Source organism: Accipiter gentilis, chromosome 6 (assembly GCF_929443795.1).
Source record: "Accipiter gentilis chromosome 6, bAccGen1.1, whole genome shotgun sequence".
NCBI classification, from domain to species: Eukaryota; Metazoa; Chordata; class Aves; order Accipitriformes; family Accipitridae; genus Astur; species Astur gentilis.
The window spans coordinates 27,491,053-27,779,410 of NC_064885.1; the positions used below are offsets into that span (position 1 = coordinate 27,491,053).

The 288,358-nt window shown below is 37.6% G+C and overlaps 2 protein-coding genes across 3 annotated transcripts; one reads left to right on the plus strand and one right to left on the minus strand.

Moving 5' to 3' along the window:
• Nucleotides 1-497: 497 nt before the first annotated feature.
• Nucleotides 498-218,654, minus strand: SLC9A9 (solute carrier family 9 member A9). Its single transcript, XM_049802899.1, has 16 exons — nt 218,325-218,654; nt 208,781-208,983; nt 204,604-204,681; nt 203,927-204,003; nt 166,728-166,843; nt 158,021-158,126; nt 130,827-130,965; nt 129,869-129,974; nt 119,307-119,395; nt 99,926-100,039; nt 97,975-98,086; nt 92,363-92,516; nt 63,775-63,823; nt 58,067-58,146; nt 4,719-4,824; nt 498-4,193 (listed from the first exon to the last, which is right to left on the minus strand). Exons 1-16 carry the CDS (start codon nt 218,497-218,499, stop codon nt 3,963-3,965), a joined length of 1,935 nt encoding a protein of 644 aa, XP_049658856.1. The 5' UTR covers nt 218,500-218,654; the 3' UTR covers nt 498-3,962.
• A 33,661-nt stretch (nt 218,655-252,315) lies between these two features.
• Nucleotides 252,316-274,581, plus strand: DIPK2A (divergent protein kinase domain 2A). 2 transcript variants are annotated; one of them, XM_049802901.1, is made up of 3 exons: nt 252,316-253,103; nt 268,499-268,802; nt 271,432-274,581. In XM_049802901.1, the coding sequence occupies exons 1-3, from the start codon at nt 252,450-252,452 to the stop codon at nt 271,761-271,763; spliced, it is 1,290 nt and encodes a 429-aa protein (XP_049658858.1). In that variant the 5' UTR covers nt 252,316-252,449; the 3' UTR covers nt 271,764-274,581. The 2 variants fall into 2 exon arrangements, with proteins under 2 accessions (XP_049658858.1, XP_049658860.1); XM_049802903.1 differs by lacking the exon at nt 252,316-253,103 and adding an exon at nt 259,972-260,868.
• Nucleotides 274,582-288,358: the final 13,777 nt, after the last annotated feature.

The following is a 288,358-nucleotide window of genomic DNA, read 5'->3' on the forward strand; positions in this document are numbered from 1 at the left end:
AGCTAAAGGAAGGAGGGGATTTCATGATCTGAAAAATTGACTGGTATTGGGACCAAGGCTGTGGGTTAAACTAACATTTGCTTAGGAAATTTAGATCAACTGGAGAATTTTCAAGTTCTGAAAGACTGTTTATAGAATAAAAATGTCGACAAGGCTTTTACAGTTCATTGAGTAGAACTCATGTCTGTTGGGATTATATTGCCAGAGATGTGCATGTGTGTGTTAAGTTATTTAAAATGCTCAGAACTGGTTTGCTTTAAAATGTTGAAAAGGGCTATTTTCTGTTTTGCTAGAAGGAAGTAAGGGAAAACAACTTTGTTCCTAGAAGTAGTTTGCAATCGCTAAAGTGGCTATGCAGGATATTTTCTTTGTTCTCTGAAGTGCATAATTGAGAATTCTTTGTCTACAGATATTAATCTCTGTGAAAACAAAGAATTTTGAAGGCACATGTGTAATGCTCATGTGCATCTGAAATACTTATGTATATTGCTGCATTTATGTTGTACTCAAATGTACACAGCAAGTGGGATGTTACAGGCTCAGCATTACTTGATGGCTGATAGCAAAATACAGACCAGCTTTCAAAAGGAAATAAAGACGTATTGTACAGACTGTCCTCAGCCCAGCAAGGCACATGAATTGCTAGGTGGAAAGGGTGTGAACTGCTCTTGTGACTTCAATGCAGTTAGTTTAGCGGCTTAAGTTATGTGTGGAGTTAATCAGTTTGCTGAAGATAGCCCTAATGTGGTTACTATGGAAAAGTTTGAGCTTTTAACATGGCAACATAAATGTTTGCTTCCAATGCCCCCGGCTTTCAGTGAGGTTACTAAATGTTGCACTTCTCTGTGAAAGTTATCATAGTGACCTGATATTTTTAGTACAGTGTCTTTTTGGACTGGCTCTGTTGTATAGCCAGGATTCATTCTGCTGCTTCCAACCTTCGCCAAACACTCTGCAGTTCAGTATGAAGTTTCAGTTATTACTTCTGAAACCTGAAAGGTTTAGCAATATTGCAGATTTCCATCTTTCCTAATATTTTGGCCTTCATACTGACTATGCAGTCACTACTTTTTGACAATGTATTTTACATTTCATTTTCCAAGCAGTGTTTTATTAATTAACTCAGATGGGAAGAATAGCTTCACATTTATCATGAGTGACTTGCATGTTCAGTCAAACACTGTGATATTGAGTAGTTTAAATCTCCAGTGCATGAATTGTAAATTAACATTTAAGGCCTCTCTTAACATCCATTACTCTGTTCAAACAGTCGTGAAGAATTACTAGTTGCTGGTAATTTCTCCTTGAATACAAATATATCATCTGTTCTAATGTTGTTTTAACTCTCTTTTGATGACACACAGATCAAGAATATCTTAAAATTAGGAAATGGCAAGGCCGAATAGTGTAATGGATAATTGAGACTTTTATTGCTGTTTAGTAGAAATTTCAGGTTTGCTTGCAGCTCAAATTACTAATTTTCCTAAAAGCCAATGATCCTTTGGTTACTGAGCATGGTCCCAGAGGATAAATACCCATCCTTCTGGGACCACTGATTCAGCCTCTTCATAGTCTTAGCATAAAAATCTGACCTGTGAAGATGTGAAGTATGCACTCCTCTGTTGCAAGAGATGACTTTCTTTACTGAGTACAGTAGTCCTTTAAGGCATCCAGGCAGAACTGTGGAGAGCATTCACTACAGACTTTTTTTTGATAAACAGAGAATTTCAGACCCCAGAGCTTTCCATTTATCACATTGCACAAATGTGAGAAATTTGGACATAGGCACAATAAATAAATCAGTAAAAACCCCATAGAGTATGCTGGAGGATGCATTTCAGAGTAGAATCTAAGAGTAGAACTGTTGAAGAGCTTGTCATTTCCAGTTCATGTAGCAGTTGTGAAAAACAGCTTTGCATCTTCATAATACTTTAGTGATTCATTGATTTCCCCCTCCCCCCCATAATCTAAGGACTGGGATCTGTGCTTCCCAAGTTGCTTAGGAAGCCTGGTGACATGCACTCAATACTTTTGAAGACTGAAATTGGAAACTCTGGCTACTGAAATCAGGATTATTAGCACTCATCCATGATAATACCTTCTCACTGTTTTGCAACATATTCACCTCACTGCGGTGTGTCTCTACCTGCTTATCCTGCCTCCTGTTATCTTTGCTGTCTTCTGCTGCATGCTGTAGGGTGCACAGTACTAGGCCATAAAACCTTACCTCCTCATCCATTCTCCATCCCTTCTTGCAACCTGCTGCACATCTTTTCCCACCTCATGCAGCTAAACGAGGCAAATTTGTTTTAAACCACATGGGGATTAAGATCCTTTGCAGTATCTTGATTAGTGTTTAGTGGAAAATAAAATGCCAGTTTAAGCTTCTGATCTTTCACAACAGCATATAGAACTCCAGTGTTCAAATTTATGCTTAAAACAGCTGTTCTGGAGTCACATTTAACCAGAAATTAATTAGCCTGGAAAAGAATGACTGAAACTTAAATATAATCAAGTTTGTATTTCAGCTTCCATCTCTGGTGAAATCAAGACCTATTCAGCTTTATGATAGTTCATGGAGATGGCTTGATTTTTATTCTTGCAGATTACAAATCTCTTGCATTCTTGTTGTCTTTGTATATTAAGAATGACCTTATTTAAAAACTTCTTATGGTTCAACTTTCTTAGTAGGAACATTATTGTGCACAGTTGAAACTTCTGTGGTGAGAAAAGGCATGTGCTCTAACAACAAAAGCCTGGCTTTATCCCTGTATTTGCACTGCTTAGCTGATATGTGCAAAAGCTGCTCTGTGCTAATGCTTGATAATAGTATATGGCAGCTATCTGTATGTAGGTTGACCAGTTGTTTATCCAGTTACTGCGTTTATGCAGATGCAATTAATGCTTTCATACCTAAACTCTCCTCTTGTTTTTTTTATATCTAACCACCACTGTCCTAATCACTAGTGTGATATTGAGTGCCCAGCATAACTCGAGAGACGTAGAAATTTATCCTTGGAGTAGCTAGTCTTAAGTTATAGCTCTTTTGCAGAAATAGTTGATTAGAAACAACTCATTTCCCTTGAACCATAAAAAAAAAGAAAGTTGACTACCTAAATCAAAGCATACATTTAGAATGATCTTGCAAAACGAAACTTTTCCCAGCATGTAAGCTTTGTGTGCTGTGAAGCTGTAATAATGAATGTCTTCTGGAATAACTGCTGTTTAAATAGTGGTTGTACCCATTCAGTGCAGCAGTAAAAGGGGGGCTGTTGCTGATTTCATAGACTTCAATGTCTCCTACTATCAATGTTCTGTTCGGCAACCTGGTGCAACCCTGTATGGACTAGGCTATAAGGTACATTTAGAAAGCAAATAGTGGGCTGTTTGCCAGGGAAAGCCTATACTGTGAGCATGAAGGAGCTTGATCTATCAAGACTGACAGGCTGCAATGCATGTTTTAAGTATTTTTACATCACGTACTTATTGGACAAAGAATCTTCTGCTGCTTCTTTATAAATATAATAGCTACTGGCGTAGTAGCTATCTGTGGATCTGTTCAGAACCAGCTGTATAATAAGTGCTGTCATTATGTGAGCATGAATATGTTAGGAAGCTATTTCTCTATTCCAGCTGACTAAAGACTATAAGCAACATTGAAAGGCCTGTGTCCATGTGAGGGACACCGTCTGGTCAAATGCTGAGGGAACACATGACTAATGGATTTACAGTGGGCTGGCAGTGCCCTACATTTTTTTCTTAGTAAAAACTGCTGCAGTCAGAAAACCTGTGTATTGCTGTAGGTATATGGATGGTGGTAAACATTTTCCTGGGGGGAAGCAGGCATTTAGTTGGTAAAACCTAAGTTTTCTTTGATTTTTGTGCTTAGTACATTTTCTAGCCTCTTGTTCATATAATGGTATCTTATTTCTTTGTTTTAGTCTTATTTCTTGTAATTAACATTACACTGTTTGTGCCAATGAATTCATCTGTGGTTGATCTGCAGTGTGTTCAAGCTGGAGTTTGTATCCTCCTAATCCTAGGTCTCCTTCATGAATATCTTCCTTGCCTGTAGCCTGGGTGGAGCCTCTTCTGTCCTGCGCTGGCACTGGTATGTGAGCAGATGATTCATAGTTTTCAGTCAATTCATCATTATCTATGATATAATCTGTGTCATCATCCTTCGGTTGATCCTGTATTCAAACAAAAAAAAAGATCAGTGGAAGGGGGACTTTTGAGGAGGATTTTTGTTAAAGCTCAAGTGAACAAGTCTGATGCAATTCCACTCATTTTATTTCATTATTTGCTCATTTTTTTAGGTGTTAATTTACCATCTTGATGTTGATTAAAGCAAATAGTTGCTTACCATGTTCTGCTCTTGAGCAGTGTTGGGAAACATAACCTACCCTTCAGATCTTTAAGATAATTTCAGTGCTTTAAATATCACTGATGGGTAGCCAATACTTTCAGTGTCTGGCTGAATTATTTAGAACATGAGTCATATTTGAAGCTCACAGTATTAGTGGACATTCTTGAAAATGTAGGGAAATGTAGCACTGTAGCTTCTGAGACCTCTTCTCCGCAACCCTGAAGAAACTGTATAATTCTTAGCCTTAAAAGTAATAAGCTTTGGAAAAGGGCCTTTATCAAAGTGTTTCATTGAGTATAGGAGGTCTTCGATTACACCTTAAATACAATTAACTGAGCTAGGTACTTACGCCATATGCACTGGGGCTGGTCAGAAGCTTGGCAACAGGATTACACCATGCAGGTAATGTTGTTGTGAGAGGTGGACCAGTGTGGGTTAAGATGGGTTTTAGGTATCTGTGAAGTTTGTTAAAGAATATTTCCCCTACAGGTATTGATACTAAGATGCTTCTCTATTACACAAAGAAATTTCATTTTAAAGCACGAGGGAATCGTCTAACTGAATGGAAACATAGAAAATACCATCTCTTTACTCACCCATTACTGCATACATTCATCTGTCATCAGTCTTGTCTAGTATTTTTCAGTAACAACAAAAAACCCCAAGCCCTGCCCCCCCAACCCCCAAAACAAAACCCAAAACACTTGATGCTCAAAATCTGTCTTTTGAAGGGTGCCAGAAAGTGTGAAGGGATTGTCTTGTGGGATTCATAAATGCAGTAGGAGTTGGAAGAGAGGAACTGTGTACTAGATTATCCTGTTTACTATTGTCACACTTACAGCAGACAGATGACCTCTTATACAATTTCAACAGGAAACAATTTAAGATGCAACTGTATCAGCTACTTTATGTAAGAACAGAAAATGTTCTTAAATACATGTACTCAGCCTTTTGTAAAATCAGTGCATTTCTTCAATAGGCAAAGTATATTTCATAAAATATTAAGTTTCTTTGCTGGGAGTGTACATAAGTTGTTCCCTGTAACACTTTATTTTCAGCATTCAATGCATTTGTTTTACACTTCATACATCAATGTTCCTTTGTATAAAATTATGTAAATCAGTTAGGAACAGGCTTTATGTTATTGTCTCACACCTGTCCTTCCAAACTCTTCATCCAAAAGTGCTTTATTGAGATGAAAGAAAAACATGCTTATCTCGAGCAATCATTATCATCCTCATATATGTCAATAACAGCTCTCCCATGAGTCCCTCAAGTTGACTTATCTTTGCTACTTTTACTCGCAAAGTAATTTTCACTGTTCTTTGGGAAGCAGGTCTGTCAGCTATTTTTGCTGCTAAGGAAAATTCACTTTATTGATTGTCATCCCACTTTCTCACCCCTGCTCCTTTTTCTTGCTTGTTCTCTCTCCCTCACTCTCTCTCTCTGCCTCCTTAAAGAAGAAAGGAACAAATGTAAAACTGAGTAGTGATTCAAGCTCTACAGCAATATTGTAGAAATACTGAGCAAGTAACTGTGTCTTAAATGTAACCACTCCAGTGCCTCCTTTTCTTTCATTATTGATTGTTTAGGGTATTGCTGCTTTATACACAAAGTACAAATTCTGTATCCTGAAGAAACTGTTATGTAAAACACCCTTATGACCTCGGTTACAGATTGAAAGGCTAAAAAACTTGCTCTGCTGTTCTCTATACTACAGCCATGGAAGTTGTTCTATAACATCTGCATTTCTTGTGTATTTGCATTTTTAAAAAAATAAATTGCATTTGTCCAGAAGCTTGTGTGATTCCTTCATCCAAGGTCATATAATGAGTTAGTGTGAAAAATTGAGTCTACTTCAAAAAAGATTGTAAGATTTTAATGTAAATTCTTATCAGAACCATGATCAAGGTGGGAATCTTGTCAGATCAAATTGTGCAGGGAAGGTGTAGATCCTCTTCCTCCTGTAAGAGTAAAATCAAACCAAACAATCCTTTTCTGATCCACTCCCAACCTTATCTGGAACCTCTGAAGTGCCAAGCAGTTAAGAGCTATTATTTAAAAGGCAATGTAGGAAAGCCATCGATTAGAGTTGTTTTTCAGCACTTCAGGAAAAACCTAATTAGAAGGCCAAAAATGGAAGTAGGAGCACAATTCTAGTTTTTAATCTTTGGAAATGTTGGCTTTGTTAGTACAAACAACTTGAATTATTTCAACGGAGTTGTCAGACCTAGCATGAAAAATACAGGCTTGTAATGGAAGTCACTTTTGATTATACTGAGTTCTGTCTGCTCTCTTCTTTTATTCTCTTCCAGAATAAGTAACCGAAGCTGAATATTACTCTACATTTCCTCCTTAATCTGATGATGTCTGAGCTAGGCCTTAATTCTAAGCAGCCTCATAACTTTATAATGAGCTTTTATATCTCTCAGTAAAACCTTGAGTCCTGTTTTCCTCCGATGTTTGCATGAAGCCCAGCACCACATCAGACAGGAATAGAGGGTGCATGCTGAAACAGGCTATCTACTTGGTTGCCACAGCAGTCTTCAGTCTTTTGAGCCACCACAGCTTTTAGCATAAACTTTTGTGTCTGGTGTGTTTAACTGGTTGCTATGTGTGTATGCTGATGTTTTGAAGTTGAGTAGTGACTTTGTTTGGGGCTGCAACAGGTTCTCTAACTCCCCTTCCTTTTGCATTTGTTCCAATACATTCATTGCATATTGTCCATGCTTCTGCTTTAAACTGCATCTCAAGAGGCTTTAAAGTGAAGACAACTTTCTTGTGCTTGTTGTGATGCTTCTGAATCTGTAATAAATTATTTATCTCTTCGTTCCTTATTTAACTAGTTATTATTCAGCCCACTAAAGGAACTTAAATTGCACTGGCCTATTTTTCATTGTTTTAATGACCTATGCCATAAATGTTTCCTCTTTATTGTTGACAGAATTGCTTTATAGTATTACAGACATAATCACATCATTCACTGTAGCATGAAAGAGGAATTCTAATCCATGTGCAGTGCTGGCATTTCAAAAGTATATCAGACATGGGCCTATAGCATTTTAGGGCTGGAAAGAAGTCTTATCACACTCCAGATGCATTTCCCAGCATCTCCAGGGAGAAATAATTTAAATAGTGTAATAGAAAAAGGTAGATTTTCCACTAAGGCTGCTTTAAAAATTGGAAGAAACTAAGTGTAAACCTCTTAGCGTAACTCAGAAATTACTGCCGAACAAATTCATGCCTGTCTAATTCAGGGATAGGGAAAAGCATGAAAACATTATATGCATCAATCCACTTCTAGATTTGCACTTCAACCCTGCACAGACAGAACAGCCCACCTGCATGTCTCAAATTCTACACCGTACAATACACTGTGTTAAAAAACATTATTAATATGGTCAAGGTGATAATTTCTAAGTTGGGAAACTGAATTCAGCATACCTGTATATGCACATGTGTGGAATTTTAATCCATATACAGTGCTGGCACATTAGCATGCCTTACTTTCATAACCAAATACCAATTTTTCTATTGATTCCCTGTATCTTCAGGTTTCGACTCTCAGTTTACATGCCCAGAAATGTTTAGCCTGGGTTCCCTCATTGCTATTTGAACATCTCTTTGCCCAGGCAGTTCCAGTCTTCCCTTGCCACTAGCCAGGCACAGTTCCTCTCCCTGTCCCACTGACACCAGACTCAACATCTAAATCTGTTTACCCCTTCCTGATTTAGCTTCTGTCTCTGCAGAGTTTGACTCATACGATGTCCTTTTCTGTACTGCCCAGCAACAAGCAAAGAAGTCAATGCCACTGCAGACAAGACAGTCAGCAAATGTCTGAACAATGTAGCCTGAAGTTGAACCACAGGCAGGTTGTTGGGACTGATGAGGCTGAGCAATTCAAATAGGGCCTACAGCGAGGGTACAGCATGCTCAATAGCAACAGGACCTTCAGAATTTAGCTTCTGAAATTGAAGAGTGGGTGTTTTTGTTTTTTTAAAAGTCTATGAATAGCCAATTTTTCAAAGTTTCACAATGTGATCTAGTTTAGACTGGAATTTCAAAGAAATGGCAAAAGGCATCTCCAGGGTGGAATATGAAGTCTTTGCTTTAAGTACAGTGCATTTAACAATAATCTCATGAGGATTTATCAGGAACAAAACCATGGAATTGCATGATTTCTGTGTTTGTTGGTGGTTTTTTTCCCCCAAAACACTATGCCTGAAACAAACATCTATTATGGAAAACTTCTTCCTATATAGTTACTGCTTCACAAACATACAGGTAACTTAAACCAGACTTTTCAAGTGAGAAGTCTCAGGTAATCTTGATGAAACACTACTGCCACTAGCCATGTTGCAGAACATTCAGGATTTCCATTATGCAGAAAGTTCTGAGATGGCAAAATAGTTTTTTGTGGTATATCAGGATGAAAAATCAGAATATCAAAATTTCTGTTCTTTCAGCAAATAAGCATCACATGAGCACACTTTGTTAAATTGACATGTTCTGATGAAATTTTGAGAATGTTGGTAAAAAAGCCTATCTTTTTGATAAAATGGCATTAGCATGTTCACATAAGAAAAAAATATTCTGGTAGAAATATTGTGGCTCTTTTGACTCAGGCTTAAAGGAGGCTCACTTTGCTTTTGTTGGAGGAACAAAGTCCTAGTCTGTGGCTCTACTAAAAAGCATAGTAGTAAGAGAAATAACTTGTAGTTTCAGGGGGCAGGTGCAGAATGAGGTATGACAAAAACAAACCACAAACAAACCACAAAAACAAAAAACCCAGAAATAGCCCCGCCCCCCCAAGCAGAAGATGGGGCCACAGAAGTACATATGGCAGCTCTGCTTCAGCTCTGTAAAGCCCTGCATTTGGCTTAGAAGGTGTTTTGCGTTTTGCCTCGTTGTATAACAGGGGCTCTGTAACTCTCCCCAAAGGCAAATATGCTCACACTATAATTACTATTAAAAAGCCCCAAAGCACAGGGATTATGGTGATGCTAGTCAAAATTACATAAAGTGATTTTTCTAGAGGCTGTATTCCTATATCAAACTGTGCTATAAATACACATTTGTTAGAAGTATGTTATTTAATATTCTATTGCTAGGTGCTGTATTTCTGCTGTAAGCATAAATTGATAGAGACAAATGTCACCACTCCCAGAATGCATCCTTTGTGCAAGGTTTTTAAATTTCTTGAGGCTTGTAGCCTTTTATTTTAAAGTGTTCCTTTTGTGAATATTTTTATATAACTCTGAGTTGTAAATTAGTGATGTCACAAGTTTAATATTACTCTTTGTTCTATTTATGAAGAAACATACATAAGAAAGGTATATAAAAAAAGATGTCCCTTCTGTTTGTTCAATCTATTTTCTGTAGTAAGGACAAATGATGTTTTGTTCCTTGGCAGAGTTTTGTGGTGTGGGGTTTTTTTTTTCAGAGAATGATTTTGATATTAGCTATGTGATAGCCTAAAGAGCAAACATTTCCATTTCAGTAGTGTTTGAGTGGGAGCAGGCAAACCATGAAACTTTGATTATCTGGCTAAGTTCTGCACGTGGCTAATTTCTGCTAACAGCTGACTGAGATTATTTGGTTACTTTATACAACAGCTTGTGTGCATGACTGAGCTGGTGAGGCACAGAGATATCTCCAGCTCTTAAGTACATGCACAGCAGATTAAAATCACCTAAAGGAGAGATTTTTTTTTGGGGGGGGGGGTGGTGGGGGGTGGTCTCCTCCCAACTCCTGCAAGAGAGCATGATGTTTTCTCATGTCCTGCAGAGTTTTCTTCACTGGATGAGGAGTTATCAGTGTAGACTGGCTGAAAAGTGCAGGGCATGATTACATTCTAACTGTTAGAATAACAGGTATCTTTTTGAAAAGACCATGAGATCTACAGTGACGTAACATGTAAAGATAACCAAATCTGCCCTGTGGAGAAAGTTGAGAAGGAATCACTAAATCTAGTACAAATGATATTTTAACTAAGAGCTGTTACTAGTGAATTCTGCTCTAGTTCTTTGTAACTCTTTCTTCTTTTTATAGGTGGTTTAAAAAAAAAAAATAATCCCACTACTATTATAACAACTGAGGATAAATGGAATTATACTGTAGTCCTGCAAAGTCAAATAATCAGGTCTGTATTTTATCTTAAGAGTCAGTTTTTCTGTCTTCACCTTCTCATGTCTGAGAACAGGGAAGGTGGATGAAAATCAGTGGTAGTAAAAACTAGTTCAGTGCATCCTTACAAGAAAGTCTGTCTGTCAGATTCTAGAGCTAGATGTAGTGTCAGACCCAAAGAATTAACTGGCTTTTATGCAGAAATGTGTGTGTGTGTAAAAAACAAACAAACAAAATGCCCAAACACAACACCCCCCCAGTTGCTGCTTTCAACTCTGAAACTGGAAGCATTGCAGAGATGTGGGCAAAAAGGAGGGAGTTAATAGAATTGATCTGAGTCAGGTCTTTTTATACAGAAGTAGCTGCAGACTGAGAAGTGGCTTGTTCTGTAAGCAGAAATGGGTAAAATGGGATATTTGCAGACCATGGGCTTCTAGTTGTGAGCTCACTGAAGCAGAGAGGAGAATTGAGACACCTTAGTCAAGTTATTTGAAGTCTATTATATCCCAAATATAACATCTCCATGCAAAGAAAAAATCTGAGATGTAAATGGAGGCTTGCTTATGTAATTGATAAGTGGGTAATGCAGGTACTCTTGAAAAGAGGATAGGGCATGCAAAAGGATAGAAGAATACTCATATAAGATTCAAAAGGAATATATGAACAGGCACTAATGTCAGACAAATTAACATTAGAAGGAGCTTTGGAACATGCAGACCACGTGAGGCAGCTGAAGAGAAGAAACAACCTCCCTGACATAAGTTGTATAATAACAAGAAAATGATTCTCATGTAACAAACCCCCCCCCAACCAACCAAAATACAACCAACTAAAAAAAATATGCACCAACAGTCACATAGGAGTCAGCTACACACACAAGGAAGAGATAAGACTGTGTTGCACTAGTGACATCAGTGTTGATGATATGCATGTGACTTCAGAAAAATGTGTGTGATTCAGTTGATGTCATTGGTAGGATTTATCTTCCCTATCTTCAGACACCTTATAGTAGGTTATCTGAAAGAAATCTAATCTACTCGTTGTTCTTTTTCATCAATGAAGAGGAATGGCCAAATCCCAAGGCAGTTAGTCTTATTCTGCAGTGCTGGAGTTAATTGGAATGAATTGAAACTAGAATGACTTACTTTCCTTTTTATTAACTATAAAAGAGTCTGAACATCTAGATTAGACTTAGGTGGCAAATAATTAAGTATCTGAAGTTTGGTGAAACAAGCTTCACTTCAGGACATAAAGTAGAACCCCTGAGGCAAAATATAAGAAACCAAACACAGTATTCTCTATACCAAGGAAACTAGGAGTGTATGAAAGGCATCTGTTTTCACAATTAGGAAATACTATAACAAATGTGTTTAGAACAAAAAAAAAAGATAAAAATAATATAAATTCCTGTGTAATAAATGTGGCATCAAAGCCAGCAGCAGAATCAAAACCTAAATAATTCAGCTTGTGAAAACCTGAATGACTGTGGAATTCAGAAAAAGAAATTTCATCTCAGAGAAAACTTGAAGATTTCGTGGTGCATTTGAAGGCACAGAAAATTTCTCAGGACATTGCAAAACTGGTCTATAGGTCTACATGTGGCATGGCAATAGGGTTTCTTTTCCTGCAGAAAGTGAACTTCTGCATGTGGTACATCGTCAGCATGATTACAAAACTGGAGATACCATTGGCATGAGTAAGCTAAATTATTGCATTTAGAAAGGATGAATGCTGGTGTGACCTGGCTGTGCATAGATACTTAAGGCCTTAAAAAGACACCGATGCCAGCTGCCTCAGACAAGATCACTTTCAAGCTCTTCACATGAAGCACATTCGTTGTATAAAATACTTCAGCCCTGGTACTGGTAAAGGGAACAAATGCAGAAGAGCAAGCAAGTTAGCAGGGATTTCTGCACTCTGTCTGGAAGAGTGTTTCATGAGAATGTCTTTGGCATCACCATCTTCCTGAGAGGTATTCCAGAAAACAGATGTGTGAAGAATAAGGACTGGTAGTGGTTATGTGCCTTGCTAATGACAATCTAATACCAGTAGCACTACAAATCTAATAATTTGCAAGATGCAGGGAGAGTAAACCTTAAAGATTAAATGCAGTGAAGTACAAGTACAAATTGGTTTTGATCAAATGAATTACTTCAATCACATCATAGAATAAAAGAGAAAAGGTCTGATCCAAATAAAGTGAAAGCTAGAAAGCTTTTAAAAACCTCTCATCAATAAATTATATCAGGTACAATGAACTTGTACCCACTAAGGTACCAAGAATAGCAATGGTTGTAGTGTCTCTACCCTGGGAGAGGAGAACTTGGGGACCAGAAGGGTGGTGGAAGGAGTAGGCAGCAAGAGAGTAATGTGAACAAGACTTTCTAAACAAGGGCATCATTCTGCTCAAACTAAAATAGTACAGTGAAAGAAAGCAATAAAATGTCTGCTTACAGAACTTTGTAAGCAACAACTGGAATAATATTCTTGCTATGGCCCTCTCGTGACATGGAGTGAGAGCTAAAGTCTGTGCACCAAAATAGGAAAATAATTATTTGGGATTTTTTTTCAGGAAGTCAGATATTTTATCATTATATAGCTATAGCTGCACAATAACAGTTAAAATAGTTCACAGATCTATGGAGGCTGTTTTTGACAAATCTCCAGCTTCTGCATTGCCAAGATTCAGAGGATGCTATCACAGTTACAAAGGTACAACTTGAAAGGGAAATATGATCCCCTATGAGAAAATCCTGTAAAGAACTACTTATGCATTTTATTGAAGGATAAGCTATGAATGTGGAGGAACGCTTGGAGGAACAATGTCCTATATTCTGATGCATGCTTGTGTTTGTAAAGATGCTAACAAAAGCAGAGAAATAAAAGTGATAATTCATTGTATCTCTTAGAAAACCTAGGATGATCTGTATAAAAATAACAGAAACTCTCTTCTTCTATCAGAAGGCTATGGAATAAAAAGTAAATTAGGAGATGGGTGTCATGCCAGAAGGAAGAGAAAAGAAGCTTCAAGGAAAACTAAAATTCTGAAAAAGTTTTTTGAGGATTGGTGGTGCAGTAGTGAAGATAGACCAGAGAGCTATTCTCTTGGCCCAGCATGAGTGTACAAACAGAACTGTGATCAGGTATGTGTGTATTCTTATAGAACATAAAAGCAGCACATCAAGGTGACCTGTGCTGGGTGAAGCCCATGACAAAGCGGACAGTAACAGGAGAACATACAATGTATTCGTGAAAATATTATTGCCTATTTGTACAGTTGTGAGAAACCATACTCATTCCAGATGTGAAAGTAGATTCAAAACCTGTGTGACAAGATCAGGACATGGTTTAGCACTTTTGTGGAAGAGTATTGTACTTGGTCATGTGTTGTACTGCTGGCCAGTTAAGTGATGGGTAAGAGGGCACTGGGAGTGACTTAAAAAAAAAAGGCAGTTTTTTAATATCCCTATGCTGACCTGAGCTGATGAGAGCAGGATAGCCTTTGTAAAGCCTTGTTAATAGAAAGCTTGTTTAGTTTAATATATCCTCTGAGAATCTCTACTCCTGTGAGCAGATTGGTCCAAAGATTGTCTTCAGATTCTCTAGCTGCCTATTCCAATGTGTAACCCATATTATATGCACAATTAGCTAGCTGGATGAAGCTGGAAGTCTCTAATAGGTTTGTGAAGAAAGCACATTAAGAAGTGGAGGGCTCAGTGTTGAGGAAGGGAAGACTTATTGCACAGGAATAGGTTCTGCTGTAATCCAAAAAAAGCAGCCTTCTGGCAAGCCAGGTCTTTGCTTTTGTAAAGATATTTTAAAACAGAAAGACCACTTAGAAAACGCTTCTGATATAATGTTTCCCAAGAGGTATGCAAATTTCAGCGCAAAGAACAATTGAGGGTAAGAAATTATGGCAGATATCCTAGCAAAAAAAGAAATTACTGAACAAGGATAATAGCAGCTTTTATACTCCTTGGAGTGAAAGAATTGTGAGGTATTTATCCTAGTATTATGTTTTAGGATTCTGAATAGGTAAAATAGGATATTTTGTTTAGTAACAGTGGCAGATTAAAATAACAGTTCATAAGATATGTATTAAGAGATCAAACTGCATTTGATCAGCAGAGAAGCTTATCAAATATAAAAGAGATACAGGAAAAAAAATAGCACTGTATTTCCAGTTGGGATAGTTCATCTATCCCAACCTCAGCAAGTTTGCAGACGATACCAAGCTGGGAGGCAGGGTTGATCTGCTTGAGGGTGGGAAGGCTCTACAGAGATCTGAACAGGCTGGATCGATGGGCCAAGGCCAACTGTATGAGGTTCAACAAGGCCAAGTGCCGTGTCCTGCACTGGGGTCACAGCAACCCCATGCAGCACTACAGGCTTGGGGCTGGAAAACTGCCCAGCAGAAAAAGACCTGGGGGTGCTGGTTGACAGCCGGCTGAATATGAGCCAGCAGTGTGCCCAGGTGGCCAAGAAGGCCAATGTCATCCTGGCCTGTATCAGAAATAGTGTGGCCAGCAGCAGCAGGGAGGTGATTGTTCTCCTGTACCTGGCACTGGTGAGGCCGCACCTCGAGTACTGCGTTCAGTTTTGGGCCCCCCACTACAGGAAAGACATGGAGGTGCTGGAGCGTGTCCAGAGAAGGGCAACCAAGTTGGTGAGGGGCCTGGAGCACAAGTCTTATGAGGAGCGGCTGAGGGAGCTGGGGCTGTTTAGTCTGGAGAAGAGGAGGCTGAGGGGAGACCTTATCGCTCTCTACAACTACCTGAAGGGGGTTGTAGTGAGGTGGGTGCTGGTCTCTTCTGTCAGGTGGCTGGAGATAGGACAAGAGGGCATGGCCTCAAGTTGTGGCAGGGGAGGTTTAGGTTAGATATTAAGAAAAATTTCTTTGCTGAAAGGGTTGTCAGGCATTGGAACAGGCTGCCCAGGGAAGTGGTGGTGTCACCATCCCTGGAGGCATTAAAAAAGCGCTTAGACAAAGCACTTCAGGACATGGTTTAGTGGGTAAGGTTGATGGTTGGACTCGATGATCTTGAAGGTCTTTTCCAACCTAAATGATTCTATGAATCTATTCTATGATCTCACTGCTTCTATCACCATATATATCTGGAGTGGGATAACCAAACTCTTAATATCTGTCTTTGCACAAAAGGTTTTCCTGCAAGTCAGTGAATGATAGAAAAAAGTATGTTGAGTGAGGACAGCGTGCTGTGATGGAGAGAGTTTGAGACACATGGGGCGGGGTGGGGAGGTGGTGAGGTGGGAACAAGACAGACTTTTGCAAGTGTGACAGGTGACTTCTATGGTTTTGGTAGAAATACAGTTGGGCAAAGGTGGAAAAATAAGATTATTTTTGCTAAAGTGAAGATTTGAAGGGGATATAATTTTGCAAAGCTGTATTGGAATTCCAGATGAGAAGCTGCAATGAGAAATGGTAAGCCTTTCTTCTGTTTTACTACATTTTAAAAGGCAAGTGGGAACTTAATAAATTAGGCAAATGGAAAGATGTGTAATTTTACAGTAGGTATTCAAGGCACAGCAATCATTGCCTGAAGAAATTCTGGAGCCTGTGATAGAGGGAAGTGTAATCTGATTCTGTAAAACAATTACAGTTGTGCAAGCAAAGGCAACAGGGGGTGCCAGACCTTAGGCCTCTAGGAAAGGTAAGGGAATTCCCCCACTCTTTTCTGTACAACCCCCAAGGTGTACATGGAGGGTTTTGTTTTTTCCATCTGCTGCTGGAACATCAGCATGATGGTAAATAATGGATCTGCCACAGTACAAGGAAATCTGTGCCCTTTTAATGTGGTCATTGCTGTGTTTGGCTAAAGTATAAAATGCTTTTGTAATTCTTTTTAATGTATTATTTTGATGTTATTTAGCTGTTGCAGGTATTCGTCAGGCATCAGTTTCAGAGAGGTTAAGCCAGTCTCTTAAAGCTTGTCTACCTCATGTCTGGCAGTTCATTATGTTTCTAGTGAAAGATTCTGGAAACAGATTATGAAAAAATTTTTGTTTTAATTTGGTATCATTCCCTTCTGTTTACTGGCGTAATACACTGCGCACATGTACCAATGGTGGCACTGACCCAAATACAGGCGATAATAGAGGTGGGGAGAAGTACAGTGCAGCATGAATGAGCATGAGGTTTTCTCATTCTCAGTGTTTCATTACAGATGGAGAGGTCAGCTATTGGGGTTTCAGCCATGAGTTGCTCATAATACAAAAACTAGCTATACTGTGCATGACCAAGTGTAGCTGTTCTGTGACTGTGATTTGGTTAAGAAACACATTCATTGAGATCACTGCTTTTCTCTTTTTCCCCCATCTCTGACAACTCCTGCATTCAACTCTGAATCCAGATGTGATTTCAGAACTGCCACTCAGATTTCACTCTAATGCCTCATTTCCAAATACCTTCACATTTTAATTGATTTATACCTAGATTTGTATTCAAAAGCCTAACTCTATGCAAGCTTATGCTCATTTAATTTCCTTTTTTTTTCACTGCTATTTTTTTCCCTGCATAAAACTGATGTAGTCACTTTTTTGTAGTAGTGGTATGGCCTGTTCTGATTCAGTGAGCGTTAAAATTATTGCTTGGCTGTTGATGACAGTTTGGTTGGATGACAGCATTTGGATAACTGAGCCCATTGATCTGTTTTACTCCCGTGAGAGCATAAGAGGGAATTCAGTCACTTTGGAAGGCACTTGACTCCTCCAAGTTCTTCCAAAATTTTGTTGCATGTAGAGGGGACCTGTTTTCACCAGTGCAGTTAACTCCCCCCAGCATGTTTACCTAGCTCTGCAGTCTGCTGTGGCAAGGAGGCAAAGCATGGTCCTTCAGCTTTCTGGATTTGTTAGCAGCCTTGCTTGCTTTTGTTTCCAGGAATGCCTATGACTAAGACCTGGCAGATACAAAATGACTTCTAAGCCCGAGAGAGGAGCATGCATAGCCTGGCCCTATAAATAACCGATCTTCTGCAATGGCATGGCTAGAGCTAATTCAGTAACAACCAGAGCACTCTAGTGTAGAGGACAGAAGATCAAGCAAAGAACTGAAATCTTGTCTGGGCATGTGTGTTTCTCAAAGTGTGAAAAAGCTTTGAGCAGCAGTAGGTATGACATGCCTCCTGCTTTCCATATTGAGCTAAGGCAATGGACCAGACTCACTGTGTGTGAACTGCAAGAGTCCTGTAAGGTGTTTCGTATTCAGATTTTCACTTCCATATAGGTTAGTTTGATTTGCCCTTCTAACTGAGGTGGTGTCAGTTACGTGTGGTCTGAGGGCTGAATTGTTCATGTTGAACTACAGTAAGCTCTTGTCTAGAGCTTCACCATTAAGAATCCCAAGACAAGGCATTCCTTGCCATGTCAGCCAGTGACTGAGGTCATGTAGTCCTCCAAGCTCCTGTCAGAGGCATGCAATACTGCCGCAGGCACCTGAATCAGCAAGGCTTTCCAGTATGCTGGTACGGACCACTACTTCTAGATTTCTGTCTTGTTGATTAATAATACAAATTGAAGGTCACCTAATATTTATTACGAGGATGATAACCTCTAATAGTTTTTTGAATCAAAATCCATGATGGTACCTTAAACACCCCAAAATCCAAACTCACCAAAACACCCCCCCTGCTACCTCAGCTAGACCCAAAACACTCCCCCCAAAACTGTAGAAAGTGTGGAAATGTAAAACATACTGCTAAACTCACTGGGTTTCTTAGCAGTAGCAGTCATATTTTTGAGTACTTAATGAATTTTATGTAATACTGCAGTATAGAAATGGCTGTCATCAAGGTACTCTCTTAGAAGATACAGAGCTTGCAGTGCTGTACCAGGAAATGAGCTGCCTGAAAAGTTGAAGTCAAATTCTTCTAGAAAAAAAATGAAAAAGAAATAGGGAAGAGAAAAGGGTCAAATGTTTTGGTTTTGCCAAAATTGGAAATTGTAACTATCTTGCACTAGACGTTAAAATAACTTCTTGAAAATTTAACTGAACTAGACTACATTTATTTTCACCCCGTTTACTGTGGAATCTGGGGACTAAGTATCAAATGGGCTTAATATTGCAAATTGTCAAAAATTATAAAAAAAAGACCAGACCAGTGTTAGTGAATCATAATTAGTTTAAAATCACATAATATAAATTTTAAAAAGAAACTTGTTTTCTGGTGTTTGGTACTAGAAATCTTCTCCAAACTGTAATATAGCTCTTGGAGGTAGCCCATTTTAGGCTGTATTTGGAACTTTTTTCCTGTGGCTTTCAAGGAAGAGAACTAACACAGTGACAATAACATCTCTTTGACATATATATAAGGCTGTTGAGAATGTTTTTATGGCAAATAGATCTTGTCAGATAAATCTAATTTTATCCTTGGATGAAATTACAAGTTTTATAAAAATGACCTGCACTTAATATGCTTTGTCAAGGCATTTGCAATGGCATTATGATAAAAAATTATCTTGCTACAGTATCAATAAGATATACATTAAATTGATTAAGAATTGGCTGGTTGATAGACCTGAAATAGTAATTGCCAGTGGAGACCTGCCATGAATTGGTGAATGTTTCAATGCAGGTTTTAGAGCGGTCAATAAAAAAATCTGATATTCAGTAATTTCACCGCTATGAAGTCGCTGATGATATAATATGTGGATGGTGCAGACTAAATCATGATAAGGACAAAACAGTCATGTAGACATACCTTGACTGTCTGCTAAGCTCGTATTGCTCAAATATATTTCCTCTAATTGCATTCCTGAAAACAAACAAGCAAGGAGGGCCAAACTTCCCTGCAGTGGTTGTGAGTTGTAATGCCAAGACTTTTCATGAGCTCTGAGGAAAGCGATGCATGCAAACAGTGAGTAGAGAATAAAACTAGTGTGTCAATGCTTCTGTATTACATACTAGTGAGACCACTGCTGGAATACCATGCCTAATGTGGTGGTCCATGTTTTAATGTGGTTTTCAAAAAGTTGGGAAGGATGTAAGAAAGAAAGAGCACCCTCAGTCTTCCCTCAAAATACTAAAAATAAAGGAAAAGGTAAAAAAATGCCTTAACCCTCTAACTACCTTTTCATGAAAAAATACATAATACTGGAATGTTTCTTTTTAAAAAATAAATTAATGCAGGAAATAAGCTAAATCTGTGATAAAAGACACAAAACAGATGTTTTAACAGTGACTAATTAGTGAAAAATATTCTTAAGAGAAGTAATGAACTCTCCATTGATGATATTTTCTGGTCTGAAATGGATACCTTCCTGACACCTGGTATCCTTTAGCTTGCACAAGTTTCTGAAATCAATACAGGATGAAATTTAAGAGTCTAATGTCCAGGAATTCAGACCTGATAATGTAAAAGGTCCTGTGCAGCCAAAAATTTAAGCTTTATGAATTCAGTTAGTTAACAACTTAGAAGCACTTTGACACTAGGGAAGTCATAGAAGTGCTCACTCAATTTAATTCCCTCTGGAAGGAGAATTGGCTTAGTAATTGAAAAATATTTAATCTTTAAATTGTGGGGGTGGGAGGGGTTGTATTTTCTTATAACCTGGGACAACTAGGCACATGTCTGTATGACTACACTTGTTAAATGCTATCTTTCTAGTTACTTAGCTCTGCTTCATTTAGCTTGCTAACATTCTATGGAAGCACATCATCTAAGCTCCTCTTTGTTCTCTACCAGTGGAATAAATATTTCATTATCTTTGTGTGTGAACCTGTAGCTCTTGAATGAGTTTTACAATACTGTATTGCCTTTGTACTCAATTATAATCACTAGCTTCAAGTTTGTCAACAACAGACTGCAGAGGTCACAACTCATTTAGCATCTTGAGAAAATTGCTGTGTGCAAGGTATTTAGATTTAAAGTAATTTTGATTTTTTTTTTTTAAACTCTTGTCCCCAACATACTTGAATACAATTGCAGTAATGGACTGTTCTCTCCTATTCTGGAAAAACATCTCCAAATCACATCAAAGATCTCATGGAAACTGACACCGGTTCAAAGATTTGTCTACCTCTGCAGAACTGTTGTTAGTATGCTGTGGCAAGGCATTTAATAGTGCATAGGGACATAGGGAAAGCGCTATCCCAGCCAGGATATGATTAGTGATGGACAGCTTTCACAGGGTCAAATGTTTATTTTGCTGCAGGTGTCACACACAATAGGTGTCCCAGGCAATAGATACCTTCAGTACTGTCACAGAAGCAGACTTAAAGCTGTGTTAACTAGACTCAATCTTCATGAACATCATGATGACATATGTCTGTGACTGGTGAAGAGCAGTAAAATTACCAGGTTATGGCAGTATCTACAATACCGGTTTTGTGTGTGGTCCTATATCACCCTGGGTAGCTGGGACCGTCCTCTCTCCAAGCTGTGTCCATCTTCAACCCTGTGCTACCCTGTTCCCATCCTAGTGTTTTGCGCAGCCTCTGCTTCTCCTGGAGAAGGGCTGGTTTTCCCTCCTTTTTTCCTGGCCAGTGGTGCTATTTCCTCTGCTCTCCAAGGAGCCGGAACAAACCTGTGTCTGTGGGATCAGCGAGGCATCTCTGGCCCTAGGAAAACAGCAGCAAAGGAGGAAGCTGTGCTGCGGCAGGGTGTTCCCAGTGCCCATGCCCATTTCTCTCCGAGGGACAGATCTTCTGGGGAGCCAGTGAGATGCAAGAGAGAGATACTAGGTATGGTCTCCAGAAACCTGATTAGCTCCTTATTCAGAAGGCTTAATAATGTGGCAGTAGCTGGTAGCTAGTGTGTGATGATTTGTGGGTATCAGCATTGTGAATGACTTGAATGAGGTTGCCTCTCCTTAGTTTCACTTCAGCAGCCCAAAGGAACACCCTGAGGGGGCAACTTCCTTTCATCCATTTGGATCACTGGTATTGCCATAATTTAGATAAGAGATTATGATACCTTTACTGAAAAAATATTTTTTGCCTTTCTAGCTAATAATTTTCTTCCATAGCACCATTGGAGCAGCTTCCTCTGCTATTTTTGGCATACACACCTCTAACCTAAAGACAAGAGCTCTCTGTGTCTGCCCCTTCCTGAATTATGATTTTCTATATCTGAGTGTGATGGTGGGTGTTATTCTGGATTTTCTGTCACAGTAGTTTTTGACTATTGCACATCCAGCAAAGCTGTTTTTGATCAGAGGGAGGAACTCAAACTACAATTTCTGTGAGATGCTATATTAACATTTGTAATAGAAATATCTTTGATTTCTCAGATGAAAATGTTTCTGGGTTGATGGCTGACACTTCAATGAGAAGTCAGAATTTTCCAAGGGCACTTTCATTCAGTTGAAAGCTGCTTTCTTCTGTGGAAAACAGTTTTGAGGGAAAATATTTGAACAGCACAGTTAAGGCCCAACTATATATACAAATACAGCTTTGTCTGACCTGGGATAGTTGTTAAGGACAGAGGATTACAATTATTTTGGGTTGAGTATGGCTATGTAAGTCTGACCTCAGTACTAAGCAAAGTCTTTGAACACCTTTTGAAGGAAAAGAGTAATCCAAGGACATGAAGGTACATGGAAAATTGGATAAAATGCAATGTGTTTTAACAAAAGCTGATTGTGTCAGACTAGACCAGTATTTATCTTTGATAAGATAACTGATTTGCTAGACAAGGTTGAAGTAACAGATCAAATATATAGGTAGGTTTAAGTAAAGCATATTAGGTACACTGCCTCATGGGAAAATATTATTCAAGAGAGAGACAAAAAGGAATAGTATGCATTAGAAGATAAGAAATTAATTTCCTGTTTAGCCAGCTTGGGTCATCTTACAAAAGGGCATTTAAGAATGGACAGAGGCTATATGGGGTGTGCCTCAGGCCCTAGTCTTGGGAACAGTCCTGTTACATGAAAGTGAGGTTGATGCATGAAGTAGTGTTCTTAAGCAGATTTCATAAAAAGGTGCAAAACAAAACCAGGATATCACCAATACTGAGGAGGATTAGATTACTTGAGCAAAGAGATAGTCCTGAGGACAGCAATAATAGAAAGGGAAAAAAATTAATAGTATGAAATATAGTCAAGCACCTAGTGACTAATAAAATAAGAACACACTGCAAAACACTCATTTAATATATTTTCCTCCTTAGCTGGCAAGTCCTTATTTTTATATAAGCAATAACATTACCTTATATGGCAAGGAGAGCTGCTTAGAAGTTGCAGTGCAAAAGCAGCATGGCTTTGAGTGTCAGTAAACAGATGCAGTTTTCTCAAGAATTGCTTAGATAAATTACTTAGGCACAAGGAGATTTGTCATACCTCAAGAACAGCTTTTCAGGATGTGTCTTGTAATTTATAGATTTGGTTACGTGAAGACACCACTTGAATAACATGGACTTAGGTTTGTTTGCAACCCTGTGGATGTGTGTGCAAATATATTCACAAATTCTCTTCTTTTCAGAGGGAATCATCAAGCATTAGAGTGGAGAAATGGAATTAATTTGATCCATCAGGCTTGTGACACATTTTTAAAAGCAAAAGCATGAAAAAAAAGGTGTCAGTTTGTTTAAAAGCATTTGATAATGTTTTCCTATGTTTCAAGTTTGGTTCTTGCTTAAATGTTTGGCTTTAATCTTATTTTATTATGACAAATTTGTCAAGTGTTTAATTACTAGCTGTTGTTTGCATACTTTTCACTAGAAACTATACTCATAAGGTATAGTCATACTTTACACTTCTGTCAGGCACCATATTTCAGTACTTCACAAATATTACCTGAACTTTACAAAAAATATATCTTCTTCTGAGTTCAGGAGATGGAAATCCTAGCTCAGCCAATGATTTGCCTTGTAAATGCATTTTTCAGTTTATCATTCTGTAAAACAGGATTACTAATGTGATATTTGACCTACTTGACAAGTGTGTTGTAATCTGCTCTGTTTCTGAGCATTTATTGCAGCGCTCTCTGGTTCTGATTTAAAGTATCTTTATAATATCTTCAAAAAGTTACCATTTGAAAAGCAGAGGCTTTTGTTATCTGTAGTTCAAATTCTAGATAAGTAGACAGTTCTTACTAAGTACTGTGGCCTGTAATGTTAACTATTTCTAAGTCACACTGTGACTGTCCAAAAAATGAGATTTTTTTTTTTAAGGGGCTATGTTTTAAAATCTTGGTGTTAGTTATTTTTGAGACTGAAAGAGATTTGAAACAGGAAGAAATGAAGATCAAAAGGAATTTAACATATGGTGACTTTTTATAAAAACAAAAGGTTCTCTAGCATTGGAGTGACTTAGTTCCCATTTGAATGCCAAGTTTTTAATATCATCATCAGTTATGCTGATGCATCAGTTATGCATCAGATTTACAAAGCAGACAGGTAAAATAATGCAGGTAGTGCAACATTTTGGCAGTCTTAATCTGAGACAGCATTTGAAAGGAAAATGTGTTTAGATGGCAGAGTCATTTGCAGGCTATGATTTATGTCTTTATCTTTGGTAATGCCATCAAGCTAAATAAACTTGATTTACTCTTACTCATCTCATTTTACTCAACTCTTTAAATTCGCTTTACTCATCTGACTTTTGCCATCATGGGCCTCAAAGAGCTTAATCCTAAACCAATGTATTGAGAAGACAGTAAGAGGTGCTTTCTATTAAAACCTCTAAAAAATGTTACTGGCACAAGTGTTATCTGATTAGATCCTTTTCATGAGGTCACCTCTGACAGCAAATTAAGCTGTGTGTCATAAGATTACATTGTCACTTAAAAAAGAAAATCCCCCTTCCTTTTGAACTGTGTGGTCTTGTGTATTTGTGTGATGGTATAAAAGAAATGGAACAATACTAGATGTTTGAAATTAGCAGTAGTAGATGGGTACCTAAAGGGAAAGGATGGGAAAGGAATCATACTGCAATTTCAACTCCAGTTTGTCACAGTTACTTCAGTTTCCTTATTGTAAGAGTTCATCCATTGTGGTCATTGAGCCTGCTTTTTCTTAAATAAGTGATACTTGGATACCTACACTATTATTTTAATGTTTCATCCAGTGTTGGCAGCAGGTTGTGTGTACACACTGAGGAATGATTTTGATACATAATCTGTTTTAGAATTAGGAAAAAATTAATCTGAGCCTTCAGCTAGAGATCTTTAGCTTTGATTCTTTGGCCTGTTTGCAACTGTCCGTATTGTATTTTGTTTCCTAGCATTGTGTTCGTGTGCTTATGCAGTGGACAAAAAGAAGCATCTTTCATGTGCCTTACAGCAATAAAAATAAGAGCAGTCAGCCAGATGTCCAACATATAACATTGCATTAAGGATACTTTAGAAGTTAACCTTCTAAACTGTTTTGCTCTTTTCTGTAAGAATGGATCTACAGTATGTGGAGTTTATAGGCTTCCACATTTTTTTATGGATCATGGAAAAGATTCATTAATCTTAGTTAATGTGGGTTTATGTATGTACCACCAAGGTTTTATGCAGCAATTTTCTTCCAATGTCTGAACCTTCCTAATCAATACTCTTTGGAGGATTGTTTTCAAGACACTTTTTTGGACCCACTAGAAATTCCATGAGACTTCTCAACTTTTAATTTGCTTGTGTCCTAAGGAACAAAGTCCTGAGTTACTGTAAAATACTTGATTTGATTCGTCATCCTCTTTACTCACTGACTCATGAATTAATTCATGCACGTTTGTTTAGGTTAATGGTATTATTGCAGATGTGTAGACACAAATCATTACATGCAGCATATGAATCTGTCATCTAAACGTATTTTCCTTTCAAATGCTGTCTCAAGACTGCCAAGGTGCTATACTGCCTGCCTTATTTTACCTCTATCTACTTTGCAAATAGTTTTATGGGATGCCTAGACAAAGATTTACCAGTTATGTGTTATATTTTTTTTTTCATGTTGCAAATGATTTCTCTTTGCCTACCAGGACAAAAATGAAAAAGGGGAAATTAATCATTGATTAGCAATTGTAAATGACAAATTCTAGAAAAGTGTGTTTAAAAAGAACTTAAAATGAAAGGGCTGACCCTTAAAATTCAAACTTCCTCCAGCCAAGTTACTGGCTAGTGATGCTGTCTAGCAGGAGGAGAAATTGACTTCCTAAAAATCTGTAGACTATGGTCAATAATTGTAAGTTGGTGTTTTCACTGTTTTTGCTAGTAAGGTAATGAAACCAGTACTGCAATAATACTAGAAACTATGGAAATAAACTGTTGTGTTAAACTGTTGGAGGCAGTTATTGGAGTAATATGACCCTGTGCTAATACTGAGACATGATGATATTTTGGTGTCCTGTGGTAAACAGTTTGGTGACCTCCCATGATTTCCAAGATGACAGGTCTGCCACATTAAAAAGAAAACTCAATCTGACTTTTACATGTTTCACAAGGCAGTGAAGTGTGTTGGAAATTATATGACACGAGAAACTAAAAGGTCTATGTTCTTCCAGTCTTCTACTGACTTTTTTCTGATATTTGACATGCCACTTAAGTTTACCTATCTTGCTTTTTTTTTGTCTCTGATATTAGTGGTGAAGAGTCATCTCATCAAGCACTTTGAAATCTATGAGTGAAAAATTTGTCACGTGATTCATAGGTATCCTTTTTCAAAGGTACTTGTGGAGGAGTTCATGGGCTGAACTGGGGCAGGGGGAATTGAGCCACTCTTGCTGCCAAACATACTTGTTCCAAGTCGGAGCTGAACATAGGGTGGTGGTGTACTGTAACAAAGCATGGCTGTCCTTCATCGTGCTTGTGAATATTAGTTATGATTAAAATAATAAGTTGCACACTTTCTGTGTAATTCCCTCCCTGATTTTTTTTATAGCTAGGTATTTCTCTGAGTATCAGGCTGATTGTCACTTACAGTAAAGCACTCTGACAATGCGAGAAAGGTGCCTGAGAAGTGCATGTTTCTACTCCTGTCACTCTGGAACACTGATGTATTCTCCTGTGAACCTTGTCAGGTGAGCAAACTGAAAGGAGCCTGTGACATATGAAGTGGAAGGAATTTAAGACACAGAAAGGTTTAATAGCAGAGCACTCTCTTGACCTCACAATTTTGACAAAGAAACTCTTACAACATTATCTTATCTTGAGAGGCAAGCAGAAGGCTTTTTTTCTAAAAGAAAAGATGACAGCAGATTATCTTTTTATGGCTGCAGTAACATTGTCTGAATGGGTGAATCAGGCTCCTGTGTTTGTTTAAGGATGAGACAGAACTCTGAACAGACCTAGCATTGTTCTGAGATGCTGTGTGTCAGGTAGTTTTATTTGCGTGCATCTCAGTTCCATCACTGAGGAAACTGAGAAAACTCATTCAGTCTTTAGCCATAATCTGCTGAGCTACATCAAGTTCTGTCCCTAGCACCAACAATGTGCAGAAAATATCCTTCAGTTTCCTTGAGGAATTGAGACTGGGAGGTGCCAACTTCCAGGTAGTGTTTGTGGCTCTGCTTATATGAAGTCATTCTGTTTTACTCTATATTGCACGGTCTTTACCTGCAGTGTTTGAATTTCAGTTAAGGTCTAGCAGTAGGTCCCTGTGGGTGTGTATGTGGGATAGCACTTATGGGATGGCCTAACAAAGGGTGGAAAATTCAAATACACAATACCAGTACTAAGATTATTTTGATTTTTCTTACTGGCTGTGTAGTGCTACCTGAAAGCACTCCACTCAGACTAGACAGTGTGTTGTAATCTAAATAGTATGTGTTATAAAACACTTCATAATCAAATGAAATATTATTTCAAGGAAATTAATATCTACACAATGGTAAAAAATGAGCTCTGTAGTACTTGTAACAAGTGCTGGTTAAGTTTTACTTCATGGTACTCCTGTGACAATAGGTAAGTAGCTAAATAATTTGAACTCACATAGACATTTCCATTTTGATAATTTCTTTCAATAACCAACAGATGATTGTTTTGGGAAAGATGTGTGATTCACTTTCCTCTCTCCTCCATTTCTGGACCTGCCCTGATGATCTTTGTGTCTCAGATGCCAAGATAAACTTTTATACATACGCATTTGGGCTTATACCATAAAAATTAATGGGAGTGTGGAGGGATTTGGAGGCAGTAAAGAGGGATGAAGAATAGTGTAATTGGATGAATTTTGCATTTGGGTGTCTGTCAGGTAAGCTAGATGGAGAGGTTGGGGGAGGAGGCTCAGAATCAGGAGGTAAGTGAAGTCCTGCAATGGGAAGGTGGATGGAAAAAGGACTAACATGTGCACTGGTCACTGAAACATGAACAAGAGAGGTTTGAGGGGAAAAAAATGGGCTTTGTGGAAAAACATTAATTTGTATCATAATGAATGCTGCATACACAAACGGCTGAATGACAATAGTAGAGAGATTTTCTAACTTTTGAAGCTGTAACACTGCAGCTTAAAAAGAAGAGCAAAGTGTTTTGGTGTGCTGCTGTTAGTAAGAGTGAGATCCTGTTACAGGGTTGCTGACTCATCCACTAGATTTCAGACTTGGTGACAATTAGTCATGCTAAATCCCAGGGGTGTTAGTGTACATAGTCTGTCCTCCCTTTTTTTCCCAGTTCCTTTTGGACTCTTTCTTTTCTGTTTCCCCAGATTTTCTGATTGACATAATTTTCATGGATTTGTCACACCCCATCATTCATCTCTCACTTGGTGTTAAGAGTTGTTGTTCTCCTTCTGTTTGTCAGCATCCTAGCTCATATTATCTACCTATTAAATTTTCCAGAAAGCATGTTCTTTGTTGTGTTGCCCTTCATGCTTCCATTCAGTGTTCTTAGAAAAATACTTAACACAAGCTTTAAGTAGTTTAACTTAAAACTCTGCTGCTGTTATGTCACAGACGCCTGTCTCTACCACACTCTCTACAAAATCAAACAAATCCTACCCCTAAATGCCCAAGTAAGATGCAATGATTGTTAATTATCAATGTTTGAATACTCCAATTTATTCTGCTGTCGTATACTGTCTGATAATTTCCTTCTTTATCTTTCTCTATCTGTATTTCTGTATGGCATTACATCTTGCAGATTGTTGTCCTGTGGGTGTGGGGGAGCTTTCTGTTTGGTTTCTGTGCAGTGTGGATCACAGTGGAGCCTCCAGTTTGTTGCTGAAGGTTCTGAGAACAAATAGTATAGAAAAATAGTAGAGAAATAACAATAAAAACGTGAACATATGATTTTGCATTTATATTGTGCAGGAGTTTTCTATCACAATGTTTATGCATACACTCTCCTTCACACCCCACCCCCAAATTTTAGGTATAAAATAAGATTTAAAACTAAAATTATGCCCATTCGTATGGTTTTACATTCCTCAGTTAATCAAAATTAAAACTAGAAAAAGTAAAAAAAAAGCAAACCCTAAGAAATAATAAAGAAACAATATGTTTTTATTGCTCTTCATTTTGTCTTTCAGCTTGCTCTTATTCAGTACCCTTTTACCCAATGTAGGAGTGATTTCTTCAAAATAAGTTTCCCTTTGGCTTTTGGGCATTATGTTGGGCATAATGATTTTTCTTTCTACTACTGAATATTATCAGATACTGAAACTGGCTACAATGAATTATAGAATGTTTCTGTCAATCACAGCTGCTTATCTGAGTTTTACTGGGGCTGAAATTGAAAATTCCTTAATAGCCTGATGTTGGAGCTTGGGTATTTTCTCACAAGGGCCAAATTGTGTTCCCTTCCTCCTTACCCCTCTGCATGCATCACATCCATGACCAGCTGCAGCAGTTATCTCATGTAAAGTGTTGGGGTGAATCTCTACACATTTTACCTTGTGAAATGTGGGGGATGCAATGGTAGGAAGGAGGCGTTAGCTGAGGTTGGGAACTAGCTGAGTTCATCAGCTATTCTTAAGCACTGCAGCAACACTGTTGATGCAGTAGCTGCTGAAAAGTGAAGCTATTGCTGCCCTACAATTCATGAAGGAAGAAATTCATGAAGGAAGATTTTGACTCAATGCACGTAGACTCCTAGGTGTTGCAGGATACTGCTTGCTTCCCCTCTACCTGCCCAACTCCCAGGAGATATTAGAATAACATAATGTTCAGATATCTGTCCCCAAACTACCAACTGCTATTAATAATTAATAATTTTGTTAGTGAAGGTTGTGTTTACAAGGGCACTATAACTTTAAATCATGAGCAAAATTTAATGAAAACCCTACTGGGAAAGAACAAAAGAAAGCATAAAGGTTTTATAAAGCAATGGTAAGAAATTAATTTGTAGAAAAGAAACTGAAAAAAAAAATGCAGTTGTGAAGTATGGAGAAAGAACCCAACACACTAAACTCACCATTTTCCTTGTCTATGTGATAGAGCCATCTAAAGGCAGTATTAATTTTCTATTTAATCTCTGTGTGTTTGTGCATAATATTAAGTCTAATTTCTGTCCAACTAAAGTATTGAACTCTGCTTCTTCAGAGAACTCATAAAACAAAGATAAAACATCATTTTTGCAAGTTGTTTCATGCCCTTTCTGTTGTATGTTTAAGTAGGTTGTGTCATATACTTTGTGAAAAATTTGGTTCAAATTGATGAAACATAGTGTAAGCTAAAGTAGTCATATGACTTCTAGTTCAGCACAGTCTTGGTGTTTAGGAACTCTCAGGGAGTTTGCAAAAAGGCAGGATTGCAAAAAATGTAACTGGGGGAAATATACTGCCTTGGACAGGTTTTCAGACTCCCTTCCCTGCTTGCATTTCTGAGTAAATGAAACATTTTGGGAAAATAAGTAAGCAAAGAACCTCTATGTGTTAATGAAAAGTGTGGTAACACATTAGCACAGCTGAGCACAGTACTTTCTCATGAGACTGTAGGCTGGTGCTGGACACCCCTTAGAGGTGCCTAGCAAATAAAAGGTCTTGGCAACTATCTGTCATGGTCCAAAGACATAAGATAGTTATTGATAAACACCTGTCTAACAGTCTCTGCAAAAGGAGAATACCTTAGTGTTACAGGCAGAGTTCACTCTATTCTATTCTTTGGGGCACTGGTATTTATGTTTTTTTTTAAATAATTTTTTTTAAAAAGGAGTAAACCCCTTATTTGCAACCAACATGACAAAATGTCACCTAGTCTCAGAAGCCTTTAAAAACATTCTCAATCTGGGTAATTAAACTTCATTTATATGATTAAAGGATTAATGAAGTAGCTTTGCTTACAGGCATGGAAAGATTGCAAAAATATTACTGAAAACACAGGAGTATTCTTGGTTTTTGATTCTAAGGACTTAATATAACTATTCATATAAAACTCTTTGCCAAACAGGTGTAAGAAGTTGTCCAGTTTTTCAGAAAAACTTTGGAAGTCCTGTTCACATTGGTGTTTTTGATGAAGGCATAGTGTGCTGATGGGTATTTGAATACACAGAATCCTCATCAGGCTATTCACGTGTGCATGCGGATGAATCTCTTCACACCAGGAGTCAGTGCAAAACAGATGTTACCTTTGAAAAACTGATTTGTTTGTAAAGCTTATTTATTCTGTTCATGTTATTAAGTTTTGGCATTTCTCCAAAGAACTACTAGAATACTCAGACTTTTTGCCATGTTTTGCTACTTAATTTATTAGCTCAGGTTATGTTTATATTCAGAGCTGTACTACTGAAACTTAAATTAGGTAATTCAATCATAAATTAGGTATGTTGAGTATCTAGTGCACTAAAGGTGTCCACTCAAGGTTTTGTACCACTTTAAGTCAGTTTTAAAATATCACCATTGAGCCAGCATGACTTTGAATAAAGATTGGATGTTAAGTTCTCCAGCCTGCTTAATTGGGTAATGCTGAGAAGAGGGGAAGAGAGATTTTTCTTAAGTAACACTAGCAGACCAGCAATCACATTAAACAGTCAGCTGAAAAATAGTTAGCAGGCTTATGCAACACAGTCCTCCAAAGATGGATTGCTTCCCTTTTTCTTATATCCTGTCTAGCCTGTGTGTTTGGGCAGGAATTTCTGTTCTGAACCAGGAATACTCTGTGCCACTGCCTGGGCTGGAAATATCTCTTTTGAGAACAGAAGTAACAACTCATTTTTGTAATCAGCTGTAAACCAAGTGTGGTGGTAGTTACATAATAATTTAAAAAACAATGTTAGTGAAGATTTACATGTAGTTAAGATACAATTTTGCTTAGTAGGTCAAGGGGTTCAGTTCCATAGCCCTTGCTGATTATTTATTTTCTCACCACCCCCCCTGACTACTACTCATTTGTGTAGGTGCCACGTAGCATGCGCAGGACTTGCAGAACTGCATCTGCTGAGGTGCTTATCAAAACTGTTTTTGAAACTGATTCTTTGGGGTACTTGGGTGTTGTAACACTCAGCTCTGTGCCACCTAACTCCAGGATCCCAAAGTGCCTGCTGGAATCATGAGCTTTGGACTCTATAATAGTAATAAGACTTGGGCATTGAAAGACTTTGGAGTGCAGATGAGCAAGAAGCTACTGAAGTTGCAGAGGAATGAGATGCTGAGGGAGGGTGGGAAGCACAAGTACCTCTCCCTGTTCAGCTCTGTGCTCTGGCAGGCACTCCCATCAGTGGATCTCTGTCTCTTCTTGGGATCTCGAACAGCCTCTGTGAAAATAATGCCTTCTCCCCATAACTCCGGACACTTAATGGCCTGGGGGCTGGAGCACATTCAAAAGACTTGGTTCAGACTTTGCCTGATCCAGAGCTGCATGTTGAAATGCAGCCAGGACTACGTGGCATTCTGTGGTGGGTCTCTCAGTGTGTCTCATCTATTAATATTCATCTATTTGGACATGGCCTTGAGCCTCAGTTTTCCTCAAATAAGGCACAGATGGGGTTTAGAGTCCATCCTTCTCTCTGCCTCATGGAATATTTAATTACTTAGGCAAGGTAAAGTAATTACTTAGGCAAGGTAAAGTAGCTGTAATGGGAGAAACTGAGAGATCTGCACTTGAAGGGATTTCCAGAATGTTTTAAACACTGAGATTCAGTCTCTGATGCAAACATAGGGCTTTTTTTGTACCTTACATTACCTCACTTTGAGCCAGTGAGTTCTGCTGGGATGGGGAAAAGCTGTACTCAAATGGTCTTGTCATCTTCTGAGCATGCCTAAAGAATAGGAGCAGACATAGGCAGGGGATGCCAGTTTTGTGAGTCATGCTCTAGGATGACAGCAGCAGTTAGGTTGGTTGCGTTGCCCACTGGTGGAAATGCAGACACCTGGGGCAGAAATTTAGCCACCACAAAATGTAGGTGCTTCTGTGGATTGTTCACAGATGAAGAGTATCATGTCTACCATTTAGGTTGATAAGCATCAGCATGTGTAAGAGCTTGGAAGCTTCGAACTTGTTTTGGATACTTTTTGGTGAATTACAGGACTCTCTGGTATGCTGCTTCTCATGCCCTTCTACCTTTAGTCAAGTATACTGAAAGTATGTCCTTTAATTCAAAGTTTTTGTTTGTTTGGGTTTATCCTATATATTACGCTATAGCTATATGAAACAAGATTAGAGCCTAAATATACCAGGAGCCTAACATGTATTGTATTTTACCTCAGCACTGCAACCATTTGAGAAAATTATTTACACGGGGAAACACAATAACAGAAGTAATTCATATGAGACACCTATTTAAATCAAGTCAGCATATAGTAAAAAGCAACAAGTAATCGATATCCTTGGGTGACAGACTAAAGAGGAAATAGAAAAGTGAGATATATTCTACTAAATTTAAAAATTATTGTTAGAATTAGAATGTCTGTTTAGGACATCTGCCTGTGAAGTGGAAGAATAATTTATGGAATTTCATTTATACCAGTTAGCCAAGAATAGTATTTATCATGAAAAATGCCAGCTATTCTTTAACTTTGGGTTGGTCCTATCTGCTTCCAAATGCAGCACAGTCCAGTGCTGAGAGATGCACTGCTTTCTGCAGGCTTAGATCCTTATCCAGAAGATTATTGTCTAGTCACACTAAGGATTTCCTGTACTGAGAAAGCCAAGTGTGTGAGGGATAGTACTTTTTAACAAAGTGGGCCCTTTTCCAAGTTTATAACTGCTTTTATTTTAGTATCCAGATAGATACATCCATGGTGTGTTTGAGGCTGGCCACTAAAAAAAAGAGGCTGATGGACTCAGTAAGAAAGGTGTTCTTAGCAAACACATACAGAAAAGAAACATAGCTAAATGAGTATTTTGGAAAAAAAATTAGCCTAACAACTAGGTTTTGCCCACATTAGGCAGTTCTGCTGTAGGACTATTTTTGTATAGTTTTAATGTCACTTTAAAACATCAGGCAAAATAATCATGCCTTACTTGGTATCGCATTAAAGAGGTGGTATAGTGCTCTGCCTATTAATCAAAAAAATCAGATGTACCTGTCCTCTCAAAATGTTCTTTCTCTATAAGTCATCTTGGACCATTCCTTCACCAACTAAATGTTATCTGCCTCCTCTGGTTGGGATCCTCCTCCCCAGTAGCTAGAGCTATGGAAGGACAATAACCTTAATAGTGGATTAAGCCACTGAGAAAAGCAGTAAAGGAGACAGCTGGTGGCATGGGAGACTTTCAGTGGGAACACACAGACAAGTGGGGAGGGCTATACAACCAGCTAATTTTCTTCCCTGGTGTCTCTGTTAGATTTAGGTTCACCTAATATTCTTAATTTTATTGCTGATTTGAGGTAAGGAAATTTGTGTATTGCCAGGTCACCATTTTAGTTAGTCACAGATAAGACAAACGTCCTGTAATCGCAAGTGAACCTCCTCTCCACTCGTCTTTTGCCTTTTTATAGCTTCTGTTCCAGGTATTTCTCTCTTCCCCCATGAATCGCTTACTAATATGAAGGTAATAACTCCACCCCCCTTTAGAACTACATTCAAAATCCCTGCATTTAATATACTACATTGTAACTCAGCATCAGTAACAGCTGTCTTACTGTTTTTTCACTTTTCTTTGCATCTAAACCTGTAAATACTTCAAAAATACCCATCATGTTTTGACCTTTGTGATTTACTAAGCTTGAAATTTGATTTTTGGCATTTTTGCTCTATGCTTTTCTATGTCGGCTGAACATTATGATTGCAACAGGTTTGTGGATTTCATAGCAAATTTCTTGTATAGTACTGAATACAAGTTATTGTGGATTAGTTATAATTTACTCTAGCTTTTTGAAAAGCAAGAACTAACGGCACTGCTTGATATCTGCCAAAAGAACAGCAGGAAATGTTCAAGTTTCCACTCTATAAACATAGTCTTTAGTTGTGACCTGAAACATGTTTACTAATTTACTGCTCTGCTGAAAGCATGCTCTCCATTGAGAAAAAATTCCTTATTGTTGTTAGACAGTTACGACAGTATGAGTAAAGCATGAAGATCTATTTTAGTTTTCATTCTAGCTTGCATTTATTATTAGACATTAGATTTAATATTAGGGACTGAATAGTTTGTGCATTAGCCTAGTATGAAATTTTTATCTAGTGTTATGCATTTATCATGTATCGATGGTTCTATGAGGAACATTTAAATACTTCTACTTAGTAGAGAGATTAGTACAGTAGTTTATCTCCAACTTGATAAGGAAATTGAGTTTTTAAAATGGAAAATGATTGCTTGATACTTCATGTGGAATGATACTATTTATCCATCCTCTGTTCTGAAGCTCATGAGATGCACGTCTTTCACACCTATCAAAGTAACAGAAGCTCATTCCTCTGTATATGGCAGATGCTACTGTAGCTACAGACATGTCATCATGGTATGGTGTAAGGACACAGTGTCCTTAAACTTTAAAGAAAAAAGTTTGTCTCCAAAGAAGTCTTAATCTGGTTGGTAAATGTTACTAGATCAACATTGCTGATGGTATTTTGTTTTAGATTGGCAGACACTATTATCTGAAATATGACAAATAAAAGAGGAGGTGAAGAAGACATCATTCTGAGATTCTCATTGTGATCTTTGATGAAATTCAGAGCCACGCCAGAAACTTCAAGATAAGAGAACTAAATCTAGCCTACGATAAAGATACCCAAAGCTCACACATCATGGATATAATGCGCTACTGGTAAACATAGAATTGTTTGAGGCAAGATTCAAAGATAGCAAAATAGAGAAAATTTCATAAAATGCAGATTAAAAGGAGCAAAATATAGGGCTGTTCCACACTTCAGAATTTCTTTTAAGGCTAGGGATGCCAGTTAAGAACCAGGTCTTGGATCTATTCAGTTAATCTATGAAGCCTCTATGTGGCAGCTTGATATGTACATAAATCAGATTCTCAGAGCAGCATTACATAGTTAATATTTTTAGTCATTTGAACAATGCAGGAAGGTGTATTTTAGTCCCATTTTTACCACCTGTAACTGGTGGTATAAAAATATAACTGTTTTCCTCAAATTAGGTTACTGCAAACGTATATTATATCACCTGATAAGAGCTGAAGTGAAAGAAATGCATGGCACCTCTCAAGTAACCATATGTGCTCATCTGGGTTTTCCAGTAATGGCCAAGGTTGGCACTCCAGCTGCAGAACCAGTGAATCATTCCTCTCAAAACATATACATCAGGTTTTTTCCCTTACAGGGAAAGAAAGGTGAGAAGAAAAACATAATAATAATCCATGGAAGAGAAAGAAGTCTAACATGAACTTTCAAACAGAAAATCAAATGGTTATGTCAATTTTAGGGAATCTATATATTTTTAGTTGCTGCAAGGTGTTTCTTTGCATAATATTAAAATGTATTCTTTATTGGTGGTGGTTAGCAAAATAAAAATATAGATCTTTTCATATTGGCAGGTGTGTGCCTTTTGGAAGGGACAGATGTTATTACATCTCTTCCCAGTCGGAAGTCCTCTGAAACCATCAGGCTTCCACATATAAGTAGGTCAAGGAAGACTTCTTCCAAAATTTCTACTTTTTAGCTGCAAATAAGAAACTATTCATCATTTTCATGTCCAAAAGGCCATATTAAACCTGACCTCAAGCTTATGTACAGTTTTGCTTGACCTTTATTTAGAATCCTTTCTGCTAGAGAATTGCCTTTTGTTGTCACTTAAAATATATTTCACTGTCGACGTTAGTCAGTAGTCAGTATTGGAAGAGAAGAGCTTTCAGTCCAGTATAGAGGTACAGTGGAATCCTGACTTCACCGATGTCAGTGGAAATGTTTCCACCTATTCTGATGGCACTAAGACTTTCTTCCACCTACCTTATTATATCAATTGCTTTCATTAATTCCCCCCCCCCCCTTTTTTCTTTGGATTACAAAAAAAGCATTTTTTTGGCAGAGCAGCATATGTGTTTGTATATTTAGAAGCATTCAGTTCTGCCTTTATGCAATGACAGTTACATTTGTGTAACCGTGGTATTTTCATGTTTTCATCACTCTCATCTTTATGAAAGAAACGGGTTTTTTTGCTTCTCTTCAGTTGTATAACATCTGCACAAAAGCAGAATTCTCAAACATGCTTCTTGTTCTTTCTTTTAAATATCAACCTACTTTTTTGTAGCACGAACAGTGACCCTGCCTGCAGACAGCATGCTGATAGTGTAAGAAATGCTCACTAGCCAGATTTGTGGCTTGCTTCTCATGACAGCAAATATGATAAGTTTTGATAAGAGCTGGAACAATAGCAAAACAGGGATCTATCAAGTTACTGTTTTCTTTCTTTCTACCATTTTTAAACATTCTAGTTTTTTTCTCTTCAGACTGTCTACCATAACACAAGCATTTTTCCCATTTCTTGGCAAGTACTGTTATATCCACAACTTGTAAAAAAGAAAAAATCCTCAAAAAGTGTGAATCATAAGTGTCAATCATCTTTGATTGCAAGTTACAGGTGCAGTTTATTGTTACTGCATCTGTAGAAATGTCAACAATTGGTACCTTAACTACTGTATATTGTAGTTCATTCAGCTGCAAAAAGGGAACAGTAATATTTGGTCATAGGTGATTTTGAAAGAATAAATATTTTAAGATGCTTTGAGACCTGTGCTGACAGACTCCACTGATACATGCATTATATACCTTTGGTTTGAAAATTGGGCACCAAAAATGCCCAAATCTGCATGTATTAAAATGGATGGAAAAGCTCTCCTTGACTTCAGTGGTGCTGATCATGGCCCATGCAAATTCTGTGAAGTCACACAGTGAAACTGTTGTAAACTTGGGAATAAAAGCCTAAGATCCTCTAACTTACAAACTTCTGTCATATGCTTAAATAGGTGGTAGAGCAGGGGCTTCCTTAAGATTCTTCTTAAAATGTCAGGGGATTTCTAATTTCATATTTTGCATATTTTGTGACATTTACCTCCTAAAATTAGAGCCATTTGTAAGAAAAAAAAATCATAAAATTTGTGCAATATCCTTGTTTTTTATCTCCAAGCAATAATAACAAAATAAAGACATAGAAGCATGAAAGCAAACTTGCATACTGTTTTGACATGTGCATCTCATGGAAGGATTACTAATTGATGAAAATGCCAATCATTACAGGAAGTGATTCGTTCTCAGGAGTGGATGATATCTACTGATGCCACATGGCATAGAATCAATGGTGTGGGAACCAGTCATGACCAACATTTAAAGTATTTTGGAGAGATTTCAGTCTTCAAAATAGGTCTCCCACAGAATGAATTGCACTTTTAGCCTGTTGTAAGCACAGAAGAGGAAAAGTTGCTTTTAGGGGAACACTGGAGTAAAGAAAAATAAGAAATTGCTGGAGGGAAAAAGTTTTTTAAAAAACGTATTCATATTTTAAATCTTGGTCAAAAGGAAAAACAGTGCCTCTGACCCACTCCACCCTCATGTAGTGGTGCTGGAGAGTGAGCAGTGACAGTTATCATGGGAGTGATCTGGTCTGAGCACTCTAAGTGCTCAGTTGTTTCCTGACAGCTAGAGTAGGTGGGTTTTACTAAAGCCTTGCACTGGGGAGTAGGGTGGTGCTGCCTCTGGGGGCACATAGCCACAGGGGACAGCTGCTGGGGTTTCACTAGCTGCATGTGCTGTGCAGAGAAGGTAAAAAAGGGAATGTGTGAGCCTCTGTTCTGCCCTTTTCTTCCTAGATACTTGCCTGAATGTTTGTCTGTGCCCTCAGCAGTGAAAGACCTTACTATGTATCTATGTAGTCTTTTGCCCGTTCTTGCCTCCCGAGACTGGAGACATACCTCAATATTTGAGAAGTTGTCAGCAGTGTGAGGCAGGACATTGTTTTGTTTATGAAATGCCAGAGTTCATTCTTCTGATTTGTCACTTATCCTCTAGATTCAATGATACACTTAGTACTGCTGTCAGAGGTGCAACTGCAGCTTCTGCAGGCTTCTGCTAGCTGTTTTGTTAGCTGACTTGGGCTCTGGTGGCAATGCAACAGCAGGAGCAGCATGGCTTAGCATGGGCCAATTGTTAGGGAATTTCAGGACAGGCGTTGCACTGCTAGAAGCAAACAGGCAAGAGTTGTCGTAGTCATTAGATTTAGTAAGATACAGAACATGCTGTCATCTTTTGGGAATAAAGAGCAAGTTAAGTTCCATTAATAGGGTGTTATCAAATGCTTATGAACAACAGAAAATAGGCTTCTATTCACACAAGGTTATCAGTCTGCCTTCTCCAGTGACTGTTAGTCACAGCCTGTTGGTATTATAGCTTACACTTTCCTAAGCAGTGGCTGTGCAGTGGTATATCTAAGTGAGGAATGAGAAACCTCAAGAGACTTGCACTTGAATGTGAAGAGCAATATCTTTTAAAAGTCTCTAAACAAAACACAATCTATTAAATGTATTGCAGCAATGAAGTGCTGATTTGCAAATGGAGGATAAGTTAGTGCTTTTGTCAGAAGAAAAAAAAAAAAGGCAAAGATTTCAGCTACTTCGGGAGTTTCATAGATTACCAAGAGGCAATTTTGTTAATGGAGCAGTGGGCTGTACTTTTCCTTTTCTTGCTGTATCAAAACAAGCATTGCAGGGAAAGGCATTTTATTCTCTGCTATAGAGATTTCTCCAGGTACTGGAGAAAATACCACAGCAGGCTTTTCTGAATCACAAGTTTGCTGGCTTGCAATTTTCAGGCTCAAGGTGGAGAGCTACATTTAAATATGTGATTCTGTATTTCTTCCCTTATAGATCAGTTCAAAACACAGCAATTGGTCCTTGTTGGGAAGAACAGGGATAATTACAGTGGTGGTAGACTCTGTGTGTAATTATGGAAATAGCCTTACCACAGTAAATGGAGAGGTTTTAAATATCTCAGTTTAAAGTTTTATTATATTGTATATGGCTTAACTAATATTTATGGAAAGGGTTGTGCTTGGTTTTTGCATATATCTAATTCATGTCATTTAGCACACAATCAAAGTAGTTTAAAAATACAGCTTGTACTATGTATGTACACATGATAAAAACTGCATATAGCTCTTTAAACATACCTCATGACTGGTTTTAAGTCTTTCGAAAATGCCATGCTAATGCTTTGACTGAGAAAATGGATGATTCCAAAATGAATCTATGGAAATAATACCCATTGATTCATGCAGACCTTTAACTTAAAGATTGGAGGTCATCAGAATACTGTTTCTTCTGTGTAGGTGGTGTTATTAAATAATGGTTGACATGCAACAATTTAGATCAATCAAAAAAATCCTGTAGTATGACCAAAAGGAAAGGATCTTGCAGATTTTTTTTTTAAACTAGATTACTAAGGAAGCCTGACTTACAATGTTTATCAAAGTTTCAACTCTAGGTTTTATTAGACTCCCTTCAGACTCTTCAGAGAAAAATTATTGCCCATAGACAATAGTTGAAAGAGTCTTAAGGAGGCTGAAAACATCAGGTATGGTATCAAGTAGTTGTGTTGCAATCTCAGTCAGTTTTAGCAGCAATTTATTAAGTAACCTATGGTCAGATATTCTAGGCCCCAAAGGATTCTGAAAAGATGCTGCGTTTTACAAGTATGCTCCTAGAGGATTAGTATTTATTGGAAGCCTACTACAACTACAGAATATTAGACAAGTCCTTATAGATGGTAGAATGGCAGCTCAAAACCATCTACTTACAACAAAGCTCATGGGGTTGTTTTTATTGTCTACAGATATAGGGGGATCCAAAAGGCCCAGTACTTTGTGCCTTGTTGATTTTTCTGATCTTTGGTGTGTGCTATGATTTTTTTTTTCTTTTCTTGTCTCTTCCCAGTAAAGCCTCATTTCAATTTCCAAATTCCTTTATAGCTACCATGATTGACCAGAGTTTCATCATATGGAGAGCATGTAATCTCCCTTTGTAGATTTACTACAGTTTCCCCTTTTTCTGTCATGTATACCACAGATACATCTTGCCAAATAGTAAGATATATTCTGATTTTCCATTTACTATACTTTGTTTGATACCACCAATAAAAGTTATCTCAATGTCATCAACATTCTGTAAGACTGAGGGTGTGCACATCCTCACTAAAATGCGCACAAAGAAACCTAGATCTTATGAGATAGCAAAACAAATCATTAAGTTTTCATCTGATCTTTTGCTGCTATTTTTTTCTGCATTTAGATAAACAGGTCATCTGTCCCAAATGCAATAGCATATTACAGCAGAATGCCTTACCAGTAACCATAGCCTTTGTTTTGAAAAAAACAGAACCCTAAACACACAACCTGCACCCCCAACCAAACTCCAAAACAAAACTCACGCAACACCTAAAAATAAGATTTAGAAAAAAAAAAAAATCAAAAAGTAATGAGCAGAATTAATAGTTCTAACATGAAGACATCAGGGTCTATTGGAAATTTCAACTTGATTTGAGCTACAGATTTAAGGGTCTTTCAGAATCAGGTGAAGATGAAAGAAAAACATAGGTAGGGAAACTGTAAAATCATGACTGGATACTGACATAAGTGGAGCAAGAACTGGAGAACTGAAGTGGTGCAGTGCTTCACTCGGGATGAAAGAGCTTGAAAGGAAAACCTAAATACTAACTCCTTAAGAAGTACTAACTCAAAACTCCTGTGCAGAGCAACACTGAAGAATTTCAATGAAACTGTAATGCTGGTAGTAACATATGGTGATTAGAGTTGAAGATTTATTAGATCACCAGGGAAGAAAGTAGATACATTTTCAAGCAAATGTCTTGGAAAGAATTTGGCCATCCAGTGAAAAGGTTAGTGCTGTGATGAATGCAGAAATATCACTAACCAGTCTCTTAGAACTGAAGGACATTTTGAACATGTTAAGGTGTGGGTATTTTGGCTACATACTGAAACTCATTAGATGATTAATCTTAAATCAGTGTGAGGAAATAAGCATGCTGAAGAAATGTTAAATATATTCATTAGCAGGGGAGGAAACCAGTCCCCTCAGCACCTGAGAGAACTGGAGGAAGAGGTTAACTTTAAATCTGTAAATGCCAGCATAGGAAGGATAAAAAAGTGAAATGATGGTTAATGATTTTTCAAAGCTTGATCGATCATTCATGACTTTTATGCAGATCTGCAAATCGTGATTAGCTGTTTATTTCCAACTGACCAATGTCCTCTTCTTTTGGAAATTGCAATAGGAAGGCTCGAGAATAAACTTTCTGCTGAAAAGTGGCTGTTCTCATTTCACACAATTAATGTATCACTTTGTGTTGTTGCATTGGTGGTCTTGGCTTGTAAACTGCAGGTTAAGTTTGAAGCCATAAGTGTCCTCAGCTTCCCAATTGCTGTAGATTAGCATGGTCTGGCATTTCAGAAAGAGAGAGTTTAAAATGCCATCATATCTGTAAATAGAGCGAATATAAATAAACAAATACCGCTTTAAATGTAGGCTGCTTCCCCCCCAGTATATCAGTAATAATTTGCCTTAGATGTTGTTGTGATATATTACTTAATAATGTAGGAATCTTAAGGGAATACTGAGGCTGAATGAAGTTTTTACTTGTATTCTCATTGACTACATATGTTTTACATGTAGACTGATGAAATGTCGCTCTCCTTAATATCTGCCTGATCCCCTTGTATTGCTTGTTCTCTATTCTGCTTGTCCCTACAACTTATAAATAGCATATGCTTGTGAGACCATTTTACATCATGTAGCTCTCTACTTGGGTTACAGATCTTGAAGATGGTCCTTCTGCTGTGAAAAGACACATGTGAAGGTTGTGCCCCTACTCTGCGTAACTCTGTAGGGAAGGATGGTAGTGTACGCTGGGTATCCTGATGCTTTCAGGTTCCTCGTGTTAAGCCTGGGTTTACTCTGGCTTTTGCAGCAGACAGTTGAAAAGCATCTCAGCCTTCAGTAGGAATGGACTGCAAATGCCATTCTTAGTCATTTCAGTGCCAGAAGAGCTCATTTAAGCTTAGTTTCTATGATTTCTATTGTGTTCTGGGGCAAAAGAGATCAGGAGCAGTTTTTTTCAGCACCTGCATGTAAAGGAGGAGCAAGATCTTGCATACCAGACCGCTCAGGTGTCTACCCTTTTCACTTGTCAGCACGCAGGGTACCTGTAACCTTGGTTGTTACTCCCAGTTAGTGATAGTTATTGATAAACACTGAAATGTATGCTGGACCAAGCACCCTTCAAGACTAGCTATACTTGCATGGTACTACCATTACATCAGTCTTCACAACCCAGTGAAACAACAGGAAGGAGTCATCAAGGAAAATTCTGCCCTCAGTTACAGCCATGCTAATGCAGAATAACTAACTTCATCTGTGCTGGATTTAGCACTTGGAGCAAGAGTTAAGTTATGTCAGGAGTCATATCAATTCCATTCATTCCAAGGGGCTTATTTTGGATTCACTTTTTCATTGGGTTGTTGCTTTATTGACACAAATACAAGGTGGCAGTGAATGTGTGTGCTATTTTTGCATGTAATTCATCTATATACTTTTCCTGTATGCCATTTTCACAACAATTTGTGTACCTGTAGTTTTAGAATAAAAAAAATAAAATAGCATAATCACAGAACAAACAAGTCACCTCTATGCTCAGATAACACAACTTTTACAAATGTAATTAATGCACAGTCTAGCTGAAGTTCTGTACAGGATCATTATATGCCCCGACCTTCTAAGCTCTCTCTTATTTACTGTGAAATTTGTTGCTAGAAGCTTTTTCTTTCCTCTTTTGCTTCCATTTCCTTCAAATGTGTGCATTCTAGCAGCAGTCATCAAAACTGCAGGTATTAAGACATAGGGTACAGAAATATAAGAATCCGATAATCTCCTGACTGTGTATGATAGATCGTAGCTCTTTAGAACTAATCTTGAGCATTGTTTGATAGTTCAGTCTTGCACAGAGTAGCTCTAAAAAATATTCATAGCTGAGGAGCTTACACCCACCTCTGTAAGCAACTAGAATCCAAATTAATGATGAGAATTGTTCATACATCACAAGGAAAAAAAGAAGGCAAGAGAAGTCATTTCTCTCCTGAAGCAGCCTGTCTCCTTGACTCTTGTCAGAAGAAGGAACGCATACCTTAGGAAATCAGTCTTCTCTTGTTAATTCCAGCTGAAATGTCTCAAAAAGGTTTCTTGCAAGTGTTTTGACAGAAAGTACAGAGAAGGATAAGAGGCCTATTCCTCTGGTATTTCAGCTGGAACTAACATAGGAAGGCTTTTAAAAAGGAATATAGTGAGGGGGCTCCGCAGCCAAAATGGGAGCTTATGTGTTAAAATTCAAGTTAAAATGAAACTTCTACTTCTGAAAAACTTCTGAAGAATTAAAAGCAAAACAAAATAAAAAGCAGGAACAATTTGCTGAAAAATAGAAGCCTCTTAACAGATCAAAAATATTTAACAAATAGAAATAAGGACTTAGACCTCTTCTCCAGTGTCCAAAAGAAAAAAAAAAGTTCACAAAGGCTAGTACTGACAGCATATGATATCGTAAGAGGGAGTCAGGAAGGGCCCCATGCACATCAAATGCAAAGCAAATAAGCATTTTAATTCAATCTGTCAAAATTAATTAGAAACAAGATTAAAAAAACTGCTCACAATCAGATGAAGCATTAGCTTGTTAACGTTAATTCCTGTTCTGTTATTGTTTGTGATAAACTGAGTCATAGCTATTTGCTTTGCAGCTGATGAACTGCTCTACAGAATCTGAGTTTTCTTTTTATTTACCTCTGGAAGTTTGAGTAGAAAATATCTATCTGTAGTGACAAGCTCCATAGTGCATCTCCCCAGCTATGGAGAAGGAGGTTTTGGGGGCAAGGTCTTCCTGAGGCTTCTGCTGTAGGAACTCCCCTCCCCACCCTAGGGAACTGCATACTTTTCAGGGAAGAGTTATGGGAGCAGGTTCCACATGTACCTTATGAGGAGCTCCTGAGAAAGCATTTGTGATGCATTTGGTCTGAGCTTCCAACACGATCTGATCCATGGCTATTTGCCGCAGTTTCCTAGCTGTATTTCATAGCATACCTACTTGGTCTTTTCCTGTCATGGGTACTCAGGAGGTAGAAGCTCCGGCTTAGCACTGCTCTCGGGCGCAGTGTAGCTTTCAGATTGCAATTACCTTGCACATGGAGGCAAAGCAAGCATACGTCTGCTTTTTAGAATAGGTAACAGATTATTACTGTACGAAGGGTGAATACGTAGATAGAGGAAGACTGAGAAACCAGTCCAAGATATAATGCTCATTTTTTGCAGTTGTACCCATAATGTAAGCATCCATGTATTTATGCTTAAAAAACCCCAGGATCTAGCTCTTCTATGTGCAAAAGTAAAAACACCACCATAAATATATGGCTGTCTTGTTGAAGCTGTAGTAGCAGAGCCTAAAGCAGAAACATATAGAGAAGTAGATGTATTTATTACTATATAAAACGCTAAAATAAAAATGTATTTTTTAGGTATCCTTTATGTTCTTGGAAATATTGGTGATGATGATGCATAGTCCAATAAAATGAGCAGAGCTGGTATTTTATACTGTTAAGAATAAACCACAAGTCACCTGCATTATTAGCCACAAATCTCCTTAGGTTCCTAAACATATCCCTGTGCATGCTAAGAAGCAACCTGGGCTAGCAAGAGAGGCACTGAAGAGGCAGACATCTTAGTATCACTGTAATTTAGAGAGGGTTGTGGATATATTTAATTTCTGCCTTATTTCCTAGAGTGACATGATAAGTTAGGTGTCCTTGTACCATCCCTAACTCATTGAGACAGCAGTGAACTCAACCAAAAAATCTCATCTGCCAGGTGAGTTACTGGCCATTTTTTACATAATAGCCTAGGTGTTAAAGCACTGATCTGGGAAGTGAAAGATCAGGATTTTTGGTTCCTCTTAGCCCAAGAGGGTTTGAATCAGCTGTTTCTATTTCTTAAAAGGATATCCTAGCAGGCAATGTACAGACTAGCCTCTGTTGAGGCCATGCTTTCTCTATTGAATCCTGCTGCTGAGGCCGCACCATTGCGTGAGAATGAAAGTGGGGGAAATGACAGTTGAAAAATATTATTATATTCAACATGGATTACATATGTATGTATACATATTTTTTCATATTATTTTTATTTTTTCCTTGTTTTTAAGATTTAAGGTATTACTGAATTGAGTATCACAGATAATTAAGCATAAAAACTGTATCATTATATTGCTGCTTTAAATCTGTGTAGCAACCTGTGGAACAATCAGATCCAAAGTTGCTTTATCTGTGTTTTTGTGGACCAAACAAATAGCACTTTTCTGCATAGCATAAAGTGTAAGTCTCTAGTTCAGCTAGAAGGACCAAGCCCTAAAGACCCAATGCATCTTTATTCACTCTGGTTCCTAGTGATACTGGCCATGATACAAAGTATCAATAGCAGTTTAGCTATGTCTTAGCAGACCACATATGTATTTTTTACATCTGTGTTTTAATTAAATGTGAATGAACCTGATATGCAGTCATTTGTGCAGCAAGTGTAATCATATTTTATGCATTCAAAACTTTAGGATGCCTGGAGTACATGAAAAGCACTTTATGGGTACTTGCATTATTGCATATTTCATTATAATGTAATTCTATATTAGATATTCTATTTATGCAGAATCCAAAAATAGTTTGTGCTGTGTAGCAATGCAAATTTCAGTGAATAATCCACAAAGAATTTCAAAGCCTTAACCATTTGTGACATGCAGTATTCTGTATCTTTAATGAGGACTCAACTTTTGAATAAATCATACTGGGCTTTTTATGAGTAAAAACCATTTCTGTGCCTCCCCATTAAAGAAGGGTCTATCACTACTTAATCACACTGAAAATATTAGGGCTTATTTTTACTGTTCAAAATTCCTCAAACTGGTTTTAGATGTTAACCGTTAAAGTGTAAACCAGATTTCTGTACTCTAAGGCTGTGCTACCCCTTCCCACCTGATCACTGGAGAATGAGAAAGCATAAGCAGTTTCATGACCAAGGCTATGCAGGATAGTGCAATAGCTGAGGAAAAATCTACTTTCCCTCTGCTTTCTTCTGAAGGAATCTAACTTAAATCAGTGTAGAATGGAGGGAATTTCTTTCCCACTAGTTCGGGGAAACGGTGGACGTGAATAGGGATGCTTTGTTTTCCCTAGTGTAACTGACACTCTTAAGATACTGAAGCCAAAGACACGTCTAATGAAGGGCTTGAAGGTTGTATGCATTGACAGCTTCTCTTGTACTGGTGTAAACTTAAGACTAATGGACTATGCTTAGGTTAATGATTTTACACTGGTGTAACAATTGCAGTTCAAGTCATCTCTGAGTTTAGACCACAGGTCCTTAGTGGTGTACCAAACACAAAATGAAACAAGAAAGGAACCTCTTCTTGAACTATTTAAAGCTGGGGCTTTCAATTCTTTAGAATAGGTAGTACAGAGCAGGAGTTTGGCTAATAAGAGTATAATAAATAACAATTTACTGTTTAAAATTTCAAGATTATAGTCAATGTCAGGGAGTTATTTTAAGAAATCCCATATTTCAAAAAGTATTGAGAAATGCTTCATTTTTTAAACTGTTTTCTCCTACTTTTGCAGCCAAAACAAAATATTTAAAGTACCATAATGTGGTGAAGGATGAGTTCAGAAAATCACCAGGCTGCTTTTAGCAGATTGAATAAAACACCCCCTATAAATTGTTAATGAAGAGACAGCAAAATGCTCACAGTCCATCAGCACTGGCTAAGAACTTCATAGAATTTAGGTGAGATTTTAGCATTCATAGCACAACTATGTTCTCAGTGCATAATTACATGGAAGACCAAAAAAACCCAAAACTCACCCCCCCCCCCCCCCCCCCCCCCCCCGTAAAAATTGTCTGCATAAATGATATCTCCTTTTGCAATAATTTAAAAATAAATCTTTAACAATTAAAACGGTTTTCATCAGGTATAATTGCATGAGTTAAAAAAATTCCCAAAATAATCAGACCAAAGTACTTATTCCATTCCTTCATGTAATTAAGTATGCATTTCCTAACCTTCCATGACAGTATTTCTTGCTTTTTGAAATAGCAACTCTAGGACATCAAACTCACAAAATTTTGGTGGTATTTTCATGATCTTTTAGGTAAACTATATATACTTTGTCAAAGTTGTTATTTTACAATCTATCATCATTCCTTTTCCACTGTGCACCTATATGACCAAGTAAGACCAAGCCACAAAGGAAGCATCTACAAATCTTCTGTGCTGCCACCTATTCCTCTACTGTTCACCTTAAGGAATGGCTCCTTATTCTGAAAGTACAAGTAACAAAGTTCATAAAATAATTGTGCTGTCCTATGCTGTCAGAGACCAAACTCTCTAGGTCATAACATTTTCCCATGCCCCTCTGTCACTAAGAATGGAGACTAACAGGTTTTATGGTAATGATGCTGGTATCAGAATAGTAGAACTGGTGCTGTGATTGGAACTGCAGCTTATTTTCTTTATCTGTACACCAAACTGGACTCTGTTTATGACAACTAGATGCATACTGATAAAGTTCTAAAAACAGTCACCAAAATTTCTTCACCTTCTGGGCTTGTAGGAGAAAATTATCTATGTTTGAATGGTGTTTTTACTATGAGTAACTAAGTAGATCACACTGTGCAGAGAAGGTCAGAAGTTCTGTCAAAGATCCTTCACTGAGAAGCCCACAAACATGTTCAGCTGGAAGGAATGGTGCTAGCCTTACAGAAAAAAACTGCTAGGATGACTTGAACTTACAGAAATCAAGAGGTTCCTGAGTTCTAGGTCTTTATTTATGAAAAATAAAAGGCTACAGCCTTGATTTTTCAGAGGTGCTTTGCTGACTTTTTAGGCATCTAAATTAAGAGACTATGTTCCTATGGCCACTATAATCTGACTTCCATTGTACCTGAATCTTGTAATATAGTGTAAGAGGAAAGGCAGCCTTTGTTTCCCCTGTTCAGTACTTTTGCATTCTCTAACAATAGTTAAACTGACCTCATAAGATGTGATGACCTGCTGCAATACTTCATGCAAACTTGTAGTCAGCCCTGGATCAGTACTTTCATTCTTCTGATTTATCCTCTCCACCTTCCTTTAGCATCCCCTTGAGAAGAAGTGCTGAATTAAGAACTGGTACTAAGATTGGATGATTCACAATATATTTGAATGTGTGATGATGCACATGCTCTAGTGAATCAGGCACCTATTTCAATATCAAAAAATAGAAAATGGCTCTTGAGTTTCTCTGCTGCCAAGAATTGCATTATTTTGAATCACTGATTGCCAGGGAGTTCTTAAAATTAGAGGCAAACAATTTCCCCTCCCCCTCATGTGTTTGCACATTTGCCTCAGCCTTATTGGTGGTTCTGTGTTAGGGTGTGCTAAAGCAGTTTAACTCAACTCAAAACTATCATAGCCAACACAAACTAAGGATACCAACAGTGCTTCTTCCAGAGCAGCCATCTAAAATGGGAAGAATGCCCATCTACAGACTAAGCTTCCAAATAAGACCTGTATTGAGGGCCTCATCCACACTCACTGAAGGCACAGGAACATGTCAGTGACTTTAAGGGTTTTGTATCCAGATATTAGCTTTCTGTATAAGAGTTCAATTCAAGAATACTTTCTAATGGAAAATCATTAATGTGCCCTTTGGCATTCCTGATAATAACCTTAATCACACTGAATTCCTTTAGTCTCACAGCTTTTACAGGAATACCACTGTAATTTAACATTAATAACAGACCCTTACTAGGAAGCATTACCAGTTTCTTGCTTAGGTGATGTTATAATTAGCAGTATCTTGCTGTGACAATTGCTGCTGTAAAAGAAGTGCCATTTTTAGGTGGTATTACATATGCAGCATATGCTGCATGCACGTCCAAGCATTCCGATATGTGCTAAGTGACTGGAAAGGCAACAGTGGAAGATGTACATGCAGAAGAACATTTAAAAACATTTTAGATGTAATGCAAAGTAACTTTTTGCACATACAGGGCTGTAAATGAAATAATAAGAGACTTGAAAGAAGGTTATAAGTTATGCTTGATTAAATCTGTGTTACAGGCTTCTGGTACTCATATCATACTTGAGTCTCCTGGGTGCTGTTAAGTATTGTCAGCCAACAAACTATAATTTCTTGCTTGAGTGGACTAATACAAGAGTAGACTTCTGCTTCTTTGTACATTAAGATTACAGTATGCTGTAACAATAAAATAGGAAGGGGAGAAAAAAATAAAACAAAATAAAAAATTGCCACACAGAATAATGCAGAATTAGATGCTAAGATAGCTTGAGCTGTAATTTGTTGAGATCAATAAACTGAGTCCATTTACTTCACTAGGCTTCAGATCAACTTCAAGTTCTGTGTTTTGATTTGACAGGTACTGTAACAGACAGTTACACAGGTAGAAGTAAGCTGCAGAACTGGAAGGTGTTTCTTTAAATGTAGCAATTTTTCTAGTTGTGTCTTTTGTTCATGCTGGAACATTTGGCTCTTGGTCAACAGCTATTAATATAGCACCTCTGTATGAAATAGGCTTTCAAGAGGAATCCTCTGTACTTAGTTCTGTCTTGGTAGCATACGTGATGAATTTCTCTTGTGCTAAAGTGTAAATCTTGACGTTATCTAGTTTTAACATGCCATAGGTGTATATGGTGGCTTCATACAGCTGAAATCATTAAAAGAAAAAAACAAAAACAGTTCTGTCAGCTGGATTGCCTGACTGAGGGAGTGCTATGTGCTCTTGGTGGTACTTGTAGGATTCCACTGGTCTGCTGAATAGCTTCAGAAATGGCCCTTGGTAAATCTGGGAGGAATGGCATGGATATTTCAGCTCTTGGGTGTATTGCAGAGCTTCCTCAGGTCAGCGGGACTGACCACTCACCCACAGCCAGTGATGAAGGACGTAGTGGTGGTTTGCAGTGAAAGGGACTGCTTTAATGAATGCCAGCCACTAAAATATACTGAAAGAAATTAGTTATACCCAGTCAAAAATTTTCGGATGTGTTATTTTTGTGTCTAAAGTGTAGGCTTGCTGAAATAAAAAAAGTCACTTTCAGCAGCGCTGTAGACAGAAGCTTTACCTGTTTCCTGCCCCTTCACTCTCCTGGCTCTGGCAAACCATGTGGAAGGCACATTAACAGTCTCTGCTGAAAGACCTGCAAAAGCCAGTTTTCTTAGGGCTCCAGAGGCTCCAGTTCCACTTCTTTAATTTTTGTCAACTTTCTGACCTACTTGGTGGGCTGCCAGACTCCTATGCAGTTGATAAGCCTCGGAAATATTTCAGAAATACTATTATAAAAAAAAATAATGTTGAGTTTTAAAATGAGCTTTTGGAGTTTTTTTGTACTGGAAAGATTAAAATGTTATATTTCTTCTATGAACAATTTTATTTTTCAATTTTAGAACTCCTTGTGGGATGAGGATTGTAGTTTCTAGCTATTGCAGATTTTAATACATTTTAATATATTTTTACATGAAAGAAAGTGACATAGCTGCATGAAGACCCACATACTTATATTGGGGCCATTGAGGTCTGTGAAACAGTCTTTATATTCAGTTGTAGTTCTTGTTAACAGAAATTGAGAGAACGCCTTGAACAGCACAAACAAAAGGTATGCTACATAAAATGAGCTAGGATGTTAAATAGAAAAGCTGGTGAGATTCTATGCTGAGTTGTCTAGAATAAGCTGTAGGCCGGGTTCTGCCTTAGATGCCGTGCAAAACTCTTACAAAAATCAATGACCGTTTGGTGCAAAGAACAGAAAATAGAACCTGGCCCAGTATGTCTCTGATGGATGACAACAAGGATTCAATAACAGCTTACAAAACGCTGTGGTTTGTTTGTTGTTTTTGTGTTGTTTTTTTTTTTTTTTTTTTTTGTTTTGTTTTTTGACTTTACTGTGAATCTCTTTTAATATTAAAGCACTTCCCCTTTTCTCAGATTGCAACAATAATGACATGCTCTCCTTCTCTACTTGTCCCATGCTTGCACTGTTTAACCATTATTTTGAACACTGCTTTTTTTTTTTTTTTTAAAAAAAATCCCATAGTTTCCCCCATGTGTCTTTTTATATCTTCCTTTAAAGGCAAAAGCACTGCATACTACTATGAAGACTTTAAAGAAATCAAGAAATTTGATATAATGGCTTTGCTACCACTGAAGTAAAACCTTTGGCAAAAAAAAGTCCTCTTCCAGAATGACTTAGTTTCTGTATTATTTTACATAGCTAGAAGAGATAAAATTAGATTATGAAAAAGAATCCGATTTTCTAGTGTCTTCCTCTGTCAGTTCCTTTCCTTCCTAACTTTTTTTTTCCCCTTTTTTTTTTTTGGTTTTGTTTTAAACATGTAAATAGACCTTTCTGCAATGTACTGAATATTAGCATCTGGATGAAAAATCTAAATAGTAAGGATTTCAGACTTCATCTCTTTTTGATTATATTTTGTGGAACCAAAATTCCTGCATTTCCCTTCTTCCTTCAGGATCATGGTGGGAAATGGTGGGTTCAAAGACTTATAGTTTGCAATAAAAATATCAAGACACTATCATAAATAATCCTTACATATGTCTCTCTGTAAAGGAAGGGTGAAAAGGTTCATATGTGAAATATTGGAAAAGAACTAGAGATTTTTCATTTAACACTTGTATTTAACTTTGTATTCATACTTGTGATTTAAATCATGTTTAGTTATCTTTTCTTGTAAAAACACCCGGACATGAATGAGATTTTAAAAGAATTGACATGAGAGAAACTTTACAAATGAGAATGATTTTACTTGCATATTCAGCGTGGAATTGTTTAAGAATTATTTATACAGGATTCTTTCTGTGAATGGAGGACAAACTGAGGTCACTTATTATTCTGGTTAATCGTTAGCTATGTTTATTTATTAGGTTAATTTGCAGAGTTTCAACACTCTCGCGTCCTTGGAAAGGGTCAGGAAATAGCACCAAATCAGATATACTGATTATCTGTGCTGTAAAAAGAACAATGAGTTTTTCTAGATCGTGTCCTTGAAAATGTGTTGTTGGAATGACTTTTGAATCAAGTTCAGGCAATTGTTGCTAATTATGAAATGCCTTCTGTGGACCCTGTACTGCTCAAATTTGCAGTGTTTGAGAACGTCTTATGATATAGTCAGCTGCTCTTGTGTCTTGTTCGTGTTATGATATCCACTATGATTCATTTACTAAGATTTCTGCTTTCAGTTTTTATTACGATCTGCTTGTAACAGCTGCAAAACTGATTTTTGTGCTCTAAGTTCTGGTCCAAAACTAGGACACTGTGCTATTTTGCTGTTATCACTGAACTGATAAAGAATACCAATCAGAATATTAGTAATTAAGAAAATTTTAATTCTCTAGCAGGTAGAAGAAAACAGTGTGCATGTGCATGCTTACAGCCTCTTGTTTTTTCCTTCCAAAGATGTCTGTGTCTGATACGAGAGTGGCAAGTCATCCCATAAGGAAAAATCAGCTGAAGACCACAAAATGTGCTGAATCTTTCTTTGATCGTCAGTTCATCCTGGAACGTGCTTTTGCTTTTAGTAGCTTTTCTATTTTCTCACAGGCACAGAATAGTACTTATCTTACTTCATAGGCAGCCATTATGTCTGTTTTATCTGTGTACAAAGCACAGGAGAAATAAAACGATAGGTGCCCTGATAAGTTAAGGAGGATAAACTTTTGAAGTCTACAAATAATGCAATTCCTTTTGGCTGATTGATTTCAGGTAAGTGCAAAGGACACAACCTTTTTTTTTTTGAACTGAAAGGAATGCATCTGAATGATGGATAACTGCAGTTCAAGTAGAAACACTTTTATAAGTTGCTTTATGGAGAAGTGGCTCACTCTGTCCAAGACTCCTGCTTCTATTCAGTGTAACTGAATGTTAGTTCATTAGATTGATAAGAAATCTGTAAAGAAGTAAAAAACTCTCCTTCTACAACTCTATTTGTGGCAGTGTGCATGTGAGCTGCTCGAAAAGAAAAGCTCTGTGCAAGTTAGACAGCTACATTGCTATTTGGTACCTTGGAGCAGTATCAAGGATGCAGCAGACCTGTCATTGCAATACTTATAATCCCCATACTAGCCAGCTAACAACAATCATCATATCTCTCTTGCTCCCTCTCACCCTCACGTGTGCCAGAAATAGGCAGCATTGGTGCTCTGGTCATGTTGTTTAGTCTTGGAGGACGACATCATGTGCAATCTTATCCTTACTCCATTGCCGGAAAATTAGACTTGGCTGCAGGTGGGCCCAAGGCCTGTGTCTTGCAATTTAACACTTATTAAGTATTCAAAGAAACTTACCGTGCATTTGAAGTCTTTGTCCCTCTTCCTTCCCTTCTTGCTTTCTTCTATTGTAATATTGCATATGTTTTCCTGTTACACAGTAACTATTTTTTTTCTCAATGCTATTTTCAGTGTGTACCATTAAAGTACATATCCTGCAACATAATGTAGGCTTCTCCTTTTGAAGATGGTGAGTATTTATGGATGGAAACATTTTGGCCCATACATTATGCTCTCTTTTTTTCATCTTTGGTTTCAGTTATTTTTGCACTTTTGTGTTTTAGTGCAGCAATCCTAAATCCTTCCTTCTCCTCTCAGTATATAGTATGAGAAGCCAGGATCACAGTGTAGTCATCTTCCTGACTAATGCTACAGAACAGCCAGTGAGAGCAAAAATGCCCCCGCATGAGGAAGTGAGAATTACGTGTAGAGAGAGAAAGAAGCCTTAGTGGACAAAAAGCCTTGTGTAAGATCATGTTAAACCAGGAATGTGTTAAACAGGTGAAGACTGTTTGCAAGATACTTCTATTCCATTAATTTTACCTTCATTTTTACTGGTAGATTGTAACTTGGAATACAGACCTATGTAGAGGAGGAATTCTAGCTCTAGTCAGGAACACAATGTCTTGGGACTAGGCAGGCAAAATCCAGAGATATTTGCTGGATTAAGCAAGTGAAGCCTTTGGGAACTGAGAAGAGTTAAAAGCAAATTGCTACCAGCTGGGAGCAAAGCTATAATTTTGTTGTGGGATGTGGTGGAAAGGGACAACTTTGCTCGCCATTTGTTTTCGTTTGTGCCCTGCCCTTATATGCACAGGTTCTTGCCCTTGCAGGATGAAATTTCCACCTACTTACTAATTTGTTAGCTAAACTTGGCTACATCTGCCTTGAAAAAACACAAACAACAATATAAAGCCATATATTATTACAATTTTAAAGCCGTGTATATTAGTGCTGGATTATAGATCTTTTTTTTTCCCCTGATAAATTCTTGAAATAACTTTGTTTATTCCCTCACTTTTCCACTAGCCTTAAGTAGGATATTACAGCTTCAAACAGTAATGCATTGTAAACTGTAAAAACAAAGAAATTTAAATAAATTCACTGGAATTTACCCACTGTCAGATACTAAGTATTTTATTTTGCATTTTCTTGTTTAAATTATTGAGATGCAAATCCAAGAGGATACCTCTAAGTACTTGTATGATCTGATCAATAATTTTATTATTCCAATATTAACATTTCTTAGCCTAGAAATTAGAGAATGGTATTTTTTTCTTAGATGTCAAGACCTGATTCAAAGATAATTGCTTAAAGAGAACAACCCTTATTGAATCCATCAAGGTCCTACTGTTTCTTTCAGAATAAAATAAAATTTGATTCTCAAACAAAATTTCTTTTTTTTTTTTTTTGTATAGTTCTACCCTAGCACGGCACGTTACCATTGCCTAAGACCACTAAACTAAGTAGAAATCATTCATAAGGACAGCAAGGAACAGCACAACTTTTTGATTTCCTCAGTGATACTTCCTCAATCTTGCTTCTCCCTTGTGAAATACGTAGGCATAAGAGATGTTATTGCCAGAAGAGCGGGTAGATTTGTGTTAATGCCTAAGAGCAAATGTCAAACTAGAAATGTCAAAGTCTTGTATGCTTTCAAAGTATATAACCAGATAGATTATTATTTTGCTGTATCCTTTCTTTGAAAACTTTATCATAATCCTCTATGCAATCTTGTATTGGGCACAAATACTGTGCTACGTGACAATTTCTTCTAAATTTAGCAGCAAAGCTTTGTAACGTTAGGCAGGGAAAAGCAAAAGAAAGTTTGGGTGGATAATTTCTCTCTCCCTGAAAACAATGTCTTTCAGAAATAGTCATACCAAAGAAATGCTTGGAGCTGCGAGTCACAGCATTAGTGGGTTGAACCATCATTCTGTCCAGGTATAGGGGCATACATTTTCAGGATTACTCAAATGTAGAAGTATTATTTGTAAATAAAAATATATTTTAGGATATAGGGCTATAATATCTGAAAATATGAATTCTAAAGAAAAATCATTACTTGACTGGAAAAGAGATTGACTTGCGAATAAATTTGTTCTTTTTGAGAATATTTTAAAAACTCACTTAAAATGTTTTCTTGAAATGCAAAAGAAATGGAAACCAGACTTTCTAGAATAAAGCATCAGGCACCCATATTCAAGATCTCCACCATACAGATAATGTCTGAGAAGTGGTGCTTCTGGTGCTTTCTACAGTCCTTTCATTTTGCATGTACTGTTGTCTGACTCTTTCATACCAGCTTCTGTCCCTTGTTTTCTAGCTCTACCCTTGTTGTCTCTTTCATGTCTTTTTTTAACTCATGCCTCTATCCTGTTCTTGCCTTCCACATTTTTTCTCATTCTCTCTCTCTTTTTATTTTCTTTTTCTTCAGAGCAAATTCCATCCCCCCCCCCCCCCCATCTGTTCCTTCTGACTTACAGTTTCTAAGATATATCACAAGCCTAGGCTATTCTTTCTGAAAAAGAAGTGGGACTGGATGGTAGTTAAAGCCAGTTATGCTGGTACTTAGCATTAACATTTAAACATTATTTTTCCCCTTCATACAGCATTTACCTACTATTTCTAAGTTTTCTTGAAGAATTATCCTAGGGAAACATTTTGATGTTAAGTGCTTTTTGGCCCTTAAAACTGCTCTGGTAGATGAATTAGGGCAATACATTCATTTTTAACCAAAAAGACATTTTTTCCATCAAAAGTCTCTTTGAAGGATAACTTCACTTGAACTCTCTAAGGAAGCTGTATTCCCAAAGAGTTACATTTTATCAGCTGAAATACTGCATCCTAGTTTGCTGCAGCTGCTATCAGAAAAACATACATGTAGCCTTAATGTTAATCTCTACTTAGCACTGCAGGGTAATGGACCAGTAGATGTGCTATTGAATAATGGAGACTACTGGTACAGCTTTGCCCATTCAGCTCCTGAGCCAGCATGCATGGCAATTAGCAGATGGGCTTCTCTTACATTCATCGTATATCTCTGTTAAAGGCTTAGGGCATGATTGTTATTGTGGGATCTCATTGATAGCTACGCAAAGCCTTTGCAAAGTCAGTTTAAAATGACAATAAGTTAGAACGGTAGCTTTTACCATCTTTGCACAGGCATTAGTGACAGTATGAGTGTTAAAGAGTGTATGTTCTACCTTGGCTTTGGGAAGATGTTCTTTTTGAGAATATTTTAAAAAAATCACTTAAAATATTTTCTTGAAATGCAAAAGACTTGGAAACCAGACTTTCTAGAATAAAGCATCAGACCCTCATATTCAAGATCTCTACTATAGATGCCTCAGTAGGAATGTATACAGAAGCACAAAGGCTCAGGAATCCAGGGAATAGGAAGTACGAGCTCCAGAGAATTCCTGGGAGCTACATTTTCACAATGGGTGCATCTTTCTCTGTTTGTAAAAGGTGTGGGTAAACCAGTGTTGTCTTGTTTTTACTTTCTGTTGCTTAGCTACTGCTTTTGGAATATGTGGGCAGGCAGCAGCCATTGGGCTGCTTCAGTCTTCCAACCTCCAGGTTTCCCAAACACAGATTTTACACCCTGATTAATAATTTGATTAATTTTATCCTGGAATTTAAAAAGGTTAATTTATTTAAACCTATTGTCTCTATACTACTGTAGGGCAGAGCTTCTTAAGTGGTTTTCACTCCCCATAGCCTCAATCGGGAATGTACTACCACTGCATGGCCCAGCTTCTCTAGACTTTCTGTTTCTTTAAACTTACAAAATTTTTTTCTCCTTACTAAAGACAAAAGTGTAGGGTTTTTTAAAATGTTTGGTTTTTAAAAGCATAATCATTTTTGGATTCTTAAATATTTTGAAGGTGCCAGTTCTAATGCAACTATCATCTATAGCTTATAACAGAAAAGGATACTTATGGTCAAAGCCATACCATACTCTGAAGAGCCAGGCACTCTCAGCTTTGGTTGTATTTTTATCCAAGTTAGATGCGCTCTGCAAAATAAACAAATAAAGTGGAAAGCAGTTTTATAACATAAATAAAACATGGAGTTCCAATATTAAAAATACATGTCAAACCAAATTACAATTAACTGTGTGTGGTGTTTTTTTTAACTTAAAAAGCTTCTTTGGCACACAAATGTCATCTCTGTGAATTGGTTCAGGAGCAAATTCGGTCATATAGCACACTTCTCATTGCTATATACTCATAGGAAGAGTGCAGCATTTACTTTTATTAATGATTCCAATTTTACTAAGAAGCTGAGAAGCACTATATTCTGCAATCAATAAAATGATATTTCGATTTAATTGCCATTGTGGCATTACTTCAGTTTACTCCTGCAAGATCAGATGCTATTTGTGTATGTCTAACAAAATTTCATTCCCTAGGGGATCGTGATTTTCTAATAATTATGACACTACTTTCCTTTCTGTGCTTCTTTCCAAGGGGAGAGGAACACAACTTGAGTCAACAAGACTCAGAACGCTGTGTTCCATTCTGCAAGCTAATTCTGGGGCATGCTGCACAGGTAGATAGACAGACTGTCCTTTTACTCAGGGTCATAATTTGGAATAATATGCTAGAAACAGTCATCTGTACAAAGACAGCTAGTCGTATTCTAGGCATCACATCAGTACTAGCCGAAGAATTAGCATCAGGATAGAATTAGGAATGGGATTGCCAGTTCTCTAAGGATATTTCATTATTGTCTTGTGTTTTGCTGCAAGTTAGATTATTTTTTAGTGGGAATATTTTTCTCTATGGAATTTTAAACCAATTTAATAATTTTTATATTTTAATCCAATAATATATTAAGAATGTAATTTCCTATTATACATATACATGAAAATGGGCTGATGATAATAATGTCAATGGTCTCATCCTCAAAACTGCAAGGTCTAGTTCCAAGCCAGCCTGTACATGGGAACTTTTACATTGATTTCACTGAGTTTTGAATAAGGTTATATGGAGACAGAAATCATATTGTAGCTGTTACAATTTTGCTAATGTCAAACGTAGTCACAGTGAATTTACAAATGCACCAAACAGGCCAAATGTTGTTCTTGTAACCTGTTTCCTTGTTACTGACTTGAGTATTTTAGTAACTCCCCCTAGCAACTGGCGAGGCTGGAGGAGGGAAGAAGATGGTGCTAATCCCTAAACAATCAGCAGAGCATTCTTCTAAGCCTTTAATATCTAATAGTGCATTTTGTCAAAATAGATACAGATTGGGAAAAGGGTTGAAACATATAAGCGGGAAGCGTGATGGTAGGTAAAGTCTATGCTAGCTCAGAACAACAATAACACTGAAAGAAAGAGGGTGAAGGACTAAAGTAGACAGGAATAGAGGTGAGAAAGAGGAGGACAGGCATGGAAATAGACATATCATGGAGTGGGCTGCAGCCAGCAGTCAATGAGTGCAATGCAGAGGAAGGCTAGTTAAAAGTCTAGAAAGCTCTGTAAATGGCCTATGTGTCCTTGGTTTGACTACCAGTGTTTCCAGAAGCTGTAGTGTTGTTGGTTAACTCCTCTTTCCAAACTCATTGTATATCTAGCTTCCTCTTGCGGGAACAAGATTCCTCATATGGGAAGATAAATTGTTCCCGTATGAAAGCAGTGGACAAAAAAGCCTACACCAGAGTATAATTCTCCAAGAATTTGCTGGTCCTGACCTGGGCCTGCTTTTATTTCTTGCACTGATGTTTACTGCTGCTTTGCTTTGTCCCTGCTGTGGTGGCCTGCAACTCTGGCTTGTTTGAGCTCTGCGAGTTTGACATGTGTTGCACCTTCTTCCTTTGGTATATATAATCTGTGTTGTGTTAACAGGAATCTGGGTAGTTATCTGTAGTGCAGCTCCTGCATAAACAGTACAGTCAGAGGATGGCAGATGTCAGTGTAAATGCTTTTGGGCTATTGCGCATCCTTGGATCCTATGATCTTAAAAAGTAACTTTTCACTTTCCCTACAGTTCAGAGAGGTAGAAGTAGGGCAGACAGCCCACCACCCCTTCTGGACAACAGTTTTATCTCAGGGAAGTAAGAATGCCAGTGTTTCTCATCTCTTACTTGGGAATTACCCATATGGAGATTATTCTCATTAGTCACTTGCAATAAATTCACTAACCAGCTGGCAGATGAAACTGATGGGGAAAGTATAAATAATTTCCGTATTATACTAATAAAGATAAAGGGATGGTTAAATAAACTATGAACATTAGTTTGACAGAGATTATATTAATAGGTGTTTTGCAGGCTATTTAGTTTTCACTGGAGATCAATACTATCTACAACATTTTTCCAAAATGCTTGTAGAAAATATATTCTTACGCTGTCTCAATAGAGATTAACATGTCTGAGATGTCTGAGATACGTAAACCATCTGAATAAAATATGCTAGTAGATATCTTTGTTTATGGAAAATTAGCTAAAAAGCCCACTGCCATTAAAGCTTTTGTCTTTTTTTAATAGATCAACTTTGTAACTCTTAGTGTTTAAGTATCCTGTATTCTGCTTGCCAGAGTTAGCTTTTGGTGTTTATACTCTGAATATATGTGATATGCAGTAAAATGCTTTTGCTTATTTTTATATGTTATTTTCTATACAATAATATATATTATCTGTAGTATGTATTATGTAATTCAATTCCTTCAGAACTGAGTTATAACAGTTCATCAATAAATAAATGGATATGAATATGAGGCTGTTATTTCTTCTGTTTATGCGTATGTTGTGATAATGATTTAATGATAAATACATTTAAGGCAAGGCAGAACTGACACAAAGAAACTGAAAGATGCTTTTGATTGACGAGGACACAGTATGGTGAAGTCCTGACACTAATTATACATTAAAAGGCTCTACACCTTTGCTGGGGAAGAAGCCCTGGGTTCCAGGTCTTACAACTTGACATGGAATTTGTTGCTAGCTGACAGCCAAAATTACTGGTTGAGGCAGTCCGGAAGACAGCATAATCAGGAGTCCAGAAACAGTGGTGTACATGGAAGTCTTGACTAAATAAATCTAATTCTTTCAGAGAAAAGAAAATTAAATTTGTGGAAGGGAAGAAGGGAGATCGACATGAAGAGGTAGGAAAGGGAAAGGGTTATGCAGCCATATAGCTGCTATTGCCTCTGATAGTGCTCATGAGGTGGCAGGTGTTTAAGGCTTTTTCTGCCTCTAAAAAATCCAGGTCTGTTTACAGATATGGAGTCAGAGGTTCCCACATACAGATACTCTGTGTCCTGGTAGAGTGGTCATAGACGAGATAGATTCAAATCTCTGCAGCAGACCTTCTGGCTTCCCCGTTCTGGCTGAGTACTCTGGCTGAGAAGGGTGGAGCCTAGAGGCTTATTTTCCACTAATTTTGCTGTCATTTAAACATCTTATTCTTGAGATGTTATTCCGTTCTTATTTCTGGTACAATCCCCTTGAAGTTCCAGTTAACAGCACTGAGAGCTTGCATGTGGTTTAAAGTTCATCTGGGTGAGAGCTTTAACTGGCAGCGGGAGATATTGGCACTTGATATGTTATTTGTCCAGGAATATATGCAAGAAAAACAACTGCTTTCACTGTGAAGACACACTAACATAGGAAGAAAATGAGAAGTAGGTAAACTAAGTAAAAACATCATATTAGAAATAAAGGGAAAGAAAAAAGACAACAAAGAGGAATGAGAGAGGGATGAGATGAAAGAGAAAATTAAAAGATATAACCTGAAGTAAATTGAGTAACTGTGATGGGTCCTGAGTTAAAACAAAGACGGCTATAGAGAATGCAGCAAAGGTCTGAATTAGTAAAACATTGAAATGTCAAATACAAAAAAGTCAGACAAATGAAAATAGAATACTATGGGGGAGGATAGAATAATCAGAGCAGCAAAACTATCTTCCAAGATAGCATTCCTTATAGTGGTAAATTTTTACTTGGACATGATAGGGCATGAAAGGTGTTATAGTTATTTACACCTGCTGTGTTGTATTGCTGAGTTTTGTCAACAGAGATAGGTGTTAATTCACAGGGCATAGCTGGGCCATTGGATGTGTTATTGTTATTCATAAACATGATTATTTTCATTTTTAATAAAAGGAGAAAATTAGATGCCTATAGACCTTTGAAGAAATCAGGTTCTCACAAAATGTGCATTCAGTCAATTTTATACTGCATTCAGTGTTCTCTGATCTTTGATAATTAATGAATTCTGCAAAGTAGAAGATTTCTGAAATGATATATCTTTAAAATCCAAAAAAGAACAGATTAAGGTTCTGTGTCCTGGCCTTGGTCAGAATTTGGGCAGAGGCATTGCAGGAATTCTGACCAAGACACTTAGGAGAGTAATATTAGCAATTAGTCCTCTCAGAATAAATCAGTATCTTGGCATGGTGCAATGGAGTGTTATGCTAGACCTTTTAATAGCGACTGAGTTGTAAAATTAAGGATATGGTCAGATATGAATACTATTATTCTTCCTTTTTTCCAAAGAAACATTAGGATACTTAGGCACCTGAATTCAATTCAAATTCAATGAAAGTTGAGACCCTAAATGCCTTCAAACATGTGCAAATGTGTAAATGTTAAGAATACTCAGTGTGTAAGATATCATTTAGGTAGAATTTTGATGTAAATTTAATGTATTTTCAAGTGAATAGAGTATCTTCTTTGTGTCTTGCCCAAACTTATTTTCTACATTTTATATCACTGTTGGGGTATTTCAACTTCAGTTCCAGTTGTGCAGTCTGAAAGACTGCATGGGATGGTATTACCTAGAAACAGGAGCACAGTGTTAGGCACTTTTTTGCTTTGGCAATTTATCAACTTGTAGCATTGCTTCTCCCTAGTTGTACTGAATGCAGTATAAAATTGACTGAATGCACATTTTGTGAGAACCTGATTTCTTCAAAAGTCTATAGGCATCTAATTTTCTCCTTTTATTAAAAATGAAAATAATCATGTTTATGAATAACAATAACACATCCAATGGCCCACGTACTTACCGTGCTGAAACACGTTACATCTGCCTATTGACTCTCTATAGATTTCTACCGTTCCAGGTAATGAGGCATTTGAAACAATACCATACATGTATGACAAAAAAGGGAAGGGTGGCAGATGAACAGCTGCAGCTTGTTAAATAGCCTGCTTTAGTTTAAAGTTTTCAAGTTAATAGTGTACTTAGGTTTCCATGTGAAAAATAAGTGAAAAATATTTTCAGAAACCTGACCTACTAGAAGTGAACACTACATATACCCCCTTTTTATTCCAGGGGATTAAACATTGTTCTGAGATGTCTCATTTCCAAAAATGCAGCGTTTGGAAGGTGATAAATATTTGGATATTTCAAGGCAATACTTCTATTTTGTTTATTAGACCTCTCAAGATATCTTTGCATTTATTGATAATTTACTTCAAAACTCTAACATTTTTAGTTACAAAATTTTCATGAGTGCATGCACATTGAAAAAAAAAAATCTCCTCTCTTTGTACCTTGTACAATAAAGGTACTTTGCAGCTCCTTTTTATTTTCAACCTGCCTGTTTTAAACATTTTCAGCTATAACACTATTTTTGATCTGCCAACAATTGAACAGTTTTTAATTCAGCACGTATGTCTAAAATCCTGACATACCTGGCTTGCAGCTTCTGTTTTCAGATCTTCATCTGGATCTATGCCAACTCTGTGAAAAAAACCCAAAACAAAACCAAAGACATATGGTAATGATCTGATGTATATTAGAGGGCTTTGAGGGTAGAAATGTTTCTTTTGTGCCACTCATTTCCTACTAGGTGAGAAATACAGAGAGGAGCTGACAAAACATTGAGATCATTTTTTTAATCAAGGAAGTTCTTAAGTTTTTAGGAAACTTGAGATTTTTTTTGAATTGCCACTCATAACACCTGAGATTAGATCTTTACCCTGGCTCTGATCCATATCTGGGGAGAGACAATCAAGTCATTAACCTTTGCTATGAAATTCTTAATTACTGGCAGAAGAGAGGTGTTGAGGAGGAACTGGAGTTAGAGAGGTATGTGGAGGATAGGACTGCAGGGCTCTGGCATTTCTTGACTGTGCTGCATTATGGGTAGCTTGTAGCATTTGGAAAGGGCTTTACTTGGCATACAAGGTAGGGGGAAGCAAACGAGGGGAGAGGAAACTGCAGTGGGTGATGTGCAAGATGATGAGGACCTGGGTTGTGTTTTGCTAATATGGACAGGAAAAAAATAAGATTGGCTGTTCAAAGTGGTGTGGTGGAAGAATTGACATTCTGAATAGAGCCGATGCTCAGTTCTGAGAAGAAATGCAGCAGAAATGTTATGAGTTGAATGACAGAGGCTTGTGCTCATGTTGACACCAAGAAAGGAAGGAGAGCAGTGAGGGATGTTGAAAAATGAACCTTCTTATCACCAGAATCTGAAGCCCACAGCTAGGGTGACCAACAGCCTCTGAATGCCTCACAAGCTCCCATATAGCATCAGGTCCACTGAGCTAATACAGAATTTATTGATGCAAAGAAAATGTACTCTTTCACTAGATATTCATTTAAGGCTACTTTGCTGTTTTTCTGACAGTCTTCCTTCTTGAGTATATTTTTGCTTTTGGTAATAACACATCAGAATAGTTTTAAAAATAATATTTAGTCCTTAATAATAATTAAGCATTCTTTCCTGTAAGTATTATGCATATACTTTTATTCAGTCAGAGACAATGACAGGAACTATATGCAGAGTAGATGTTTTTTATATGTAAATACTGAATGGAAGAGAAAAAAAGATATTTTTTTTTATCATAGCTCTTGAGCTTCAACAAATATAAGTCCTTCAGGCATAAATATTTGTATCTTTTTATTAAAAATAACAATCCTGGTGCTGACTTGACAAGGAGACAGAATGAATAGCTGTTTCTTTTTCTTTTCTTTTTTTCTCTGTTGTTCTTTACATTGCTAGAAAAAGATTCTGATGGTACTAACCTGTTCATTACTTTGGAGTAAAGAAAGTTAGGTATTTTCCATTTCATGAAAATGGAAACATTTACATGGGAAAAGAAAAAGAAACATTCCACAGACGTTTAACCATCTTTCTGACGTTGGATTTGTTATTGTCATATACAGAACTGTTGTGTCTAGGGCCTTATCTGTGCTCAGCATTGTAAAACTACACAGTGTGAGACACCCCTGCAGAGTATACAGGATGCGAAGGCTGAAACAATGGCACAAATGCAGGTGTGATGGTCCCAAACTCATAAACCAGGTCAGAATCAGAAAGACAATCCCAGTCTCCTAAATGCAATTACATGCCCTGTTTATTAGACTACACTTATTCGCTAGACGAGTTCACCAACACCACTACTTGGCCAACACAGAAAAGCATCAGCAGTACAATAGTTAAGGGTCTGTACAGTTCTGGAAATAAAAAAATTCAAAGCATTTACGCATGATAGGTGCAGCTGAAAGGCGAGGCTACAGCACAAACTTCCCCACACTCGGTTCTCCTTAATGAGCTTGACTTGACCTCAAAGAATCAGTCTCCTGGGACAGAAGTAATTTAGCCTTCATGCAGTTCTGAACTTACTGGAGTTGAGAAACTGCCAGTTCTGACTGATTGCGTGTGTTGGAGTTGTGATGTGTTTATTATAGAATGAGCTAAGACAACAGAAAATACTTCACCCGGGACTAAAAGGACTGTAATAGCAAATGTGAAAAAGGGTAGGCAATGGGGCCAATAGGAGCTGGAGTTTCTGGCTGTGATATCATTTCAGCAACAGTGATATAACTAATAACTAATCACATTGACAACGGGAATCCATCAACCTAGAAAAAAATCTGGATTTACAGAGTTTTGCAGAATTTGTGGTGTGCTTAAGCTTCTCTGCATGTATAATTTCTAATCCTTATGGTCACAGAGATAGCTAGTTGGTTTGCCTTGTTTATTCTGCAGACAATAGATTATTATATGGCACATATGAAGATACTCACATGAAATCTTAACAGGAGTATTATATTTAAAGCCAGAAAGAACCAGCAAGAAATATCTAATGAAATCATACTTTGAAAAAGAAAAGAAGGTTTCTATGCCACGTGAATGCCACAGAGCCACAGATGATGCTTTCCTTTGGACTAGTCTCTGTTCTTGTTTATAACACTGGGTCAGATGCCATTGCTGTTTTTCTCATGGAATAGTATCTTGCTACTGGAAATTAGTGTGGATAGCACAATCTTACCTATTGATTTAAAGTCCCCTGAGAAAAGGACCAGATCATTCTTTGCGTTCTATGGGAGAGTTTTTTAATGCATTAAAATAGTCATACATTTTTGTAATAATTTGAACATTAGCAGCTTTGTTAAGTATGCACTAAGCAGACTCTATTCAGTCATTTCTGAAATTGAAGCTAATTATTTCATATCCAAACATAGGCTTGGGAGCCTAACATCAGGCACCTAGCATTGAAAATCATGACCTGCTATAATTAACTCTGATACACTTGACATGAACTAGAATGCTATTTTTAAGTTGCGAATGTTGAAAAAACAAAGCGTAACAAATTATATGAGACAGTCAAGACAACTGAAACTACGCACAGATATGCACTTGAAGTTTACATCCTTGACTTCCTCAAAAGACCTGCTAGATCTAATGCTATTGTCTCTAGAATTTGCAAACTTAAAATTTGTATAGATTGCTATGAAGGCCTCTAAGAAATACTCTGTTGTTAACATTTGTATAAACATCTTTCCCCTTTCAACCTTCTCAGTTTTCCATTTCTGTGAGAAGACTTAATGCATGGTCAAAAAAATATTTTCTTAGTATTTTTTCTTCCTTCTTGCTGTCAACTTTGTCTCTTTTCTCCTGTTATGTTGTTTTACTTCTTGCAGTCTCCCTTTTCCGTCTTTCTCTGTCCCACTTTCCTGGTTGCTCTCTATTCCTTGTTCATTTCTACTTGGCTCTTCTAAATAGTGTATGCTTTTATTTCTGCCTTTCTATTTTTGCATTTTTTTATTCTATACATAAAACACTTAAGATGACTTCTCTTCCATAAAAACAAACGCAATGGCTTTTTAATCAGATCTATATTGCAGTGGAGTTTATTTACTCTATGTATTTAGATAGGCTTTAGAAATGTTTTAGATTCTAATATGCTAGATATGAAGGAGTTAAAAATCCTGAAAGCTGCTCTGTGTTATTCTTTTTAATTTGGGTCTTTTTTTTGGAGCCCTGTGTGTGTGTGTGTTTGTTTTTAAATAATGGCTATATCAAAACCTGGATTCAGAGATTGTTCAAAGTTGCTATATTCAAAATCTGGAAGTGAAGCTTGTGACTTCAGCTCGTCTCTAACAATTAGGCCCAGGCATTGCTAGGGACTGCGCATTAGTCTGCAGAAGTACCCTTTACAGTTGATGGTATTTAAATCCCCATGTGCTATCAACTGCATCATTTTTTTTAGCAACAGTCAGAATGCATTTGGTAATAAGAGGAGGAATTTGTCACTGAATACAAAGCAGTCGATAACATCTTTTCTGATGTGGTTTGAAATGAAAATGGATGGAAAGATAAATCCCAAATTGTCAGGGGAACCAGTAGTAAGAAATACAAAACCAATCTATAGGAATACCAAGTAGTAAATCACTATTCAGGCATTGCCGACTTTTAATTCCCTCACTTCAAATCACCACAAAGTCAACACTGTAGGATAAAATCTTTGCTTTCTACAGTGAAGCCACAGAAAAATGTATAAACTTATGTCTTCATAAGGATCTAGGCATGCAGAGCAGAAGTTTTGGTGTACATACTTAAAAGCGTGATTCTCAGCCCTTCTGCAATTTAAGTGCCAAGAAATCTGTAAATAGAGATATTTCTCTGAAATCTGAATTCTGATTACTGAAATTCTACTTCTGGGCCTGTATAGGCTTTCTGTATTTGCAGAATAGAGCCTGGTTCATGCACGTTTAATCTCGCTCGCAGTCCCACCGAGTCTAGTTTGCACCTACCATATACTCACACTGGTTAGCTGTGCTCCGGGTGAAGCAGCCGAGACTGTACTTGAAAACATGTCCTAAGAGCACATAGTTGATTCCATCCCCTTTTTATTTAATGACTGATCAATTCAAGTGTCTTGCAAAGAACTGGGAAGCCTGGTTTCATCAGTCGCCTCAAACTGAGGTGATTCCACACCACACCTCTCAGAAGTGCCAGAAATACTGGCCTGAGAATGATATGGGTGGTGGCACCATCCTGATGGCACCTGTCCTGCTGATGCTGCCTTCTTGTACCAAACATCTTTCAACTTCAAGCACCGATGAAGCCCCAAGAAGCAGTTGTTTACATGTGTATTATTTAACGTAGCTAATGATTTAATAAACAAAACATCAGGCTTGCGAAAATTTACAAGGGAAATATTTCCTAATGTGAGTAACAATCTTCCCTGATCTAAGTGTATGATGGTGAATGTGTACTTTATAGAATATGATATTACCGATAAGGGTCAGAATTAGCCATGCTTCCTCTATTTCCTTTTCTAGATCAGTGGGGAAACAAAGGCAATTCAAGAGGTGAAAAGTCTGGCATCTCTTTCTGTTTCTGGCCCCATACTATAAAATGGGGTTAATAATACTTTTTCCACCCCATTGCTCATGTTTTGTGTATTTAACTTGTAAGTGTACATCCTTCATTATCTTTGTAGAAAATCCAGCTTAGAGCTATGGTTTTGTGTAGAGCGCTAGGAGTGCTGCTATAAAATAAATAATAGCAATATTGGTTTCTTGCTTGTCAAAGGTTTTACAGGAAGAACTCAGCCTTAGTGCAATTGCATCAGCCTTCCACTGGCTGTCTCACTGTAACTAAAACAGTCTTTAAGCCTCAGTTTTTATCTCAAAAACTGCACATACCAAGAAGGGTTTTCTGAGTAAGTGATTTATAACCCAATTTTCATAGATGGCCATTAAACAGCATTTGCAACAGGAGTCTTGAATATTTTTGCATGAATAAATCTGAAGCTTGTAGCTATCCATCATCAGCATATTGCATTCAGTACAGAATTATTAACTGTAAAGACTAGAAACATGAGCAAAATCCAAAAAAGATTGTTTCACCACCTCTAATAAATCATTACAATTGAAATTAAAAAACCTTCAGGATAAATAATGATTACTTAGGCCATTATTCTTGTCCATGTGGCAGTAAGTGTGATGTGTATTCCTAACAAACTGACACCTAAAATCTGCCTTTGCTTCTAGATTGCTATGTTGCTGCTATATATTGCTATTGCTGTGGACCGATGCTGTCAAAATCACCTGCTTTTTTACAGTACAATATTTTGATTGACATAAATCCCATGGAGAATTACAGTATGAGTATAGATCCTCAAAGTTCAGCTCAAGCTAATTTTTTTAATAAATGAAAACACTTTAAGTTTAAGGCAAGAATAATCACTTGGATCCCACAGCAGAAAGAGCAAATCAGTTTAATTTCATGCTGAGGAGGATTAAAATAAATTATCAGGTAAACAATGGTTCCTAAATGGTTATGACAGTTGTTTGCCATGTGGCTAGTGCTTCCTATCTTATATCCACAATGTACTGAAATAGAGCAAAGACTATGATTTTAAACCTGTAGAATCATGTGAGAAAGAGATAAGTGTGCCACAGTTTGACTTTTGAACTTGTAATTTCATAAAACTGGTGAGAAAATTTTTTGGGCAATGGCACTGCAAAACATTAGTCCTACGGTCAAGGCCTATGGACCATTTTTGGTGGACATATGGACAATTACTTGGTTGCAGAGTGGGCAATTAAATTAATATGATAACTGTATAAATGCTTTCCAAATAAAGAAAGGCTGCGATGCATGAAGATAATGTGTAAATGCAAACAGACAATGTCTGAAGAAGGAACTGTAGTGCTCTATAAGAGATTCACAAGTTCTAGTCTCTAGATGTAATCTTAATTATCAAAAAGATTGTGAAATTGTGGATAATGTCACTGCATGAAATTTTACCCATCGCTTCCCTATAGCTGTGCAGCTGTGTGAAGTAAAATGCTAAAATTTAAAAATAGATGATGGCTTACATTTACATCATGCACTTATGCAGATAGTAACTAGAATGATGAACTGGATCTTTGGGTATCTGGTATCTGATTCTCTGTTCTGTTAATCCTATTTTATCTTGATATTGGGAGGGCTAAAATAGCTTGGTCACTTTGAAGTAACAATGTACCTCTATCTGTATGGTAGAATGCAATGTGAGATGTCTTACAATCATGACAGCATGGCACTCCAGCTCAGGAGTTCTGAGAAGCAGTGATTTATGTCCCTGTAATGCTTCTGGCACACGCAGTAGGTTATGAATGTCATTGTGCTATGTAAATATAGCTGTAGTGAGGAATCAGGCCTCTTGCTTAAAAATATGAACCAAATTTGACTAAAATGAGCATCATTTAACTTCTGTGGAATTTTTAGAAATCATCATTTGTAGTAGCAGTAGTGCATGTGAATAGAATTGGACTAAAATCAGAGTGAAGGTTGGCAGCAACCAAAATAATGTGAACTTCCATGTGGTGACAATGTAAGAACTGGGACTTGTTTTCAGGTTCAAGGAAAGATCATTGTAGTAGATTCTCAGTCTAGAGTAAGAGGTTGTTAAATTGTTCATTACGTTATGACACACAGGCTTGTTACACCGAAAATTAGCAAATCTGGCTGGATGGGAAATGCAAGTTGTGTGTTTATGTCCACAGATGCTGTAATTGCATGAATTACATTGAATTCCACGGCAGGTTGGAAAAACAGCCGCTGCTGGCTCTGCCAAACCCACTCTGCACACTTACTTTGCCCTAATGGCATACTACTTATAGCTAACTAAGCAGATCTAACTCGCAGCACATTGCTGCAAGTCAGTTCAGGAATTTTTCGTGTACAGGCAGTGGGCTGCATGTGATTCCCACTTTAAAGCTTGATTCTGAAAAATGTAGGGCAAGGCCATTTTACATTCATGCGTATATATGTACGTGCGTGCAGTCTTTAGGGTTCCAAACTCATAATTGCTTCCTGCCTCTGATACTAAGTGAGTGCGTGAGAAATTTGATTTCTGTACTTTCTCTAGAACTGTTTTCTTGGACTTCACAAGAGTTGCCCAATTAAATATCTTTGATGTGTGGCCCGTAAACAGCTAGTGAAACCCAAGGACCCTTGGCAGCAATGTTAATCATCCACTAGGGACATCAGCTGATCAGCACTAATTTGCTTCTTTTCTGCACTCATGTCTCTTCCGTGAAACTCTCCCTCACTTTACTTCCCCCCACCTTCACTTTTGGTTTTCCTATTTGTATATATGCTTATAGTAATATGTTGTAAATGTACCTTTCACTGCACTGTGCTAAGTGATCTAGCTATCACCTTCTACTTGGCTGTTTATAGCTCTGCTTTGCTGAGTAACATTTCACTTGCATGTTTTATTTTCCTACTCCTGCTTTAGGGAGAAGAAAATCTTTTCATAAAAAGGTATTTTTAGTAGTTTGAATTTAGATTAATAAACTTTCTGTTTTAAAGTATGTGGAAAACTCCACCACTCTTCCCCTCTTTTTATATCCTTATCTGGAAAACATGTATCTAAAATGCAGTTGTTTTTCTAGGAACCTGGCAATGTTCAGATCCCTCTGGCAGTTCAGCAAAGCTTTGTTCTATTCCCCGTTCCTTAGTAAGGACTGGACTGTATGTCCTGTGCTTGTGTGACAGCCATTCCCCTCACCCTGCCCCCAAAGAGCAGTTTTTCTTCATCCTTCCTTTTTCTAAAATGCCCCCCATGGTTTTTGCATAGAATCTGAATTGCAGTGTGAGGGGAGGTTTCCAGAAGGCGCGCAGCGTGGGCCTAACGGCTCCTATTCAAGCCACTGTCACCGGTGTCACTGGCTTCAAAAGGAGCAAAGTTAGACCAGCACCGAGTGTTTCCAAAGAGCCTTTCCTTCATGTTTTTGCCATCTCTCAGCATTCCTGACCTATACAGCGATGTGGTGGTCGTGTTAATTTTCCAGTGATCATTGTACTGCAATTGCTTATCTGACAGAGGTTTCATTAACAGATTGACTGGTTCAACGGCACTTCCTGCTATTGCCATCATTTGCTATTTTCTCAGTGAAAGAAATAGATAGTTTCATGCAGCTTATTTATGTAAAACCCAAGATCTATAGAACAAGGTAAGCACTTTACTGCCTGCTTTTCAAGCATTTAAATTCTGTCTATAAGCTCCCTCTTGTTTTGAAGAGCAGGAAGTCCAGAACAGTGTCATAAGGTTACATGGCCATAGTCAGTTAATAGTCACTGCCCTTCTCAGTTATGCTCTTCACTTATTCAACAGGTATGTGATTACTGGTAGGCAATCAGACATAGAATTACAGGCAAAGAATGGGAAAGCTTGAAAGGACTGTAATCCTCCTAAATTTTTATTTTTAATCTCAGCTACAGAAAAACCCCAAACACTCAGCAAATCTAAAATTTGGATAACTCCATTGCTACAAGAAGCCTTCTAAAATGAAACCCTTATGCTAACACTAGAATCTTTAATAAAATATTACAGAATTATTAAAAATTGGGTTTGTTCTAAATTGGAAAAAATCTGTTCAGACTCAATTGAGATGCAGGTGCCCCTGGAGAAAAATGTGGTTACAAGGTCACATCACTCAGGAATAGAGAAACTGAACAATAACAACATATGGAAAATAACCTGACTTGAAACATTTTCTAAAATTGCAAGAGAAGTTTAGACATGAGGAATGCACATGCTAGTAGCTGGGATATACAGTGCAATTATCACTTTTCTCAGGCTGTGTTTTGCTATTTAGTTTTCACCTGAGTTTTATGTCTCAGATGAGAAGTGAGACTCCTAGAATAAGAGGATCCCTTGATATCGTATTATAGCATTGGTGCAGCACTGACTTAGGAGCAAGGATGGGATTTGGTACCTCTTTGGTAGTAATGAGGTTTGTTCTTTTGAGTGCTAAACCAGTAAATCCCAACAGAGTTCTGCTTTTGGAATATTGTTGGGTCACAGCACAGAGTGGCAATGGCAAGGCTGTCCCAAGGTGACTGTGATATCTCCCATCCAAACTCTTTACCCTGTTACTGTTTTGGGGGAGAGAAAAAAAAAAAAAAAAAGGTAAGTTGTGATTTCCCTTACTTTAAGCCAAATGGTCTTGTATTTTGAATAGCACTTATTGGGACTGATACCAGCCTACATGTGTTAAGGACAAGTGATCATGCAGAGAGAAGGAGCTACTGGTGATGGCAGATGCTTTTTTGCTTCTACTTAAGCTGTTGCAAAATGGAGAGGTATAGACGCACAAATGCACCTCAGCATCATCCTTTCAATAAGAGGCAGCACACAAACCACAATATTCATGAGCCTCCACATGCTTTAAGAAATTCAGTATTATTACCATACCTCTCCCTATGCTGTGAGGAAGTCTATAGATCAAATGCTCTGTACACAATTTTGAAACTGTATTAATAAAAAAAACCCTGGAAGATTATTAAAAATGCATTTTCCATTAATGCAAAAAGATAGAAACACCACTGCATTAAAAGAAGTATCATTTTTGCACATAACAAATGTCCTAATTGCTACTTTTATGAACTCTATGGAGATGAATACAGCTTTCAAAAAAAAAAAAAAAAGAGCCAGGAATTAGGCCATTTTGTTGGCATCTTACTTAGACTACTAATGAGCTTTGCCAGCCAGGAAAAATGAGAACTGATTTTACAAAAGATCTGTATGAGGAAAAGAAACCGCACTCAGATGTATTTCGACAATTTCCTACAGATGAGGCTAGTTAATTCTTGGCTTAGAAATAAGTTCCCTCCAGTGAATTATGTCAATGATTTTCAGAGCAGTAAAATGTTTGTTCTGTGAATCACTTTAGGTGTCTGTTCCTTTATTTTCCTTTAACATAAACAGCACAGCTTTGGAAAGAAGCCCAGGCCATTGTAGATGCATTACATTATTGCTAATGTGATTAACCCAAAGTAAAACATTTAATGCTCCTGAAGCGTTAGTCTAAATAATGAGAGGACCAACTCTTAAGTTCCCTGGGCTCACAGCATGGGGAAGAACGTATCATGCACTCCATCTTTTGCATTGACATTTGAAATTTATCACACAAAGCTGGTACTGGGAACAATTCTGTGCATAACCATTTTAAGTGAAGAGTAATGCTGGTCAAACTAAATGCATGCTACAACCAAAACACGCTGAGTAAATGCTTGCTACTGGCTCTGCTGCTGAGAACTGGTGACAAGGTACCTGGCATGAAAGCCATCACTGATCTTTCCATTTAGGCTGCTCTTTTCACAAGCAGTTTGTAAATCAGCTGCGTTGCTTAAGTTCATACTTAATTCCCAGTTTGAAATATGTTCACCTAAGTTCTGTCTGAAATGCTCAGAACAGCAGGAAATGATAGTAAGGACTTGTATGGATTGATTGACCCAAGGCTGTATAAAACAGATATATGGTATATTGGAGACTATACCTTCAAAGATATGCTGTATAGTTGTTTTACCAAGGGGTAAATCAAAATGGCATTTCTGAATTCTTGAAATGGTCTTAACCATGCAGCACAATGGCCTTTAGAGCTGAGGTCACTACATTCATAAGCAGATACATTGCAGCTGGTAATCTGAGTAAACATTGATAGGATTTTTTAATGTTTCCTCATCTAGAAGTAAATATTGTAGGACAGAGTGCTGAGCTGTAACTTAGCTATATAAATATAGAAAAAAAATCTGCTATGAAAATTAAAAAATGCATTTAGTTTATTTTTTAGTTATCTATTTTCAGATCAGATACATAATCATTAAATTTTGCCAACTCTGTGCATTCATGTTCTTTCTACATTTGAAATGACAAATCAGGCTTGATAAAGGAAGAATCTAAGGAAAAGTCTCAGACCGAGTAAAATGTTACGTGCTAAAATGGAAGAGTTTTGCCTAAATTTTCATTGTCTGATATGTGCACTGTCAACAATTATTACCGTTTCAGTTTTAATGGCAGAGAAACACCTCTGCACATATGTGTTGAAACACTCTTTAAAGCCACTTTAAATACAGCAGGATAAACAGTAGTGTCATTTGTGAAGACAAAGTTCTAAAACAGTGCTTAATGGAAAATTTAACTTTTCATTTCTTTTAAAACTCTCTGCTTCTCAACAACAAAGAATAAAAAAATACTCAAAAAGACAGCCAAGCCATTTTATTTAATTTTGCTACTCTACCATTAAAAAACCCCTACATAGATTATATGTTCCTGATATAGTAAATATCAATTAAAGTGTAATAGTCTTTTTGATATATCGAGGTGCTGGAAAAGTATGCTCCCCTTCATCATCTAGTGTTTATCTCATTCCATGTTGGTTTTTATTCATGAATTGTTTTATGCCACTATAATCTTGGTCTGATAATTGCACTGTTTAGTTTAGATGTGCAGATTTCAGTTGATTTTAAATTTGCTTTTGCTATATAATCCTTCCCTCAGAAGCCTGGCCATCTTTACCAGTTTCAGGCAATATATTTAGATCTCATGTGGCTGTTTAAAAAAATATTTAGACCATTCATATAAATACTTATTGTCTCCAAAATAGATACTGATCTGTAGTCACACTGTTTACAATGCTAGACAATGCAAGAACTATTATTGATATAAATGTGCACATGTGCATGCTCACAGACTCTCCAACTCTGTACTACAGGGGTTCCAGAGGGGAAAAAATATTTTCTTGTGCTGTTGACAAATTTGGACCAGATGTCATCCCTGACAGTGTAAGTTCTGCTAGTCACACAGTGACCATGGAGCAGTATTTAACTTTGATACAGTGTTATTCGGGTTTGATTTTTTCCTTTTTGGTTTGTACGACAGTTTTACTTGTACAACAGCAGCAACAAAGACAGATACTTTTACCTTAGTTGCTGTATTTATCCAGAACTATAGAAACTGTCTTTATTTCACAGTATGTAAGGTTCCTTTCTAGAATTCAGGAAGTACATTAAATACAAATGTTAGGCTCGTTTTTTTACTCTTGAACTTAGTAGTCTCACATTTTTAAATATGCATGACTTGGTAATAAATTCATTCATTTGGAGAGAATAAGAGCTTAAGTGGAATGTAAATAATCCAGAAGCCCGGGTCTGGTGCCCTAACATAGGTGAAATTCAACTTACATACATACATTTGCATTATGTCATGTTGTATTCAGAAGAATTTAGGAAATAATCAGGCACTGATTTTGCATTTGCAAATACTTATTCTAGGAAAGCAAAGGTTTCAAATGTCAATGCTAGCTTTTTCCTTTTGTGTCAACAACTCAAATGTGGCTACAAACCTCTTGATTCTGCTAATTCCGTCCATCCAGAAAATTCCCTAATTTTCTTTTTTTTTGTGGTAATGAACTGAATTGGCATTCTTGTCTGGTTTGCTGGGGGCTCTCTCCTAAGCATGTGCTGTTTCGAGATTTTTATGCTGCCTGCACCAGTCCTTGCAAGTCTTTTATGAGCACCCTGGAGGAGGGTTAGTCACCCCCTTGTTGAATAGTACATATTAACTGTGACACTGTAGTTAAGGTTGATAAAACACTTTCTTTTTAATTAAAGCCTTCATTTTTCTACAAGAGCACTTGGAGACACACTTCAGAGCTTCTAGGTTTTGGTGGGGGTTTTTTTGTTTGTTTTGGTTTTTAGTAATTTTTCTTCTTCTTCTAACCATATTCAGCTTGAGCATAAAGCCTGAAGCACCCAGTTGAAGTTGGCTGCCATTGAAAATGAGTGCAGTGGAAAAGGAGTACTGGGAGGATGAGATAGGGAGTGTATTATAAAGATTCATAGTTTTATTTATGCTTCTTGTGTTGCTTTGCAGTGTGTTGGGAGGTGTTTGCTGCATTATGGTTCAGAAAGGGATTGCATTCCCATTGTGTTTTTGCCTTCTTGTAAAAATAAGAGTAAACTACTGTATGTAGCAACTAGGAGCCAACATATGAATTCAAGCAGTGATGACAATGAAAGCAATAGCTTGCATGAGATAACGAAGAAGCAAAGTGAGAAAGTAGAGTGAGAAATTGCCTCAATCAGGGATCCCCAAAGCATATTATACTTCTGCCTACAGGCCAAGAAAAGAAATGAAAGTTATTATGACAGCCTGCACCAGCTGAGGATCTGTCCCCATTTTTCCATTGCCACTCAGCTTCCCTGGGGCTCTAAGTAATTCTCTGTGGCTAGTGACTTCAGGCAGATGTGATAGTTCTGTCAGTGTATTCATAAATATGTGATACTTCAACGTTGGCTTCAGGCTCCTACCTTACTGAACAGAGCAAGAAAACTTGATAGCTGAAAGGCAAGTCTAATGCTTAAAATTCTACATGCCCTGCACCCTAATGAATCAGTAAATACTGTGACAGTACTTCTTAAATCTAAAGGATTTGCGTTGTGTTCGAGGTATAACATTGGGATCCAGAGAGAGTATAGATATAAGAGTTGAGTTGTAAACCACAAAAGCTGTTTTAATTTTTTAAAAGCCCTATTAAATATAACTTTTCCTCTTGTCAAGGGAGAACAATTATTGACAAAATCATCAATAAATTAGGCTTTTTAAAAAGGATTTTGTGTAGTTTTTTGTTAGGAAGATTGCTGACAGTCTGTTTAGTTTGGTACAACACAGTGTGGTAGAAAATACCCCAGGGAGCTTGCTATCTAAAAGACAAAATGGGGAAGGCAAGAGACACTGTGAATCTTGGAAAAGATTAATTAATTTTACATTCTAAAGGTATCACTGCTCCTTTCTGGGACATGTGTCTTCTTTCTTTTGCTTAAGTGTAGTGCATGTTGAAGTATACCTAATAAATTGGATTGAAAGCTGTGACATTTGCTTAATCTAAATTGGAGAATTTGTCACTTGTTTATAATTCAGATTTTCAACGTAAGTGATAGCAAAATGGCACACAGCCATTATGACTTAGATTTCAAAGCTATAGGCAATACAAAGAAATGCTCTGACAGAGAATCCAATACAATGTTTCTTTTTCTAGTATTGCACTGAACCTCAGTAAGAAAGGATGTAGGCTATAGACTGTGTTTTAGAATTAAGTTGGGCAAATAGATGATTTAATTACTTATCATTGTGAAAGCTTTAAAATAGTATTTCTGAAGATGTGAAAGAAGGAAATAATGCCACTTTTTTTAGTCACTAAACTAAGACATAGCAACTGAACCAAATTTGATAACTCATTTTATGGGCTGAGAAGTTTTCTTAATACTTTCAGAATCAGTGAAAAGTAAAACCATGCCCAAGCATCGGTTTCAAAGGAACATAAGCACTGAGGAGCCCAAATGGTGCCCATTTAAAATGGGAGCTAGTCACACGAAGCCTGAGATCTTCAGATCAATACAGGTCAAATCAATGGGAGGTATTGTAGCCCCACTGATTGCAGGAGGAAAAAATAATGATCTTTGGTCTTTTTAAAAAGCTTGATCTTAAGTAAATTCAAATATATGTATATGTAAGGGTCAGTCGGTGAGAAAGCATATGAGCAGTCATTCTCCTGTAGACTACGGAATAGGGTACTGGAAGTCCTGGATTCTGATCTTTACTACACAGAAGATTACTGTATTTTAGTTGATGACTCATTTTACGTGAAACAGAAACACTTATTTGGACGGGAGCTGAAACCTCCCTAGTGGACATATTACCCACTAGTCTACAGAATAATTTTATCTCATTTTCTGGTTCAGTTTATTAAAACTATTTTCTAACTTCTCTGCTTTCCTCATGTTATGGATACGTATGCGTACATGTGCAGAACTGGTGAGGTTTGGGCTAGAATTCATCCAGAAAGGTGGAAGAAATACATGTGAATTGAATGAGGCAGAGGAAGCAAACCATCAAGTCCATGCTGCTAGTTGATGCAGCAGGCAAGAGGGAGAGCAGGGCCTCTTCTGCTCTGTCTAAAATGAAAACCGAGGCTGCCACAGTGTTTGTAGGAATCCCTTTGGCTGGAGAGTAGAAAAGCTCAGGGACTGATCAAGGCTCAGGAGATTCAGGCAGACTACCTGAACCTACACTGCGATTCCTGACCAGGCTTAATGCTCACGGATAAGTGAATAGCAAAGGAAACTGGGAAGTTCAAGGTCACAGTGTACAATACCTTGCCTACTTGTAAGATTAGTTCAGCAAAGCATGGGTTTTTAGAGTTGCTGTTTAGGGTATTTTACATAAACAGTACTTTGTATAGAAACTTTTATATAAACAGCTGTTCTATCTATTTACACAGAAAATATCTTGGATTTCTAAACCCAGAATTTTAGGTACAATTTCAAGATTCTTTTATATGTTATATGTCATTATGTAACAAATGGTGTATCTCTCTGAAGAATTAAAAAATGCCAAAACTGATAATATATTTTTAAGTGCACTGAAATCAATTACTTGCTGAGGTAAGAAGTAATTTTCTCACTTAAATCTCATAGATGTACTGACTGGCAAATCACTGTTGGGTTGTTTCTGCACTGATAATTCACTATAAAAAGCCTGTGTTATAGTATAATTAACTGTTGACTAAACGCTAAAAGCCCATTCTGCTATACAGAGCCTAGATTATTTAATATCTGCTTTAATTAACCTTTCCCATTCAACTAATTCTGGAACAATTTGATAGGTTTGTTATCAAGTGTGCCAGAGCTTTCCTTCCACTCTATTTTTTAAAAAAAGAACAGAAAGTTCAGTATTTCTGGAGGAATGTTTCATGAAAGTTGAAGTCATGCAGTTATCTTCTGTCACTAAGTTCCTCTGCAAACCTAGATAACGCTGAGTTATACCAGTGTATGCTTTTATTTGTTTAGATTTACAAGAATATTTCTATCATAGCCCATACAGTGTATAAGATCATTAAGGCCTAATTATCTTCCCAGTTAGCAACTTTTTTCTTGTTGGAAGACAAAAGATATGTGTGTTTTATTTATTTTTTTCTACACTTCATGTTTAAAAATGGAATGTTCTTGCACTGCGTGAAATACTTGCTAGCAGAAAGGAAAACCACAGGAAGGATTAAAAAAACCCAAGAAAGACTGAGAAATTTAGTTTTTTTCAGACTGAAATGATATTTTAAGTCAAAATGAAATGAAAACGTTCATCCCTTCAAAATGAAACATTAATTTCATATTTTCTTGCTGAAGAAATTCCTATTCTTTGTCAAGCAAAAAGGGAGAGAAGAATGAACATATGCACTTTGGAAATTAAGCAAACTAACAAATGTGAAAAGCATATTAATTGAATACCCTTCTATTTTTTGGGGCCAGCTGACAGTATTACACAGTTCTTAAAAAATCACAGTTCAGTGAGTTTCCAGAGCAATTATTTTGTAAAAAGCAACAGTATCTGATCAATAATAGAGTTAAGAGGTATCTTGATCAATACCTATAAAGCAGGGATATAAAATGCATCTCAGTAAATGTGATTGTTATTTTTTCTAGAGCCAGGATTTCATACCACATATTTATCTCAAACTTTTAAAGGCTCGAATTCTTTTCCTCTACCTTCTATTCACCCTCAAACAACACAGTTTTGGCATATGCTTGAAGTCAACTGTGTTTATGCTTGCACCAATTTAATTTTGGTGGACTAGTTAGAGATAGAGGTTCAAATTAATTTGGCATATTTTGGTAGAAAGTAATAAATCATCAGTTTTGTTCTAAAGTCCCAGATAATTAATGAAGATGTTCCCTAGCAGTATTTCCAGATAGCTTTGTTTGATTCCTTATTTGTAGTTTGAACAACTTCATCATATTGACTGCTGCATAGCAGCTAGCTTTTGTATGACAGGGAGATGCATTTTAATGGAGGAAAAAAGTGATTGCATGAAATCGAAGAAAACTTTTTTGTTGCATATTCAGATATATCAAAGCAACAGTATTTTAAAAGATAATAGAAGAAATATTTTAATTGACACAAATCCTGCTGGATGGATTCTATTCCAAGCTATAGATTTATTTATAATTTTCTAGAAACACCTATAAACTATTCTGGGTTTTTGGCACGTGGAAAATTCATCCTATTGTTTATTCCTAATAAATGGAAAGGCACGTCTATTACTGGTGTGTAATATTCCCTCTCTCCTGTACCAAATATTCTAGCAATAAAAGTGTATCTTTCATTTCTTCCTTCCTTTTCTGTTTTAAGTAGCCATGTGGAGCTAGAAATACAAGGTATGTGAGGTGGGATTTAATTGTCTTCTATGTTAGGAGACTGTGCCCAAAATTAGACCCCTCTGGCCAAAAAAGACCAACAGAGTTGACAGCAGGAGTCAGGTACATGTTGTGTGCAAGTCGCAATTGCAACGCAAAATCTCCCATTCAACAGCTGCCCAGGACTGCCTTTCGCAGCTGGAGTCAGAAAGCCCAAGTCCTCTGTATTTTGGTCTTTTATTTTGTTATCAAGCACAAATGTTTATAAACCTTGTTTAGTATCATTTGGGCAAAATGCTATAGTGAATAACTCTGAGAGATCAAATGTGCACCTTATTTTAGCAGAAAAGTACCTTGTAAATAAATGATAGGCATTTCAGGAGATCGCTGAGATTCATTACCTGGACAATTTCTCATTTTCAGTTAGAAATGAAAGGAAATTATCCAATTTCTCTTTTTATAATAACATCTAATACATTTAATGCCTAATTTCATATTGCTTCTTGATTTATAGCATTTACTAGGCTAATCATGCTCTAGCTACTATTATAAGAGCAGCTATTATATTAACCCTTTCAGCATGGGTGTGCCCCAAAAAGCGTTTTCTTTGCTTACAGATAATTTCATGTGTGATGCTGAACATCTCAGGGTTTGAAGCAGAATGCATTTCGCTAATATGTCTTTATTCAGGAACACCAGACCATTTCCTATTTCTTGTAGATACTACATATATACTATGGGTATACATACCCACAAATCCCGAACTGGTGGGAAAGACCACCAGGCAAAGGGGAAGTATCACATCTAGCAATATTTTTGTATAAAAAAGATCTTTAACTAGGATCTAGACCAATATTTTAGTTTGTGCTACTACAGGAGATCAAAGGGAACAAAGTGATAAACCAGAATCTGATCTTATGCTCTCTGTGACCCATGTCACAATTAATCAAGAGATTACCATGCAAATTACTCAAATGCTTAATCTTTAATGTGCTTGAACAAACTTGAAATTGCTGATATTTATAGCAGCTAAATGTCTTATAGCTGAAGCTAAAATTCTGCCTCTTCCTCTGTCTTCCTGGATCACCCATCTACTAGTGGGCAGAGAGTGACCGACAGCCATGCAGTTTCCAAAGTCAACCCTAAACTACTATTTTTCTGTCATATCTGGAATACTGTGTGGGAGCAAGGATAGGGGTCATCAGCAAAACTACGTGTCTTGAAGATAAAACTCCTTTGATAATCATGGGACAGTGTCTTCTCTGAGCCATTGTTTTGGATCGTCCATGAACTCACATAAACACTTCCTTGTTAGTTTAGTTTTATTTGAATGATTTTCAAGGTGTTCTTTGCAATTGTGAAACTTACCTTTTAAATACCAATGTAGATTTTGTGACCTAAGAGTCTGCACATAAATCAGTAATACCCTAATGCTGAGGAGAGCCTAGGGAGTCAGCAACATGGTTTCTCATGTATATATAATTAGTGCTTGTTAGCACAAGAACATTCAAACTATCATCATTATAAAAGATGCTATGCAAAATGCTGTCCTTTAGGTGTTCACAGGTGCAGATAGTTGGACAGCTGAGGACAGTAGCAATTTTAAAATAACTGCATCATTAATGGTTAGACTTGTTACATTAAATTACAGGTGTTTCTGGATTTTGGAGGGTTTTGTTAGGAATTAAAAGACTTTCTAGGCAAGGACAGTGCGATCTCTGTTGAAAATGTGTCTGGGTTAAAAGGAACCCAGTGGGCTGAAGAGGCTTGGCTGAAATTGCGCTCTCAACAGAAGTGTTTATTGCAGCATGATTTAAAATACTTACTGTACTATGGTTAAAGAGGAATATGACCCTGGAAACAAAGACTGAGCTTTGTTTATTGGAGCTATTTCTGCTACTGAGAGGGAATACCAATTAGACTGATTATGAGTATTCTAAAACCGAAACAAAATAATAAACAGTACAAAGTGCACAGAAATATAACAGTACTTGAAAACATACTGCCTTTAATTGAACTGTTCATCTCTATGTTGTGGTCACTTGCAAATTACAGTTGAAGATACTTAGGCTGACATTCCGTTTTCAATAGTAAATCAACAGATCCTTCAATTTGACTAAATTGTTTTCCAGGACTCTAGAGGAAATATGACCCAAAGGAATACGGTTATAGAGGAGAGAATGTGCCAAGGCCAGGAGAAAACATTTAATTAAACCTCCTTTTCTAAACTGACTTCCCTTCCTCTTGACAAATGGTGAAAGGAAAAGGCGTTCAAAGGAATACAAGCAAAACAATTAAGGTTCGTAATAATTTATAACTATTGAATTATGGATCATCTGAAAATATGAACACGTGCTCCTGGCTGTTGCATTCAGAGTATCTCAAGGACTAATGTTTCAGGAGGGATAATCCTCGTGCACCTATGCGAGAGCAAAAAAGGGAAACTAACATGCATTTACTTGGAGTAAACCTTCCACTTCATTTAGGAATAAACGAGGAGCAGTAGAGATCAAACTCCTACGTGAATCTAGTTCATAACAAATGACTGTAAGGGGATGTACCATCTCATGTTCTTTTCTATGAGCACAGCAGAATTCAGCAATGGAGTACAGTATCCCAATGAGGTTCTTAACCAGGCAACAGGGTCACTCCTCCTTGCCTCAGCTGACTGCAGCTTCGGCCTAGATCAGCTGTCAGGACACCATTCTTTCCAGCTCCACAGCCACATCTCATCCCAGTAAGATTAGAGAAGGCATCGCTCCACTTAGCATTACACAAAACTGTCTAAATCAAACTTTTGAAAGTGACTTAGGAGCTTCACCTCCATTGAATGTCAATATATTTGAAGTTTCTAAGCCACAGGACTTTGCAATATGGCATAGAACATGTGTTTAAGACTTACTATTATTAGTTTCATGGTTTGAGAATTTACAGAAATAGTTACTTTGTCACTGTGAAAGTTTTATATGGTTAGAAGAGTCTCAAGATTCTCAATACTTGTATTTACAGTAAGAGATAGTGTCTCAGGAGCTGAGGGGGCTCCATCACCTGCTGGGAAGCAGTAAAAAGGGCCCAGTACGGTTTGCTCATAAAGCTCTGGGGCAGGAGGTTGTCAAACATATGCAAATGCTTTCAGGTCCGTTGAAGCCTGAGACCTATGTGACCTCTGCCTGAGTTTGTTGTGCTTGACCACCTTCTTAAAGCTCCAAATACCAGAGACGGGTGCTGCCTGTCCTTTACCCATGCAGCAGAATACTGCAGGTTGTATCCATCCTCAGTATCTGAAAGGTTTCTTCCTCGTTATCAGGTAAAGATGCAAAACCCCTGGATAGTGATGGAAGAAATCTTACATGAAAGGTGAGCAATTTCTGGTGATGGCTTGATCACTGAGTACAGTGTTGAGTAACACACAATTCTAGCCTTGTGCCCACAGCACAGCAGATGCTGCAAATAGAGGCTGTTATGAAAATCATGAGTTTTAACATTGCTTATGTCTTGTTTAGATCACTTTTAAGCCAGTTCGTAATTGTCCAAAGACTTCTGTTTAGCAAACACAGTGGGATTAAGCATGGTAATATAAGAGTCCAGTTATATCACCACCTTTCCAATAGATCCCATTCATACAGATTTCAACAAATGTGGTCTTGAAGAAGATAATTTTCTCTTATAACTGATTTGACAAAGGAGAGTAAATAAAGCTATCCAGATGCTACAACCATATGATGGCAAATCAGAACTTAACTCTGGCAGAACTCAGAAATAGGTAGATTTTTAATAAGAAGGACTTGTATGTCATAAAACTGGAAGAAAGTATCATCTTTCTCTGTAACTGGAAAAATATAGTAATGTAGGAAGCACCATCCACCTTGTCTAAAACGGTCTGTTAATCCTTTGATCTGAAGTGCATCCTTCTTTGTTCTTAGGCTGTGGAAAAGGAAGGTTCCTGCTCAGCACTTCCTGTAATGGAGCCCTGAGGCTCAGTCATATTTTTACCACCATTTCAGTCCTTGAGATTTCTTACCACAACTGTTGCCTTTCTAGATAAGGCAGAACTCACTCTTTCTAAAGCCCGTTATATTGTTTTTTTTTTAAAATTTGAAGTGCCTCTTCTGGGAAGCAGAAAGAGCAACTTTGGAAGCTTAAAGTACAGACCAAATCTGATATAAGCTTTCTATGTGGCAGCAACAAGTGCTACTACCGTGGCATTGTAAACTGTCTTTCTGCAGCTCTCTTTGAACACAGGGAATACTACTACAGAGTTTGGGAATAATGAAAAGAATATTTGTGTTACTGGAAGAGCAGCGCTATAATGCTGGCTGAGGCCATGTTGTTACTCTAGTTGCTCTAGCATAAAGTTCTGTCTTTCAGCAGTCTTTAACCTGTTGATAAAGGGCTGGGGGAAGCGCAGAATCTTACTCTACCAACCAATTTTTTTTGCTAGACAGCCATGGTCACAAGCAGTCAAGCTACAGCATTTAGCCCCGCCGCTACCTGCATCCCTAATGCAATATTCTGGTAAACATACACCCTACCTTAGCCTTTGATATTGGAGAAATGGATTAAAGTGTTGGATACTGAAGGAACCAAAATCTTGAATTGTTGAAAGAATAGCTTATCTGTGAAACATTTTTATTGTTAAGGGATATACTAGCATTCTCAATGATATTGAACTCTGCTGGCTTGTGACTTTTGGGTGCTGATGTCTGTTGAATGCTCATTTCCTACTGTATTCAGTGGATTTGCAATATGGAAATAGGTGGGAGTTTAGGAGTTAGCAGTGTTTTGATCTTCCATCTTTTATGCTGTAACACTGAATAATGTTATAATTTTATGCCTCAGATGTGATGCAGTCAAATAGTTGGCCTTATTTCAAAAGCATTAACAGCTAAGCCAGATTCTTAAAATGTTTTGGATACAGCCCTATCACGTTTTTCCCTTTTTCATTCCAAAAACAGTGCTGTAGCCATACCACAAGGAAACCCCCACAAAAGAATCCTGTCTGTTTTATATTTTCTGGTGGAACTTCTAAAAGTGGAACAACAAAAACTCAGCATAAAACTTTAAAAACTGTTTTTAAAAAATTTACTTTGCCAAAATACTTATAGATTATATGAGTTGGTAAGAAGTTCTCCAGTAGGTCTTTCTGCAACTTTTAGTCTGAGTTTTTATGTTCTGTTAGTGTTAGTCAACGCAAATTTACCATCAAAATAGATACAGGTAAACCCCTATAAGGAGTCTATATTTGGGTTGGTTGAATGATTCAGTCTATGAAGAATAAATAGAAGAACGCTTGAGACAGCTCTTTTGACTTTGGTGGCTTCATATCAGTGATAGAGATACATCTATGCATAATCTGTAAATGACTTTTCCTTTCCTTCATTGCTGTAGATGTGGATGGGGGTTACTGCATGCTTGACCCTTGTAAGTGGCAGATTTTTCTTCATGCGGATAACAATATTGCTCCCAGTTTACCTGCACTCAACTCCTAGCCAGTCAGCATTGTCTCCCATACAAAACAGTCGAGTCTCCACTCTTCTTATTCTTGTTACATGTATTAGATTGTTTTTTGAGTTCTATTTTTACTCTTGACTCATTTCTGTTTTGTGTTCTCAGAGATCACTGACTATACTAAGGTATGCTGTATTTATGCTAGTGTAGCGTGAATGAATGACCAGCTGCTGTTCACTATCAGAGACCTTCTGGCTTCATCAATGCAAATAAAGTTTTGGAATTGTATAACCTTGACATTTTTAGGTTTAGTTTTGCCTAGATGGGCAAAGAGAAATAGCTATCTGCAGTTATGAAGCTGGAATCTGAACAGTAAAAAGAATAAGCAGAGCTCTGGAAACCTCTGGAAGTGGATCCGAAAGTTTGGGTCAATTAGAAGTTAGAGAAGGCAATATAGTTGAATATTAGAAGAATATTTTGTTTTGATTTATTTCATTTACTGGGTTGGTGCTTTCTCATAGAAGAGTGCAATGAGGAGATGCTCCTACTGAGAATGTGAGTTTGGACAGCCTTGGTCGTCCCCCCAAAATACGGTATGCCAGGCCTCTGGCATTAGTATTTACAGGAAGTTGGAGGTTTGGAACTGAAGTTTTATGTGAAATAGAGATGGCACGTTTTTAAGAGCAGCCAGGCACATAGACATAGCCAGTTTCTAAAATACGTATCAAAGGCAATGGCCAGATAGGCACAGTATTGACAGTTACTATTCAACTAGTATTTATTTAGAATATGGAATAAAAATCTCCTTATTCACTGAAGAACTGCTGCAAAGAGATGCACAAAGTCTGGAAATCCCTTGACAAAACTGGAGGTGATCATAAACAAACAGGACCTAATACCTAGCACAATACTTTTATAGGACAAGTTTTATTAACAGCTTTGTATTTTTGCTCTGCCTGTCAGGAGAATCCTTTATCCCCAAACCTCTCATTGCAGATCTACTGTAAAATGTAGCTCTCTTTTTTTAATCAGAGTATGGGGAATGCAGACATATATCCAAAAGCATTAGCAGGTAATACTCCACATCTCTGACGGCACATTTATTGAACACTTCAATTTGACTGTGAACTCATACTTAAATGGCTATCTTTGTTTTGTTGTTGATGTATCATGATATTATTCTCACACACAGATGCATGTCTATTTATTGTCTGCCAAGAGCAGTATATTGTAGTCCTTTCACATGGGGAGTAAAGGCAATTTTTTTCTAGTTATAACTCTCAGATAAACCAAAAGACAATGTATTATATAGGAACGTAGCGCAACCAATTCTGCGATCAGAATTCAGCTGATAATGCTGTAATAGACTGTGCATATGTCTCTGTGCTCAGAAATGTTATGTTACTGTGCCAGACAACTGGGAACATTTCAATAGGACCCGATTTTCAGAAAGCGAACACTGAACACTTCCTGAAACTCAGAGTTTCAGGTATCTAAAATAGGAGGCAGATAAAATAAATAAGACGTTTTTAAAAATGTATGCCTCATTCTTTTAAAACAAATTTAAACAATGTTCAGACTTTGCCAAGAATTTTAAGACTCGTTTTGAAGACTACTCTGCATGGGTAAATATACTAGTAAAATAATGAGAATGATCAGTATGTATTTCTTTTAAAACTGTATTTTGACATACAGAGACATGTAGATATAAATTCTGCCATTAGCAGGTCAGATATCCAAGGCTTTAAGAACCTTTCCTAGATTCAAGCTATAGTTTAAGTAGGAGCATATGTTTCAATATAACTCTTTTGTTAAATGAAGGGACCTAGAACTGTGAACCGTAATAAAACTGGGTGAACTCCTGGGATCCATTTAAGCTTCTTTTTACAAAGCTCTCAGCACAGCTGGCCTCTGCAACCTTGTGAGATAGTTGAGTGATATTGCTGCATTAAATGGGAGATGGAAACGGAGCCTTTTTCAGTAGCACATGGTTAGTTTTGATAATGTATCTTACAACATGTTTTGGCAACAATTTGCAAGTGTTGTATAAGCCATACATATTCCTGGAATAAATCACTTGGTAGTTATCTCTGAGGACATGTCTTCATCTTTTCTCTAAAAATAGTGTGACAGATTATATTTACATTAAGTTGAATTTTAACTGAAAAAAAAGAAAAGCAGATCTGATGCTATTGCTGTGAGGAGAGGTGGAAGATTATGGAAATTGCAGTTATTATGGAAACAAAGATTGATTTTTCAGAAGACTATTACTACCATTACTTAAAAATTGTCATTGTTATGTTCCCTTACAGTCTGTTGATATACGAGGAGTCTTGGTCACTGTTATGAGAATTTCACAATGTATATTACGGAGAGTGCAATAAATCATTGAAATATGGTATAATATGTAGACAATAATATAAAATAAGAAGGCTATACAGATACTGTCTTTTATCTTGACTAACACTGTAATGTGTTATGGTAGAGCAAATGGTAAATATATTAGTGTTAGTTATTTGTAATTTATGTTATTTTTACATATCTTCAACTTAATGGATGACAGACTTATTTATGTTTTAAAACCAAAATGTGGATAAGTTCATCTGTAATGTACAAAATTACGCACTCATCTCTAGGATAAGACTGACCTGATCAACCTTGAGGAGTTAAGAGCTGCATCTCCTGAACTACTGATAGGAACTGTAGCCTATTCCACATAACTAGAGTGGGCACAAATTAAAATGTATGTGAATAAGATTCAATTCATCCAAATAGTCTCAGAAATCACATGTTTCTCTTTATTATATTCTAAATGCCTCCTGTTCAATTAAATACGCTACCTGCTGGATAATAATTTTATGATGAAATGGTTAATTGGCAAAAAAGCACACTCAGCTTTAGGCTATTATTTGCTGATTCACTGTATTTTTGACTGTTCCTGTCTCCTGAGAAGGTTACCTATACAGCAACTCATAGGTTACGTAGGGAAATCCAGTGTAGTCACGGTGACCTTAAAGCAGCCATTCATACGTTTTTCATTGACTGTAAGTACTTAATTTTGATAATGGGAATAAATTTATTTCTAGTTGTTTAGATTAACTGATCTAGCGCTGTGCTTTGGATTTTAGCGATATTGGTAAATCTGGTTCCCTAAAGCACTGGGGAATCACCCAGAAGTGGTCAAACTGCCCTGGGATACGGTGCCTGGTATTAAGTTCACATCAACTGAACAATTAAGGGCTAGTGTAAGACCAGTCTCCCTCTTCTATACTTACAGAAACAGTTGCAGCATTTCACTGGCTTCAACCCTTTTTTCTGTAATTGATGACATACCAACCTATTCCAATGAGTCTCTTCACAGACAATTGTATAATTTTTGTACTCATAATATAGTTTCCCTTGGCTTTGTGAGCTGAACCCTCCGAACTAGCATGAAAAATACAATCTCTTTCTTCCAGTTTTATAAAAAAAATGTGGGGGTAAATGCAGCTCACAACTGCCACTCAGGCACAGCTGCAAGCATACTGGGGGTAGTACACCAGCAAAGTGGTGTAATTTGGAGCGGTCCCATAACTCTCTCAGCAAACCCATACAAGTATCAACTGGCATGAATTACCACCACCTTTAAATAATGACTTAGCAAAATTACTTAAGACTAAAATGACAAATGCTGATAGCTAAGGACGAAAATCCATACTGAGGTGTAATAAATTATAAAGACAGTTAAATATGTTCACTAGAAAGAGAAATCAGAGCCTCGAGATACATTTGTAATTAAAGATGTCTATTTAAAGTTTTATCTCAGTTTGGCCACACACTCATAATTTATGAAGCTGTATGTTCTGATGTCAAGAAATTAAGTGGGAATTGTGAACCTAATAGCTTTGTAATAAGAAAATCTATATCCCAGCTACAAAACCAAATTATTTGATGGGTAAATCTGCCTGGCAGATCTGCTGGGATTCAGAGGAGATCCCCAAAGAGATGAGCATTTCAGACCAAAAATCACTGTCTGCTTTCAAGGTCTTTAGTAACATCTGTTTGTTGTACAAGTGGGTAAAGAAAGAAGCACATGCTTGCATTGAACAGTATAAAAAGTTAGTATGAGAGTCAGCCCCCTCACTTGTGGTCTTGTTGGCCTTCCCACGTTTGGGTACTACTAAGTGGCAGAAGAAATGCCATTGCATCCAATTAAATTGCTTGTGTTAGTGAAAGCACTTGACAATGTTCATTTGAAAACTACCTAGAGGGCTAGACTGGGACAGCCATCTAGTGACCTAAGTCCTTAGCCTAGACACATGACTACTGCCCACCTCCTTTTTCCCTTACTGTATTCTCAAAATTATTCCTTAATCTCCTATTATAGTAATCCAAACCGATTTGGTCCACAAGATCTAATAAGAATATTCCTTCTCACCCACATTTCTGTTGCCATATAGAGTGACCCTATTGCTGACTGACAGTGAAAAAGTGGCAAATCTCAGAAAGATTGCTGATAGTGAGAGAGTGTATCCACAATTTGATTGACATTATGGGTCGTAAGAGAGTTGTTATGAAAAAGAGTCAAACTGTTACAGAAATAGAAAGCCCCCACATTGCACATGGATGCCTGCATTTTATGTTTATACAGTATATTTGTCCACTAGTCCTTATTTTGTCTGTAAGATTTTAGCTATGCTCTTTGTTAAAGCTCCAATTTAGTTATCTTCTGCTGGTATTTTATAGCAACAGTCTGATACAAAGGCTTGTTAATCAGACATAATTTTGTAAACAAGGAAAGCATATGCTACGTATAGAATAAATGATAAGGAATTGTGAATTACAAGCCTACGTTGATACTGAGGTTTTCTTTGGTGACCTTACAAACCATGGCAGTGAGTTATAAATGGATTATGAAGTAACCAGAACTCAGCAATAATATTACACTCTTATTGTTGAAAGTGGGGTTTTGGAAAGCACACTTGGCGGACACTACATTTAAATTAGATACTATTTATTCCAGCTTCCTATTTCCCTCTCTTTTCTCATTTAACCTCCCTTGTCATTCACTGCTGTCTGTGAATACAAGTGACTATGAAGTAATTTAAAAAATAATATAGTGAAGGAACATATATAAAATAATGAGTAATAAATTAATGGCTGAATGATGCACCAATGCAGGTAGATTTTCTCATATAGTCACATTATAATTTGAAATATATTACTTAAGACATGTTTGTGTAATAAATGCACATTTTTAGATGAGGGCAAAATATGCCTTTATAGCTCTTTCTTCAACAGTGAGGAGGACACAGCTAATGTTTATTCACAGTGTTTAAAAGGAACAGTAGTGAAACAAACTCTTAGGAAATAAGGATGGGTCTGACCTAGGTCCAAACCCATAACGAACTTGGGAAGAAACTGTTCCTTGTGGTCTGGAGCCTCTATCAGGTACCCAAATACTTCTTTTGTGCTTGTAAAACTCTACTAAAAAGCATATAAGTAAGCCTTAGAAAGCTATAGGAACATAGTGATCCATAGTGATTGCATTCTATTTTGATGGTTAATGTTGTAAAGAGAGTACTAACCTGATCTGAAGCCACGTAAGCATTGGTGTTGTGCCCCCACCAAATACCCAGACTGTGAAAAACACAATAAGCAGTGCTGTTGTAAACATCATTTGTTTGGGTTGGGATTCTGTGTCTCGAATAGCCAATGCAAATGCTATTGCACCACGTAAACCTAAAAAAGACAAGAATGAAGAACTTAACGTGATGGAGAAACAGAACCTTACTCTTTTCAGCCGAAACCCAATTCCAAGGGTAGAGAGAATTTTCAGACCATGACCATGCTATTATAAAATGCTGAATTGTGCTAATTGAAAGGATGGTGTTTCATGCAATGTAAGCAACTTTGCAGAAGTGGACAATGAAGCTACTCTTATATTCACATAATAATCACACATTTGTTTTACATTCACTGAATTCTTTCTTTTGAATAATTGCAAATTAAACAGTAATCTGGACTTTATGCATGTTGAAAAAGAAATGTATTCCCTCTGTTGTTTTACTGACTTCACTGGGACTACTCATGAAATCAGGTGCAAGTGAGAAAGAGGGTTGGCATTAAAATCTGTACCCAAATAGGCTACCCATTTATTGCTTGCAAAAATAGAAAATTTCTTTCAAATCTTTCAATGTGCTAAGAACAGTCAGAAAAATTATGAATTAAAGACAATGAATAGTTTTTAAAAGATGATTTTAAGTATCTAAAAAGGAGATGCAGAATAAATGTAGATTTTTAGCCTTTGCTGTACTTGAAATATTATAACAGTTGTAAAATTATACACCTACAGAGACTGAATAAACAAAAACTTACAAACGTGGAGAAAACAGCTAACAGTGAGTTTAAAAAAGCTCCATAGGTAGTAATAAGCTAACTAAAGAGGTCCTTACAGAGTGACACATTTAAAAAAAGAGGGGGAAAAAAAGCCTGCTAATGCCTCCAGCCCTCAGGATGCATAATATGAATAATAGTCTATATTTTCCAATGCTTTTTATTTATCTGTTTAAATTTACTTCCTTGATTTCAGAAAAAAATTCCAGAAAATTAGTGTAGAGAGCAAGGCTATTACATGTACACAGTACACACTGAATCCAAAACGTACTTTGCAGGTATTGAGATTAAACCTAATAATCAAACCTCTTGTAAGGCATTGATGGTATAGGCAGAATCATTTAATCAACTGCTAAATGCAGCTATTTTTGTAATAGAACTCTAAAGTTCTTTAAGATTACATAGCTAGAATGTGAATTATTTAGTACAGAAGATGGACAGTTTATCCAGAGAACAACACAAAGCCATTTCTGCAAGGAAGTACCAGACTGTAGTTACACTAGCTGAAGATGGTCAGTGGCAGCAGGTTTAAAATCTCTGCTTTTATGAAAACAACACTGCAGTCAACAAGTGGGCTTGTCCTTGACTTTGCTTTTATGCAAAAGACATCTCTAAGGATGCACATGCTTTACTATTTTCTTATGGGAAAAAAATATCAGCTCATGTTAAGCGTGTATTTGAGGAGGGAATGAACCACTGTTGAAATGGTCTTTTTCCAGTCATTATAGTGGTAATCTAGATGACTAGCCCAGATTAAATGTTTAAAATATTGGTGGCTACATTCTGGTGGAAAACAATGCTGCTTATGTCATTAGGACTCTCCACTTCTTGAGTGCTGGACTGGATATTTCATCAGTTTAGAGAAATAGTGAGTGCCTTCACTGCATTTTTCATTTATGAAAAGGCTCAACATGGTCTATAAGAGCTAATTAATTTTCAATTAAAAACATGTCTAAAGTAAAATAAATAAACAAAGCATTTGCTTCCAACTTAAAGCAGTGGGAAGCAGGTGAATATAACCTAAAAGGTAAACACTCAGTGAAAAGCAAGGAACACTATTATATATATATCAAAATACATTCCAGGTAACAACACAAATGAAGGAACAGAATTTTAACAACCTCAGAAGATGGTAGGATACTGAAATAGACTGAAGATAAAGAAGGATAGGTTTTCTCTTAACAACTCAGGGAAAAGTACTAACAAAGCACAATGGAATGATTGGCTCCAATGGACTTTGGTACCTCAGCCACACCTGGAGAGAGTGGCACAGTAAAAAGAAAACGCTCTGATGAACCACTGGCAGACATTCTCTTCCCTCAGCTTTCAGAGATGCCGCACTGCCAGCAGCTCCACAATCTGTGCTGTGATCCATTGATCCTCTGAGCTCTATCACAGATTTCCTACCAGATTTTTCTGCTAGCGATGCCAGCCATTAGGGATTCATCTTTATGAGATATTCTTTAATGTGTCAGGGCCTCCAAAGAAAACCACCTCCAGGGTTAAGCTTCAGAGTCCCACAGGATAGGAAAGGTGTGCCCTATTGGGCTGTTATCCATCCTTTGCTCACACTCCACAAACACACATCACTGAACCCATCCCTCTGAAGAGCCTTTGAGGGCAGTAGTGTTTGTGGGTAGTGTAGAGAGAATCTGCTAGGAAAGGAGACTTTCTGTATGTAGATCTGGTGTTTTGGTTTAAACTGTAGTTCTCTGCTCTTTTCCTCCTTGCTTTCTTTACTCTTTAGCTGATTTCTTTTCATATCTATCTTCTTGGAGAAATTCACTTTGACACTTCCCACCACCATGTATTTATAAGTTTGCAGATGTAAATGCCTGCACAGCAGCTACCTGTACACAGGCATTCTTTTTCATTTTTCTTCTGCATTTGTGTTCCACCCTTTCAGACTTCACTGCTGCTGTAATGTCTTATATTAACAGCAACCGCCCCTGTAGCACTGTGTCCCACAAGCCTCTCTCTTGCTGATTTATATGCTGTAGAGAAGAGGAAAGCGCAGTAAAAAGTAAATAAAGATATTGGAAAAAGAGTGGAAGGTGCAGTACTGTACCTGTGAAATAGTCCCCTTGTGGTCATGTGGCATCAGTGCCCAAATATCGAATGTTATTCCCATTAATAAGTCCATCTGGATCCATTTAGTTTCCTTCTCTTTTAATTTTATTACCAATTAAAGGCGTAACAGCAGCGTCTGAACTGAAATGAGGCATTTTTCATGCAGCATAGACCACTAGTGTATAGTAATACCTCCCTTACAATTTAAGACTTCAAAATATTTCTTTTTCACGTGAGCAGAGGCTGCTGGCCTGCTCATTTAACTGATGTTGAACTTAATTTGAGAAGCTCAGGCTTAATTATACAAGGACTAATCTAGTTTTGTTTTACAATGGAATATTATCAGGAGTCATGATTAAACATAGCTGTAAAAGTAAATCCATCCTCCATAATGTGGTGTTAGAGGAGTGGCAGAAGCAGATGAAGAATGTAATAAATCAAAATGCTACATAATCCACTTCCAAGCCTAACTCTTCCACCTTTTCTCAAATGGATTAATACTCACCAAAAAGTAGAACTTAATGACCTCAGTAGAATTCTTTGCAGAGTAAGGTATACTCAAATGCTAATCAACAATGTACTTGCCTGACCTTAATTGCTTTTTTCAGACTTTGATATGCATGGTGATTATGGCAGTAAAACTCAATAAAGCAAGCAGTAAATGTTTGGTGCATTTGGTAATGATAAGATGGAAGACAAAACTTGCCCCAAATTCATTGTTTTCTACATCTGAGCGTGTGATGCTGTGGTGAGTGAAGCCCAGTTTTCCCCATGATTGACTAGGACCTGATGCTATACCAGAATATTGCTGCTGATCTTGTGTAGGCAATAAGCACCTTCCTCCAAACTCAATTTCAATGCCCTGTTTACTCATATCAGTAACGTCTCTCTCTTCTGGCAGTCATTGTCTTCTCTGTTTATCACTATATACAGTATGATCAGTTTATAGTAAATGAGAATGTTATTGGTAACTAAGCACAAATCTTAGTGCATATTAAAAAGTACAATTACACAGAAAAGCCACATATTGTAAGTGTTCTGTGAAGTGTGAAGCTGCTGGCAGTGTGAGAGGCAGTCAGTCCTTATTGCTCTACTTGCAGATGATGCCATTTACTTTTCTATAATGTTGTGAAGACATTTTTCTCTACAAAACACAGTGTTTCTTTGAAAATAGTTAAAAATTACTTTTCTAAGTATTTTAACTTTTACATTTTAGAAGTTTTCAATACTACTATTTTCAGTTCTCAGCTGCCAGATTGTACTGGAAAGCTAACGTGTGAGTTCTCGCGTTCACTTGTTGGCTGCAGGCTACTTTCTGCTCCTAGTTCTGTGGAGAATGAAATTTGACTGGAGAAAATGGGGACAGAAAAGTTGGAGAATAAGATCTATTTTAGAAGATTTTTAATTCTGTACTTTATCTGATGGAAAAATAAAAGCAAAAATGGAGCCTGGAAACTAGATAACTAATGATAAGAAGCTATTTTTCATGCTGTTGTCTAGCTGGCCACCTGCTAGCTTTACTAGTGTGATCTGCATATACATCTTACATGGCTAACAACTGAGGGTGAGAAGGCAGTCTGAAAGCCAGTTCCTAATGGATGTACGTCATCACCTCTTACTACAATCTAGCTGGTATTAGCTGACATTTTCAGTGGCAGCTTTTAGCAGAAGGATTGAATGGATATAGAAATGAACTACTGTGTTGCTCTCTGGAGACATGGAATTATATAGGCATAAATGAGGCACCCTGATGTGAAGTACTCCTGATGAGGAAGCTTGAAATGTGGTGCATTGTATTTTACTTGTTATTTGGCTAAATAGATCAGTGTACATTAAGGCTGTCAATCAAGAACTTTTATCCATTAAAATTTGAAATAGTTTTTTTGTACAAAAAGCAGGAAAATGAAGAAAAAAAAAGTGCTGACTTTCCAATTTTAGAAAATTATTTCATAAATGGCATCAGGGGACCTGTATTTCTGTCTTTTACTGAACAAATATTCTTAGCTTATAAGCGAGTTTTTCCTAACTAGCATCAGAAAGTCAAGTGGAGGTATTTCTAGCTTGTGCAAGTCCAAAAATAGAGAATCCAGCTGAGATTCTAACAGTCCAGGGGATGATGCACAAATCAGAGTAGAACATGGCTCCCTCTTCTGGAATTATTTTTTATTTTTTTTTAATTCTACAATGTTAACCAGAGTTTAAAAACAACAAAATCTGAATTTGGAAAATGAAGTACTCAAATATCAGTTTGGAATACATATGAAAAGGTCTGTAGAATTAAAGTCTCCTAATCTCAACTGGTAAAACTGTTCCTGAAGTTCAAGGAATTGCCAAAGACTGTGTCTGATTTGAGTATCAGTACTAACACCTGCAAAGTTGGACATTTATTTGCCAGTATATAAGCATACTGTCAGGTATACTACAGGTGCCTTTAAAACAACACAACGTAAACCCATGGTATTGCCAAATTGTCATGGAATTGTAGAGAGATGAGGGAAAATGGGTTGAAAGACCAGCTTCCTGGGTGGTAGGTTTCCAAAAAGTTAATTTAAATAGGTCCAGAGCACAGTGAAGCTGAAGAGAATACATCCATTTGCTTCAGTAGCTTTGAAGGGACTATCTTGAGATTTAAGATAATGACTTCTATGTGATAGATGTGGCTTTTTCTAGAGATAGTTGGCTGTCTTTGTCAGTTGTTAAATGTAGACAGGAAAAATACCAAAATAGCACTTACCTGAAAACATCATCATGTGCTGAAAGTTCCTGGGAATCTTTTGTTTTCGACCCAAATTCAAAAGGAAAGACAGAGGGTATATGTTGCAAGCTCTTGCTACAAAAACTGCCACCTAAAATGTAAGGTGTTGAGGAAAACGGTGGAGGAACTACTGACAAAACCAGAGTTAACTTAAACCCAGTGTTTCTCCAAAGTTATTTTAAAAGTGTAATTAAAATGAATATGAGATTATCTTCCTTCATATTTTACATGTCAGATCCTTCTGGTTCCAATTTCATTATAAAACTGTGCAATGGCAGAGATTGTTTTCCCCAGACATCCTGGTTTTATATTCATCATTATATATCCCACTTCAGTCACTCTACTTTTACTCATCACATTTGTATCACATGCGACTTCATCTTCAGTCCTTCAATAAAATGCCCGTCATCAATTGCAGAGATGGCATTATCTCCTTGAGAAGCAATTTGCAAAGAATAAATGTGCTTTTGGACACGATTACTTTCTTATTTCCTGACAATTCATATTGTCTATATCCAGCACACTTTGCTTTTTTTATTTTTTCCTGTTTCTTTGGAGATTTTTCAAAAGGAGTTCTTTACTACTCCTCTGTGGAACAATCACAAAAGTTGCCTTAATTAGAAACATGAGGCTATTTCAGATTTAAAACAAAGACCATCAGAGCTCCTTATACGTGCTTTTAGCAGGTTCCATCCTCCCGTCTTGTGACTCTCCGGGCTCAGTTATGGCATTCTTAGTCTGAAACATGCTGTGGGCTGTAGAATAGATGAAGTACGTGAGTGGCAAGCTGTGTATGTATCTCATCTGCGGGGCCAAGAGCTGCTTAAACCTCCCACGGACTTGTGAGAACATGCATTAGCCGGTGTTGCTGCACATGCCCTGTCCTCAGCTGTCCAGTGCAACCCTGTTGCAGTCTGTTGGCTCTTAGTGAGAGGAAATGATAGAGCCAGGTCCCTGCAGCGCTCTGCCGCACAGTCCCCATCTGGGGTGCTGAGTGCTGCTCTCGTGTTCAATTATCTTCCCACACTAGGAGTGCAGGACATGGTATTGCACTTGCCTTGTGGTGGTGGTGGGGTGCAATAGGCTCTGGGGGTCCTCTCTGCCATTTGAACCAACCTGCTGCCAAGGGAGCTGTGATGCAGTTCTTATTTATTCATTTGGAAATTACATATAAAAATTACTGCAAGTAAACAGTATGATCCCAACTTTCAAAGCTGTTACAGTTCATCAAAAAGTTATAAGCAAAGGGCTGCTGCTCTGAGCCAAAAAAATAATTCTGTAAATCGTCAGTGTGAAAAGAATCAATACCGCTGTACAAGTAAGCAACAGATTTGTTGAGAAACCGTGGCCGAATTAAAGACGCAGTCTCTTAGGCACGTGATGGTGTAAATAAATCCAGGTACACTAGGGATATCAAATACAAAGAAGGAAAGATTTGAGCAATGCAGAACTGTTTTCTTTTGAAGGACTTAATATAATTTCAGTAGCTTTGGGGAAGTTCTGCTTATGGCACACATCTGTCTGGAGGCAGCTCTACAGTTTGTGGACCTGCACTGGTTCTGGACAGGCAGCAAGATTGTGTGTGCCTGCACCTGTCCCCACAGATATGTCCCAATGCACATCCCAATTTCCCACCCCACTTGTAAACCAGTGGCAAAAGTTCCCCAGCTGGTTCAAAGCTATTTGCCTTGCAGCAGATCTGCAAAACAGTAACTGTCTAAAGACCATGTGCTTACGTGCGTTGAGCCAGCTATTAAGATATATGTAATAAATATGATTGACTCTGGACTTGACAAAAAATTGATTTTTAGTATTTAAGGAACTGATTGTTTGCTTGTTGACTTTTTTTTCCCACACGGAGTACACATTTTTTATCTATATATATATTTACATATGTGTACATAGATATATACTTTAAAGCAAAGGATACAAATGCACCAAATATAAAAAGAGGATTGAAGAGATGATTTTGAAATGTGAATAGTGCGAGTCCCATGTAACAGAAGATGACGTTCTCAGCCAAAAAATTCATGAACTCGAACAACTTGAGAGAGAAAGAACATAATTATGACTCATGTCTGGAACTACTGTTTATCACCAGGTTCCCTGGAATACAGAACTATTAAGATGAAAGGAACAGAAATTGCACCTATTTCAAGGGTGGATTTTAAAACCATCTAATTTGCTATACGCTACATATAGTGTCTTTTAGCTTTAAAAATCATAGTTGCTTGCATGTTTTTCTCTGATTTGCGTATGAAAGCTTGACATAGACAACTGATAAAATACATAAACAGCAAGTAAGTTATACAAGCCTCAATGCAAACTGCAAGGAAGCTGGGGGAATTTAACTTCACTCGTGTTTACACAGGTGAGCCTGGGAAATGGCCCCTGATTACACAAGTGGCTATGCATAGTGCAGTACTGGGTCCATACCCAGTACTACTACCCAGTACACTACTGCCAAGAGAGAAATAAAAAGTCCCTAAATGGACTTTTAAGAACCTGTGCCTTTACAATACAACACAATCTTTTTTATTACCGTGAATATTATCCTGCAGATGAAAACTTTTATTGCACTGTATGGACATCAATATCAGTTACTCATTTCAAACCAAACCACTTAAGATAACATTTTAAAGTATTATAAAATAAGCCTAAAATTCATGATTATGGTAGGATTTCTTCTGTGAAAAAACAAGCAAAGCCAAAATTCATTTGCCTTGAGAGGATGTTCTTGATTGTATTTGCAGCTGATTATATAAAAACTAATAAAATAATTTTTCATATTTATCCATCTCTGGAAAAAAATCAATGATTGCTGCCAAATAACTACAGAGGAGAGCAAAAGAGGTCTTTTCACTTCTGAAGTCACTTTTGGGCTCAGGAGACTATGCTAACAAATCCCGATGCAGAATTAGGGCCAAAGTTTGTCAGTCAGTCTACAACCAGACATACATCACTATCCTGAATGTTACTATGGAGGTGTTTTACTCATCCTCAATGGGCTTATATATTTTTTGTAACATGGTTGTGCTTCTAAAAATAAATATCCAATAACAGTCACTAATATCTAACAAAGGAAAAATGAGAGCTGTCAGAATCATTATTTAAAACAAATTTCAGAAGCAAAATGGCATAAACCCCAGTAGTATATGGCAAGATACTTCAGACCCCGTGGCAGCACCATCAATTATCCCAAGCACACCCGCCCTCATTTTGTGATGCATTGCTGAACAGCATGAAAACAAACACAAGAAATATTTGCAAGTTATGAGGCTTAAATTACTTCAATTAAATTTAAATGAGAAAAACCAGTTGTCAAAAAACCTGAAATTGTGACCCATTGAAATTATTATGATAAATTTTTGCATTTCCATTTTGAGAGCAAACATGATCCCACTTCTTTGTGGGAATGTCATCTGACACATTTTTCTAATGCTTTAAACAATGTATCATGAGTGTCATGGCAGGTTCTACATATATATACATAAAAATACATATATTTGTGTATACATAAAAATCTTTTGAGGGAAGGGTACTGCTATGAGGAGCCACAACTTCATACTTTAGTTGTTTGGATGAGATAAAGGTGCTCCAGAGGTTTTAAAGCTGAATGATTATTTCACTCTCCATTTACAAAATCTCATTCAAGACTTGAAGAAATGTAAAGCTACTATTGATGCATTTTAGAAACATAGTTTCTGAAACTAAAGTTTCTTTCTTGTATTCTCCAAACTTTTTGTTGACATACATTTTTGGAAGGAAAACAGATTTTGCTATATTGTTGCTTTTGCTGTATATTCTTTCTCAATAATCTTCAACAGTAAATAAAAAAAAAAATTAAAAAATATCAACTTCAGAACTAATTATTGTCATAAAAGAAGTAATATCTGAATGCCTTTGCCTGGAACATGACACTTGTAGATATAACATGAAACTTATACACCCTCCTCCAGACTTCATTTTTATTCCTCTATTCAGCATAGTGTTTTATTCAATGTTTATTCAGCTTCTGTGTTTTGTTCAACAGTAATACAGAGCCCATGGAGATACTCTATTAAGGACTTAACTGTCAGCACTGTGCAGCATAAATCCCATCAGAACAAAAAAAATTATTCTAAAGAGATCTTCTGGAAAGCGTGTTAAGAAACAGCTTCCATAGAAACATTTTCCCAAATTGTCATGCCTTTCACTCAAATGTTTCTGTCACCATTTTAAAGATGAGACATCAAGAACTTTTGATGAGAAGCAGAAGAATAGGAGGTTTTAATCTGCAATTTATAATTTCCTGGGGCACCCAAGCAGTTCCAAGAGGAGTTGCACCATACACATTAGCCTCTGAAAAACACCCTTCTTTCAGCGGCCATAAGCCAGGTCCACGCTATGGTCCTCGGTCTGCTTAAATGCCACTCAAAAATATCCCTTATCTTGAATATATGTACTTACAATTAGGACTACTTGCGGGGGGAGAGAAAAAAAAGTTAGGATTAGAATCCTACATACTGAGTCCTTGAAAGTATTTTGTCTATAACCATAAATTCCCTTCCCTTGCCTCCCACACAGATAACTGACCTCTTTCTACTCTAAATGAAATTGGCATTAAATTGCTCATATGCTGCCATTAGTTCCCCCAAGGCTACCAGAAAATTATACTAGAAACCATTTTAATATACACATAGTAATAAGAGGTTTTTTTCTGTATAAAACTAAAAAACCTCATTGTGCCATTTCTACCTCTCCACAAAGTCTATAAATCTGCTTATAGCTTTAGAGTAAGAGTTGTAATAAATCACCAGTGTCAACACATTGCAGAGTAGAGTATTAATTACAAAAACACTGGTTCAGAACCAATCTGGGCACTTGGTTTAGGTGTTTAGCTCAGTGAGTCACTGAAACTGGTATTTGCTTTGCTTTGGTTATTTTCTCTGTAAAAAGTGGATATTACGAAAGATTTATATTAAAAAGTTTGTTAAAGTTGACATAATACTTAGGTATTTAAAAACACATCATTCACCAAATATGCTTGGTGGTTCTATTGCTTTCAGCCATTGTAAGTACTAAGCGGGCTGTGCAAAAAATCAGTTTTAAGCTAGGACATTCTTCTGGAAAGTACCACTTGCAGTTCAGCTCTCACTGGCAGAGGAAGGAATCAATCCAGGTTGTCTACACCTTGAGCCTTGCTGTAACCACTAAGTTCATCTTTTACCGATGTTTTATTTTAACTCAAGTGAAAAATTTTATATGATATAAAAACTGTATTAGTTTTATCTTTTAAGCAAGCTAATGAAAGTGCTTTCTTTTTTCTTCTCCTTCCTTCCCTCCACCCCCACAGTTAAGTTCAAGCCAATTAGAGAAACAAGCTATGCCAAAATGGGTTTTGCAACTTGATCCATTTTATGGAACTACTTAAATTTTCACTGAGTGTTAGAGAGATTATCTAGGTAAGTAATTAGTGCACCTGGAAGATGGGACACACTAAGTTCCAATCTCAGCTGCAATAAAAATAGGATTCTTTAAAGAAGCATCAAAAGGAGAAAATGAACATATTCTTTGCACAGTCCCCTTTGGTTGGGGAGATGGAAAATGTAAGATTTCTCAAATCCTAATATTTTGAACAGCATTTTTGATCTCAAGGGAATGAAGTTAGTATGAAAGTATTGGGTAAGAGCAGAATTACAAACAGCATTCTCTCATCTCGAGGGAATAATGTTAGTATGGAGGTATTGGCTAAAAGCTGAATTACATCCACAACTTATTTCCACCAAAACTCAGTGAATTTTACTCACTGATGGCAATATTACAATCTTTCACTTAATACCTGCTGAAGGAATGTCATCCACCTCTTGCAGGTACCTGCAAGCCTTCTCCAGTTGCATTGATTTTGCTAGCAACATGGAGGAATACCGTCTATCTAGGAGTTCCATCTTACAGAGATATATTCTTGCATGACATCAAAATAGGGAGAGTTTCAATAGTCCAACAGCAGCTAGGAAACTAGGATTTAAAACTGATTATACTTTTTAAGAGAGATTTGAAGGTGACAGAGAGCTATTAAAATCCCAAGCAGTCAATGTTAAATGATGGTTATAAAATTTGTTATATTTGAATAATGCTATCTAATTGAAATACAGCTATCAAAAATGTTCCATGAAGTCAAGGATATTGATAAATCAATAGTTGATGAAAATTGCTTTTCCCTAACTATTTTGAATTAAAAAGTGAGAATTCAGACTACCATAATTTTTCTGAGATTGTAGAAGCTTTTATTATAGCCTAATTACTTTATTTAATCTTTCTCTTTTGATTAGAGGTTTCAAAATCAGAAAAAGGAGGTTTGAATTTGAAACTCTTGCCTGAAATCCTTTATACAGTTATAATGAATTTTCACAGCATAGCAATATAATGCTCATTTCTAGAACAACATGCGTAGATGAAAGAATCAGCAAAAGTAACTCAAATTTATGACGGAATATAAACTTGTTTATGGAACTAATTTTGATATCCAAGCATATTTGACTGTAAACTTACAAACACACCAGCAGAGAGAGAGAGATTCTTAAAAGATCTTTTATGTCCTGGGGCAAAATTCTGGCCTTTTTTATCAGTAGGCTTTGCTCCTGAATTCAATGAATTTCACCCCAACAGATTTATGGAAGGCATACAATAACTTTCTATTTCCCTATAGAGCTGGGAGGTTTAAAAGATTCATAAGGCCTGAGGAAGAATTGGGAAAGTCAAAGGAAAAAGAAATAAGGAAAACAGCAGCACCAATGGAGAGGAAAGGCCAGCAATATTTTGCATTTATACAGTATGGATTATTTTTTCTGGCATAACCTACACAGCACCACCAAAGTTCAGCTTTGGGAGAAGCTGAATAAACTACTGGCACAGAATACACTTCTGACTAGGAAGAGTAAAGAAAAAATGTTGGTCCCATCATCAAGGCAAATCCTTTCTATTATTAAAAATGCCATACGTCTTGAATGGCTTTGCTGGACAAAAGAAGTTTAAACCAAAAATGTTGAAAATTAGGTAGCTAATTAAAACATTTTTTTGGTCTAAACTACTTGGAGCAATGAGAAACAGAGGGAGAATGACTTAAAAAGTAAAACAGTCAGAAATTCTAAAAAGGTTTGACCTCAGGTGTGAATGAAAGCTTAGTTTGGTTCGTATTAACAGTGAATCTATCAATGTCATTGATTACAGGATTCAATTTAATCCTTAGAAAGAACTTTGCTATTCAATTTTATCAATTAAATGACAATTAATTGACTGTCTTCAAAATCTAAGACTCAATATACTGATTTCTTATACGTGTAAGGCATGGAGGGCAGAGGAAACTTGTGGTAGTATAGCTGGATTCAGAACCTCATGAGAATTAATATGTTGCCTTCAACAGACTTTGGATCTAGCTGTAGAAAAATTAATTATTCTACCATTAGTTTTGTGAAGTTGCCTATGAAAGGGGGTTCCTGCAAACTTTGTTGTTGGGTTTTTGTTGTTTTTTATTTTCAAACGTGGATCGGTTTGTAAGAGAGGAAACCTTTTTAGATCACTATCTCCTTTTGCTGCAGCACAACCAACTTCTGCTATTACACATCAGGCATTAAGTTGTACCTAAAAATAACCCAAGAATCACACCTTAATGGAAGGTATCGCCAAAACAGAGAGGACGATGCTGTTGTTCCTACAGCTTGTTATCTAAGCTATTATTTGGTTCACCAACTAGAAACAACCATTTTCAAAGTGCTTATTTATCTTAAATTCCTGAACTGAGATGTTGCAGGCACAAAGGAAGGAGGAATCATTAGTGCTCTGTTGTATCAAGATAATGTGCTCAGGGATTACTGCAGTTAAAACTCTTTACGTTTACTTTAGCAGTACTGTATTATTCTGTATTAAGGAAGGATTCTGTTCAAGATGGGGCATAATAGAACGTAGCTGGAAAATTGTTTGAAAGGATGTAAGGAACTTTTGATTGGCTAGCAGTTAGTGGTGTTTAGGGATGAATTTGAAAATTTTGGGGAACATTAATGGCTGTTCCATTTGCTGATAGAGGGATGATAATGGTAATGGAGAATGAAGAGGCTATGAACAGCCTGTGCTGTCTAGGATTAAGCCAGTATTCTTATAAAGCTGAAATCAGAGAATAAACTATGTGCAGAAGAAAAAGAATAAAAAAAGCTGAAAAATAATAATAATATCAATAAAACTGAAGTCTAAGTTTATGACCTATTCTGAACAACTTGAAAGAGACTTCCTTGGAAGGCATCTTTCCTGGGCAGTAAATTGCCAGTCAGGTGGAAGCAGGGACATTATGCACTGACAGTTAAGAGCTATATGGTTAAAAAAATAAGCAAAAGAAAGAAACAATTTGTGGCTTTGCCAAAGCTAACAAAGGAACTTAGATGCTTTAAAATATGAATGTTCTCCTTCTGGTCAAAGAAAAATAGTAATGTTATCAATGTAATTTGGTTGTCTTTAAAACTGCAATGAACGAATACATCTTTTGTGTTTCTGCATTTATGTTAGAGGAACTGCTGCTGATTTTTCAAAAGTAAAACACAAAATCAATCTCATCTTCCTCTTTTCACCCCTCTCAAGTGTTTTTTTTTCTGTGACTTGCCATCACAGTCCTAACTTCAAGTGATCAATTCAATTTCTAAGGAGGACAAAGGCAATTTATTCTGTTTCAATTTGCTGAGAGGAAATATTCTCAAATATTAATTCTTGAAGTGAGTTCATAAAAACAATTTCCTTCCTTGCCAGGTTTTGGGTGTTGGAAAAAAATTCAGTTAGACTTTGACATATTAGGAACTAGTAACCAATATGAGGGCCTTTAACCTATCAGGAAAAAAAAAAAAAAGGATTCTTATGAAGTCTGCGGTGTCTTTTCTTCATGCTTTCCAGCAAGAATCAAGACTGCAAAAAATTATCTGATGCTCATGAATATAAGACTTCCATTTCACTGCAAATCCAACATACTACAGGACAAATGCTTGCTCTCTTTGCACCTGTTCTATACAAATGACATTGCAGCTTCTATTTACCCATATGGATGCTTCCCTTTACAGTCTGTAAAACTACTTCCGTGGAAAAATGCTGTAGAACTGTAAATCAGGAAAGACTCTATTTTACCTTAGTCCAGAAAACAGTAGCAGGATTTGCATGTGTTTTTCTGATGACATGTTGGTTTGTTTTTATTCAGTGCCTAATCTAAGATAAAATAGTGTTTACTAAATAACCTTCTGTGCCACAGTTATTTGTTCAGGGTTTTCCCCATATATACTGTTTTGTTATAAGTCTATTTATAGAGGCTGGAGGGGAATGGACACAAAACCTTAACTCTTTCTAACTTAGGGAGAGCATCCTCTCTCTGAGAACTGTTCTTGTTCTAAGTGGTGTTGAATAGCATGAGATCATGATGACATTAAGCTCCATTTATTATTCTTAAAGACCAATTGCGGATGAGACAACTTCTAACTACATTACCTTGGCAGAATGCTACCCTATAGTTATATTTGGCAGTATTATTTGCAATTACTCTGCAGATTCTAGTAACAGTTTTTGAAGCAGGATACTGGATTAGTAGGTCCACTGATCTGCTCTTCTATGTTTAGGGTGGGAATCTGAGGAATTCTTCCATTTGATTTCTACAATCATCTTTAAACAGCTTCCCTGCCTCTTGATGTAGGCTACTATTCAAGAATTGATTCATTTGGACAAAAAGATCGAGAAATATGAATAGCAACTATGGTTTTGTGTGTCACGTTTTTTTTTCTTAAGTATTACAGTACATGACTTTTCTCATCTAACAGTCCTCTACACTTAAAGATATAATCTCTAGTGCAGACTGTATGGAGATGAGATAAATAAGACATAGAATGTGAGGGGGATTTGCTTGAACATTAAGTGGGAAAGGTCCAGTTTCTTAAATACAGAAAATGTCAGATACTTGCTGGTGACATACTTTTTGAAAACAGTACAAAGGACCATCTTGTGGATAAAGCACAAGAAAGCTGTCATCAAATACAAGTTAGCTTTGAAGTGGCTGCAACCTTGGTACTTCTACTGTGAGTAAATAATTGCCTGTGGTGAAGGGCTTCCTAACACCCTGCACTTGTATCTGTGAAATACATCAAAAAATTGCAGATAAAGGATAATTGGAGAAAATGAATTTAGAGGAAATTATCAGTGCTGCTTATATGTGCCTTTTATATAGCACAGAGTGTATGTGTGCACATATATCTATGTGTCTGCATACACTAATAACACGTGTAAAGGCAATGGAGGTGACTATGTAGTATTAAGCGCAAACAGGGCAAAGATTAATAATGTCAAAACTACAAAAGCTACAGCAGTTGGATGTTGTTAGGGAGCAAAGATTGAAAAGTGAAATCTCACCCTCAAAGTAAGTGTACACAAACCTGAAGTGAGCCCACGGCTATTTGAATTTAAATGATAGTTTCATAATTAATTTCAATGGGGCAGGTTTGCATCTGGCTATAATGTGAGTCTGGCTGAAACCAATAGAATAGAAGCTGTTGGAGAAAGTATTGTAAAGATTTCCAGTGTTTTCAGGTCTACTAAATTGGTAGTGGTCTCCTTGGTGATGTTTTACTAATCCCACAACTGATATCAGTTGAAAAAAAAAAGAAAAAAAAAGAAAGAGATGTATGGTAAACCAAGCAGAAATTAAAAATCCTAAACTAAGATACACCTTCAACTGTACTTAAATCTGAGAGCTCAGGATGCTTTTTATTTTACATAAAATTAAGTATTTGTAGTGAAAAGATGCAACTAGTCTTTCTTTAATGTACCTTAAAAAAACTCCTGATAAGAATCTGTAGGAAAGAAGAAGGTGGGTGGACTAAGGAAGTATCATCTGGCACCCCATAAAGAGAGATGTTTTCTCAAGTAAAGTATTAGTCACTACATGACTGTGTGCTTCTGAGGATGCTGAATGCCTGTTTGGAACTCTCAAACACTGGGAACTCTTCTCAAGTTCACTGGAGGCAAAGGGTGGTCAACATCCCCCTGAATTAGTGTGGCTGAAGCAGAATTAAAAGTCAGAAGTTTGAAATAGATGCTCAAACTTGCATGCTATTTTCATTATTTTAGGTGAATGAAAGTAGATAGATACCAAAACATGTGGAAAGACAGGGTGCTTATTTGAATCATAGTCATGATTTAGATTTGAAAGATTTTGACAAAGGGCTTTTTAGGCCTTAATTATTTCCACAGACAGCACCATGAGAGAGAGGTGGCTATAGTCAGCTGTTTAGTATTTCTTGCACTGTGCTACCATTTTGTACAAATGTCTCTTTTGAAAGTAGAAAATCCATTAATCATGTAATGGAAACACAGCTGTGCAGTCACCAAAAAGATGGGATGCTGGCAAGTGCTTTAGACTATTATAGAGCCTTATTTACATGTATTTACTTTGTTCTTGCAGCTTATTGTGAGAGAATTTTAGTTTTAGCTCTGTACTTCTAAAAAGTTTTGACCAAGGCTTTTGTACAGTTTTTTAGCTGATCTGGAATTTTGTAGATTATATCCCTAGAAAGAGAATTGCAAGGGATCAGCAGTCATCATGCAAGAATCATATAAATTAAAAAGGAGGAATATATAAAACATATTTCAGATTGCAAGACTGGATCTTTGTCAATAGCAGTTTGGTAATGTCAGATATCACACAGCAGCTCAGATTCCTTACGGCCTCCCATTGCCCCAAGATTCCCTGGGCAGGGTAAAAGCATTGCCATTTGCAGGGGAAGCAGAGGCCTCAAAACATCAGTAAATCTGCTAGCTACCAAACCACACAGACTGCTTTGTGACAAAATGCTTGATGCTCTATAAAGATCACAATTTAACCTATCTAACCATGCAAGAAATAGCTAGATTTCTTCACCAAACACAATGTGTCCTCATAGTAAGAGCAATAATGAACACATTGACACATAGGCAAGTGTAAGACAACACAGGGTTATAACAAAGGAACCTATTAACAATACCTTCAACATTAAAAGCTATGAAAACCTATGTGCTTAAAAATTTTACTGCATTCCAATTTAGCAGTATAATGTACTATGCATAGAAATACAAAACAGATGATGTTTTCCAGAGCTTCATTCTATAATTAGAGAATTTATTAATAAATCCTGTACTAAAATCACCTAAGACAATAATGTGAAGTGTCAGTGTTTCAGACAAAGAAAAAGTTAGATAAAATTATTACGCTTAGGACATAAGTGTATTCTAAGAAAGAATCTGAGTGTTTTTACTTATATTATCACTATATTCGGAACCTCTTCATTTATAGTATAAGCCAAATCTCATTAAAGTCAAGGGGCTTTGGTTCATGATATGAAACTCTATTAAATTAGATTACCTGTATGAAAAATGAAGAAAGGCTTAAATGAAGAATCCTACTTTTATTTTTTATCTGTGTCACAATTTCTCAGATGAGAGAGTTGTGACTGACTAGAGGTTTAAGGGAATGTTGTAATTGTCAACTTTTACAAAATGTGAAGTTGAATAAGATATAATTTAAACTAAAGGTAATCATATATACTCTAAGTATGTGATGTTAAACTGTACTCTGCTGTTTCAGCAGAGTTGGTGATGCAAGAATATATTCATAGCCCAGGATTAGACTGATTTTAGTTTCCTTTTTATCCCTATGCATTCCACAGTTGCAATGATGAAAAAGGTGGCAATGATTAGGAGAGCACTTGATCTGACAGCCTACATATTTAGATTGAATTTTCCTAAATCTAGATGTGCTTTACAGAGCTGGGGTACAAGGCTGGATATTTGCATGGATGCAGACTTAAAAACTAGGGATAAGAGTTACCCACAGTAAGCAGAAACAATTCAGAGGTCACTCTTCAAACCTCTTGTGAGAAGATTGGGAGAGACACTATAACATGATCTGCATAGTTATATAAACCAGCTTTTTGATTCTGCAGTAGCTTACATAGCCCCATACAGTTTGACTCCACTACACAGATGAAGACATATGAGAGTCTCATTTGTGATTCAGGGCACCTTTCAAAGAAACTACAGCATGTGTCTTAGTTTGGAATTTCACTACATATTTCTCCATATGTCAATGAGATTTTGGCCTATAGGTTTTAATTTCAATTGGTATATGTTAGCTAACTGCTGGCATCTGCTACTCTGCTGTGAAGAGTAAACTATAACCTTAACAATCAAAGAACTTTATTAATATTTAAAGAAAATGTTTAATGTTTAAACAGATTGTAAAAACTTTAATGAAGCCTTTGGAAACTGGTTTGCGTATGGCATTATGCTCCTTAGCCTACCAGCATCAAAAATGACAGCATTTTTCAACAAGATGAGCTTCTCTGTAGAAATACTGCTTTCACTACAGTTCTGGGTTTCTTCAGGGTATGAATTATATTTAAGCATGTGTATTTTCCAGTTCCTGTGCTTAAGCAAAATGAAGGAAAGTTGTTTTCCTGTGTTTTTTAAGAGAAGTTCTCCTTTGCATAGGTCCAAACTACTATTTTTACTCATAGGGGGTGCGTGTGTAAGATACTAGAATATGGTATTCCTTACAAAATGCTGATGACAAAGGGACACATGCTTAATGAGAACTAACAAGGCCAGAGTAAATCTGCACATTCTCAGTTAAGGAATCACTAAAGCAGGTATGCAAAAAGAGAGGAAAAATGGAGACTAAAGAATGGAGTATATAACTGAATATTCTAACATGATTTCTGTATGTGGACACCCAATATTTTCTGTATTATAGATATGATAGCAGCTAATTTATGATATAAATCATAAATTATGCAGCTTATTACTGATATACCGTAGTTATAAAGTCTAGTGTTATCAGTTTACTTGTAGCAATGTTTCCTAGCTGTTTACGATCCATCATGTAGCTCACAGCTAACAGAGAAGAAACGATTACAGCATTTCCACATAAATTTAAGGGGAGCCACACGTAAAGCCACACTGCAGATTAACATTCTTTTAGCGTGGCTAAGTGATCAGAAACATCAGTCAGATAACGAGTGATTTTGTTAAGAAATTCAGATTGAAAGACATGGTAGCGTAATTCCTTTTGCAGAAATCAAGATTTTCTTGTGTTGTTATGATTCTTCTTGTTAAACCCATAGAGTAAGCAGCTTTAGCTTTCTTTATAGCATTATGCTATTCTACAGGGCTCCATAAGATCTTATGGTACATCTGGTCAAACAATGCATCTGGCATGTTTCCAATCTTCAGCTTTTTTGCTAAACACAGAAAATAGCTGTGTAGAGAACTGGAGTTCGTTGTACACTTCCTGTCAATTGCAATCCGTTTTAAAGGTAATAATTATTACAAGCACTATGCATGTGGTACATATTCAATTAGAGATAAGAAGGCAATTTATAAACGAGGGCAGCCTGTTTGTAAGAGACCCAGTGGCTCTGTAGAGTTGCATTGAGTTAGCAAGCTATGATGGTCCAGCTCAGGAATACATGGCTTGGCCAGCATGCCTGTGATGCAGCTAGAGCTCAGGAGGCAGAACTGGAAGTTACGAGGGAAAGCGCAGGACAAGCATGAGGGGTTGCATCTCTTCAGGGTACTTAGGCTAGAGCTGTAATGATAGCTAATATCCGGAGACACGTGAGCTTTTGGACTTTTAGAAGGGTCTAAGACTGTGACTTCTGTTGTTTTCAATATAAGTTAGGTGTCTCAAAGTTTGCAGAAATTTCTACTTACAGTTTCAGGTATCTATTCCTAAAAGCCTTATGCTAAATGCAGCATAAGCCATTCTTCTTTTTTTTAACTTGTGCTTATAACCTTTTTATGTCTGTATCATTTTCTTCTCTCAGAAGGTAAAAGAACAGGGACATTTCTATGTCCTCCCTGATCATTTTGAACAGCTACCAAATGAAGGTTTTGCTATAGGCCTTGTCTCTCTCAAAAAAACCCAACCCCCAAAAACCCCAAACAAAAACCAAACCTGGGTAAAATACAAAAAAACAAGAACAAGTTTTTTCCAATGTAGCTAACTTTCAGAGTGTTTAAGCAAAACTGGCTAAAACAAGGACAAAAGTATACTAATACTATTCCAATACAAATAAATCTTCCCAAATGCTGTGTTTTCTTATTCTTGTTATCAGAAATAGCTGCTTCTTCAGACTTTTCTACTGACCACTGTAATTTGGTCACTTGGACTCTTTCCTGAGCAGCACTGCCTGAAGCCCCAGTATTATTGCTTTTGAGTCTGAACTTGCAGGAGTTCAAGGAAGTTGGAAATAAGGGTTTTTTGGTTCAGTTGCAGAAAGGGAGCCATGAGACAGAAGGAGACAGTGCCAATCAGAGCTAACTTTTATACTCACTCTCCACTTAAATGGAGGAAAATACTTCATGCATGCAACCTGTTTAATGCTAACTAGGAATTTGGACTTTATTGGATCCTTTTGGCAAGGACCTCCTGTACACTTTTTGAAGAATGCCAGACCCGAGTGCCATGCATTAGTTAAAAAGAATTTCTAGTTTATCCTCGGACAGAGCATTAGCCATCAAATACATTATCTTATATCAGACAGTGCTATATACCTCAGAAGATAATGAAAAAAACATTCTAGTATGAAATTTTCCTGCAGGCACTGTGATTGTAGTGTGCTGGAAGAACACATTCCTCCTGCACAGCACATATGCAGACTGATTAGAATCTGGTACTGGTGGTAATCTTATTGGAAAGATAACTGCCTTTTCTATCAGTCTTTCTCTCTGCCAGTCATTTATGTGGAAACATCTGACCTCTTGCAATGCCTTAAAGGTAATTTTTTCCTAAGTTGAGGTCCTGAACAAATGACAACAGCTGCCAATTAGGCTGCTCATTTAAAAAGGATGAGTCACCTTTTGTGGTGGTTGCTGCTTTGCTAATTATCGAGGATATTTTGCTGTAAGTAGGGTCTTCCTTGGTCTAGAAATACTCTCCAATTTTTTAAAAGTCAAGAGACTGAATTGTAAGAGCCATTATATCCTGACATTTGTGTGGCCTTTTCTTCCTAAATGTGTAAGCTAATTATCTATAAACAATCCAGTGTCTGATAACAGAAAATAGTAGGCCAGAGATAAATTAATATAGGCTGTGTGCTTTAGAAGTACAGCTCTAATTGTTCGGTTTCTTAAACACTCATACAAATAGCAGGACCAAAGCCACAGGGCGCACACACGTCCTGTGTGACTGTGGAGGGTTTAAGATAAGGGCACTAAACCCATTTCATTTTGTGCTGTTGCTCCCTATGATTTTAGAGGGCTGCTTCTCCCAGATACAATATGGGTGCTAGGTATCTGGAGTGGGACCCCACGCAAACAGCAGATTGATGCAGTTTTGGCAGTAGTAGTACATAGCCATCTCTACTCAGCCACTCCCCTTCTCTCACAGAAAGATAAAAACAGTAGCTGCAGTTCCCAGCATGTGCTTTTAACAACAAACTCAGCAGAAATCATTCTGCTACTGAAGTAGAATTTGCAGTGCGTTATTTTCTTACGAAAAGATAGCTGATGGCAGAATCCTGTAAGGTAGTCATTGTATCACGTATCTAGAAAAAGGAGATTTGTTGCTTCAATTCTGAGTGTAGGTCTCCTTGTAACTTGTTCATGAGATGTTTAGGCCAGCAGAAAAGCAGCAGAATGACTAGATCACAGCGATGGTGCTTCATTGGGGTATAGTGAGATAAAAACTGACTTCAGCCGCCTCTTTGCCTTTAGTCGTGCAATGCTCTTTCTACTAAACATTGTCTGATGCTATTCAGGAACCACTCCTTTGATTCACTGATTATTATCCCCCCCCCCCCTCGCTTTCAGTAGATTTGGACATCTCCATTGCCATACTTTTTAGTTATACTCTCCTGTTCCTATTTGCTTCAGAAGTGAGTCTATAATTATGGATGGAACAGCATCAAGTCTAAAGTCCATACTGAGGCTATTTGATGACACATTAGGGTCAAGAGACTATAACGATTTGATTTACAGTTTTTAAGGAATTAAATAAATGTTTCATGACTGTTTTGTCAGCCTGTTTCAATTAATACGATTAATTAGCATTAAATTAATATGCTTATAAACACAACCCATTTACACCAAACTGTCTTGGGAATACAGCTCCATTTATGATCCAGCAATCAGCTGATTGATTCCTAGCCTGTTTCTTTGTTGGAAAATGTATAGCTATATCATAAATGACCTAAGAACGTTTTGAAAACTTGATGTATTTTCAAGGGATTTCCAGGAAATATTAGCTGCTCCTCTGCAAAATTATGACTTTTAATAATCAGAGATAATCATGTCTGCTTTATAGTATGGAGATTAATATTTGAAGCAATCACTACTATGTCCATCAGTGAGCAAAGACCAGTCTGAACTTTCAGTCCTTCAGTGTAAGTTAATTAGCTCAAGTAGTCCTAGTAAGACTACATGCTTTGGTAAAGTTACTCAGAATTTATGCAGTACTGAGTTCTCTTGTTTTACCTTCACCCCCTCCTCAAGCTAATGTAAAACCTTGGATGCAAAGGGCCTCTGAAATCTTAATGCCACATCTTGTGCATACTGCATGCCCAGTGCAGCTGAACAATCAGGCCAGAAGCTTTTGTCTATAAGGCAGGTATTTCCTAATGGGTTTGTTATTGGGATCAGCAAAAAACTGAGTAACTGTTTAACTAGTAATGTGATTAGAAAGGCTATTACACCTCATTTGAGAAACCAACCTTTACAAGCTCATTAGACACAACTATTTCAGAGATGACTGTGTAAACAAGGGTCAGACAGGTGGAATGGAGACAGGCAGGGCAGTGTGTGGCATACCTCCCTGCTGGACATGCTTTCCTGTGCCTTCTAGTAATTCCCTGGCTCTACTTCCACAGCAGATGCATTTCAGAATTCCCCTTCCAGAATTTATAACTTGCTGGCAGTATTTTGTCTGAAAGCAGAATTCTCCATACCCCTGCACGCTTAACCAAAGAGAGGTACCGCCCTGGTCCCTGGTTTCTTTGTTGTGGCTTTCCCTGGAGTTAAAGGAACATAACCAGAAAATGATATAACTCATAAGTATGATGGATAACATTTACAGCTGTTAGAAGAAGTGACAAGCCTCTTTTAACGCTCCACCACTAGGAAACTCTGCTGGTCTTAGCTTGGCATTTGTGTGACACTGATAGAGGACAGAGAGAAAAAAATAGCAATGAATATTTTCTCTTCCTGCAGAAAACACAGTATTGTCCATGCACCCCTTTCTGGACCTGACCTGTAGGGATTTACTGTCTGCCCACTTTGAACAAACCAGTAATTTCTATTTATCTAGCAACACACTGCCCAGCCACTGACTTACTGGCAGCTGTTGTTTGCCTGCAGCATAAAGTGAAGTTTTACTGGCAGCAGTAAATAATTCTAGAGAAAGCTGCACAGAATCAAAAAGCTTTTGATCAGGTCCTAGCAGTTTTGTCTTCCCCTTCGCTAAAGATATATTGGATAAATTAACCTTTAAATGTACGAAACTCAGGAGCACTCTGTTTGACCTAACCTTGTTGCCACAGATGGCAGTGTCAATTTTAATGTTAAAATCACTATCACCATAGTCAGGTCAATGACGATGACTTAAAAATACTGCTATAAAACATCATTCATGTTAAAAACAAACAATAAAAACACACAGAGAGAATGTTTATAAATGCTTAGTGAGAGCTGCGATAATTGGATTGAATGAAACCTCTCTAAAGCCTGCATTTTCACTAAACCTTTGTTATCTTACTTTTCTTATGACAGCGTTAAAATAATATGTTGTCTGTGACAAGATTTGTGTTACTTCATACTTTCAGATTCTGTAAGTTTCAGATGTTTGAAATCTAATATTTTTCTTTCATGGAATGTTAAACAGCGATTGACTGGATAATAAAGGATACATGAGGACTAATAATTACATGGCATCTTTTAACAGGCATTCTTAATAGAGGTTCTTAAATTCTCATTTAAGAACTGTAGATAAGTTTTCATTTTATATCAGTATCTGAAGAAAATCATACTGGTCTTTTTCTTCCTTATCTATTTTTTTTTTAAAGCAAATGATGAAGTATTATGAGAAATGCAGAACTCAGCATCATATCCAGAAATACCACCTCCATCACTGTGTACTGAATTTTACCATCAAGCTATGAAATTTTAACAGCCACTAAAAAATGTAAAGAAAATTATGCAAAGCAGCAGAGAAAAAGCATTTGTTTAAAAACAGCTAACACAATTTCACAATCTGATTTACAGTTTTAAATCTAATTTCCATGTTTTTTGTTAGCTTTAGCTTCAGCCTTAACTCACTGTTTTGTCAGTGTGCATTACAGTTCACCAGTCCTTATTGAAAGATCTGTCATATTGTAACAAAAGGGAGAGACTTCTTTGGAATAATTCTATAAATGAACTGAAAAGCCCTTGATTTTGGCCAGTAATAAGTAATAAAAATGACTTAGATTGGGAGCGAAGCTGTCTGTCTGAGCAACAATTTTCATTTAAAATGCATCGAAGTCATATATGATTATGAGATTGCCAAGTGTGTGGCTTAGTAAACTGGCTTGAAGAGAATTCTTGGGGGGAGAGAAAGAAGGAGGCAGTGCAGGTCTTGCTGAAACAGCTGCATATGAAAGGGTAATCTTTGGATTAGAAAATAAATTAGAAGAATTCAAATGAATTTAACAACAATTTTTGAACCATATTGTAAGGGAGGCTGAGGATTAAGAGCTTAGGGGGGAAGAGAAAAACAGAATAGAAGGGGTACATAAAACTCATAGCTCTATAGAGAAACACATAATCCCTTTTCTGTGTGTTCAAGGGTAGATTCAGTTTATTTTCACTATTTTGTTTTGCACTGTTGAATGGGAGGGAATAAAAGAGTAAACATAAAGAAAACCAGTATGCATTTAAACCAAATTAGCTGTTAGTTAATTCTGTAGTTGAAAATGTTCATATGTAATTAAAAATACCACGGCTTTTCTTTTTCTCTTTCTCTCTCTGAGATTATGCATCACCAAATCATGCAGATGAATCCCTGAAAAAGCCTTGTATTCAAATCGTAACAGTTATATGCAAGGGTAGTAATGGCATATGCAATTCAGTATTTCTGCAAAATAGAAACAATTCTATAGTAGATATAAACGTTATTCCCTTACAAAACAGTTATCAGAGAAAGGTTCTCTTCTCTGGTGGAATACTTTTCAAAAGCATCAGCCTCTGCTGGTATGAAGAAATGCAATTGAGAAGACTTATCCTGTTCAATAGCTAACACTTTATTCTGGAAGTACTGACCAGAAACTTTTTTGTGATTTAAAATCTGAGAAAGTCTGACAGTTGAACTGATACTGTGGCCAGTATTTTTTCTATCAAACTGTTTTTGATAGAAAATCAGATTTTTGATTAAATTGAGATGTGCAAGAAGCAATGACAGTTCCTACGTAAAATTTCCAATGCCTATAACAGAGGAATTGCTGAAAAAAGTTACCAGCTTGCATCATGAAAATTATAGTCTCAGACCATATATTTCCATTTTGTTCTAGGAGATAGATTTTCTACAACCTGGGGTTCTTGGGACATATGAGTCAACATTAAAAGGGAAGACAACTGTGTTTAAATGACTTCTCACAGGATCTAGGTACTGGCAAGCTAGTCTAAAATTACTCCTTGTGCTGAAAAGTATTTTGAACATTGTAGTGCCATATATCTAGCACTGAGAACAGCCCCAAGTTTTAAAAAATAATTACAATTGTACTAGTCACCTGTTCAAACAAAAAACAGATGAGCAAATTTCTCGTCTAAATTCTAAATAACACCATGGAAAAAATTCACTATCTTTCTAATTATGTCAGATTTATAATGAGGCAGAAATGAATTGATGTCATTGCTCAAGTCTGCGGGCCAGACTGCAGTTCATACAGTCCCTTTGCAAAAATCCACGTGGATCCAATCTCTCAGACCACTTCTCTCTTATTTACCAGAGCTCTTCGATTTCCTTAGCTTTGTAGCATTTTTGTATGGAAGCAAGCGTAAACTGTTATCTCCTTACCCTTCATCTCCTCGACTGCCATTTCAGGTCTCTTGGGAAGAATAGATTCTTCTATTTTTCACTTATCCAGAGAATTGTTACTCTTTTCCTAGTGAAATCTCCAGTCTTCCCCTAACAAAGACGTAAGCCTCTTGCTTTGCATTAATGAAATCCTATCCAGCTATATTCCAGTACCTCTGTCTATTCCTTACACCAGCTGAAGACAAAAAGACAGTTATTTATTTCCATGCCCTACCTGTTTAGTTCTCATTTTGGAATCTGGTGACAGATTGTTGTAGGTATAATGGGCCTGTGTGACTCCACAGAAAAGGACTGCAACAATACCTGAAATTCAAAGAAAAGACAGTTAGATGCTTCTATTTTCTTACTTAGGTTTGTGAAAAGGCTGCAGAAAAAAGGTAATTAGATGGTTAACAGCATTTTACAATGCTTTGTAAACAAACAAACTTTAAGATATATTTTATAAGAGCATCTTTCAAACAAATGAGAATTCTTTTTCTTTGCTAAAAATCATGAAGATTTTGAATCTTCTACCTGGTCTATCGTGCATTTGTAGCATTTCCACTGTTGTGTATTTGGCCAAAAACTGTAGAAATTTTGTTTGAATTAATACATGGTAACATCTGAACATAGTCTGACTGACAGGGAAGACTAGCATAATTGTAATATACGAAGGACTTCAGATTATTTGCAAATTTTGGCAGAGACTGAATAGGAAAGGAAAAAAATATTTTATTACATTTAAATGGTTTGAAAGCGTTTGGTACTGAATGACTGCAACAGGGGAAAGTCATTTCAGCCTGTGCCTGATTGTTAGCTTTATCATAAGCAGTGTGTAACAACGTGCAAGGTGGACAACAAAAGAAAAAAAGTTGATGCTTTGGTAGGTGCAAGCTGCATTGCCCGAAATGACTATGTCAATGACTGTAGCCATGTGGCACTAATTACACTTCCCAGCCTGCGGAAGGTCTAAAGGAGCAGAGCAGCAGGTTTTTCAGGAACAATAATAATAAATTTGTATTATAGTGATATTTCTTTTTTTTTTTTAATACCTCCTCCCTGGCCCTGCTCCTAACTCACTAGAATCATTGAGTAATGTCACTGTAATGCAGCATTATAATTAAAGTAGCTGATAAGATTGTAACTGTGCTTTCCTGTCAGCTCTGGACACAGATAAAGCAGAAGAAACCCACACAGGGAGAAAATGGAAACCCCAAAATAAGCGTCCACTAGTAACCATATGTAAATGCTCATGGAGTAAGAAAGCTCTGTGCTTTTCTTAAACTTGGGGCATTTCTTCATAGATAATTATTTACGCAACAGCTCAGGGCTTGTTCATGTCCATTCTGATCATCGTTCCCCCGAACCCCCCCCCCCCCCCCCCCAAATTTCCTGAAGCATGTGGAACTTGCAAGTTCTGCTCGGTTTCTAGATGCACAGCACATGAGCAGCAACGGGTTTTGCACAAAGCCAGCCTGCAGCGTGATCACTGCATGCCTGTGATCTCTGGGGCTCACATACAGGCAGTCTTCCACCACCCACCCCACAGAGCTTTAGTTCTTGTGCCTTTCAGCCCTTCTACTCCCTGCCTCATGTCTAAGAGCTACAGCATGCCCTAATTAGCATTTTAGTTCTGCTTCCTCATGGGCTGCTCTGCAAATTGCTAGGTAATTTTTAGCTCTTAGGCTCCTCACATGTACTGAAATAACACTGATGAATCCAAGGAAACATATTGAGGCAACAAAGGAAGCAAAAAGATACCTGTCCAGGTTTAGGCAATATCCATCCTTGCAATGTGACTGTGCAGCAGATTTCTAGGCATTTAAACTAGCATGAACTGAAACATATAAACCAGTTCTACTGGAAGCAAAGAGCATGAAGTAGAATTGTGAAAATAATCCCAGTCTGTGCCTTCACTCCTGGGCTTGAAACAGGGTAAGGCTTCCTCCATGTTCTCCAGGATGGTGTCTCTCCTGAATTTACAAAGGCCAGCAAGAAGAGGCTCAGTAAGGGGGCAGAATCTACAGTGCTGCAGGCTTTAGCACAGCAAACCCAATATAAAACAATCTGCTATTTCAAAAGGATTAATAGAAGCAGCTAGGCTTCACACAGTCACAGGAAAAAATGGATGGTAATGTACTGAACTAGTGTCAGGGGAAAGTGCCAGTGCCTCGATAGGTTCTTTAACAGGCTTATCCAAACCTCTAAATGTTCAAATTTTAGCAGCAAGAGGGCCCTGGAGGTAGATGAAATATCCTCCTCCCCTAAAGCACGGTATAGATAAGGAACCATGGCAAAGTAAAAATTTAGACAATGCTGAAACTATTTCAGTTGGGGGAGTGTGTGTGTGTAGGGGGGAACAGTACATTGCCACATAACAATTGAAATAATTATTACCTTACCATGTCTTTCTCAAGTTTCTGACTCTCTCTGGATTGCTAACCATGAAAATATTGTCCAACAAAAAACAACTCTCTTTACTTGCAAGCCCCTCTTGTTTCTGGGAAGAACAGGGCCTGGCATCAAGATGCCTTTGATGGAACAAAAAAGTATGGAGTAATAAATTCTGAGATTAATTGGGCACACAGGATAACTGCCATCAGAAAAAAATGAGAAAGCAAATCTTTTTTTTCCCCACAAACCACCGTGGACATTTTCTTTGCTTCTGGGTTCTCTTTATATTGTAACTTACCTGTACTACTTCTACAGAACACAGTCTCTGTAGCCAAGAGAAATTCCACTGAGCTTTAACTGCTGTGTCTTTGTTTTTTAATATTTATTTTCTTATGTCTGTTTTGATATTTATTTTTTCTAACTACACTAAGACTTTTCTTTACAGTAAATAATGTGGAGAGTAGTGAGATTGTCACTGCCTAAATACAATCCAGGAAGTTCATGTTTTTGTGAGGTCTAATTGTTCTCTTAAATGCGTCTAAGTTGTTTTTCTCAGTAACTGTATTTGATTGTGCAGAACTGATCTGGGGAGTTTAAAAATTCTCAAGGCATTAATAATATGCAATGGGATGCTCAAACAATGACATTTCAGTTAAAATATATAGCCAAGCAGTAACATTGCTACGTATCACTAGCTCCAGGCTCAGTAACAGAAATGGAGATAAGAGTTTCTGAATCACTTTCTTCTACATGAATCATCCTCATGCAAGTGTTGCATTTTTAAAATTGACTATTAAATTCAACTATGATTATAAATTTTTTTTGGACTGCTAAGAAACTGTTAATTATGGGAAGTGAGAGAACTGAGAGAGTGACATGAGGAATAAAATGGCCTAACTCTTATTTTACAATAGGAATAAATGACCTGAACCATGCAATCATGCAAGTGGAGAAACCAGACACCCTGTTTCCAGGGAAGACCGAGGGAATGCAGTGGAATATTTCAATTGCTACAATTGAAGACTTAATGTGTACCAGCCATGCCTCTTGCAATGAATGAATCATTAAAATTCTTGGAGAAAATTGTTTGCAATGCATTTCCATAAAAATGATTACTTAAGAGTAATGACCAATTACATGTTAATGCAACTACAAAGGAAAGAGAAGTACCTAAAGAGGCAAACACAGAACTTCTTAGTTAGAAGGAAATAGCAATCTGGATTTCTTTGTAGGACTATTAAAACTAGATTTTGAAGTTACCTGGATAGCAAAATACTGTAGGAACTGTGTATGGCACGTAAATTAGGTTGTTAAATTTTTGTAGGGTTTCTTTCACAGAGAAACAGGTAAGACCAACTAAGATAATACTGGAATTGTAAACAGAAACTATTTATTGGATACAGGGAGGTAGATAAAGTGAGATGGTCCTTTTACCAGTCCTTAGTGCTCAGTGCTTTAATTTCAGGGTGTTGGGGACTGTTACGGAGGTACTGCCACAGGGACTCAGCTCCCTTTTTCAGTGCTGTTACATTGTTTCATTTTTAAGTGGCAAATTTAGCAATTACTGAGATACTTAGTACTACAATTGCTAAACAAAATGTTAACCTAAAGTAAACAGAGAACGTTTTGAGTTGAAAAGGGTGATCGGTTGTTAAGTGCAATACAGCTCCCTGTGTTTATTAATAAAGTTACTAGGTTTTTTCCCTCAATATAAAGAATGAGAAACCTCACAGTAAAATGTTTATAGACACTAGTAAACTTTCAGCTGCAGCTCAACCTCTTTGAAGAGGTTTTATAGAAATAAAATTCTACCATTTTATTTGATTTTTTTTTCTCCTTGTATAACAGAGAAATAGTGATAGCTTGTTAGCTGTTGATACAATTAGAAAACTTATTCTTACATTAGTTTTGCTGAACACTTATAGTTGAAATTGTTGTTAGGACAAAAGCTAGTAATATCAAAAGATACTATAGGATAAAGGAGTAACATATCTTTAGAAGTATTTTGCTGACAGTGTGAACATTAACATGACTGTGAGCATTAATTTGTAAGCATTGATCTAAAAATAATTCCTATATTGTCACTGAAGGAGAAATTTTTTTTGTTGTTGATCATTTCACAAATAGGCAAAAGGAAATGTAACCTTGCTTTTCAATATCTGATTCTAAGAGAAAAACTGGAAAAAAGTCTGTCTTCGTGGCATGTGCAGTGTGCTTTTAGTGCAAACCTGGAAATGACTAGCCACAATTTAAACTTCAGAATTTGCTAATCTGAGAGAATAAAACTAACATTATGTCTCCAGCTGTTAGGTCTTTTAGTGGTGAAAAAAGGAATTTAGAAAAAAGACCCCAAACCTCTACCTTCTAGGGAAACAAGGGAGTGCATAAAATGTATAACTTCGTTTGGAAAGATCTGTAGGTAAACTGACAGGTTTTCATCCCAACTTTGAAGCATTCCAGAGCTTCAGGGATGCCTCTCTAATGATGCACAACTTACTGCAAATCCCACAGTGAAACAAGCAACGGGAACTGGTCTTTCATCAAAGGTGGTGAAATGTGTAGAAAAGAGAACAATGAGGACTGGGTAATAGCGAAATTATTTAAATCATGTAATGTTTACTTCGGAGTCATATTTATGTCTGAACATCTCCACAGCACATACTGGGCACATCCCAGTGCAGACTGAGTGTATGAGTGGCAAGAAATGAGGCACTGTTTTCTGCATCAAATTGTTGCAGTAATAAGGCTATAAACCCAGTAGCAACCATATCCCTATTCAGTCCATTTTCACTGAAGGTATGAAGTGTGACTAATGATTTTCTTGATATTAAAGCCAAGATTTAAGGCTTCTTTCACCAGACCTGCACCAATGCAGAACCAAATCTGGCGCTTTGTTCATGAGCTTTCATCTCTGGAGTTGTCTGAGGTTGATTTTATGTTGAAGTGACAGAAAGCAACAAAAGACAGAGCTGAGGGAATTTTTTAGGCCCTCATCTGAGGACCAATCATTGGTATTGCACCTGGCTGCTTCAAGTGAGACCTGAGCTTCAGCGTTGTACTTTTGTAATCCCAGATGAATCGCTGAATTCAAATTAGATTGGAACTCCTGTGGTGAGGCATAACAGGTTTTATTCTAGACATGCTAAGACTGCTTACCCTGTTTATCCTGAGCCTATTCACTAGCAATAAGACTCCACTACCCTCATTTTATGCAACTGATCATTGATCTCAGCCTAATGCCACGCTAGAATACGTACTTTTCTCTAAAAACAATCACCTTTCTCTTTCCCCCTTACTGTCTTAAAAGGCTTTACCTACAACAGCACCTAAATAGCCAGACTCAAGTGTGTGCACAGTCTGGTCAAGTGATGCTGTTGAAAGGGCAAATGGGAAAACTGAAACTGCAGAGTGTTGGATCTAGCTCATATGTCACCAAAGCATGTCTAGAGCTTCCTCTAAAGTACAGGATCCACTTGACATTCCCCATCTTAGAATACCACATAAATCATCCAGAGCCATCTCTCAAGTCCTACAGGCAAGTAATGGATTAGTAAGCAAACTATCCTAATTGTCATCTGTCTCTGCACAGCAGTGCAAAAGCCATCTTCTTATCTACTATGGGTCTGCTTTCCTAATTAGACCCAAATGTCATCCTTTCCTCCTAGGAGTAGCAGAACTACAGCTTAAGAGAGTTGAGGTTGTCTTCCTTTTGACCTAAAAGCTAAGCTATCCCTTCTCCCTCCTTACTGGAAGGAGACTGCTTACTTCTCTGTATGACACAACATGGCCCATTACTTATGAAAAAAGGAAAGAAAATCACAAAGTTTAGAATTTAAAGCCTGGAATAACCTCCTTTCATAGAATAATGTCAGCTCAGCGAACTGAAGCCAATCAGATACCAACCCGCATTGTGCTCACAGTGCTCAGAACTGCAGACAGAAATGTTTTGGTAGATCCCTTCTGAGAGTGATACAAGAACTTGGTCACAATATTTTAAAAAAGCAATGAGGTAGATAATGGATCCAAGACAAATTACAGCAAACAGATAGGAACAGTGACAAATGCACTTTGTCAGCAGTACTAAAGCAAATGGAAGTTGGTGATGTTTGTTCTTGCTATGTTCTAAATACAAAGGTAGCAAAAAACTGCCTGAGTGACAGACCAGATCTTTGGACTTGTCCTGAGTACATCAGTCATAATAAGCTGCTTATTTATTTTTTGAGGAAAAGCTTTCTCACTAGCTCTCCTGTGAGCTCCTGAATAAGAAGGCAGGTGTCAGACATATCACAAAATGTTCAGACAAGAATTTCTGAGGGTAAGGAAGCAGCAGTAATTTATTATCACAACCTATTTCCTTTATAATGATCAGAAAACAATAATTTTGGGCTGGGCTCTGAAAAGCAGGAAAAGAACAAAGATGATCCCCTCCAACATTTTTTCCTTCAAGATCTATTGTCTTTCTTAGCTTCATAGCATGTGTCTTTGGCATGTAAAAATCAGAGGTGGTTGGCCGTAATTTTGATGTTTTTCCACTGATAAATTCCATATGACTTTGAAGTATGTGTTAATTGAATACATACGTGCAAATAAATTCACATACATATATTTGAGTGCATTTTTGCAGGTATATTAATCTCTTTTTATCTGAATATCTACTTAGTTCAAATAGTTGTAGATCGAGAGGGTCTAACTGAGGTGAACACTAAATGACCATATACATCAGGGAATCTTTCACAGACTAATGCCTGAGTGATCATTTAAAAAGTAGCAAATTTTGTTAATTATAAAGCAAGAGAACAAGCAGTTAATAAATGTAAGATGTACTTTCCTCATTTATTTTGACAAGTGTTTAAATTATTTATGATTTTTTTTTCATAGCCTACTAGTAAATACTCTGTAATGAAGTTTGAAAATGAAAGCAACTATATCAACACTGACCTTACTATAGCACTCTGTTATTACAACTTTGCTCAGCACTCAGGAATGATATACTTCAGGGCAAATCAGAAAGTGCACAAATTAGATTCTACTGTATATGAATCAATTTATCATGCATATGTCACAGCTTGATGATATAGCTATAAAATTAATAACCATAACATTAATTTATAATTTACAGTTATCAGTATAACAATAATTGTGTAGTCATCCCAGATTTTTATTTTGATTTGCTGGTTTGATCAAATCCATTCTTCAACCAGGGTCAGGCCCATATATTGTGCGTTATGTATCATGGGATATCTTGAGGTAAAGGAATAAAATATTTTACAAAATGTTGACCCATACCACTCTCCATTTACATTTCATTTAAAAAATCTGCAAGCTGAACAAGTGAGTTCTACCAGCTACTATACCTACACAAAAACATTATAGCCCGTTATTTATAAATTAGGACATACTTCAATTTTAGACTATAAAAGGCTCATAGTGATTGAAGAACTAGCGTGGAAAGCATTGTAAGAATAAAATCTTTTGCAATTACATTACTTGATAGCTACAGGGAAATACTGATGTCTATTGTTAATCCTTTGAAGTTCATTTAGAGGGAATGAACAGAGGAAACACAGTAACCAAGGAAAACCAAGATGAATATAAGTGTAAATGTACAATGGATCAAGTTAATTTTTGAAGCAAGTCTACTGAAATCAAAGACTTCAAACCAGGAATTTAGTTCATTGAATGGAGTGGTCCAGCAGTGTCATTGCATGGTTATGATGCTCTCTTAATTCTAATGATTGCTTCTGAGAATAGACACACTTGACTGTAAAACCAGTGGTGTGTGCATTGAGACAGTCAAAGGGCAAAGCAAGTAAGATGGAAAAGACTGGGAGTGAGTATGGATTAAGAGCTGAATGTGTTCTGAAGGATGACGGGCTTATCCCTGGGCTCCCCATGCCTTCTGCAACAGGTGCTTTGTACATAACACGCCCGTGTGGGAGACTGCACGCAGTAACTGCATTTTACACAGATTTCCTTGGCATGGGTATGAGAAATCAGAGCCAACTCTGAAATCTATACCTCCAACAGAACCTGAGTTGGCTGAAAATTTCTTAACCAACCCAGTAACTCTCCTGCAGAACTGGGTGTTTAAAGTCATATTTTGAAAGGAGGGGAGTTGGAGCTATTTCAGATGAGACTGAGAGAAGATGAAAGCAACATCATAAATAGTTAAACCAGACAATTAAAAATATCCACTCTAAAGTATGATGTTAGCACAGTACTAATAAAGTCAATGCATTTACAAAACATAGCTTTGAACTTCTGAAGCTACAAGAAAGGCTCCATGAGTTTTTTCCACTCTAACAGCTTCTGACAAAAGCCTTTCACAGAAACTAAATGATAAAGATTCAACTGATAAAACTTTCAGGATTAAATTTTGCCTCCTCATAGCAGTGTAATTAAAAAATTTCCACCTGAAACTCAGAACACACCCATGAATAAAAGCTAGTGACAGACCTAAAAGGGCTTGATATGTTTTCCTTGGAATTTGTGTGTTGGCAGAGCAATTCTCTTTTACATGCCCGTATCAGTTCCTTTATTTGTAAGAAATAGCTAAATTTCCCAACATTTTTCATCTTTTCCCCTTAAATTGGAACTTTACTTTCTTTCCACTCTCTTTCTCTGGTGCTCTCTCTGTCCATTTAAATTTCCTTACCACGGCTACTGTAAAAACCATCTGTGGTGTTGTCCTGGTTTCAGCTGGGATAGAGTTAACTGTCTTCCTAGTAGCTGGTACAGTGCTATGTTTTGAGTTCAGCATGCGAAGAATGTTGATAACACTGATGTTTTCAGTTGTTGCTCAGTAGTGTTTAGACTATAGTCAAGGATTTTTCAGCTTCTCATGGCCAGCCAGGGCACAAGAAGTTGGCACAGGACACAACAAAGGCACCTGACCCAAACTGGCCAACGGTGTATTCCATACCATGGGACGTCCCATCTAGTTTAGGAACTGGGAAGGGGGGGGGGGGGGGGCAGGGAAACGCTGCTCGGGGACTGGCGGGGTGTCGGTCAGTGGGTGGTGAGCTATTGCCCTGTGCATCATTTGTACATTCCAATCCTTTTATTACTACTGTTGTCATTTTATTAGTGTTATCATTATCATTATAATTTCTTCTTTTCTGCTCTATTAAATCGTTCTTATCTCAACCCAGAAGTTTTACCTTTTTTCCCGAGTTCCTCCCCCATCCCACTGGATGGGGGAAGTGAGTGAGCGGCTGCGTGGTACTTAGTTGCTGGCTGGAGTTAAACCACGACAGTTGTTCAATAATTCTTTTACTTCAGATATTTTTTATATATATATATGAAATCAGTACCTCCAGTAGGAGGTAAGTGATTAACTATCATCCTTCTTTGCTTCCATTTTTATGTAGTAATCATGTCACAGATTTAAGAGCTGTTAAGACACAAAATGGACTTTTATTCCAGCTGGTATCTGATTTTCCCCATGTGATGGAATACCACCCTTTTGTTCCATTCATGCGCCCCTCATTCATTGGCCTGAAGATTTTGTCAGTAAGCAGGATGCAAAATTGTATATTTAATAAGCAAAGATGCCAGAAGATGCAAGTGTTAATACCCATTTGGAAATAGTTTCATTGTGTGGCTATTATTAAAAAAGTAACATGCTGGCTCCACAGAAGTCAGTAAAAATATAACTGTTGACTTCAAAAGGCTTTTTACAATTACACACTCTACAATAGATTGCTGTCTAGGTAAACTATCCATTTACAGTTTTTGCCTAAACTTCTGTGGACAATTTGATGCAGTCCCTGGGTATGTACTTGATTGTGATTGTACAATTTCTTTCTCAGGGTTAACTAAAACCCAATCAGATCACACGTCTTTCCATCTGTCACTGGGACATGACTGTACCTCTCCTGTTGCAAAAGGTGTTTATGTAGGTGCACTGAACAAGATGCAATTTTTTTTTTTTTTAAATCCAGGGGTGTCTGCAACCCACTGGCAATGCTGAAGATGGACCCTGTCCTCTGTTTAGTCATTGATAGTTGGGAAAAAGGAGGTGGGACCAGGACATGCAGTGCATGCAGAGGAGCACAGTCTCTGACAGTCACATGGTTCTATATGTTTGCTTTCTTGTACTTACCGTCATCTTTGGTCCTATAGCTGGGCAGTAAATAGTGGGATTAATAGTGGGACTAATAGGGATGGGACAATATAGGGAACGTGAGGAAGACTGAGGACATTAGCCTAATAATAAGTCTTTGTCTGGAAGAACTATTTGGTGTCTCTACAGATTTGTTCTTAAAGATGAAACCGTCTCCAATATAGCAACTGACTTTTAGAAGCTTTATATATGATGTTATGCCCAAAATAAACACACCATTTTCCCATACTAGGGGCATGCTATAAAACTGCTTTTATTCAATAAAATGTGACACATACCTGTAAGACCAGCGGCTTCTGCTGATAAGAAGGCACTCCAGGACAGGAGAAAAAACAGACCTGTCTCCAACATTGGAAACTCACACAGCTTTGTAAATTTTGTCAAGTGCTAGAAGATTACTAAGGAAAAATAAAAGTCACCTATTTTGTAAGCTAAAATTGCCCCCAGCCTAATAAAGGATGAAAGCAAGCAAGCTCCCCCACCATACTCATCTATACAAGTTGAATTCAGGAAAAACTGCACAGCTTCTAAATTATCTCAAACAAGGAGGAAAATCCAGCACAGGTTTTAAACAGATGAATTCTACAAGTCGGCTATTTCAGGTACTTTTGTGGTTTTTGAACTAATGCGTAATTGGCTGCATTTGATATTCTTTGCCCAGAAAAAGGGAAAAGAAAGTAATTTTGTCCAGTTTTGTAAACAAACTGGCATTTGTTTACATTTGCATCAATGCAAGAAAGATGAAAATTGCTGCTCTTTCTATAATTGTATTTTACATGAAAAACTGTAAAACACAAGAAAAAATGGAAGGCAACAGATACGCCTTCTGTTTCTAGTTTAGGTAAACTGACTGACTTGATTTGTAGTTGCGTTTCCCTTGTTATTTTTATATAATTACTGCTAGTCTGTAGTTCATAAATAAGTTGCTGTAGTTCATAAATTCATGTTTTAACCTCAAAATACTTCAAAACACTTTCCTAAAAATGTAATTATTTACAAATAGTAAAATAAAGATTAGAGTCTTGCCTAATGTTACAAAGAAATCTGCATATGAAGTTCTTTGTGGATTCTGACACGTGACATTTCCTGTCAATTTATGACTTAACTGTTCGTTTGCAAAGTCCTGAATCAACAGTGAAAATGTTCAGATTCAAACTAAAGATGGTCAGTCTCAGATATCAGACATTTTTCCAACATATATAGATTTTCTCTCTGAAAACAAACCATAAAGGATATTAAAGCTGTGACAACAGCATAAGATGATCCCATGGCAAATGATCCAGCAAAGATCCCCAGGAAGTTTCCCACTGACTGGAAGAAAGCAGCAGCATCAAACACATTAGGATTCTCCTTAGGACTGTAAATGGATATAGAGCTGAAAAGAAAACAAAAGATGGAGGAGAGGGAGAGAAAAAGGAATAATGAATTCAATCACATTGTTATGATTTTTGAATCGATAATTGAAAATGGACATTTTTAGGGACCCAAAATGCAAAACAAGGCTTCTCTGAGCTGATAGCAGATGGAAGAGCAAAGCAGATGGAGACTGGGGGGGGGGACGGTTTATTTTCAAGGTATCACACTGGAAATCAATAGTCTACTGCCAGTCAGTAAACATTTTTATACAAGAAGTGCCATAAAGAATATCGTTTCCAGGCCAACTAAACATTAAAAGGTGGTAGATGTATAAGAAAACTGCAGGGAAGATAGATAACTTTGAATTATTTATTGGCCATATGTCTTCAGAGCAGTTATATATTCACAAATATTCTTGATAAAAAGTGCAGCTTTATGGCTGAGGCTCAAATGGGTGACAAAAATCACAGTAGGTACCATATCTGCAGCAGCAATCTTGTCATAAACCACCTAGTAGTTCCCTTCTTGGTGTAACCCTTCATAAATAGAGCTGAAACCATATCAAGAGCTCAATAGGAAACCTTGTAGACAGAATGAACATTGTCCCACAGAAGGAAACTGCTGCAGTTGGCAAAGGTCATTTCCTGTATCCAACCCCTGAGTACAGCCATTGAGAGTATTTTTGAATGGGAAATGCCACCACCAAAGGCAAGGCTGTGCACTAAAGCATTTTTGAGAGTTTCAGGGTTGTTATTTGCTACTAGTCAGTTATTGCCCAGGACACTCCTAACACCAAGTATGTATGCCTTTTTTCTTGTTGAAACATTACATTTAACAGATACAAAATAGCTCTAAGCCTCCCAAACTAATTAAGCAACATTTTAGATCTTTGTGGTTCTGTTGCTTGCAGTACTGTAGGTCTTTTATGTTCATTGTCATAGAAAATGTACTGAGCTTGGCACTGGATTCCAGAAAGCAGCTTGGATTGCTGGAAAATGATTGGTATTTTAAGCATTAAAAATTTAGAATTTTTAAAATGTTTTGAATATTTTAAGCTCTTGCATATTAAGAATGTGATCCCTGCAGTCTGATGTCTTCCATCTGGAGATGAGGCTTAGAGGTGAAGCTCTGTATGGAGGATTTTCTAAACAGTTGCATTCATTTAGGAATCTCCAAATAACATCAAGATGTGTGAAAACAGATTTCATGCTTTCAGTCTGTAAAAAAAGCACAAGGATTCTAAAGGCGTATGGTGGGGCATCACTAAATACGAGTGGTGAATACTTACCCGCTACAACAGAAATTACTAAGCACCAAAATCTGTTATCTCCAGTTAGGCTGATTAGCACCACTACAAAACTAGCGAGATTACTTGTAGTGGAAAGTGCTATTAATATAAGTACACAAAATATTGTTCCCAGAGGAAATGCTAATTGACAACATGTTGCTATCTAAATTTTCAGTCTTCTTTCAACTGTGACTCTTGTTAGACACAGGGGTCAGTTATAATTCTTTGCTTTTCTTGCCTTCAGATGATTCTTGAAACATTTGTCATCTCTGGCCTACTCAAAATGTATTGTTTTAGACTGCATATGAAACAGAGAACTATGTTAAGCCATAGATACGTTCTCTAAACTGACGGAATAGTTCTATCAAAGGAAATCCTACCAGCTATGATACCGTACGTTTACAGTCTAATTTACTAAGTGTATTTTGTATACTTAGGGAGGGCTTTGGTTTAGTTATTTAAAGTTGAAGCTATTTGGTAGTGTAACCGGAACTGTTAGATCTAAAACTTTTAGGTGTGTCCTGACAGCAAAGCAGCCTTTTGGTTCTCTGATATTTGCCCCAAATAAGTATACACAGACTGCAGCTGCTGTTCTGTGTTGCTTACTGAATTATAAATCAGGAAATGATCTTTTGTGCCACTGGTGCTGCCGCAAGCATTGAGTGGTGAATTCAGAGTGGTCAGCCTGACTACACCCTAAAATCAAGGAATACTGTTCTATTATATTGATAGGCTCTGCCCACAGAAGGGGTGCTCAGTAATAAAAAGTAAAACAAAACAATCTTGACGTGGAGTGAAAGTTTAGTAGTTAAATGTAAGCTATAGCCATTAACTGACTTTTTATTAAGTATGTTAACCTTAAGGCAAGAAAAGTTGACTTTGTTAAGACCAGTTAGGATTTCAGTTTGCCCTCCAATTTACCAACAGCTTTTGGGTATGGAGAAAACTAGGAGAAACCATCCTATTCTTAATGTAGTTATTTCAGGAACAAATATGGAGTGACTCATTCTCACTGGGAAATTTTTCTACTCAATATGCCCCCCAAGCCCCATGATTTTTTAAAAGCACCATAAGACAACATATGCTCATTATGCTAACTGTGGTTCCTGGTCTAAATCTTTCCAGAACTCAGGTTTCCCTGCAGCTCAAAGAGTATTTAGTTCTATTTTTCATTTTGCGTTATTCTGTACTAGAGCTATGATTTCTTTTTCTGAATACATTTCTTCTTTAACACTAACTTTTAACCCTTTCAAGGATCTAAAATACATACTAATTTACCCAGTAATTTTTCTATATAAGCTCTATTTCAACAGAACAGGATTTTATCCTGTTTATTCCAGTACTTCCTGCCAAGCCAATTATTTGACCTAAAAACAAAATTGCAAAGTTTAACTCTGGAGAGAACCATAATTAAACTTACAGTGCCTCTACTCTCCCTTTTCCTCAGAGAGCAATTCAAGAAACATTTTGGCATGACTTGCCATTTCTGCTATCTGCTATCTGCTCTCTGTGCCTGATACAAAAGGGGTTGATCACAGTTCATTAGCAAGCAGTGTGTGGGAGTTTGATGCTAAATTTGAAACTGTTTTAGTTTTTAAATATTAGAGGCTTTCTAATTGTTGAACTAGTATATGGAAAAAAAAAGTGTTTATTTCTGTAAATTTTTATCAGAGGGGGATTAATCAAATCCTGAAAATAAATGCAGTAGAAAACTGTTTTCAGAGATTGATAAATGAACAGAACTAATGGCAAAGATATGTTTTATCTGCCATCCATAATGAGATAGGGTGGAGGGATAGGAAATATGAGATTTTCGTTGGGTCCTCACTGAATGCTTGAAAGACATATCTCACAGACACCTGCCCCTGTGCCTACTATCTATCCATATGTAAGTCTGGTAACCTCTGCCTCTCCTTCAGGTTGAAGTTAGGAATAATAGCTTCCTTGCTGGTTCTTATAAGGATTAGCCAGCACTTTCTATATCAGAAAACTATTAAACTGATCCTTTTTTCTTTCCAATTCTGTGTTTCCTTGACCAAATAACAATGGACAGACTAAAGTGCTTTCACAGCTTTCAAAAAGGAAATACAGGCAATATTTACTTATACAATAAATTGCAAGTTAGGAAGGTAGCTTTTGCTTGAAACTGAAAGAAGGATTAACAGTTTGTGCCAGTAGTACCATGCTGATCATTCTGCTTCTTCCCTCCTCTCATCTGTTAAGATCATTTCAGGATGAAAGCTCAGTGTGATGAAGAATGTTTCTTTCTATGGACTTACATACGGATATAATTCTAAAGGTCTCCATGACAAGCAGAAGTACTATTGGAATAGAAAGTGTGCTGTCATGTTTCCAGTTACATCTTGATTACTTTTTATAACTTGAGTTATTCTCAAGGAAAATCTCATTTATTCATAAGATCCTTTTCTTCCTGTAAGTTTTCCCAGCCTGTGAATACAGCACAATGCATTTTCCTTTTAAAAAAAATTGAAAGCATTTAGGATTAGAGCAAAGATTTTTCAGTAAGTCATGGAAGTTTTTTGAGGAAAAATCTGTAGGTGAAGCTAAATCTTGTGTCCTACCTTTTGTTCCTATCAAGGCCTGACGTGCCTAGGGCTAGTGTGGCAGCATCAAATAGAGAGATGTTAATCAGTTGTAATTAGTGGAACAACACAAAGATTCTTGGTTTTAATATAAGCCAAAGTGATGCAACACATGTATCAGATGAATGTTAGAAAAAGGCAATATGCTGAAGAAAATACACTCAAGCATCAGAAGGAAAATGTGTGCAAACAGCAGAAAATTTCTAATAGAATGATATGGGATCAGTGATTAGAAATAACCAGTAAACAAACTGTTTTATTCCTTTCTTCCTTCTTCTGTCTATTTGACTGATATGAAAACAAACAGCTTATTATCTTTGGAGAGGAAGATTTCTTTCCACTTGGTAAGTCAAAGGGTTTCCTCTTGCCCAGTGGCCCCACTCCTATTTGCCACCCTATCATGCACCAAATAATACTGCACAGAGGAGAATCAGGAACAGTCTAAAGAAAAAAAATCATACCTGAAAATACAGGAAGGTCAGATATTCCTTAACATACCTTCATTGAATGAAGTGGGATCTCCCTCAGGTGCTAAATAATTATAGAACTACATGAGGATTTCATCAGCTGCTAATTAAGAAAAATAAAACAGGGCAGGAAAAAAAAAATATTCTAGAGTTCAAGGTTATTTTTTCCTGACATTATGCTAATACAGAAAAAGGTAGGTCACTATACTATGCTAGAAAACTTGGAGCTTTCAGAGAAGTGTATTGAACTGAGTAATTTCTGTTCCCACACAACTTTTTAACTATATAGTTTTCCTGAAAGTGTTGGAAGAAAGCCAAAAAGACAGAACTGTAATTTTCCCAAAATATAAGTGTTTGAACTAGAAGCTAGATGTGAAAGCTCATGCATAGCATCAGACACATACACCTTCTCTTGGCAAGTTTTAGGTTGGCAAAGCCTTCCAGTCTTCCTCATAAAATAGCTCCTTACACAGCAATAGTAAGTAGATGAACTATAAAAATGAAAATAAATGAGATAAGATTGGGATGTGAGTATGCTAAGCCAATAAAAGCACATATGAATTAGAGAAGGTTTGCAGACAATTAAGGTAGACTGAAAAAGAGACATACCAGTGCAGGAAGGCTTTAGGACTTGCAAAAGCAGCCAATTGTAACAGTAGTTTGAGGCAAATATATAGAGATCCTCTAGATGAAAATTTCCAACAACAAACAAACTTATTGTATTTTTCAGATGTGTTTAAAACAGTGATCAGTAAGCAACACAAATGCACAGAAGGTGCATAAAAAGAACATGGATGAGTCTTCTGTACATCCTGTTGTGTAAAGAAATCTGTCTCCCTATAATTTATTCCTGATATTTGCAAATATTTAGAGAATTAAGGCTCGAGAAACATGCATTTCACAGAAATATACATATTAAGCTTTCTATTTATATGTGTACAAGAACTGCAAAAAAAAGTTACTGGTGGCTGAGTTACTGCTCAAGTGGCTAGCATTTGAACCTTCATTTTTCTGGATAGCCAAAACTTTATTCTCCTTGGCAATACATCACATCATCGTTTTTATTCCACTCGCAACCTGGTTTCAGCACACTGTGAGCAGTGCTATCGGTTCTAATTCTAGAAAAAAGGTCTAGCAGTTATTTCAGAAACTATCTTCTAGCTGGGATTACACTCTGTTCCTTTTTCTCTGTATCATGGCATATTTGCTTCCTCTCTTTTCTGTCCTTACTTTTGTTCCCTTCTAGGCTTTTCCAGACTTTATAAACTATTATTGGACATTTTATTTTGATTACTTTAAACCAGACTAACACTTACTGTTGTCATATATAAGGCTTTTACTGTTTATGGAAAACTTTCTCAAAATGGATTTATTATCAGTTCCAAAGGGGCTAGCTGATGGCAGATGTCAAAGCACCAGCCATGCTGGAAAGGTAAAGCTGTCACAGACTTTATGGAAAATGTAAGTTTTCCCATTTATGAGGAACAGCAACATCTGCACAAAAATAAAAAAAGGAAATCAGGCTCTCTGCTAGATTTTCACTTAACATAAAGTATCATAGGATAGTTCTACTGATAGGCTCCTTTTTAGGTGACACAAAGCATTCTCAGACCTGATGTAACTGGATAGCTTACTGTGTTTGTCAGCAGTATTACAAAGCAGCTTCAGAATTTGAGTGACTCTGTCCCTTAACTTGGGCGGTCAGAAATCAGTTTAGCTCATCAGGAATCATTTTTGGCAGATACTGATAAATATTTTCTACACTGGTAACTATTTCTGTTTTATTCTGTGATCAGGCCTGAGCTGACACACAGCAGCAGCTTGCAGTGCAGTCAGAGAAAATGAGTAGTTTGTGTTGTTCCAGGTAGACTTTCTCTAATGCAGATCTTAGTTCCCATCTACCCTCAGACATTGAGGACTGCAGAAAATTTGTCATTCTCCCTCCTTCTCTGGCTCCCTAGCCATTATCCTTAGGAAGCCTGCTCTAGCTCCTTAGGGAGCCTTGGAAACCATCTCTTTATCATGGTGATCCTATTCTTACCCTGCAAATTCCACCACCTTTGCCTTAAAAGGACCTGGTAGCTCACCCACCTCGATGGGGCTAAACCCAATATCCTGGTGCCCAGGAAAAACCTCTGCCGGCTCCTCCTGACAGGGGTGCTAGGAGGTGCTGGGAACACCCCCTCCTTCTGGTCCTGATTAGAACTCGGTCACTACAGACCTGTAGTCACTACAGACATGTAGAAAGGAGATGTGAGATGATAGTTTTGATGATGAATAATGACCTAATGGGCCTGCAGGCTGAACAAATTCAAGTCTAAAGTCATATCTGATCTGGTGTGAAGCTTCTCTACCCCTATGCATCTGAGAAATGGTATGTGCTACCCTAATGTATCTCTGTACAAGTATCTTAACTTTTCATTACCTCGTTCTAGGCAAATACTACCCTATTTTTATCTTTGACAGAAAGAAATCCTGATGAACAGCAACCTGCACTTAAAATTCTTTGTAAATGTTTGCATTTATCTGAGGCTTGGTATAGGAATGTTTCATTCTTAAATGACTGCTATTGCTTCTGAATGTCTTATTTTCCTAAATCTATTTGAAAGTATCACAGTCATTTTCTAGTAACAACCCATTTCCAAAAAGACTGTCTCATATCTTTGAGAGGAATGAAGCACATCAGCAGAAAAAAAATGGCTGATAGTGGGTCATCTATGACAGCATTTGCTGCATTCTGTTATGCTATTACCAGTGTCTGACTGTCCTTACTTACGAGCTGATCGTATCAAAAGGCACATAATTTACAGATTTCTGTGCCTGCAGCTATGATGCTTTCTCATTTGGATATCAGAAGTGTAATCCAACTCAGTGTTTAATTTCCATTCTTTTCAAACATTGCATAAAGAGAAATGGTCTGTGTATCTAGAACAGCTTGAAGTCTGTCCTCCCAGTTAGGGAGCTCTTAGTGGTTTCATCAACTGTGAAGATGGATACAGAGCAAAGGAAGTAGAAACAAAGAGTCAACCACCAAGGAACAGATATCTGTCTGTCTGTCTGTCTATCTACCTAAATTATTATTGTATTAACATGAAGAGCTGGATTTCTCCTCTGCCTTGCATCTCTCTGTAATCACTTATGCCTATACAAACCAGAACTTATAAATTAGAACAGTACTGTAAAAAATATGCAGTTTTTCTGCGTAGAAAACATGATTGTAAAAGTTACAAACCAGTGATGTATCAAACCACTAACCCTCTGAATTAACAAGAAACAATGAACAAGGGAAATTTCTCCAGTCAGTATCTGGAGGAAAAAAGAAATAAATTCCTGTATGTTGTTTGAACCAAATCTGCTGCATCATGCTAATTAAACAACCCAGGCAGACCATACCCAGTGAATAATAGTACCTCATACTTTGTGAAGGGATCTTTGGGCACCCAAGAAGTGCAATAATCCCCAAGATACATTTCAGCTAAAACTCTTTTCTGAACAAAAAGAAAATGGTAGAAACCAAATAGAGAACCTAAAATTTAAAGATATGTATTGTGCCATTAAGGGAATTAGATGTTCTGTATGTGTTAACACTATTACTAACGTTTATCTATGAGCCTGAACTATCTTTTTGTCTCCCTACTCCTGATACTTGAGTTGAGAGCTATCATCCACTCCCAGCTCTCACACTTCTAGACCCAACCATCTGAACTTGCAAAATGATCTAATGATTTGTATTTCTCTAATAATAAAATAGTGTAGCACTTACTTTCTTCATATATAGCCACATCTTTACCTCCTATCATCTTCGCGTTATTTTTGTTCATTATAGCATTCCTGACCTTTGTATTAACCTTAAATTTCTTGCCTTTGAGACAGTAGCCTCCAAACTTACTCAGAGCAGAGCTGATAAATATTTATCAGAAACATTTACACAACCTTCCATTTATGTGACAGTTCTTACCATTCAGTCCAGGGTGACGAGACCCTGAAATAAGGATTTTCAGTGAAAATGATACATCTCCTTTAAAAGACAAAACTTGAATTAATGTGTAATTGCAAGTGCTCTATGAATGTAGGGGAAAGGGTTTAATGCGCTCTTGGAGGCCTAATTCCATCCACAGCTCAGGTTTATTTGTACAAAAGTGGCAAATGTTGATACTACGGGACTTAATTTACTCTATGCACACAGAGTGCAAAGAATAAAACATCAGAGCACCCTAACAAGATGCTGACTGAAGTGTCCATAAGATGTAGGGAAGGTGATTGCTGGAAGGATGAGTGGTCTTAATTAAACCCCCCTTTCATACTAGAATTGTTGGGATAACTCCAGGATGAGATAATGAAGCCTTTCAACTACCCTGGTCTTTTACAGTGACTGCACTCTTGCAAATAACTGTGACATTTATCTATGTCAATTGAATTCTACCTCCCTGTTGATAAAACGATGTAGCCTGATGGTTGCCTGCACCGAGCGATACATGTTAGAACACTGCAGCAGATTACCACTAAATGACTATGATTTACTGTCATTCTGCTTGAGTGCTCTAGATGAGAAACTGCCTCAAACTACCATTACAATGATGAGTATTTGAAGTAACTCCACTGATTCAACACAGTTGTTCCAGATTTACACTAGTGTTACAAAAAAAGTAGAATATGACACAAGCACTTTAAGGAACATTTCAGGGAGCTTGGTTAGCTATGAAAAATCCTTTGCCCTTATCGGCAACTACTAGAGATTCAGCAGAAACAGTTTGCACTAAACCTTTATTGAACCGTAATTTTCTTAGAAACTCACAGTCCATGATTTTGCTCAGGAAAAGCTTAAGACTGAAATAACAGAAAATAATGTATACTTTATGCCAGACAGTACTCCCTTCATTCAGGGTTTGACTCATCATCATAACATTGTAGCAGAACTCACTAGACCTGTCTGCTGTGTGAAATACTGAGGGATGAATAGCAGCCTTCCATTTGTAATAATAGGTAGTCTTTATGCTTCACAAATGCATAGTCCTACTCACATCCTCGAGAGTTAGACAGTTCAACAGTACTACAGTACACTACAATCTTCTCTGAAATCCCCTCAAATGAACCTTAACAAAGGGGTGGAGGGGCAATATTAGATTGCTTAGTTGATCAATGAAAGAACATATACAGTAGGTTCTTATTTAATATTCAAAGAGGTTTTCTCTTCTGTGCCCTCTGCTTATGAAGATCGCGAGACTGATGTGTTCAAGAGTGGTGTGTCCAATTTCTGTTCACAGACGGCATTCCAAATTCACAGGAGGCCTGTCTGTAGACAGCTCAATACTCCCAGAGACAGCACGAGGAAGCTCTAATTGCCCAGTTCTCCTCATCTTGATGAAGACAAATAGCTTGTTCTTTCACTGCTTCTCTCCTCTTTGTCAGTAAAACAGGAGCAAACCCCATTCTTACTACTGTTCTGTCAAGCCTCAACTGTTCCATGTAACTGCCCTGTTTTAAGTGTAACAGAGGATGTAAATCTTACCTATGAATGTCGACGAGGAAAGGCAGAGTTGGGAACATGCTACTGGTGATATGCTACAAAGAATTTAAAGCATTAAGCGAGGGAGCAGGAAAAACTGAAAAGAAACTTCAGTTCTTCAGTTCAGATTTCTACCAGATCTCAGTCTCTTAAAAATATATGAACCACATGCTTTCATAAATTTTTTTCAGGCACAACAGAAATAGTTCAGTTTTTCTACTGTTTTTCCTCTATGTTACCTCCCTGAAATAAACTGTCCATGACACAGAAGTAATTTAAGAAGATGGACTAAATGATAATCTTTGTTCAGAACAACCTAGAGTTTAGGAAGGAGTCAATGAAGTATGGGTACTCTTTTTTAAGAGATCTGTAAGCTACTGTTTGTGTTTAAAATATTATATCCTAGACAGAGCTAAGTCTGCTGCTAGAGGATGCAGGTAGTCACTAGAGCAGATGGATAGTCTATTGCCAGTACTAAAGTGCTGTGCTAAATTTCTGGCCTATCAACAACCTTGGGCTTTTTCACTTCCAGAATGTTTTCTGTAAGAGATTAAGAAAGGAGCCCCCAGTCTCCCTTCACACAACTTCACCATCTTTAGGAACTTGTGAACAGAGCAGTATGCTGAAGGGCCTGATGCTGAATGCCATTGATGAAGATAAACTACATTAAATCCCACAAAAATTAGAGTGAAAGGAGTCTGAAAGTCTGTCTAAAGTTTTTTTTCTGTTTCAGTGTTCTTCCTCACTCATACCTAAGACTCTCTAATGTGTAATAAATAGGAAGAAATGTGATCCTTGGTATGTGTCCACAACATGGTATGTGGTCCCTGTACAGCCTGTCCTTGCAAAACATTTTATCATAGTCGGAAGGGGTTTGAATAGGAAAATAGTTTTACATTTCATGTACATTTTCAACATTATCTTCTACCTACATTCCTGTGGAGATTGAAAAAAAAAAGTTTAATGCTCTGAGAAATATTGGAAACAAATGCAAACAAAATGGGCCACATGATTTCTAATGTACCTGGACCATACATAGGATGACCCTACCTCAAACCTGACTTAGAGCAACATGACCTTGCGGTCAGTGAAGAACTTCCCTGTTTAGCCACATTTTAATAGGGAAAATCATACACTATTATCTCAGGTAACATAGTATGTTGCAAGTGATATGAAGCAAAATCTTAAGGGAAGGATAGTTCATTTTGAACTATTTTGCATTAACATTGGAAACTCCCTATGAATTTTTCCTTTGCATTAGACATTAACACTTTTCAAGGACAGGTCACATCTTCTGCCCCCCCCCCCCCCCCCCCCCCCCCCCCCAGTGAAGACACACCCCGTGTACTCAGTTTGCTGTCTCTGTGCTTCAGTTAAGAACATAGGGAATGAGATTTTCAAATCTTGGTACCCCTATCAATTTTTTTTTTTTTTTTTCATGTGCCCACCAAACAGATAATTTTGGCTTCTTGCTAATCTGGATTTGAGATGAGTCAGTAATCTAAAGAAGAAAATCTTTTTAATCTCCTGATCTGTTCAATGCCACCTACATTTCATTATTGAAAATATTTTCTATATTTTTCTTATAAAAAAAGGAAAGGCTAGGGAAAAATGACAGGCTTTTTCTGAATGAAATACTATTCCTGATAACAAAGCTTCTCTCACAAATATTAGTTCCACTTCTATTGCTTTATAATAAATGGTTGCAGCTGTTGCCATGGCAATTTTCATTTTTAAAAATGTATCCAAGTGAAGACAAGAAATGCAGCTGTTATCATGAGAAAGTCTAAAATAAATCCAGATGTGAATTGTATGCTCTAGTGTTGGCAGTAATAATGTCAGAAACAAAACATGTCACATGTTTTGTCTTCTTGATATACTGGAGCTGAGGATGGGGATTTAGGGATATTCTGAATTGTAGGTCTCTGGTCTCTGTTCCTGATCCAAATATAGCAAATGAACAGAATGATATTTCACCTTAGGGAAAGGCACTTCACTTGCTAGAAAAGTTGGTCAGTCTTGCATAGAGAACAGCAGTAATATTCCTGTAAGAGCAAGGTAGGCCTGAAGCTCTCCTCATTTACCTTTCTGAGAGTATGCTAACATTTTGGTTTTTACAGCTTATAAAAAGAAAAATCCAAGCCATGGTAGAAATTTTAAAATTGCAGTCTTACCTATTGCTTGTTGCCTTATCACTCTGTAGCCTGAAGTTCTTTAAAATCACTCCTATACCTTTAATGTTAGACACAGAACATTAAAACAAAATTACTGGGCAGCGCTCTACAAAGACAGTGTAATTCAACAAATCCCAACACATGTACTAATAGTCATCTGCTGGAAAAATGCACTGTTGGGAAGGTATAGTCCATTTAAGTCACTTTAGAGAAAAACCTATTTAAAGAAAGAATTTCTGAGAAGGTGACAGAGGAATAGCTCTGGACTTACTTCAAAGTGAAAAAAAAAGACTTTGGAGTTATATTTCTAGCAAACGCTGGCTGAAAAGCAATTGCCCAAAGCATGAACAAGAAAGGTATTTAGAGACAGACTGTGTAGTCTGACAGAATATAGGACTTGGGCAGGATGGCAGGTGGGTTGAAAGATGGCTTTGCATCATCTTGTACCTTTTCTTCTTGCCTAGGAGCTGCAAAAGACTACTTTGGCTGAAGCTATTCTAAACTGTAGCTGGCTACCCACAGCCTCAATGGTTCATTTCAGCAGCTTGGGGCTGCTGAGAACAACAGAGCTGTGGCTGCTGAACCTTATGGAAATTGTTTTGCTCAAGCATTAAGTCAGTGGTGATTATGACACCTGCAAACACCCTTTACTCTGGAGCATTACTCAAGTTCACTTATGGTAAAATAACACAAAGAGGAGAAATCGGCAGTTAGGCAGTGAAGTTGATGTGGATAGCATTTCAGTCCCAAATCTAAGGCAATCACAATGGTAAATATTCTTTTTGTCCTTAAAGATTATAGCAAGAAGAGAAACACTAGAACACACACATTCCCTATTTCTGACTTCTATCTTCAGGGACATTTTTCTCAAAACTCTTGGTACAGTCTTTATTTCCCTTTCCCTGGTACCGGAGTTTCAAATGATAAGCCAACTTTAAACAGTGCTACGTAAACACATGCCACTCTTGAAGAACAATCTAAAAGCTAATTGGAATCTTGAAAATAATTTGGATAATAAAATCCTACCCCCCCCCCCCCCCCTCCCATTTTCCTAAATATACTCCAGGTCACTTAATCAAAGAGACCTTATACCAAATATATTGGATGGTAGTTCTTGCTTTGATAAGAATGCATTATTCATAAATACATATGATAAGGTTTTTGGACACATAACTGGCAGCTGGTCATGAACTATTCCTCAACAGTAAGATGAAAAGAGTTAAGTAAGATCTCCCTTTGTTTAAAATTAATGTATCTGCTATTACCTGTGGCCTAGATCCAATGCACTGCGGAAAATCTCACACAAATTGTAGGCAGCCAAACAGACAATTTTTCCTTCTAGATTTGTGAAGACTCCATTGATTTATGGATAAACATTTAGTATAATGCACTAATTTCCACCACTTAGTTTTAAAATAGATACTTTTCCTAGACAGGCAGTTCCACAAAGCTTAAACACAGCTATCAATAAAATGAAAATAATTCTGAGTAGCTTCATTACCCTCATAATTACTAGAATGAAGGAGTTTTGCCTCACAAACTTTTGCATTCACCTTACTCTAACAATGCGCAACGAAAATGCTCTCCTAGCTATGGGCTAAGTCCTGCTAACTCTAGAAATAGAATGTAAACCTGCGAACATCCTAAAATGATGCTTTAAAAATATCTTTAACATTACTCTGTAGGAATAGAAATACTGTAATAAAGAAGATGTACACTGTTAAATGGCCCAGGAGGCTGAAATATTTTCTTCAGGAATATTTTAATCTAGCTATAACTCTTTCCCAGTGTGTCTGAGGGAAAGAACAGAAGCCTGCTAGGCACTCTATTATTCTCATCTCTCTCACTGTTGTTTCTGCCTGTGCTTGCTACAGATCAGTAGAAAAATGTAGAAAGGAAGAACTGTTTGATTTCTTCTAAGTGAGTATAATTATGCAATGAATGGGAATACAAAATTAAAATGCTGTACGTTTAAAAATGGTTTCACCTTTGTGAGATTTTGTAATGGAGAAATTACTAAGGGAAAATTGCAAGTATCAGTTTATTCAATGTATTATTGGGATGCTATTTTGTTCGAAGTTTTAATTGCATTTAAACCTTCCTTTTCAAAATCCAAATTCTAATGTCACTAAGTCTCCCCAGAAATGTACTGAAATTTCATTATGAATCCAAATAACATATACATATGCATATTACATTCAGAATATGTAGATTATTACAATTAGCAATTAGTTAGGGAACATCAAAGTACCAAATACATTAAGAGGAAACTGATAACAAGACTGGATTTTTTTCTTTGGTGCAATGTTCTTTACAGGAGACATTCATAAGTCCCATTTCCCTAAACGCAGTAGAAATGAACATGCTTTGTCACACTGTCCTCTCTCAGGGCCACTCAGCACAACTGCTGTCCTGGGTGTTTCCTGTCTTTCAGCCTAGCTCATACCTGCAGCATGCCAGGCAATGCCCTAATTTTATTGGGGTGTTGTTTTTTCATGGTTTGTGACTTTACCAAAATGACACCATTTAGACTACATTTCCATGTTACACTTGCACTTTTTTTGAAGACTTTTTCTTTTTTAAAAAATTCAACCATTTTGCAGAACCAGTATAGAGAGAATACATTTGTGCTTATCTTGCACAGAAACCTTACAACCACATAATAACAAAGCTTTCTCACTGTACCACTTTGAAATTCAGACTTTCCACTTGCAAGGGGAGGAAAGAGGAAACTACCCATCTGTTGCTCATGCGTCTTTTGCCCTTGTGAAAATGTGCCAAAATCAAGCAATTTTTTAAGGTTTCTGAAATGTTTAGTTGACAAATCTCAGTAGAGCTCTGATAAACTTCATCAGCTAAAAATCTTCTAAGATCTCATTTGTGTTAGGCATGTGCCATCTAAAACTTAAATATTACTTTTTTCCTGCAATTGGTCCTCCCCAGACTCTGCTATCTACTGTTTTGCCAGCCTTCAGAACTGAACCAGCAGCATCACTCTCTTGTCCTCATTATCTCCTTTGTTTGTCACAATGTAATATGAGGGATAACAAAGAGGAGTGTGTATCAGAAATAAAGACAGGGTATCTCTTGGCTTTAGGGAATGAAGGAGATTGGATTAAGAGTTTAGAGTCCTAGCTTATCTTTAGAAATTATTTCTTTCCATCTCAGATGAGAGACAAAAGGACTGGTTACTGCAGCAGCAGTGGTGCAGTAGGTCATGCAATTCGGGGTAATGGGTAAAGCAAGATAGAGATGGTGACCCTCGTCTGTTGAAAAGATAAAGGAGAGAGAAGGAATAAATTCGAGACCAAAACAAAAGCAGGTGGAAACAATGAGAAAGTGGTGCTCTATAACCATTGGAATAAATTCTAAGAATAGAAATTTGCTGAGTCTCACCATTTAAGTAGCTACGAAATGCAGTAGCTAGAGGTATGCAGTCTCTCCTCCCGGTGCTTGGCACTCAAGGAAGGCAGCTGTGTGCTACTTATATCAATTATTCTCTTTGGTCAAGTGACAAAAGTAAATTCTGAAAACACTGAAGTTCCTAATCCAGAAGGTGAAACATGCACACTGAAATAATGTCTTGGATATGGAGAGATGGAGGCTTTTGTGTATGAAAAAATGAACCTAAAAATTACATTTGATTAAAATGTTTACAGAAGGTGCCTCTCAACTATTCTTCTGTAAGACATGAAAATCTTGGGGCACTATGTAACTTTTGAGTACTTGATAACATTTGCATTATTTTGATGTGCTTTATGGATGATTCTGCATGCACACAGAAGTATATATGTACACATATGCATATGCAAAAGAATTTAATGTAGAGTTATGTCAGTTAACTCTAATAGATTCGGTAGCTTAAGTAAGGATTTGAGTCTTAAAAGATCAAGGCTTGCAGAGGGAACCAGTTTACCTGATGTTGCTGTTAGTAAAAAAAAAAAAGCATTTAGAGCAGGTTAGAATAATGACATTCAAATTAAACTGTACAAAGAGCATGTAGCTTCTGGAGAGGTTTGCAAAGGGATCACTAGACACCAGTGTTTCCTAGTGTTCCTGGGTAGCCACTGGAAATATGCAGTCCATTCTCCCACAGAGTGAATGGGTTCTTCTTTCATGTAATCACAACTTCACCTCCAAAGAATAAAAGAATTTTGATGGGAATTTATCCTGTTGTAAGAAAACCTCTGTCTCTGAGATAGCTGTACTCTTCAATACTGTATTTCTAGAAAGGATTTGAACAGTGAATAGGTATTGGTGTGTATCCAGTGAGTGAAATGGCAAGCTCTCCCTCACCTTTCTGATACATACCCCTCTTCTGTCTTCCCTGCCAAGAAGACTTGAAAAATATGTTGATCTACTGTAAGTACCTGACAGACTCTTATGTACAGTATCTCATCCAGAGAGGATGAAATGAGCCTTCTTTTGGAACACTTCAAGGGAAATAGTATCAATACATTCATTTTAAACTAAAGGGGAGTTGTCTCTGTAAGTAGAATTAGACTCTGTATGTAATTATCTTGCTCTCAGAAAATCTGTCTTATTCACTAGAGGAAGGTTATTTGGATAAGAAAAAACATCTGGAAAAGCTCAAAAAGTAAGCTGACTCGTACCAGGGTGTACTTCAGTTCTGAAGAGTTCCCAATAGAAATCTTTGAAATGAAGAAGCTTTGATGCCAATTCGGTCATTTTTATGGAAAATGTAGCTAAATAATTGCCTCTTAGATGTGATTTGCAAGCACTGCAAGCGGTGTTCTTAATTCTGAGCTTGCATTTCATATTTTTAAATGTTATCAGTTTGTTTGTGTACAAGTGGACAGAAATACCTGCAGCTAGTCTGATTTGATTGGATATGACAAGTACAGACATTCCCAGCTGATTTGAGCTAAGCTACATTTTCATACATCCCTGAGGGCAATCTCCGTAACAGTACTCACTGAAATCTATTCTAGCTTAGCAGACTGCAACTGAAGGCTGCCTATTCAAATAAATTGCATAAACAAAACAGAGCCAATTAGATAACTTATAGCTAGAAAGACCTTTAGCATGTGTTAACTAGAAGCGAAGCAGAATTTTAATGTGGAGCTGATATTGGAAAAAGGCATATGAAATATTAAAAAGTGAAAAAAACAGTGATGAGAATTACCTCCTGAAAACATCATGTTCCAAGTCTCCATTTTCATACTGAAATTCCAGCTATAGAAAGCTTTACAGAAATTCGATAGCATTTTTCCCCCCCTGATTTAAGCACAGCAATGGTCTGTACAGTAAAGCTTATGGAGAAAAAAGAAAGGAAGTTTTATTGAGCAAGGACACCATCACTTTATGTGGGATTTCCTCTCTTCTGGGAAAGAAGCTCTTTTACAGTTCCTGCTAATAGCAAGTTTGGTTAGTTTCCCAGTGCTCACATCTCCTGTTCCAGATGGTCAGTGACGTGAAACACTAATTATCATCAACAAAATAAGCTGGGACTAAACCCTTCCTCAAAGGTAAAAAGAGCAGATGGACAACCATAATTTCATTATTATAGAAGTAATAAATGGAAAGGATTCCTCATTCACCTTTTAAAATCACTCACTAGCTTATTGCACAATTAACTCCTTGCTCTATTCATTTATAAGTTACTCTGTTATTTGACTGTTTGAATGGCTGCTTGGTACATAAGCTTTTCTAAGAATATTGGGAATAGTAGCCAAATTCATCTTGTATAAGGAGAACCAGTAAGTAGTTTGGGTTGAGCTTCCATCTAGCATTTTGCTTTCCTTCAGGTTTTCAGGTAATTCTGTTTCATTCCCCTCCACAGTGTTACAGCCATCCTTCCTCAGGAATCTTTGTGGGTATAAAATCACAAACAGTATTTATCTGGAGCGAGGCAATGGCTGACTCCAGAGAACCAGTTAGTCATTTGTCCAGATCTGTAGCTTACAGGCATTGAAATCCCTAAGTCTTTGTCAAGTATTCAAGGTCATGCAGGTCAGTACCATGGAGCAACTCTTCCTATGCCTGTTACAGTCCTGTGCTGGTCTTACTTTGGTCTGTGAGTTCTAGATCAGGTTTTGCAAAAGCAACCACGCATCTAAGCCTACCACTGTTCAAACTGAGCTTATAGAAGACGCAGTTCCTCCAGTTCTACCAAATTAACTTACATAAGAACGGCTACAAAGAAAGGGTCTGGGGGCAGCTCCCTGAGTTTCTGGCAGAATCTCATCCCTTTTTTGAATTCAGATTCATTTTCCTGATTGCAGCACACCACTCCAGAACTGGCTGTCCTAATTCCTATACTTTTCACAGTTTCTTTACAGTTCAGGAACATGTTTTGAAGTACTGCTTAAAGATTTCAAACACAGACATTCCTAACAAAAGAACATAAAACTGTGAAATCGTACCAGAGAAAAATAATCAGGTTTTCCTCTGCATCCCTATGAGTAAACAAGCTTTTCTTCCCTCTAAAGAGTCCTAGCTACAGGTTTATGTATCACTGTCATGTTCTGTATTTATACAGTATGCCTTATCTTTGTTTCTCACCATGTCTTGTGTCTTCTCACTCTTTTTTCTAGCCATGCCTTTACAATCTCCATTTGTTGCTTTCACTAGTTCAGTTTCTTGCTTTCTCTTTCCTCTCCGTTTCACCATCTCTTCCCACCTGTAGAAATCTACATGCCACCTATTTTCTTTAAGCAGGAAATTGTTGCATGTGTTAATCCTTTTTACCTTTTTGTCATCTGTCTGATGGCACAGGTGCTTCTATTTCTCTCTTCCTTGGCTAGAAGCATGTATCTGTGCACACTTTGTACAGTAGTTGGCAAGGAATGAGGCTTACACATTTTTGAAAAAGAAGTATCTAGGCTGAACAGTTTCATGTGTGGGTACACTAAAGCGATTAACTGTATGCGTACAAGGGCCCACTTATGAATAGAAGTGGTTTTTTACACTATTACTTACATACTGCCATGCCTAGGATGCATGAATAACATCTTGTCTGCACTCAGATACATGTTGGAAATAAATAGGACTTAAATGAGTTTCTTTTTCACTCCAGTTGCTGAAATAGTATGGTAAAAGACACTATGAAACTGCATGAATACATGGTTTAAAAAATGGCTAAAAATACAAGGAAAATAGAGAAAAAAACATTCTTTTTTAATATGTGATGAATACTGAAGCAATTATATTTTTGCTATTTGCTAACAGTGCCTAATAAATCTCAGCAGGAGGTATAGGATACATGCTGACAGACTTCACCATATTCTTAGACTGAATGAACTCCCCGTTACTGACAGATGAGGAGGAAACCGAAACAAAGACAAAGTATTGGCTGATAGAAAAGTCTTTGTTTCTTAATTGTTACACATGATACAAAAGGTTTTGAGATAGTACATATGGAAGCCCACAATGCCACTTTTAAAGGCCACTTCCTGACTATAACTGCAGTTTAAGTGAAAAATATTATATGAGAACATTCAGCTGTCTTTCCTCTCCAAAATTTGTTATTCAATGGGTTCAGGGATCAAAGTGTGGCAAAGTCTATACAGAATAATGCTCAAAGAATGGAAGGTCAAAGGGTCCAAATTAGAGGCAGTCCATGACAAAAGAAGAAAGCTTAAAATAATCATAAAGGGAGCCTCACATCTACTGAGATATGCATCAAGGAGGCACCCTTCATAGCTTTCAAAGCCAATATTATTTCCTGCAAATCCCAGCTCCCAAATCCATTATTCAGCAGCACAGTTACAATATCTTTTCATGTCCTTTATAGAACTGCTGATTTTAATATAGAATACACAAGGAATCACAATGAGAAACTGTGAAAACTAGGAAAGTAACACTTGCAGATAGTTACCTCACTAGGCCAATCACCTGGTGAAATATAAACTGAATATTTGTACCTGTATTTGGTATTTGTCAAATGTCTGTTTCTTCAGTCTCTGATTACATTTTCCTCCTGTGTAAACTTCCTTCAGGGTCAATGACATAACAACAGAATTAAAACCACAGAAGTAATAAAAATACAGGTAAACAAGTAACTAAAACCAGAAAGCTTTAAAGGTTCTTATTCATTTGCTATTTGAGGTCTCTGATCAAAAGAGCTTCTTATATTTTGAAGAGATCTGAACTGAACTGAAATTAGTAATATCATGACTGTACTTACCAGTAAGAATCACCAGTGTGACAGAAGGAATTCTCTTGACTTCCTAAGGCAATTATAGGGATCACTGTCTGAGAAATGTCAACCTTAGAGGGTTCAGCACAAACTGAGCTGAACTCTGGCTTCTGAATTATTTCCTCTGGAAATGGATACTGTTTTTCAACAAATTCGTCTCAGTTATCTTTGCTGTGTTATTATAGAAAGCCCCATACAAACTTCCACGAGAACTTCTGCCAAGAAAGAGTGGTTTGAGCATGATATGAACTTGTATAAGGTACTACTAGACTAGAATGAAAGTATTTTCTGAGCAGAGAAGAGTTATGCTATGACGTGTTGGTACGTGACCACCCTGGAAATATTTAAGAGGAGCCACGAAACTACTTTTACAAGGGATTTCCTCACTGGGCATAGTAAAGCTGACCATCACCTTTATCAATTTGACCTGACCCTCTTCCTCTCAATACTATGCCTTAGTATCACAAATACATTGAATAATTAGAGTTCCTCCTTTGTACTTTATCCTACTGTAGCGGATAAGCTCTATTTATGCTAAAGAAGGAAAGACAAAAGCAAGAAAATGGGCAATCTCTAACTATTTGTCATAAATCTCAAGCCTTTTAAATTATTAAAAAGGGGTCTGGATTCTATGAACAGTTAATTTATCAAGTACAGATATGTTGTCATATGCTGTAGCTAGATCATGAAAAATGGACTTGAAATATATCTACTGTTAGAGAAAAAATATATTCCAAGAACTTTGGAAAATGAAATTTCTTCATCATGGTAAACTGCTTGATAAATCTTTGAACTAATCCATAGAAGCTTATTATGTAGAAAGGGGTTGCAGTGCTCTTCTGCCAGCACAGAATGTTGGGGGGCAAAAAAAAAAAGGGGGGGGGGGAGAAGGAATGTAACCTATTTATTTCAGACCATCTTACCTGGCCAATAGAAGCTCACTGAATTCCTGAAACAATATTGCATCTGTGAGCATCAGTGGAAATATGCATCTCACCAACAAATACTGTTCTTATCAGCAAGGGGTCTGTGCTGGTTTTGGCTGGGATAGATTTAATTTTCTCCGCAGTAGCTAGCATGGGGCTATGTTTTAGATTTGTGCTGAAAACACCGTTGATAACACAGGGATGTCTTCGTTATCGCTGAGCGATGCTCACACAGAGCCGAGGCCTTTTCTGCTTCTCCCCCCACCCCACCAGCGAGCAGGCTGGGGGGGCACAAGGAGTTGGGAGGGGACACAGCCGGGACAGCTGACCCCGACTGACCCAAGGGGTAGACCAGAGCATACAACGTCATGTTCAGCATATACAGCTGGGGGAAGAAGGAGGAAAGGAGGGATGTTCGGAGTGACGGCGTTTGTCTTCCCAAGTAACCGTTAGGGGTGACGGAGCCCTGCTTTCCTGGAGACAGCTGAACACCTGCCTGCCCATGGGAAGCGGTGAATGAATTCCTTGGTTTGCTTTGCTTGTGTGCGCAGCTTTTGCTTTACCTGTTAAACTGTCTTTATCTCATCCCATGAGTTTTCTCGCTTTTACCCTTCTGATTTTCTCCCCCATCCCAGTTGAGTTGAGTGAGTGGCTGCATTGTGCGTTGCTGCTGGCTGGGGTTAAACCACGACAGGGTCATACAAGAATAGGATCTGTTATGCCTTCAGTTCTTACCTAGTTCTAAGAATTTAGCCTTTTGGCGCTGGTCCTAGAATTTTGCAAAGGGAGACTTACAGCCTGACTGTGTCAAAATCTGGGCATTCCATTGCCTAATTTTTGCTAATCGGCATGAATGAACTTTGTGGAATCTGTACAACCAATAGATACTTTACAAAAGAGGCAGATATCCATTTCAAAAGAATCCAGTATTTTTTGTTTACCTTCCTCTTCACCTTTTCCTGAGCCTCCAAGGTTATCGCCTCTTCCTTTACATACCATTTAAGGTACTTAAAAACGGAAAGCCAAACTTCACAAGAAAACTATGCTTGCAGTATTGCTTTCCTCTCTGCCTAGAAATGTCTATACTTGTAAGCCTTCTAAGGCAATTAGCATTTTGACATGGGAGGTCTTCATTTCATATGTCAGCTAGTTTCTGTGTTCTCTGGCTTCACTGCCCTGTGATCCTCAGCCATGCTTTTTATCTCCAAGATTTCCACTTCCTTCATGTATCAAACTGTTCTTGATTGCATATAACAGAGCTAGTAAATCTATTCCTTGCCACATGTCACAGTGTCACATGTCCTGTGTCCTCTGGCTGCCACTCACTTATTTTGATTACTCATGAAAAACACTGCTGAATGTTGATGTCCCTGCTGTCCATGTGACTTCCATATTATCACCTCTTCTAGGAAGGGGATGAAATTCAGGCCCACTGAGCAATGGTACAGAGCCAGCAGAGAAATGAGGTCATGTCTTACACATACTGATGATACAAACACTTCTGACATTGGCTACAATAGAAACATCTCTCATGTAACGTTCTCTTAGATAATTTGTTAGCTGGGAACACACATCAGTATTCATTACTGCTTTCCATATCCTGCACTCACTGAGCACTCAGCATGAGAAAGATTAAATAGCTCTGCTAAATATACTGTCTCAATGCTAATGACCTGTTCAGCTACTTTTCAATCACATCTCAAGCTATTCAATGCTTTTTCTACAACTTCTTCCATGCTTTCTTCATCAAATTTCTCTGCAAATGTGCAAAAACCATGCTAAGTCCAAACCTACAGTGTGTGCGCTCAAAATATATGCGGATGTTTTCTTCAGCGAGTGATACATCATATGAAGACAGAACAATGAAAAAAGGAATGAAAATGAAATAAGAGGTTGATCTTATTTGCTCAAAAATATCCATAAATTATTATTTTTCACCCAAATTCTACAGTCTTCATCACACACAACTCCAACAGAAGTTACCGGGAAGTTTCTCAGTTTTGATCATTAGAATGTGGACCACAACTAGTAAGTGCTAAGTACACACAGTTCACTGTATTTGTAAAGTACTATCTACGAACCTAAGCAATGATAAACATTCCTGGGCCTGAAATCTATGAATTAAATAGATCACCTTCAATATTGCGTCCTATAGCATGAACGCCTATGCATATCTGAAGCTGAACAAACTGCTGCTTTATGATGTTCACAGAAATGGGTGGCAGAAGGTTAAATTTATAGCTAAGAGAACAGCCTTATGTATGCTGGAGCATTTGTATGCTAGATTTTGTTGTTAATATTTTTGCAAAAAAGCTGAAGAAGTTGAAAACCCAGGGGTTGGAGAATACAAACAATGGTAAAAAAGCTATCATCTGGAACCTTTTATGAAACCAATCCCCAAGAAAGCAAACAAAGTCATTCCATGCAGTATATATTATGATACAGCGATACAAGAAACAAAATCTTAAATTATAGTCTTTCATTCTGGAAGCTGCAGAATAAATTCAGGTAAACTTCTTGGTGATGAAGTACAATGTATCTGAAGAACTGAGAATGATTTCTTTCTTAAAAATTGTAATAAAAATATGATTGGAAAGATCTTTTCATAAAAGGTTGCCATAATCTGTTGTCTAAAATTAAATTCCAAATAGTGAAACAATCTCTAATCATAAAGACTATAAGCATATTTAAACACACTCAGAAGAAGGTCAGATATCTTATTTTTCTTACGTACATTTTATTTGTTTGCTTTAACATTAGCATATATAAAATACTTCTACAGATAAAGCTTATGCTGTAAATAGACATAGAAAGCGGACACAGATGCCAAGTCAATCTCCTGGAAAACAAAGTATGTAGGAAATATTTGTGGCGTTATTAGTCATATAGGTTTTTCTGGGTAAAAGCAGACATGTTTAGTCATCTAATAAGTATTGTTTTGTAAGGCTTCGTTACCATTTTTCTTGAATGTCTTGAATCCTTGATACAAAACAGGTTCAAAAATTACTAATTTTGAATATTTAAACCCTTGTTTTCTTCCAAAATGTTTATTTTCTGTGAGAATTCTTACAGACTTTATTAAAAGGAGACTTTTTTCCTAATAATGAAAAGTTATAAGCAACTCTGCAAGTTACTTATATAGGAGAAAATCCTTGTTACATCTATAATACCCTTGCTTATAGAGGCCCCTGTGTATATGAGCTCTCCCAGATGCACAACAGCTTGTCAGCCTTTCTGCAGCCACTACTGCCAATTTGATTCACAGTATCCCTCCTGCATGGGTTATCTTAAAATAGCATAGTATAAATGAAATCTTGCAATTATCACAAACACCCAGGTGTTTGGTATTGTAAGATGGCCTACAGGAGAGTTGCTAATTTGGCCTGGAGAACTTGTGTACCTCATTGGTATTTTCTGAGGGCAACTGGCCACAGTGTCTGTACATACTGTTGCAGCAACACACAGCTCATGTGACTTAGTAAATCTATATGAACAATGTAGGGGTAGCTGGTCCTGCTGCTCTCCTTCTTAAATTAAATGATAAACAGCACAAGAAAAATAGAGGTTGAAGGGAGAAGCTGAAGGAAAAGAGAGGCACCAATATAAAGCCTTGTTGGCAGACAGCCGTACTACCTTCACCTTGCCAAATTGCCACAGCCAGCCATAAGGGCCTTCCCTCTTTTCCTCCCATTTCTGCAGTGAGTTGCTCCTGCAGATGTTAACTTGGTTATTCTGTTAGTTAATGAAAGACACTGTATATTCTCTTACTCTATTTTCTCTTTACCATTACATAGTGTACAAAATGAATTATTGCTTTTCCAGATTTGTAAACATTATTCTCACACCTTTTAAAGTAGTCCCTTATTACTGTAATTATGAACATGTTGTGCTTGCACCATCCTGAAAAGTGGTATGTGTTACAGAGAAAAAAACTAGCTGTTCTTTTGTAGTGACAGAAAAATAAAATTCTTAATTTAAACTTGGTTTGGTTTAGTGGGGTGTTAATGCACTTATGCTGACATTATTAACAGTATATCTTTACTTAAAAGGCTACAGGAAGGAAGATCATGTCAGGTTGCAGAAATATTGTATTTGTGCAGAAGCTGATTATTTAAGCCAGAAATTAATGAAATGTGAAACTAATGATGCTATATATTCTCTTCAGCCTCTACAAATGACTAAATATTTCGGAGAAATCAAAGTATTAGTCACACTGAATATACAGAAAAATACACTAGTTTTCCAGTCACAACAGATCCTATGGTAAAAAAGAGTTGTAATCTCCCATGTACAGCAAAGAAGACATGAGCAGGAGATAGCCAGCATTTGCCTCAGGCATCCTTCCTATAGATTTCTGTATCCATGTGCAGGCTGAGGATCATAACCTAGACTTGTCAGAAACTCATCAATCATGTACTATCTGATAGTACTTTTCTTTCTAGATTTGCTTTGCAGTTCGGTTGCACCTTTGAAAATATCCATATGCTTTGACATCACAGTGACTGAAAACTAGAGACAATTAAAATATTCTGCATCTCCTTGAGTTGCTTGTAGTCTAACTGTTCCATAGCCTATAGGAAACTTGCACTAACAGATGAAGAGTCTAAATGAGCTAATAATGTCTAGGCCTTTATTAAACAAAGCCAAGTGAGAAAGAAAAAAATCTGACTTTGTCACCTACATGCTGCTTTCCAATTCTAATAGCTGCTTTAATGCTTTTCTACCTGTTCTCTCTACTGAGATTTCTATTCTTTGTTTAGTTTTCCTTTTGCGCATTTTATTATCTGATGTACTAGATGCTCTCCTAAGTGATGCATTCCAACCACAGTCACTGAATGTGACAGCTGTGCTGCATCTAATCATGAAATGCTGTGCTTAGACACTTGACAGTGTTTGAAAATATTACTCTTGCTCTAAAAACAATGTGAAGAGTTTAGTTTAGGTGAATGTAACTAGACTGATAATTAGACAATGATAAGTTAAATAGGAATACTATTTTTTTGTATTATGAAACAATTTTGTTTGGGGTTTTTTTTGCAATTTGACTATTATAAGTTTCTCCATGGGGTTTCAGACAAAATATAAAGCTCATTTTTTAACGACTGTAAACTCTGTAAAAGTCTGTTTTTCTGAAGGATAAGATAAATCCTAGTTCAAGGAACTGTACTTTAAGGAGAAAGGTGGCACTGAATTGAGGCTTACTGTGAAGCATCTTCAAGCTTCCTGGAAAACTGAATTTGATTTTGCAGAGTTCTGTTACTTTTAAGATTATCTGAGAGGATTATTTGTATTTCTAGCAAAGCTCTAGGAAGCATATAATACATGTAGAGTGGAGTTAACTTGAGATCCTGTTAATCGTATACTTAGCAGCTGTGTTTTTAGGACAGCACATACTTGTGTAATTTTTGGCCTATCACTTGTGATATGTTTGAGGATTCCCGAGAATAAAAAAGCTATATATAAATTTAAGATAATATTATCAGCTGAAGCTCTGTCAGATTCAATAGGCAGAATTAGATAAACTGAGCTGCTCTGTACCACTTCGTGGTTTTAATCTTGGAAAATAATAGATTGCAAAAAATAAAAAGAACCTATCTCCAGTTTTCTGGTTGCCCTGTCCTAGGTGCTCATTCAGCATCATTTTTTCAAGATATCTTGTTTAGATGAGAAAAGAAATAATATTAAGTTAAATTTACACATTTTACAGAATATACTGCTTTCTAGGTCGAAGAAAATGAACTAAAATTGCATTCTGGATACAGAGTTACCACTAACAATACTGGAATTCTGGTATTTAACAAACCAAGAACAACTCCAGAACTACATCTCTGTAATGAAATCTTCAAATGTTATACCTATACTTGCACAAACTATATCAGTGAGAATTATATCAGCAATTAAAGCTCATAATTATCTCACCAAGTAAAGAATGGAGGTGGGTGTACTTACTATGTCAGCACAATAGCCACAGCATCATTTAGGACACTCTCTCCAAACAAGAGTGTGTACAAATCTGTATCCACATGCAGCTCATGGAAAATAGCAAGGACTGTCACTGTATGGAGACAAAGCAATGTGAGTTTGTTATTTTCATATTCCTCTGGCAGTTCAATAAGTAAAGCAGTGTTAGAATATGGGGTTTGAGAGGTCTAGTCCTATATATTACCTAGGTGGATAACAAAAAGTTAAAAGGGATCAACTGCAGTATATAAGATCCTTAAATCTAGCAAGTCTCTGAGTTTTGGTGCTTCAGCTGAGTTAGGAAGAAACTTTCCCTCTCATACAGAGAATCACTCATAAATGAAAAATGTCACAGCATATTTTACTGTGCATAAAGGACTGTGATGTTGTGACCAAGGAGAAATAAGGGTGCTGAGAAGACTTGGGTTTTGCTATGGACTTTGTGTGTGATGAGAGTAGCAGTTTACCTATTTCAAGAAGAATGTAATAATGCTTATCCATCTGTTATGCATGTTCACTGAGGAACATGCATAATAACCTTATACTCTGTACGATCAAGTCACCCCCCTGTCATGTCAAGTGTAGCATATCTGTATTCATGAAGGTCTCTCATCCAGATCAGGATATCTGATACTTGTGACCCATTTTAAGGTTCCTTCAGCATATCATTAACTTAAGTCTCTTCCTTCTCCCTGAGTTATATGCTATATTGGATTTTTAGCTTGCCAGTGTAATAGAAAAAAATAGAGTATGTTGAATTTAAATTGAAGTTGGCAAATCCTTTAGACACACATCCTCAAGGACATTTAGACACTTGGCTCATATTCAGGAGGTTAAGTCCTATAGACATTAAAGGACACTTTAGTTGTTTTATGCCTCAGTTTCCTTACCAGTAAGCAGGGGATCACAATCCTTTCCAAGGTCTACCTAGTACTTAATGATCTCCAAATTAAGAAGGCTACCTATGTTCTGTGTTGATATTATTATTCTCTCTTTATATGGACAAAGCAGAGCTTTCTCTTTTCAATCAGAATTTAATGTAAAGGCCCACAGTTATTTGTATAGTTAAAAATTACACAGTAACTCACTGCTTCACTGGTGCTTGTTCTAGTACATAATTGTGCAATTGACTCAATCCTCATAGCCCAGGAATCCCAAAGATTAGTAGTGCCTCTGGGATGCCACATTAACATCTGACATTTCAGAAATGAAAATTATATACTTTTACATTGAGGTGACTGCTGATAATTCACACAAAAACATGAACAGGTAATTATGCTTTGTCTTAATAACATTTCTTGGAACTTCGAAATCATTACTGATAAGATTTTCTAAATGGCACTTAAATATCTGTGTAATCTTAAAATCAGTTTACAAATCCAAAATAGATTCTTAGTTCTCCTGTGAGATTTTATGTCAAAGTAATCTCTGTTGATGTGTTATCTTTGAAGAATTTTGGAAGTGTTATTCTACAGAAGGCAATTTAGGAGATGTGTGTAGCGGAACATTTGCTGATATAGTTATATTTAAATTAGCTACGTATATTTAACCATCCTGGTAACCTCACCCATCTACTCGCAGTGCAGTTATAATTTAAACTAGGAAAAGAGTTCTTTCCCCAGAACAGCTCAAAAGTGGAAGAAGTTTTATTGGCAACAGATATTTTCTTGGTTCACCAACATCTATATTCAAGTTTTTGCTCGATTAGCAATGCTGCCATAATATGCTAAATGTGGACCCAATTTAGTCTCCCATTCTTTGATGTTATTGGCATAACAGGAGACTTGTTTTCTAAAACTATTTGCCACTTCCAGCTTTTGCTTATTAGCTAATTAGTTTGAGCTCACATTAATAGTCCCTCCGATAATGATAGAAGGAAAAGAAAATAGTAATCAAAGTCCAACATTGGTATGTAAGTGTAGCAGGCCAAGCCAATTAGACGGATGCCTACACATTTCTCTCCTTCCTCTTGCCTCCTAAGAAAACAGCTTTCTCTTCTTGCTTTCTCTCCTGACTCTACCCAAAAAATCTGACTTAAAATCTTTTCAAATGAAAGCAAAATAATAAAGCAAGCACAGTCATGCATCAATTGGCTCTTTTGGGAGAGACTCCCCAGTTCACCCAGTTCTCAGAAAGTATCTTCCCTTTCAAATGTTTCTCCCATTCCCAATGGAGGTTATTGGGTCTTCTTTACAGCATTGCCTGTCCCTGACTGAAGAATTCAGGTCTCTGCTTTGTCCATATGTTTGTCTGGCCATATGTTGTCACAGCAAGCTTCAGCCATACCACTGCTAACAGATATTTACCTGGTTTGTTTTTAAAGAACTGAAGTGATGCTGGGTCCACAAATCCCGAGGGAGACTAACCTGCTCTTTCCTATTCATATAATTTATAAATGCAGTTATTCCTGAATGTCTAACCTAAATCTTCCCTCCTGCTCTTCAAGTCTGTAATTTCCATTCCTAGCCTAATGAGACATGAATAATTTGTCACGTTTATTCTTTTTTTCATTCCAGCAACATTTTGCCTATTCAGAGACTCATTTCAGACATCTCGTCCCTAAACTGACTCACTTCTTTCAATCTCCTCCTTTCAGTAATGTTTTCTAGCCCTCTAATCACTTCTAATCAGTCCATATCTTTTTTGAAATACAGTGCCTAAAATCAGATCCAAGTGCTGTAGTTCACACTTGCTGTCAAGAAAGAGAGCGAAAAGATGCTGTAGAACATGTTAATAAGTCCTGTTTTCCTTTTTTAGGTATGTATTAGGACTGATGACTCATTTTCATGTTGTAAACTTGAAAACCTTTTCAGCAGTGAATACTCACTTCTTATCTTCTATCTATGAAGTTGATAATTTCAAAGTGTAGCATTTATCCTTATTGGTTTTAAATCATTGAAAGAATCATACCGAGTTCTAATTGTGTCCTTCAAGGTGTTTCAATCTCCTCGCAGCACAGTATTATACATTAAACAAGCATCCTCTATTGTATTAGCCAATTCATTAATGAAAACGTTAAATAGTATCTGCATAAGAACAGAGACCTGCATAATCTTTAGCACATCCAGCCCATTTAAGAGTTCAATAAAACATTTTCACCTCGTTTTGCCAACCACCATGTGCTGGTTTTGGCTGGGATAGATTTAATTTTCTTCGCAGTAGCTAGCATGGGGCTATGTTTTAGATTTGTGCTGAAAACACCGTTGATAACACAGGGATGTCTTCGTTATCGCTGAGCGGTGCTCACACAGAGCCGAGGCCTTTTCTGCGTCTCCCCCCACCCCACCAGCGAGCAGGCTGGGGGGGCACAAGGAGTTGGGAGGGGACACAGCCGGGACAGCTGACCCCGACTGACCCAAGGGGTAGACCAGAGCATACGTCGTCACGTTCAGCATATAAAGCTGGGGGAAGAAGGAGGAAGGGGGGACATTTGGAGTTACAGCATTTGTCTCCCCAAGTAACCGTTATGGGTGATGGAGCCCTGCTTTTCTGGAGACGGCTGAACACCTGCCTGCCCATGGGAAGCGGTGAATGAATTCCTTGGTTTGCTTTGCTTGTGTGCACAGCTTTTGCTTTACCTGTTAAACTGTCTTTATCTCATCCCATGAGTTTTCTCGCTTTTACCCTTCTGATTTTCTCCCCCATCCCACTCTGAGGGAGTTGAGTGAGTGGCTGTGTTGTGCTTAGTTGCTGGCTGGGGTTAAACCATGACACACCATCTAGTAATTTCCTCAAGATCACATTTGCCTTCATTAATTATGAGAATCTATGGATATAGTTCAGAAGGGGCCTGTTAAAAGGGATGTGATACTGTTCTATGGAATAAAGTTAATTGAAATTACTCTCTGGATAGAATAATAACTCTAGGAATAATCATTGTCCAAAGTAGTCACATCATGTTTTGTCTGATGGATGACTTTAAAACTTAAGGAAATTAATTTAAAAATTCAGTATTTGCTATCATATACCATAGTAACATGTCTAATATTTGAGAACCTTCGTATCTAAGTAAAGATTATAGATACTACATTGCAGTAAGTATGGCCTCTCTGGCTTTCTGAAGGCACTTTTGAGGAACAGTAAGTAGGGCTTGGTTTTTGTGTGGTACCTACTCAAAGGCTTGTATAATTCATTAGATACAGTATGTGTTATGAAAATACCAAACTACTTTTCATTAAAGTACGCATCATCTCTTCATCTCTTATTTCAAACTAAGCATACAAGGACACAGATAGAGATAGGTAAAGAACTAGAACTAGAAGGACAGGTAATTGGGGGACAGCAAACAAACATCTTTTGTGGCAGTAGAAAACTGACACAAATAGAAATAACATGTATCAGAGCTCCTGACTCAGAAAGGGTTGTGACCTTCATTAAAAAATACAGTAATGGGAAACATGAAATAGAGAAACATCTAAGAGTTTTGCAGTAGTTGTGCCAACAGAAATCTGATTCACTTCTTCCTTGACTTCATGGGCTGAGGTAACATCTTTTAGATGCTAAGCTTAGCATGATTTTGGTTGTACCCAAGTCAGAACAAGTGTCTGTGGAGCTGGTTTTTGAAGGGTATCTTTTGACATACATAGGAACAAATTGGCTTGTTATTAATTCCCGTAAAAAGCATGTATAACTGAAATATAGCAAACTACAACAATTCTTAAGCTAACTGTATCCAATACTTCTTTGCTGTTATGTTTAGAAAGAATAAGGAAGGTCAGAAAATAAATGAGACCATCATATAAGGTACTGGTATTATTGTACCTCAGTCTTCTGACTAGAACTATCAATATCTTTCACAGCTCATGGGCCCAGTTCTTTTAGGAGGGCAGTATCAAATGGGAAGAAAATGAGATGAGAGAAATCTCACTTATATTTCCTATAAATTTTTCTCTAAAAATAACAATTCCAATTTTAATTATGGTCTCCTTTCCCTACTAATCAGTCATGCCACTCACAGATTAGTTCAGTGGTGAATAAGAAGAAAGCATAAAAATATTTTAATTTAAAAAAAAATGTATAAACTCTTATATAACCAGTGTATAAAATGTATTAGCTTGCTGAATTTATAAATTATGCTTCTTAATGCAAAATCCTTTGATTTTATGTGAAACAGAAACTGCTCTTTCTCATAAATATCCAATTTTATCAATAACAAAAGCAGTGCAACTCACATCTCCAGTTCTGCTGTAACCATAGTAACTTCAAATAGACAAGAGCCTTGTAATTATTAATATGACCAAAGGTAAGGGAGTTCATATAGCTCAGGAATAGCTGTGCTTCAGCAAACCTTCTGAAGGTAAATCTGTTTTCTACGCTTGAAATGTCAAAAGTTTAAAAAAAAAGAAGTGCTAAAGATACATGAAATGTCTTTGGATTGGAAGGTCATTGCACAGAATGTGTTAGTAACAACAGCTAAGATAAACTGCCAAAGTTGTACTTTTCAGTTATTTTTTGATGGTGAAGGCAGAGGTCAAATCTTTTCATTCATGTGCCAGTTTTGTTCTGTCATTCACCTTATTCCATTACAACCACTGGTACCCTGAAGCAGCCTATTGCTGGGGCTTATTGCTGTGTCTGCCTTTCAACCACAAAGGCCAGTTGTTGTTGGAATATCCTTATCCACACTCACATGTGAGGCAGTTTCATTTTGAAGGTCTCTGATGTTCAGAGACCAAGAGCTGGGGGCTCCACTTGCCACACCAGCAACTTTTCCACAGTCTCTTTGCCGCTCTTGATGAGTGATGCATGTACCAGAACATAGGGAGGAACTGTTCCATCCCCTTTGAAAGGATCACACCAAAAAAATTCCAGAGTCAGGTAATATTAGAAATCAAAAAACAATACTAACACAAGGGAAACCCTTTCAACATTTACAGAGATGAAGTAACAAGAAGATAAAAATATAAATACTGGTCTGTCATTTTAAATCAAAGACTAGTGAAGGGAGAATGTGGGAATTTTAAAATTCTATAGCTTAGAAATTAAACCTCTCACCTGAAGCCTTGAAATGAGAAGCTTTTTCTGCTGAAATGATAAATTATTGTTAGGAGATATTTCCTGTAAAATGAATGATTCACTTGAAAGTAACCTTGCTTTGTCCCTGAAGTTTCTACCTTTTCTTTCTAGAGACCTGAGAGTTTTTTGAAGCATCCTTATGTATCACAGATGTTTAGGGATCACAGCCTATAATACAACAGTCCCAAGCATATCCAGTCATAAATTAATTTCTTAATCTTAGTTCAAGTGCTAGTTTTCTATATAAGTGAACCTATAGCATATAAGAGCAGTTTTTCTGAACTAATTTTATGCAAAAATCTCTATGTTAAAGATCTTCAAATACCATTCAAAAATAAAACCTACAGAGTGCTATGACATTATCTCCTTCTTCCTAACAATATCAGCAACTTTTAGCTGGCATACATTTGTTTACTGCCCTGGTAAAAGTCTTCATTTAACATGTAAACATCTACCAGTCATCTTTACGATTACAAATAAGGAACTCAATCAAAACAACTTCTGTCAAGTCAACAGATCAGTTTTTAACATCTTTTGAGACTTAATTGCTTTCCACAGCCAAGGGAAATTAAATCTCTTTTTTTAAAATGAGCTTATAATCCTACACAGTGAAGAATTAAATGAAAAATCAGGTAGCAAATTTGACAGGAATTTATTATTTAATCTTAGGACAGTAATTTATTACTCTATCCTATTTCTATAACACTAACAACATTTTACCAGAGATTTCTTTTTTTAAAAGCTAGATATTACATATAAAATCATTAGACTGATTATTTTATGCAATAGTATGTATCAGTCCTCCAGGGGAACATGTTTTAACTGATTTTGGAATTCTAATGAGCTCTTTAACATGGCTTGAGATTATAATTCACTAGCAAATCCTACAACACAATGAAATATTTTCAACAATGTCTACCATTTAATTAAGCAAAAATTTCATTCAAAATTACCTAAGTCTTTGAGGGACTGAATTTTACAGATAAGATTAGTAAAAACATGAAACAGCTTAGAATACTGCGACTAGATAGGGGAGGGAACAAGACAACATTAAAAAATCTCTTGGACATGCACAGACACTCTATATAAGCAGAAGAGTAACTACAAACAGTATTAATCGATGATAGTTTATGACACTGAAAGCAGTTTTCTTAACTGCAGTGTTAGCTTTTTAAGCCTATTTAAAAATCTGGGAAAAGTAATCCTTGTCACTTCTTATTCCTTCCAGGGCAGGAGGAGCTTCTCTTTTTTTTTTCATGTTTGTTCCAGATTAATCAGTGGTGATTTAATACTATTATCATCAAAATCAGTGCATTTGTTTTACATATTTCCCCTCATAAGTGAACATGTTCATTTGTGAAACTAAATAGTGTTGGACTGGAAAATGGGAAAAGAAACTAAGCCAACTGCAATACTCTTATTCATGGCACAATCAAGAAATGTACTTGGAAGCTGTAAGCAACCTTTTGTTCCATAAGCAATTTATTTTCATAGGTTTCCTTTGTGCTTTCTGTTTCTGTTTTTCTCTCTTGCTCTGAGGATAGGCTCCAATCATGTCCTGAATCTTATTAAAGTACTTGGGTGATTTTATAAGTGGTAGCATATTGGATGCTTGGATTAATTTGAGAACAACAATTTGATGCAGCTTTTACAGCAATCTTGCAACAACCAGTTTTGTAGAAATAAATGGGTTTACACCATATTTTTAAACCATCAGAACGACAAATCACAAGCTCAAAGTCATTTGTTAAATATTGAGGGTTCGTTTAAAAAATGGAACAAATTTCTAGAACAGTGTTGCTTTTTGTCATTTCTTTTAATAGCCAGGAATTTGAAATATTTATTCATAAGTTTCTTAGAGAAGCTTCTCAAGGCTAGTTAACACTAATGCAGCATGTCATGTGCATCACAAAATGCTTTCTGTTCTACTTCCTGTAACAGCTCAACTGAAAATTTTGCAAGAATCCAAGGTACACTTGCAGACTTTGTACTTTGTCTCTTTATAGATAACATATAAAAACATCCTTTTTTCTCCTCCTCCTTCACTATTGTCCCACAGATGCAAAAAGCAATACTTTCCTTTTAATATCAGAGTACTCTTACTAACATTTTCAATGTAACAAAACCCAGGCAAATCTATGAAACCTAGGCTAACTTTGAGGTTAGCCCTGTTTCAATTAGGAGGTTGGACTAGAAGACCTCCAGATGTCCCTTCAGATCAAAATAATTCTGTAGTTCTGTGATTCCAAAATTCACTGAGTCTGTTTCCCATACTTGGCAATTTACTGTAACTTTAGGCTTTAAATCTCACATCTGTGAATTCAAGTCAACCTGTTGGTATCTATTTTTTAGTGTTGTATTTATCATGAAACACTGCATTCAAATTGTAAACTGATACCTTAAATCCAATATTTATATGGCCAAATCTGAAAGCTACGTTCCCCATATAATTTGTAAAATTTGTGAGCTAAACATAGGTAAACCAGTTACTAAAACAAACACAAGGGATCTCTGGAGCCAATTTGACTTACGATTATCAGAATGTCAGACCAGACATTTAACAGCTATGGGAATAAAAAATCAAGAACAGAGACTTTGAACATTTCTATGGCACATGCAGTTTTTATGTTCTTATTTACTCTTCTGACTTTTGAGAAAGTAATTTATTTTAAACAGTTACCTGGATCTGTGGCAGACATCAGCGATCCAAAAAATAAACAGTCAGTGAAGTGGAATTCCCATCCTTTCAACTGGCCAATGTGTACCATGGCCTTCACAAAACCATACATTATCAACCTGTCAGAGGAAAGATAAGACAGGTATTCAGACAGAGTATGTAACACTTATGCTTAATTTACAGTATTAAGCAGGTTCTTATTCTCTTCAGCTTCTTTTAAACAAACATATCGTGTGAATACTTAACATAAACGGCTACCATATAAAAATTCTAATTCCTACTCAACTGTTCAAGTATTGTATTGAAATGTCACAGACAATTCCAAAGCAAAGACTTTTCTGAATAATTGTCATCTTCTGGTAGCAGAGGACAATGCTTTTAGCTGTTTATTTTTCAAAAGGAAAGATAATGCAAGCTTAAGAAGACATTATTAAGACTAACTTGTCTAATGTTGTAGAACATTTAAACAAAAGCAGTTCTACTATCAGGTCTGTGGCTTGCTCTAATATTTCTAAATTAATTGTTTTATTCTATCAGCTCTCAAATGTTAGCTGTATTCAAAGTTCCAGATAAGGTCTCCAAGCGAGACAGATATTTAAGAACTCCGAATGACAGTGACGCAATAAAGTCACACTTTAAAATGCACTGCTAAATCCTCGCTAGTTTCAACAGGAAATGTTATTGGTTTATATAACTAGGTAATGCCATCTGAGATGTGTATTCTAACAAGAATCTTGAAATACCTTGAAAAAAGGAATTAACTTCTCAGAACTTATAGTTGATTTTTAAATTTTTGTACATTTCCAATCTATTAATAAAAAACTCCATTGCATTCAATACCTTTTCCATAATCACAACACATAAATTTATAACTGTGCTCTTCTAACTACAGACTTTAAAAAAATCATTTAAACAGGGCTGCACGCATTCACATACCTAGCCACGTTTTGCCCTCAGCTATACTCCTAAGATGTTTCTGAAGTCACATAAGTACAGAAGATCTGAGTGACAGATAAAGGGCTACTAAACAAACAGCCTGAGAATTAATTACAAATTGTTTTCAGATACTTTACCATGCTGTAGATTTTCTGAAGTATAGTAACCTTATTACATTAAGAGGGAAGCATTTAGGCCACCACAGAATTCCCCAATGGTCCTAAGTATTTGTGTCTGTCTTTACATAAGCTGCCTAGCAAACAGTTAGCCACCAGTTGTTCTAAAACAATTTATGCAGCTGTGGGTCTCCTTGATTGATGAGCTCACTTTCTCTCCATTCCCCCAAAAATAATGATTCAAGACCCTGCAGTGAAGTTAGTCTTTTTATCTTGAGCACAAATATGTCTGCTTCAAGGAATGAGTTCTTCAAAAACTGACTGTGGTGCTGCTATCCTGATTTGCAATTGTCTCAAAAGTCAACAGTAATGGAAGTGAACACATGCATGCCTTTTAGAAATAATTGCCCAACCTGCTTGCCATTTTGACCAGAGATACTCTTCTGACTGAGTTAAAAATTTTTTAAAATAATAAATAAAATTAAGCTTTGACTATCTGGCAAATTTAGTCATGATAATTCTTTAAATACCTAGTGTAGACATCATCCTGGTCTTTAGCCTTGTTTCTTATACATTACTAAATATTTTCAATATGTCTCTGCTTACTGTCTGTACAAAGTTGCAGGTGAACTGGACAAAATTTGATTCAAGAGTCTTTCATGGACACAGGAGGTCTAAATTTGCCATAAATTTTAGTACAGTTGAAGACTGACAGAACTTGGTCTTAATTGACATATCTTTCAATTTTTGCCTGCACTGAAAAGGGAAATAAAACTGAAGATCAGACTAAACAATGGTGCTGATTTAACCACTGAGGTCTTAACCCTCATCCACCAGAGAAAAGAGAACCACAAACTCAGAATATCATACTTTTTTTTAAAAAAAAAAAAATTCATGAACTACTTAATACATTTTGGTAATGCTAAAATGGCAAAGGTCCAATTTTTCAAACGTAAGCCCAACTAAGTGCAGACATACATTTGGATTATGTGCGAAACTGCTGGCTTAAATAAACCACAAGAATCTGTACTTGTACCTCCTCCATCTAACACATATGAAAACATGCAGAGAAATAATTTCCTATTGCAAATTAACTTTTAAAATGCACTGGTTTATCTTTTCTTTAAAAGCTGTATATTTTTAATGAAGGTAATACATTGAAATGATCATTAATCACTGTTTATCAGTGATTTCTCACTAGACACAGCCATACAAAATGGAAACCTCCATTCAATTTAAATAACTTTAAATAACTTTCAAGTATCTTTAAATAACTTTAAACCAGAAAATTTTATTTCATTTTAAATTATAATTTTCTAGTAATCTCAGAATTTGATTTCTTGTTATCTTCTCCAAACTATACAAAAAGTCCATCTAGAGGCTATTTTGAAAACTAGAAATCAAAGGGCAGTTCTGAACACGAGTAAGTTCTCTGGTGTTTGTAAAATTAACAGAACTATAGCAGTTTATATCAGTCAAGAGTTTGCTCTCAGGAAAATAATTTAATATATTCATTGTAATACGGGATATACTTTCACATCCACTAAAATAATTGGAATTTACCTTTACTGTATTTCTCTAGATATATCACAAGCTATGTCATGTGTTTAGTATTTTTTAAATTTACATTTTAAATAAAATTGCTTCTGTTATCCTGTACATGACATCAGATCCTCTTCTCAATTTTACAGATCAGAACTAAGAGAAATTCCAATTCTAAATCACAGGAGTTAATCTGCATTTTAGACTGGTAAAACTGAGATCAGACTCCAACCCTGTGTACTCCAGCTTGTAACTTTTTATTATTCAAAAATTTCACTCTGACTTTATCATTGTCTTCAGTGACAGAGATTATTCAGGTCACACACTCTAATATATAGTCAATTTTAAAAAATAAAGCTATTTGTCTATGAGAAATGTTAATAACTCTTTTTAGAGTACTAGTTGATGATGTAGTGCGACTTTTCCACTACATATTGAAAAGTTGGATCTCAGCTGGATACCTGAGCTCTCGATATTAAACATCACCCAGTACTACACAACATAACTGTTCTTAATGGAAATCCAATGAGGGAAGCATACCCCAATGACCGCAGGAGATTAATCCCAAGGAAACACCCTGCACTGATGCCTCTATTGCTATTACAAACTAGAATTGAAAAAAATAGTCTTATTGATTTTTAGGGCTGGTGTAATTTCATTTGATATATCTAGGTTATTTTTAGCAAGTTTACATCCACCAAGTTTCAGCAAATCTGATTGGTTTATTCATCTTCAACAATCCACTTAATATATGTTAAAAAAAATTATTAAAATATCTGTTAAAAAGTTGTAAATAAGTCAAAGTGTCAGTGAGACTGAATTTCCTCCAGAATGTTCCTGTCCCACTAGAATGCAACCCAGTGCTCACTGTTGACATAGAGTAGGCTATTGACTCAAATCAAGTTAACAATATTAGGAGGTCTGAATCTGTTTAGTAGGATGATAGTTCGATCTTTCTGATCCCTGTCTGTGAAATCACCTTTTTTACTTTACTTTTTTACTGATCTAGAATGCTAAATTTTATTTTTTTATTCTTTTAGAATATCAGAACGGAGATCTTCAAGGCTGCATAAAGAAAATAGAAGCTGAGTTGCAAATCAATGTAACCCTAATTTCCAATGTGGCTTTGAAAATCTTAACTTTAAAATACGCCTGCAAAGTAATTTTTGTATATTTCATATACTTTTTAAAATCTTGTTTTTGATCTGTATTGTAAGGTTTTTTGGAAAGTGGTTGCCCCTTATGGGACCTTTATCTCTGAGTTCTATGTGATACTTCTCTGATAACAAATGTTATAAAGTAACTGCTATTTTCTGTATATGTCTGGATTTTGCATTTATACCGTGAACTGTGCACCATTTAGAATATTGTATTAGCCACTTGAGATAGTGTTCTTTTATTTTCCCAAAATGAATCAGCAAGTAGTATTCTATGGAACAGAAAGAATGAGGCACAGATCTATGAAAGGGTTTAGATAGGAGACTTCTACTTACGTTGGAAATCTGAATCCTCAGAGCTGCTGACTTAGAGTCTTACTACACTTAATTTTCATCCAGAAAGCCTCTTAACTCCCAACAGGTCTTTTTTGGAGGGCTTGTCCAGCACTATATAATGCACATACTGCTTGTCTAAAGATCCTTTGGGATTCACAAACTAGTGAATGACCTGTCTTGCCAGTGAGGTCTGTTAGAGAGATGCTGTGACCTGGCCCTCACATAACCCAAAGGTGAATGAAAAAGAGGTGGTTCCACTTCGCAGTCCCTTTTCTTTCAACTCTAATAGAGCAAGACATGTGAGCCTCTGATTCAAACCCCTCCTTCACCTCGTTCACCTTCATTTTTCCTAGATACTACGAACATGCCAAAGAGAGACTCTAGGTTCCCAGTGCCTAGAAGCTGCTCCACCTTGCTTATCATTTGCCATTATTCATTAAACTAAAGAGCTGGAAAGTGCATGAATGTGAAAGTGTGATGTGGTATCAGGTGATTTGGGTCCTCATCCTGGGTGATGGAAGTCTGAGCTTGAGCCTACACTTTAAAGTCGAATTCTTTTCCCCTCTGTCCCTCTAGCTTTGTATAGGTAACTTGAAGCTGTGGATCCTGCTAGGTGCCAAAGCATCCTAAACCATGTCTTTTTTGGCATCTAGGAATATATGACTGTTCAAGGAGCTACATACAATCAATACAGAGCAGGGAGATGATTTGGGGTTGCCCTGCCTCCTTATCAACTTCCTATTGTCATGAATAAATATGCAAACTCAGCAATTTATTTGTGCAATCAGAAACTAGATTATTAGAAATATTAGAAACAATATATGAACATTTAGAAAGAAATGGCAAGTAAATTGATCAGTAATAAACAGTTGCTGAAGACTTCTAAGTTGGACTTAGCAATGGTTCAGCACTGCAAATAATACTTGTGAATAACTGATTTGGTCATGGATTTGGAACATTAATACAATAGTACAACAGGAGAATGGAACTCAGATTAGCTTTGTGCAGGAGACCTGACATTTTCTACACCCAAACATTTTTTTTGAAAGTGTGGGGATGAGCCCATCAAGCTAGAGCAGGTATTTTGCCACTTCAACAGGAAAAGAAAAAACTGGTAATGTAATGAAACACAGGAGAATTCAGAATCTTCCAGATTATGCAAATCTGGCACTTACTGCCTCATCTCTGAAAAATGCTACATACAATGCTGTCATTACACAGTAGAGGAGATACCACATAAATAGTCGACTTGCTGAAGTAAGAATCATCTGTGAAACTGAGCTTTAACTACATAATTTCCAGTATAAATTGGCAAGTAGACCACATAAAATCTCAGTACAACAATGCAAAATAAACTTTAGACTGACAAAAAAATTAAAGAAAATAACAGACACTGAAGAACAGAAACAATATCTCCGCAAGGCTTTAATGATTCTGAGCATTGGGCTGTCCTTACATTTTTGAAGCTGGACTGAATTAAAGCTTGCCTGTGTGAAAAAAGGGGGAAGAATCTCCATATGTAAAAGGACCAGGTTTTTTACTACCACAGTTCTGCTGCTACTAACCTTTTATTGCCATGCATTGAGGAAAGGAGTTTGGAAAGCACATTGGCTGTGTGGGTACTGCTGGAAGTTTCCAGTGAATTTATTTATAAAGCTGCTCTCTAGCTGCTTTGGGATTGGGACATTCTTGAACTAGCTGCTGTTTAAACGTAGAGGGGAAAAAAGAGCCCTCTCCTAAGGACTTTACAGAGTAATTACTCCACAAGACACTATCTAAATGCTCAGGAAAAGCTTTAGATGCAGCTCAGCAGAAGCCTATTTTTTAGCAAGAGTTTCCTTTAGCAACAGCTGGTTTTAAGAAGGGATCTAAAATGAGAGAATGAAATTGCTTTGGGGGTTTGGGGGAAGCTTTTGTCAGAAAGTTCTAAATAGTAAAATTTCTATCCAGCATACTGCTAGTAGAAGAGAGATAATTTGTAGTTTTAAAGTAGAGGCAAGCTGGGTATGTCTGATGCAGAACAGAATGGGGAGGCTGGAAGATGCAAAGAAGCTGTCAAGGAACTAGGAGAACATTTTTAACAGAAGCATTGTGAATAGCCACAGACGGGATCAGACCACGTCCATGAAGGAAGAAGATACTGGAGTCATCAAGACAGGAAAGGTGAAAGCCTGGCAAGAGTTTTAGCCATATAGGTGGATGAGAAAGGCCATATAAGAAACACGTCAGTAAGCAGCATACCTGACATCTAAACATATAACAAAAGGCTGTACTATACCTAAATGCAGCTCGTTAAAAACCAACCCAAGTCACTAGCATTTCTGGGAATGCAAGATAAGATGGTGTCCAAAAGAACTGTTGAGAGGGACTATATATGCATGAACAGTGAACAAAGGGGGACACGATGACAATGACAAGCAGGCTACCTTTGCATAAAGTAGCTTAGGTACATGTGAGATGAGAAAATTCAAGTTCAAATAAATCCTACAAATCCCTCATGGTAAAAATATGCCTGAATGGTGCAGTCAGGTGAAAAAACTTGTGCTGAGCTTTGCTTCCTAAAAAATCCTGGCCAAATCTTCGGCTTGCAGAAACTGGCACCACAGCGCCTATGCCTCTGCATTAGAGCAAACTGAAAAAACTATGACAATAAATATATATTGGCAGGTTCCTTCATAGGATGCTCCTTCTTTGATAAGTAACTGCATCTTCACATCACATGCAAGGCAATGGGAAAACCTATCAGTTCTAAAAGAATCTACTCTTAATTTAAAGCTGTAGGGGACATAATTAGAATGTAACAGGAACTGCTAAGTGAAGATGTACAATACACATACTGTATCCTCAATACAGCCAGCCCCATCTGCCTGATGATTTTATCAGCAGTTGTATTTTCTTCAGTTTTGTTATCCATTGCAACATCACTGCTGAATCTTACTGCTAAGGGTCTTTATTGTGTTAAAGGTTTAAAAAACATAATTCCAGATTTAAACTGTTTGTGCAGTTATGCTATGTAGCATGAATGAGACTTGTAATGTAAATCTTTCTTGCCAAATATGTTTTCTAATCTGCAGAGAATTTTTCATCTCATGTTTTAACTCCCTTAAGAATCTTACTCTATCTAGACATGATTATCTTGTAGCCTGAAGCCAGTTTAACATAGATACGGATTGTAATCGTGCAAGCAAAAGATGAAAAAAACCTGAGCTGCATTTCTTTCTTTTCACAAGGAATAGCAATATTAATAAGCCAAGAATAGGAAAAGTAGATTATTTTATTCTTGCTTGTGTATGAAGTAACGTAGTGATTGACTGATCAATATCACAACAGTAATAAAAAGTCACTAGTCAGAATTTAAAATGTGTGCTGAAAACCAAAAAATAGTATAGATGAAAATGAAATACTCATTCCTTTATTCTGATCCTTCTATTTCTACCATGTCAATATATTCCTATAACTTTTTCTATACAGTGGAATGCTGCACATCAAATGTTTTGGCTACAGTGATTCATAATTTCAAACTGCTCTATGTACTATTATATTCTTCTTTTTGTCATCTTTTAAATCATTTTTGTCACTAGAAAGGTTATTATCACTTTTTTGCCTTCAGTAAATCATTTGCTAATGAATCAAAGCAAGAGAAAAACTCAGTGAAGTGTCTCAGGTAATCATAAACCGATAATAAATTTACCTTTAGCTATTTTATATAAATCGGACAAGAATAAAACCCCTCTTGCTGTAGAAATAACTGGAAGAACAGAAAAGACACTGGCTTTACAAATCCACTGCATACATAGTTACCTGAGGCACAATGACTGTTCAACAGCTGAGTATTAGAAATATACGCATAGCTTTAGCATCTATAGATCTGACAAACAGTTCAACAGAGCACAGCTGTGCTGCTGGCAGGAGATTAGGTGATGTAAGAAGTGCTTTTGCTTAGCATTTCCCAAAGAGCAATGGAAAAGATCTACCACCAAAATTTTTTTAGTAGTCACAGATTATCTTCTGTTTGCTTCTTAAATCAGAAATTTTGATGGGAAGGCCTAATGAAGAGAAACACACTTTACACCTCAGAGGTATGATGTATGTGGGTATTAGCAAGAAAGGCTGCATTTCAGGAACCATGGTACTATAGGTAGCTGGTGCTGGTTTTAGCTGGGATTGAGTTAATTTTCTTCATAGTAGCTAGTACGGGGCTATGCTTTGGATTTGTGCTGATAACAGTGTTGCTAACACAGGCATGTTTTCGTTATTGCTGAGCAGTGCTCACACAGAGCCGAGGCCTTTTCTGTGTCTCCCCCCACCCCACCAGCGAGCAGGCTGGGGGGGCACAAGGAGTTGGGAGGGGACACAGCCGCGACAGTGGACCCCGACTGACCCAACGGATGGTCCAGAGCATACGACATCATGTTCAGCATATAAGGCTGGGGGAAGAAGGAGGAAGGGGGGACATTTGGAGCGATGGGGTTTGTCTTCCCAAGTAACCGTTAGGGGTGATGGAGCCCTGCTTTCCTGGAGACGGCTGAACACCTGCCTGCCCATGGGAAGCGGTGAATGAATTCCTTGGTTTGCTTTGCTTGTGTGCGCAGCTTTTGCTTTACCTGTTAAACTGTCTTTATCTCATCCCATGAGTTTTCTCGCTTTTACCCTTCTGATTTTCTCCCCCATCCCACTGTGAAGGAGGCGAGTGAGCAGCTGCGTTGTGTGTAGTTGCTGGCTGGGGCTAAAACACAACAGTAGCTTAGCTCATTAGATATTCGTGTGGTGTTGGACTTTTGGGAAAGTGATGGCTGTTCAGAGTTATTTGAACAATCAAGGAAACACATACTGAATGTGGATATAAAAATCCAGCCCAGGTTTCTATATCAGTCAATTTGGTGGCCACTGGTGACAGAAAAAGTGAAGAGATCTGAAACATGCTTTAAAATATTTATCTTGGGTTCTACAACCCACCTTTATTGATACCGGACCAAAACAAGAGACTGTCCTTATACTGAAACTGGGAGAGATCAATTGAAACACATGCAAACATATCCAGTCATGGGCTTCAGCAAGGTGTGTGCATGCTAGTTGGTAGCAGAGGCCTGTGCTAATCTGTCACCACTGTATCGCTGAAAGCAAGCTCAGAGGTTACCGTGTTTGCTATATTTGCGCCCAATTGCAAGGCTGTCATGCCCGGGTAAGTTAAGTCCTTTGACTTTAGGAAAGACCAACTATATTTGTGTTTGATTCTTTAGGGCTGGCTTGAATGAGACTATGTAGAATGCCCAAGTGGTCAGAAAGCCTGAATGTCTGAGCCTTTGCTTACTTAAAAACAACCTTCTATGGAGTCATGCTCAAGAAAGAAAGAATTGCTACATGTCAGTATGAATTTTATTTTGGTTAGTTTTCTGTAGTACATTTGACCAGGGAAATAACTATTGAGATACAGAGATGCTTTGCTTTAAATTGGAAAAAACATTTTGCCCAAGTTCAAAATTTCAAGATGCAATTGTAGGTTTTGCTAAGTAATGCTAACAATGTAGCAAAAGTAAATGAGGAGTGAAAAGAAGGGAGTTAAGATGTGGACCTACATGAGCTGAAAGAGGAGTGAAAAAAAGGGAGTAAGATGTGGACCTACATGAGCTGAAAAGTTAGCTGAGGTCACCAGACATAATTGGAAACTGTCAATAAATGGTATTTTGTGTTCTTTTTTTAAAAAAACAAACCTCTTTTTTTCAGACTGACTTTCAAATAGCCCTTACTGTACTACAGTTTTACAACATTTTGCATTGAAGACATACAAACCAATTAACCACAGCTCACAACTGCACAGTATTATTTAATGCATTTTTAATATTCCTCTAATGAGCATAACACAGCTTCAGGATCCCCGTGTTCCTGAGCTCCATTTAAATCAGAGCCATTATGTGTTACATACATAAAAACCTAACCTCTTTGCAATGAGAAAGCTCCACTTCATCTTTGAGTGATGACTAAAATCTCACAATTACTTGGGCAAATGAGCCATGAAACACTGTCAACTGTACTGTGTCCAAATCATAGTGCCACTGAATAATTTATTGCACTACAAAGATTTAAACGTTACATCAAGATTTACTTTACTCGGTATTATTAATTGAGAGAACCTCCAATAGATACTGAATAATTGACAATCTTACACACCTATTTTGAGACAGATATCCTCATGACAGTAGAAATAAAATCTAAAAAAATCAGACATAAGACTTTCCAGATACAATAACAGTAGATTATTTTAGAAATGCCAAAATCACCATTGTACAGAAGGTGGTAGAATTCTAAGAATAATATTAGTGACACTAAGAGACTTCCATATGAAAAGAGAAGGGCTGAAAATACCTAGTTTATAGAGGGAAAATAAGCTAATGATGGTATTACCTACAGGAGTTAAAAACATTGTAATTAAATGTCAGTTCTGAGTTCTTAGATTACACAACTGTTGTCACATACTGAACTAAAACATAAAGTCAGTCAGGGTGTCAGGTAAATCAGATTCACTAATCAATTGGCTAATTCATTCAGTCAGCAATGAATTCAATTCACCAATGAGTTATTTCAATTACTATCATTATTATAGCAATCATAACATGCAAGGTTCTTTCTTTACCTAGAACATGTCAATATCCTGAAGAATTTAGCCTGGTCAAAACATTCAAGAGTTTTCTAAGTTCAAGGAAACCTGTTGCAGTCAATTATAAAACTGCCTTCTGTAAGAGAAGTTTCTTTCTAGCTCTCTGCTGAGTGGGTGCTTTGTATTCTGAAATGTGAAGACCCCTAATCCCATCTCATTATCAATAGAAATGTCTGACTTTATTAAAGACTTTGCTAAATCCATGGCTTTAACAACATCTCATAGCATTAAGTATCACAGATTACCTACGGACCAAGAACAGAAATTTGTATCTGTTTTCTTCACCTTTGAAGCTTCAAATGTGCTAACCTTTAAAATCATTGAGTATCACCTCATTATTATATTGACAGAGGGATATATGAGGATCACTTTGTCTTTTCAAGCTCAAGAACATTCCCTGTGTCAAAAAACCTTTTGTATGAGTTTTCTTCAGAGCTCCATGTAACAGCAAAATCCTACTTTCAGAAATAGGTTTCAGGACAGTTGAGAATGTTACTCTAAAAGACCGGTCTAGGGAAAGTCTTCAAACCTCACAGACCTGAATGATTAGAAGGAATAAAAAGTCTGATTCAGCAGGAATTCAAAAGAAAAGTATTTTGAGTCAAGAAAGTGAGAACCAATAATGTTTTGAACTCTCTCTCCCAGTATAGAAACATTGCTAGATACTAACCTGCTATCAATTTATGCAGAAGACAGACTCATGCTTCTGGTTTATTATTCAAGCTGAACTAATTCATGAATAATTCAGCTATTCTCTAAACTTCAGAATGACACCCCCCCCCCAAGATTCTGAAACAGCAATATTTTTGCCCCACATTTAAAAATACGGTGTAAACATTGAATTTTACATACAAAATTTGAAAATATTTTCATTTAATATTTCCCATCAAAATTACATAAAACCCATGATCTTATTTGCAAGGACCTGTTACAGCAGGTTTTCACTGGAGTACCTGTTGTTCCCTTTAAATAAGCTTGTATTACCATTTAAAGATAATTACAATCAGTTTGTGATTTCAGAATAATGTAAATTAGATTAGAGAATAACCTGCTGTAAAATAGGGCATGAAATGAACTATAGAGAAACATGTTTTAAACCATTTTAGCATTTTTATTGGATTAGCTCAGTCAAATAGTGATACAAGTGCTCAAGAACAAAAAAAAGAGGAATTCATACCCATACCATAAGTTGAGACTGTCAGGCACCCTAGATGGATATTTAATTTATAGTGCAGTTTTGCAATGTAAAATATATTTTGATGAAACCGTTGAATGTTTTTAGGACAGACAGGGACCTTTCTAAGGCTTGAGAGTTTTCATGTATCTACCTGGACTTGGTTCAATCTCCCATAGAAATAAGGAACACTTAAGAATATCAACCCTGAGTTTCATTAGGGTGTGGTTACCTCTTGGGGTATGGTTCAGTCTTGTGCCAGATTTTCTTCTTTTGTAATTGAAATCCAAAAATTAGACCTCTGAAAATCTGAGAATCACTGTAAGTATGTAGACAGGAAAAGAAACCCATCCAACCTTTAACAAACATATTAAGTTTTGGTTTATTTTTTAAACAGCATCCTTGCTATAGCAAACAAGGATGGAGGAGAATGACAAGATTTCTTGCGTCCAGGCTAGCTCCTGTTTCTAGGGATAGAAGAGTATTAATGCATAATGATGTTTATGGTCAAGTGAAAACCATGGTATTTTTTCTTGGAAAAAAATTTAAAAAATTAAGTGAATGACAGGCATACACACAGGTCTAATGTGACACGAAGCTAGGGTGATAAACTTTCAGAAATAGGAACATTCTAGGCCAGTAAATAACTTCTCAGGGTGAAAATATTTGTCCTGATATGATTCAGATTAAGTCAGCAAGACCCGAGCTTCAAAACACTTATTTAACTTGTGGCAAACAGGTTATCTTCTGCTTATACTGCTATCCTTAATTGGCGTGCTGGATAGAAATGTTTTTTTAATACATTAAATATAGCAGCAGAGTCCCAAAGAAGCCTACTATTGTGCTATTTTAAAGCACTCTTATTTAACAGGTTTGTGGCTTCTGAAATTGTAATAGTAAAAAATTTGACAACTATCAGCGTCCTGTGAGGAGGCTGAGTCTGCAGTTATGAGTCTGCAGTGTTATGAGTTGTACCTTCCCCAAACTGATTATATTACTGTATCATAGAGATTACATTGTTCAGTAGGTACACAAATATTTTAATCAGATGTTTCACACGGTATTGTTGGTTCTGCTCCATAAAACACAGCTCTTTCTTCATTACAGTGGTTTTTTTTTAATATCAAAATGCATCACATATGATTCTGTTCCTTTAATTATGGCTAATTATGATAGCGACAATGTTGTGCTGAAGATCTGACTTTTTCTTCTCTCTGATGTCGCAAAATGTCTATGGCAAAGATAGCTCAGTTAGTTACCATACCTGAGGAGCACTTGGGAATGGGGCAAGAGTGAATACTGGGCAACTAGATGGAAATAAGACAACTTGTGTTTCTACATTCCCTGTCTATTCCAGTCCCTACTCCTCTGGCAGCCTCAGGGAATGTTTTATGCCAGTGACTGGCCCGACAGAAGGTCCCAAAAACTTCTGCCAGTCTGATTGCCAAAAATATCTACCTTCAGCTTCAAGCCGACTTTAAACTAACTTGCTCCAGCCTTTTCACAGAAACTCTCTTGGGGCAAAGACAAATAATAACCAAACATATTGCATGTTAGGCAACTGGTCTTTGTGGAGTGTGAGGGATGGGATTAGAGAAGTCACTCCCTAATCCTCTGCTTTTAAGTATGTTTAAAAGCAACTGACAAGTTCAAGGTAGTGAATGACAATGCAAATGAAAATCTCCTGTCCATGCTACCCAGAATATACTACATATTCAGAGTACACCCTGCTTTTTGTCAGATCTGGACCATACTAGAGTGATCCATAAACTTCTGCCTCACAGGCTTTAACCCTGTAAAAAGCCCCGTGTAGAATTTTTGTTTTCTTCTTTTAATGGGGTTGATACTGCATGAACCCCAACCACACAGCAGTACATTCTGTGGCTCCATCCTATACCCATGCTCCTCACTGACAACAACCAAGGTCCCATTTAAGCTTAGGAATTGCCAGAAAATTTGGTTAGTTACTGCTAGTAGAAGGCAGTAGGTGGAAGTTGTTGCTTATTCCTTCTGGTCTGTGGGATATAAACCTATAGGATCCTGTAGCATATATGATTGAACCTCCAGCATAATCTACAGATGAGTCAAGATCTACTTCACTCCCTCTCCAGTTTTTCATTCCCTTCCCCTGAAGGCAGAACAACCTTCTAAAGAATTGTATTTTATTTTACGAGCACTAGGATCTGATTAAGAAGACTTACACAGGCACAAGTCAGATGTATAAAAGAGAGTTTTACCACAGCATTTCTGAACAGTTTCTGGAAGTAACATCTTTAAGACAGATTGACTTGATGCATCTCACGAAGGGCACTTTTCTAAACTCCAAGGCTTGCACATGCCCGGTTACAGGATACGCCATTCCCATTACAGGGTCTCCATAATAGTTGTGTGTCTTGTTTAAAAAATAGAATTTCCCATTCTACAGGATGAGGTTTGTCAATCTTTAAAATCTAAAGCTACTACTGTAGCTTTTAGTTGAAATGATTAAGTGAAAAATTGCCTTAAATGTTTCCTGGGTGAGGTAAATGAACAATAATTAAATTGATTAAATGGAAATGCGGTTGTGAGGTATTGGCTGCTTTGACATGGGAAATTTACTTTGTAAATATATGAAGAATAAATGTTTTTGATGAGAAAAGATTGAGATATTTGTATAAAAGATTTTGACTTTGGAGCAGCTCTAACACAGTGACAATAGATTACAGGGGATATAATTCTTAATTGTGTATGTAAAAACATCAAAACGGCATGACTAATTTTTTGTCTAACTCATGTGAATTACATATCAAATTAAACACAAACATGAATAAGGCAAGCATATGGGATTTGGCTAGCTGAAAATAACACTAAAAGCTATTGCGTCTTCTTTTCTTCACTTGCTCAGATTGAGTATTGCTCCTAGACACTGATTCCTGTCAATAGGGTTTAAATGCAGAATAACTGCATGAATAACTGTGGACTTACATTGCTATTCACTGGGCATGACTGTCAGTCCCTGACAATGCCCTGAACGTATTTTATTGATCTTTGAGTATTTAAAGAGCTTGGAGAAAAAGTCCCCTTTTCTTTTCTAGGCCTGAACAATTCTGTCAGATGAATCATATAAACATTTGCCTATCAGTAAACCAAATTCATGTGATAAATGCTTTATAAGACACAGTGTTTACTAACATAAATTAACTGATAATAAAAAGGAGGAAAGTAAACTCAACTTCCCCTGTAAGAACAAGCTGATTATTTCATTGCAAGTTACACTTTTTGCTTTTTTTCACCAAGTCTATGACAACTGATTGAACAACATTTTCCTTCAGCTGAACCAAGGGCTATCAAGGAGTGAGCAGAGCTGGAACTTAGGAGTAATGAATGATCTGTCCTCACCTCTAGCATGTCCATTGCTCACATGAGCAGTTCAACAGGGTGCCAGTTCTGTGCTGTTCCAGCCACCTCCTTTTCCTATAGGGATCTTTAACCTGGCCAGGTTACAACACTTCTGTGCTGGGTGATGGAAACAAAGAGACTATATCAGACCTGAGAACTGCATACTAAGCTTAAACTGACCTTAAATTTCCAGGTTTGTGAAGACAGAACAACACTACTGATTGGTAGAAAAGCAGGTCCAGCTTACTCAGATTCAGGGTAAATTTATAAATGTTTGTCATATCGTGCGGTTACTTTTGCATCAGAGTGTAGCAGTTGCTCAATAGTGCTTATCACTCCAATAAAGCATGTAGAACAAGGAATGAGAAATACAGCCTATAATCAAAACTGCAGGGGAAGTCTGTGTGAGAAAAATGCAATGTAATTATTATGGCTAGTAAGGACATTGGGGCAAATGTCACTATTCCTGCAAAAGTGTGCAATGGGATCTTTATATATGCATTACTCGGAGTTTTTCAGTTCTTCTAGAAGCACAGTTACGCTTGCATGTTATGCTGGGCAGTATTCTATTAGAGGTGAAAGAAAAATTTACTGAACCACTGACACTACTGTCTTATGTTTCATACAAGCCAGCATTGGCTTCAAAAATTCTCACCACAGCCCTCTACTGATGTGGGCCAGGACATGGGTGGAGTTAAGTGGCTATGTGGTAATGCACTGCAATCAGACACGGATTTGACAAGAGGCTGGAAAATATTTTTCCAGCAATAGGACTGATTAGACATTCACAGCTAGAGCTGAAGCACTGTAGAAATGCAAATAGATTTGTTCTCTATAATGGCAGCAATTACTGCTTTGCTTCATCCTATAGCTGGATCAAAGCAGAGAGAAAAGGACTGACATTTCTGCACACTAGAATTGCTCCTTCATTATTTCCATGCTCCCAGGTTTTTATGTATACTGGACAAAGTACCCAAGAATGCACTGCAGAGTAGCCTTTTAGTGATGGAATAATGAGCTATATGGTCTAATAGCTCTTTTGTTGCTCTAATTTCTGTGCCTCCATGATCTACTCCTTCATTTCATCACTTCAAAGATCAGAGAAAGATTATAATCCTAAACGAGCAAGACTGAAGAACATTCCCTTCCTGGGAGGGCACTGATATAAATTAATTGATATTACATCACTGAGCATTGCCTACTGTGAACCAACTGTTGATTTTGATATTATACAGCAGCTGTAGCCAAATTTGTTTAACGCTGTATTGGGTTTGTATGGCAAGGTTTTGGTAGCTGAGGGGCTTACAGGGGTGGCTTCTGTAAGAAGCTACTGGAAGCTTCCTCCATGTCTGATAAAGCTGATGCCAGCCAGCTCCAAAATGGACCTGCTGCTGGCCAAGGCCGAGCCTATCAGCAATGGTGGTAGCACTTCTGGGATAACAGATTTAAGAAGGGGAAAAAAAGTTGCTGTGGCACAGAAACTGCAGCCGGAGAGAAGAGTGAGAACATGTGAGAGAAACAGCCCTGCAGACACCAAGATTGGTGAAGAAGGAGGGGGAGGAGGTGCTCCAGGCGCCGGAGCAGAGATTCCCCTGCAGCCCGTGGGGAAGACCCTGGTGAGGCAGGCTGTCCCCCTGCAGCCCAGGGAGGTCCACGGTGGAGCAGATCTCCACCTGCAGCCCAGGTAGGACCCCATGCCAGAGCAGGGGGATTCCCAAAGGAGGCTGTGACCCCATGGGAAGCCCATGCTGGAGCAGGTTTGCTGGCAGGACTTGTGACCCCGCGGGGGACACACGCTCGAGCAGTTCATGAAGAAATGCAGACTGTGGGAAGGACCCACAGTGGAGAAGTTCATGGAGGACTGTCTCCCGTGGGAGGGACCCCATGCTGGAGCAGGGGAAGAGTGTGAGGAGTCCTGCCTCTGAGGAGGAAGGAGTGGCAGAAACAATGTTTGATGAACTGACTGCAACCCCCATTCCCCATCCCCCTGTGCAGCTGGCAGGGCTTGGTAGAGAAAATCAGGAGTAAAGTTAAGCCCGGGAAGAAGGGAATTGGGGGGGAAGGTGTTTTAAGATTTGCTTTTATTCCTCATTACCCTACTCTGATTGATTGGCAATGAATTAAGTTAATTTTCCCCAAGTTGAGTCTGTTTTGCCTGTGATGGTAATTGGTGAGTGATCTCCCTGTCCTTATCTCGACCCATGAGCCTTTTATTTATATTTTCTCTCCCCTGTCCAGCTGAGGAGGGGAGTGATAGAGTGGCTTTGGTGGGCACCTGGCATCCAGCCAGGGTCAACCCACCACAAACATGCAAACACACAAATAGAGTTTTACAGAGTATCTATTCAGACTTCACTGTAAGCTGTAAGTTGCAGAAATCTTTTTTTTTTTTTTAATCTCATATGGACAATCAGTTACTCAAAATGCTTGCCAGTAGCAGTTTGTACCATAGGTTGAACCACAGTTCATGAGATACTGCTCACATCACATTAGAGAAGTCTTTCTTAAATCAGGACAGGCCTCCACAGATGGGAAAAATTTTTTAGACTGTTCACAAAAGTTAAAAGTGCTTCAGAAATAAGTAAACATTAATTGTTTTAGGCTGCCTGTTGGCATAGCTCCAAGTAATTAACTTAGTATTTCTTGAATTTCTTGACAAAACTTTAAAAATTAGCCTTAAGAGCTCTACTTCCTTCAGTTTGGAGTTCTTGCTATGTTAACTTATATATTATACTTTTTATATTACATTTCAGTTTTTTATACATGTGCACACATACAGCCTTCTTTTTCCATAGCGCTTTCTCCTGTACAATAACCAGTGGGCTACGTTTTGGAGCATTGAAAGGGTTAGAGACATTACAGAAATACTCACACTTGTCAAACTCCTACTGACGTCAACAGACGTTTGGGCTTACGAGGAAATAACGACGACAATGTTTTTTCTAGTAACTGAATGTATGAGAAAACCCAAACAGAATATGAAAGACAAGACAGAAGAGCACAGCAGAGCTGTCTGCAGTTAAGCAACAGTACTAGCAACAAGAGATCAGGGAATAAATCTTGATCCCACATGATAGATGAGGAAGACTCAAGACTGGAAATGAATGTTAAATACCCGTTCAGTCGCACGAAGCCGCACGGGCTGCAGGGGGGGCGATCACCAGCGCCCGCCAGCATCCCGAGTCCCTTTGTGAACTGCGCTTTGCCACCCTCTGCTGTCCAAATCCTACACAAGCAGCAGGTAGTCATTTCGCCCAGCTAAAACCCTATGTGAAGCAAATTGTGTTTTCTGGGGCCTAGAACTAAAAAAGTGGGTATCATCTTCCAGTAGCCTTTTACTTCACAAAATGTTACATGAGCTTGGTCCTGGGGTGTTCCCCGCTCCCAGTACAAACCCAGAAAGGGAGCGCTAAGTATAAATTTGGTACATTTGGTTTGCCACATCTTTTGCAAATACTTCAGCTGACTGCAGGTGGGATGAGACACTGTGTCAAAAGGGCAGGCAGAATTCTGCACCAAAGCTTCTGGCCCAGAAGCCAATCTATCGCTACCATGCAGCGTATGACTTTGACCCGGCCTAAGGAGTCCTCTAGGATGGATTGTTCCCAATTTTCCTGCTCTTCCCCATCCTGTTGCAGCTTGAGCCTTAAGAATACCCGAGCCTTGTTTGTCCTAGAAAGACTGTACCTGCTTTTGCCGATTGAAAATATTTTCAATCAAATTAATTTTAGTGAGTGTTAGAACTTCTAAAGGATAAAAACCAGATCCATTTACATTCACTGAAGCTTGAATCTATTCAGTGGCATAGAAAGCAGAACTGCCTGCAACACCTTGCCAGGAGAAAAAGCTCAGATGAAAGGAGGAGTCACAGCACTAAGGATTTTACATTTCCATTGCACTTTGATGTTCAGCTCTCGCTCCCCTCCCTACCCGAAGCAAGCTAGCACCACGGTGTGTGACTACATGCTTGTAAGTGGTTGAATCTGCCTCCAGGCACTCTCCTTCTAGTCTTCCTTGCTACATTTGAAAGATCATCTGCCTCCCCAGCATCTGTTCATGAGTGATGACGATGAACGCTAAAGGAAGAGAAAGGGCATCCCAATGGCAATTTTATTAACCGGAAATCATACATGAGGCTTTCAAAATGGGCTAGCAAGAGGAAATTAAGAATAGGTTAGACTATAATGATCAAGCAGCTCAAAGAAGTGAGAGAAAGAGGGGAAAGTAACTCAGATGTCTTTTTAGAGGCAGAAAGCCCTGCAGAAAAGGACGTATGAAGGCACAAATATCTCAGCACAGCATCTTGGCACTGTACTGTTGCACATTCCCTTGAGACAGGGGCTTACATAGTATCACTATGGAAAGAAGAGAGCATTCCAGCAGGGATATTGGCTGAATATCACAGCAGTGTTTCCATCCCCAACATGTTAAAAAACCACAAAAGATAAATAATAAGTCCTCAAACAAGATTTTTATTAAATGACATAGCTTGTATTCTTTGGATTGTTCAGCTTTTAGTTTGCAATTGGATCATGTTTTCCAGTTTTTCTTCATAACAAGGCATTAAAAAAATAACTGAATATGAGGTTTTTGAACAACAAGAATATCCTTAAATGTGGCACTTTAATTAAAATATCAGAGATAAAGAGGTTTGTCAATAAAACCAGGTTTGATAACACAGACGTGTGGCACACCTCTGAAATGTGTTGCCTGGCTTCAGCCATCTGTCCTGGCTGTTACCAAAGGTTTTTGTCATTGTAACACAATGGAGTTAGCTGTTGTCGAAAAGAGATATGTACGCAGAGTTTGAATAATTAATTTTTTCAAAGCAGAAGCCACCCAGAGGCCAGTACCTAATGAACAGAGGAAGAACACAGAGGAGAAATAGCTTTGAATGGTGTGGCTACAGATGCCTTGTTTACAGCCCATGACAAGCTAACCTCATGGTGTGGCATTTTTTTCTCCTCAGCCCTTCCTGAGCCTCTTTAATCAGGGGGAATATTGTCTGAGAAGCTTTGTGGAAATGTGTCCTTCATAAAGCATTTGTGGGAAATGTGTTAAACTGCTACCAGTGTGCTCTACTGGTGTGAAAGCAGCCTGGCTGGATGCTCCACAGCTTTCCCAGGTCAACCAAAGGGAAGAACAGCCTCGTTTAAAGAATCTATGAGAAAAATTGGAATTTGTCCTTACATTATATTGAACATTTTTACCTTTAGAACCCAATGGCTGTTTGTCTCTACCCTGCACTGTAAGCCTATGAACTGACAATTCAGCCAGAGAATGAGAGTGAATACTCTGAAGGAACGAAGTCTGAATAGCTTATGAACCTTGGGTAACCATTGCCAGCTGTCCTATTAGGCTGTGTTTTCTCCTGGCCAGACCCTAACACACAAGGACATGTATTTGAGCCTTACAGATTTTACCAACAGGCACCTCTTCTCAAACACTGAAACCAAAGATACCCTTCCCTCACAATGAGCTTTGATCACCAGTTGATGATGCTCTCCTTGCTACTGTAATACACATTGGTTTGTTATCCTGGCTTTGTTACTCTTGTTACTCTTTTTTTTCCCCACTCAGTCACTCCACCAGCAGTGGAAAAGCCTTGCTACCTTCTTAGCTCCCAGACACAGTTAAGAGGTAATAATGCTTCCTTACTGCATGCATGACACATGCTTTCAGCCAGACTGTGGTGTGAGGGACACATGAGGGAGTACTTGTGGACACTTGTGACAGACCTATTCCTAGTTACCTAAATTTCTTGTATTAGTGGAGTACATGAACAGGACCACCTACTACCTGTCTGATAACAATTGATACTGCCCTATAGTAATGTTGATGCATTGCAGGTCAATATGCCATTAATAGATTGAACTATTCTTTCATTTAAAAAAAAAATTACACATCATCATCCACACCACTGAAGAGACAGTTTTGCGGGGAGAGGAAGTTACTTTATGTTACTTTCTGTGTCTTGGCTCACTAGGAAAAGATGACAAAATTTATATGCTTACAATTATCATTAGATCTTAATTTTTGACAGGTTTAACTACTACCTTCCCTTCCCATTTATTTTTGAGTGAGTTGTGTGATTGTGAATGCGCCAGTTTGATAGTCCCAAAGACAGAGAGCATCTGTTTGCCTATAAAGGAAATATATTTACAACATTCACTTCCCGAAACTGCTCCCGAAAGAGCGCTTCAGTCACACACTTGAGGGGCTAACAAGAGGATCAGTAATGTAAAACCCCCATCAGCTTGCCAAGATTACTAATGAGGCTGCAATTTGCCAGTGAGAGGTTGCAACTGTAATGGGTTTTGCAGTGTATTCCTTTTACTAGAAGGGCATTGTAACAACAAGGTCTGGCTTCTGAGTCACTTCCAGTCCTGCAAGTGTTCCCACAACTAATGTAATTTTGTTAGTGATGTCCTTAAATCATTGTGTCACGATCCCAGTAACTAAGTCCATACATAGAAAACTACATGAAAATATTTGAAAATCAGGCTGATTATTAACATTCTGACATTTAGGCATACTGGACAACAATTTTAGCTAAAAGACTCCCTCGCATCCATGACATCCCTGATTTTCTAGTAATAGTTCACCCCAATTGTTTCATTTACTGTGTTATTCAGAATCCTTGGGTGGATCAGGGTTTGAAGAGTGACATTTGAAGGATGATGCTTGTTTGGTAACTTGTAGTATACCCTTACAATCAGTGCTCGAAGTTGGAGAGAAGTGAGTGTCCTGGCTCCTGCAGACTTTGGAAGTTATTCCTGTCACCCAATAAACAAGACAGCTGGCACTGTCTCTTCCTGATTTGGAACTGCAGCATTGCCTCACTCCAGTTATCCTGAATCTGGACGCCCCAAACTAGGCCCACCATGTGGATAGGTGCCCCACCGCGAGCCTAGAGAAGAGCTCCAAATAGAAACCAGGCACTTGAAAAAAAAGTTTTGGCTGAGAAGTGAAATGTTTCTTCCCCTCCTTAAAATTTTTCTTTAATCACCTAAAAACTAACACAAAATCTGCCTTTGGATCATCTCGACATTTCTGCTCCCCGCTCTCCCCGCTCAGCCACGTACGTGAGTTCCCAGGGAGTGCCGAGGAAACCCGGGCTCTGAAGCTTTAGCTAAATCCTGCTTTTCTCCCAGGCGGGACGCCGTGCCGCACTGCCGGCTGGGGCCCTTCCCACGTTTCCGAGCCAACACTTCGCCGCCGCCGCCGCCGCGCCCCCGCCCCACAGCCACGACGAGCAGCGATGGGGAGGGGAGGAGCGGAGGGGAGGCCGCCACAGCGCGGCATTTAAGGCGTCTCTAGGCGAACAGCATGTGAAAGAGGCACTCCCCGCTGCGGCACCGCCCCGGCGGGCGCTTTTCTTGCCCGGCTGTCGGTGGGCGGAGCGGAGCGGAGCGGAGCGGGGCCGGCCCGGCAGGGCCCGGCGCAGGCAGAGCGCGGCCGCCACCTGCTGGCTGCCGCCGGGCCCTGCCGCCGCGGGGGCTGCGGCCGGCGCCGAAGTGAGGTCCGGGTGGTGCCTGTGCGAGACAGGAGCCAGGCCCCCAGTTCTTGTGAGCACGGCTCCCCAGGCAGCCGTCCCATGCAAGAAACCGTGCATTATTTGTAATTTTTTTCTCACTGCAGTACTGGATGCTATCGTCGAATACTTCTGTTTCCTGTTTCTCTCACTTTATTTTTATTTTAAAAGTAGTTAAGGTGCCCCCCCCCCCCCCCCCCCGACGCGTGTGGAAAGAAACGCCGATGGCCTGTATCTTTAACAGAGAACAGAGCTTACAAACAGTACAACCACACGTGCTGCATGTTAAACATACGACAAAGTTCAACAGCGAAATGGGACCATTCAGGGCCTTAATAAAACCTCGAGTAAGGCTCTCGTGCTGAATGTCTGACTCAGGATCAACCACAAACGTCCCTTTTGGCCACAGCAGAGGGCTGGTTTGGATAGGTGCCAAAATGGGATTGTGATTTGGACAGGAAACCAGGGCCTGAGTCACCCAGCTGCATCTGTAACGCTCTGGCAGTGCTCTGTGATGCTGGCCTCACCGAGGCTGTCCTCTCTTCCACTGTACATTAATTTTTGAGCCACCTGAATGATGATGGCACAAAAGTGCTTTTCAGATCCTCGCACTGGCACAGCAAATGGCGTATCACAGCCCAGTGATTAGAGCAGGGCATGGGGCTTTGCATTTGTCTCCCAGCTCTGTCACTGACACTGTGAACGGTCACATCCCTTAACCTGTCAGCAAGTGAATTTTTCCACACCTAAAGTGAAAGCAATATTCTGCTTCCTAGAAATCAAGCCAAACTTAAAAGGTATTTTAACATCTTTGAATGAGAAGGTCTATCTCGCAGAGAGCTTAGATAGGTAATAATGTTAGGCTATAGCACAAATTGTGGATTTCTGTATGGGCCAAATAAGATAGCATTAATAGGAAGGTGACTGAAAGCTGGTTAAATCAAGTCACTCACCATGGAAGGACTTGTGGGTGGAAAACCCACTCTCCTGCTGGGCTCAAAAAGTAATGAACATTGGTTTGAAATCCAGCTGGCACTTGGTTACTAATGCTATTCCTCAGAGATGGATACTGAGATCCGTTCAAAGCTTGACCAGACAAGGCTCACAGTAACCTGCTCTAACTTGTAAAGTTAGCCTTGCTTTCAGCAGGGGATTGGACCTGAGGTCAATTCCACCCTAAATTATTTGATGACTGTGACAAAATCACTCAGAATGTTGTTTGAATGGAGAGACACAGAAATCAGCTGTATTCATATCCCAATGAACAATGGAGGACAAGTGCATAAACCGCATGACATGATTTGCAAGAGGACTGAACAACATCACATAGATTCTACTGCTGTCCTAATTTCATTTTATGATACTTATGTTCCATAGAGATTGCATAAATACACACTCTTTCCCCTCCCAAAATCAAATAAATGAAGATCATTCTCATACCTACTGTTTTCATGTGCAGTCTCACTTGGATTAAATCAAATAGGCAAAAAGAACTCTGAAAATAATCCCTATTCCTCAGCAGAATGAGTCTTTCCTTATTTTCACCACTGAGTGGGTTGGAATGATGGGTGGAAGGAAGGTGAACAATTTAAAAAAATACTTTTTTTTTCATTTTCATTCTGAGTAATAGCAATCCTCGCATACAACATAAGCGGGCTACAAAAAGGCATTGATGGTGCAGTATGTAGGTCAGTCAGTGTGCCTATATATGACCTTATATTCTTGTTGCAGAGTTTCACTATTAGTCATTGTCTATTTACAGATCAAGTGGTTTTTAGCGGTGACATCATCCTGCTCAAAATTTGCAGCGTGCACATAAATACCACATAACAGATAAAAGCACCCATGCTCCCAGAAAGGGAGAGGTCAAAAAGGAGTGGCGATTGTGGTCTTTTGACATTTCAGTTTTGGTTGCTGCTAAGCTTCAGAGAGAGGGTGGTTAGCTGGGGAGAGGTGATGGTGCAAAGAGCAAGCAAGTGCCCAATGACTATATTACAGAAATGAAAGTGATTTTTCCTTTTTAAGGTATGGAGCTGGCTATGAACACAGGCTAATTAGCATTTTAACAGCCATCTTCATGCATAAAGTCCTTGCTGCAGCAGGAAGTGAAATAATCCTAGCAATTTTTCTTCAGTTAAGACTTTTTTATTGCAGACTCCATATTTCAAAAAAAAGTGAGGAGAAAGAAAAACTGCCTGGGAAGCTAATTGTAGTCCAAATTCCTACTCAAAGCAGGGTCAGCTATGAGATCAAACCAGAGTGCTCTGGGCTTTAGCCACTTAGGTCTTGAAAACCTCCAGGGATGGAGGTCGCACAGCATCTCTGGACAACCTGTTCCAATGCTTGACTGTCCTCATGGTGAAAATGTTTTTGCTTATATCAAGTCAGACCTTTTTTAAATTACAATTTATGTCTCTCAATTTGTCCTACCACCATGCACTGCTGTGAAAAGCTTGGCTTCGTCTTCTTGATAACCTCCTCTCAAAGCCTCTCTTATCTAGACTAAACAAGCTCAGTGTCTTCAGCTTCTTATTATAGGGCAAATGTCCCAGCCCCTGTCCATCTTGGTGGCCATCCACTGAATTTGCTGCTGTTTATCAACATAGTCAAATGTATAGAGTATGGAGTCAAATGTAATGGCATTCTTCTCAGACAGAAAGTATTAAGAGGAGAGCCAAGACTAGGGAAACACCTTAGATGGTTCATTGCCATCTTAATACTCAGGAGCTGAAGAAAAGGTCTGTATGCTATTTAAATTCATCTGTCTTTCACTGTGGAGAACCTGACTATCTCATCAGACCAGCTTTTGTAGGTTCTGTCTCCACTGAGCGTAGCACCTATCCCAGAGCCATCATGAAAGCTGGTGTGTTTACAAAACATTTCAGCCTAGTAGCAGTTGTGCTCCACAAAAGATTAATCAGATGCAAGTGTACTATTAGATCAACCGGCTCAGAAGAGGGATATATAAAATTGTGGTGGGCGAGTGAACAAAGCATCCTTTGAGTTGGCATATTATGAAATTTTCATGGTAACAGGTAGAAGATCTGTGTCACCCTCTCCCTTTTTGCTCCAAGTCAAGCACACCAGTGAGCTACTACTGCTTGTACACTTCCAAATGTTGGTTAGCGTTTTATCTGTCTAACAGTAAACTGGTCAGTTTGAAGAGACTAAAGGTTGCAGGCAGCTCCATGATACTGAAGTAGAATAGGATTTTCCTCCTCTGTTTTAAATTTCTATTACACCTTTCACCCTGAAGCAGCTCAAAGCACTTTGCAACAAATTTACAAATTCCTGTGTGTATGACAGAGGTCATGTCATTGCCCATCTCGACTCAGAAGGAAGCGTGGCATGGCTCACTACCTGGCAAAGCCATACAGTTATGTATGGCCTGAAGCAATGCATAGCATGGGCTGAAGTAGAGGTATCTTCCTCAATCATATGCTTTATGTGCTGGTTTGTCATGCAGTGCGGAAGAATGTGGAAGATGGAAAAAGAACAAATACAGCAGAGTCAGTATACCTCCTTGTCCTGCTTTTATTCTCTTCTGTAGCCTGGAATTGTTCTGGGAAGAGGGTATGTACTTTAGAGAATGGCAGTGGACTGTCAGGATATGGGGCCTGAAGGGATGCATATTTTCCATTTTACCAGCTCTGTAAAGATGTTTTCCCTGAAAGTTAATATATAGACTGTGAGAGTAGTCTTGCAAACTTGAGACTTCCAAATGCTGCCAAGGCAGGTGGGTTGCACAGGTGTATGGGTGGTCTACAGCCAGAGAAATAGCAGATGGCAGTCTTTGGAGACCACATTGGGTGTCAATTCTTAAAGGATCCATGAAGATCAGGGAAGAAGACATTAGGAGATCTATCCAAAAGTACTCATTCCTGCAGTAAAAAACTTCAACTTCCAAGGCAAGTGGGAAGAAACTTTGTAAAAAAAAAAACCCAACCCAACCAACCAACTAACCAAACCCCAAACAAACCCTTCCCTCCAGTGTGGGGTTTCTTCCTGGGAAATACCTGGACTCGAGTGTTTTTGCTGTTTTGCAACAAATGCCATTTGCATGTTTTTCAGAGTTCATGATTTAAATTTTTTGCTGGATTCCTGGAGAACCTACTGGGTATCAAATACCAAATTAAAATTAAACGGCCTTTTGATTTTAGATGAGTCTCCTGGTATTCCAGGTTTTGTTTATCTCTGCAGTCCCACACCTTTGACGTTCCCTATAATACAATTCTTTCAATATCCTTAGTATGCTGAGGGGTTCCTCTGGAAGAATACAAATAATTACAGCCTGCTGTTCACCACATCTGTTTCTGAGAAGAAAAGCTGTGTTTTCTGCATGATCAACTCTGCTGCAGTAAACAATGTCAGATGTTTATTGCGAAATAGCTACAAATTCTGACTGAACTTGCAGCAACACACATAGTTGAATGCATCGAAGTACTCTTGGAAGAACTTTCAGTTCTGCGTGGGTGTTAGTGGTCTAGGAAACACTATTTTATAACATTGTCTTGATTTAACACAGCTTCTAATCCATAAGTCATGCAAATTAGAGGGTTTTTTTACTACTTTATAGCTTTTAGAACTGCTAGAACTCTCTGAGACTTATGTCTACAAGAAAGCCGCTTCCTGCTTTTACTCCCTTTGCAAAATTCCTACACCCAGGTATCATAGCAGGCATATATTTTCAAGGTTCTCTAAACTCACACTTTACTAACCCATTTTGGATTCACTGAACACCTTTAAACAAAAGTGATAAGCAGGAACTACCCCTTGCAACTGCAGCTGTGAGATGCAGTTTGCAACTCCACAGGCTGCAACAGAATTACTTTAGATTTGGACTGACTAAAGAATCAAAGCTGCTGCACTGGGGCACTGACCTGCACATTAACAACTAAACACACCAATTCTTTTACTGCTGGGGCTCAGTGTTAGGTTGCCTTCTTTGGAGAACACTGAAGAGACTTTGCTTGATTTTTCAGCTAAATCATGCCTGTTGAGTTTCTTGAAGTCAATGCAAAAAATGGTGCAATACAGCCTCATGACTGAGAGAAAATGCCTGCATGCATTCCAAGATAGGACATGAAAGCAGCCAAAAAACCAAAAAAAGGGTACCAACACTGGTACTATACTCTTAGAAAAGTTACACTATATTCAGATGAATGTCTGTGTACTAGTTTTGCCTTTATTTCCAGTCATAGGCTGAATATCTGGCTTTGTAAGATTAATAGAAATTAATAAAGCCTGACATCTGATGTTCAGGGGGTTTTATCACTAAGGAGGGCAAATAATCTATATATAATTTTTCCCTCTTTCTCCCTCAGTTAATCTCTATAGCACCAAGATACTTTAACACTCCCCCTCACCAGTTTCTGTTTGTACCAAAAATCAAGCTTTTATTCTTGCCTGTGGGGAGGTTAAGCATTTGCTATTTACAGGTGGTGTGTGGAGGAAAGATGGACCTGGGATTTTTTTGCGTCATTTGGTGGGAACATGCAGTAGAAAACAGTATTTTAATTAGGAAAAAACCACTACTTTTTCCTTGTACATGAGCTAATTCTGAATTAATACAAAAATTATCATCTGGGAAGGCAAGAGCTTAGTTGGTGTAGCAGCAGATAATCCTTGTATAGGTATTTGCTTAGTTTATGGAGAGCTCTGTAACAGAAGAGTTTTTTTCTGTTACCCTTAACCTGGCCCCATTTTTCCTTGCAGAAACAGTTTCCAAAATCCAGAAGAATCCCATAGTACTGTAGAGTAGATTCAAGCCAAACAACAATTGGTTTTGCTCTGCTGAAGCACATAGCTACAAGTGTTTAGTTTTGTCATGGTTTAACCCCAGTCAGCAACTAAGTACCATGCAGCCACTCACTCACTTCCACCCCACCCAGTGGGATGGGGGAGAGGATCAGGGGAAGAAAAAGTAAAACTTGCGGGTTGAGATAAGAACAGTTTAATAGAACAGAAAGGAAGAAACTACTACTACTACTACTAATAAAAAGAATAAAGTTACAATAATAGTAATAATAAAATAATAGGAATATAAAAAACAAGTGATGCACAGTGCAATTGCTCACCACTCGCTGACAGATGCCCAGTTAGTTTCCAAGCAGTGATCCCCCCACAGGCCAGCTCCCCTCACTTTATATACTGGGCATGATGTCACATGGTATGGACTATCCCTTTGGCCAGTTTGGGTCAGCTGTCCTGGCTGTGTCCCCTCCCAACTTCTTTTGCCCCTCCAGCCTTCTTGCTGGCTGAGCATGAGAAGCTGAAAAAATCCTTGACTTAAGTCTAAACACTACTGGGCAACAACTGAAAACATCAGTGTGTTATCAACAGTCTTCTCATACTAAATCCAAAACACAACACCATACTAGCTACTAGAAGGAAAATTAACTCTATCCCAGCTGAATCCAGGACAAGTTTCGAAGTTGTAAAGTCTATCCACAGCCCTCAGATGAGAAAGAATAGTCAGATTGTAAACTCAATACTGTTTCACATCAGCAGACCCCATTTGTATATTCTGTTAAGCTTCAGTGAGAAAGTAATACAGAACGCACCCATAACCTAACTAAACATCCCTCCAGCATTTGCCAAACTACCAAAATATCTGTGAAAATAATAATAAAAAAATCCCCAGAGTCACGCAGTGCTTAATAAACATAACCATCACATGCTGAACCTCTCACACATGCGCTGCCGCATGCTTAATGAGAGATGGAACCTGTGTCTACTGAGAATATGTCAATATATCAGTATATCAATAGTCCTGCCTCATGATCCTGTGAGGCCAGAGCAAGGTACTTGTTGTTGAGGAAGTTGTAAAACAAGCTAACTTTTCAGGAGAAAATGAATACACCACACACGCAAAAAATCACACCTTCTTTTTTGTTTTGAAAGACTGTTTTCTACTAAAAATGATTAATGATAAATAGTCTGTTAAATGGTATGCCAGTGGAAGGAATTTGTCTCCTAATCTTTAGAAATAGATTTCGATAGGTATACTGATGAGAGAACTAAACCTTTGACTGTATAGTTATATCAAGATGCATCATATCTGTGTAAATTGTGTAAAGAAAAGTTGAATATTTTTTGCTACTGCTGCTTATTAGCAACACTGTTATTAATTCAGCCCATACCTTCCTCCTTTAGGAGGCACAAAGAGTGGCTGTTAAAAGTGTGCAGTTAAGAGTGAAGAAAAAACATTTTCATGTGATGATGGAAACTTGATACCACAGACATTTGAATGGAAAATGTCTACTTTCATAGAAAGGTTATGATGGAAAACCCAATCTCATGCCTTTTTTTTTTCTTCAAAAATATCTGGAGTAGTATTTGATATTTGTTGGTATTTCCTTCTCTCTTATAAATTTATATTTATATATGTGTATGTCTTGTGTATAGAAACAAAAAATTATTCTGGTTTTCAAACAAAAACATTTAAGATTCAGTTTTTGAAAGAAAGAATTTAGAAAATATTATATTATATTATAATCTCAGCTTTTAGTGATCATATGCAACAAACATTTGAATATTCATTTGTAGAATGGTGAGGAATGGCAAGGGCAAGGATTCTTGACTGCCTGTGAAAATCAAGTATGATGACTTATTCCTCACACTTTAATTTAAATGTCAGAAGAGACTTCTTTGTCCAAACTGTTATTCACTGCAGTTAAACACAGAGGTACAAAAGAAATATTTTGATTCTATGTGGATTTTTTAATTAGTTCACTTTTAAGCACTGATTACCATGAAACAATCTGATATGCTTATTCTAAGCAAGCATCCATATGCTCACAGACTTGCACTGGAATTAATCAGGCCAAACTAACCAACTTTGGCTCTAGTTGGAAAATAGAGAAGTCCTCTCTCTCCAGCCAGAGAAGTCTATGCAAACTGAGTAGCTATCACAAACACCTACATCTTTCCCCTTAAAACAGTGATGATCTCAGAATGACTCTTCTTAACATCAGTATTATCAGCTGTTTGTATTTTATAACTTCACTGTCTTGAAACTACAATTACTCTATTTTTTTCTGATCCAAACCTTATTTTTTTCTCTCAGCTTTGTTAAAGCTCACTGCAGCTACAAGGATAGATCAAACTTGGCCTAAGTTGTCTGCAAATACGTTTGCTATTTGACTTGCACACTCAGACCACTTCTAAATTCCAGAAAAATCAAGGCTTGCCAAACATACTAGGCAGACTGGAAAATATGAGTAACTGACTGCAAACATGCTGCATTCTGAATATCTAAAATGTGGTTTTGGCATTGCAATTTGAGAGAACCCAAGTGAAACTGAATAAAAAATCACAGATAAGGGCAACTTTATGATGTCAGTGTATCTGTGCATAGGTATCTTGGCCCTTGCTGGCACTGAGAATGGTGATCGAAGAAGCCAAGATGATTTCAAGTGCAGGGAAAAAATTGCAAATCTTTCTACTCTCCCTGCCACTCAGTACCTCATATGTTGCTCTGATAGGTTGTTACCATAGTGTCAAGATTTTTTCCAAATACTTGAGCACTCTTCCATTATCAAAATTGAAAATACCTATCACAGGCATCAGTTCTGGAAGATGCATCCCATCAGATAACACAGTTTATTAAAAATAAAATCTAAGGGAAGAGAACACTATTCCTTGCAGAAGCTGAAGTTAGGTCCTTCTCCCTGCCTCTTCCTAAAGGGTTTAAAAAAAAAAAAAAAGGCAAGAGGGGGTGGATGTTCATTTAATTTTTCAGCAGCTCAGTTTTCTTGGGCTCTCTGAGTAGCATCAGCTCAGTGCTGCTTCAACTTACAGTCAGTCATCAATACACAGCTAATATCCAGACACATATTGCAAAGATGGAATAACCCCATGCAACAGTCACACAGGAGCACGACTGGCTACGTAGCTATGTGCAGAAAAATCCTGGAGTCCTGGAGGATACCAAGTTGAGCATGAGTCAGAAGTGGACTTCATAATTGCAGCTATGAAGGCTAACTGTAAACCAAGTACCATTCATGGAAGCTTAGTGAGCAAGTCAAGAGAAGCCATTAGTCTCTTCTTGGCACTTGTAAGGTGGCATCTGGAATAATGTCCTCAGTTTTGGACCCCCAGTACGAGAAAGACTGACAGGAGACAGTCCAGCAGAGAACCACCAAAGTAATTAGGGAGCTGATATAGGCATGATGTGTGAGAAGAGGCAAAGGGCTGAGTTATTTCAGCCTGGAGAAAAGCAGCTTAGCTTTCTCTTGTAACTAGGAGGGGAGCTAAGTGCTGATGAAGCCACCTTCTAAGGGGTGCATAGTGAAACGATGGGAGGCAATGGTTACAAGGTGAAGCAAGGGAAGTTCCAACTGGATATACAGAAAAACAATCTTTGTAGTGAGGGCGGTTAAGCCTGGAACAGGTTTCCCAGAAAGCCAGTGGAAGTGGCATTCTTGGAGATACTCAGAACTCAGCTGGACAGGGCCCTGAGCAACTGGATTTAAATTTGAAGCCAGTCATGCATTTATTAGGAGGCTGGACTGCAGACATCCAGACATTGCTTCCAACCTAAATTATTCTCTGAGTCTATGAAACTCAAGTAGTCTGCTACAGCAAGAGACAGCCCACCCTATACCAGAGAAAGCCTCAAAAGAGACTTAACCTGTATGATTTTTCTTAGGAGTCAAGAGCTGTCTCCCTGACCATCCCACACTATTCTTCAGGAGATGGGAAGCTCAGACCACTGGCAGAGAAAAGATCTGTTGAGAAACTGGATCTTGTATGATCTTATATCATGCTGACCTAGGGTCAGCAAACTCTGTTCACCATGAAGGGGACAACTTCAGCAATTCTGCAAAGTCAATATGTCTTGGAGTGGGGGAATTTCTCCTTTCCCTCATAGGATGTCTCTGCAAGGATCCTTGCTAGTCAGACTCGGTGCAAAGGGCATAATTTGGCCTAGCTGGGAGAGCTTGGAAATTACTATAACTTGCATGTATGTTAAGTGGCTGAGGACAGTATTATAGCTAACATGGGCAGGCACTCCTTAGAGCAGTATTTAGTTGAAAACAATTGCACTGCTGCACTGCCTTCACTAAAAAAAAGCAATCCCTCTTACCTCTCCATCCCCTGCCCTCAGTGGGAATATCTGATTATAGCCTTTTCACCCAAATTCTACACCATTCCTCTTTCCTGATGCCAGTAGAAAGCATTTCACACAAAAGCAAAGACTTACAAAGAGGAGACAGGCACCATTGTGTCAGTGTGTTCCATGGCAACTTTTTAGCAATCTTAAGAGTTTACAACAATCCAAATGATGTTTCTGTTCTTTATTAATGATATTTCCCAGCTGTTTCTGGTTTACAAAGAGAGGTCTGGTCCTTTGTTACAGGCTGTACCCTGTCACTACAGCAAGCCCCACAGGAGGAGTTCACAATGGGGTGCTTTGTAATTCACTCAGGCAGGAAGAGCACAGTCCCAATGAGAGGCTGCAGATACACAGAGTTTAAGTCTATGTATATTGATGTACAGTACATGTATATGTGTTGTGTATATATAATAAAAAGTAAGTACATGTTTAATCATACCTATGCACAAAATATTTGCCTACAGCAATGCAATCTTGAAGTACCTCAGGGTTCTGTCCTTTCTTTTGTAATGATAGTTCCCTTCAGTAAAGTTTTTATATCATCTTTATTCTTCATGCACTCATGATCTCATTCTTATCCTGACATGTACATTATGCAAACATGCTTCACATTCATGTAAGCCCTATTCTGAATATATTACTGCCTCCTCTGCAATGATTTCAGTGGGGGTTGTGGGTTTGTATGGGACACAGTACAAGGCCCAGTGCTGCTCAGTGCTTACTCCTCTACCTTAGGGTTTCTTTTGGATCTTTATCCCTGACTATGGGCTTGAACTTTGAATTGTGAGTAGGAATTGTTTCTAGTAGGAACTTTCTGTAGTAGTTTCTATCTGCAATTATTCTGGTTTAGATAAAATAACACGGATACAGGAATGGTAGTATTTGGAATTTAGGCTAAACTCCATATATTATGTTTCTTTTAACAAGCTTATCAAAGCTGCTCTGGCATTTTCCATTTACAAAGGACAATGGCACATGTCAGAGCTCATAAACCAAACACATGTTTAAGAGCATCACTGGCTGGACAGCCCTACTGCTTTTCTGTAGTCTTACAGAGCCATTAGCAATTGATTTACAGGACAGAAAGGTTCAATGGCTAAGACAAGTGAGAAGAAGCACAAGAAGAGTCCTAATGAGATCCAGAACTACTGTCACCTCAGTAATGTGCTAGCATTCAGCTCAAACTGTTATCAGGATGTAGATTTTTTACTGACTTTATAATTCCAACCTTAGAGGTCCTACCAGCCATATAAATGTGTATGAAAAGAAGCAACTCCCAAGAGCTAGGGTCATATGGAGGTGTATATTACTGCAAATAAAGATGGGGGAAAAATATGAGCGATGTAGCTGTCCAAGCTGTGATCTTCATGGATCTATGAGCAGGTATTCATCCCCTAAGTGACAATGCTGTGATACTGATGTTTCTCTTTCACATACATAAGTGCTTTTGGAGTTCTGTCACAAGGTGTAGAGTCTCACAAAGAAATGAATAGACAAGTTTAAATGTAGGGACATCAAGCAACCAGGCAGGAAATTATTCTGATTGTTTAATTATGGCATTTTGTGGAATCCTGTATATTCTGGGTCTTTAAAACTCCATGCCTGTTCCCATTAGAAAAGAAGGATCACCAAGATCCAGAGCTTTCTGCCTCACATCTTTTTGCAGAGGAGAACAAGCAATAGGAGAGGTGAGAGGATGAGGTGCCATGTCTCAAGGAAAGGAAAATTTCAGAAAGAAAAGCAAGATTAAGCTTTTCCTCTCCAATAAGTGAAACACATAGCACACTGTATCCTGGAGTTACCGATTTGTGTCTGAAATTGAAGGTATCCTTTCTCCTTAGCCCATAGATGTTCAGCAGTTTTTCTCACATGAAGGGGAAACAGCCACATACAGAGCTTACACTTCTTTGTATTTCAGCACAGAAGGTGATCATACTTTCATTGTTGCTTTTCATTGTGGAGTCTAAAATTTCCTGACATTTGGACTGACCATCGCTTGCAGAACATTTAATAGCCACAGTGCTTCAGGTACGTTATGATTACTAAGCTACCTGATTATTAGGAAACTAGGATGTCAAGATAGATACGATGACACACCCATAAAAGAACAATTTTAAAATCATTGAACTATAAGTTATAGGTCATGCATGTGTTTTAATATTATCAAAATGACATTAAAGGTTCCATCTCATAATAATGCCAGCAAGGAGCTTATACCTTGATGCAGCACATACATCTTTACTTAAAGGTCCATTATAAAGAAAGTGAAAAGACAGAAATAAAAAATTAGTTGCTTCTATAATTTGAAAGTGCTGTTCATAGGTACAGAATTTGGACCAGTCTTAAATTCAAGCACTCTCACAAAACCTGAAGTGCTTCCATGAATCTTTCCATATCACGCAGAGATGTAAATGGTACGTTTCAGAGTTCTACAGCCCAGGACATCAAGTAAGGCCTACAAGATGCAGGGTGCTTCCTAGTCTAAAACCTGAATACCAGAAAGTTCCATGACTTTCTCCCATTTTGACTCTGCACAATCCCAGCAAGACCAAGGCCTCTCAGCAAGACTTACTTATATGCAAAACTGCTCCATCACCTCCACAGACCATAGAGACTCAGCTAGCTCAGCTGTTTCTGCACCACACTGCACAGAAATGCCATGGGATGCCTAATGATTCTAAGGTTAAACTATGAACAGTGCACTGCTTTTCTCAGTAAGGCTCTGTGCAGGTACAGATACCCACTCACAGCAGAATCCAACTCTGGTCATTTGTTTTCACCTGCATCAGGAATTTTCCCAGAACATTAGAACTGAAGTGTATGTGTGATATTCATAAATACCGTGAAACACATGCACTTTTAAGATGCAAAAGGATTTTTAAATGTTTTTTTTTAATTTTGATTGAGCTAACCAAACAGACAAACAAAAGTTTCACATCATGCCAGCCTGGAAATATATCATCCATTTCTGACTAGCAAATCTTTTCTGTAATTAGGCAAATTTTGAAACAAAATTAGAAAATTCACTAAGGAGGTATGGAAATAAACCAGGATTTTTTGCCCCTCTGATTTTTTCCCTTTTTTTTTCTGCAGAAGCTGTTTAGTCATATCCAGGCTAAATTCACACATAGTTCCAGACTGAGGCGTTTTGCATGATCTTCAACTAAAAAGTTTCACTTAGCCTTTGAAATTACTCCAGTTATTTTACATATATGCCACTAGGTATCTGTTCCTCCCCCTTTTTAGATTTAAAAAGTCCTTCATTTTCTGTTACAGATCTGCTCTCCTCTAGAAGGAATTCTGGTTAGAAACATGGAATTTCAATCAAGAGAATGGTTCTATTTGTCAGGACACATGGTTAAAGCTACAGGGTTGTAAAAAGCAGTTCATGCTTACATCAGTCACAGACCAGAAATGAAGGACACGATTTCCTGAATGCCCTGGACATTTCCTGATATCCAAGAGTTTTGCCTTTCCCATTGACCACAGTTCAGCCCCAGCCAGCAACTAAGTAACATGCAGCCACTCGCTCGCTCCACCCTTCTCCCAGGGGGATGTGGAGGAGAATCAGAGATAAAAAGTAAAACTTATGGGTTAAGATAAGAATGGTTTAACAACTAAAATAAAATAAAATAAAACAATAATAATAATAATAATAAAATATAATAATAATAATAATTGTAATGAAAAGGAACATAACAAAAAGAGAGAGAAATAAAAGCCAAGAAAAGACAAGTGATGCACAATGCAATTGCTCACCACTGGCTCACCGATGCCCAAGCAGCAATCTACCCCTCCTGGCCAGCTCCCCCCCAGTTTATATACTGAGCATGACATTCTATGGTATGGAATAGCCCTTTGGCTACTTCGGGTCAGCTGCCCTGGCTATGCTTCCTCCCAGCTTCTGGTACACCTGCTTGCTGGCAGAGCATGGGAAACTGAAAAGTCCTTAACTTAGGATAAATGCTACTTAGCAAGAACTAGAACATCAATGCGTTATCAACATCATTCTCACACGACATCCAAAATGCAGCACTGTATCAGCTACCAGGAAGAAAATTAACTCTGTCCCAGCTGAAACCAGGACACCATCTCAGCCTTTCCTGATAAGGAATTACTTTACCTGTTACACAAGGTATTAAGTATATTGACAATATAGTTTCTGCAATTCTTTTTATAGTTTAGTTTTTAATTGAAAAAAATACCAAGCACTAATAATGACTTCAGCAATAATAGCAGAAGGCATTCACTTACCCTATGACAATGCAGGAGATGGCAGTTCCCAAAAAGGCGTAGGTTAAAATTGATCCTAAGTTACGAAAAAAATGTCTCTGGGGAGGAAAGTTTGAAAATAAGTCCTTTGTAATACAGTCAGTAAAAGACCTTTCAGACAAAGCTGAAACACCGCATCTAGAAGTGCCATTTGTTACAACCCATACCTCAAATATAAGATGAAACAATATAGGCTACATCAGTTATTCTGGAAAATACAATTTAAGATGATTAATTTTTTGCCTGGTGGAATGCCATCAAAATTCCCCCTTTTGTGTATCTGGCCAAATGCTTCAGGATCGTAACAGTAGTTCACATTGAAAGTATCTGATGCAAACAGTATTATAACCCCATCTCTTGAACGAACAAAGTCCTAATCATGCACTATCTAAAACACAGATAGGCTGCTGCCTACATGCAGTGTCACCAGATTCAAAGTCATCTCTTCTGAAAACAGGAATGCCCAAGTGTTATAAACAGCATAAACAAATCTTTGCACAGATATAGAAAGGGAACAGAATGAGGTCTAAGAACCTTTAATTTTCTTCCTTTCCTGTCAAGTTCTTCCCATGCTGACTTTTCTCTGGCATTGGCCTGTTGGATCTACCAAGTAGCAATCACATTCGGTCACTTTTGTAATACAAGAAAGAGACACATACCTTCTTTAAACTATAGCCAGCATGAAATATAATGGGTGGCAGTAAAATATTGAAGAAGATGGAAGGATCGAATGTCATCTGCCAGAAAGGACAAAAGAGAGGGTAAGGACAAATAAAGTAGCATTTAATTTGATAGGATAGGCTTTAATTGTAACTTCTTATCAGGATTAATCTCAGGATCAGCTTCAATGTCTGCAGGCCAGGACGTTGTTCTGAATTGTTTTCTTACAAGTATTAATGTGTAGTTCCTTACTGCTTATATATGTAGAACACTGCTTGAGAAGTATTCCTTAAAAAATGAAATCAGTCATACACTATCTTACAGGGAACACATACAAGCAGTGTTACCTGTCATAGTATCTACACTACCAGACACCCAGTTTGTCAGTCCCATGGCTTAATTCCTGGTTCAGGCATGGACTTCCTCTTCAGTTTCAGGAAAGACACATCATCAGTGTTGTGCCTCAATTCCCCACGTACATAATGGTGATAAAAGAAAAGGCCTACACTACCAAAACCAATGTAATATTTCCTTTGAAGCATATCTATTTAGGCACAGACAGAGCTTGCTAATATTGCTTAATGAACCACTGGCTGTCAGCTAGTATGTGCTTTCTTGAACTACTGCACATGAAAACTGTGCATACTTTGACCATCTTCATTACTTCAGTTGAGTTAACCTAAATGTGATAAAAAATAGATTTTACCTCACATTTTTAGCAGGTAAGGAACATTCATGTGGCTAGGTAATGTAGCTCAGATGCGACATAACTCATTACACTATAATTGTATAATCACTTCTGCTAACCTGCCAGCACAAGTTTCTGTCGTCCTAAAGTTTCTCGGTAAATCTGTTGACTATTTCTCTAGCATCATTTCCATTGTAACACATCTAGCAAAATATAATCAGTCCAATCCAGTCAATCAGTTTTTGCCTGACTGCAACAAAACAAGCTCTAGAATCTCCACAGTAACTAGCTGTTTCTACTTCCTACCAAAATGTAATTTAGCAAAGCACAAATTGTCCTTTTTGGCAAAAGGACTGCCTATACAGACATGAAATTCACCAATGGCATAAGCCTTTTCTTCCAGATTTCTATTTCAGGGTTTTGTGATCACCTCAATTTTTAGCAGCTCAACCAATTTACCAGCAACATCCTCAGTTCCTTGCTGTTTTTTTCTATTTCTATACATGTTGACATTGTAAGTCATATTGTCATGACAATGAAACTGTAATTTGCTTCTGGTGACAGTTATCTGTCTCTGTGTTACTGAAGATGCAACATATCACTGTTATGAAATCTAAGAGGCACTGACGCTGTCCTATTGTCTACATATCTTGTATCTGTTTTATAGGCAAAGGGGGTTCCTTATATCCTCAATGAGCTAAGGACTAGATTGAGTCATTCTGCAAAGACTAACTGGATTTTCTGCAAAGACATAGATAGCTAAGGTGCTATTTGCTTTCAGAACTGAAGGTATGCTAGTGGGTTAGTCTCTTCATGGTTCCTGTTCCAAACCACTGGCTGGCACAGCAGGAGACACCACTTGGTCCTCTGTTATGCAGTTTGTTATACTCAAATGCCTGTGTAATGTCAGCCCCGTTCATGTGAAACACACATTTTTGTTTCTACAACAGTTTATAAAATACCCATTAAAATTTTTAAAGTAATGCTAGAGTGAGGATGATGTTAGGTAAGGCAAAAAGTTCTGACTCCAGCTGTTGTTGGTACACTGTTCCTATTTGCCTTCAACTTCAGGCACAGAGAGAGACCAAGAACAATGTTCAGTCACTGCAATTCATTACAAGTAGCTTTTACTAAAATAGTATCCTGTTTAAAACCACAGCATTGCTGGAGAAAAAAATATTTTAATAAGTCCATGTACTGTTTGCTGTTCTGTCAATGGGCTGTATTATACCAATAATTTTAAAAGCGACAGGATGTAATTAATGCAAAGGCTCGCAGCTCCTTTGTCCAGATAAAGTGATATTTTAAGGCTACAGTATTCTAGATTAAGTATTTAGCTTCAAAAGAGTAAGACCTTACTAAAAAATTACTTCTGTCTTCTTACTAACAGATAACTTGATTTGATAAACAAGAAGCGACAGCTCAGCCTTTTTTTCCATTCTGCTTACTTTGACTTATAAAGTTGAAAAAAACTAGCTGGCAGATAACGTGCCCGCAACTTTAGCTATGCTGGTAACTTCAATGAAAACACGATAGAAAAAGGATTTTCATCACTTATGAACTAAAAGCCTTAAATGTTAATTTTGGAATTAATTAAGCAAATACATTAAAATATTTTTTCCATAGGCATCACAAATCCTGACTGCATGTTTTATTATTCAAAACCATGTTCTAAAGAATACATGTTCGTAAGTCATGGCACAGTCTATTCTTTCTGATAAACACACTTAGTAAAATCTTATACTGAGGTCAAAAGGGAATTCCAGTTGTACAAAAAGCAGAGCTTGGTGTGATCATGTCTTCTGTTTTTTACGTTAGTGCTTTTGCCAGTCAGGAAGGCTGCCAGGCATTGTTATTGTTTCCTAAATACTGTTGAATTCCTCCCCCTTTCCTTTTTTTATTTATTTTCTTTGTAAGGGGGGCATTTGCTAGATGATTTTAAAGGAAAAAGGAGTGAAAATCCAGGCAGGCTGAGGCTTCTCCAGTAATATGGAGAAACACATAACTCACAGTTGAGACTTCTAAGAATCTTCCAGCAAAGTGAGACTATGGAAAGAAGATTGGGCAATCCCCTGTCAGGGCAACAGAAACGTCTGTATGAGTTAGTGCTCCTCCTTTCTCATAATACAAGTCAGCTTCAGTATATCAGGTCTGACGGTGATGTTCAAATTTAATGCATTAGTACATATGCCTTGGAAGTTAAACACACACTTGGACTAACACAAACCTCTTGCAACCAACTAGCAGGAAAAAGGATGAAGATTCAGAAAAATCTGACTAGTCTGACTACCACAGTATCTTCCTGTCTCCACCCACCACAGCTCTAATAGTCCTTAACAGTCTAGTTCTTTCTGAGAATGGCAAGCCTGGCAGTAATGACAGACAGGCACACAATGGTGCTGCATCAGCAAGGAATTTGAGCAGATGGTTAAGTCCTAGTATCTGCTGAGTTCCCCAGTGTACATTCTAAGCATAACTTAAAAGTTTTTATAATGATAACCACTATAATAAACAGGAACATGTATTACAGTGCTAGATAAACAAGAATACTTGGAAAAAAGCAAAATAAGATATTGCAATATTGTAAAAAAAACAATGGTAAGGGCTTAGAAGCTTCATGTAAATATGTGATGTCTTCGAACATATAATCCAGGTTTCAAAAAGTCCCTCTGCACTCATGAGTTCTTTAAATTGCTGTAATTTTTTAATAAAGTGAGCATTACATGAAATAAATATTGCACGGGTGGGGAGAGAATATACTAACAAAGTAAAATATTTTAATATATACTGGAAAACAGAAAAGGCCATGACATTATAAAAGACTCTGTAAACTTCCTCCCACACCTCCCATTTTGCATCCAGCCTGAATTGCCACAATGCTGTCTCCCCAAGCTTGGGGATAGCCAGTGAAATCTCCGCTGAGGACCGCTGTAGTAGTGAATGAATGTATGAGAACATTGTAATGCACTTAAGCGTTATAACCACCCTCCCACCCCCCCCACTTATCTGTGGAAGTTTACATACTTACAAGTTTATATTTTGTAAAATGTTTAGAGTTTGTAGTTACCTCTGCTGTATACAGGAGGTAAAGCTCTCTTGCATTATGCTTCCAGAACAAGTCAATTTTAAGACAGAGGACAAATAAAGGTATCAGTGGGGTTTATAAAGTTTTGGTGGTGATGAATCCAAGGTAACAGCTGATCTGCAAGTGAACTTGGTGTCTGCAGAAGGTGGGACTGTCATCAAAAAGAGTTCTGGCAACTATTCTGCAGGCTTACAGCCAGTTGTATGCTAAATAATGGTCAGGTTTCTACCGCACCTTATTTCCCTTCCTGTTCTCCTTCCTCACTTACCCTTCTCACCCTAAATTCAGAATAGCTTCTCTCTCCCTGTGTCACACTTTTGCTTGAAACTTGTTTTCCTCTCTCAAGGGTGTAAGTAAAAGAAATATCTTACATGGTTTAGAACAAAAATAAGACCGGTTTTACCTTTTGAAGCATTGCATTGCCCTGGTGACCATTGACATTGTGGTGGCTGATCTCTCTTTTGTATTGATATTCATAGACCTGATTAGTTATATTAATAAGTAGAGTAGGCGGCCCAGATTTCAGCTTTTCACATTCATAAACAGTTCCACTTTCAACATCTGGTGCTTTTGTTGCATATCTTATAATTAATCCCATTACAAGGCCTGGAGAGGAAAAAAAAAATCAAAATAAGACAAAGAGATTCAGGTACTTTTAACTATCTGATGCTACACAATTACTGATTTGGAGAAAAATGAACTTTATTAAAGCTAGGACACACCTTCTCTGTGTTCCCACCTTCACAGAGGTACACCTCACTCAACACTTCATGGATGACAATATTCTTCCAAAATGGTCATTTTATTAGAATACAGATGTTGGTTCGACATATGCTCAGTTGTACTCTTATTTTTGTGATCCAGTTGCTGGAATCATTCTGATATAGTTATTAACCGAGTTGCTCATCCACCGCATTTTCAATAGATATTTAGAGAAGGGGGATGCCTGTAAGCATGTAAAAATCAGCTGTGCTTTTGGTGACTTTACACACTTCATTCACGGGGGCGAAACTCTGACACAGTGTTCTTAGGCACATTCTGCTTTCTGTAGAAAACTGTGTGTGGTTTTGAGACTGTATAAACATGGGAAAATAAACGCAGGAAGAACGAAAGGAAGATTAAGACTGGGATTAACTGGTTTGATCATCTACAATTTAGGACTCTTACCTAAAACAGACATTTTGGCTCCCTTTACAGTTAACAGAGAGGAAAATGTACTTCTGCGATTGTCCTCTGGAAGGTACACTTCTTTCTGTTGGCTCTAGAGGGAGCCTGTATGATTACTTCAGGAGAGGTGACTAATATTTAGCTAGATAACATTACTGAGATTATTTCCACCCTCAGAGACTTGGGTTCGGTTTCAAATTTAATTTCCATGCTTCTATTATGTCCTATGTGCTTTAAGTCCCATGTATATGATGAACAGCTTTACAGTTACTAATTATGAACACATTCATAAAATGCTAAGAATACTCATATTAAATATTGATGGAAGACATCTAAACATCTACATAGATACACTTACTAACGAAAGATAAGAACAAAATTAAATTACAGGAAATAGCTGATAAGCATCTGAAAAATATGCTCAAGTTTTATCCAGTAATCAGATGCCACGGTGATAAAAGTGATCGTAAATGCCTAGAGCAATAGCGTGTCTTTGTTATTGCCACAGTTTCCCATAACAGAGACTCTCTGAACTGCAGATTTCTAGCCTACATGTAAGGCAGCTTCCTGGACTGAAGCTACAACAGAGTAACAGCTGTAGTGCTTGCCAGGTATGCATATGCATGTATGCTTGGTTTTTATCTATTGTTTACTATGGTTGGTTTCTTTAAATGGTAGATGATTTAGATAAGCAGTAGGAAATCCCAAGGCCACTTTCTTGAATTATACAGCATTTGTGAATAAATCAGGTAATAAATGTAGCTGCAGTAAAGACAGAATTCTGTGAAATTTTAGAGGAAAGCATGTATGGGGAAAAAGGAAGCAAGCACTGCATGTGCTAATAGGAAATATGACTTCTACAATGGTCAGCCCCAGATGTCCAAAATTGTGAGTCAGAACCCAGGAAACCATTAATTAATTAAAACAGTCAGGGTTTTCATCTTATTTTTATTAGATTTCCTCTAGAAAACCACATCTTTAATTTTCAAATTCAATTTCAAGTACATTAAAAATTCAACTTCATTTGATGCTTGGACAAGACTTGATGTTTCCTTCTCATTCTCTGGAATAGAAAACTTCTAGTTTTCTCTTTACCATTTTTGTTCCTATCACTCAATGTTTTAAACCATGGCCTTTGTTGCACTTCAGTTACCAGGTATTACATAGACTTAATCAGCTCAGATAACAGAAATATTTTGCAGATGTCCAGCAATGCCTGTGCAAGGACACTGGCAGGAAAAGATTATTCAAGAATAAGAGTATTTGGCAACACAGTTTGCTAGAATCAGTATCAGGTCACAGCATGGAATAGGTTTCGAATAGTGAGGAGAAAGAAGTGTTTGGTTAGATGAATGTGCCATTACAACCTGTTCACCCATCCCATCATCTCCTCTTTATCTTCCTTTTCTTTCCTTCTACAGTCTCTCTGTCTGCTTACCAGATTTCCCTGTTATGTCCCTCACTATATTTCACATGATTCACCTGTGCTTCCCCAACTTCTTGTCTTGCTGCATTTACTGGTCTCTAACATTTACCTGTTTGTTTACAGCACCTGTCATATTCACCTGCCTTTTTCTGGATAGTTTTACTTAGACCCTCACACTATGTCTTCCAGAATTATGCAGAACAGTAATCTTTTTTCCTACTAGCCTTGTTTCTGTTACACTGGCAACAAGTGAGCATCATGCTTATTTGTACAAGTAACTGTCGTCTTGCTGCATACAGAAGACAAGACTTTAAGGAAACAGTGCTATTTTTAACTGAGAGCTCAAAAATCATGAATGAAGAGATAAAAACATGAAAGTGATTTTAAAAATAAGAGTTTAAATCCTACTATTCAGAGTTCTTCGTCTGTTTTTTAGCCTTTTGTCGTGGTTTAACCCCAGCCAGCAACTAAGCACCACGCAGCCGCTCACTCACTTCCCCCGCTACCCACTCCCCCCTCTCCCAGGGGGAGAAAATTGGGAAAAGAAGTAAAACTCATGGGTTGAGATAAGAATGATTTAATAGAACAGAAAGGAAGAAACTAATAATGATAATGATAACACTAATAAAATGACAACAGTAATAATAAAAGGATTGGAATGTACAAATGATGCACAGGGCAATTGCTCACCATCCCACCGATCGACACCCAGTTAGTCCCCAAGTGGCGATTTCCCCTGCCTCCACTCCTCCCAGTTCCTATACTAGATGGGACGTCCCATGGTATGGAATATACCGATGGCCAGTTTGGGTCAGGTGCCCTGGCTGTGTCCTGTGCCAACTTCTTGTGCCCCTCCAGCTTTCTCACTGGCTGGGCTTGAGAAACTGAAAAATCCTTGACTTTAGACTAAACATACTGAGCAACAACTGAAAACATCAGTGTTATCAAACATTCTTCGCATACTGAACTCAAAACATAGCACCGTACCAGCTACTAGGAAGACAATTAACTCCACCCGCGCTGAAACCAGGACACCTTTGAAGTTTAACTGTTTACATGGCTTGTACACATAATAACTTTAAGTATGGCAACATGGAACTGCTCCAGGGAGATCAGTGGAGACCAGCTGACTGCCTTTACTGTCTCTGTCATACAGCCAGGTGGACCACTGTGTCCTACAACCTTCTGAGACTCCTAGTATGTCTGTTATATTGGCTAATACAGCATATACTTTGAACCAAATTATTTTTGATTGTTTTAAAAATGAAAACAAATGTTCTCAACTATAGTAATGCAGTTGCATTGAATTGTTAAAGGGCAAATTATTTCAACCTGTAGTGTCAAGTTTAGACTAGGAGTAGAAGGCTGTTCTTATTCTGTATTTTGAGAAGATATGTTATCTTCAGCTGTAGTCTCAAACTGCTTTGAGGTCCCTGTAGCTCTCAAGGAAATTCTATAATGTATTGAATTTGAACAAAATGTGGATGGGATCCATAATGATAGGCTAATTCAGAATATTCTCGAATGCTCTATGGAAGGTTCAGACAAAGACAATTGCTATCACTACACTATATTGCAGAAGTCAATATAAGTGATGGGATTGTATTCTTCCTCAGAATTAATAAATGTGCCAAAGACCCTATATAAAACCCCCAGTGAATTAAAAATCTGGGAAGAGAGTATTTAATATTTTAGTAGGTGTATCATTTATGGAATGCGCTTTATGCTTTAAATCATTATACAACATTTCTTTCATGATAGAATTCAGGAGCCAAGATCATATTGTAAAAGAAATAATTCATTTTTAAATAGGTGTATAATGTACTTTCCACTACTCCATCCTCCAAACTGAAATCATGCTTTTCTAATGAAACATTCTTTATAGTTCATTTAAAGAAAAAAAAAAACCCCAACATTTGGGAGATACCATTTGGATGTATCTACTATGAAAAAAGACTGACTTCTAATTTCCTTGCAATCAGTGTTTTGTGGCAGAAAAATTAAACGTCAAAATTTTCTCACAAAGTTCTATGGACTTTGGTATGTAAAAACATACCTTTTGTACAAATACTTCCGGTTTCATAGTGGCATGCACAGAAAGCCTGGCTTTACCCTGTAAGTCTAGGAATTTGGCAGTAAAAACTCCCTGAATATGAGTTGGGAATGATGCTGCATCTGTTACCTGACATCACAAGTAGGTATTATACTAAGATACTGATTAGCATGAATAAAAAAGTTTCAAATAGTATTACATCAGTTAAGGATGTAGGTAATTATAAATGCAACTCTTGTGCAAGGCAAAACTTGAGTAGAGAACCTAGCTTGTATCCTGGGAGTCCAAATCCAATTATAATGTTTTCAGCTCAGCTTCCCCTTATTTAAGACATTTCCTTCAAAACTAGTACCAAGGCTTCATTTAATTCATGTTTTAAGCACATTATTTAAATGCAGGCTTGAAACAGAAAAGGGTGTAACGTTACAGATTTCTTTTAAAAAGTCTCAATTGTCCTTTGAAGTAAGATCTTGCAGCAAAATCTCACTAACTAGAGCTCAGTCATATTTCAACTGAAGGCAACGCAGGTTTTCCAGCTTCTTCAGTGGAAGCAGGATAAAATCCTTAATCATAGATGAGAGCATTGGAAGGGATTTCTTAAGTCATTCATGCCAAACTTCTGAGCTAAACAGGACTGTTCTTTCCCCAGGATTTTATCTAGTCAGCTGTTAAATGCCTTCCTTAATAATGACACTTGGGGATGCAGTTTTAGCCACTACTTGATGTTCCCAAATATTTTAGAATTTCTTCCAAATTTCTTTGTTTGCCTCAAGAATGCTATTCCTCTCTTCACCTACCCACTACAAAATGTCAGTTTCTGCCTTGATCATGATTTTCCCATGCTTTCCTCAGAATCCTGACAATGTTTGTTCATTATAAGTGTTGTAGTCAGGAAGACAATGAAGTACTCTATTTTAGTGAGGGCTAGAGATTCCTCTTTCTGGGACTTGTTACATGCATTGCTGTCTCAGAATTAGGGGAACTCAGAACACACAATCAGAAGGAAACTACAATTATTTCACAGAAGAGGCATAATGGATTTAGGAGGTTTAAGAATCATACTGCCTAATCATTAGACACCTCCACCAAAGCTGAATCAAGAATTCTGATTGTGCCTCACTTCCAAAACACTCTGCATGGGATCCTCAGAAAAGGCTGAGGAAGGGCTACTGTGAGTCAGCTTTCCTATTGCACACCTGTCAAGAGCTGAACAATTGGAGGGAAGAAAAAATAAAGAAAAAAAAAAGTGGTAGACCTCCAGTCCCACCCCTCCAAACTTCAGGAAGCATCTCTAACCACTACAACACAAAGCCACTTCTTGTGAGTGGTTCAATGACTGTGTCCTGTCATTCATCCTTTTCATGTTTGTCTTTCAGTCTGATCAACTAGTCCCACAGAGCACAACTTTGAAGGCAGGTACATCTTCATTCAGCCTCACCTCCACCCTAACAGGTATCACACATTCCCTAAGGGTGACAACTACTCAAGCTGAGAACTATTTCAACCAAAGTTGCTAATTAACCTAGTAGATAAAAGGCACAGATTGTATTAGTGGGTTGATGGTGGGATATTTTTGTTCGTCTGTTAATTTTTGTTAAAGTTTACTTCTGGCTCCCTACCTGCAGGAATGCTTTAGCATCTTAATCAGAGGTAATTATTGGCACCTGTATGTAGCTCTGATACCTAAATTCTGGGGAGGATGAGAAATTTGGATACTTGCACTCAGTTTTTTCTTGTGCTAGCTTTGGGCTATTTCTCTGCTAATGTGGAGGGCCATGACTTATGTATTACATCAGGAATTTGGCACCTAAGGTTTTATGACTGAGGTATCTAAATAAGCCAGGCCCTGCAGGAGCTGGCTAATAGGCACTCAAGTCTTTTGTTGTCTAGTTGTCTATTGTCTAGTACTAAGAGGCCATCTTCTGGGGTCTGCTGCTAAGAGAGGCTAGCTACTCTTACCTGAGAGGAGTGGCATTCAGTTTTCATTACTGGTTGTGTAGATAATCTACCACACTAATTCCAACTATGCTATCATATAGAAAATTGTGCTGATAAGTTATATAAAGGATGGTTTTCCCTTTCTGGGTGGCACAAGTTACTTTTTCATATCCACCTGCCTGCTTGATATACAGAAATCAAGAAATAAGTTGAGTTTACTATTTGGGGTCTGTTTGTCAAACCAGGCTCCAGTGTTCTTGTTCTCTGAGATACTGGAAAACAAAGGAATGAATAAATAAACAGGTAAGTCTGTATTCTTCTTCACTGTTTGCGAGTAATTTTTCAGTCTGTTGTCAAAACCAATAAACAAAATGTGTGTTTAAATACTTTCAAGCTAAATGCCTTGAAATGTATATAGACATATATATGTACACTTTTTTTTGTGTGTGCGAAATAATGTTGAATTCCTGTTGAATTAATTCTTATGAATTGATTTTGGGTTATGCTAAATGCTTTCAGTTTTTTCATTGTAACTGCAGAAAGATTTTTAATTTAAATATAGATATATTTAGTGTTGAACCATTGCTTTGATAAAAAAAAATTAATACATCTCAGTTTCTAAATTGACAGTTTTTCAGTGCGGGCTTTTTTTTTTTAGCTGGAACTATTCAGCCTAAAACTGCATCTTCCTACAAAGTTTATGCAAAAAAACCCCCGCCCAAACAACCCCTTTATTTGTTCTATACTTTAAATAGTCTTCAATTTGTGGCTGTTCAGCACTTTGCAGTAACTGTAAAACTTCTTCCTGTTTTTGTATTTCCGTGGTTGTTTCCCCCCCCCCCCCCCCGATCTTCCTTATATTTCACTTTTTCTATCCTTTCTGCTGCTATACCCCTAGTGACACACTGTCTTAATAAGTAATACAGGCCCATCTACCACACTGTGGGACACCGTCTGAAAATAAGTGGCCATATTCTTCTATCACTTGCAGCAAAATTACTGGTTTCTTGTGCTGCTATTCATATTTCTAGCAAATAGTTCAAGGGGCTGGAATAAAGCAAACCGTAGGGCAGAGACTTTTGGTTTGTACAAACAGGTATAAACCAGAACTGTTCTGATAATGAAGACAAAAAATAAGTGAGAGCAGGATTTAGCTCACTGTCAGTGCTTGGCGACATGAAGATTTTCTCCTGAAGCTGCTGCCTGTTGATCTGACACCTCTATCATGACCTCTGAAATTCCACTTTCTTTTCATTATTGCTATTCCACAATGCTAAAGATACCAAAACCCATATACAAAATTTCTAAGGATAAAAAGGACATCATCAGCTTTTTGGATCCTATGAACAAGCTTTTTTCCCCTGTTTGAAGGCTGCCATAAATAATGCAAGACTAAATAGATAGTTTATTTACAATCATGAGGAATATTTCCTTTGTTCATGAACATTTTAATAATTCAAAAGCTCTGTACTGCTGGAGCACTAATCTTTTAACTGATCAAAAGAATATCATGAGCTGGTTATCCTCGTGATGTGCAGATTATGTGCTGGGCAGGCAGCAAAATAGAACCAAAACAGATAAAACTCTAAATACTGATTTATTTGTGTAATGGTGTATTCCCCCATATTTCATTTCTATTTTGATAGGCTTTTGTCTAAATCTTCAACAAATGTTGTCAGCTGCACATGGGAAACAGCACAATAGTGTAAAAGAAGCTACTATAGAAGAGTCACCCATGCAATGGGAAAAACATCGTAATTTACTGGTTGATGATAATGAACATACTGCACAGCGTTTCATGGTTTTCCTTTTGAGAGATGCTAGTAAAAATGCAACAAGCAAATGCATTCTCAGTGATGCTATGTAGCTTGTACCCCGTAAAACTGTTATTAGGCGATGCATGACAATGAAAACCATTGCATTTAACGAAGTATTTTATGATGTGTATTTCAGTCTCAACTGATTCAGTTGAAGTGTGTTTTCTATGTGCAACAGATTTCAGGATTAGAAAAAGGGCATATTATCAAATAAATACTTTTCCACAACTTTAAAATAAACTCAAGGCAGATGAGAATTAAGACATCCCACAGACCCAGGTGTTAGGGGCTCAGTGACTGGCTTTATACAAGGCTTTCTTGTTTACTTGCTTTCCTTCAAAGTATCAAGTCACCTGTGAAGATAGTAAGTAAGCCAAGAAGATGAAATAGCCTGTGTTCTTGAAATTTCATACAGTTAATTTATCTAAGGAAATAGTTTGAAAGGGATACAAGGAAGACTGTGATCTTCAGCTGCAGTCCTCCTTTGGAAGTGAGATGACCTTAAAATTCTTGCTATAGAAAAAGCAAATGAAACTTTTATCTCAAAATGTAGGGGCCAGTTGCCTTTTTGTTGCAGGCTTGCAGCTGAACCTCTACAGAGTTCTTTGCATGCGGTGTGCCATGATAAACAAATATTCTTCAGAATATGCAATTTTAACAAAACCAGTTTTGGGTATTACACTGCTAGGATATGTGCATAGAATGAGTCTGAGTCAAAACAGGCTGGCATTTAGTTACTTAATGATCGAGCTGTTGATTTTTATCTTCCATTTTGACAGTGTTACCCTCCTGTAGGTGTTTTATTGTAACAGAAATGGCAGTCACATGCTTCTCTCGAAGTGAAACAACAGTAAGAGAGAATGACAAGAGAAATCATTATACATGAAGTGTATACCATTAAACTAGTGAGTACTTATCAGTGGACAATGCAGAAAGTTCTACATTAAAGTGATACACAATATTGCAAAACTTCATAAAAGAAGATTAGAACTAGACAGGCAAACTGAAATTACAGTACAATGACAGCATTCAGAGAAGACTTGAGAGGCATTCATCATAGCATGTTTTTCAAAGGCACAGAGAAAAAACAAAAGAAAACTCTCAAGATAGTTTAAACTTTATTAGACAACATGGCTGTATCCACAAGGCTTCTTAGTCTAACTCCCTCAAATGCTATTAAAAAAAAAAAAAAAGCATGGAAAATAAGCAACTTAAACAGTCTCTTTCACTGAGGGCATTACATTCTTTTGAAAACAGTAAACTCCCCAACTCTCAAAGTGTCATGCAATGGCTGTCTGCCCATAGAGGAACATAACGTGCACATCGTGAGGATAGCCAGCTCATGATAGTTGCTCCCTTAAGAACTCAGCCTCTCTCTACTTCATGAGAGATGCTATTACATTATTATTCTTTTACTGTACAGCTACGGAGCTGATGATATTTCATTCAGCACATTTTCTGAGCTGTGTCAGCACTTGATCTCAAGTGCCTGATCATAAATATGCGACCAGTCCCATGTTAAGCTGGCACTTGAATTTATACTCACCATAAAGCATAGCTCCTCCAGTTTCATGCAAAAAGCGGAATCGATGGTTTTTAAACAACCAAATTGTTAATATTGTAAGAATGAGCAGAAAGTTAAAGACTAGCAACTCCACAGCCCCCTGATGATAAAACTGATCTTCATCTTTCACTGAAACATATTTCTTCAACTTCTCCATTTCATTCCCTTTATGGAAAATATGTGCAGAATAAAAAGAAAAAAAAAAAATCGCAGGAAGGAAAGTGTTACCACCTTTGGTACAAAAAGTCCAGATACTACAGAAATTCACAGCGAGCACATCTGTTTCATTTGCAGCCTCATGGTAAAGTGCCCCAGCTCAGAATTCAGCTGGATTCTAGTTACAGCTTCCTGTTTCTCTCTTAAAGCTGCCCTGTCTCATTTTTAATGTTAAGGTTGCATCGCTGGACTGCACTTGCTCCAGCTGTAGATGCACAAAGCGCCTCCAAGGCTCGGGCTCTGACAGTTTCTAAAATTCTGTTGAAAACTTAGTCCGTGTTCATAATGTTTGGTCCTGTCGTTTACAGCATAATCTGAATCCTAAAAATCATATTTTGTCTTGATAGTTTAAGGTGAAAAAAAATTGACGTTAAAAGAATGGCATAGCAACCTTCACCACATTTTGGAAGTTTAAAAATCTTTCCTCTTTCCCAATTTTAAAAGTGAGTAACATAGAGTAAAGGTGGCACTTTACTATGGTGCAAAGACAGAAGAAGAAAACAAAACAATGAATAAGGATTTCAAGATGTAGGCCTTGAACTTATATGGATCCTGTGTGAAGACTGAAATATCTCTGTAAAAGCAAGGGTCCAATTACTAGAATTAAAAGCACTTAAAAACCCCCATCAAACTGAATAAAATGCAGTGGAATTTACTTTCCATCATTTCTGCTGTTCGCATGTTTACATTTATGTTACTCAAGCCAGGAAAACAGTAGAAATTGTCTTGCTATTTATAGCTAATACTCGTGGAAGCTTTTCTGTCTGAGCCCAAGGCTGCAATACATGTATTATACTGGAGAATTCCAAATAAACTCTCATCTTAATCAGAAAAAAAACCCTGATTCTGCTTCTCAATAAAAAGGGACAATCATCTCATTATTTTTTGTCACAATCTCATAAAATGTATTTTTTCAAAACATTTTGGGCCAAACTAATCTGTATAGAACCATTCAAAGTCAGGTATTTGTCAAAGGTGAATAAAATAGAAATACCTAGATATCCATACATTCAGTAATTTCAGGGCTGTAGCTCATAACAATATGAATGTTCCTAAGAAAGCACTATTGCTTCAATATAAAATGTTTTAAAATAATTTTTGCTTGGTAAACAAACAATTCTTTCTTCTGCTTAAACTAATTTTAGCACATTTTGGAAGTTTTAATTTTTCTTTCACTTTGTATGGAAAGCAATTTCCCTCTATTTTTTTTTAAATTAATGCCTTTTTTTTTTTTTTAAACCAGATTTTTTTTTTCAATCTCCATCACTGGCTTTAGTCTGTCCTCTCCACTGTTTCACTCCTTTGTGTTTCCCTCATTTTTCTCTTTCATTTTGTAATTTTACCTGATAATTTGCAAACATAGTCAGGATTATTTAAGTCAGAACTGTATTTCTGAACTGAATATCAATGGAGTCTCTGTGAGATGAAAAGTTGGCAAAAAGCAGCTGATAATTCCCAAATGAATGAACCATGCAACTCAATTTGAAGTAAGGATAAAACTTTGATGTTAACCTGTATTTTCTGAGAATTATTCACTACTATATTCTGAATGAGAAAATAATGTGCAAGGGAATTAGATGTAGCAATTTCATTATACAACTGATGCAACTCTTTTTAAAATGTTAGTTACATAGCCAAGGATTATAACTTTTACAAAGGAGAAAAATAAAAATGAAGACTTGATTTGGATATCATATTCACAGTTTAGAAATGACAGTGACCTTAACGTTGTGAGACTGATCATCCATCTCCAATGTGCAAGTATCAAAAGCAAAACAAAAATAATTTGAAAATAACCACATTCAGTATCTATCACAATGAAAAACAAAGATTTATTTATTATGAAAACCAGAGTTCCTTGCTACCCTTGTCAAATAGGTAATTTGCAGGCGCTTATAATAAAATCAATGGAAAAGAAGCACAAAACAGTGAAAGGAGGTAATTTTATACTGAGAATCTCAGTGATTAGACTACTCACCTCAGATTTGGGAGACCAGGTTCAATTCCCTTTTCTATTTGAATTTACCTAAACCCATATATCTCACCAGACAACAAGGAGTTCCTCAGTCTTACTGCTAGAGCAGTTGCAGTATGAAATATTTGAAATGCGTGTTAAATTTCCAAAAGCTGCTTTTCCCCTTTTGCAAAACAGGGTTGTAATTTTGCCCTATCTCACAAGATAATCTGATGCATGTTTGTGAAATGATCACATGCTATAGCAATTTGCACTATGCCAGAGCTTAAATGGAAACAAGTAATTTTAGATTTAGTATCAGATTTGGATAATAAACGTATTTTAATTTATTGACCCATAACAGGAGCTGGAAATGATGGAAATTTCTGAGTTATTTTTTCTCTGTGTGCTATCCATTTGCATACTAGTCACATCAGTTACATTAAAAAAACCAGTATGTGATCATATTAATAAAAGGTATATTGCTTAGGAGCAAAGGGGAAAGAATTTATATTGCATAAACAACTTGAATTCTTTATTTTCCAGCCTTTTGGACTCTCTTTTAATATGAAGTATTTTAAAGTGTATTGAACATCCTGAGAAAAATATTAATATGCTATCACATATACAGTACAAATTGCTAGGCAATATATTAGTGGGCAAAAAGTAGTACAGTTTCCCTGGCTTTGATTCCTCAGTAAAGAATTTGACATAGAGCTTTTAAGTGTGGTGGTTTTTGGTTTTGGTTTTGGTTGTGTTTTTTTTTTCTCATTTATATGGAAAATTATAATTCAAGGGGAAAACCCAAAAATCTAACTTACATGGTTGTTAGATAACCCAAGACCTGACTTTGTTCAGGAGGAACTTTCTAAAAAATGGACACACTGTGAAAATAATTAAACTGTGTAGTGGTTAATCAGTCATGTTTCTGTGTGTGAAACTGTGTTAGAAAGAATTATAAGGTCATCAGAGAGAATGGTGTTTAGTGGGGTTTTTTTCCTTTTAGAGAAGCTCTGAAGGCATTTTCAGACTTCTTTTATGTAAGAAAAGACACCTGTGTCAGGAAAAGTTTTGCTCAGAAAACATCTTTGTCCTCAGGAATAAAGATTTAGACACTAGTAATCTTGCTTCAGACATCACAAAACTTTGTATTTGTTGGGAAATTGTTGGGGTGTTTATGGTTGTTTGTTTAACTGGTTTTGTTTGTTCTTCTGTTTCTACTGAACTAAAAATCACAGGCTTGTTCCAAGATCTACTTTTTTGGTAGGTTATAAGATTCTGAAGTTTGAATCTTAACAACATAAGAGCTTTAAAAAAGACTCTATCTGAAAAGTAAGCTGCATGTCCCAGCTCTACAAACTTTTCAGCATGTGCTTGACTTAAGTCAGTTAAATCACTGATTCAAGCCTCACTGAATAGGTTTTGGACTTAACAAATTAATCTAGACACATAACAAACTTTTTCTTTACTGATAGTTAAAGGGGTATATTTCCCTAATGTTGGCATAATAAAAAGATGCTTATAGTTCAAGAGCTTATTGCTGTAATGGATGAGGGATAAATTACATATTCTATCACTTTAACTGCTTCCACATTCTGGGTTGCATAGAAGTGAATTACTTTAGTAGAAAAAACCCCCACACCTCTACAGAAAATAGCTAAATATTTCAAGGCAGACTTTGAGGATATATAACCATAGTTCTGGATGCTAAGACCAAACCTCTCTCTTCTTTAAACTGTTGCAATATCTGTGATAGCCACAAAAAAGTTGGGAGAAATGATGTGAATTAGGTTTTTTATCTCTTGCGGATAATGGCTTTAAACACTAGGCTAAACAGTTCTGTTCCTCCATACACTCTGAGTTCAGCAAGTGATTTTTTGGAATGCTTTCCTTCATGCACAGAAGTACAACACTAGACATTGGGGAACCATTGTAATCAGAGTTTTCCATTAGGTGAATGAAAGATTTAGGCTTGCAGGTGTTAGACTTGGGGCTTAAATTCTGCTATAGACTCAGCTCAGCTCCTTATATAATTTTGGGGAGATCTGGTTCTAAATAGCATTCATCATGTTACAGGATTGGGCTTTTAGGTATTGCTTTCCCCTCAGAGATGCAAGACAATTTTAAATCAGCTGTCCAGACATAGCCACCCATCATAGTTGCTGCTTATCAGGAATCCAGAAATGACATCCAAAACTGTTGTTTTTCTTCACGTTCTCAAACATTGTATTAATCCTCCACAGAGTCATGTATACTTGTCTAATTCTGTAATTGTATCCCTGTCCGCAACTGGCACTAATAGAATTTTTAGCTTGTGTGTCCATTATGCCAAACAAACATTTTCTTTTCTTTTGTTTAAAGATAAATTTTGATTATTTGAAACTAAGCATTTATCTTCCACAAAAAATGATAAAATCTACTTTTTTTTTAAACTCCATGTTGTTTTTTTTTCTCCTTTTTACATTCTAAATTTCTTCAAATGGCTTTTTGGTCAATATTTTCAATCTTCCATTTCATTTGGTGCATAGAGCATTCTCTGTGAATTCCAACCAACACATAAGATTTCTGATTCCTGGTCAAAGGTATTTCTCCAAATTATGTATTAAGTTTTTGGGTTTTTTTCCTTTCTAAATGAAATTCATAATTTATGTGGATTCTATCTTGATGAAAGATTTATCATAGATAGTAATTTTCCAGGGACTTTGTCCTAATGATTTTAACAAAGTTCTGTTCCCCTCCTACCAGAACAGTTTAGCATTCTTAGTATGTATTTGTACTGTACTGTTCTAAAGAAATTAATACAGATTTGCGTCAGTGGACTTCTTTTCCACATATTGAGTTAATCTTACATTTTGGGGGAAGGAGGTAAAATAGGCTCATGAGTGAACTTATTGCCAGTACTAATGTTCATGAAGCTTCTAAAGAATCAGGTATTTAAAATGGCCATGTTGAAGCAGCATAAGCTTATCCACAGGTAGATCTTGGAAGAAATTCTTGTGCTGTGCTAGCAAGTAGAAAGCTGATGTTGCAGACTTTTAGTGACTGAGTAATACAGACTAGATGCAAATACTTTTCATCAGATGATCTGTGCTAAGGCCTGGGCTCAGGGAGAATACTTTATTTATTTTTTTTTAATACAGAGAAAAATCTCTCTGTGTATACGACTGAAAAATGTCACGTGTCTCACAACATGGTTGTTTCCTATTTGACAACACGTTTACCAAAAGTAACCATTTTTCTTTCTAACCTTTCTAATTCAAGGTCATCATTCATTCACTATGAAGAAATGCTAAAAAACAAGAGGTAGCCTGTTTGTTGGTTTTGTTTTTTTTTTTCTACAAAACACAGGCTACTTGTTTTTAGCTAACTGCCACAATTTATATCTGTAGAATACCATTGACTTAGCTTGATTCCTTACAGATAGTAAAATGCTTTCTAATTTTAGGATTAGGAATAGCAATGTTTACATCATTCACAAGGCTTTTCAGGAATTCATTAATATTTGTAAATGGTCTGAGATCATTGCATAAAAAGTGCTATTTGAATAAAAGGTAATCTTATTATCAGCTTTTGGCATTCACTTAGTTATTTTAAGTTTCCTTTACAAATAGGAACTGGTGCTTATTTCCTACTCCTTCTGTATCAGATACGGCATTTGAAAAATATCGTAATGGTTGAGGACATAGAGAAACAACATTTTCATATCTGATTTTTAAGTTACTAATATTTTCTAAGTGGGCCAGATGTTCAGCTGCAGCAATCCACATAAGAGTTCACTACTATATTGTTACTATACACTATCTGAAATACGCAAAAAATATGAAGATATAATGATTCAGGCAAGCTAACTATCTGATACAACATGTTTGCAAGTGGGTATTTTATACATATGTTAGTGGGGGAAATATACTGGAACTAACTGGTACAGGACCTTAAGAATGTTTTTTTTTGGCTTTTAATAATCTGATGACATTTTGGCATGTATAGGTTACTCAGAAGGATGCCCCAGATGTTCAGGGTCATACACGGAGAATAGCTAATGTGCAATGTATAAGTAATAAAAAAGCCTGTATTAAAAGTTTCAATCCAGTTAGTTTTGTTATATTTTGTGATGAATGGTATGACTGTATTGTTATTCTCTGTGTGCCATATTATTTTATTAGAAATATAGGTACACAGAATCAGATACCTCTTGAGCTAAATTAAACCAAATCGCCTCTCTGGTGCTTCTTCAGAAATGTTTTGCTAAGTACAGTTCTGGAAAAAAAAGGATGAGGGTAGGAGAGAAGCAGCTCTACTGAAAAAGTAGAGCCATCTATGAAAAATACACAGAAGCACAGTATGGCCTCAGAAAACCTTATCAGTGCTTGAAGTAAAACCTCATTTGAAAAACTGTTGGCAATGCAACCAGATAATCTGTTTGATTCTTTCCGTGCTCAGATCTTTCCATGTTCTTACATGTAACCACGTTTTCAGTGGTATCCAGGCCCCTCATCAATTTCCCCTCCTAAGAGGAGTAACTTACCTCCAAGTTTTGGTTGGATTGCAGATCAGATAGATCAATAATGTTTTGCAACAGCTGCATCATATTTGCAATATTGATAACGGATGATAAATCAAGAAGGAAGGGATCTGGATAAAATAAAAAGTTACATTTTGGTTTTCAGAACAGGCTACCAGGTGAATGAAGAAAGTTTTCACAGGGAAAATATTTTGAATATTATTTAACAGGCCAAAGACAGAGCTAAAATAATACCACACTCTTACTACAAATAATATTTGCTTCATCTCCCTTGGCATGTCATTTTTATGAACAAGAAGTAGCAGTCTTGCTTACTTTCTATGTTCACCTTATCAGCTCTACTTCATGAATTTCACAGAACAATAATACTTTCCTCCCTTAGTTTGGCAGATGTAGAAGTCTGCTCTTACAGAAACTATCAAGATCAAATAGAAAGCAAGAGGAGTCTTGTGAATCAGTAGAGATTCTCCTCTTGGAAAATATAAAGTCAGAAAAGGAGCACAATGTAAAAATTGTAATTAATTATAGTAATTATAGTTAGTGGGCATTCCAAGCAAAGAGACAATGCTTTATCAAGGCTGGCAATTATGCAAGCATAGGAAAAGTACAGCCAAAAGTAAAAACAAGCATTGAAAACGAGCACATCTATATATGTAAATAAAAAACTAACCAAAACCAACTCTGAAACTGAGACATCAGCCACATTGCCAGTGCACAGATAACAAATGTTCTGTCACAGCTCGCTTGCCTAAAATACCCAGACAGACTGGAACAGGATTAGTGGGATCACAACTGGTTATCCTTCTCTAATCCATTCCAGTCAAGAAGACCTGCCTTGCTAGCTCCTGTTCTGACACACAACTGCCTATGAAATACTGTGGGCTAAGGCCACTTAAGGTGACTAAGGCCACTAAGCCTACAGTGGTGGGCTAAGTGTCAGTTTATAACTGGCAGGCCTCAACATATTATGAAATCTGTTCTTCTACTGCCTAGAAGAGCCTTCCTATGAAATCAGTTTATTTGCTGGTTGCTCTTGATCTTGTCCTGTCTTTTTTCCTGAGGTCAGACTCTGGTTTTACTATTGCTTATTCGGTATTGCTGGTATTCTACCTACATGGGTCACAGAGTCTCTAGTGACAGAAATAAGTCCACATAATCTATATATCTAGTATGTTACAACTCTTACTCTTAGCCAAAAATTAGCTTTAAAAATTTCTGCTTACTGGAATACATCTTTCTATCCAGAAGGCAGTCTGGTTTCGTTTGGTTTTTTTTCCTCCTTGGTTCAGAGCCTGTTTTACTGCCTAATCAAAATACAATACTAATTACTATGAATATACATTGAGTTGAGTGGAACTGGACTTTTAATCTCGCAAGAGAGTTGTGATATTTCTGCTCATACGTCACTGTCTCCAGGCATTGTATCAACACAGGAAAATCTTTTCTCCCTTTTGAGCACCAAAGAATTCAATGCACCCTGTGATGTAACGACCAGCTCAACACACTGTACTCGTCATGCTGGAACCAAACTTTACAAATCAATTTCAATTAGGAGAGAGTGGAAATGCTCATGTGCATTTTTCTGCCTGAGAAGACAGAAATGCCACCACTTCTGGAGAAATTAAAGCTCTGAAAGAGAGAACAGTTTGCTTCTACAAGTTATCAAAGTACAGTTGGTCTGCTCTGTTTTAGAGAGTTTTAGCCAATAGGTTCATAACTAAGATGAATTCTTATGAAATTCTAAGAAACTGGTATTACCTATTTATACAGTTTAAATTAATCCACATCATTAAATGTCAGGATCATGAAGGAGATATTTCCAAGATCACTTCTGTGGGTTTAATGTTCATTTTCAGCTTGAACTGCTGCCCTACTGTTTTGGTTTTCTGTTTTGGTTTGGTTTGGTTTGGGGTTTTTTTTTGTTTTTTTTCCTTTTTTTTTTTTATTTTACTAAACTGAAAAACAGCCTAGATAGATAGCAAGATTTAACTTAAAGATGTCAATTGTAAAGATAATTTTTAAAGTATAGTTTCCTGGTGGGAGACTACTATGGGGAGATAAAAAGGGGAGAGGGGTTCACTATGAAATGTAATGTTCATCCACTGAAATCTCAGCACACATAAAGGTTGATTTGCTTCTTATCTCAGGCAGTCCATTTTTGGAAGGACTGTAGCACACTGCTGACTCATGTTCAATTTATGGAACCTTGGACTTGTGCATATTCACTGATTTAAGTTTAGTTTCCTACAACGCAAGTAATGCATCAGTCCCACAGACTGCTGCAGGCTGGGAGGTGTGAAGGCAAACCTTACCCGTAAAAACTGAGGCAAAAAGGTCATTGAATACCTTTGTCTTTTCCATGTCCTTTGTCATTAGTTCCTCTGCCCCACTGAGCCATGGGTCTACAGTTTCAACAGCCACTTTTGCTGCCAATGTACTCATAGAAGCCCTTTTCCATAAATCCTTAGCAAGTTTCAACTCCAACTGTTTAAGCATTTCTCTGTATGCTCAGGCAATGTCTCTATATTCCTCCTGGGTTGCCTGTTCCTGCTTCCACCTTGATTGTGCTTCCTTTCCCCATTTGAGCTCAGCCAGGTGTTCCTTCTTCATCCACACTGGCCTTCTGCCATTCTTGCTTGACTTTCTGCATGTTGCGAGGTTCTTGTGCTTTGGGGCAGCCATCTCTGAAGATTAGTCAGCTCTCCTACGCTGCTGACATTAATAAAATCCCACCCTTCATATAAACAGTGATATCATGTCATGGGTTCAATTGTGTTGGGTATACAGCAACTACAGAAATGCAACCGAATCCATGACTGGCATGCCACAGAAGCAAATATCCTGACTGTAGCTGACATTTAAATCTTAAAGGGAAAAAAAAAAAAAAAAAAAAAGCTGCCTGACAACATATATTGCTACGGTGATTTTTGTGTTTCTCAGGTACGTTGTTCAACAGTATGTCATTTGGTGACTTCTGTTTCAGATACAAATTATATTACATTGTACTGTGTTGCAACAAAATGGTACTAAGGAAAGTGGGAAAACCCTGATTTAACTCACTTAAATGACATGAACTATTCTTTTTCATGAGTCGAATCTGAAAGTATATTCCACTAGAGGGCTCTCTTTACACGTGAAACAAAAATCTGACTTCGGCAGTACTGACTCTTATATCAGTTCTTTAGGTTAAAGACAGGGGGTTTGGTTTATGTAAGAAACATGCATCAGTATACAGGATAAGACCCTGTTTGGAATATATAATTAGTTTTGTGACTTCATTTTCAAAGGAAGCATGCTGGTCCAACTTAATTATTTTTAGTCTGTGAACATGACCATTTTGGCAAACTCCTAATTAAATTAAACATCTCACCCAAATTTAGACCTCCCTGAGGTCAGTAGGTATCAGATTAGGCCAAAATTGTTATTTTATAGGTTGACCAATATAAGTAAAATATTTTTTTGGCGGGGGCTTATGTTTACATACGCTGACCTTTCTTATGTGAAGAAAACCCTACTATGTTCCTACCTGAGAGCCTAAAAACATATTTTACTAAAATAGACCTATGATGAGCAATGCTGTTTTCATCTCTATCCGTATCCAAACAGCAGCTGTTCCTTTTTCCACTTGTACACTGTTTAAAAACTTGTAAATAAGAAACATTAAGATCAGTTAACCATCATTTCTACATAATTGCACAATGGTATCAGCAGCAGCGTTTCAAGAACACAGGTTGCATTCTTCCAGACTGAAAAGAAATAGGGCTATGTTTGTAAAGAAATGTAGGCACAAGAAGTGCAGGCAGGTGCTTTTGAAAATCCCAGTGGACTTAAACTCCTATTGCAGAGAAGGTACAACCCTGCTTCTCTCCTGTAGTAACCAATCTTAATTATAAGAGAATTATGTCCAAAACATAACTATTTTAGATGTGGGAATATCTGTCTGGAGTGCCATATTGCTTCCCTTACCCAAGGGAAAGCCTCAACCGCTCCCTTTCCCATCTCCAGTCTAGCCCTTGGCCTGTGCTCTTTCCTCCTTTGCCAATTGTCTGCGTAGGTTCTGGACAATCATTTCTCTTCACTCTGAGCCATGTTTTACCCTTATGTTGCTTTTGGTTCCAACCTTCTTATTCACAGACCTCTTTTCTTCCAACTAACGGCTTTCGAATATTTTTCTCTTGTTCTCTGGAAACTCTAGTTGCTATAGAGACACCTGATGATTACAGAGACAGTGACTACCTTTGTTAGAACCTCAGTTGCTATAGCAATGACTGTTGGGTATGGGTTCAATGAAATCTGCTACACGGTTCGTGCCCTTTTACACAGCAATACAGCTTGTAAAAGCTTCTTTTAATTGTTATGCTCAGTAATGAGACTGTGAGCCAAATCCTGTTCTAATTGAAGTCAGTGGGAGTTTTGCCATTAACTTCAGTGAGACCACAGTTTGGTCCTAAACTCCCATGTGCATAAATAACAAAAGGAATCTACTTTCAGCACAACAGCAAACAGAGTATGGTTTCATTCAGTTAGTAGCATCTGAACCTGGTAACAAAACTTGGATGTTCGTGACTGTATTTTAGGAAAGACTGAATTAAATGATAATCTCTTTTGGAATATTACAGAAATAGTTAATTCTCAGATCAAAAATACCATGGTCCTTGGGGGGGTGTGTGTATTCTTTTAAAGAGAGGAATTGTGAAACAAAAATGTCATCTTTAAAATTCTTAGATAATTTGTTTTTCTTTAAGGAGAAATGTTTCCCTGTTGTTGCTTTGTGGAAACAGTGACAAAAGAGTAAACATTTTCAAGGAAATATCTTCACATCACAGAAGGGGTATCCCTACTGAAAAGGTAGATATAATGCTGTTCTTCCAAAGGCCATTATTTCTTGGCAGTATCCCCGAATTTTTTTTTGAAACTATAGGAATGACCTCTGAAGAATGTCTTAAAGCCAACTTTGCCTCTGAGCTATTTCTGTTCTATTTAAGGTATCCTGGAGATAGTTTTAAAGTTGTGAGAATCCAGTTCTAGTACAAGTTGAGATTGGAAAGCGCTATATTTGATATGCCCTTCCACTTATGTTTGTTTTGCTAGGTTATACCCAACTTATCATATATTAGGACTGTTGTAGTCACTTGTTCCTTCATCTGGAGGCCTTTTCAGGAACTCATTACTGTTCTCCTGTTTATCCCCTGTTTTTTGTGAAGCTATGTGGAAATCTGCTGTGAATGTGTGTCAGAAGAACAGAAGTTCTTCCCCTTGATCCCCTCAATAAGGTCTAAGTTACAGGCAAGATTATAAAATGTCTAATTTTCAGCATGTTCAGAATAAGAACTCTGAGATGCCCACTTCAACAGCTGCTGCAAAATTAAAAAACTTGGAAGTCCTCTGACAGACTTCTACCATGCATATTTTGTATGAAAATCTGCTCATTTTAAGCAGTCAGGAACAGATAAAAAAAAATAATCATGAAAGTACCTGAAATAACTACCATTGATCCCTTTCTAAAGATCTAGGCCAAAATGATCACAGTGGAATTTTTCATTTGCTAAGGGAAAAGTATGGGATGGAGAAACACTGCCATTACAACAGAAAAACTGAAGTCTTCCATAAATCACACCTTGTATCAGCATACATTCTGTATAGATTTCTACTGGAGTCACTCCCTAGGTACTGTCAGATACAGGCAGAACACCAGAACTCTGTGTGCACTCCCATGCTTTTGGTGTGCTTACTGCTCTATAGCAATTTTTCTGGACCCAGGCCAAGACTCTGAGGGAATCCAGGCTCACTTATCTTTCCTCTCCCTTCATATAATTTCCTCAAAATTTGGCATTTCTTCTTGCTACAGCAGTCATTTCTTTCTTTCTCTTCTGCTCTCCAAAGATAAGCTGTGGAAGATTCCTGAAATAAATAATGAAAAAAATCCTCTCTTATGAATTCTGGACTCCTCTGGTGATCAGTCTCATCTGATGATCAAAGTCTGTATTAGGCATTTCTTTGTTTTGATACTAGCCTGTTGGGCAAACTGGTTGTTCTTGCTATTTACACATGCTACGTTTTCCGTGGATAGAGGCTCATGAATTGTTAACAACTGTCTATTATGAATCCTGTGCAATTATCTTCTGGAATTTCTGATTGATTTAGCATCATAAAATCAGAATGAAATAATAATTCAGATTTGAAGGTACTTCGGGGGCTCATCTGGTCCAAAGTCTGAGCCAGCTTAGATCAGGCTCCAAATTGCTCAATGCCTTGCTGGGTTTTTTCCTGGGTCTTTAAGTTGCAGGTAGAGAAGAGAGGAAGCAAACAAGTACAGTGTTCAAATTAAGTGAACCATTTTGAAGAAGTTATATATATATAAAAAAAAATTTACAATGTAGAGCTGAAATCCAAAAGTTATCCATAAATTCCATCGTACTCAAAGCATCATATGGTAAGTCCTGCATTTTCATTTGTTTTTCAGTCTGGTCACAGAATAAGATTACAACTATTGTTTTTGTTGCTGAAGTTTCACTTTCTTAGGCATTACAAGGACATTTTCCACCAGTCTGTTATGGGAGACACAGGAGACTGAAATACTGAAAATTCTTGGGGACCACTAATTTTGATTAGATGTTCTGCTTTGCAGGAAAAAAGCTTTATGAATTATGTACTGACTAATCTGTTCCATTTCTAAGGCACGTGAGGAATTCTGTCCTGTCTTCTAACAAGCATACACAATGTATTTTGGATTATTCGCGTACTCTGCTTGGATGCCTAGTGCATTCTTGTATGATTTATGGACAAACTATATTCTGGTATTTGAAGAGATATATTATTTTCCACATCCTTCTAGCAAGAATACACTATCTGAAATGAGCAACAAACAAGCTTAAAGCTATGTCTGTTGGTATCTGAGGGAGAAAAGATACTAATTCCCTGCTCGAGGATGTTCTTTCTATCCATGCCCCATATTAAAACTTACAGCAGTTCTCTGGCACTGGTAGGAAGAATAACTACAGGGGCTCAACATCCCAGTTTACCAAAGGCTTGGAACAAAGCTAGATTTGTGTGTCTTGAAATCACACATGTTGCTCTGGCAAGTGTTCCTTAAGTGCTTAACTGATTAACCAGTGTGCTTCCAGGACACTGAGACTTCTGTGCATGTTCATGTCTCTCATAGCTTAGGTGCTTCTTAGGAAAAACAGCATAGCTTCTCAATATCCTTAAAAGTAAAAGGAAATAATTGTAGGAGAAATTGGCGAAGTATCCCAGACAGAAAGTGGCAGGAGGTTATTCAAGCTGAGCCAGCACTTGTGGTATTGCTGCTTTGTTCTCAGACTTGCTGCTAGCAGTGTTCTTTATCCACCTTGTTGTCCCCTCTCTTGCTAGTCTTCTTCCATCTCCATTGGATGTAGGCCAGAAGAAACAGTTGTTCCTTATAAGGCAGCTTTAGCAAAAAGAAAGAAAAAGGGTTTTGAACATAGATTTACATATTGTTGTTGCTTGACTTCTCTCCTCTGGAGCACAGCTTGAATTCTTCCATGAAGACTGTTCTCTCCACCATGTGTGACAGTCTAAACCTGGCAACAGTCTACCTGCTGAGTACAGCCCTCCAGGTGTGCGGCAGTACGCTCCCCCCCCCCGCAGGAAGCGAAACTTCCACAGACAGGGAGAAGAGAAAAAAAATCCCAAACCCTAGAGGCCAGGCCACAGGTTGAAAGTTGAACGAACCAATCGAGACATGCCAGGTACACTGAGGCGACCTTCTTGGCCAATAGGCATTAAAATGCCCACAGGTCAGATTTGACAGGGGTATAAACGGGGTCCTGCCGGAGGACGTGTGGGAATCAGTCCTCCGCGGAGCAGCGGGTCTGCAGCCGGGGACTCCCCCTCGGGTCGGGGCACCGCCCGAGGTAACTGCTCGAGGGAGAGAGCCCTCAGCTTTTAGGGGAGTGATACGTGCATTTTGAGCCATCACTTTAAATCTTGGGGATTCTTAAGTTGGCTGTATAGTACTAATTCCCCTTACATTATTGAGCCTGTAGTTCACTAATGCTACCGGAGCTCTAACTAATGTTGTACTGAAGAATAAATCTGACTTTTAACACCTGTTGGATTTGATTGTGCGTGCCTCCATAACAAGGTGTACAGAAGATAGCAGGATAGGTCCTCACCTACCAGAACCACAATTCTCTAAAATGAGAAGAGCCATAAATAAGGGATTATTAGATCAATGTCTCACAGCAATCCTTTTGTTTGTTTGTTTTAGTAGCAGCAAACCCCAGAACTTTTGTGCGTCCAGATATTGTCGCTCCAAAGTGGAGTGAACTGAACTAGTCTTGGAAAAGAGGAAAAGTTGCAGCTTCCCAACCAGCTGGATTTTACTGGGTTTGGAGACACAACAGTCATAAAGATTCAGCACTCCTCTTCTTGTTGCTTCTGTCTTCTTCTCACCTTCTAAAAATCTATAGAGAAATAGCCTTTGGCTGTAGTTCTTCATATATTCCACAGCACTCCACATGGGAAAACACAGGGTCTTTTGGGGGTGTTAAATGGGATATATTACATCATGAAACATGTTTGACAGGTTGAGTTAATGTGGAAGACTCTGCCAGTGAACCACAGGCTATTTTGTTTGAGTATTTGTTAAGTCTGGTTTTGAATACAGCCTTTGTGGAAAGGCACAATATAGGTGAGCAAAAGGTCAGTTACTGGCTCGAAAAGAAAGTAATTTCTTGGGTTACAGTTACATCTTGCATACTAATTAATTTTTAGGGGTTTTAAAAGAAGTGAAACTGAAAATACCATTATCTGGCTTTGTGAGTTTTTCCTTTATATAGGAACTATGCATTTCAAAAAAATAACATTAAATTTTTGGAATGTAGTTATTGTAATGTTTTATAATTGTAGGTATTTTTCATGTTTTAAGATGGTAGAAGAAATGTGAGAGTATGTTAGTATTCTGATAATACAATAGGTTGTATTTTCCCAATGAAAATTCAGATTTCAAAGTCCCCTCCTAAATCCCCCCTAGAAATCAGTTCCATGGAATTTAATAATTCACATCTCACATAAGAGCTAGACTTTTTAGAAAAAAAGTAAGTAAAAATGTTTTAATATATTATTTAAAGTTTCTGACTAATATATATCATTCAGCATCTCCCCAAAATGGAATATTGTACACCGAGAAAAACCTTTTACTGAACTGCTTTAAAAAAAAAAAAAAAAAAAAAAAAAGTGGGTCACGTAACTTTTTGTGTGATATTTCAAAAGATTTATGGCATTTTAAAAGATATGATAAGAGCACATCTTAAACGGAATTGCAGTCATAGTAGGCAAATAGAGGAATATTTGCATACCAAATGGGAATTGGCAAATTTATATGTCCTTCCTTAACATTTTTAGAATTTCTATTAAAATGGTAATTTTATAAAGGAAAATAGTACAATTTCTGATATTGAAAGAACCCCTTTGAGACAATCCTCAAACTTATCACTCATTTGAAATAGATGGGAGGGACCATAAGAATAGCTAGCCAGATAAACTATGTATTTTAAACAGAACTTTTGCTCTGGAATCAAATCTAGAGTTAGCCTGATTAGTCATCTGCTTAGCCATAAATTATTGTTATTCTGCCTCCGCTTGGCTTTTTGTTTCTATGCAATCTAAATCTAATGCAGACACATTTGTTTTGCAGTTCAAAAGGTGATACTGCCATAAAAACAAGCAATTCACTACTTGTTACTTCAGTTCTGCCATTCTACCTGGAATCATTATAAAAATAAATCCCATTTCATATTTTTACACATAAATTTAGACACTTCGGGCCTCTATTTCTGAAAATACTACCTAAAATGATTAAGTAGAGTATATGCTTTGTCCTAAGGAAGCATTGAAATTACTTTAAATTGTCCAAACATCTTCATGTAAGTGAGATAACATTTTCAAAAGTACTGTAAATAATGGATTTTGTTTCCAGCATTCATATTAGCAAGCAAAAGTTGCTAGCAATACCATTCTTTGAGCTTCTGTTGAAAAGCAAATAGAAGTCAATACAGTGTTATTTAATGGGGAAAAAGAGATCTATTTCTTAAATAATATTTCAAAATGTTGGGTTTTGTAAATAGCAATTTTTTTTTCCTCCCACTCCATTTCACAAGATCTGCTCAAGGCGAGCAAAAAAGGAGGCTTTCCTTAAAAACAAACAAACAAAAAAACCCCCAACCCAACCAACCAAAAAACCAACAAAAAAAGTCAGTGATTAAGAAATTGTGAAGGAAAATGTAAAAGGGCTTCTGAAATTGAACTACTTTTGAACAGGTCACTGTGTATTTTTCCATCTTGCTCTTCCTGAGATACTGGACAACTGTTACAGCTCATGGTAGTATATCTACAAAGAAACTGGGAATTGGCCCCATCCCTCTTTCATGAAGATGCAGAAACCATTTCCTCCAGGGCAGTCATTTTGTCTTTTAAGAAAACTCAGACAGGCAAATTCAGCTAATATGCTGTCCCAAAGCGCAAAGGTCTTATAGGAAGCCACTCTCAAAACCTCCTCTGGGGTTTTTATTTCCTCTTTAAACCTATCATGACTATCTCAGGGGCTATAATGCCCCCCCCCCCCCTTTTTTTTTTTTTTGCTCCAGAAATAGATCTTTTTGGTATGACAAACTCAGAGTGAAAATTGCTAACAAAAAATGTAGAACTGATGAAGTCTACTTCTTCTAAAGCCCAGAGCTGAGAGATGGGACATCTGAACTCCTTGCCTTATTTTGCCATGCACTTCCTGTAGGGATGTTATCATTTATGTCTTCTTATGAGATTTAATTTACTCATGTTACAGAATGATTTTGGGATCCCTGAATAGTTATTATACAAATGTTCATTAGTGTTATTATGAATTGCCAAGTAATTCAGGCATTTTCCTAAAGGAACATATCCAGCTATATAGGGGCTTAATATTTTGATGCCATCATGCATAATCCTTTATTTCGATGTGCTATTGAAGAAAAGCTGCCAATAGCTATACAGAAGACATCTTTTTTTTTTCAACGCTGCCCTCCATTTCAATCCCATTTACAGAAAACCAATGTGTCTTTGTTCCCTACGCACTAAATTTGTTCCCTATGCACTAAACTATGAAGTGGAACTCATGGGCCTCTATTTCAAAGTTACTTCCACAGTGCAGAGAGGTTTCCATGGGAGAATGGCATTTCTAAAACTGCAGAATCACAGAAAGCTAGAATCTTGCCAGTCTAAACAGTAAAGGATTACAGTGACATACCAAAAAATATCTGTTCAGATATGGGCCTTGTCACTTCTGCAAAGCTATGGAATCTTCTGGGAAGTTAGAAAATCCCATGTTATAATCAATGCTTTGGGTGATGTTTTCAATTGTCCTGTAAATCTGCAGTAACAATTGTCTTTGCTTCAGTTTAAGACAGAGTAGGTAAATCAGAAACACATGAAATAGCTTTCTCCAAGTTTTCAGAAGTGTTTTGTACCTACAGTTGAACTGTAGGAGTACAAAATTATGGCTGTTAAATGCAAGGCTGTTAAATGTTAAAACAAGCAACAAATTTTTTGTGTACCTCTGCAGTGTGAAATGTACATTGACTCCACTGAACAATATTATATCATAAATAGGTTGAAGGAGAGCCTTCTGTTAACTTGAACACTGAAGAGTATACTGAGGAAGATGAAATCAACACTATTTAGTGCCACACATAAATAAGTGTGGAAAAAATATGATGGAATCTTTGTGTTAAAAGGTGTTTTTCAGAACTGCAGACCTGGCTGTTCAGCATATCTGAATACAATGATGCTTTTACTATAAACCCTGCAGTCTTTTTTTCCTTGTAGCATTAATGTCTAGGAAACAAGATTTTCATCAGTAACAGCAGCATTTAGCCAGACCTTTAAAAATTTCATTGAACGATGTCACAGTGAGTTGGTTTACTGTCCTGTCCCTGCTGGAGACCTAAGGCTGAATTCTGAGCTGGGTCACAAATGAAGGAGTTTATACCAGTCACCATCTGTGCAGCATCACAACGTTACCACACATTCTATCATCATTCAGAATGTTATGAAATCAAAGTTACAAAGACACGCATCCTTGCCTCAGTAGTGAGATGTACCGATAGCGCTGCTTGGGAACACTTAAGCAGCACTACTGCATGATAGTTCATTCTGTTACTGCTTCATTTGTTAAAAGCAGGTTCTCATCTCTTGCATCTGAGGAAATGAGATCACAATTTGGCCCCATAACAGTGAAATAACTCATTTGCTACCTAATGTGTTATTCCATTAAGCACCAATATACCAACCAGTCACAGATATAATTCCCTGCTTCTTGTTTTAATCCTGCTACACTTTCAACTGTGCTTCTAAAGCTGGAGAATTTTTCTGCATGGAAATATAATTACATCTTTAAGTTGGGACCATGAAACATTTGCATCTGGCAACAGCGATACCTACAGATAGACTGCATTAAGCTAACTTTGCTACTGAAAACTGACAGGCCTTACAATTATGCCATCACTAGATCTGCAAAAGCAGAGCAGGGAAGCAGCATTTGTAAGACTGCTTTGTGCCAGATGGCACACCATGTCAGAAAAATCTATTTGAGCCCTTGTGTTCTTGCATTATAACCAGCAGATTGTCAGCTGGAGTAAAGTACAGAAAGTATGTAATTTAACTGACCTTGTCTCTGTAGGAATTGATTCAGAATCAGAGGATGAAACTATTGATGTTTTGACTTGGTGAGGCCATTTCCTTTTTTCTTCTCTCTCTCATATTGGCGATTGATAAGGACTGCTGCAAAACTTGCTCTGAAATGTGAATGATTTGTGAACTTGAAAGACATGCCATTTTAATAAAATAGCACTCTGTAATACTGCTTCTCAATCCTATGACCTCAGATACTTAGAAATAAGTTTCTTTGGATTGCAAATTACAAAATACAGCTCTATTCATTTTCATGGTTAGATGCTAGAAACTGTCTATTTTCAGATTGTGATCTTGAAGTTGAACTTCAGACACAAAATCAGGCTGCTCTGTAATTGATCTGCAAACTTTCCTGGATAAACCACTTCAGTATGAAGACCCAAAGCACAGTCTCCTAACACAGTGTGGCCAGTAAGCACCAACCTTTCAGTTACCTTCAGGTTCTGTCATTAACTTTCAGTCAACTACAAAACACCAGGTAGTGCACTCACAAGGGAATTGTTTGAGAACCCTCACAACTGGGTATGTAGGGACGAAAAAAAGTAGCTTGCAGCTACTTGTAAATGTAGCTCTCCACCAGCACAGCTTTCTTGGGTGCATGCTTTTTATCGGTTGATCTCATAACAGAGAAAGATGCTCAGACTGTCCATTACTATCATGGCTGCACTCTGGTAGAGTTCTGAGAGAGCCCTACCTTGGATTCAGCAAAAGTCTTTTGAACCAAAGATATTTACAGTGAAATACTTCAGAATTAATGAACCAACATTTTCTAACTATGTAAACCAGCAATATATTACGGTCTTTTATGGAACCCAGTTAAAAAAATGTAGGGTCATCTGTCAAACCAGTCACTAATGTTTGTTCCTGTGAACTACTCATTTTTCAACCAAAACTAGTGAAAATCAAATTTGAAATAAATAAAAATGAAATAAAGCGCTACCTTAATTGTAATCCCTCATTTCTTCCAGTGCTTTAGTTTTTAAAAAAATCTGCCAGAGTGTTGCTTTCCAGGGAATATGTGGCACCTTTTTATTTTTTTATCTCACTGTTTATAACTAGAATAACACTGCAAACATTTTTAAGCTGTCTGAGCCTGGCAAATGTTCAAGGCTAATGCAACTTAGGAAATATAACTGGAGGTATAGCTGTCTGCTGAACAGAAGACAGGTAAATAGAAAAAATCCAGCCTTAAACTTACATCTTATTGAGTGCTTTACAGTACAAACAAGAAAAAGTATTTATTAGGATAGAAACTTCAAAATATATATTACTGTCAATGCTGTCTTCATTGTTGTCCAAAAGTTTCACCTTTCACAATTTTCCTTTCATTTTTATTAGTAAGCAGTTAAACAATAAGTGAATAATGGCTTTTTAAAATATATTTGTTTGCCTTAGGTCTCTAGACCTTTTCCAGTTAATGAAAGTCTAGATCATGCAGTGAATTAATGAGTAGAAAAAAAGAAACCAAGCTCCACCTCTGCACACTGTTATCCTGCAGGCAAAGCCAGATGGAAGGATATTAATGTCAACTAGCTTTGGGTTAAGTTTATACATTCTAGTTGTAATATTTAAACTGTAGTAAGTAAAATGATTTTAATGGGAGTTCTGATCATGGTGCACTTGCATGCCAAACCTGTATTTGAACACAGGTGATTACATTTTGCTCACTGTCATAGTACTAAGGTGATTAATAGATATAATGCCAAAATTCTGTGTACCATTTTGCTTTGCCTTTTTTCACTATTGTCTAATTTATGTTCCCCAACTCATATTTAAAAAGTCATTAACTTTTCTGTCTGTTATATTTCTAATCCTTTAGTTCCCATTTACTATAAGTGAATTAAAATGAAATTAGTTTTTTCTTTTTCATTCTATCTGTGGCTAGTTTTTTTTCCTTAGATCTGTGTTGTGATTAGTGAATCTAAGCTTACTCATTTCTCTTGTTCTTCCCACTGTGATAGGTCTATAATTTGATCCATATGCCAGTTTTTCTTTCCACTTTTAGACTACTGTTTCTATTTCTATAAGAGTACATCTTAACACTCTTGCTTATTTTGGATATGTTACTGTATCCATGTTATCCAAGAATAAACTATGTCCATGTAGCACTTTTGAGGTCCATTTAAAAATATTTTTAGTTATGCAAACCAAAACTGCATATTGCTTCTGTAGACAAATGCATGTTGAAAGTCAAAAATGTACTGTGGACCACCACACCACCACTTACAGAAGGAAGAGATCATTTCTAATATCACTGAATTTCAAGCTTGGCTGAAATCTTGCATTGGATTCTACACATGCTTTGAAGTTGTTAATCTCCCAAGTTTTTCCTGACCATTCCAGCTCTAAGAATGGTTGTGGTTTTGCTCCCTAGTTTTTAAAGATACAAATTCAATACTTTCTCCCTTTTTGGTATCTTTGCCTGTTAACTTTCTGTGACTAGATAATTGTAACGAGCTGTCCGTTAACAGATGAATCAGTGGACTTTAATTACCAAGTGGTTAAACCCATTTCTCTCTTAATGAATTTTCTGATTTTTTCAATGAGTTTTTTCTCAATTTTTTTACTGGTGGGTTTTTTTCCCCCCTTTTAATTGTCTGCTCCCTATTCATGCCTTCTTATCTTACTTAGGTCTGTAGCCACCTTACTAAGCACTGAAGCAATAGTTTTTTACTTAGTTGTGCTTCTTATAATAAAAGAAACATATCATTCTGGATTATTTAAGCTGAATTTGCTGTGGCTGTGATCCATATAAAGCCCAGTTTTGTGGACATAACCAGCTTTCCTGAAAGTTGGGGGCATGGTTAACCATGTGTCCTGGTTTTGGCTGGGATAAAGTTAATTTTCTTTCTAGTAGTTCGTATGGTGTTATGTTTTGGATTCAGTATGAGAAGACTGTTGATAACACACTGATGTTTTCAGGTGTTGCCAAGTAGTGTTTAGACTAAACCAAGGATTTTTCAGCCTCTCATGCCCAGCCAGCAAGAAGGCTGGAGGGGCACAAGAAGTTGGGAGGGGACACAGCCAGGACAGCTGACCCAAACTGGCCAAAGGGATAGTCCATGCCATGTGGCATCATGTCCAATATATAAACTGGGGGGGAGTTGGCCTGTGGAGGGGGATCACTGCTTGGGAACTAACTGGGCATTGGTCAGCAAGTGGTGAGCAATTGCATTGTGCATCACTTGTTTTGTATATTCCAACCCTTTTATTGTTATTGTAATTTTATTATTGTTGTTATTATCATTATTATTATTAGTTTCTTCCTTTCTGTTCTATTAAACTGTTCTTACCTCAGCCCATGATTTTTACCTTTTTCCTTCTGATTCTGTTCCCTATCCCACTGGCTGGGGGAAGTGATTGCACGACTGCATGGTGCTTAGCTGCTGGCTGGGGTTAAACCACGACACCATAATACTCCTTATTCTAGTCATCTTTACTATGAGGTCTGCAGACATGTACGCCTTGTTACAGTGTTCATCTGCAAAGCAGGGTAAGCACTGTATATTTTTCCATATGCAAAACTGTTGGCTGAAGCAAACAGTAGCTAGAAGTGGCTTTTAAGTTATGCCAACTAGACGGTAATTTGTTGTTTATTTCTCAACAAAGCTTCAGTAGAGCATTAAACAGGTGACCGTATACATCAAATCCATTTTTCTACTTGTGGTGTATCTAATATTGTAACATTAAAAGATGGGTTGCATTTTCATATGCTTCATAGTTTCCTAGACCAGAAAGGACTACTAAATCATCCAGTCTGATGTCTTACATATAGCATACAATTAAATTTCAGACAGTTACTCCTTTATTAAGCTAAATCCATTGCTTAATCAACCAACAGCTTATTCTATAATTCTGAATTGGAAAAAATCACAGAATCACAGATTAATTTAGGTTGCAAAGGATGTCTGATAATCATCTAGTCCATTTCCCTGATAAAAGTATGTCCAGCTTGGGCTGCCTTCAGCTAATTTCACAAGGCTCCAGTCCTGCCTTTCTAGGCTTGTTATCAACCTCTTATAAGACCTTGGGACAACAGTGGTATGGCTCTGTGGTATTTTATAGGTAGATGGGAACAAACTATGCCTTCATGGTCAGAGCTGATATCAGCTCTGAACAGTCATTGGCTACAGTTAGGAGGTGCTGAGTGTGACAGTGTATTCCACCTCTCAGCAAGATTTTTTCCAAACTTGTAAAACAGCCTGCAACATTGAAAGAGAATTCTGCTTCCAAGACATTTTGGTTGTTTTGTTGAATTTTTAGGAATCCTCAGAGGTTGCTTGACTAAGAAAAAAGAAAAGAAAAAACTGCCTGCATAAGCCAATGTAAAATTGTTCTAGAGAATTACTTCCTTGTTGGAGATAAGAATAGGTTTCTCTTTCATTAGACAAATACTTTAGGAGAGATTTGTTCCTAAACTAAACTAATCCCTCCCACTGGACAACCTGGAATTTTTCATAGCTTCTATATGGTCATAGTACTGATTCGTTTTTAACAGTTACGAAAAAACCTTAACTTTTTCTTTTTAATTGTATTTTTGGGGGAAGAAGTGGGCTAAATTCTTATGTGGTCAGACTTTTCTTTGAAAGCATGGCCCTTACAATTTTTAAAAAATCCCTATCTCCTAGTATGGTTTGTTATTCTCTAGGTTGTGTCTGTAAGTGTTCTTGTTCATATAAGAGTAATGAAACTAGTTTGGTTTTATCCACTGTTATAAGATGTAAAAGCCTCATTTCACCTTTTGGGGATTTTCGCCATTCTGTAAAAATCAAAGCTTTATATAACGCTTAGTGTTAAAGCAGAAGAAAATCAACTCTCTTCAGTAGTCCTGTTCTCACTGAGTCAGTAAGCCTTCCATGCCTTTTAAAAAAAACTCTACTGTTTGGTGCTTTAACATATACTTCCTTGATGCTCTTGCTTATCAGATGTAATTGTGTTTAAAATGAGTGGTTCATTTATCATTTACACTTGAACCTGTGAGGAATTCATATTGGTGCATCTGGAACACTGCGGTAGTTCTGACAACAACTGAGAGGTCTGTGACTTCAGTTGTGACCTAAGCAGGAGAAAACAAAGTGGGAAGAGTCCCCACAGGAAAAAAAGTAACCTTAGTTACAGAGGAGCATGTAGGCAATTAGTGGATCATGGTAATACTTTCAGTGTTTAATCCTTAGAAAGCCCAATCTTGACTGCAACGTTTTTCTAATTAGAAGCTGATTTCAGATCTTCACTTCCTTAGCAAAAATTCTTAAAATGGTGCAGTCCCTTGATTACCATTATTCATTAGGTCCCTTGATTATAATTATTTATATTAGTTTGCGGTGTATTACAGAAGGTCTACTTAAAGACAAAGTTATGTTGGCAGCCCTATTAAAACCATTTGAAGACAAAAAGGTAAGTGGTACCTTTTTTACCTTGTTCAAGACTTGCCTTTTTTATAATTCTGATAAACCTGAGATTTAAGAGATTCCTTTAGGTTAAATCTTCATTTAGGAAATGAAGAAAAAACAAAAAAACCTGCTGGGGCAAGTTCCCAGACCTTTCAGTTTAGCAGACTCCAAAGGAAGAAGGTCTTTGGGTTGTTGTGGCTGTATTCACAAAGAGCACCACCACAAGGAATGCTTCGTACTGCTTTTCAGCACTTGACCCTCAAAGTGGAATACAAAATTCTTTGTTAGATGTTATACAATACAAAGACAGAATGACAGGTAAGTAGCTTTGACTGATAGATGTGATACATCTGGTAGGTGTGTCCTTCGTCCTACTGAATTAAGCCATTCAGGTGACACTGGCAAAGGATTGGTTACTGTTGTTTTCAATTCTAGAGGGACTAAAGTTTGTAAGAGATGCTCAGCCATTCTGAACACAGCAAAACTTCAAGCGCCCAACTATTTCTGCTAGCAAAATGTGTCTCCATGGGTTAGATGGCATTGGAACATTTCAAGATTTTGAGACACTAAGGCTTGAACTTATCTACCAATTCCTACCTGTGTTCTATCTTTTCTATATCCAATGTTGGTTTTTAAACATATTTATTGCCATACAGTATGTTCTGTCTTTATTCTTCGTATTTTAGTCTTACTAAAACTTAATTCCTGTTATCATAGTTTAGAATTTAGTTTTGTATTTCTTGTTACTACCATTCTTATGAGCCATCATAAACTGTTCTAGCACATACTTTGTATAACAGTAAAATTTATTTCATTTCTCTTTTCTTTTGAATAGTTATTAATCTGCCAGGTGGGGGTTTAAGATTGTTTGGCAACTATAGCATATTTGAAATATTTAGTTTCCTCCAAGATTTCTGTATTGGGTTTATGTGGCAAAGTTCTGGTAGGGGTGGGGGGGTGGGGGGTGTGCAGCAGTGGTATGAACACACCTTAAGCTATATCCATAAAGGAATAGGAAAAACCTCAACTATTAAAGAAGTAGTGCCCTTTGTGGCAACAATTTCTAAGTCAAGTTCTGTGGTAAGTACTTTCAGAGTCAACAACTGTTTCTTTGTTTCTTCCAGTATGACTTAATCTTAATAAGCTCGGTGATTTCATATTATGTTCCCTACTCTTGAAAGTTAGCAAAATGCAGTTAAGAGAACTTCTACATCCTTTAGAAGATTCATCCCAGTGGCAGGAAACTTTCAATTACGTTTTAAAAAATATGTCAATAAATGGACATGAAAGAAAGTGTTTAAGCCCTTCAGCTTATGCTGAAGATCAAGCGTTTAGAAATGCAATGTTTTATAAACAGAATAATAATGGACCTACTGTCAAACAGTTGATCTGCCAACAACTTTCAAATATTTGCATTTGTTTCATGTCTGAAAATGAAATACATTAAGACTAAATACCTTATTGTTGTTTTATATTTTGAAAGGCCATGCTGTTTACAGGGTATGTACATTTAAGGACAAGCCTAGTGGGCCAAACCAAATATCCATGTAGACCAATATCCTGTCATAAACTCTATTCATGAAGTGGATGCCTAGGAAGCAGTAGGAATAGGGTGGACATATACTTTTGCATAATACTTTTGCAGAATCTTTGCACCTAAGCAATCCTTTTCAGCTCAGGGACTTCTGAAGTCAGATACAGTTTCTGTGTACTCGGCCTCAATTTTCTTCTGTGAACCTGCCCAGTCTTCCTTAGAACCAATATAAACTCTCAGCATCTGCAATGCCCTTTGGCAAGGAGTTCCACAGCTCTATTATCCACTGCAGTGCTCATTTTATTGCTCTGAAACAGGATCCCACTAGCTTAATTTGTGGTTTGTTTTTTGTTTTTTTTTAAATTGGTTCTTGTAGTTCCTGCAGTAGAAAAGATGATGAACATCTGAGACATATCTGGCCTTTCCATTACACTCACCATCTTGTACTTTTATCATATCCCTCCATGATACCTTTTTCTCAAACTGAACAGTCCTAGTTTACTTAATTGCTCCTAGTAAGGAAGCTGTATTTTTTTATCACCCCTCAGCTCTTCTCAGAACCTTTTCCAGTACTAGTTTACATTTTTTGATATAGCAGATAACAGGATTAGCACAGTGAACCATAACATGGCATTTTAATTCTTTTGACCCTTTTCTATGCTAAGTAATATCCTACTTCTGTAAGTAACACTAGAGATTTCAATCTGACGTGTAATCTTTCTGTGTTATATTTTCCTCATCTTTAAAGCAGGGATAACAAAATACTTCTCTCACAAGATTGTTAAGAAGATTAATGTGATTATTTTACTCTTACTGACATAAGGAACACACTTAGTACTTTCTCTGCCTGCTGGACCAAGAGACACACTGTTCAGGAAGTATCTAAATGGCATAGCAGAATGATCTAACTTAGATCTAAAGACATCTCTGAAATTCCATGTAAAATAGTGTAGAACCAGAGGGCAACTGCCTGGATTTTAGTTCTTAGAGGATGGGATGGGACACTAAAAAAAAAAAAGGGGGGGGGGGGGGGGAGGGAAGGCCTACTGGAACAGAAGCCAAATTATATATTCCTGCTGGAAAAGTTAGCAAGGAAGGAAAACTTCTTCATAACTATTGACTATAATTACTACAAAAATTGATAAGTATTGATAATAAAGACATTTTCTGAAACTGAATTAGTGGAAAATCTTCCTATCTTTTGAATTTGACAAAACAGTACAGAAGGGACTTCATTGTATTACCCTTTGTGCAGTAATTCCTCATGGCACAAAATCACATTAAAGCTAAGGTTTTAGCTAATCGTCAACAACTCTAAGACTGAAACTGAAAGACTAAATAAACCTAACTCATAGATTGGCTTCATTTGATATTAGATGTGTAACTTTTGAAATGCTGATGTCTTTTTTTCAGGTTAAACACGTTAAAATTGAAAGAAGAGACACTGTCATCTTTAACGTATATATGCAACAGCTATGAAAAGCAAGCAGCTGCTGTTGTGGATCATAGTTACCATAGCAATGCATTCCCATAGTCACTTAGAGATTCATTTATAATAATAGCAGCTTTAGTAAAGAAGAATGCAAAAGTTGCCAGTAGCATTCATGTGGTTTCCTGTATTACAGATTTTCACTGTTTACAATAAGATAACTTTATTAACAGATGGACAGTCACCACTGAAGGAACATGATGAAGTCAATTAGAGAGTTGGTTTTCAGTTCCTTTCTTCCAATCTGAATAATTACTTGTAAATAATCCTTTGAAATCAGTAACATCAGACCCAGGACAACTCACTAAAAGTCCAAGCCAATGTCCAATTAATGATCTTCTATTAAGTTTGGTACAGTCTTATCAAGTTCATACTTACATAAAATAATACAAAAAGAAGAATAACTTTCAGGGGCCCACAATTTCCATGCCATGAAAATTCTGATTACTATAAAATAAAACTTGCAGACTGATCATTGAGTGGTATATAGGAAGAGAGAAAAAAACCAAACAAAACCCTAAACCCTCCCAGCAAACCTTAAAATCCACATTAAGCAACGATACATTTAAATAAACAGATGTATCAAATGCTATGTAATACTTACACATAGAACTAAATGAACATAATCAAGCTAGACATAAAAGTAGCAAAATTCTGCACTGAAAGAAAAGATATTATGTGTTTACAGTAAAACTACTGTGTAAAGTTTGAAGATGAAAACAAGTCATTGTTTTCATTGAGAGATTTCGAAATTTCCATGAGAAACAAATTAGACTTTACACAGTAACATAAGCACTGTCACCTTGTTGTTACACCAATACAAAGAACATACTGTATGAAATAGGAATAAAAATAGATGTTGACTCTAAAGGACTAAATAATGACCATCCTTAATCTATACTTGAAGATGCGAGGAAAGAGAAAGAACTTAAAAATACTTTTGCAGCTTTTGATATTCAAGTTGAGTGCTATAATCAGCAAATGTGTGTATCATGATGATAAAGCACATTTGCTAGGATGTCAATTCAGCAAAATAACTTGTAACATTATTCAGCTGTTCAAAGCATGTAATACTTAAACAGCAATTAAAAGGAAGAAGAAATTGAGGAAAACCACCAAATTACTCAAGGCAAAAATTCTACAGCCAGTATTTCTGTCTTACGCTGCAGCATGTACAATATGTTATGTGCATGAAATTCAATCCAATGAAAAATTTTATGATTATTTATAAAAAATGGAACCTTGTTGCTTTTTTCATTTTTGCTTGCACTCTAAGCAGGAATTAGTATCGTACATAGACAATTAAAACACCAATTTACTGCAATTGATTATTGGTTAAAGAAGGAGACTCCATCCCACTTCTCATATGACAGATTAACCTAAACCACGTTTTAGGTGTTATTTTTCCAGAGCCACAATACTAATTTCATTTTGCTGTACAGTAAGTGATACAACTTAGTAAAGTAGATTTTTATTCTGCAGAAGGTAGAACACAGAGGTTATGCTACATGTCCTCAGACAACTGCAAAAACTGTTCCTCCCTCTTGGTCTCTAAGATGACTGGGACAGATGGTTGGCTGGATAGATGGTTTACACAGCACAGCCATATGTCCAGATTTCTGCAAATATATTCTCTTTTCTGCCAAAAGATCAAATTTGAAGATGTCTGAAGATATTGAACATTTGTACCAATCTGTGGATATCCCCCAACATAAAAAGGCAAAATCTTCAGAAACCTCAGGCATGTCCACTGCAGCCATTCCTATGACACAGGCTTCTGAATTATGTGTATGCAGTCTCATGCATATGAACAGAAATATGTGAACCCTTGATTATAAAGGTGCAGAACTTAAAATTGCTCTTCCTGGCACATCTTTCAGATTTGCCTGGTTAAAGTGACTATGATCCCTATTTTGAAAGTGGCAAGGTGATTCTGTGGTTGAATGTGGGAATGAGTCTCTAGACAATTTAAGAAACAAACCAAACCAAAACAACAAAAAGGATACTCCAGACTATTTTGCAGTATCTGCAAGGATTCTGAGATAGCTGTCACTTTAGTCAGCTGCTCATTCTGTACTTTGAAATAGAAGAGCTCAGAGTGAAGTACCCTAGTAAGCCAGAGTAGAGTCTGTTATCAGACCTTTACGTAGAGTTGCTGGATTATCCTTTCATTCTAAACTGTTTAAATTCTGTGTGGTTGTTTGCTTTCTCATTATGGAGAGAAAAGGCCTGGATCTATTCAAGTCTTCTTTCAAATCAATATACTAGATAATTTAATGTTGTGTAAGACTTCTCTGTAGCCATACAGTCTGTGATTTTTATGAAGCCTCCTGATGTCTGAAAACCATGGGAATGTATTGTGTCCACTTATATTAAAGGTCTATATGCATGACTCCAACACAACATTGTTATGGGAGATGTAAAAAATCTATGTATGGAGCCCGCAGTAATAGGTTACTGTCAGAATGACACTTCATAACATACAGCAAACTGAGACCCTATTGCTGAGCTACTGCAAAGAAGCCCTCCATATCTAAACTAACCTGCCATATACATCAGAGAACTTCATGCACTTGCACTGCACTGATGGTCTGTATTTTCATTCCAGTCACCGAAATCTTTGTTGAATTACTTTGTTGTCGTGGTTTAACCCCAGCCAGCAACTAAGTACCACGCAGCCGCTCACTCACTTCCCCCGTCCAGTGGGATGGGGGAGAAAATCGGGAAAAAAAAAAAGTAAAACTTCTGGGTTGAGATAAGAATGGTTTAATAGAACAGAAAAGAAGAAACTATAATGATAATGATAACACTAATAAAATGACAACAGTAGTAATAAAAGGATTGGAATGTACAAATGATGCACAGGGCAATAGCTCACCACCTGCCGACCAACACCCTGCCAGTCCCCAAGCAGCGATTCCCTGCCCCCCCCCACTTCCCAGTTCCTATACTAGATGGGACGTCACATGGTATGGAATACACCGTTGGCCAGTTTGGGTCAGGTGCCCTGGTTGTGTCCTGTGCCAACTTCTTGTGCCCTGGCTGGCCATGAGAAGCTGAAAAATCCTTGACTATAGTCTAAACACTACTGAGCAACAACTGAAAACATCAGTGTTATCAACATTCTTCGCATGCTGAACTCAAAACATAGCACTGTACCAGCTACTAGGAAGACAGTTAACTCTATCCCAGCTGAAACCAGGACAGTTGTTATATATAATGAAGTCTTCACAGGAAAACTACTGTAGTTTATTTTGAAGCTACGTCAGAAGAAGGCAAGTCTAAAAAAATGCATATGTTATAGTGCATTATCTTATTTATTTTGCATTCCCCTGCACCTTGAAATGGATCATTCACAAATCATGCTTTTTAAGAGTTACAGATACAGAAGATACATCTGTCATTCTCGCAGAATTAACCATTTTTTACTCAGTTGTTCTCCCTCCTTTGCTTTTACTTGCCTCAACTTTTTTTTTTTTTCCACTTTTCAGTCTTCCAAATGGAATCAGTTGCATCTTCCTTTCAGTCTCCTTCATTTCTTTAAGCAAAATTTGTAAATCTGTGAAACCAAATTACAGCCACATTGTATAAAAAGGCAGCTTCCACCTTCCTTTATCCCTCAGAAACAACCCCTAAAGTCTCCTATGAATACCAATGAAACCAGAAATAATAGCAATTTTTATGTAACTCAGAGCAAGTTTTCTCACCTGTTTAAAAACAGATTTATTTATTTGTTTATGGATTTGCAATGTCAAATGCTTTAAGAACACTACATTGTTGTTGGAAAAGCATATTAGCTAAACTATTTAAAAGATTCTCTGTACTTTAAAATGATATTTTTGTCTAGTAAAGATTAAAATATTCTGTTTGTATTCAGAAGGATTAAGCTGTTTCCCTATAACTGAGCAAACGCAAAAGCTTGAGAAATAAGCAATATAGAAAAAAACCCCATGAATTCAATTTATTTGCTTATATCTTGATTTGTTAGTGACTTAATAAATTACAGACTAAATACTGTTAGACAAAAAAACACTATCAGCATGTAAATAAGACCAAATGTGTTTGGCTAGTGAGTCTGGAGTTTACATCCAGCAAAAAAATCAGTTCATCTTTCAGGATCTATTATTATTATTATTTGAAATGTGGAATCAAGTAGTGTCCCCACAAATGAAGACCTGAGTTAAGGAAGACTACATATGTTTATTTGTTACGTATATATACTTATTTTCTATTAAAACCAGTGGTTTGTAGACTAGAACTTGCTGATTGGATGATTTGACCCCACAAAAAGCATTTAACAACGCATGTTCAATGAGATACGGTCATGCCCGATACACATAAAAAGAACTGCAAGTTCACTGTACACGTTCAACAGAGTGACAAAATCTCAGTATAATGGATTCTTTAAGCTGTTTTTATACATATAAATGTCAAAACACAGTACACAGGGAGGTAAGTATATGCTAATGTAAAAAGACAAATGTATTTCCAATATTCTAGGTACTAGGCACTTAAATTTATGTATCATGGAAATGAAATAACTGGAAATTATCCAGTCTGCTACAATTCCTCCCCCCAATGATCATATCCCTACTGCACTTTGGAGACTGAACAGGCAATATGAAGGTTGTCTTTAACTTGGCAGAGTACAGGCTCCCTTTAAGAAAAGCAGTAATGAAAGAATTAAGACTTTCACCTTTTCTTCTTCTTTCTTTTTCTGTTTTGTGTTAGTTTTACAGAATGTTTCTTAAACTGTGGCCACTGACATCAACTCACAAATATTGTGAAGGCTATCTGCACAGCATGCTACATTCTGCGTTCAGCTATAACTAGATGGCTACAACACGTAGGGATGGCATACACGCGTTTCAAAGCGTGTGAAATGTATGAAATTTCATACATCAGGTGTAGTGGTCCCACGACAAAACCAAGACATTATAAAACGCCTGAACTGCCCCTGGCCAGCACTGGAATTTCAAACTAGAAAACCTGTCCTGTGGCCCCCGCAAACTAAACCGGTTTTGTGCAGCCGGGTTTACCGTATCACTTGCTCCTAAACTACAGAGTTGTACGAGGTGCTTTGCACGAACCTCAGTTCTGCGCTTCTCTCCCGATGAAAAGCACCGTAAACCGGGCACGAAGGGCAGGGCTCCAGCGCCAGCAGGCTGCCGGCCACCAGCCAGCCAGGCGTCCCGGCACCGCAGGGGCCGTGCCTTCCCCGAGAGCGGGAGGCCGGCTCCCGCCGCGCCTGGGCGTCCCGGGCACTCGCCGGGTGCGCGGGAGCCGCCGCACCGCGATGCGTGTCAGCGAGCGGCCGCTTAGCGGCAGGTCTGAGCCGCGCTGGCGCCGGTACCGCCGCGCCAGCCGATAACGGCGGGACCGCAGCGGCGACCCTTGAGGGCGGGCGCCGCGCGCCCGCAGCCCTGTGAGGCGCGGGCCGCGGCGGGCCGTGAGGGGCGGGCCGGGCCGCGCGGGGTGACGGAGACCGCTCTGGCAGCAACAAGGCCGGGTCCCGCCGGTCGCCTAGCACCGCTGGCCCGGGCCGGCCTTAGGCAGGCCGCTTCACTTCACCGCTGTCAGCTGGCGAGCGCCTTCGCCCCGGCCCGCGGAGCGGGCGGCAGACAACATGGCGGCCGCAGCTGCGGACCCCTCCGCCCCCTCCCCGGCCGGCGCAACAGTCCGGCGGGGGGCCGGGGTTGAGGAGGCGGGAAGGGCGGCCCGCCCCGCCCCCTCCGCCTGCCCGCCTCCCGCCCCGCCCCGCCCCGCCCCTGCCTCCGCGCGCGCGCACGGACCTCCCCGAGCCCCGCCCTCCCCGCTTCCACACCGCGCGCGTGGCGGCCCCTCCCTCCGGCCCAGGAGGCGGGGGCCGCACGCGACCGCGCCGCGTCACGTGCAGCCAACCGTCGCGGCCGCCGGCCCTCGCGCGAGGCCCCTCCCGGGGTGGGCGGGGGCAGCGGCAGGAGGAGGAGACCCCTCCGGAGGAGGAGGAGGAGGAGGAGGAGGGGGGGGGGGGGTGGCTCGCTCCCACCTCCGCGGCGGCGGGACCGGCGGCTGCGGCGGTGCCCCTCCCCCGGGGCGGGGCCGCCCGGGCCGGCGGGCTGCTGGCACCTCCCCCCCTCCCCTCCCCTCCCCCTCCCCGCCGTCCCCTCAGTAACTTGGCTGCCTTTTATCGGGCGAGCGGCGAGGCGGAGAGTTTATTGGTGCCGGAGCTGCGGCGCGGCCGGGGCGGGGAAGCGAGCGCGGCGGAGGGCGGGGGGGGGCCCGGCCCGGCCCGGCCCGGTCCTGCCCGGGACGATGCTGCGGCTGGTGTCGCTGAAGTTGGGGCGGCTGTACCGCTACGTGAAGCTGGCGGTGCTGGGCAGCCTGGCGGCGGCGCTGGTGCTGAACACGCACTCGCTGCTGGCCTCGCTGCAGCGCAACGAGCTGTCGGAGCGGCGCTTCCTGCAGCTCAATAAGTGCCCGGCCTGCTGGGGCACCAGCTGGTGCCGCAAGTTCCTCAACGGGCAGCTGCGGCTGGAGAGCTGGGGCCGCCTGCGCCTCTTCGACTTCTTCAACGTCAAGAACGTCTACTTCGCGCGCTACGGGGAGCCCCGCGAGGGCAGCCGCCGCGTCGTCCTCAAGCGCCTCGGCTCCGCGCAGGAGCTGGCCGACATCGACACCAAGATCTGCCGCCGCGCCACCGGCAGGGGCCGCTGCGACCTCCTCCAGGCCCTGCACGCCACCGAGTTCGCCAGCCTCAACGGCGACGTGCGGCTCCTCACCCCCGACGCCGTGGAGGGCTGGTCGGACCTGGTGCACTGCCCCTCGCAGCGCCTGCTCGACCGCCTGGTCCGCCGCTACGCCGAGACCAAGGACTCGGGCAGCTTCCTGCTGCGCAACCTGAAGGACTCGGAGCGCATGCAGCTCCTCATCACCCTCGCCTTCAACCCCGAGCCGCTGGTGCTGCAGGTAAGCGCGCCCGCCGGCGCCCGGCCGCCCCGCCGGCCGGCAGCGCCCGGGTGGGCGCCCGCCCCCGCCTGCTCTCCGTGGTGCTGCACGGCCGCCCGCGCGTGCCCCGGCCGAGCAGGGGCCGGCGGCGGGGCCCTTGCTGGAAGAAGCCCCGTCCCGGCCGAGCGCCCTCCGGGGCCCTTCCTCCCCCGCCGTGGCCGGCGTCTCCGCCGCGCCCGGCGCGCGGCTGCGCCTCTGGGCGAGGGGAGAGCCGGGCTCCTGGGAAGCTGGCCGCAGAAACGGGGGCGAAACGCTGGGGTCTTCCCCTGGGTCTTTGCCCTCCCAGGGACTCTCGCGGAAAGATGCCGGCTGGCTGGGCTGAGGAGAGGGCCTCCGGGCCCCACGCTGGGCAGGAGGCGTTTCTTCATCTCACTCGGTCTCACAGTTTGTCTTTCTTCCTCAGAGACTTGGTGCGTTTTCCTGATTTGTCTTCCTCCTCGGCGCTACCGTGCCTCAAGGCTTTCACTCGTTCTCCGTCCTTCCTGCCTTTCTCATCTAGGCAGGGAGCTCGCCGCTCTGTTCCGTAGCAAGCGGTGCAAGGAAGCATCTATTCCGCAGGAAGCAAGGCGGGGTGGCATGCTGTAAGGCAGATGCTTTCTGGTGGCTAGATGCCTTTCTCACGGTTAAGCGTTAGGCTTCAATCCTATGGCGTCTCCCGTAGTACATAATATTCCTAGGCAGCTATGGGAAGTGGTGATTAGTTTCTCAGCGTCTAGTTTAATAGACAGTGAGTAGAGACTTTACCGTAACGGTATTGGGCTTTCCTTGTCAAAAACTGACTCGTGCTGCGTCGTACTCTTACGTGAACTACATATAATACTGTTTTTTCTGCTGGTAAAAATTAGAAGTGGGCATTTCGTAGCCAAAAAATGGAGTGACAATTAAAAGAACTGTATTCGCTTTTCAGCGGCTACATGTTTTACTTCCTTTAATTAGGTGGAACTCGTTGTGTGCGCAGACCAGAAATTTGTGCTTCAACATGTTATGTACATTTTTAGGTGAAAAATTTGTAGGAAGCTGTTTTATTCTGTGGCACCACTCAGTTGCTTCTGTTGCATACCTGTTTAGATTGGGAGCTTTGTATTTTTTAACTCTTAACACTATAAAGGGAACTCCACGTGTGCCTTTGTGTAAGTTTGGACTTGGAATCCTTTTGTCTAACTACTGAACTGTCCTTGCCTTTATCTGATGCATGATAAAAAGAATATTTGCAATACGTTTGAAAGCATCACTGCTGTTTCTCTAGCGAGAGGCCAAGAAATATCTAATGCTCAAAAAGCAGTGCTGCAGGCTTTGCCCTCCAGCAAACTCACCTACTGATTAATTTCTAGGGAATGCATTTATGAACTCTACTTAATTAAAAATACGTTTTGGGGTAGTATGCCTTCTGCCCTTCAGTCTCACCATGTACAGCTCTTGGGTTTTGTTTTTGAAGTAAATTTCCAGTTTGCTTTGCAGCAGACTTAGGGTACAGTATGTCTCTTCCATTTTGCCGTAAAGTTGCTCCTGAGCACAGTTGAAAAAGGGAACTCCACTTAAGTAAGAAAATCAAAAACTGCTTTGCTTTGCTGAGTATATTTGGAAATTCTTTGAGAATCAATTTGTTTTGGCTGCATTTCATACAGCTTAAGAGTTTTGGCTTTGAACACTGGTTCCAGCACACTGAGCATAGACCTAGATGGCCAGAAAACAGCTCTTTATGTTACTTCGTAATTTGTGGGGCCAATGTATTCTTTACAGACAAAGCATATGGCACAGTTGCAGCATTTACTGTTGTGGGGTGGATCAAAGGCAGTGGGCAGCGCCGGTTGATTTAAGAGCCTTGACTCCTGTCAGCTTCTTGATAAGCTGTGGATGAGCCCTGAGGCTGTCAAGCAAATATGTTGGAAAGGTGAAAATCTTGGGATGTGAACTTAACAAGCACTTTGCTTGCCATTTATCTTAGCGAAGGTGCTGCTGAGAGCAGAGCAGGTCAAACTGGTGGGAAGAGAGGCAGCCTTTACCAGTCCAGAGTGTGGTAAAGTTGTCTGTCACCTCTTATCAGATCAGAAGTGTTTTGCAGAGTCTTGTAAATTTTAATGAATAGGCATATCCTGGAAAATATTTCTGAGTAACTTCAGGCCAGCTTTGTGTGTTGAAACACTCTTAATGTATTCTCCAGAAGAGTATTCAACAACTTTGGTAATGGGTACTGGAGGTTTGAATACCTTCCCTCAATTGGAAATGAAATATCTTAAATATATAAATCTGAATAAACTCTTCCCATTTGCATAACATGTCACATACCACTCCATTCTCAGTCTCTACCTGAGAAACATGTAAGGAATGAATAATTCTGTGTTATGCAGCTATTGCAAAAGCAACATGCAAGGCACTCTTTATGAAAGGTGAAGTTTCTTTCCAGAAGTGATAACTGACTACTGAGAAGTTTGCTTGTATTTATATATAAGACAGGTAAAACATCCTATGGTAGAGTTTCTGCAGTGTTGATGAGGGCAGATACTGGGATGGGAATGAGACTTGTAGGCTTGTTCTAAAAATCAGCTGCTTCCAAGAAAGGAAACCTCCATGACGCCGTGTGAAGAATGAGATTTCAATATAAAATAAATAAAAAAATGATACATTTAACTGATGCTGTCTGTTTGTCACTGGAAGGCACAAGGAAAAGTATTGTTAGTTTTTAGCCTTGAGCTTTTCATGAAACACTACTGTGACTGTCTAAAACATTGTCATGAATAACAGTTTTGATTTAGAAGCAGAGATAACTTCGAAACTCTCAGTGTTCAGTGCATTAAAGTTCTGTGTTATTTAATTAAGTTATACGAGCAGCCAAATGTAAATAGGCACTGCATTTAAGGTTGATCTTTGATTTACAATAGCAAATTCACTGTAATCGTCTACTAGAGCTAGTAATTTGTGGATTATAAGACTTCTTACCAGCGATTGGGATTTTAGCTTGAAGCCTATTTGGAGTATGGATTATTGTGAAAGTGGCGTTGTTTACAGGCTGCATATCCTCACAACTGACTCACAGCTTTTGCTGTAGGAAGTTTTCAGGTGGGGCTTTAACCCATAGCATGATACAGTTTTGTTACAAGTCTCTGAACAGTATTAAGAAGACAGCACAGTTTTGTATAGATTATTTACTGTAATCCTAACTCAATACTTGTATTTTTTACAGCCTTCTTGTTAACCTTCTTTATCTGCATTTGTTAAACAATTGCATAGGTGTACTCAGTCAATAGTTTAGCCCCTTTTGCCATTTTATTTCATGAAGCAAATGGAGGGATAGCTGCATTATTATTTGGTACAGTTTACATATTTTCTGGGTATTAAAATATTATTTTTACTTTTGTAAAATCTTGCTAAACTAGCCAGTAATTAAATCCTCTCACACTTTTTATCTGAATTCACATTTGAATGAAACAACCTACATGCAAGGGTTGAGGAAAGAATTATTTAACTTGGAGTATAAATGTTTAACTTCTGATAGGTTTGGTTTTTTCCTTCTTCTTTCTGATAGTCCTTTTCTGCAATAAAGGCAAATACTTTTTAGTAAAATAGGTTCTGATCTGTAATCAAAATTTCCTACATCTAAACCAATATTTTATATAAACATTAACAGCTTATTCAGACAAAAGCAACAACAAAACTTGCTGCTGTACCCTTCAACTCATTGAATGGAAACCAGAATATTTTAAATAGGAATCACCTAGAGGATAGGATCTGTGTATGGCATCTGATTCGTAACTGAATATGGTGACTATGTGCATCAAACACTTGCGAAGATAGGTTGGCCAAAGTTGCCTTGTTGTCCTGGTTTCAGCTGGGATAGAGTTAACTGTCTTCCTAGTAGCTGGGACAGTGCTATGTTTTGAGTTCAGCATGCGAAGAATGTTAGTAACACTGATGTTTTCAGTTGTTGCTCAGTAGTGTTTAGACCATAGTCAAGGATTTTTCAGCTTCTCATGCTCAGCCAGGGCACGAGAAATTGGCACAGGACACAGCCAGGGCACCTGACCCAAACTGGCCAACAGTGTATTCCATACCATGGGATGTCACATCTAGTATAGGAACTGGGAAGTGGGGGCGGGGGAATCGCTTCTCGGGGACTGGCGGGGTGTCAGTCGGCGGGTGGTGAGCTGTTGCCCTGCACATCATTTGTACATTCCAATCCTTTTATTACTACTGTTGTCATTTTATTAGTGTTATCATTATCATTAATAGTTTCTTCTTTTCTGTTCTATTAAACCGTTCTTATCTCAACCCAGGAGTTTTACTTCTTTTTTCCCAATTTTCTCCCCCATCCCTCTGGATGGGGGGAGTGAGTGAGTGAGCGGCTGCATGGTGCTTAGTTGCTGGCTGGGGTTAAACCACGACACTTATGAAGAAATTAGCAAAATTTTAAAAATTAATTGGATTACCAACTGAGTGTAGTATGAATATTCACTTCTTGCAGAATTCATAGAACCAGCATGGATGTAAGTAAAGTAGATTTAGCCTCATCCTATGACTGTTTATAAACCACCCACCTTCTAGTTTGTCTTTTAAAAATAACTGCAGTGGAGAAACTTTCTTCATTTTTTTAACCATGACATGCACTCAGATAATGGACGTTATTGAACTTTATGAAGTAGCATGATTAATTTTTATCTTCACTGGCAAATAGAAACATAAACTTACTGTTACAGAACCAAAAATGTTTGCTGCCTACTGTTAATTTCCATAGAGGCTAAGATTGTTCAGTCTTTGACACTTATGCAAATATGCAAATTCTTCTTCTCCCCCAGCCCCCAATTCCTAACAAGGTTTTTTCAAAACCACATCAATTCAACAGAAAGATTTGCGGAAATAGTTAAGCTTTCTTTAGACATACATCTTATTTTTCATAGAGCTCCTACACTGATCTCCATCAGCCTCCAGATTTCCTGTTTAGAGCCACTGTGGCTGACTCTTAACAGTTTTTGAGCTACTGTCATTGGGCCACCCATCGCTGCCATGCTGTGAGCCATGGTATGCAACCATGAATTGTCCAACACATGAAGGCCTGTGGCAAAGTTTTAAGTTTTGTATTTAAACATGAAAAAAACCACTCCAAACCAACAACACCTAAAAAACAGGGCAAAGCAGAGAATTCCTTGTTCTGGGGAAACTACATTATAACTCACTACTGCAGAAGTAAGAAATTGTTTCTAGGTAAGAAAATTGTGTTTTTCACTAAAGTGCTTGTATTTCTCCTAAGGTCTTACGGTTAGCTGAAAAGACAGTTTACATCTGTCCCGGCAAAACTGAAACACAGGTTCTACAAATTGTTGTGGCAAAAATGCATCTAGAGCTTGTTTTGCAATACTCAGTCTTGCCTTCGTGCTGGTTATTGTATTGGTGTACAGTACTACCAGATGCACTATTAAAATGACAGTGCATTTGCTTTGTTTTCAAAGCAAACTTGAAGTGTGCACACAGGCTTTGCTATTAAAATAAAACTAAATAAAATGCCTGCAAGTAATGTAGGGTTTTTTTCAAACTATAGAAAATGTCTATGAATTATATCCAGCGTGCATTAATGCAACTTCGTCTCGAGCTGTAGCTTTTAACAACCTGTTTAAAACGGAGATTCTTCAAAGAATGATGGTGAACATTTGTATGTTTTATGTAAATTACAAGTCTCAAAGACTTTTATTTTTCTGACTCTGAGAAAAATTCCAATACCTATGTGGAAAATAGCAGTATTTCTGCATTTTTTAATAGATTGTGTAAATCATTGCACTTCCCTCAGATCTGTATTTAGCCTTCTAAATACTTAATGGCTCTATTCTTCTCACAACTTCTGATCATTGTTATATCTTGTGGGGGAACCCCTTCCCCCCCCCCCCCCCAAACCCAACAGCTGTGTCTCTATTCCTAGTATAATTACTCTGCATGAACAGTCTGTTGCCACATAACCTAAAATTCTTCTAGTTCTCTTCATGTCATCATTGGGGTTTCTGTTTGGTTTTGGTACGGAAAGAACTATAATCGACATCTGGTAAACATATATTAAAACATTAACTGTGATCTCTTTGAAACAATCTCTTGCACTGAATTCACTCAAAGTAGCAATTTAGCCAAATGTTTTACAGAATTATTTTGCTGATCCATACATAACTCAGTAAGAAGTAAATGGGCAACTTTTCTTGCCTGGGATTTCTCTTTTCCTTTTGTATCATAGACACTATTCTAGTCAGAGGTTATTTTCTGTAGTTTGATCCTAAATACATTGGTAGAATGCCATCCAGTTTTAATACTGGGTGCCTTTTAAACTTTATTCATTACTCAATTTGGTGTTTTTGATACATAATTCCTATGCTAAATACCAAGGAGTGGGTTTCAGGCAGTTACCTGCACTACCTGATATGTCCTCTAGTGGACTTCTATTATTTAAGTCCTGGCTCACACAGATACTGGCATTTTGACATACTGAATAGTATTTTGACATACTGAATAGTATTTAGTGGGTAGTATTTTTAAATGTTGAATATTTCCCTCTGATCTTTATGAAAAAGTTAAAACCTAGTTTGAGACCAGTTGTTACTAGTCATGTTATCTCCAGTTGTTTTGAGGCTTTTTGATTATCAGCAATTTCCTATATTATTTCATTTTAAAGATTCACTGTAGTCCGCTGCAGATGATTATAAATCATGACTTCCTGCCGCCCCCCCCCCCTCCCCCCAATTACTCCCATGCAGTTGGACTGTTTTTTTTGTTTGAAAGCTATTTTTTCTTTTTGCACTAAACATAAACTAAGCTTAAGAAATGTCTCTACAAGTGCTACTTTATGGGTAAATTGATTTCTTTTTTTTCTTCTTTTCAGGTCTTAACTTTTCTTAAAATTCTTTTTCACACAAATCAGTCAACTGACACCTGCAGAAAAGATAATTCAGAAAGCAAAGCATTTAAATTTTAGGTGTTAAAGAGTGAGGCTTTAGTCTTTCTTGATTCCTGTTTTACATACTTCTAAGTATTGTGGAGAAAGGAGATGAGTTTATTGTCTGTCCTTGAATTTCCATTGTGCATATATTAAAAAAGAAATGAAAAATGATTGTTTTGTTGAATTAAAATTGAATAGCCTCATGTTACCAGAATATTCCACTGATTTGATTGTATTGAAAATTGAAGAGTTGTTTTTTTGCAGTGACATATGAGTATACATACTAGGCCAGAATTGGCTCATACTTGTCATGTTACCATATTTAATTATGTTTAATTAAATGATCAAACTATTTTCATCCTTCTTTCTGGTGAAACTTTCTTAAAGTGAAGATATGCAAGTAAAGTATAAGGAATGTTTTAGAATAGTCTAAAATTATTGAAGTGAGAAATCACTATACAGACGTAAATAGAAATCCTCCTGAAAAATTGTAACTCTTAGCAGTTTTCCGTAACACACACACAAAAATGTGTTACCCAACATTGCAAACCTTGAAATACCAATGTTGTCCATTTTCTTCTGGTATGTCTGATGTAGAGGGGGAGCCGTGTTTTACTTACTTGAATTAAGTAATTGAGTTTTAGTCTCTTTAATTTTGCAATTTAACTTTCAGAAATGGGAGTAGGCCATGTCTGCTAGGACTTGTTTATAGTGATATATTCCAGACTCATAACTGTTAAGAAGTAGATAATGATCATTTTCATCTGTTGCAGATTTGATCTGAACAAACTTTTATGAACTACAAACTAATTTGAACAGGTAACAACCAATACAAAATTAAATTTTCTTTACTATGGTTCTTGTGTTTAATCATTATTCATTAATTTGTTTGGAGAAATGACATACCTCTTCTAACATTGTGAAATATAACTTTTGCAGTTCAAGTGTTCAGCTTAATAATTGAGCAACGTCTGAGTGTTTAGAGTTGTCCGTGTATTTTTGTCCTATACTGTGTCAATTAAGCCTGATATATACCTCTTGTTGGCATGAATTGTATGTAGTAACTGGTTGAAACGTAATAAAACTGAACGAAAGTCAAATAAACGTAGTTTCAATGGGAACACTAATATTTGGAATATTCAATGAAATCCAGTCTTCAGTCTGTGTGCATGTAGGCTTTATTTATATATATATGTATATGCGTAACTTCAGTGGGAGTTTTAGTTGAATGTCAAATGATTTGCCATATAGTTGAGAATGAAATTGTTTTCATTATACTCACTAGCATTCACAGATACATTTAAATACATGTCTTCTAGAATGCAGATCAATTCCTGACAAAAGAAGGCATCTGTGTTTAGACCATGCTTTTTAACCTTCTTTGATCTGAAAAGTTGCATTGTAAAATGTGATCTCTAGCTCTTCGTGGTTCCAGAGCTTTACTTATTTGCCTTAGTGACTAACACAAGGTGCTACTTCTGTTTACACTGGAGAATGAACAGTACTGTGTGTGAGAGAACTATTTTTTTTCCTTTTGAGGAAAAGTGTATTATTATTTAAATTCTACTTGCCATGCCAGTTTGTGCCTGGGCAAACACAGTTTAGTTGGGTGATTTTAGTGAAGGCGTCACAAAGGGTGTAATTTTGCCATGAAGTTCTTCAGGGTCATAAGGACTAGGGAGAGAAGTCCCCACTCTGTTTTGCATGTGTTTTTTTAATTTCATCATGTTTAAGATTTAGGTCTTAGTTTGTTTTTTAGATGGAACTTGCTTTATACAAAAATTGGTTGTGACATGTAGCATCTTCTAGAGTAGTTTTGAAAATGATAAGCATATTTTTTTAACAGTGCAGTGGAACAGTAGCTCGAAGATGTCAGTTGTTGCTTAAACTGTTTTGGCTTTTTTGGACTTGATTATTGGGGTGAATTATATGCTTGATTATGATAAACTAATATTGTTTTAAGTGTTTAATTCAAAGGGGATTTGTGTTATTGCAGACTACAATAAGCCTTATCAGCTTCAAGCTGGTGAGTCTTCACTGCATGATCTAATTCACAGCTCTGAACATTCAAACCAGTGGTAGATTTGTGTATCTTCTCATGTTTAGACAGATGGAAGTGAAAAAGACAAATGCACTGATAGTGTGTTTTATGCTTCAGTGAAATGATAAATTCACCCTATTAATTCTCAATATTTATTCTGAGACTACAGTGTATTTATTTTTTTTAAAGACACAAATGCAGTGTTATTCTTTCAGGAACAAAATGTCCTTTGTCCCTTTGACAGGGTTTTGCTTAGGTTTTTAAGCCTTGCTTAGAGAGATATCTTGTAGCTACGCTAATTAGGGCAACTAAAATTTTTTTTTAATGTATAAGTCATGGAGAATGGAGGTAGCAGAAGTTTTTGTCATATTTACTGTTTTCCATCTATCTGTTTAGAAGATTATACATATTTCTCTGTGAATAGAGAAAGTTAACTTTAATGAGAGAAAACTTACTAAGCTACCTGTTTGTAGTTTTTTATATGCATTACTATATTTTAAAACACTTTAAAGAGCTTAATTGTCTATGGTTTGCATGGCATTTTTGTGTATATTCCCAGATAAAATGTGAGTGGGTGCATCAGAATTGCAGATTCTTTTGTTGGATAGCTGTTTCTGGTTTTGAACGAGAGCTTACTTTTTATCTTAACTGTCAAATGCACATTTTTAAGTCTTCAAATAGTGTATTCAAATACAAAATTATATATTCAAATATAATTAAATATTTATACTACTAATAATTTGAGAATGAAAATAGAAGCTAAAATAATGTTATGCATTACTCCACAGAAATCTGAGATTTTTGGCAGCGATTGACTAAGCTTTTTGTTTCTAAATGCAACTTGTTCATGGAAAACATGTTTAATGACCGTACAAATTTGTGTTCATGTCTTACTGGCTTTCAAAATTTTAATACATGAAAAAAAGAATCCTCATGTTGTTAGCTGCAATTTCATCTAGAAAGATGCTTTCAAAATAGAATAGTACAAAAATTTACAAATCTCAGCTTGCAAAGACAACAGATCTGCGCTTCAATTAATATTCTTGTCAAATTCACCTAGTGAATATAAAACTGCTGAATGAGGCACTTGTACATATTTTTATCCCCTTCTTCGGCTACTGACTTGGGTAATGAAGTGTAGATGCGGCTATTACATGCCAGTTGGAAGGGAGCCAAAACAGAGATGTTGTTTGTACATGTGCAGATGTTGGCAGGATTCCCTGCACTCCTGTTGTCAAAAGATCTTTTTATTGCCACAGAGTTATAAATATATCTGTGTTACCGTATGGCATGCAGATATTTTACTAGTAATGTTTGGGCTGTTCACTTCTTAATAAACCAAACTGCTCCTAGTATTTCTTGTGTGAAATGAAATTCAGCGTACACAGTGCAGGAAGCATAATAGATGTGTTTTGAAGATCAGTGTACTATTGTGACTAACGCTGTACTTCCAAAATCAGTTTAATCCATTACATAAATCCCTGCTGCTGCTGGAAAGCAAAGTTCTTCTTAGGTCCTTTCCTCTCTTCTGCACCTGGCTATTCAGGCCTTCTCCCTTCCTTTTGTCAGTAGTAACATGATGTGGTGATGTGATAAGCTGTATCAGGCTACTCATCCAACTGAACACCAGCCCAGCAAGTACCAGCTGCATTGCTTTCCTGTTGACATGAAGGAGGGGAGTGAAATGAGTGTGCTTGATGTACTGGGAGGGATGGACACTTTTGCTTCCAATGGTAGTATGGCCTTTGCCAGGTTCAACTGTTTGTAGTTTAATTTGTATTTGGAAGGGGAGACAAAGGCATAAGCGGAGCAGGACTGGAATATAGGAAAGAAGAGGGGTGGAAGAGAAAAGGAGTGGGGTGGTCCAAAGTCATACTTACATAAAAATATTTAGGCATTATTGCTGTAGCAATTGAATGTGTTGCATTGAGTGCTGATAAAATGCAGCGATACAAAAATGTTATGCACATTTGGTGAAATTAGTTAAACCTGTGTTTACCAGAAAATGTAATCAGGTACATTTTCTCCAGTATAAATTTGGGTTTATAAGATATGGGTAAAGTAGACTTGCATGGGTACAGGACTGATAGGTACGCACATTCAGACTTACCTAATAATAAGCTGTATGGCTTTTTCCTGTTAGATACTGGTAGGCCATATTCTGAATTTTTCCATATGCCCCTTGATCCCTCTCACCGGAATGAAAAATTTTTGCTTGCCCAGAGTTCTCTGGAGGTTATGCCTTAGCACCAACTCCTGCTTGCTTCTTTTTGAGTGAAATTATGTGTTACTTTGTAAATAACTAATTTCATTTGATGGACAATAGTGGTTTGCTTTTTGGTTTGTTTTGATCCAAGATTGAATACAGTAATGATAAATGTGCATGAAATCTCATTTTGGTGGCATTTATTGATGCCACAGGCATGAGTTTTCATTATATTGGTCTGTTTGTAGAATAAGTAAGGAACACTGAATTAGGACACACTTAACTTGTTGGAAGGTTATTTCGCTAACCACAAAACAAGCAAAAAAAAACCCCAGCCATCTTCTTAACTGTGGAATGTATCAATTGACTTGCCCTGAACTAGTGGATATTTGCCCATACTTACCACCTTCATAAACTGCCCTGAAGCCTACAGATAAAAAACCCTGAAGACTGGATAATGTCATCCTTATATATAGTAGATTTAGTTAGTGAGAGAGATTTAGTTCTGCTCAATTATATGGTATCACAGCTTGAAAATACCATACTGGTCTCAAAACCATCAAATTAGTTCTGTATCATCCTCAGGATTTTTCATGACCAGATTTGCTTATGTGGGTGGATCAGGTCATCAAACTAGAGTGGAAGTCCAGACACTTAGGCACCCCAAAAACTTTGAGCCTATTCTGTTATTAATATGGGTCTGATGTCCTTTTGACCAACAAAGAAAGGTTCTTCTTTGCAATTGTAAACACAGTTATTTCCCCGAAAATTGTCTTCTACACTTGCCATATTAGAGGCTTTTGCATCTAAAAAAAGGATGTCAAATATGTCAACAATATATGTATTAATTATTATTTTAATTTCTTCACATGTACTATATAGACAAGATTTGCTATGTAGAAACTTTGAAGAGTCCTTGAAAATTCCATAGAGGACATCTTGAGCCAGAGTAGTCTGGGATGGATGCTCAGCTTCCAGTAGGATCCCATTATCAAACAGTGTTACCACATAAACAAATTAGTATTTTTACTGTCCCCAAATTATGTTTAAAATATTAAACAATTTTAAAACTGTAGGTGAACAAATTGTGATGTTCTTAAGTGTTCCAAGCAAGGACTGCTGGAAGCTAGTTAACCTGATGCTCAGCCTTCATTTTAGATATGGGCTCAGCTAGGGCCTTCATAACATTTCATTAAGTGCTTTAATTCTATCAAACAAAAAGTGTTTTAATGACTGTTCAGTCATGCCCTTTTAACAAAAGCCACTAAATGTGAAAGTGGGCATTTTTCATTTGTGCAAGCTAGAAAGCTCATCTTCTTGATGACAGTAGCTAGGTAACATTAAACAGCGTGTCCTAACATCATAAGGCTTGTATTCAGAATGGAAATCTTAAAATGGTTTTCTTGTATGCTCTGATGCTACCTTCTGTTAAGTATTTTATGGTTTTGGTAATAATACTTGCCTTAAGCTTTTCTGTACTTAACTTTATGAAAACAAAAATTTAGTAAAGGCTTCCCTTATGCTGGAGGATTAAGCATTTCGGGTTCTCCCCTGCCATGTGATCAGAAGTACATTGATTCCTTCTTATTTGATAGGTATATTTTTGGAATAAGATATATAAATGATCCTTACTTGACATTATCAAAACAAGGAAGGGCTCGGAGTCACTTAGCATAGAAGTTGGCAAGGAGCATGCTTCCAGAGCAGAAACTTTGATCCTGAATCCTCTCTCTGTGTGAAAGGCCTTTACAGGAAGGGTGGAAATGAGTGTGCTGTAGGTAGATGAACTGGTTTGCTGGGCTGGAGACTCTGGTGAGAGCCATATGGAGTGTTAGAGCGATCATCTCCAGTATCAGTGACATAGAAATGGAAAGGAATGCCCAAACCTTTTCTTTACCTTTTTTTTGGGGGGGGGGGTGTGGAGGAAGTATCATCTGGACTTTCAATAATAACTGTTCCTTTTTCCTAGTCACCTCTGTATAGTTTTGTACTTCTTCATATAATGATTCAGAATGGGTAAGAAAGGCAGCTACAATTCCTATGAGTTGATGGGAGAAGTTGCACTGTGGAAGCGCTTGTGTTTCCCAGAGGCTTTGATGTGATTTAGCAAACCTTTTCATTACTACCATTTGTACTTAAAAATTCTGTAACTAAGGTTCCAGTTTTGTAGTGAAATAACTTGGTAGGTGGAAAAAATCTCTCCACAGGATTTTGTTTTTTACCTCCTGAAGCACGAGCAACCTCTTGTTGCACTGCTGAGCAAGTGTTCCTGTTTCACTTTTTCTTCCTGTGTGTTTACCAGCAGCATCTTTTAAAAGGTAGAGAAGGCAACTATAAGAATTTTCTTTTTGGATATTGCTAGAGGATTCATTGATCCAATGACCTTTTGGGTCAGAGGTCTGTTAGTAGTCTTTTTAATGAAACTTGGTTCCTGACATGGGAGCATGCGTACACAGAAAATGACTAGTGAAATATGCAAGCAAGTTTTGTGAGTAAAGGTTGGAGTGTGTATTGATGATTTACATTATTGACTGTTGTGATCTAAGCAAATTATTTTGTTTTTTCAGGGCTTTTTTAATACTAAATTTGAAGTCTTAGTGTGTGAATTGAATATAGTTTTAACTTTGCTGTTTGCATTTCAAGGATAAGTAGTATTTTTTGGGAGTAGATGTGGCTTGCAGTTCCTTGTGTATTATGGAGCTTCTAGTGTTTCTGGCCAAAATCAGTATTCTAACCTTGGCTTAGTGTCACCTGATGCCTAGTGCTTAAGATAAAATTATCAAAACTTTGTTATCAAAGGAAACGCAGACATAGGTAAAGTTAAGGATTGTTGTAGGGGAGGTATGGGTTCTAAGGCTATGGTGATTAGGTATGTAAGTGCTCTAACTTTTCTGATTTATTTTTTTTTTAAATGGGATACATATACAAATGGGTGAGTGCTGGGCACCTCTTCCCTGACTGGTCTTGTAGTTCAGATCTACATGATGTGTTTTCCTTCCAGTATCTCTTTTCTCAACGTACCATAAATGTTTTCTGCCATCATGGATTCCAGGAGGTACAAAGCTTCATTCAGACTGAAACTGACCCTGCCATTCAACCCAAGTGTGGTAAAACCTTTGCTACATCATTGTGGCAGAACTGATTATGAGTTGCTTCTGGTGACACAGTAGCAAGGTAGTGCCTGAGGAAGAAGCATGTGCATATAGTGGTATCTCCTAATTGTTAAAATTAGTGTACATTGTATTCTTAAAGAGCACGAACTTCTATGCATTTGGGGCCTTTTAATTTAATATTTTTATGGTTTCTTCCTGGTGCATAGTATGAAGGATACCTTTTAAATGCTTGTCTTCATATTGAAGTCTTAGGACACATTCAGCACAACTGAAGTAGGAGAAATATGCTGGTGTGTTGGGTTTTTGTTTGTTTGTTTTTAATTGCTTGTGGTATGTTATTGCTATTCAGGCTCTTATGTTAACTTCCAAGAAAGCTAATATTGGAGACAGATTTTACTTTTGATAAAAATGTTATGTGGCTGTGTGTAATAAACAGAGAGAGTATGTATGTAGCAATTAATCCAGGAGATAGATTGTTAAGGAGTACTAGAGGCAGAAGAAATGCTAAGCTTTCTTTTATACCTTAATCTGTTCTGTAATCCTTTCTGTGAGAGATCTTCAAGTGAGAGGATTCTCAAAGAAATCCAGTCAACTGGGAAAAATGGGAAGGGGGGGGGGGCGTTAGAGAGAAGGAGGTGTCACTTTTTCCTTTAGGATGTTAAAAGAGTTGGTCTTAATTAGAAGTATCAGATGCAAAATTATCTTGGTAGGAAGTATACTTGCCTTAGTAGAAGAAATGTGTATAAAACACCAATAGAAAAAGATAGTTGATGGAATTGTGCATGTGTATATATATGTGAAAATATATATATATATATATATATATATATATAGTACATGGAAAGCTAGATATGGGTTGTATATTATTTCACGTCCTCCAACTCTTTCCCTTTAGTAGTCCAGCAAGGCCTCTTGCTCACATAAATACATTTTGTGTTGGGGGTTTTTTCCCCTTCAAAACTCAGAAGTATATGGAAATGTAGTGTTGATGGGTATTTACAGGTGTCTCTTCTAAATTTTATGAACAGCCTTTTTAAATCTAAGCTGTTTTGTATTAATGAAAATTTTAAAAAATCTTTTTATATACAGAGTTTTCCATCTGATGAGGGTTGGCCGTTTGCAAAGTACTTAGGAGCATGTGGAAGAATGGTGGCTGTCAATTACGTTGGAGAAGAGCTGTGGAGTTACTTTAATGCACCATGGGAGAAACGAGTGGATCTGGCCTGGCAATTAATGGAAATAGCTGAGCAGCTGACAAATAATGACTTTGAATTTGCACTCTACCTCCTTGATGTCAGCTTTGACAACTTCGCAGTTGGACCAAGAGATGGGAAAGTTATCATTGTAGATGCAGAAAACGTTCTGGTAGCAGACAAAAGGTTAATCAGACAGAGTAAGTGTCTTCCTTCTCTCCCCTCCCCTAACCCCATGTCTCTTGCTTCTTTCTCTGCAAGTACAATATTTAAGTATGTGTAGTGCTAAATACCCATTTGGTTGCCTTTATAATGAGACTACTAATTAACAAACTAATTAGCTTTCTTCTGCAATTAGACTACTAATTAACTTGACCAATTTGTCAATTTTACGAAGCGTTGAGTTTACCTGAGCTTGATTTACATATACTTTTAATCTCTGTAATCCTGTTTAAATGGAGAGGTGGAGGTGGGAGGAGAGGGTTTGGATGGTTTTGTACAGATGGATGGACAGATAGATGGGCTGGCTGACTGACTTGTCTACCTTAGCTAAAGAGAAAAGTTCCTTTTGTCTTTTCCAGATGTCTGTAAGGACGGAAGTCTTGGCATTCTGTTTTCTGTGAATGACAAGGCAGTCTTACTGCCCACTTTGCCTTAGTTACATAGCCTGCCTCTGTTTTAGTTGTTCAGGTTGGTGCTCTGTAATAATGGAACAGAAGGAATGGGTAATTTTAGTGCTGTTTCCAAATGGGAATAGTGAAAATTCGTTCATCTTCCTGTCAACTGTAAAAGCTCAAAGCAGAGGCAGCAGGAGAGATGTTTGACAAAGTGGCATTACATGGCTTTATATTCCTTTTGAGCTTATAAGGAAAACTTTACAGACCTAAGAGCTAGAGACATTCAACATGAAACCTTAGATTCTGCAGAAGTTCATGGCAATAGGCCAAGTGATTTCAGTTTGCTTTAGGTGAATGGATTTTTTTTTAAGCTTTTGCAACTAGACTTAGTATGCTGTGCTGCTGAATTAACTTTAAGACTATATTTTGTATCCATGCACTTTTCTACAAAGGAGTATGTTTTGGGTTTTTTTTCTGGTGGTGTGGGGTTATATTATACGTTCTCAAGGAGCTTAGATTAAAATTACCTGAGCCTACCAAGAAAACCTTTTAATGTATTGGATGTATTGGATACCTAGCACATTTACTTTAGTACTTATGGGCCACACAAATAAACTTTTTTTTTTTTTTTCTTTTTCCACCCTCTTAAGTAATATTATTTTAAGATTTTGACTTGTGGAGCACAGTCACAAAGATGACCAAATGAACTCTGAAAAAATTGATGTGTACACAGAATAAGAGCAGGTAGCTTCTTGCAGAAGCTGAATGCTGAAAGTGCCATGCTTACATCTGTTGTCTGTAGTTCTCAGACTAATTTGGATCTAACTAGGATTTTGCTGCGTGATTTGTAATCCAACAATTAATCGAGAACACAGAAAACAAATGAGGACACCAGAAAGTTCTCAGTCTTTGTATAAACTTGACATTTATTACTGATTTCATTAATCTTCTGGGAAGTTTCATTAAACAGTGTCTAGAGTGATTAATATGCCAGTTTAGATACTTGAATATGTACATTCTGTCCAATTGCACTGTACAGTGATATCTAATTATACTCTGTGTGGTATATCATATTTGAGTTTGCTGAAGTCCTTTTTTTTCCATTCTCCTTTGTTGCTGGCTTTTTTTCGATTTTTGCTGTTCATTGTACGAATCTTACACCGTATTTTTATAGTTTTAGCAGTCATCCATCAGTACGCTTTTTTTTCCTAGACCAGCTTGCAGTGCACCATAAATAAGTAGACCAACAGTCAGCTCAGAGACTACCAAACACAGATAAATTCTTCTTCATATATCACAGTGCTAAAAAAGATCTGCAAAACAAAGAGACTCCATGATAAGAACCTCTTCTCAAAGCTGGCAATAATCTAGAAACTTAAGATGAAAGTTTTCTAAGAAAAAGTAGTAAGAACTCAGGAGATCACACTTAGTAACCTTTTACATATTATTATTATTGTATATTTTCTGTAAACCAGTTTTTAAGTTAAAGAAAACTTTGTGACAAGGCCATGAGTTACACCTTCAAATTCTGATAACTTTTAAAATATATATAAAGAAGGGTTTATACATGTACGTAAATGCCATTTGTTTTGTTGAATTTTTTCTTTCTTCAGAGGTTATACGTAATGCATCTGCTTTTTTATACGCGCTTCTTATTTCCTACCCTGTCTAAAATAAGATGTTGGAAGATAATGTTTCAGACGTTTATGTAAATTACTTTGCAATGTTTATTTTGTTCTTTGGTAGACCACTTGCCAGTGTTAGTTCCCAGGGCAACTGAAGAAACCAAATCTATGTTGCTAAAATAAATCAAGTTGCTTGCTTGTTTTTCTCTCAATTTCAGCTGCAGATCATTCTCTTGTACTTGTTTGTGCTACTTTTTTTTTTTTCCTCTGGGTATGTGTGTGAATGTAGATTTCATATATTTAGTGTGCTGTTTTTTCTGCTTCCCTGTCTTTGCTATCTATTTTACCCGCTTTCTTTCTTTCCCTTAATTTTTATATTGCCACAACCGTTTCAGCAGAAGGGTATGTCAAACTGTCAGATGCAATCTTAGACTAGAACATTTAAGAGTTCATCTAAACAAAGTGGTTTATAGTTTAAATATTACCAGTTTGCTGTGTATTGAGCTTCTGTTTGTATTCAGACACATATATGCTCTTTCCTCCTCTCTCTCATTTATTTTTTTTTCCTGTCTCCTTATATTTCACAGATAAACCTGAAAACTGGGATGTATGGTATGAAAGCAAATTTGATGACTGTGATAAAGAAGCTTGTCTGTCCTTCTCAAAAGAGATTCTTTGTGCTCGTGTCACTGTGGACCACAATTACTATGCTATTTGTCAGAACCTTTTATCAAGACATGCCACGTGGCGTGGCACTTCTGGAGGACTACTTCATGACCCCCCAGCTGAAATTGCCAAAGATGGCCGACTTGAGGCCTTGCTGGATGAGTGTGCCAACCCAAAGAAGCGATACGGTAGATTCCAAGCTGCAAAAGAACTGCGTGAATACCTTGCACAATTGAGTAACAATGTGAGGTAGTCCACAGTGAAATTTTTTTGCAACACTGGCTAAAACACTATTGCAAAGACACACAGAAAATGAAGTTTTGAACTTATGTATTAAAAAGAGAAAATAATAAAAAAAACAAACCTAGATTATCAGTTTTCTAAATACCATAAAAATATAATTTTATGGTGTTACATTGTTCCTTTGCAAACAGACAAGGTACTTATTGAAGTAAAACTTGAGCTACTATTGACTCTCCTCCCTAACTATTTAAAAGGGAGCAGGTCAAAAAAGACTGTGATAGCTTAATTGACAGTTTGTGTGTCAAAGGGTACTTCACGTAAAACAACATTAGTGTCACAGTTTTGTGAAGCTGATGTTCTTACTTGGAAAGTCAAGTTAGACTGATGGCCTGTTTTAAAGGCCTTTCTCCTGACATCTTTGTCTCCATTTTTGTGTTTGTTTAAACACCTTGAAGTGGCATTTACATCCAGGTAAATCTAGGTGTCTGCGTTGTTTCAAATTTAACGGGCTTTCATGTTAATGCTGTGCAGTACACTCCTACTGTGAGTGCAGGATTCCCATGTTTACTGTCTAATTTTAGGGGTTTTACACTGTATTTTACTATGCTTAAACATTATGGGGGTTTTTTTTTAGGATCATCATAAACTCAAATGTCATTTGAACTAACATTCATTTGATGTCTTTTGTAGTTCTGCCATTGGAAATATCACTTAATGTAATTACTGTACAAAACTTTTACCCTTCATGCCAGTATATACACATGACTGTTTAGCAGGAAATCATGGTATGATCAAATGCTTATTTTTAACAGAGATAATTTGAGAATTGGAGAGAGACTAGAATAAAAAGATCTGTATTAATTTAAATGGGGGATAGAAGCTTGACTAAAAAGAAAAATTCACTAGTCCAGTGTAGTTAAGCATAAACCAAAGAAAATGGTTTTGTTTATTAGTTTCTAAACAAATAGTAAAGAAAAAATGCTATACTGTAGTGAAGCTAATAATTCTCAAAATTCAGATTTCATTGGTCCTTGATTATTCTCTGAAGTACTTCTAAAACTATGCTTATGCTAGAAGAAACCCCTAATTTGAATAATAATGTCTAGAAATTAGCAGTTTGTTATACATCATTCCCAATTCAAGTGTAATGGAGTTTACTGAATATTCATCTTTTGGTTTATCAGCTAAATTGATTAAGCTGTATTCACTCTAAACACCTTTTCTTGAAGTAGGTTTGACTATTCCCTGTGCAGTTAAAATTGACTTGTTGAGGTTTGTGTAACTCTGGAGTTGTTCTCATAAATTACAGTTTTTATAAAAACCTCTGTTACTGCTACAAGAACTCACTTCAAAGCTTGCTCATCTTTTTTTTTTTTTCCCTTTTTTTTTTTTTTCTTTTTTTACAACTACTATAATGCTTCATTTTCCTGAAGTCTTATTCTTAAAAAGATAATCTTAGGAAATGTATGCATATGCATATTACTGCTTGTAACAGTAATGAAGGAAACTAATATTTCTTAAATGTGTGTATAAAACAATATTTTGTACAAGCTAAAAAGAATTCTGAGCAAGGTAGTATGTGCTACTTTCAAGAGCAAAGTTAGTATGCCTCTCATACTGCATCAAAAGACTGATGGAAGCTGTTGCTTTATGAAATTGCTGCAAGTGCAAGGTGAGGAAAATGGCAAACTCACTGACTGGCCCTTCTTTCTCAAAGCTCAAAAAGTGGAGCCATATAAAGATGTAGAGTGCTTTTTGGTTTCTTAGATGACTATATTAAGGATATTTTAGAATTCAAAATTCTTACCTTAAGTCATCTTTGCCTATGTAGTCCTAATTTGCTCCTAATCCCTTGTCTCGTTTTCTGAAGTTAGAATGCCCAATGCAGCTTTTAATTTTCATTTCTCCCCTCCCCTCATTTGAAAATGGTTTTACATGCTTGCTCTGGCACAAGCTGTCAGACAAGGTTCATGTTATTTTTCATCATGAAATCCCCTTATTTGAAGAAAATAGATTTCATACTCAGACTAGATAATACTATCCTACCATAAAAGCCTTGACTTATCACTAAAGTTGATTTTTAAACATCTACCACATTTCCCAATGAGTGAGTGGAGTATGATTGTTAAAGTTGTAAAAGAAACAAACACTGCCAGTTCTGGTTACTATGCGAGGCAGTTCTGTAACTGTCAGAATGTCCTATCAGATTTGGTTTGGGGTTTAGTTCCCTCAGAAATAAGTTACTAAAGCCAATTATGAAAGGAATTTGGACTTTAAAAAAAAAACAAAAAACAACAACACTACAGGGAAAAACATTGTGGAGAGCAATAAATCTTGTTCCGTTTGCACCTATCAGATATTTATTGTATAATAACAGTTTATATTTTTAGTCATTGCCCATTATTATTGATGAACACGGTGAAATATTTTTGAATGAGATGTTTGGGGTTTGTATGTGCATTACAATTGTCCTTTTGTACTGTAAGTTACTGTTTGATTGGAATATTTTATCAAAACTGTCTCCCTGTGCCTTTATATTACAAGAAAGTTGTTTCTGCAACTTCTAATGATATTAATAAAGAATACTTTAAGAACCTCATCTCAGATGTTAATTTTCAGATTGGTAAATCTTTTAAGGTTGACTTAGTCTAGGATACATTAAAATATACATAGAACTTGTTTTTGGAGTGTTGCAGAATGCACCATTGTCAAAAGTGACAGATAGGAACTCTTTTTTCCCCTCCTTCTTCCTGGTAGACTGATCCAAAGTGTGAATGATCTGTCAGGAATTTTTCTTCTTTGGAGATTATCATATGTAGGACTCATTTTCTTAAAAATAACTTGATCAAGCCATATCTTTCTGTTCTGTTAACTGAAAGAAAATATTTTCAAATTAAACAAGTTGATATCTTCTCTCTTTGTTGAGAAACTTACTTTTTCCTTGTATTAGTCTCATTTATATTGCTAGTACCACTGTCTTCGGTAAAACATTCTAGCAGTTAACATAATATAAATACGTAATGACTTTTGATGTTTCTCCTTTACTCTGGGTTTTTCAATGAGCATTTGCATTTGAAACTAAGTCCTGCAGTTATACTACAGCATTTATTCCCTTCTGACTTTCTGAGCCTGTGTAAATAATAGGAACAACTTGTCTCAAAAACACTTGGATTTTTAAATTTTTTTTTAGTTGAACTCCTGCTGCTCAACTTAACGTCTCCAGGAACTGCAAACATGCAGGTTGAAACTTCTAAACCTTCCAGTGTGCCTCAGATGTCAAGATCATTATGATCTTAAGAAGAAACTAGCATGAATAACTGCTGCATCTTTTTCTTTCAACAGCTTCCAGAGTATAGCATAGCCTGATTCTGGTTGCCGTGAACTTCAAGACATGGTGTATCTGGTACTTTCTTTCCAGGTACTTTTTAATTGTGAAGATATTCTCTTATGAGACACTTCAAATATGTTAAACTTTGTATGCTACTCTGATTTACCACAAAGACTAGGTTAAATGCGATTTTCTTTACATTTATTAGAGTGGAGACCTTGGCTATGTTTAAAAGGCACTAAATGTTTTGGTTCTCTACAGTCAGTCTAGTGTTTTTGTAGAAACCAGCAATGGTGCTTTCACAGCTACCTGTTTTTCCATATGACATATCTGAATTCAGTACTAACTTCTAAGCTCTTCTGTTAGTTTTCTACGTTCTTTGAAACCTGTGATTTGGAAATTAGGATAGCTTGGACTGTGAAGCCTCTGTAAAATGCACATGTCTAGTGAGTATCAGAAATGTTCTGTTAGGGAAGTATATTTCTCAGTTTGAAGATTTGGTGTGCAGCCTGCTTAAACTGCTTTTGAAGTTCCTCATGGTTTCTTTCTATCTCATAGTCTTCCCAAGGCTTTAAAAAATCCAGTCCATCAAATGGAAAATTCATTAGTGTGGATTTCACCCACATTTTTTGTTGAAGTTGCAATATACAGACCTGCTAATTTATTTGATAGCCTTCATCTGACTAGTTCACGGATTAGCATCACTGTTATTTGTACTTTAAATGTCTGCCAGTTTTTTGTTTTCTGTTTCCTTACTTCCAGATCATGTTGAAAGATGTACAGCTAGTTTAAATCGACCTTTTATCTCCTTCTAGTTTCATGTTAGGGTGTTTTAAAGAAATTTTTCCCATGCTGATTTGTCATTTTTTTAAATGTGACTCTCCAGATCTGACAAGTGTTAGTTTGCCTGGGGTACTTCTAAGCATCAAATTCTTTTTATATTTCATACAGAGTTTTATGAACACTTTTCACTATTCTTCCAGGCAAAAAGTCTTTGGTAGTCTGACTTATACTGTACACTAAACTAATGAGCTTTTGCTAGATGCAGAAAGGCCCCGTGGCTGTTAGATGTCTTTGTAGAGTGTGCATGTGATGTTAGGACAATGAGGAGTCTGTTGTTTTGGCAGCAGAGTCTGTTGTTGCCATGCTGGAGGTATGAGAATATACCTGTTTTGTGTGGTTCAAAAGCTAGACAAATTTCAGGAGCATTAGTAATGAACATTTGCCACGAATACTGACTTGCATGTTCAGGTCAGAGCAGGAAAGTTCTGACTTAAAAAGAAAAAATATCTAAGGCTGTTTCTTATATTTGGTGGGTTAACTCCAGTCTTCTGAGAACAGAAATGTGAAAGCAGAATATACTTCAAAGCAAAATAGACTGTTTAATATATAGCTTGTGTTCAGATAGAAAGAAGAGCTTTGCGGGGGGGGGGGGGGGGGGGGGTTAGGGTTTCAAATAGCTTGTCTATTAGTCAATTTTAATACACATTTTTCTATTCTGAACATGATGCTTTTGTATATGCTTAACTTTTACTACAGATTCTAGCTTTTGGTACTATTAATGGAGGCTTAGTGCAGCCATTTAATGTGCCCTTGGTAAAACTACAGATTCCCAAATAGATGCCTTGTATCTTTTTAAAGGAATGGGGTTTTCAAAATTCAGTGTGTTTTTATTTTGTGCCATTTTTTTCCCCCCTCTAAAAACAGTTCTGAAATGCCTCAAAATAGTTGAGCAGCTGATTTCCTTGCTGCCAACCATTAATGCAGTTTAATTTTGACTTGAAAGTTCTCCATCTTCTTTGGTTGTTCAGGCTGGGGTAGGAATGTTTGGTTTTCTGTACAGTGTGCAGCTATGCCACCTGGACCTTAACAGATATTTTTTCCTTACAAGAAAACTTAGAGTTTTCTTATTTTGTGGGGATTTTTGGCAGTTCCCTTATATTAAAAATTTTTCTTACTGTTGCAAGTTAACTTGCAGCTTCACTGTGGGAAGAAAGGCCTACCTCCATCTGGAGAGAGCACGAAGAAATAATGATCAGAATTCTGAGGAAATAAAAAAATCAAGGGAATATTTTGAACTTGCTAATTTCAGTGCCTCACAGTAGAAAATTAGTATACCAATAATGGGACTAATTATTTCACGTCTTGTAGAATATCAAGAGCTGTTCTAGTTTCACTCATTTTAGAAACTATATGTTGAGATGATTGAGCTTAACATGCTCGTGCTTGCTTTCCTAAGGGTAAATTTAGAGCTCCGGCAGAAAGCAGATGTAGTTGTCAACAACTTTTAAGAATTGCTCTCTTCAAGGGAGCTCTTTCTTTATCAACAGCCAGCACACTCCGTGAATGAGTGGAGAATATCTGTACAGTGAATGCACAAAGTCACATGAATATGGCAAAGCATACTTAGGGTTTTAGTTTCTTGAAACTTATCTCCTTCTTGTTATCTAGTTCTAATATGGAGCATTATTCAGTATACTTTTAAAAAAAATAGATTTCTCTTTTAATGCGCTTACTGTTTTATAAAATCTATACATGTGAACGCCTGACTTTTTTTTTTTAAAGTCTGGCAGCTGTCATTTAATTTGTTTTAGAAGAAGATGAGACTTGACGAAGGACGGAAAAACATGTTTCTCAGACTACAGCCTTACATTCCTTGACTTACAGGCTTGTTGGTTGGGTTTGTTTTTGTTGGTGGTGATGTTTTGTGTAAAAACTTCGTTGTTTACAAAGGAGGAGAACTTGACAGGGAAGATAAAAACAGTTTAATAGCTACCCCTTCAGCTGTTCATCTTCCAGTCTTTCTCAGCTGTACATACTGTTACAGTTCTCCCCAGTCTTTTTTGCAGATTCTGTCAGCTAGTCCATTACAATATTTTTCTAATTATTTTTCTAAGTACCTGGAATATTGTTGTTTTTTTCCCAAAGGCATTATACAAAACTTTATATTAGAGTTTTTGTTAACATCTTTGTTAGAAGAGGTGGTATTTTGTCTCTGACAAATAGTAAAATTATGTATACATATAATATTAAATGATGTTTCTCTTTCTTCTTTTTATATCCTGTTTATTTTCAGCTTAATTATTAAGTACAATCATAGTATAAATAGATTGGATTTGCTTTCTACTAACATTGTATTTTTTCCTTAATAATTTATTGGCAATTGAAACAAAACCCATTCCTTTTGGGAAGGTGGGGATTGGGTAAAAAGAAACTGGCTAATGGAAGCATGGTGGTGTTCCCTGTTTAAAATGTCAAAAATTGTGCTACATGCAAAAGTGTGGACCAAAATCTAGTTTTATGCGGCATATACATGCTATGATGTACACCTGCACCATGACCAAATACATATGTTATCAGAAACCATTTTTATCAGTTTTGTAGAAGTTCTTTGCTTCTGGGCACAACTATCTGAATTTGTAAAGGTTTATTGTGTATTTGACTGCATTATCCAGATACTTTAGCAGCAAGTACAATAGGAAGAAAACAAAAATTCGGGAGGTCTTTGTCCCCTGAGCATAGCCATTCTTTCCCTGGTACTGTCTTCTGCTGTGTCTGCTAGTACAGGGTTATGTCTCTCCTGCTGAGTAGTTCAGCGCAGTAGGAGCTCTCAGCAGACTGCAGCATTGGTGCCAAAGCCTCTACATCTTCACTGTGTACATGTCTGAGATTTTGCTTCAGCCTGAATTGAGACTTGTCTCCTCAACTGAACATCTTCAGCATGTTAAGCAGTTTGAACTTGTACATATCTGTTAGGGCTGGAAGACATTTGGCGTGCACATGGATAAGAGCTTCGGGCTTAGTTTTCTCTGCAAGGAACCTGGTTCATGTGCATCAACGCTGCTCTGCAACCAAACCAACATCTGCAAATGGGAAGGTGATAGATTCACTTCTAATCTGCCTTACTTCTCCCAAACAAAATGTTAACTTAAACCCAGACTCTAATAGCTAAATGTGTTCTTCACTCAACAGAACGAGGACCCTGCATTGACTGAACTTCCTCTGGGTTCTTAAGTTTATATATAATTTATCTATTATTTTTTACAAATGTCATATTCGAATTTTAGCTATATATACAAATGTATATACACATATATGCACAGATTTTACTTATAAAAATGTTATATATATATAAATATATTGTGATGGGTTGACCCTGGCTGGATGCCAGGTGCCCACCAAAGCCGTTCTATCACTCCCCCATCCTCAGCTGGACAGGGGAGAGAAAAATATAACAAAAAGCTTGCGGGTCGAGGTAAGGACAGGAGAGATCATTCACTAATTACCGTCATGGGCAAAACAGACTCAGCTTGGGAAAATTAACTCAATTTATTACAAATCAACCAGAGCAAGGTAATGAGAAATAAAACGAAATCTCAGAACACCTTCCCACCACCCCTCCCTTCTTCCCAGGCACAACTTCACTCCCGGATTTCACCACCAAGCCCCCCCCAGAGGCACAAGGGGGACGGGGAAGGGGTTTACGGTCATCACACATTATTTTCTGCCGCTAATCCTCCTCAGGGGGAGGGCTCATCACATTCTTCCCCTGCTCCAGCGTGGGGTCCCTCCCACGGGAGACAGTCCTCCACAAACTTCTCCAACGTGGGTCATTCCCATGGACTGCAGTTATTCACGAACTGCTCCAGCGTGGGTCCTTTCCACGGTGTGTAGTCTTTCAGGAGCACACTGCTCCAACATGGGTCCCCCACGGGGTCACAAGTCCTGCCAGAAAACCTGTTCCCTGGGCTCCTCTCTCCACGGGGCCACAGGTCCTGCCAGGAGCCTGCTCCAGCACAGGCTTCCCACGGGGTCACAGCCTCCTTCGGGAACCCACCTGCTCCGGCGTGGGGTCCTCCCCGGGCTGCAGGTGGAGATCTGCTCCACCGTGGACCTCCCTGGGCTGCAGGGGGACAGCCTGCCTCACCAGGGTCTTCCCCACGGGCTGCAGGGGAATCTCTGCTCCGGCGCCTGGAGCATCTCCTCCCCCTCCTTCTGCACTGACCTGGGGGTCTGCAGGGTTGTTTCTCTTACATGTTCTCACTCCTCGCTCCGGTGGCTGTTTCTCCCAGTCTCAACTTTTTTTCCTTCTTAAAAATGTTATCACAGAGGCGTTACCACCATCGCTGATGGGCTCGGCCTTGGCCGGTGGCGGATCCATGTTATTGCTGGCTGGTCTGGGCTCTCTCTCGAACACAGGGGAAGCTTCCAGTAGCTTCTTGCAGAAGCCACCCCTTTAACCCCTCCGCTACCAAAACCTTGCCACACAAAACCAATACATATATATACATATATGTGCATAGATTTGTATTTAGCATAAGCTGCTGTTGCAAAATTCTGATTGGACTCCCAAGTTCTCAACTAAGACTGATGTTTTACTTAATGGAAGTGGTTTACTTGTGAAAAGTCTGATAACCTCATTTCCCTGCTTTGTTGTCTTTATTTAAGTAACTTTGATCAACAGATCAAGATGTCTTAAGTGCCTAAAAACTGATCTTATACCGATGTTAGGCTGTAACCAGCTATTATTTGGAACAGACTAATGATCTTCCTGTTCTTATTTTAAGTTGTTCTTCAGTAAGTTTTTTGATTTCTAATGTGATAACTGAGCTTATATGCCACCGTTGTATTTATATTTTAGTACCTTACTGATATGGAACTGTGATTTTTCATTGTTTTGATAATTATGAAGGTGTTTATGTTGTCTCGATTTGAATACTAGTCTTACAGACTTTTAGATGTTTTGTCAGGAATGTAAGACAAGGATTGCAACTCTGACTTAGATGTGCAGTGGTCCTCAACAGAGCTCATCATAGGAATTCTGCAATGCACCCACAAGGACTGCATCTCTTGTCAGTGACTCTATGCAGAATTGAGGCAGTCAGTTTCTTTTAGCCTGGATTTTGGAGGCATGAGAATATTCCTGTGTGTTGGAGCAACTGTAATGCCCCCCTAAAGGCTAAAACCTTGTGACAAGGAGAAAAAAATGTTCTTATAGATGATTTTTTGTTCTATCTTTTTCTTTTTTTTGTTCTGCATTATTCCATGCTTGTCTGGAGTTTATCTGATTACAATTTATGAGATGCATCTAATTACGCTGCCTTTGTAATGTTAAAATCTTGCAAAAGTCACTTTTTTAGAAATTTATATTGGTGCTTTTTAAAGTAGAATTTGGTAATTTTAATGCGCTATATTGCCATAAATAAGCAGTAATTGCAAACTCTTTTGCCAAGTGTAACCACATTTTGGTATTATGGTTTTTTCTAGATGCTTTTTTTCTGTATTTGGGCTAGCAGTCTGTTTTGAACATTGAACTTTGGCTGTCCACCAAAAACATCACTAATATCAGACTTGGATTTACCCAGGAGGCACTCTTTCCTGTCTGTTATCACTAAAATTGAAGTGTGGTATGGATACCATTGCAGTTGCACTGGTCCTGTTCTGGTTGGAGCGATACCTGTCCTTGGTGTCTAGCACTGCTCTTTATTAGTAGATTATCAGAACTGCTCTATTATGCAAACAAATAAACAAACAACAGTGTTATATTGCTTGGGTACCATTACATTAGCCACAATATGAGGTATATTTGTGTGAATTAAAAGTACCTGGGACTTCAGGCAATAGCTGTATTAGAAGTTTGCATAGATGCATTGCCATCTATCTTGTTTTTAGCAAATATTAAAATATCACAAAGGTATTCATACGGTAGCTGATTTGGAGAGATATCAGTTCACTAGCCTTAGACTACAACCTGGCAGAAGTCCAGAAATTAGAAATAGTGGTTTGAGGAGTAAAATAAAGAATGGTTATCGCTGCATGGAAGAAGCAAGCACAACTTGGGTAAGTAAAGCATCATAAATTATGTTGGAATTTACCCAGCACAATTTTTTTTCTCACTGAAAAAGAGAAATGCTGTGATTGGGATTTCTGTGTCTCAGCAGAAAAGGAGAATTGCAGGAGTTCAGGGCACTGAGCAGCAGTGCTGTAACATGGCCTTGGCTCAGCAGCAGAGAAGCCTTTACCACCAGAGCTCCTATGGACTTCCTCGCTAGTCTAGATTTGTTACTATTTCTGTGAGTTGCCAAACCCCCAACCATACTAGAGTTTGTATCTAAGCAATGAGCCATTCTGTTGATGAATCTGCTGTTGCTGTATAGCTAATCGCTTGGGTATGTTTTGGCTGTGACAGGTCATGTCAGATTTGCGTTGTGATCATGACAAGCAGACAGGTTGAGCATCAGAGAAAGGAAAGAGAAGAATTATATGCCCTATACAAATGGAAAATCTCTATTTTCTTCTGTGATTGAGAAAACATAGAGCAGATCTTTTATAGATGTGGGATGAAATAATTTTTTTAAATGATAACTTTGTTAAGAGGGACATGGTTTTCATCCTAGAGATTTTTACAGAATACATAAAAATTAATCACAAATTGTTAAAACTTCTTTCTCTGTTTCTAATTAAGCCTGTGTTGGACACAGAATAATGTTTAGTGGATTGCAGGTCAAAAAATTTTTGTAGCTCAGACACATTGATCCAGATATGCTCTTTTAGTACTGCTTGAACAAGTGTATGTTGTATACTGCTGCACACTGCAAGCAATGTACTGCCTTATAATTTTTCTACAGAGTTTGTGGGGGACCAAAAAAAAAAAAAAAAAGGGGCTGTTAGTTAGGGTCCCGCTTAGCCTGGGCCTGAGCACCTGAGCAATAACGTGTATAAGTGCAAGTACCAAAGAAAGTCAGCAAGGTAAAGCACAGCAGTTCCTTAGTGATTTCACACTTCCACGTCTACCTGTTGTGAGACTGTAGAACTCTTTTTTAGTCATGCTATTATGGTATCCTGTTTCAGGAGACCTGCATGACCTATATTGTCTTGTATGACAATGTCTGTCTTTTTTTTTTTTTTTTTTTTTTTCTTTCCCCTCAGTCCTCTTTGAAAACGTGATATATAGACCAAGGTGTCAGTCTACATAAAAATGATACCTGAATTCTAACTTGTATCTCCAACTATATAAGCTACTACAAGTGTAAAAGTGCCCTTCAGATTTGGTGATGTCTAATCTGAACTAAAGAGATGAGTTAAAACACAGGGAGAAGTGCTTAGTAATTCTGGAACAGTGGTATGTTTGGATTACCTGCCAGTTCCCAGCAAAGTCAATGGTTCAGGGCCAGGTGCCTGAACACTGGGATGGCCAATGACCCGCAAACGTGGTTTAAATGGATCCTGGCAGTACTCCACTAAAGTAATATTAATAGTGGACTTCTGAGGCAAGGAAGGTAACTCAAATTAAAGATGTTCTGTTTGGAAGACCATCCCTAACAAAATTTCAGATTTGTAGTGGTTAAAGAGTTACTCCAGCAAGAGACAGACCTTGCTATTCTTTGGTTTACGATTAATCTTTCTTAATTTTTAAGTCTATGTTTTGAAAAATGAGCTACCTGTAAGTAGGGAGTTCAGATGATGGAAACATAACATTATATGGTCATTTATGTCATTAGTTTTTAAAGCAGCTCTTAAAGCTTTTTTCAAAGTTAGCTCAGGTTGCTGTATTACTCATTTTTCTTTGTTAGCCCGCACTGTGGACAATTGAACTGAGATTGCCAGATGCTCTAGTTCATTTCACAATAATTTTAAACACAAATTAAAATATGATTTTGGTCTCACTTGTACATCATGTGTTTTGATTTACCTTTTTATGATTTTAGAAGTGAGCAAAATGTATTTGAACAGCTCTAAGTTATGCTTTTGATGAACAAAAATGAAGTGTTAAGAGCAAACATTTGGTTTTAAAGAGAAACAAAAGAAAGTATCTCTTCTTCCCACTTAATATCCTTAAGTAAAGCCTCTGATGAAAATAGATGAAGGACACAGGATCTCATTAGCAATTTTTTTCCTTTGTCTATCAGGGGTTTTTTTAAAGAATATATAAAAATCCTACCTAATAGTTAGAGATGTAGGTGATAAGGGTTTAAAGGGGAACTGTAGATGACTATGAATACAGGTATAAGCACAGTGGGGACACCAAGAGCAGCTCTGATCAGGCCTGTGACAGTTACAGTCTCTGAGTGCCTAAAGTCTAAGGCCTCACATATTTTTAAAAGTTGCCATGTTACAAATTTAACTCGGACATCGGCGAGTTGCTCACAGGATAGAGGTGCCTTCTGCAGAAGCACTTTGCCTTGCTAATGATGTCCCTTTCAAAGGGCAGGGAAAAGAGCCTCAGAAACCATTTTGTATCTGTTTACGTTTGGTGGTCTTAGACATTTGAAGATTTTGTGTTCTGTTACGATTTTCCACCTTCCTTTCCAGAGAAGGTGAAACTTTCAAAATATGTGTACAATTAATTCAAGGCTATTTCTTAGCCTTGCATTGGGTTTGGAAAGGTAAAGGAGGGAACCCACGTTGCTGTTTAGATACCAGATCAGTCACGGAGTAAGCAGAAAGACTTGGGCTGTGTAAAAACTGCAGTTAAATCAATTACCTACAACAATGTCTTCATCATCTTATTGATAATTCAGACTTATGCATAATTCATAGTCTTCCAGGTAGAGAGGTTTTTTTCCTATTATGTAAATTTTATTAAAAATCAATATTAAAATTTAATATTCTTGGCCAATTCTAACTTGTAGGATGAAATGTCAAGGCATGTGGGAAACTACACTCTGTGGGTATAGGCAAGTGACTGCAAGATGTGTGAAAAAACAGGACTTGACTGTCTGCTAAAGACATCTGGGAGATTTACATATCTACAAAAGGCCTTTTAGTAATTTATAATCGCCACGTTACGGTGAGATTAAGAGTCTTTTGATGTAATGCAGGAGTGTGTTACAGTAAGTATCTTAAAAAACTCATTCCTGCTTTAGTTTTAAATTAATATTGAAAACTTTTATCAAGTCATTTGTCCTTTTGCAGTTCTGTGGTGGATTCCCTACAGCCAGCGTGCATGGGGAAGAAGGTGCTGCACAGTACAAACATGGTACCTTCTTAAATCCACCCATTTCTGTCTCTGTAAAATTGCTCGGGTTTAGTTGAAAATGGTGTTAATAATATGGTATCTGAGCAATAAATGGTTTCTAAGCGCATACGGTGATTTAGAAAGTATTGCAATAAGCTGAACATAGTTGTTTAGGTTAGAGAAAAAGTGGGCTAATTGAAAATATACCATAGCAGTGGGGTTCTAAGTCAAACTTATCTTACTTCACATGCATTGCAGGGAGAGTGAACCATGTTTAAAAAAACCCCACACAGTGGAAAGTCATCCAGAGAGAAGACATTATATTTAGAAGAGCTTTTGTTCCTGGTGAGCTACACATGGTAATTTGCATCTGGTATACAATAGTATCAGCATACTGAATCACAGGAAGAGCAGCTATTGGGGGGGTCAGGATCTGTTTTTAAGATTTATTTGTCCTCAATATTTAGCAAAAAGAAAAGAAATATAATTAGAAGACCATGAACCAGGCTAAGAGTTGTTTCTTCCAAAGAGAAACAATAAGAGGAGGATGTCTGCTGAAATAGCACCTCAGTCCAGACAGCTGGGAGATGTCCACGGAAGGAAATCTGTTCAGCAGCCCATAATTGCCCCGAGATCCAGGTAGATGTTAATCTTTTGTTCTACCAATTTCCTTTTGGTAACTGTTTTCTGCTTCGCAATCAAAAGCCAGAATAAATTCGACTTATGCTTTTCCTTACATAGTGACAAAAAAGTCTAAGGCCAAGTGTTGGTGGACACTGGTTGCTCTTCAGGGAACAAAAAATGTTAGTGGACCAGCATGCAGGTAGAGGCAGAATGCTTCACCTCCACAATGTTTCAGAGTTCAAAGGGCTTGGCTTGTGTTATTTCCTAGTTCAGTTTGATGCAAAGTAGTAGCTTGCAAAAGAAAGCCTACAGGGGCACCTATGAGCCAGTGAACCTTTGTCAGGTTCCAGTTGAAGAGAAAACTGTTTAATTCTGGGAGTAGCCATATATCTTGGAGATTTCTTTGCAATTACTGTGGCTGGACAGAATCCAGTTTCTAGGGAGCTTGTCTTTCACCAATATCTGACTGTCTATCAGTGGATGTAATAAAAAGGGATGCTAAGCAGTAATTCACAATGGCTGGAATGTATGGTTAGATGATTCCCCTTCAAGAAAGCTATTTAAGAGTATTCAGATCATATGTTTGCAATTCAAAGATCTATGTTATTTAATGATATATTTAATTGAGGGCTATTCTTCTCTAGCCTTTTCATAAGGCCTCTGGGTTCTTGCTGGTTGTCTTATTGACAGATAACTATAAGTAGCCCTTGACATTTGTAGCGCTTTGACAAATCATGGAGGAAAATGAGACAACAGTCTACCAATGCCTTATGGCTTTTGTAATTTTGAATAGATATCCAAGGTGTCAGAAATGCATTGAAGTCATTTGGTCTCTTTAAGACAAGTGTTCCATGTATTCAAGGGCATCAAAACCAGGCAGTGTTTCTAAGATTATTTATTTTATATATTGAGTACAATTTTGGGGTCAAAATGTTCACAGGTACCTTTTATTCATCTTGTACATCTGCAGGTTTTTTTCCCCAGTATCTTTGGGAATGTTTTAATACTTACAGACCACTTTTTCAAAGCTGTGTGTGGAAAGTGGTAGTATTTATCCAACTTGCTGAATATGCTAAAATCCAGTGATATTTAACTACTTTGATAGTGTAAATTCTAGTCTATATCCTCTTAACTACCAACTTGTTTTCCTAGCAAAAAAAGAGAGAATAAAATAATAGGTATGTTAATTGCCGGTTAAAATAGTACAGCAGGCTATGGTAAACCTCTCACTTCCTCCTGTTTGCTGTGCATGAAGTCTCTGTTTTAATAATACCATGTGTTAGAGGATCTTTTCACTACAGCAAACCAACATACAACAGTAAGATTTCTGTAAAACATTAGATTTTGATATCACCTTGGTTTTCAGTGGAACAAAACGATGCCTGGAGAAATCAAAAAGGAAAAGAGAAAGAAAAGAATCTGCCCAAGTCGAGCATTGGCATGGCCATAGATCCTTGAAAATTCCTGGAGAGATCTCTCAGACTAAGTATTTAAGGCACTCGGTTCCTGACCTGCTATTCCACCCTGTCCCAGAGAAGCCCTTGCTCCAAAAGTCCTTGGAAGACAGTGCTGTGTTCTGAAGACAGATAGTCCAGAAAAGCAGGGGAAGGGTTCTGTGACTCTTCTGCCAAAAATACAGTAAACGTACCTGGTTCCTGTCTCCTTTCCCCTAGGCAGCACTTTCCTTTTGCTGCTAACACGCACCACGAAGTGCAGCCCAGGTCACTGGGGCTTAGCCAGAGACAGACAAACCTGTCACACACACAGTTACCCCTACTGAAAAGACACCTGCATCTGGGTTTTCCATGAAGTAATGTTCGAGTGCTAAAACAACACTGTGAAGGCATACAGTGTCAAGGTTTGTGCAAAGTTTCAAAATCAAAGGGTTGAATTTCCCTTACTCTTGTGCTACCTTACCAGTAGGTGCAGTATGTTACCAGAGACTTCACCAGGTTTTGAAGACTGGTGTTTGTAGAGAGCCCTTTGAGAAAGGGGACTATTAATTGCTACTGCACAGAGATCATAAATAGGGGATATGTATAATGTTTAAGTGCTAAGGTTGTATTTTAGCATTGTTATTCAAGAACAGGCTCACAGACATCAAAGCAAAGCCTGGACTTATTTATGGTGCTGTTAGAAATCTTTCTCTGTATGACATATGTAGTAACATTAATAATGATGCCATTATTAGTAGGAGTAGCTTATATTATGGTAATGTCTAAGCACTGCAAGGACCGAGCCTCTCCATGAAAGATCTCTGTAAAATAGAGAAGCAAGGAGACAATCTTGACCCAGAGAATGACAATTTTGGCATTAGTCTACATGTGGATGGGTCAGCAAAAGGTGTGGGAGGAGGTAACAGTAAAACAAACCTGGTCAGCACTGTAAGCTGCTGTTGTAGTTCACCAACCTAACTGTTACCATTTTGTACTGCCCATAGGCATCGTGGCAGCAGAGAACTAGGGAATCTTACACCACTTAACAATTCAGCAAGGAAAGGGTGAGGTTCCAGCAGTGAAGGACGCAGAAGAAATCACTGCAGTTGGTGTACGACATACGGATTTTAAGTAGACTGTTCTAGGCCAAGTCTTTCCCTGAAGGGAACTCTTGAATGTTGCTGAAACTGTTTAAGCCTGCTAAGCAATCCTTTTGGGTGAGTAAAGTGCTATATTCAGGGCTTTAAAATGTGCCTGAA

What these genes read in the sequence shown, in the direction of transcription:
- SLC9A9 (XM_049802899.1), bottom strand. Translation starts at nt 218,499, where the DNA reads ATGGAGAAGTTGAAGAAATATGTTTCAGTGAAAGATGAAGATCAGTTT. An exon ending in ATGCTGTTGTCACAGCTTTA is followed by an intron (nt 129,975 to 130,826) that starts ATATCCTTTATG and finishes ATCTTCTAGCAC; the next exon opens with TTGACAAAATTTACAAAGCT. An exon ending in AAACAGAAGCTGCAAGCCAG is followed by an intron (nt 58,147 to 63,774) that starts GTATGTCAGGAT and finishes TTTATTTTGCAG; the next exon opens with AGCGCATCTAACTTGGATAA.
- DIPK2A (XM_049802901.1), top strand. Translation starts at nt 252,450, where the DNA reads ATGCTGCGGCTGGTGTCGCTGAAGTTGGGGCGGCTGTACCGCTACGTG. An exon ending in CCGAGCCGCTGGTGCTGCAG is followed by an intron (nt 253,104 to 268,498) that starts GTAAGCGCGCCC and finishes TTTTATATACAG; the next exon opens with AGTTTTCCATCTGATGAGGG. An exon ending in CAAAAGGTTAATCAGACAGA is followed by an intron (nt 268,803 to 271,431) that starts GTAAGTGTCTTC and finishes TATATTTCACAG; the next exon opens with ATAAACCTGAAAACTGGGAT.